At 41.3% G+C, this 288,358-nt stretch overlaps 4 protein-coding genes and 1 long non-coding RNA gene across 7 annotated transcripts; 2 read left to right on the top strand and 3 right to left on the bottom strand.

Annotated features, from left to right (window-relative positions):
- Nucleotides 1-72,167: 72,167 nt before the first annotated feature.
- LOC118940499 lies at nt 72,168-95,914 on the bottom strand. The gene is made up of 3 exons (XR_005037089.1): nt 95,690-95,914; nt 94,521-94,577; nt 72,168-74,260 (listed from the first exon to the last, which is right to left on the bottom strand). It is a non-coding gene; the product is annotated as an uncharacterized LOC118940499 (long non-coding RNA).
- si:ch211-284k5.2 (uncharacterized protein CFAP97D1) lies at nt 95,319-117,436 on the top strand. The gene is made up of 5 exons (XM_021565648.2): nt 95,319-95,427; nt 95,702-95,782; nt 97,154-97,272; nt 99,804-99,987; nt 117,177-117,436. Exons 1-5 carry the CDS (start codon nt 95,335-95,337, stop codon nt 117,333-117,335), a joined length of 636 nt encoding a protein of 211 aa, XP_021421323.2. The 5' UTR covers nt 95,319-95,334; the 3' UTR covers nt 117,336-117,436.
- Nucleotides 117,437-120,203: 2,767 nt separating this feature from the next.
- LOC110491832 (neuronal acetylcholine receptor subunit alpha-7) lies at nt 120,204-144,452 on the bottom strand. Its single transcript, XM_021565626.2, has 10 exons — nt 144,306-144,452; nt 140,003-140,142; nt 137,897-137,941; nt 134,912-135,021; nt 133,308-133,387; nt 131,750-131,917; nt 129,843-130,037; nt 125,491-125,577; nt 124,083-124,192; nt 120,204-122,332 (listed from the first exon to the last, which is right to left on the bottom strand). The coding sequence occupies exons 1-10, from the start codon at nt 144,358-144,360 to the stop codon at nt 121,766-121,768; spliced, it is 1,557 nt and encodes a 518-aa protein (XP_021421301.1). The 5' UTR covers nt 144,361-144,452; the 3' UTR covers nt 120,204-121,765.
- Nucleotides 144,453-151,572: 7,120 nt separating this feature from the next.
- Nucleotides 151,573-243,541, bottom strand: spg11 (SPG11 vesicle trafficking associated, spatacsin). 3 transcript variants are annotated; one of them, XM_021565598.2, is made up of 40 exons: nt 243,093-243,541; nt 242,696-242,883; nt 242,235-242,462; nt 241,853-242,051; nt 241,387-241,524; nt 240,826-241,208; nt 236,765-236,910; nt 236,536-236,668; nt 231,536-231,691; nt 230,634-230,812; nt 230,124-230,300; nt 227,561-227,632; nt 227,192-227,319; nt 226,676-226,851; nt 213,357-213,570; nt 204,957-205,160; nt 201,615-201,721; nt 200,469-200,614; nt 185,741-185,911; nt 184,863-184,929; nt 184,512-184,677; nt 183,176-183,384; nt 177,142-177,250; nt 176,705-176,864; nt 174,995-175,276; nt 174,648-174,848; nt 173,032-173,139; nt 171,314-171,479; nt 170,538-170,752; nt 166,744-167,476; nt 163,931-164,076; nt 163,304-163,508; nt 162,839-162,976; nt 159,376-159,509; nt 159,041-159,148; nt 156,807-156,975; nt 156,259-156,335; nt 152,386-152,541; nt 152,007-152,158; nt 151,573-151,927 (listed from the first exon to the last, which is right to left on the bottom strand). In XM_021565598.2, the coding sequence occupies exons 1-40, from the start codon at nt 243,320-243,322 to the stop codon at nt 151,744-151,746; spliced, it is 7,260 nt and encodes a 2,419-aa protein (XP_021421273.2). In that variant the 5' UTR covers nt 243,323-243,541; the 3' UTR covers nt 151,573-151,743. The 3 variants fall into 3 exon arrangements, with proteins under 3 accessions (XP_021421273.2, XP_021421290.2, XP_021421282.2); XM_021565615.2 differs by having other exon boundaries at nt 162,839-162,973; XM_021565607.2 differs by having other exon boundaries at nt 213,357-213,567.
- A 667-nt stretch (nt 243,542-244,208) lies between these two features.
- On the top strand, nt 244,209-248,761 carry ciao2a (cytosolic iron-sulfur assembly component 2A). Its single transcript, XM_021565587.2, has 5 exons — nt 244,209-244,552; nt 245,625-245,789; nt 247,212-247,261; nt 247,742-247,787; nt 248,096-248,761. Exons 1-5 carry the CDS (start codon nt 244,525-244,527, stop codon nt 248,194-248,196), a joined length of 390 nt encoding a protein of 129 aa, XP_021421262.1. The 5' UTR covers nt 244,209-244,524; the 3' UTR covers nt 248,197-248,761.
- Nucleotides 248,762-288,358: the final 39,597 nt, after the last annotated feature.

Genomic DNA, 288,358 nt, shown 5'->3' with positions numbered 1-288,358 from the left:
GTTGTCTCTGGTGAGGCGGGTTGCAGGAGAGTATTTAGATGTTGAGGTTTAGCAAAATAATTTAGAGGATATGCGAAGAAAAAGATGTAAAACGATATATACAAGGGACACGACAGGACAAAGACGTCTGACTGCTACGCCATCTTGGATCAAACTAAAATATTAGAAAATATAGAGAGTGGTACTCAGTAATACATATGTTGTATTTGCCCCAAACATTACACTTTGTATTCAGGACAAAATGTAAATAGCTTTGCCACATTTTTTGCAGTGTTTCTTTAGTGCCATGTTGCAAACAGAATGAATGTTTTGGAATATTTTTTATTCTAGAAAGGCTTCCTTCTTTTCACTCTGTCAAGTTGGTTAGCATTGTGGAGTATCTACAATATTGTTGATCCATTCTGTTTTCTCTTATCAGACATTAAACTTGAACTGTTTTAAAGTCACCATTGACCTCATGGTGAAATCCCTGAGCAGTTTAATTCCTCTCCGGCAACTGAGTTATGAAGGACGCCTGTATCTTTGTAGTGACTGGGTGTATTGATACACCATCCAAAGTGTAATTAATAACTTCACCATGCTCAAATGGATATCCAATGTCTGCTTTTTTATTTTTACCCATCTACCAATAGGTCCACTTTGGAAAAGTCTTTGGAAAACCTTTGTGGTTTAATCTGAGTTAAACACTACAATTGAGTCCATGCAATTTATGTGACTTGTTAAGCACATTTTTACTCCTGAACTTATTTAGGCTTCCCATAACAAAGGGTTGAATACTTAGACTGAAAACATTTAAGCTTTAAAAAATATATTACATTTGTAAAAATGTCCAAAAACACAATTCCACTGACATTGTCGGGTATTGTGGGTGTAGGCACAAAATCTCATTTTTAAATTCAGGCTGTAACACAAAATGTGGAGAAAGTCAAGGGGTATGAATACTTTCTGAAGGCACTGTATGTGTGTGTGGCTTTAGCTGAGATTATTCTTTACAGAGTCAAGTATATCTGTCCAGGCCTCAATTGTTCCTTGACTAGCACCATTCATTCTTACTGTCTAATTCTAGTTCTAATTGTATAACTTCTAATAGTAACTGATAATTTGGGAAAGAGTGGGGTGTTTGCCATCTGAGAGCCAACTTCTTTTTTTGAGGCAGGGCTGCCTGCCAGCAGTAATCGTCTCTGATTGAGAGATTCACGGAGCTGTCATCTTTAAGTAACATAGTAGATTAATTTTGTAACTTTGTCCCAGAAGCATTTAACTGCAGGAGACTCACACATCATACTGTATGAAGGAATGTGCCTGTCTGATTTAGGGGACACAGTGAACAGTTGGAAGTTGTGGCCAATTCCATTGTAAAATGTTTCATTGGTGTTTAATGCAGTCTGTGAACACACTTAAAATGTATAAATTGATGGTTCGGATTACGGGATGCCAAGGTCATATTCTCCCACATTCTGTTCCAGTTAAAGAGTTGTTCAGATTCACTTAGATCGGTGGACCATACTTTTTTAATGGCTAGCTCAGAATATGAGTTATACTTTATTGAGATCAGTCCTTTTGGGAGCCCAGATCATTTATTTATGAATCCCATCATTGGATGGTTCAGTAGTTGGGTATCATCCCAAGGGACTCCACAGGCCAGCGTAGAATGGGCTTGGAATGTTCTAAAACCATTGATGACCATGATATCGGCAAGGGAACAGATTCCACATTCGGACCATTGGGATGATGCAAAAGGCCGCCTTCCAGATCGCAAGGCATAATTGGGAAATAGTGGAGTATGGGCATGCCATTTTGATTCCCTGTTACATCGTTTTTCAATTTTGCGCTAAATAGAAATGGTTTGATCAATAATAAGACAAAAACATAGTTTACATTTGTTTAAGGGATATTGAAGACCACCTCTTTCAGGGCAAAAGGAGATATCATATGTCTCTCTATACTCAGCCAGGGGTGGGAGAATCATGTCTCAACAAATTTAGGATTGGGTGAATGGCTTGTGCCTGGAAATGCAATTTAAAGTTTTCTACAGATAGTCATCCTGGGTCATTCTCACAAAACTGCCCCCCCCCCAAAAAAAAACAATTCTCAAGTGTCATTTTTCACAACATTTTCTCTTGAATCACTGAGAATAGGATCTGTATCTATTTTATAATTATTATTCTGCATTTTGATAATATATTCTGCATTTTATCAACATTATCACAACATGTTCAATGCCGTAAGAGTTTTCAGTCCAAAAAAGTTACAAATCAATATTTCATTTTTTTTTTACATTGCTCCCTAATGAAAAGGCCTGAGTTATAAATAACCCTGAAAATACAAATTATAATATTATATAAAAACTTTTTCACATTTTTAGCTCTTTAGCGTTTCGGTAATGAGAAGGCTAAGTGGGGTAAAGGGGGTGTTTGAGAATAAGAACCTCATTCTGAAGACTTCTCGAGATGATGCATCATGGGTGAATAAAACTTTACTTAAAAATTTGTTTCTACAGGAACTTTAAAAAAAGTGTTAAGGTAATGAGACATGTCCATAGACACTGTTTGTACGTAATAAATATAGTTCACAATAAACTTCAACTAGTGTAACATTTTTATGATTTATGGACACACTACAGCAACATGCGTTTTTATTAAAATTCAAATAAGTTAAGTTAAAAAATATATATACAGTGCCTTCGGAAAATGTATTCCCTTTCTCCACATTTTGTTACGTTACAGCATTATTCTAAAATGTATTAAAACAATTTTTTTCTCATCAATCTTAGCAAAAACAAGCAAAAACAAGCAAAAACAAATTTAGGTTTTTTTGCTAAGTGTATTACAAATAAAAAACACATACCTTATTTACAAAAGTATTCAGACCCTTTGCCATTGAGCTCAGGTGCATCCTGTTTCCATTGATCATCCTTAAGATGTTTCTACAACTTGATTTTGGTAAATTCAAGTGATAGGACATGATTTAGAAAGGCACACACCTGTCTATATAGGGTCCCACAGTTAACAATGTATGTCAGAGCAAAAACCAAGCCATGAGGTTGAAGGAATTGTCCGTTGAGCTCTGAGACAGGACTGTGGAGGCACAGATCTGACGAAGGGTACCAAAACATTTCTGCAGCATTGAAGATCCCCATGAACACAGTGGCCTCCATCATTCTTAAATGGAAGAAGTTTGGAACCACCAAGACTCTTCCTAGAGCTGGCCGCCCCAGCCAAACTGAGCAATCAGGGGAAGAAGGCCCTTGGTCAGGGAGGTGACCAAGAACCTGATGGTCACTCTGACAAAGCTCTAGAGTTCCTCTGTGGAGATGGGAGAACCTTCCAGAAAGACAACAATCTCTGCAGCACTCCTCCAATCAGGCCTTTATGGTAGAGTGGCCAGACTTAAGCCACTCCTCAGTAAAAGGCACATGACAGGCTGCTTGGAGTTTGCCAAAGGCACCAAAAGACTCTCAGACCATGAGAAACAATGTTTGCTGGTCTAATGAAACCAAGATTGAACTCCTTTGCCTGGAAGAAACCTGGCACCATACCTATGGTGAAGCATGATGGTGGCAGCATTATGCTGTGGGGATGGTTTTCAATGGCAGGGACTGGTAGACTAGTCAGTTTTGAGGCAAACATAAACGGAGCAATGTGCATAGAGATCCTTGATGAAAACCTGCTCCAGAGTGCTCAGGACCTCAGACTTGGGCGAAGGCTCAACTTCCAACAGTACAATGACCCTAAGCATACAGCCAATACAACGCAGGAGTGGCTTTGGGACAAGTCCGAATGTCCTTGAGGGGCCATGAGGGGCCTAGAGGGGCCCAGCCACAGCCCACACTTGAAACCCAATCAAACATCTCTGGAGAGACCTGAACATAGCTGTGCAGCGTCGCTACCCATCCAACCTGGCAGAGCTTGAGAGGATCTGCAGAGAAGAAGACTCAATACTGTAACCGCTGCCAAAGGTGTTTCAACAAAGTACTGAGTATAGGGTCTGAATCCGTATGTCAACGTGATTTCAGTTTGTTATTTTTAATACATTTGCAAACATTTCTAAACTACTTTTTTCTTTGTCAATATGGGGTATTGTGTGTAAATTGAGGGTAGGAAAACAATTTAATCAATTTTAAAAGAAGGCTGTAACATAACAAAATGTGGAAAACGTCAAGGGGTTTGAATACTTTCTAAAGGCACTGTATATAAAATGACACTGTATATAAAATACATACCTTAGTCCTCAGAATGATAGTTTTTTTTTCCAGATGCATCATGGTTTTGTAACTCAATTTGCTACAGACGTTTGAAAACTGGTTTCATGAGAATCATGTGCTCACACAAGAGACAAATGACAGCTCTTTTTTATTTCTTGCTGTGCAAAGCTCAGCTCTGACATTTTTGAGAAACATAAGTAAAATCACTTAAGTTTGTACAACTCTCACCCACTTGGAATGAGTCTCCTTCTAAATAGTTGAGTAATGTTTTTGAAATGAGGGAAATTTCTTTGAAAAGTACCCCACAGAGTGTTCAACATTGTTATAGTCTTTCTGTAGGAGCACAGCCCCTGCTCCTACATTGCTGGCATCGGTGTACAAAGCAATTGGACGACGTACATCCGGAGAAGCTAGCACTGGTTCAGAGACCAAAGGGGTCTTTGTCTTCTCAAATGCTTCCTGACAGTCGGGGCTCCAACGGAAAATTACTTTCGGACTGTTTTTTTTACTGCCGCTCCAGTGTGGCGATGTTTTAATCCAGATATCCCATAGTAAAAAAAAACATTGGTTAAGGGCCTAAAAAGTGAGCTTGCAACAGTGACCCTAGATCAGGCAACAAAACCAGAACTTGGTCACCCACCTCAAATGCGGTTTCGGTCCTTTCGATCCTACCAATCATTTGCGCATTCTCCAGATTCTCACTGGCAAACTCACAGGCACGGCGCAATCGGTATCAAAAAGTGCTAACGTGCTCCAACAGATTTGTTTTTATGTTTAAGGTGTTGCCCTGCCAAAACCTCTTTCAGCAAGCGCAAATGACCTCTGACATGATGTCCAAACACGTGGTCATTTGGACTTAAACCCAGAGATTCCCGAACAACCTCCCCAAACACGCACAAGAGGGACCCCTTCATCCGAGTCTTTCTCAAACTCAAAGCAGTAAGCTCTCAACATAAACTTCAAAGTCTGATGGAATCTCTCAAGAGTACCTTGAGACTCTAGGTGGTAGGCACTAAAGGGGCAGTGGGTTACTTCCAACTGTTGTAGCACTTAAAGGAAGACATTTGATATGAGAACCTTTGTCTGATTGCATTGCCCACGGAAGTCAAAGTGTTGAGAAGAATTTGACCAGGTCCTTAACAATACTGTCAGCCATGATTTTCCTCAGTAGAATGGCTTCAGGGAAATGAGTGGCAGCGCAGATGATGGTTGAGAGAAACTGGTTACCACTGTTTGCTTTGGGCAAAGGAGCAACATAATCCACAAGAGCCCTGCTGAAAGGTTTGTCAATAGCAGGAATAGGCTGCAAAGGTGCAACCGGCACAGCTTGGATCGGTTTACCCATCCACTGGCAAACGCGACAGGATTTACAGTAAACCAAAACATCCCGTTTCAGACCAGGCCAGAAGAAGTTACGCAAGATACGGTCATACGGTCATTGTCGCCAGGTTGGCCTGCCATACTAATATTGTGAGCCAACCTCACTATCTCTTGTCAAAGTGTAACTCGAACCACAATTTGAGATACACTGGGCCAATCGTCTTGCCCAGGAGTGGTGCGAGAAAGCTAATTCCTCATTAGATCACCATCTCTGCTAAAGTAACCCACACAAACCTTTTCAAACTTCTTATCTGGACAAAAAGGGGAGGGGGAAACATCCTTACTCGGTTCAGCAATCAGCTGCTTCCTAAACATTGAAGTGTCAACTGTAGGAAACCTGTCTTCCTTCAGCAGTCCTACAAACTCCCTCAGCTTTGGGGTTTTCAAAGGGGAGGTCAAGTCAGGAGGCTAACCAAAATCAGGATCACCCAGACCAACTGACTATGGTGGGATCGCTAACATCCTCAACGCTAGACTTGCTGCTGGCAACGTTCTTAGACATAGCACATGTAACGGCACATGTTGGGAACACTCTAGGGTACTTTTCTGATAACCCATCAGGTTCCTCTACTCTGGGTTCCTTACAAATGACAGGATTAGTCACGACCTTCCCACCAGCCAAATTGTTTCCCAAAATGAATGAGACCCCCTTCACCGGTAGGCTAGGCCTCACTCCAATGACAACGGAACCAGAAATAAGATTAGATTTGAGTTCCACATTACACAAAGGAACTTCCATGCAACTCATCTCCACGTCTTGTACTAACGCACTGTAACCACTTGCTGAAGTGTCAGACAAAGGCAAAACACCCTCCATTCTTCTCTGCAGATCGTCTCAAGCTCTGTCAGGTTGGATGGAGAGTGTCACTGCAAAGCTATTTTCAGGTCTCTCCAGAGATGTTACATCGGGTTCAAGTCTGGGCTCTCGCTGGGCAACACAAGGACATTCAGAGACTTGTCCCGAAGCCACTCCTGCATTGTCTTGGCTGTGTGCTTAGGGTCATTGTCCTGTTGAAAGGTCACCCTATTCTGAGGTCCTGAGCGCTCTGGAGCAGGTTTTCATCAAGGATCTCTCTGTACTTTACTCCTTTATCTTTGCCTCGATCCTGACTAGTCTCCCAGCCCCTGACGCTGAATAACATTCCCACAGTGTGATGCTGCCATCACCATTCTTCACCGTAGGGATGGTGCTAGGTTTCCTCCAGACGTAGGCTTGGTATTCAGGCCAAAGAGTTCAATATTGGTTTCATCAGACCAGAAGATCTTGTTTTTTCAACTCTTTGACTACTGCTTTTAGATGCCACTTTGATGTCATAATGCTTTGCAATGATGAGTAGATTCACCTTCATACATTTATCTAGTGTCTCCCATGTACTGTAGGGTTTTCCACAAATGCTTCCAAATTAAAATCCAAGGCTTTTATTTTTTTTATAAACCTGTGTGTTTACGCAACTTTCAAAATGAGTAGACCAATCTTATAACCTCCCAAGGTGGATGACAGTGACAGAAACTCTACCACAAAAGTGTATTTTGAAAAGTCACATTTCTGGGCAAGGCAGAGCTTCAGAGTAGGTGAATAGAGAGACTACCATACTCATGGGAAAAAAGGACGAGTCCCCATTTTGTTATGTTCCCCAGCAAGATCACAAAACATTGTTGCTCAAACAGAAGGGGGAACTAACAGTCACTGACAACAACCTAAACAAAACAGGTGGGGTTTTAGGAGGGGTTCTGAAAGACACTCATGACACCCACACTGAAAGTTGACTAGCAACCACTGGGACCTAAAAGACACTCACCATGAGCTCCCACAAAAAAATTGCCAAGAAGAGGCAAACAAAAGAAAACCCCACACCAAACTTAAAGACAGGAAGCATACCAAAACAAAAACAGGGAGGATCAGATGAAGGATTGTTTGTCTAGAATTCAAATAGGGGGAGCCAACATCTGGAGCACTGGACCAGCCACTCTTAAATATCACCTGGGCCAGCACAGGGGAAACGCCTTCCAACTAACGAGATGGAGAAGCCAGCACAGGTGTAAAACATACTGCCTAACGAGGTGACATAAATCCGTGCACCCCAAGCAATTATCAATAGTGGTTATGATTTGCCTGGTGGAACCCGCCTGATCGCTTTGAAGTGAAATAGATTGGTGAACACGGCGATCGGGCGGGTTCCACGAGGCTAGGTTATGCCCTGGACATAAAATGCACCGAAGAAGTATAAAATAAGCAACAAATAATGTCAGGGTTATCAAATGTGTCGAAGTAATGAAGTTGGTTACTTTCTGTATTTGTACAAATGATGAGCCTGTGAACGCTGTTGCTGCTGACAGGTGAAGGTTGCTGGCTGGATACTTGCCAACATGTGGCTGACTGCTCCATTCATATGAATGCTCACAGCGAGGGCATGTCTGCATGATGCTGATGAGGGGCTCCGTTTCTCTATGCTGCATGTTTGGCTGGACATCTCTCAAACAACTGTAGCAGGAAATCTTATGAGGGTAAATTGCATTTGGTTCTAAATAAAGGACAACGTTTTTTGCTAATGCTCTTCACAACCGAAAGACTATACTCGTTTTATCTGCTTGGCTGGGGCCTATGTAATCAAGCCGGGTATTTTTTAATACAACTTTTCACATAGCTTCATCAACAAAGACAGGTAATGTATGTTATCTGTGTCATCAGGGATGACCATACTGTTAATTTATTTTTACCTTTATTTTACTAGGCAAGTCAGTTAAGAACAAATTCTTATTTTCAATGACGGCCTAGTGGGTTAACTGCCTGTTCAGGGGCAGAACGACAGATTTGTACCTTGTCAGCTCGGGGATTTGAACTTGCAACCTTCCGATTACTAGCCCAACACTGTAACCACTAGGCTACCCTGCCGCCCCATACCGGCGGTCACGAGTCATGAAAGGCAGTCAAATTCCATGTGACCGTTTAGTCACGGTAATTAGGCTTCTCATAGCTCTGAGGCTGCTGATGGTCATTAGTAGCCTACCAAACTTGCTAACGGCCTGGTGCTCAGCACTCTATTGTCCCTATAATCACTCTGACATCAATGCAAAAGTAATAGCAAATCTAATCAAACACTTCATGAGAGCCCATGAGCTCATGTTGTGCAACATTTCTACAGGCTATGCAATTGCTCGAGAAAACAGAGTGATGCCCTTTATTACAAAGAGGAGTATCCCATCAGATTTCTATAGGCTAAGCCTACTATATTTATTTTTCAACTTTCCTAATATTAAGCAAATATTAAGCACATAGCTTATCTTTACAACAGGAGTATATCCCGCCCGGCTGGCATGAAAATGAACCACCGGAAAAGCGTCCTCCATTCGCTATTTAAGTGCAGAGATGACATGTATTTTTCCGCCTGCCCCTGTTTCGAGACAGGTGCATGATAATGGTCCATTTAACATCAAAACAAACTTCACACATATATTATTTAGTATATGTAAAGACAAGATTAAATCAAGAATAGTCTGATGGGTGACAATATTAGCCTATTACTTGTGAGTTATGTATTATCAATTGTGAATGATGCCCAGCTTAAGGCAGGAAACAATGCCTTTTTTGTGACTTTTTCGAATCATAGTCGCACACCTCATGTAGCTTAGCCCTATATGTTTTGATAAGGTTTGTATCACAACTAAAGTGGTCAAATAACTTCTTAAAATTAAGCACATTAATCCGCTTTACAATGGGCGTGGAGTCTAACTTGCATACATACTATACGCAGCGCGTTAGTTTCAAGTTTGAGGAAGATGCACCTTTATAATAAAAGCATTACATGCATAATTGCATTGTGGTCACTTTTGATAATGGTGTTTTCCCGCTGATGGAACATTTGCACTATAGCCGTGTGTGCATTGCTGTTGTTGCATCCCCGATGTGTCGGTCTTCACTTGTAGCCTGTGAGAAAGTGTGAGTGAGATGAGGTGCTTTGAGCAGGCAGCACTCAGGGAGAAGGGCTACGAAAGGCTAGATGCTCTTTAAGCAGCATATGTTTTAGGTCTTTAATTTAAAGGATCAAGAGCTATTGCTCCTGCAGCCACCCTATTGGACTGTTTAGGCTTGCATCTCTGTTTGTGTATTTAACCTACTTTTTTCCCTGTTCTTTATTTTTTCTTCATAATCCACCCTAACTCACGAAGTCTGCTAACTAAACTGTAAAGGTCTGAAAATGGTTACTTATTTTATGTTGTACTTTATTTATTTTTTAATACCTTAAAACCTGTTATGGCAAGGCGATCCCCTAGGGGATCACACATTAACAAGTCCAATACAGCAAATGAAAGATAAGCATCTTGTTCATCTACCCATCATGTCCGATTTTTAAAATGCTTTACAGCGAAAACATATATTTATGTTAGACCACCACCAAAACAAAACAAAAAACACAGCTATTTTCCCCAGCCAAAGATAAAGTCACAAAAGCAGGATTAGAGATAAAATGAATCACTAACCTTTTGAAAATCTTCATTAGATGACACTCAATGACATGTCACACAATACATTTATGTTTTGTTCGATAATATGCATATTTATATCCACAAATCTCGGTTTACATTGATGCCATGTTCAGAAATATATCAAAATATCCGGCGGAATTATAGAAAACTACGCCAGATAACAGAAATACTCATCATAAACTTGGATTAAAGATACATGTTCTACATATAATTAAAGATACACTGGTTCTTAATGCAACCGCTGTGTCAGATTCTTTTAAAACGTTACGAAAAAAGCCTACCATGCAATAATCAACAGAAATACGAAATGACATCATAAATATTCCCTTACCTTTGATGATCTTTCATCAGAAAGCAGTGCAAGGAGTCCTAGTTCCACAATAAATAATTGTTTTGTTCCATAATGTCCAATACTAGGGTCCAAGTAGCTGCATTTGCTATCACTTTCAGCTCACATGCCCAAAAGCTGACGCTGGTCCAGGAGAACTCGAACAAAAACTTCAAAAAGTTATATTCCAGGTCGAATAAACTGGTCAAACTAAGTAGAGAATCAATTTTCAGGATGTTATTTTCATATATATCCAATAACGTTCCAACCGGAGCATACGTTTTCATCTGCAGCCAAATGGAACGATGGTGACACCCACAGACTAATGCGCCACAGGGAAATGGCATTCGGTCGGGACAGTGACTATTTCCCCTCCCATTCAGTCAAAGTTCACACCAGAAGCTCCATTCCACGTTCTACTGAATGAGGACATCTAGTGGAAGGCAGTTCTAGTGGAAGGCAGTGTAGGAAGTGCTACCAGATCCATATCTTATTTGGAAGTGGATAGGCGATGACTTGAAATTAGACATGTATTCAGAATTTCACTTCCTGTTTGGAAGATTGCCTGCCCTATGAGTTCTGTTATACTCACAGACATAATTTAAACAGTTTTAGAAACTTCAGAGTGTTTCCTATCCAATAGTAATAATAATATGCATATATTAGCAATCTAGGACAGAGTAGGATGCAGTTCACTATGGGCACGCAATTCATCCAAAGTGAAAATACTGCCCCCTATCCCCAACAAGTTTTAAGAGGTAGGGATCTAAGTTGTCTGGGCCTGCAGACTTTGTAGGGTCTATTGCTTTTAGAGCTTTATAGACCTCAGCATAAGAAACAGGCTCAAAGTTAAAATAGGGATAGTCCCTTTTTTTCCTCTCTATTTTCACCTAAAATGACACACCCAAATCTAACTGCCTGTAGCTCAGGCCCTGAAGCAAGGATATGCATATTATTGGTACCATTTGAAAGGAACCACTTTGAAGTTTGTGGAAATGTGAATTGAATGTAGGAGAATATAACACAATAGCTCTGGTAGAAGAAAATACAAAATTAAATAAAACAGTTTTTTCTACCACCATCTTTGAAATGCAACAGAATGGTCCCAGTTCTAGTCATCACTCTGGTTGTAATTCTGATGGTGTCCACAGATGGCAGCAGTGTATGTGCAAAGTTTCATATGGATAACTTGAAGTATGAGCGAACTACATGACATTTAGTGTGAAGTCACCAAGGTACATTTTGGCAAATCATTAAGGAGACATTTGTATTCATATTACAGTTTTTCTACAAGAATATCGTCAAATCTGTATACTTTGACTTTGATTTAGCTTTTCCAGTAGTACTAGCCATATTATAAGTTCAACACTTACAAAAAAAATGGTTTCATAACTTCATAACTCTGAATATTCTTATATTTTTTGTCCAAAAGGAAAAGGTATGCGGTCGCACAAGGTTAGTAGCTACATTTTACGACAGAAACAGGGTTTCCGGACACTCCCGTGAAGCCCAGATCATTGGCTATCATTGACCCCGATTGGTGCTCATTTGATAGAGATACAGTCGATCAAATGAAGACCGTGTCATCGGCGTGAAGGTGTCGCTCTCTGACCAAATTTGCTGTCCTATAGGATATACTACACCCCTAATGATATAGTTAAGCCTGGTTACATTCTAGGATCTCTGAGGAATAAATACGTGATACGTGATTTGACAGGTTGAAACAATGTTTAGGGTTAGATTTTCACAGATTATTTTCTTTGCAAATTTAACTAGTGGAAATACAACATCGATCTTGCTATATGAACCTTTTTAGGATATGAAAAAGGATTTTATCTAACAAAACAACACTTCATGTTATCTCTGGGACCCTTTGGATGATAATTCAGAGCAAGATTTCAGAATGTAAGTACACATTTCACCTTCAGAGGTGAATTTATCAAACCTATCGCAGTGAAAAAAGTGTTTTGTTTTTAGGAGCTCTCCTCAAACAATAGCATGGCATATTTTCACAGTAATAGCTACTGTAAATTGGACAGTGCAGTTATATTAACAAGAATTTAAGCATTCAGCCGATATAAGACACTTTCATGTATCTACATTGGTTTTTTCTCTAAAATCTGCAAGGCGCTACATGTTTTACAACTGTCCCGTTAGGAAGTTTTAATTAAAAGGGTTCTTGATGGCCTATATCAGAGCTCACTATAACAGAGCTTACATTAGAGGCATGTGCCCCACCATTATCAAAAACTGAACCTGCAGAAATGAATTGCTTGTTAAAGACCCTTACAATAACCACGTGTCACTAAATCTCGCTGGATTGATTGCTTTCATTTTAGTCCAATGACTCTTTCATACTCTTGCTTTTGCCTGTCATTTTCCCATTACGACCGCGGAAATGTTTGTAATGACCTGTCAAACACAACCCAGATAATGGCTGAAATGGGCTTAGCTTAAAACCTGTTAAGTCTACCCTCTCCTTTTTCGAACATTCTGTTAAAAATCGCGCAACATTTCAGCGTCCTGCTACTCATTCCAGGAATATAGTATATGCATATGATTAGTATGTGTGGATAGAAAACACTGAAGTTTCTAAAACTGGTTAAATCACGGCTGTGACTATAACAGAGCGTGTGTTTCATCGAAAAGCGCAAGAAAAACTGGTCACTGAAAGCTGAAAATAATATCCATGCGCCACTTACATGTATTGTTTAAAGGACACCAAATTAAATGGGCCAAGGATGCAATTCCTACAGATTCCACACGATGTCGCCATTGTCGTCATTTTCCTGAGAGTTATTTCTTGGTCAAACAAAGGAAAGAGATTCCATTTCTTCCGGTCTCCGACAGGATGTTTTGGAGGAGAGATTTTCGACCATGATTTGAAGACGTGGAGCTATTGAATACACATCGCCCCGTGATCATTTTGATAGATTATAAACGTTTACTAATACCTAAAGTTGGATTACAAAAGTATTTCGAAGTGTTTTGTGAAAGTTTATCGTCAACTTTTTTAATTTAAAAAAATGACGCAGCGTTTTGAAACAATGTTTTTTTCTGAATTACACAGTTTCCATAGATGGCTATTTTGGGTATATATGGACCGATTTAATCGAAAAAAAAGACCAATAGTGATGTTTATGGGGCATATAGGAGTGCCAAGAAAGAAGCTCGTCAAAGGTAATGAATGTTTTATATTTTATTTCTGCTATTTGTGTAGCGCCGGCTACGCTAATTATTTTGTTTACGTCGCCTTCAGGCATTTTGGGGTGTTGCATGCTATCAGATAATAGCTTCTCATGCTTTCGCCGAAAAGCATTTTAAAAATCTGACTTGTTAGCTAGATTCACAACGAGTGTAGCTTTAATTCAATACCCTGTATGTGTGTTTTAATGAACATTTGAGTTTTAACGAGTACATTTAGCATTTAGCGTAGCGCATTTGCATTTCCAGGTGCCTACTTGAGACGTCTGCGTCTCAAGTAGGATCAACAGGTTAATGGAATACATTGTTTTTCGGTTGTATCTATAAAAACGCTAAGCTTCGTCTGGGATTTAAAGGATCGTCTCGACACTTGCATGAAAAGAAAGATATCTTTATTTTGAAGGGTGTACAATTTTAGGGACATTTTTTAATACAGTTAACATTTTTACAAATTAGACATTCAGGCATAGACAGAGCAAATTTTTGATGGTTGTGGCCCTGCCCAACCCCCTTTATGTTCATTTATTTGTATATGCAAATACACCCAGTGTACTTATGCAAATTGGATATTCTTTATGTTAACAAATACTTGATACCATTACAAAATGTAATAATAAGTGCATTCTAAGATTTAAAAAACGTATATTTTTACAATACATTTAATACCTGAATTCCCACAAATCCCTGAACTCCATTAATTATTTGCCAGTAAAATGTTTAATGTGCAATAATTTAGTCAATATCTGATGGATTTTTAAAGAATTCAAAACTTTTGGAGCATCTTCATTCATTTTCCAAGTGTTGCATGTATCAGAATTGTTTTTAAAACCTTTTGATGACAATTTTGATGACCTTTGCTAATGGAAAAGATGACGCAAGAAAGCTTGCTCATCAGTGTCTAAAATGTATTAAAAAAAATGTAACAGTGTTAACTTTGGGTCGACAGTGATGTGACAGATGATGGCTTAGCCTCTTTGAACTCGACTGGTGCCACACAGTAATGAACGGAGTTGGGCAGCGCACAGCAGGGCAGCCCATGAGTGACATTCCAAGTGAGGAAAAGTTAAGCAGGACGGAAAACTGGTAGTGCTCATCAGGATGGAAAAAGCAGCAAACTGACTTCTGCACTGTCATGTGGGGGTCCTCCACAAAATAAATCTGAAGTCCTGGGAATAAAGACTGCTGGTAGCTTAATGAGTAGGGTGATAAATGACTGGCGTGAGCTTGACCAATAAGATAACTTCTAGAAGTTACCCACTGGGCACACTATGTCATTTCAACGTGGATAATTGGGTTATATTTGGCTGAGACGTTGATCAAGTAGTTTACAACATAAATTCAAGTTTGTAAATTCAACTATGTGTTATCCCTACGCTTTCAACCATCTAAAAGCACAATGAAATTCCAATGAAAAAACGATGTCTGATTTTTGGTTTAGTTGTAAACCAAATATCTATGACTGCTGTTGTATCTCTCTTACCTCCCGAGGGGAAACACAGTTATGTTTTACAAATGTCCTTTTGTGCCGAGTGAGGAGAATAGATATGGCTATGTAAGAAATTCCAATTAAGAGTTATGATTGTTATTGACAGTTGCTTCCCCCGAGCTATGGACAACAGAACAAATGGTCTGTCACTTTGAATGGGCAGGAAAGGAGTAAAAACAGACCCCATCCTGCCCTTGATTATCTTACAAACTAGTTTAATCACAAGGACCATAGCCCTACCCCTCCTCCTCGTACGGCCCCCATAAGTGCCCCAAGGGGGTCAAATGTAGACACTTTTACGATTAGCATGTGTTACACAGGATTAGTCAACCAGACATCCTGTCACCAAATGTGATGATTCTAAGGTGGAGAAGACAGAAATATTTAATGTCTTCTTTGTTCTAAGGAGAGAAATGCGCTAGTGAACATTTGACCACTTTCTATGGAAAGATGAGACTCTCACAAATACGATGACATTCTCTGTTTTACTCTACGGCCCCCGTCCGAATAGTTTGGCATACAAACTAATATGACCCCTTTGTGGAAAGGAGAGACTATCATGAACACGTCATGTCGGTTGTTTTGTTCTAGGACTCGTCTGAAGGATCCGCTAGTACCGCCTCCACGATCCACACACAATACTCCATAATGACGAAGCAAAAATAGGTTTTTAGATTTTTTTTTGCAAAGGTATATATATATATTTTTTAAATGACATCACATTTGACAGAAGTATTCAGACCTTTTACTCAGTACTTTGTTGAAGCACATTTGGCAGCCTCGAGTCTTCTTGGGTATGATGCTACAAACTTGGCACACCTGTATTTGGGGAGTTTCTCCCATTCTGCAGATCCTCTCAAGATCTGTCAGGTTGGATGGGGATTGTCGCTGCACAGCTATTTTCAGGTCTTTACAGAGATGTTAGATCGGGTTCAAGTACGGGCTCTAGCTGGGCCACTAAAGGACATTCAGAGACTTGTCCCGAAGCTACTCCTGCATTGTCTTAGATGTGTGCTTAGGGTCATTGTCCTGTTGGAAGATAAACCATCGCCACCAGTCTGAGGTCCTGAGCACTCAGGAACAGGTTTTCATCTAGGCTCTATGTACTTTCCTCTGTTCACTTTCCCCTCAATCATGTCCCTGACGCTGAAAAACATCCCCACAGCATAATGCAGCCACCACCATGCGTCACCGTAGGGATAGTGCCAGGTTTCCTACAGGCGTGACACTTGAAAGCGGGCTGTCGTGTGCCTTTTACCTAGGAGTGACTTCCGTCTGGCCACTCTACCATAAAGGCCTGATTGATGGAGTGCTGCAGAGATGGTTGTCATTCTGGAAGGTTCTCCCATCTCCACAGAGGAACTCTGGAGCTCTGTCAGAGTGACCATCAGGTTCTTGGTCACCTCCCTGACCAAGGCCCTTCTCCCTGATTGCTCAGTTTGACCGGGCAGCCAGCACTTGGAAGAGACTTGGTGGTTACAAACTTCTTCCATTTAAAAATGGAGGCCACTGTGTTCATGGGGACCTTCCCCAGATCTATGCCTCGACAAAATCCTGTCTCTGAGCTCTATGGACAATTCCTTAGACATCATGGCTTGGTTTTTGCTCTGACATGCGCTATCAACTGTGGGACCTTATATAGACAGGGGCGTTACTTTCCAAATAATGTCCAGTCAATTGAATTTACCACAGGTGGACTCCAATCACGTTGTAGAAACATCTCAATGATGATCAATGGAAACAGGAAGCACCTGAGCTCAATTTTGAGTATCATAGCAAAGGGTCTGAATAGTTATGTAAATAAGGTATTTCATTTTTAAAAGTTTTTTACATTTGCAAAAACTTTTAAAACCTGTTTTCACTTTGTCATTATGGCGTATTGTGTGTAGATTGATGAGTATTTCTTTTTTCATTTAATCAATTTTAGAATAAGGCTGTAACGTAACAAAATGTGAAAAAAGTCAAGGGATATGAATTAGTGATGCACCGATATTACTTTTGGCCGTTACCGATATCCAATATTTTCCTTGACAAAAAATGTATACCCATACCGATAACCGGTATTTAAAATTTTAGCGGCCTTTTAAGCATTCTAGTGCTTAAATAGATGACACACACACATGGACGCAGCGGTCTAAGACATTGTATCTCAGTGCAAGAGGAGTCTCTACAGTCCCTGGTTCGAATCCAGGCTCTATCATATCCGGCCGTGATTGGGAGTACCATAGGTTGTCCAGGTTTGTAATCACACACACACACACACACACCAAAAAGTTTTTTGTTGGCATTTACGTACTGTAGGTATGAACGTCAGCTTCGACATAGGTTTTGCACATCGGCGTTAAACTAGACATCGGGCCTATACCGATGTTGGCATTTTTAGCTAATATCGGCCGATTCCGATATGTTCACCAATATATCGTGCATCCGAATGCACTATATTTCACTATAACATAAAATGTATATATCTTATTCAAGTCGTTTAGATTCTATGGATTGCTTATTTCCTCTTAGGAACTGTGAACTGTTGTCTATACAGTAAGGACTTACTGTATACACTCACAAGCAAATCTAAGGTATTAATCCAATATTTGCATGCCATATGCGAAACTCTGAGGCATGACTGGACAGTCTTCGTGACATTTCCTGACCGAGCCCTCCCACACTATAAGTAGTGAGACTTGTACTCAGACAAGCCAGATCACAAGCCATGCCTTAGAGGTTTAATGATCATTCTCCTTGACTTGCACCATCCTACTCAGAGATAGCCATCTCCCGAGAGGAACTTTGCTGAACACACTCTGCTCACGTCAAATCGCTGAGTTTTTAATCTCTCATCAACATATGTGAAAATGGCATGTTTTGTAATAAAAAAAAGATAGACACATATAATTGTTTTCAATGACATAGCCGGTCTACCCCTGATTAGGGAGCCAATAGTTTCACAGCTGTGAAACTTTATTGATGTAGCCTCTTTCACTTCTCCTTTTTTCACAAATAAGAATTTCCAGTTCCCCAAAGTCCTGTTAAAGTGATGCCATATCTGCCTTTGAGTATATAAGCCTACACAATTGATCTGTGGAGTTTCCCATGTCAATGATTGTACTGCATTCCATTTGTATATTGTGTCTATTAAGACAACTGTACCTACCTCATTTTCAATCCATTTTAGCCTCGTAATAAAACTTTGAAGTGGATCCGTTGCTGCATTGAAGTGCTTAGTGAACTATTGAATGAAAGTATAGTAAAATGACTACTGATTAAGACTATTGATGATATAGGACTAACGGTACAACAGTTAATGATAACTACTAGTTAATTAAAGGGGTTTCTGTATATCAAACCCTTAAAACTTCTTCAGGATTGGTGGGTCCCCTGCGGGACGATTGAGCTAACGTAGGCTAATGCGATTAGCGTGAGGTTGTAAGTAACAAGAACATTTCCAGGACATCGACATATCTGATATTGGCAGAAAGCTTAAACTCTTGTTAATCTAACTGCACTGTCCAATTTACAGTAGCTGTTACAGTGAAATAATACCATGCTATTGTTTGAGGAGAGTGCATTTGGGCAGTCTTAATACACCATTTTGAACAGAAATGCAATGGTTAATTTCATCAGTCTAAAACTTTGCACACACACTGCTGCCATCTAGTGGCCAACATCTCATTTGCATCTGGCTGGAGTAATACATTGTGGCCTATCTCTTGCATTTCAAAGATGATGGTACAAAAAAAATGTTTTATTTCTTTGTATTATCTTTTACCAGATCTAATGTGTTATATTCTCCTGATTTCATTTCACATTTCCACAAACTACAGAGTGTTTCCTTTCAAATGGTACCAAGATTATGCATATCCTTGCTTCAGGGCCTGAGCTACAGGCAGTTAGATTTGGGTATGTCATTTTAGGCGAAAATTGAAAAAAAGGGGCCAATCCTTAATTAATGGTCACCGTTTTAGATTAATTTAGATAGGATAACATATTAATTAAATAAATTAGATAAATTAATTATTCCAGTAATGAATCATTAATGTATCTTGAATATGCATAACCAAAAGTCACAACACTGCATTTTCAACCATTTAAAAGCACAGCAGTTCAAATGGGAATACAGTGTGTTATCACTGTTCTTCATCTAATAGCAGAACCAAATGAGCTGGATTAGAGTTGAGATTACATTAAAAGTATATGGTGCAAGTTACCAATGCCGTTTGAGATTCTGCGCAGATTATTACAGCAATTGTGAAGATCTCCACAGACCTGCGACGACCAACGCAAGCTATCTTGAACATGCACCCTTTATATGACTACATAAGAAAAAATGTATAAGGAGTGGCTTCCCATTGTTTAAATGAGCAATATGCAGAAATCGCTCCGCCATTTTATGGTTGCTAAAATTATAATAGTTTGCCTAATTTGCGTTTGACAAAACAAGCAATCAGTTTAGTTCACTAGCTACAAACAGCTGAAAATACAAGTGTGCATGTTCAAGATAGCATGCATAGGTCATTGCAGGTCTGTGGAGATCTTCACAATTGCTGTAATCTTGAACGGCATTGATCACTTGCACCATATACTGTACTTTTAATGTAATCTCAACTACAATTCATGTAGAGAGTCATTGTACCACCTAAACCACTGTAAAATATATTTACAATAACCAAATATATTGTATTTTCAGCTATTTGAAGCTGAAGTACAAAACCAAAAGTAAAAGACGCAAAAACAAAACGGGAAGCATAGAACAGATCTACCGCGTCGAAGACTTTTTGTCAATGAGAATGACAGATCTATAACTCACATTTCTATGTGAATTTGGTTGGGTCTCACAAAAAGTCCGAAATAGCATCATTGATGATATATGAGTGATAAAGTATGGGTCACATTTAATTTGTTCTGATAAACATACCCTTTGGAATGACTTCGATAGCAACAGTGAATCTAATTAGTTTTAAGTGGAGATCTCTCAATAATCATTCTCACGACAGCACATTGGCAATAGTCGATGACAAATATCATACATTACATGAACAAAAGTATGTGGACACCTGCTTGTCGAACATCTAATTCCAAATCATGAGCATTAATATGGAGTTGGACTCCCCTTTGCTGCTATAACAGCCTCCACTCTTCTGGGAAGGCTTTCTACTAGATGTTGGAACATTGCTTTGGTGACTTCCTTCCATTTAGCCACAAGAGCATTAGTGAGATTGGGCACCGATGTTGGGTGATTAGGCCTGGCTCGCAGTCGGTGTTCCAATTCATCCCAAAGGTGTTCGATGGGGTTGAGGTCAGGGTACTCTCAGGCCAGTCAAGTTCTTCCTCACCGATCTTGACAAACCAGTTCTGTATGGACCTCACTTTGTTCATGGGGGCATTATAATGCTGAAACCGGAAAGGGCCGTCCCCAAACTGTTGCCGCAAAGTTGGAAGCGCAGAATCGTATCTAGAATGTCATTGTCTGCTATAGCGTTAAGCTTTCCATTCACTTGAACATTGAAATACAGCCACAGACCATTATTTCTCCTCCACCAACTTTCCAGTTGGCACTATGCATTCGGGCAGGTAGCATTCACCTGGCATCCGCCAAACACAGATTTGTTAGTCGGACTGCCAGATGGTGAAGCGTGATTCATCACCAGAGAACATGTTTCCCCTGCTCCAGAGTCCAATGGCGGCGACCTTTTAAACTACTCCAGCTGACTCTTAGCATTGCACATGGTGATGTTAGGCTTGTGTGCAGCCATGGAAACCCATTTCATGTATCTCCCGACAAACTGTTCTTGTGCTGACGTTGCTTCCAGAGGCAGTTTGGTACTCGGTAGTGAGTGTTGCAACCAAAGACAGACGATTTTTACACGATACGCGCTTCAGCATTGGAGGTCCCGTTCTATAAACTTGTGTGGCCTTACCACTTTGCGACTGAGCCGTTGTTGCTCCTAGATGTTTCCACTTCACAACAGCACTTACAGTTGACCGGGGCAGCTCTAGCAGGGCATAAGCATGACAAACTGACTTATTGGAATGGTGGCATCCTATGACAGTGCCACGTTGAGTGGCCATTCTACTGCCAATGTCTGTCTATGGAGATTGCATGGCTCTGTGCTGGATTTTATACACCTGTCGCAACGGGTGTGGCTAAAATAGCCGAATCCACTAATTTAAAGGGGTATCCACATACCTTGGTATATGTAGTGTATCTTAACAGGGCTTGGTTAACCTTAGATGGGAAACCAAAGGGTAGCTGTAGATAGGCCAATTCTCCAATAGGAGGTGCTGTCCAGCCTATAGTTTTTCTTTCTTCTGATACTGGATATAACGTTGAAAATTGGAAGTTGTTTTAAAGGTACAAATTCAAGATATTTTATAAAAGGTGTGTCCATTGAGAGTTTGTTACCATCATGACATAATCCTGCATTTTTTTTCAAATCCAAAGTATTTTCCACGTAGATTCCACGTCTCAATACATTGACAAATTACATTGAAACTATTTTGATTCAACCAGGTTTGTGCCCAGTACCTCTGCCCAAGTTTTAAAAAACATTATCCTTCGTCATGATTCGTACAGTTGTAGCATGCGATCTCACACTATATCCCAACGGGGGTTATAGCATATTTTTTACACTGAACTAAAATATGAACACAACATGTAGAGTGTTGGTCCCATGTTTCATGAGCTGAAATAAAAGAGCCCAGAAATGTTCAATACGTACAAAAAGCTTATTTTGTCTCAAATTTTGTGGACAAATGTGTTTATATCCCTGTTAGTGAACGTTACTCCTTTGCCAAGATAATCCATCCACCTGACAGGTGTGACATATCAAGAAGCTGATTAAACAGCATGATCATTACACAGGTGCACCGTGTGCTGGTCAACAATAAAAGCCCACTCTAAAATGTTCACAGCACAACGTAACAGATTGGCATGCTGAATGCTGGAATGTCCACCAGAGCTGTTTCCAAATAATTTAATGGTAATTTCTCTACCATAAGTCTCCTCCAACGTTGTTTTAGAGAATTTGGCCTCAGAACCGCAGACCACGTGTATGGCGTTGTGTAGGCGATGCGTTTGCAGATGTCAATGTTGTGAACAGAAAGCCCCATGCTGTAGGTGGGGTTATGGTATGGGCAGGCATAAACTACAGACAATGAACACAATTGCATTTTATTTATGGAAATTTTAATGCGCAAAGATACCATGACTAGATCCTGAGGGCCATTATCGTGCCATTCATCCACCACCATTACCTCATGTTTCAGCATGATAATGCACTGCCCCATGTCACAAGGATCTGTACACAATTCCTGGAAGTTGAAAATGTCCCAGTTCTTCCATGGCTTTCTTCCTCACCAGACATGTCACCCATTGAGCATGTTTGGGATGCTCTGGATAGATGTGTATGACAGCATGTTTCCAGTTCCAGCCAATATCCTGCAACTTCGCACAGGCATTGAAGAGGAGTGGGACAACATTCCACAGGCCACAATCAACAGCCTGATCAACTCTATGCAAATTCATGAGAGAAATGGTGGTCACACCAGATACTGAATGGTGTTCTGATGCACGCCCCTACCTTGTTTTTTAAGGTGTCTGTGTCACGGAATTCTTCCTGGGATGGAGAGGCGGACCAAAACGCAGCGTTGTTATTTTTATATATCTTTAATGAAGATGATAAATGAACAATATACAAAAACAATAAACGTGAAAAACCGAAACAGCCCTATCTGGTGCCACAGAGACAGGAACAATCATCCACAAAACCCAACACAAAACAGGCTACCTAAATATGGCTCCCAATCAGAGACAATGACTAACACCTGCCTCTGATTGAGAACCATATCAGGCCAAACATAGAAATAGACAAACAAGACATCCAACATAGAATGCCCACTCAGATCATCTGTGACCAACAGATGCATATCTTTATTCCCAGTCATGTGAAAACCATAGATCAGGGCCTACTGAATTAATTTCATTTGACTAATTTTGTTATATGAACTGTAACTCAGTAAAATCTTTGAAATGTTACATGTTGCATTTATATTTTTGTTCATTATATTATTGGGGAGGTTAGCTAACAGGGGGCAATACTATCATTATACCACAATGTTTTATGAGTATATAATCTGACATTGCCAAACCCTAGTTCTATTGTGTGAGGCCTGCGAGGAGATGAGTGTGTGTGTGTGTTTTGTTCTATAGACCTGAAAGTGAAGCCACTCAGCAGAGACGAGAGCCACCAGTTCTACACACCCGTCCTCCCTGCCATTGTCATTTTTCAATTCTACAGTGTCATGACTGTCCTGATCAGGTCAGGTTACCGGAGACCACAACCCTACAGATTATCTCTCAACCCCAACAGAGGAGAGATCTAGGGGTCTGAAAATTAGTTTTTTTATGGCCCCTCACACCCCTGGTAAATCTCAGGCCACAGACAAATTCCTTTATCCTGTTACTATGGAGAACCAGCCTCAGAACCTTTAAACATGAAATAAATGGACTTTGGAACAATGGAACAATTCCGTCAGCCACAATGGTGGTCATGACGATAGATGGACTATGAAAATGTATGTCATTTTTATTCTGTTATTAAAGGTTAATAGATGACGTTATTAGGAAAACACTGTAATGTGAAGGGTTTTCCTAGTATATGTTTGATGTTTATACATTGTATGTTGTACGGAAAATATCCAAATCAAAGATAATGTTTTGGGGAAGATTAAATGTTAAGTTAGTTGTCTAAAATTGGATTTGAGAAAAATCTGGACCTTGCCTCATTAACTTGGTACGCCCAGAGAATTGCCCTAAAGGCGGCTACGTCCACTTCTGACCCAAGGTTATAAAACCTGTGAGTATAGAATTTACAGGAGGACTACGTGACCCCAGCTGCAGCAAGGTCTAAAAAAGTAAACGAACCCAGAACGCAACGCAAGTTTGAGGACAAAGAAATCCTTTTCTACCCAAGCCACAGATGAGTAGATGTGTCTAAGCGGGTGAATTCAAGTCGAACCACCTAGCCACCATCTCCCATCGAATCGTGGTATCTAAAGGGTTTCATTCCTATGCTGTGAGCTCTGAGCTACAGAGCTGTCTGACTTCAGAAGACCCCTTCCAGAGAAAAGGGTGAGGGAACAGACTCATAAGCCAAAAAGGACGCTGACATCGGGAGGACAAACGGTGAGGGGCGCAGGAGAAGTGCTTCATCGAACAGTGGAACGGTCCACGCAAAGAATCCTCGGAGATCATCCCCACGTAACTACATCATTATATTCTGACCCATAAGAGCGGAGGTTTGGGGCAAGGCTAGGGTTAGAATAGCATAGCTGACAAATTCACCCAAATGTATATTTCTCTGTGAACTTTATTTTTTCTCTCTCTTTTGAAATGCTCATTGTGGGTAACACACGGCATAGTGTGTTGGCCCGTTATACTGAGTTCTAATCAATAGCCTATAATGTGTTTTGTCTATGTGTATCTTTTATCATCATTTTAGCTTTTTAGTAAATACATTTTCAACTAAGATTGGTGTGGTACGAATTCATTAGTGAGACTCGGGTCCGTGCAGATTCACGGGCTATACGACGTTCAGAATGAGATTGGTAGAGGCAACTGGTTAATTAGCGGCTGTTGTAAAATCTATATTCTGATATTCTTTGAGTTAATTTGGGAAATAGAAACTCAATAAAAATTAGTTTTCGCATGGTGCCCCAGGTCAATGAGTTAATAATTGCTTGATTCAGTTAATCACGCAATTAGAAACTTGTAATCATTCGATGAGCAACAGTTGTCACATTAACTAATACAACGTCACGACAACAGTTTAGTCTTCAGGTGACTAAGTGTGTTACTGAAATGCTTTCAAGCTTGTTCACCCTCACTTTCTCAACAATCACACACTTGCTGATACGTCTTTCCTAACCCACACACATACACAGCCCCACAATCCCCCCCACAAACAAACACACACACACACTCAAACATATTTCAATCCCATCTTGCTTCCTCCCTCCCTCTCTCAGAGAGACCCATTATCAGGAGACAGAGCCTGTAGTGCTGTCAGTGTGCTCTGGGGAGAGCAGGGCTCTGAGTAGAACGCGTAATCCCATCGCTCCCTGGTGTGGAGCTGTCTGTGTTCCAATACCCTCCCATCGCTCAGATTATTCACCGCTTCTTGTGTCCCCGGGTCAATTTCAGCAGCTCAGTCGGCGTCGGGGTCATATTCAGGATGTACCTGTGTCTCCAATCTCCTTTGTTAGAAAATACTTTTTGGGGATGAAATGTCCTTAAAAATCTGTCCTGGAATTGATTGGTATAATGTAATATTTGTTTGTGTTTTTACATTGAAGGGAAATGTGAAAATCCACAAATAAACTTTGATTGCTGCTCCCGCGATTGATTTTTAATTGATCTTTAATTGGCACAAACAGTGAGCAGACATAGCTTATTATTGTATGCCCTATGGTAAAAAAAATAGTGCACTAGTCAAAAGTAGGGAATAGGCTGCCATTTGGGGTGCATCCTCTCTTCATAGTGTGAGACGATGTGGCATCACTCTGGGGAGGTGATGGAGCCTAGTGAGAGGCAATACGTTCTAATTTACCAACGCTAGATCTGGTTATTAATCATCTAAAATATCCTCGGAGCAACACGGCACAATCAATAGGCACCAAGCTGTAATGATGAAATGGAGAGAAAATCATTAGGAGGCTTCTATTCTTGTTCTTTAGAGACACACACACACAAGTACACACACACAGAGAACAGACCCTTACAGTAAGCAAAAATTCCTTCAAATAAGGGGTTCCTTTGAAGGGGTTCCTTTGAGGATTGCTCTATTATTCTACTACTTGTGCAAGTTCATAAGAGAGACATCATTTGACCAATGACAACATATAATTCTCCATTGTAAACAGTTTGCTGGCTCATTATGGTTACAATATATTGTATACTGGACAATCCTATTCTGTCTGACACCCTGTTGAGTTTGCTCCGCATATGTGGGAACTCCTTCAAGACTGTTGGAAAAGCATTCCAGGTGAAGCTGGTTGAGAGAATGCCAAGAGTATGCAAAGCTGTGAGAACTATATCTCCCTCCTCTCTCTGTCCTGTGTGTGATAGGCTGGCACGGTGTGTGCGTGTGCATCTAACAGCAGCATGGTGAGAGAGGCTGCCATTGACAGGACACAGTGCTGGCTGCCACTCAACAGACGCAGTTCCATCAGAGGAGCCAGCGTGTGTGTGTGTGTGTTTCAGGGCACACATCAGGTGTTTGGGTTGGTCCAAACAAAACAGACATACTGTACTTCTGAGAACCATATTTAACATATACAGTGCGTTCGGAAAGTATTCAGACCCCTTGACATTTTCCACATTTTGTTAAGTCACAGCCTTATTCTAAAATTGATTAAATAATACTCATTCCAGGGATTTTCTTTATTTTTAATATCTTCTACATTGTAGAATAATAGTGAAGACATCAAAACTATGAAACAACACATATGGAATCATGTAGTTACCAAAAAAGGGTTAAACAAATATAAATATATTTGAGATTCTTGAAATTTCAAAAAAACTGTTTTTGCTTTGTCATTGTGAGGTATTGTGTGTAGATTGATGAGGGGGGGGAAACTATTTAATCAATTTTAGAATAAGGCTGTAACGTAACAAAATGTGGAAAAAGTCAAAAGGTCAAAACACTTTCGGAATGCGCAGTAGCTAAAGCACCAATAGCCTTTGATATCAAGACAGACAGAAGTGAATTGGCACACATCTTTTAAATTAAGTATAACAAAGCATGGAGCATTAAAAATGATTGTGTGAATTTTTTTTGTGTTGATTGTTTTGTGACATTGTTTTTGTGTTATGGGAAAATGGCAATTCCATGGCATTCCTTTGATGGTGGGTGAGTGACAGTGTTAGTATTTTCCTCTCCTTGTCCCTGTGTTCAGGGGTATGTTCGGGCTTTGGGGTTGGCTAGGGTCGAGGTTTAGGAGCCCTGACCCTTCTACTGGAGCCAAAGACAACAGAGAGGCAGGGGTGCACGGGTGCAGGGAGGGGAGAACAAAAGTGACCAAAAGGCAAAGTTCAAATGTGAGGGCCAGCAGGCCACTGTTTTCTGTGTGCAGCTCAGCAGGACTGTTCTCCTGTGTGCTACATTAAACACATAGCATCTCTCTCTATCGCTTTCTCCCTAATTCAATGGGCTTTATTGGCATGGGAAACATACAGTGCCTTGCGAAAGTATTCGGCCCCCTTGAACTTTGCGACCTTTTGCCACATTTCAGGCTTCAAACATAAAGATATAAAACGGTATTTTTGTGTGAAGAATCAACAACAAGTGGGACACAATCATGAAGTGGAACGACATTTATTGGATATTTCAAACTTTTTTAACAAATCAAAAACTGAAAAATTGGGCGTGCAAAATTATTCAGCCCCCTTAAGTTAATACTTTGTAGCGCCACCTTTTGCTGTGATTACAGCTGTAAGTCGCTTGGGGTATGTCTCTATCAGTTTTGCACATCGAGAGACTGACATTTTTCCCCATTCCTCCTTGCAAAACAGCTCGAGCTCAGTGAGGTTGGATGGAGAGCATTTGTGAACAGCAGTTTTCAGTTCTTTCCACAGATTCTCGATTGGATTCAGGTCTGGACTTTGACTTGGCCATTCTAACACCTGGATATGTTTATTTTTGAACCATTCCATTGTAGATTTTGCTTTATGTTTTGGATTATTGTCTTGTTGGAAGACAAATCTCCGTCCCAGTCTCAGGTCTTTTGCAGACTCCATCTTCCAGAATGGTCCTGTATTTGGCTCCATCCATCTTCCCATCAATTTTAACCATCTTCCCTGTCCCTGCTGAAGAAAAGCAGGCCCAAACCATGATGCTGCCACCACCATGTTTGACAGTGGGGATGGTGTGTTCAGCTGTGTTGCTTTTACGCCAAACATAACGTTTTGCATTGTTGCCAAAAAGTTCCATTTTGGTTTCATCTGACCAGAGCACCTTCTTCCACATGTTTGGTGTGTCTCCCAGGTGGCTTGTGGCAAACTTTAAACGACACTTTTTATGGATATCTTTAAGAAATGGCTTTCTTCTTGCCACTCTTCCATAAAGGCCAGATTTGTGCAATATACGACTGATTGTTGTCCTATGGACAGAGTCTCCCACCTCAGCTGTAGATCTCTGCAGTTCATCCAGAGTGATCATGGGCCTCTTGGCTGCATCTCTGATCAGTCTTCTCCTTGTATGAGCTGAAGGTTTAGAGGGACGGCCAGGTCTTGGTAGATTTGCAGTGGTCTGATACTCCTTCCATTTCAATATTATCGCTTGCACAGTGCTCCTTGGGATGTTTAAAGCTTGGGAAATCTTTTTGTATCCAAATCCGGCTTTAAACTTCTTCACAACAGTATCTCGGACCTGCCTGGTGTGTTCCTTGTTCTTCATGATGCCCTCTGCGCTTTTAACGGACCTCTGAGACTATCACAGCGCAGGTGCATTTATACGGAGACTTGATTACACACAGGTGGATTGTATTTATCATCATTAGTCATTTAGGTCAACATTGGATCATTCAGAGATCCTCACTGAACTTCTGGAGAGAGTTTGCTGCACTGAAAGTAAAGGGGCTGAATAATTTTGCACGCCCAATTTTTCAGTTTTTGATTTGTTAAAAAAGTCTGAAACATCCAATAAATGTTGTTCCACTTCATGATTGTGTCCCACTTGTTGTTGATTCTTCACAAAAAAATACAGTTTTATATCTTTATGTTTGAAGCCTGAAATGTGGCAAAAGGTCGCAAAGTTCAAGGGGGCCGAATACTTTCGCAAGGCACTGTATGTTTACATTGCCAAAGCAAGTGAAATAGACAATGAACAAAAGTGAAAAACAAATAAATGAGACCCATGTCGTCTAAAAAGTTATACTTTTGACTCATCTGTCCATAGAACATCCTTCCACGAGTCTTGATGATCATCCAGGTGCTTCCAGGTGCTTTTTGGAAAACTTGAGTCAACTTGTTGGATGAGATGGGTCCCATCATGTCTGGTGAAAACAGAAACATTGCATTCCACAGTAAGAACCTCATACCAACGGTCAAGCATGGTGCTGGTAGTGGGATGGTTTGGGGATGCTTTGCTGCATCAGGACCTGGACGACTTACCTTAATTGTCGGAACCATGAATTCTGCTCTGTATCAGAGAATTCTACAGGATAATGACAGGCCAAACATCCATCTGTGAGTTAGAGCTGGAGCTGAAGCTGAAGCGTAGCTGGGTCATGCAGCAAGACAATAATCCTAAGCACACAATCAACTCTACATGAAAATGGTTAACCTCTCCGGTACCAGTGGGACGGTAGCGTCCCACCTCGACAACAGCAAGTGAAATTGCAGGGTGCCAAATTTGAAACAACAGAAATCCCATAATTAAAATTCCTCAAACATACAAGTATTATACACCATTTTAAAGATAAACTTCTTGTAAATCCAACCACAGTGTCCGATTTCAAAAAGGCTTTACGGCAGAAGCACACCAAATGATTATGTTAGGTCAGCGCCTAGTCACAGAAAACCATACAGCCATTTTCCAGCCAAGGAGAGGGCTCACAAAAGTCAGAAATAGCGATTCAATTAATCACTTATCTTTGATTATCTTCATCTAGTGGCACTCCCAGGTCTCCATGTTAGACAATAAATGTTCTTTAGTTCGATAATGTCCCTCTTTATGTCCAAAATTTATTTATGTCCTGTTTTGTTGGTGGGTTTAGATCAGTAATCCAAAGGCACAATTCACGCTCACAAAATCCAGACGAAAAGCTTTAAAAAAGTACAGTAAAAGTTTGTAGAAACATGTCAAACGATGTTTAAAATCAATCCTCAGATTGTTTTTGTCATAAATAATCAATAATATTTCAACCGGACAAAAGCTTTGTCAATAGAAAAGGAGAATTAAGAAAGACGCGCTCCCGATCACGCGCTTGGCTCATGTCTGGAAATATACACTGGCCTCTCATTGAAAGTGGTGTATCTCCCTCATTTTTCAGAGTAAAAGCCTGAAACAATGCCTAAAGACTGGCCATATGTAGAGGAAGCCATAGAGATCATGAACTGGGTCCTAAGTCTTTGTATGGTGGATAGGCTTTCAATGGAAAAACAGCCTTTGAAAATAATAGTACTTCCTGGTTGGATTTTCCTTGGGTTTTCACCTGCCATATCAGTTCTGTTATACTCACATACATTATTTTAAAAATTTTGGAAACTTTAGAATGTTTTCTATCCAAATCAACTAATTATCTGCATATCCTAGCTTACGGGCCTGAGTAGCAGGCAGTTTAATTTGGGCACAATTTTCATCAAGCAACAAATTTGATTTTTGTCATGGCCAAGTTAAAGTCCAGACCTAATCATAATTGAGATGTTGTGGCACGACTTGAAACGAGTTAAAGCAGTTATGATTGCAAGAGTGGGCCAACATTCCTCCACAGCGATGTGCGAGACTGATCAACAACTACAGGAAGTATTTGGTTGCAGTCATTGCTGCTAAAGGTGACAGAAACAGTTATTGAGTGTAAGGGGGCAATTACTTTTACACACAGGGGAATTGGGTGTTGCATAACTTTGTTAATTAAATAAATACAATTAGCATTGTTATTATTATTTGTTTTTCATGAACTCAGGTTACCTTTATCTAACATTAGGTTTTGGTTAAAGATCTGATAATTCAGTATCAAAAATATGCAAAAATCAGAAAGGGGAGTTTTCATCTCACCATAACAGGTTTTAACCTCTCTGGGATATGTGGGACGCCCACCTGGCCAAAAGCCAGGGAAAATGCAGAGTGCCAAATTCAAACAGATTACTACACAATTCTAACTTTCAGTAAATCACACATGCAAGATAGCAAATTAAAGCTACACTTGCTGTGAATCCAGCCAACATGTCAGATTTCAAAAAGGCTTTTCGGCTAAAGCAAACAATGCTATTATCTGAGGATAGCACTTCCGTAAATAAAGAGAGAAAGCATATCTCAACCCTGCAGGCGTGACACAAAACGCAGAAATAAAAATATAATTCATGCCTTTGACGAGCTTCTTTTGTTGGCACTCCAATAGGTCCCATAAACATCACAAATGGTCCTTTTGTTCGATTAATTCCGTCAATATATATCCAAAATGTCCATTTATTTGGCGCGTTTGATCCAGAAAAACAACGGTCCCAACTTGCTCAACGTGACTACAAAATATCTCAAAAGTTACCTGTAAACTTTGCCAAAACATTTCAAACTACTTTTGTTATACAACTTTAGGTATTTTTTTACGTAAATAATCGATAAAATTGAAGACGGGATGATCTGTGTTCAATACAGGAAGAAAACAAACTGAAGCATACTTTCTGGTCACGCGTCTCTATCTAACAGTACACTTCAAGTGACTCTCGTTCAAGATGGCCGTACTTCTTCATTACACAAAGGAATAACCTCAACCAATTTCTAAACACGGAAATACATTGAAAAGAGAGTGACCTCAAAAAAAAAATCGGAATGGTTTGTCTTCGGGGTTCCGCCTGCTAAATAAGTTCTGTTATACTCACAGACATGATTCAGAGTGTTTTCTATCCAAATCTACTAATAATATGCATATCCTATCTTCTGGGGATGAGTAGCAGGCAGTTGAATTTGTGCATGCATTTCACCCGGACATGAAAGTACTGCCCTCTGTCACCAAGAAGTTAACACGTTTTTGGTTACTACATGATTCCATATGTGTTATTTTGTAGTTTTGATGTCTTCGCTATTATTCTATAATGTGGAAAATAGTAAAAGAAAAAAAAAAGAAAAAAAGAAAAACCCTTGAATGAGTAGGTGTGTTCAAACTTTGACTGGTACTGTACCTTAAAAAAAGGTAGGGACGTGGATCAGAAAACCAGTCAATATCTGGTGGCACCACCATTTACCTCATGCAGCACGACACATCTCCTTTGCATAGAGTTGATCAGGCTGTTGATTGTGGCCTGTGGATTGTTGTCCCACTCCTCTTTAATGGCTGTGTGAAGATGCAGGATATTGGCTGGAACTGGAATATACATCGTTGTATACATCGATCCAAAGCATCCCAAACTTGTTCAATGGGTATTATCTCTGGTGAGTATGAAGGCCATGGAAGAACTGGGACATTTTCAGCTTCCAGGAATTGTGTACAGATCCTTGCGACATGTTGCTGTTTATCGATAAAATCGATAAAATGTAATTGTGTTCATTGTCTGTAGCTTATGGCTGCCCATACTATATCCCCACCGCTACCATGGGGCACTCTGTTCACAATGTTAACATCAGCAAACCGCTCGCTCATACAATGCCACAATGTCTGCCATCAGCCCGGTACAGTTGAAACCAGTATTCATTCATGAAGAGCACACTTCTCCAGCTTTCCAGTGGCCATTGAAGTTGAGCATTTGCCAACTGAACTCAGTTACAACGCCAAACTGCAGTCAAGTTAAGACCCTGGTGAGGAAGACGAGCACACAGATGAGCTTCCCTGAGATGGTTTCTGACAGTTTGTGCAGAAATTATTCGGTTGTGCAAACCCACAGTTTCTTCAGCTGTCCGGGTGCTGGTCTCAGATGATCCCACAGGTGAAGAATGTGTAAGTCCTGGGCTGACGTTGTTGCACGTGGTCTGTGGTTGTGAGGCCGGTTGGACGTACTGCTAAATTCTCTAAAATGACGTTAGAGGTAGAGAAATGACGTTATGGTAGAGAAATGAACAGTAAATTCTCTGGCAACAGCTCTGGTGGACATTCAGGCAGTCAGCATGCCAATTGCACGCTCCCTCAAAACTTCAGACATGTGTGGCATTGTGTTGTGTGACAAAACTGCCCATTTTAGAGTGACCTTATATTTTCCCCAGCACAAGGTGCACCTGTGTAATGAGCATGCTGTTTAATCAGCTTCTTGATGTGCCACACCTGTCAGGTGGATGGATTATCTTGGCAAATGAGATATGATCACTAACAGGGATGTAAACAAATGTGAGAGAAATAAGATTTTTGTGTGTATAAAACATTTCTGGTATCTTTTTTTCAGCTCATGAAACATGATCCCAACATGAGACCAACAATTTACATGTTGCGTTTATATTTATGTTCAGTATAACATTTGACATGGAAAAAAAACTAAATAATGGCAATAGGAAAAAGAAAAGGAACACTCGTGATCTACAGCAATCCTTTAAGTGGACCACAAAAAAGATCAAGTACTTAGGGTCCTTAATAAGTGACAACAAACAACAAATATATAAAGATAAATGTATCCCATTACATAACAATATGAAAGCAGATCTAATTAAATGGAACAATCTTCCCATAAATCTTACAGGTAGAATAAACCTCTTCAGAATGGCATGGCTACGAAAGTTTTCATATTTATTCTTGGTAATACCAATTAGCCAACCATCCAAGACATTCATTAAAAAAGTATACTCGTTCAGAACAGACCTTATACGGGCAAATAAACTTGCCACCTTAGGGTTTTACATGCGACATATACACTGCTCAAAAAAATAAAGGGAACACTTAAACAACACAATGTAACTCCAAGTCAATCACACTTCTGTGAAATCAAACTGTCCACTTAGGAAGCAACACTGATTGACAATACATTTCACATGCTGTTGTGCAAATGGAATAGACAACAGGTGGAAATTATAGGCAATTAGCAAGACACCCCCAATAAAGGAGTGGTTCTGCAGGTGGTAAACACAGACCACTTCTCAGTTCTTATGTTTCCTGGCTGATGTTTTGGTCACTTTTGAATGCTGGCGGTGCTTTCACTCTAGTGGTAGCATGAGACGGAGTCTACAACCCACACAAGTGGCTCAGGTAGTGCAGCTCATCCAGGATGGCACATCAATGAGAGCCGTGGCAAGAAGGTTTGCTGTGTCTGTCAGCGTAGTGTCCAGAGCATGGAGGCGCTACCAGGAGACAGGCCAGTACATCAGGAGATGTGGAGGAGGCCGTAGGAGGGCAACAACCCAGCAGCAGGACCGTTACCTCCGCCTTTGTGCAAGGAGGAGCAGGAGGAGCACTGCCAGAGCCCTGCAAAATGACCTCCAGCAGGCCACAAATGTACATGGGGCTGCTCAAACGGTCAGAAACAGACTCCATGAGGGTGGTATGAGGGCCCGACGTCCACAGGTGGGGGTTGTGCTTACAGCCCAACACCGTGCAGGACGTTTGGCAGGTGCGAGAGAACACCAAGATTGGCAAATTCCCCACTGGCGCCCTGTGCTCTTCAGAGATGAAAGCAGGTTCACACTGAGCACATGTGACAGATGTGACAGAGTCTGGAGACGCCGTGGAGAACGTTCTGCTGCCTGCAACATCCTCCAGCATGACCGGTTTGGCGGTGGGTCAGTCATGGTGTGGGGTGGTATTTCTTTGGGGGGCCGCACAGCCCTCCATGTGCTCGCCAGAGGTAGCCTGACTGCCATTAGGTACCGAGATGAGATCCTCAGACCCTTTGTGAGACCATATGCTGGTGCGGTTGGCCCTCGGTTCCTCCTAATGCAAGACAATGCTAGACCGCATGTGGATGGAGTGTGTCAGCAGTTCCTGCAAGAGGAAGGCATTGATGCTATGGACTGGCCCGCCCGTTCCCCAGACCTGAATCCAATTGAGCACATCTGAGACATCATGTCTCGCTCCATCCACCAACGCACCACAGTGCACCACAGACTGTCCAGGAGTTGGCGGATGCTTTAGTCCAGGACTGGGAGGAGATCCCTCAGAAGACCACCCGCCACCTCATCAGGAGCATGCCCAGGCGTTGTAGGGAGGTCATACAGGCACGTGGAGGCCACACACACTACTGAGCCTCATTTTGACTTGTTTTAAGGACATTACATCAAAGTTGGATCAGCCTGTAGTGTGGTTTTCCACTTTAATTTTGAGTGTGACTCCAAATCCAGACCTCTGATAACTTTGATTACCATTGATCATTTTTGTGTGATTTTGTTGTCAGCACATTCAACTATGTAAAGAAAAAAGTATTTAATAAGAATATTTCATTCATTCAGATCTAGGATGTGTTATTTTAGCGTTCCCTTCATTTTTTTGAGCAGTGTAGTTAAATGCACTAAAGACGAACAACGGGCACATACTGAAGATGCGCATGCTCATCCCCAGAATATTTTCACGTGTCTATTTTCAAAGGATAAAGCTAAGAACATGAACAACTTCATAGTTAAGAACACTATAGCAAAAATGGAAGAAAATGAGACGTATTCTGCAAAAACCAATATCACTCCCTAAAAACACATCCCTATGGAACAATCCTTGGATAACTTCTCAGAATTCACCGATAAATGACTTGGTAATTGGAAATACATTTCCATGACAGAATTAAAAATACATTTTGGACTGACCAATGTAGATATTTTCAAATACATGCAACTTAAAAGTTTATCACAAAATGTTGATTTGAAGTATTTTGGACATAGAGCAATCTTGAGGGAATCCTATTTGAGTCAGAAAATGATATTGATATGGTGACCTTGCAGAGAGCCTATCCAACTGACAATCTCTTAGAAAAATATGAACTATTGGAATTAAGACATAAAAAGAACTGATATTGGCACAAGATGGAGGGAATGTTGGAACATAACTAATGAAATTAAAGTTAACAAAAATGTACAGTATAATCCAGTATAAACTAATCTGTAGAATGTATTACACAAGAGACAAAATTCTAATTCTACAGCACCATGACAGAGTCATGTGACAGACATGAGTCATGTCTTAAATGTAAAACCAACAATGACTTAAAAAAGCATGCCTTCTGAGAATGTTATAAAGTTCAAAAGGTTTGGGCGGAGCTAGAAAATTGTCTGTCAGAGGTATTCGAATGTAAATGTCAATTTAATCCATCTGTCTGGATATTTCAAGACACAAAATTTGAGGGTGCAGTGAGATACACCTTGAGTTGGATGGTGTAAAGTACTTAAGTACTTTTAAGTACTACTTAAGCAGTTTTTGGGGGTATCTGTACTTTACTAGTTATATTCCTAAGGAAAATATGTACTTTTTACTCGCATAAAGGTTCCTTGTTACATTTTAAAAGTACTTGTTACATTTTGAATGCTCGGGCAGGACAGCAATTTGGTCCAATTCACACACCTATCAATAAAAGGCATTGTCATCCCTACTGCCTCTAATCAGGTGGACTCAGTAAACACATACTGTGTTTTGTAAATTATGTCGGAGGGTTGAAGTGTGCCCCTGTCTGTCGGTATTTTTTTTAATAAGAAAATCATGCTGTCTGGTTTGCATAATATAAGGATTTTGATATGTAGCATTTACTTTTATTTAAGTGTGATAATTGAGTACTTTTTCCACCACTGTACTTAAGTAAACCTGATAAAACCAGATACTTTTAGTAGTATTTTACTCGTTGACCTTCACTTTTACTTGAGTTATTTTCTATTAAGGTATTTTTACTTTTACTCAAGTATGACAATTTAGTACTTTTTCCACCACTGGTTGGACAACATTTTTCTCGTCAATCATCCTGAAAAAACGTATACATAACCAGAAATCGACCATTCCTCCATCGTTAACACAATGTAAAGGTAAAATGCAGGTGTGATGTCGTTGATGTTTGTGTGCTGTCATTTGTACGTTTATGTTGTCTTTTGTTTAAAAAAAAAGAAAAGAAAGCCGAACGCACCATTGGTTGCACTCTGCCTGCTCTCCAGGACACCTGTCACGGGCGTCTGAAGCAGAGGACCAAGGTGCAGCGTGGTCAGCGTACATATTCCTTTTTATTAGAAATGACGCCGACAAAAACAATAAAGCAACCGTGAAGCTTAAGGGCTATGTGCCACAAACAAAGTTAACTTCCCACAAAGACAGGTGGGAAAAAGGGCTACCTAAGTATGGTTCCCAATCAGAAACAACGATAAACAGCTGTCCCTGATTGAGAACCCTACCCGGCCAAAACATAGAAATACAAATAATAGAACGAAAGAACATAGAATACCCACCCCAAATCACACCCTCACCAAACCAAAATAGAGACATAAAAAGGATCTCTAAGGTCAGGGCGTGAAGACACCTACAACACCCGGTGTCACAGGAAGGCCACCATAAGGCAGCTAACTACCTGTCCCCCTCCTGCCCCCTGGACTTCCTAACACCCCTAGTGCATGTGACTAATAAACTCAACTAATCTAAAGACAGAGCCATTTACTCCCGATCAGTAACTGAGTTAATAGCTATGATAGAGCAGGCAAGGATACACAGCCTCCTCTCCAAGCTCACTCATCAGTAAATTGATTAGGATCCAATGCATGCATACAGTAGACACGACAGATCGAAGGAGAAAATTGTGTGTTATGACAGGGCTCAGCTTCAGTACTATTGATTTCAGTCTTTATCCTCCAAAGCTGAGTCATTTCCATTTCTCAGACTCCATTATGGCTCTTCCCTGAGCCAGATGGAGATCAATTTCATGTTTATTCACCACCGTTTGCTGGGTGCTGGGGAAACTGGCTCGGAGATTATTGTGATGGGGATTTTCAGCTCTGGTGGCTTGTTTTACAATGGCGGTGACAGAGAGAAACCGTTTTTTATTAGCGGCAGAGGGGAGTCTAAGTGACAGTTTCATTTAATGGCTTAATGCTCTGTGGGAGCGTTGTGTGATGGACGCGTTAGAATAAGGACATCAGCAAGATGGGATTGCTATTGTGTGTGAGAGCTTTTCATTATTGGTTGAATTATGTCCATGAAAGAGTAAGTCACTTTGTGTATGTGCAGTACAAGTGTGTGGGTTGCTTTGATTTTGTGTGTGCATTTTTGGTACATTTACTGATGCCTGCTTACTTGTATTTGTATTTGTATGTGTGTGTGTGTGTGTGTGTGTGTGTGTGTGTGTGTGTGTGTGTGTGTGTGTGTGTGTCTGTGTGTGTGTACTTGAAAATGGTTGTCCAGCAATGATCAACAACCAATTTGACAGTGCTTGAAGAGTTTAGAAAATAATAACGGGCAACTATTGTACAATCCAGATGTGAAAAGCTCTTAGAGACTTCCTCAGAAAGACTCACAGCTGTAATCACTTTCAAAAGTGATTCTAAAATGTCTCATGGGTGACTCATGGGTGTGAATACTAAAAACATGCTTTCACTTTGTCATTATGGGGTATTTTGTGAAGATGGGTGAGAAAAAAATGTAATCCATTTTGAATTCGGTGTGTAACAACAACATGTTGAATAAATCAAAGGGCATGAATACTTTCTGAAGGCACTGTATATAAGGTCCCACAGAAATTATACCATGAAGTCCAAGCAACTGTCTGTAGATCTCAGAGATATAATTGTGTCATATCTGTCCTGTGAGGATCCAAATAGGTCAGATCAGCTTTGCAATAAATAACTTCAACCAGACCCCCTCTCACCCGCAGAGGAGGGGAGGAAGAAACTGGTGGGGGTTACACCTCACACCCTGTTGTAAATCAAGGACAGAACACAGACATCCCTCTCCAAATTCACCCAAAGAATGTGCTTTGTCATAAGAATACTTTTCCCGCCGAAACTCTAACACGTTCAACTACTGGAACAATATTTCTAACATAGAACGTGGGGAATGGTCAGAGGCGACCCAAAAGAACACTAATGTCGTTTTGGGTATTATTTTGTGATGTCATTAAATTTTTTATAAAGGAAATACTGTAACTTGAAAAGTATACACACTACATGCACGAAGTTTCCATCCTCTGCGTTGTGCATGCTACAGTATATGAAAAATTATGAAAGTATTTTTGTCACTCATCTAACGCCATCCTTGCCTTAAAGCGTGGTGGTGGCAGCATCATGATATGGGGATGATATTCAGCAGCAGGTACTGGGAGACTGGTAAGGTTAGAGGGAACAATGAATGGAGCCAAATACAGGCAAATCCTTGATGAGAACCTGCTTCAGAGTGCAAACAACCTTAGACTGGGGTGAAGATTTACATTCCAACAGCATACAGCCAAAGCAAAGCTGGAATGGCTTCAGAACAAGTGAAAGTCCTTAAGTGGCCCATCCAAAACTCAGACTTGAATCCCATTGGAAAGATTTGAAGATTGCTGTTCACCAGCACTCCCCATTTAACTTAACAGAGTTTGAAAAAATATGCAAGGAAGAATGGGAGAAAATCCACAAATCCAAATGTACAAAGCTGATATAGAAATACTCAAGAAGACTGAAAGCTGTAATCGTCACCAAAGGTGCTTGTACAAAGTATTGACTCAGGGGTGTGAATACTTATGTAAATGAGATATTTCTGTATTTAATTTTCAATAAATTTGCTAACATTTGTTATTATGGGGTATTGTGTAAGGACTGAGACGAGAAGCAAGTACAGGGAGTGAACATTTAATGGATAACAGACAAGGACTGCTTCTGGACAGGGGAAAACATAGCGACATCAATGCTGACACAGGGAACAAACTGAGGAGCAGACAGATATAGTGGGGCAATCAACAATGTAATGGAGTCCAGGTGAGTACAATATTGCGCAGATGCGTGTAATGATGGTGACAAGTGTGAGTAATTATGGGCTGACTGGTGCTCGAGAGCGCCAGAGAGGGGGAATGGGAGCAGGCGGTGACAGCCCCCCCGGCTGACGAGTGTGAGTCTGACGAGCCGGCTGAAGCGTGGGAGCCTGATGAGCCGGCTGAGGCATAGGAGCCCGACGAGCCGTCTGAGGCATGACGTGGGATGGGAGCCTGCCAAGCCAACTGAGGCAAGGAGACCTCTCGAGCCATCTAAGGCGTGGAAGCCCGACAAGCCTGCTAAGGCACCCCCGGTTCCTCCGGCAGCGACATCTGGACCCGACGTCACTAACAAAAACAAAAAACTCCCTGATGCTTCAAATTGTGGTGTCAGCATTCTGTAAGGACCAACGCTGGGATATGAGAAGCAAGTACAGGGAGTGGAGTGGCTAAAAGACAAGAAACAAACAAGGACAGCGTCTAGACAGGGGGAAACGTAACAACATCATTACTGACACGGAGAGCAAACTGAGGAGCAGACAGATATAGAGGGGCAATCAACAAAGTAATGGAGTCCAGGTGAGACCAATATTGAGCAGATGATGGTGACAAGTGTGCGTAATGATGGGCCACCTGGCGCCCTCGAACGCTAGAGAGGGGGAGCGGGAGCAGGCGGGACAGTATTGTGTTTAGATGGGTGAGAAAAACATATATTTAATCAATTTTGAATTCAGGCTGTAACACAATAAAATGTGGAATAAGTCAAGGGTATATGATTGCTTTCTGAAGGCCCTGTAACGTAAGGCACTGTGTTAATGATTATGGCTATTGAAATGCCTGGCAACAGCGGATTTTTCATCATGGTTGCGAATGGAGCTCTTGTGCTCACATATCCTTGTCTTAAGTTCAGGTTAGGTCTTACCTACATAATAAAAACTACAGAAACACTTAAGGAGATATACAACATATGTCTTGTTACAAGTTATTCTACCTCAAACCTTTATCCTCTCACCCGAATGGATAAGAGAGTTCCCTCTGATCAGGGCATAACAGTGAACGCAATTGTAACAAGGGAAATTGTCATCAGGAATGATAGACATCAAATGTGAGGCTTTTTTCTTAGGCAAATCAGACCTGACTAAGCAATCCTGTAAATTTGAGGGTCTCTAATATCAAAACGTTGGGGGCGATTCAAACGCTCTACCAAAGCTGGGGTTGCTGTAAAATATGTCAATGTCTATTAAACACTTCCTGGATCGACCTTGAAATGGGACTGTAGGTGGACCCCAATGTTGAAGAGGTGGGAGAGGAATTCCTTTATAGTGGTTGCAATAATGCATTTCGCTCAATCTTAAGGCAATTGTCCAATCACTCTTCTTTATACCCTCTTGTTTTGAATTGTTCCCATAAATCTTTGGCATGAACATCAAATCCTAAATCAGAGTAACAAACGTGCCTAATGGGAAGGAGTTGGCTATGTGGTAAACCATGTTTTTATGAAGGTGTATGAAATGAAGAAAGGCAGTTTGTTCTGTTTATTTTCTATACACCTCAGTGTGCAGAACATTGCCATCTTTCTTAACCCTTAGCGCACGGATCCTGCTAGCGGGATCAAAATCGTCAACACCCGGTGAAGCTGGAGCGCTCCAAATTCAAATGACAAAATTGTAATATTAAACATTCATGAACATACAAGTGTCTTACGTCATTTACAAGCTTAACTTCTTGTTAATCCAACCACGTTGTCAGATTTCAAAAAGGCTTTATGATGGAAGCATACCATGCAATTATCCGAGGACAGCGCCCCACACCGAAATAATTTTCCAAACCAGCACAGGTGTCACAAAAGTAACAAATAGCGATAAAATAAATCACTTACATTTGAAGATCTTCCTCTGTTTTCAATCCCAAGGGTCCCAGCTACACAACAACTGGTTGTTTTGTTCGATAAAGTCCTTCTTTATTTCCCAAAAATGTATATTTAGTTGGCGCGCTTGATTCAGTAATCCACTCGTTCAACATGCATACAAACGATTCCAAAAATGTACCAGTAAAGTTCGTCCAAACAAGTCAAACGATGTTTCTAATTAATCCTCATGTACTCTAATATCTAAATAAACAATCAAATTTAAGACGGAGAATAGTATGTTCAATAGGGAAGATGAATAACGAAGAGCGTGCACCACATTCACGCGTGCAACAAGACTACATTTATAATGAGAGACACCTTTTAAAAACTACAACTACTCAATCATTTTTCGAAAAACAAGCCTGAAACCCTTTCTAAAGACTGTTTACATCTAGTGGAAGCCATATGAACTGCAATCTGGGAGCTATTTATTTGTATATCCCATAGACAAGCATTTAAATGGACTGTGACCTCAAAAAAACATTTTCCGGATGGATTTTCCTCGGATTATCGCCTGCCATAGCAGTTTTGTTATATCTACAGACATTATTTTAACAGTTTCAGGAACTTCAGAGTGTTTTCTATCCAATGATACCAATAGATAGATGCATACAGATGCATATCCTAGCTTCTGGACCTGAGTAACATGCAGTTTACTTTGGGCATGCCATTCATCCGAACTTCCGAACATTTCCCCCTAGCCCTAACCAACACATCCAAAAAGAAAATCTGTTCTTTATCTGATACCAACATAAATTTAATGGACTATATACTGAAATTCGTATATGCATAAATGTCTTGCAATTCAAAATGATCACCTAACCAAATGGACCAAATGAAGAGGATGTCATCAATTTATCTCAAACACTTTGATGAACTTAGAACAGGGATTTTGATTGTATACAAAGTACAACTAAAATGTCCCCATCTAGGCCTGGGGGCCTTGCGAGGGGTGGCAATCTCAATCACACTGCCCTTTCTCACCTGGACAAAATGAACACCTATGTGAGAATGCTGTTCATTGACATGAGCTCAGTGTTCAACACCATAGTGCCCACAAAGCTCATCACTATGCTAAGGACTATGGGACTAAACACCTCCCTCTGCAACTGGATCCTGGACTTACTGACGGGCCGCCCCCAGGTGGTAAGAGTAGGCAACTACACGTCTGCCATGCTAATCCTTAACACTGGGGCCCCCCAGGGGTGTGTGCTTAGTCCCCTCCTGTATTCCCTGTTCACCCACGACTGTGTGGCCAAACACGACTCCAACACCATCATTAAGTATGCTGACGACACTACAGTGGTAGGCCTGATCACCGACAACGATGAGACAGCCTATAGGGAGGAGGTCAGAGAACTGGCAGTGTGGTGCCAGGACAACATCCGCTCCCTCAATGTGAGCAAGACAAAGGAGCTGATCATGGACTACAAGAAAAGGCGGGCCGAACAGGCCACCATTAACATAGACGGGGCTGTAGTGCAGCGGGTTCTAGAGTTTTAAGTTCCTTGGTGTCCACATCACCAACAAACTATTATGGTCCAAACATACCAAGACAGTCGTGAAGAGGGCAGGACATACCTTTTCCCTCTCAGGAGACTGAAAAGATTTGGCATGGCCCCCCAGATCCTCAAAAGGTTCTACAGCTGCACCATCGAGAGTATCCTGACCGGTTGCATCACCGCCTGGTATGGCAACTGCCCAGTATCTGACCGTAAGGCTCTACAGAGGGTTGTGCGAATGGCCCTGTACATCACTGGGGCCAAGCTTCCTGCCATCCAGGACCTATATAATAGGCGGTGTCAGAGGAAAGTCCATAAAATTGTCAGAGACTCAAGTCACAGGTGTCCTCCCTGGTCTTTGTGGTTAAATCTGTGTTTGAAATTCACTGCTCAACTGAGGGACCTCACAGATAATTGTATGTGTGGGGTACAGATTTGAGGTAGTAATTCAAAAATGATGTTAAACACTCTTATTGCACACAGAATGAGTCCATGTAACTTATTATGTGGCACATTCTTGCTCCTGAACTTATTTAGGCATGCCACATCAAAGGGGTTGAATACTTATTGAGTCAAGACATTTCAGCTTTTCATTTTTTATTTATTTGTAAGAATTCTCTGGAACATAATTCCACTTTGACATTATGGGTTGTGTGTAGGCAAGGAACAAACCATCTCAATTTAATCCATTTTAAATTCAGACTGTAACACAACAACATGTGAGAAAAGACAAGGGGTGTGAATACTTTCTGAAGGCACTGTATCTCTTTACTTAGGTTGATGGCATGATGTTGAAACAATGAACATGATTCAAACACCATTTCACTAGCAACATTGAAACAAGGTCAAATAAAATGTGCAGTATAATTCAACATAATTTCACCACCCAATATACAGTATATTGAATATAGGATAGAAAACAGACATGGATTAAACAGTAAGAATATGCCAAAAATGTTACATTTAAAATGTGACGTGGATCTGATGTTGCACGTTTGAATTTGTATTTATTAGGGTGACAAGTGTGACAAGGCAATCGCCGCGTTCCAGTGTATTTTTATCTGTTTTTTAAAACGTTGATTCAACCAGTTTGTGCCCAGTGGGAAATGACTGGGGGAGAGAGAGAAAGAGGGAGAGGGGTCTTTATACATATAAGGGGGAAATCCGATGCGGCTGATATTTATCTGTGGAATGGGTGGGCGGACTACTGGGCCTCATCTTTCTAATATCAGTGGACCAAACACTCTGGTGAGGGACTAGCTTTTACAGGCTACCAAAACACAGGCTTTAAAAATGAGTAAATGGCCTCTCAGAGGAAACCCCTCTACTCGTTTTAAAAAGCATCCCCCAAAGACAAAAGCTTTAGCTTAGAGTAGCTAGACCATCTCTTTCTAACCTGTCTCCAGTGCCCTCCACCCTCCATTTGGCAATTTCAGCTGCTGAATCTCCCTCTCTCCCTCCTCCCTCCCCCCTCCCCCCACGGTTAATCAACCGACTATGCGACAGCATTGACACAGGGCCATGGATCAAGCCCTGAATGTGGCGAGAAAGCACATTCACTCGCTGCTCTCAGCGGTAACCAGTCACCACAGAAACTGTATCCTCTTTTATTCGGTTGCATTGCCTGTTGAGGGCAGAGGTAGAGAGGAGTAGAAATCCCTGTGAATCAAAATAAACATTGTGGTTGAATTGAGTTTGTTATCCCTCCTCAGAGGGCAGTGTAAAGCCAGGATGGTTGGTTGCAGTGCAGGGTTTTCTTTTAGACGTCCTAAATGGCGCCCTATTCCATTTATAGTGCACTACTTTTGACCAGGACCCATACTAGTGCACTACAAAGGGAATTGGGTGTCATTTATTACACATGCTTAGTGTGTCTACAGAAAACACTGCAACCGCCCATCCTGGCTCCTTGTTCAGAGGGCATTAAGCCTGGTAAAGCAGTGCTTGAGGAAGTGAAGTTTTCCAGATAGACCCACTCAAGGCTTATTAAATTCTCCACCAGCTCTCTCTCTCTCTCTCTCTCTCTCTGCAATATGAGCACTCTGAAAGAGGGGCACATGCTCTCAGGTTTCTAACAGAGCTGTAGGACTAGAGAGAGTACACTAAACACATTTTCATGCACATGAAATTGCACACGCAGACACACAGACAAACAAACACACACAGAGAGAGACACAATGCTCTATGTACACACTCATTCCCATATACCAACCAAGTCATCCCATGAAATAAAGGAATATATATATGTACACACACACAGTACCAGTCAAAGGTTTGGACACACCCACCCAAAGTACTGTGTGTATATATATATGGTAGACACACTGGGCTCCAGACAAGCAGGAAGACCATAAGTGGCTCATTCTTCTCAATTTGCAGGGATATTGCCAGTGTGACAAGGCAATCACTCCTGTAATATGAAATCCACATTGAACATCCACCCTGAAACAAGAGCCGCAACAGTGGAGAAGCAAAATAGACCAAACGAGAGGGAAAGAGGAAGGGGGGCGAGAGGGAGTGAGTGAGTGAAAGAAGGAAAAGGAGAGTAAAAACAGAGAAATTAGGGATCAGACAAATAGATCCACTCTGCTTCACTGATTCTTCTAGTAGCCAATCCCTATCCCCTGTCCAGTCTAATCTAGCCTAGTCGTTCCAGTCCAGTTGAGCAGGGCTTGCCTAGTCCAGTCCATTCCAATCTAGACCAGTCTAGTCCATTCCATCCAGTCCAGTCTGTCCCTTTTATTTCTGGCCACAGCCTCCCCACAAGCCCTCGGCCACTGTGGACAATTAGAGGGCCCAGACAGGCAATCTCCCGTGCTGCGGTGGAGTCGTAATGGGGCCGCATGGCCCGCCCGCCTGGCTGCACTCAATCTCAGCCAAATAAAAGGACCTCATTGGCAACTGGCCTCCCGGTTCACAGGATAGCCCTTGTAAAAAAATGAAAGGGAATAAAAAAAGAGCGAGGAAATAAAGGGCCTCTGTCAGCTCGGAGAGGGGGAGTGAATGGTGAGTGAATGGCAAACATGCACAAGTGCAAATGCCCTCCCGCTGGTGGAAGAAAAGAGAGAGGGAGGAAGGGAGAGAGATGGAGGGGGGATTCTTTGGTAGGGTGGTTTTCTTTGCCAGGAAGTGGGACTCTGGGGTCAAATCGAGGGAGGGAGCTTAATAACATCGATTTCACTCCTTTTCTATGTGAGATGAATGTACATGATGGAGAGGAGAGAATTACCATGGGATGAATAACGACCTTGCCTGCCTCTCTCTCTCTCTCTCTCTCTCTATTTCTTTCTCACAGGAAAGCATACATACACACATGCATGGACATTGCACATACACATGCTCATGCACACGCTGTGCCAGATTCCTAATGCACTACACCACTCTGTCTCTATAAGATGGCTCTCATACTGTAAATCGACAATCTCTCTCTCCCACTATCCCTTTCAAACACGGGAAGCCCACATTCCACTCTCCATCACATCCGGAGGTCATTAATATTTCAACTGCTCTCCGTCACGCATAATATCAACCGGTGTCAAAAGTGAGTGCAGCGTATCCACGGCACGGTGCAGTTTTTAAGAGGCTCACGTACATGCCTGTACATAATTAATGGTCACAGAGCAGGGAAATACAAGACAAGTTGATTAGTGAGGCGAGGCGCTTGCCAGCGGCTTTGTAAAGCTGAGATCCCTTTATTCAACCGCATCTATGATTAATCTTCATGATGTTTTCACAGAAAGCAAACACACTGCAGAGACATGCTAAACTCAAGTCAACATCTGAAGCTGCCCAGCAATCTGACCAAACTGGTTTAAAATGATATATAATATAGATAACTGTTATCTGGTTGTAAACTGGTTGTGATGACGTCATTTCGACGAGTTTCGCCCGGTGGAAAAAAACACTCATCTGAAAGCACCCAGCAAGCCAGCAGACAAAACGGGTTGGGAGGGGTCGTTGCAACCAGATATCAACCAGTTTTGGTTGTAAACTGGTTGAGACAACATCATTTCAACCAGTTTTTCCCACTGGAAAACACTTATCTGGAACTGCCTCAAGAAAAGACACAATGACTTATTCCCCTCCATCTGGGTCAAGGACACAAAATGGAGGGGCTATTATTCATCTGAATCTGCGTCTAATGGAAGAAGGGAGATGTTACTGTATGTGGAAGAGGAGGTGAATTGTAGTGTATTATTGAGGCTGTAGACCCACTATCTCTGTCAGGAGATAGATATAGATGCTGTTGTATAGTGATGGGGAAGGATGGGGAAGGAGGATATAAAAAAGTTAGTCTGCCTTTCTGAATGTCCAGCGAATGGAGACATTTCAGCTTCTGGCTCTATTTCCTCAGAGGAATGCACCACCAGCACACACAGAGACACCAGGGGAGAGCAAAATAAATGCAGTAAAATTGAATCACACATTGGCACAAAGACACATTCTCCCAAAACTGACATTTGAACAAACAATTCTCAAGCGTAATTCATCCTGCAATTTCCTCTTGGATCACTGGGATTAGGATCTGTACATACCTATTTCATAATAATAATAATAATGTTTTTTATTAAAACGTTTTTTTTTACCTTTATTTAACTAGGCAAGTCAGTTAATTAAGAACAAATTCTTATTTACAATGACGACCTACACCGGCCAAACCCTGACGACGCTGGGCCAAATGTGTGCGCCGCGATACGGGACTCCCAATCGCGGCCGGTTGTGATACAGCCTGGAATCAAACCAGGGTGTCTGTAGTGATGCCTCAAGCACTGAGATGCAGTGCCTTAGACCACTGCGCCACTCGGGAGCCCAATATGATATTATGCATTTTACCCCCATTTCTACAACTACCTTTGCAAAAATTATTACCGCGACAGTTCTCTAAGTTCAAAAAAGTGATAAAAAAATAGATGTATAATGTTTTTGTACATTGCTCCCCTAATGAAAAGGCCTGAGTTAAACATGACACTGAACATTCAAATATTTAAATTCAAATTATTAAAATGTATTTCGTAATTTATCTCATTGCTGTAATACATAACTTTTTTTTCTTTGTCATAATCACTTGTGTATGTAAACGTTGTTTTTTTATTTGATTTATGTGGATATATTTGGACAAAGATCAAAAGTGACACATTCAGATTAACCAAAACTGCTAAAGCATATGTTTTATTTTTCCCAATGTTTCCTAAATATTGGGGCATTATGGTAATGATGAGCAGGTTTCAGAGATGACATAGCATTTTTTGGTAATGAGTGTGCATAGTTTGCCATTAAAAAACTGTATTGATCTCTATCAGCGTTTCAGTAATGCAACATATCATCAAAGTGTGTCATTTGTTAATCCCAAATGATTTAATGGCATAATACTAAAATCACAGATTTTAATGCAATTTACTAAAATAACCCTTATTTCAGTTTATACAACAGATGGGTCTAATCCTGAATGCTGATTGGTTAAAACCACAATCCAGTCGGTGTCTATTCCATAAATGACCACCGGGTAAATCTATGATGTTAAAATGCCTATTTACTCAGTTCCATCTGACTGCGCAATCCACTGTCTCATCAGCCCAGCCAGGCAATTTATAAACTTGATCTCCACTATAAAAAGCATCTATACATTATCTCACATTTTCTTGAGACTAACATTTAGTTTTCAACAGCGGAGTGAGTCGGGACAAGAAAGACAGGCAGGCAGCATTTCTCAGCCAGTCGAAATCATGAATCAGATGGCATCATTTTTATGGATATAAACAAAAACATGTTTTTTTTAAAGGTAAATCGAAATGAAGTGCAGCTAGTTTGCAGTCTTTGCAGCTTCCGTTTGAAGTTATTGTGTTAGCTGTGTTGTTGGCTAGCTCCTCTGAACAACAGTGTCCTGACGAGTGAGCACATTTTCTATGCCAGGAGAAATCGAGCCCCATTGTTGTTATGGATGCATTCAAATAAATGTCACTAGAAAAAAACTTAAACAAATGCAGCTACTTTGCTGTTATTCTGGCTAAACTTTTTGACATTACCAAGTTAGCTGTAGTTGGCTAGCTAGCAAGCAAGGGATAAGAACGTTGCCAGCCAGTATGGCAATGAAACATTTAGAGTGAACGTCTGGGTCGTGTCCATAGATACAGAACAAAAAGACTGAACGACTGGGTCGCGTCTCTTGTAACCGAACCGATAGAACGACCGACCAGTCGGCTTGGGTAGCAACCCTAGATTTTTGTTGGGACTATATCTTGCATGAAGCATGAAATAGTATGAATAAATTCATCAAAATATATTTTTTCATGAAAATATGTCAAACATCATCTGAAAATGTTGGTAACCCCCAAGTGATAATGCCCTCAGAGCCGGTGTTTGGAGGATATATTGGCATGGCCTCAGGCCTAACAACACCCACGACAATATATCCTCCAAACACTGGCTTCTTGGGCATTTACCCTTTAAATAAATACTGTAGTTATATACATCATATCAAATTTATTTATATAGCCCTTCGGACATCAGCTGATATCTCAAAGCGCTGTACAGAAACCCAGCCTAAAACCCCAAACAGCAAGCAATGCAGGTGTAGAAGCATGGTGGCTAGAAAATTCTCCCTAAAAAGGCCAAAACCTAGGAAGAAACCTAGAGAGGAACCAGGTTATGTGGGGTGGCCAGTCCTCTTCTGGCTGTACCGGGTGGAGATTATAACAGAACATGGCCAAAATGTTCAAATGTTCATAAATGACCAGCATGGTCGAATAATAATAAGGCAGAACAGTTGAAACTGGAGCAGCAGCACGGCCAGGTGGACTGGGGACAGCAAGGAGTCATCATGTCAGGTAGTCCTGGGGCATGGTCCTAGGGCTCAGGTCCTCCGAGAGAGAGAAAGAGAGAAAGAGAGAATTAGAGAGAGCACACTTAAATTCACACAGGACACCGAATAGGACAGGAGAAGTACTCCAGATATAACAAACTGACCCTAGCCCCCCGACACATAAACTACTGCAGCATAAATACTGGAGGCTGAGACAGGAGGGGTCAGGAGACACTGTGGCCCCATCCGAGGACACCCCCGGACAGGGCCAAACAGGAAGGATATACAGTGCCTTGCGAAAGTATTCGGCCCCCTTGAACTTTGCGACCTTTTGCCACATTTCAGGCTTCAAACATAAAGATATAAAACTGTATTTTTTGTGACGAATCAACAACAAGTGGGACACAATCATGAAGTGGAACGACATTTATTGGATATTTCAAACTTTTTTAACAAATCAAAAACTGAAAACTTGGCTGTGCAAAATTATTCAGCCCCTTTACTTTCAGTGCAGCAAACTCTCTCCAGAAGTTCAGTGAGGATCTCTGAATGATCCAATGTTGACCTAAATGACTAATGATGATAAATACAATCCACCTGTGTGTAATCAAGTCTCCGTATCAATGCACCTGCACTGTGATAGTCTCAGAGGTCTGTTAAAAGCGCAGAGAGCATCATGAAGAACAAGGAACACACCAGGCAGGTCCGAGATACTGTTGTGAAGAAGTTTAAAGCCGGATTTGGATACAAAAAGATTTCCCAAGCTTTAAACATCCCAAGGAGCACTGTGCAAGCGATATTATTGAAATGGAAGGAGTATCAGACCACTGCAAATCTACCAAGACCTGGCCGTCCCTCTAAACTTTCAGCTCATACAAGGAGAAGACTGATCAGAGATGCAGCCAAGAGGCCCATGATCACTCTGGATGAACTGCAGAGATCTACAGCTGAGGTGGGAGACTCTGTCCATAGGACAACAATCAGTCGTATATTGCACAAATCTGGCCTTTATGGAAGAGTGGCAAGAAGAAAGACATTTCTTAAAGATATCCATAAAAAGTGTCGGTTAAAGTTTGCCACAAGCCACCTGGGAGACACACCAAACATGTGGAAGAAGGTGCTCTGGTCAGATGAAACCAAAATTGAACTTTTTGGCAACAATGCAAAACGTTATGTTTGGCGTAAAAGCAACACAGCTCATCACCCTGAACACACCATCCCCACTGTCAAACATGGTGGTGGCAGCATCATGGTTTGGGCCTGCTTTTCTTCAGCAGGGACAGGGAAGATGGTTCAAATTGATGGGAAGATGGATGGAGCCAAATACAGGACCATTCTGGAAGAAAACCTGATGGAGTCTGCAAAAGACCTGAGACTGGGACGGAGATTTGTCTTCCAACAAGACAATGATCCAAAACATAAAGCAAAATCTACAATGGAATGGTTCAAAAATAAACATATCCAGGTGTTAGAATGGCCAAGTCAAAGTCCAGACCTGAATCCAATCGAGAATCTGTGGAAAGAACTGAAAACTGCTGTTCACAAATGCTCTCCATCCAACCTCACTGAGCTCGAGCTGTTTTGCAAGGAGGAATGGGAAAAAATGTCAGTCTCTCGATGTGCAAAACTGATAGAGACATACCCCAAGCGACTTACAGCTGTAATTGCAGCAAAAGGTGGCGCTACAAAGTATTAACTTAAGGGGGCTGAATAATTTTGCACGCCCAATTTTTCAGTTTTTGATTTGTTAAAAAAGTTTGAAATATCCAATAAATGTCGTTCCACTTCATGATTGTGTCCCACTTGTTGTTGATTCTTCACAAAAAATACAGTTTTATATCTTTATGTTTGAAGCCTTAAATGTGGCAAAAGGTCGCAAAGTTCAAGGGGGACGAATACTTTCGCAAGGCACTGTAAGTGTGAAAACAAGTAAATATGTAAAAATTGAGGATATCCTCTTTTAACTGGTGGGGTTGATCTTCGCTGAAACACAAACAGTCAATTGAGGCTTCAAGAAAGTTAAATGGGGTTTATACACCCCATATTTCTTGACAAACCGTACACGAAATCAACTTTTATTGGTCAAAGTAGTAACAAACAATTCACAACAACACACACATCTAAAAGTAAAATAATGGAATTAAGAAATATATAAATATTAGGATGAGCAATGTCAGAGTGGCATTGACTAAAATACAGTAGAATAGAATACAGTATATACAGTGGGGCAAAAAAGTATTTAGTCAGCCACCAGTTGTGCAAGTTCTCCCACTTAAAAAGATGAGAGAGGCCTCTAATTTTCATCATAGGTACACTTCAACTATGACAGACAAAAGTTTATCTCAATACTTTGTTATATACCCTTTGTTGGCAATGACAGAGGTCAAACGTTTTCTGTAAGTCTTCACAAGGTTTTCACACACTGTTGCTGGTATTTTGGCCCATTCCTCCATGCAGATCTCCTCTAGAGCAATGATGTTTTGGGGCTGTTGCTGGGCAACACGGACTTTCGACTCCCTCCAAAGATTTTCTATGGGGTTGAGATCTGGAGACTGGCTAGGCCCCTCCAGGACCTTGAAATGCTTCTTACGAAGCCACTCCTTCGTTGCCCGGGTGGTGTGTTTGGGATCATTGTCATGCTGAAAGACCCAGCCCTGTTTCATCTTCAATGCCCTTGCTGATGGAAGGAGGTTTTCACTCAAAATCTCACAATACATGGGCCCATTCATTCTTTCCTTTACATGGATCAGTCGTCCTGGTCCCTTTGCAGAAAAACAGCCCCAAAGCATGATGTTTCCACCCCCATTCTTCACAGTAGGTATGGTGTTCTTTGGATGCAACTCAGCATTCTTTGTCCTCCAAACACGACGAGTTGAGTTTTTACCAAAAAGTTATATTTTGTTTTCATCTGACCATATGACATTCTCCCAATCTTCTTCTGGATCATCCAAATGCTCTCTAGCAAACTTCAGACGGACCTGGGCATGTACTGGCTTAAGCAGGGGGACACGTCTGGCACTGCAGGATTTGAGTCCCTGGCGGCGTAGTGTGTTACTGATGGTAGGCTTTGTTACTTTGGTCCCAGCTCTCTGCAGGTCATTCACTAGGTCCCCCCATTTGGTTCTGAGATTTTTGCTCACTGTTCTTGTGATCATTTTGACCCCACGGGGTGAGATCTTGCGTGGAGCCCCAGATCGAGGGAGATTATCAGTGGTCTTGTATGTCTTCCATTTCCTAATAATTGCTCCCACAGTTGATTTCTTCAAACCAAGCTGCTTACCTATTGCAGATTCAGTCTTCCCAGCCTGGTGCAGGTCTACAATTTTGTTTCTGGTGTCCTTTGACAGCTCTTTGGTCTTGGCCATAGTGGAGTTTGGAGTGTGACTGTTTGAGGTTGTGGACAGGTGTCTTTTATACTGATAACAAGTTCAAACAGGTGCCATTAATACAGATAATGAATGGAGGACAGAGGAGCCTCTTAAAGAAGAAGTTACAGGTCTGTGAGAGCCAGAAATCTTGCTTAATTAAAAATCCTACAATGTGATTTTCTGTATTTTCTTTTCTCATTTTGTCTGTCATAGTTGAAGTGTACTTATGATGAAAATTACAAGCCTCGCTCATCTTTTTAAGTCGAAGAACTTGCACAATTGGTGGATGACTAAATACTTTTTTTGCCCCACTGTACATATGAAATGAGTAAAGCAGTATGTAAACATTATTAAAGTGACCAGTGATTTCATGTCTATGAATATAGCGCAGCATTCTCTGAGGTGCAGGATTGACTAACCGGGTGGTAGCCCGGGGATGGCTATTTGAATAGTCTGATGGCCTTGAGATAGAAGCTGTTTTTCAGTCTCTCGTCCCAGCTTTGATGCACCTGTACTGACCTAGCCTTCTGGATGATAGCGGGTAGTTGATGTCCTTGATGATCGTTTTGGCCTTCCTGTGACATCGGGTGCTGTAGGTATCCTGGAGGGCAAGCAGTGTGCCCCCGGTGATGCGTTGGGCAGCCTGCACCACCCTCTGGAGAGCCCTGCGGTTGCGGGCGGTGCCGTACCAGGAATCTGTAAAAGTTTGTGAGGGTCTTAAGGGCCAAGCCAAATTTCTTCAGCCTCCTGAGGTTCTTCACCACACTGTCTGTGTGGTTGGACCATTTCAGATTGTCAGTGATGTGTATGCCGATGAACTTGAAGCTTTTCACCTTCTCCACTGTGGTCCCGTCGATGTGGATAGGGGCGTGCTCCCTCTGCTGTTTCCTGAAGTCCACGAACAGCTCCTTCGTTTTGTTGATGTTGAGTGTGAGGTTATTTCCCTGTCACCACTCGCCAGGGCCCTCACCTCCTCCCTGTAGGCTGTCTCATCATTGTTGGTAATCAGGCCTACTACTGTTGTGTCGTCTGCAACTTGATGATTGAGTTGGAGGCGTGCTTGGCCATGCAGTCATGAGTGAAGAGGGAGGAAAGGAGGGGGCTGAGCACACACCCTTGTGGGTCCCCTGTTTTGAAGATCAGCGAAGTGGAGGTGTTGTTTCCTACCTTCACCACCTGGGGGGCGGCCCGTCAGGAAGTCCAGGACTCAGTTCCACAGGGCGGGGTTCAGACCTAGGGCCCAAGCTTTATGATGAACTTGGAGGGTACTATGGTGTTGAACGCTGAGCTATAGTCAATGAACAGCATTCTTACATAGGTATTCCTCTTGTCCAGATGGGATAGGGCAGTGTGCAGTGCGATGGCGATTGCTTCATCTGTGAATCTATTGGGGCAGTAAGCAAATTGAAGTGAGCCTATGGTGTCCGGGGAGGTAGAGGTGATACGATCCTTAACTCTCCTTTCAAAGCACTTCATGATGACAGAAGTGAGTGCTATGGGGCGATAGTCATTTAGTTAATTTTCCTTTGCTTTCTTGGGTACAGGAACAATAGTGGCCATCTTGAAGCATGTGGGGACAGCAAACTGGGTTAATGCGCTTAAAATGTCTTACTCACGTCGGCCACAGAGAACAAGAGCCCACAGTACTTGGGAGCGGACCGCGTCAGTGGCACTGTGTTATCCTCAAAGCAGGCAAAGAAGGTGTTTTGCTTGTCCGGGAGCAAGTTGTCGGTGTCCGCGACGTGACTGGGTTTCTGTTTTGTAACATGTGATTGTCTGTAGACCCTGCCACATACGTCTCGTGTCTGAGCCGTTGAATTGCGACTCCACTTTGTCTCTGTATTGGCATTTTGGCTGTTTGATTGCCTTACGGAGGGAATAACTACACTGTTTGTATTCAACCATATTCCCAGTCACCTTGCCATGGTTAAATGTGGTTGTTTGCGCTTCTAGTTTTGTTTGAATGCTGCCATCTATACACGGTTTCTGGTTTGGGTAGGTTTTAATTGTCACGGTCGGAAACAACATCCCCTATACACTTCCTTATTGACTCAGTCACCGTGTCCGTGTATACGTCAATGTTATTCTTAGAGGCTACCCGGAACATATCCCAGTCCCCGTGGTCAAAAAATCTTGAAGCATGGATTCCGATTGGTCAGACCAGCATTGAATAGACCTTAGCACGGGTACCTCCTGTTTGAGTTCCTGCCTATACGAAGGGAGATGAAAAATAGATTTGTGATCTGATTTTCCAAAGTGAGGGTGGGGGAGGGCCTTGTAGTCATCCCGGAAGGGGGAGTAGCAGCGGTCAAGTGTTTTTCCAGCATGAGTACTACAGTCAATGTGTTCACAGGACTTTGGCAGGGTTTTCCCAGCTACAATAAATGTTGCCTTAGGATATGTGGTTTCCAGTTTGCATAAATGTCACGCCCTGACATTAGAGCTTTTTTGTCTCTATTTTGGTTTGGTCAGGGTTTGATTTGGGTGGGCATTCTATGTTCCTTTTTCTATGTTTTTGTATTTCTTTGTTTTGGCCGGGTATGGTTTTCAATCAGGGACAGCTGTCTATCGTTGTCTCCGATTGTGAACCATACTTAGGTAACTTTTTCCCACAGGGTTTTTGTGGGTAGTTGTTTTCTGTATAATTTAGTTTCCTTACAGAACTGTTCGTTTTCCTCTTTGTTAGTTTTGTTCAAGTGTTCTGATTTAAATAAATATCATGAACAAGTACCGCGCTGCGCTTTGGACCAGTCATTTACAGGAAGAGGATCGTGACAATAAAGTCCAGTGTAATTCTTTGAGGGATGCCATGGTACTGGCTTGCGGGGGAATATACACGGCTGTGACTATAACCAAAGATAATTAACTTGGGAGGTAATACGGTCGGCATTTGATTGAGGTATTCTAGGCCAGGTGAACAAAAGGACTTGAGTTTCTGTACGTTATCACAATCACACCATGAGTAGCTAATCATGAAACATACACCACCACCTTTCTTCTTCCCGGAGAGTTCTTTACACCTGTCTGCGCGATGTACTGAGAACTCAGCTGGCTGTGTGGACGGGGACAGTATATCTGGAGAGAGACATGTTTCTGTGAAACAGAGTACGTTACAGTCCCTGATGTATCTCTGGAAAGAGATCCTTGCCCTCAGATCGTCTGTTTTATTGTCCAGAGACTGAACATTAACAAGTAATATACTTGGAAGTGAGGCATTGTGTGCATGCCTCCTGAGTTGGACTAGAAGTCCACTGTCCGCCGGATGCGTCTTGGAGCAACTTATGGAATAAGTTAAATTGCCCTGGAGGGTACGAACAAAGGATCCAAATCAGGAAAGTCGTATTCCTGGTCGTAATGCGAGTTACTGCCTCTCTGATATCCAAAAGTTATTACCGGTTGTATGTAATAACACCAACAACAAAAAACATTCTGGGCTAATAACGTAAGAAATAACACACAAAAAAACAAAAATCTGCTAAGTTGCTTAGGCGCTAGAAGCAGAGTTGCCATGTCTGTCTGTCACGTTCTGATCTTAGTTCCTTTTTTATGTCTTTGTGTTAGGTTGGTCAGGGCGTGAGTTGGGGTGGGTAGTCTGTTCTTTTTTCTATGTTGTTATATTTGGCCTAGTATGGTTCTCAATCAGAGGCAGGTGTCGTTCGTTGTCTCTGATTGAGAATCATACTTAGGTAGCCTGTTTTCCCCATTTTGGTTGTGGGTGTTTAATTTCTGTTTAGTGTTTGTTCACCTGGCAGAACTGTTTTGTTTTCTCTTTGTTGTTATTTTGTGTAGTGTTCAGTTTTTCAATTAAAATATGACAACACTTACCACCCTGCATTTTGGTCCTCCTCTCCTTCCACCAACGAGAATCGTTACACTGTCAGCGCCATCTTCTTAATCAAAGAACTGTTGTTTTTAAAGATTCATACAATAGGTTTAAAAAGTGATCCTAGTAAACAAATAAAGTTATCAGCACAGCACACCCATTTACTATACATTAGAATTAGCTTATTATCATTACCAAAGTTAAGGTTCTTATTACCGAAATGGACCTAAATGCTCAATCTGCAAATAATAGGAAACAGATGATTATGAGTCAGCAAACAATTTACCACATCACTAAAACTATATTCATTCACGCCTCCATTTTGGTAAAGTAATGGTTTTCAGACTTCATCCCACTTTTAGATTTCTTGCCTTTCCGGTATTGAGAAGGCCAAGTGGTGTAAAGGGTTTATTTGAGAATAAGAACCTCATTCGGAAGGCATTTAAGCAAATAAGCTAACATAACTTGTGCTCATCTAAGGACTACTCCTCTAGATGATGCATCATGGATGAATAAAACTTATTTGATAACTGATTGGAGTTTTTACAGAAACTTGAAAAAGTGTTACGTAAAGAGACATGTCCACAGACATAAATATTCCGTAACAAATATTATAGTTTAATATAAACGTCAACTAGTATACCATTTTTATGATTTATGTAAAAACTAAAGCAACATATTTTGTGTTTTCCTCAAAATGATAATGACCCAAGAATTTAATCCGGATGCATTTCGGTAATGAGAATTTGGGGTGAAATTGTAGCAAATTCTGGTGAAAAGGTAACATTAATTAAAAGTAGACACACAAAAACTAGACATCTTAGTCTTCAGAAAGATAGTTGATTTTTGCACATGCATCATGGTTTTGTAACTCAATTTGCTGCAGACATGTTTAAAACAGGTTTTTGTCAGAAACACCCACATACTTTCACTCAAATTTACCACCAAATGGCCGCAGAAAGCCTGAGGGGAAAGATAAAAGCAACTAACGGGTCATGCTCGGAGAGTATCATTCTGATTGCTTGTGAAAGCTTTTGCCCATGGCAAACCTCCCAAAACCTTATGGCAACCTTCCCAAAACCTTTCAGTGCTGGCTTGAGCTCCACCATCTGGAGTCTGCAGACAATTAGAAAGCATATCTGGACCTAGATGAGCCCTTTCAGCAGTAAGTTATATCAAGCTAAAGAGGAGCTCGCTGAGAATTCACATTCTTCTTTTTAAGCCATCAGGTCGAATGAATTTCAAAGCAGACTTGAGGAGGAAATTGCTCCCTCTATCTTTCTCTTTTCCTGTCTCTTTCTATCTCTCTCTGCTGCAGCGAATGGCAAACCGCCACATGCCTTCCACCACAGAGAATCAGGACACGCTGTGTTTCTTGGCAAGAGAAGATTGTGTGGAAGTCAAACCTTCAGTACTCTATTTCACAGTTCATTGTTGCCTTATAAAGTGATCCACAAGTCCAATTGCTGTTCTGCACCATCAGTACCTTGTTCAACGACTTCAATAGTCTGTAGGTAGTAAGTATAATAAAATAACTCTTCGATAGAGGCCACAGGGCCAGAACACAGAGTGGATGTTGATTTATCACCCTTGGATATTATACTTGCTGGAGTTACATGGTATGCATCCCAAATGGCACCCTATTTCCTATTTAGACTTTTGAACAGGCGCTTTGGGACGCAGACAGACAAGTGAGTTCCTTGTGGTATATCTCTATGCCCTTTAAAATGTCCAAAAACCTCAGCACTGTTGCATAAAATAATCATTGTCTCCAACAACATCAATTAGGATTTCAAACAGCACCTGTAACACGTAAAGAGTATTGTGTGAGGCAAACTCCTGCCTAGGATGTGTGTTTTGGAAGGTTTACAGTTAAGTTTCACGTTTTAATGTCACATGCACAAGTACAGTGACATGCCTTTCTTGTAAGCTCTTAAATTATATTGAATCAAGTTAACAGTTTTACTGGACCAGTGGTCCATTACATTTGCCCATGGGTGAAGTTTCCCTGTGGTAAAGATCTAAAATCAGCTTCCCCTCCCCCAATCCGAACCTTAACCATTAGTGGGGGAAATGCAAAACTGACCCAAGATCAGTGTCTAGGGGCAACTTCACCCTACACTGTTACATCTGGCATTGTCAGCAGGACAAAATCTTGTCGCCTTGCAGATTCCATATTCTATTCCACTTTACAAATGTAGTTACATTGCAGTTACAGACATTTACACTACTGTTACCAAACACATTAACATAACATGTTCATCCATATTTGGGTAACAAAATGTGGCTCCCATATTATTTGAATGCAGTAAATCATGCACTCTGCATGCCTGAATATGGTCTAGTGGGTAACACTGGAGCATGCAGCACACAAACACCACCTCAACGGGAGTACAAATAAAATACTTATATATACTTATATATATTTACAGTGCCTTGACTTTTTCCACATTTTGTTATGTTACAGCCTTATTCTAACATGGATTAATTTAAAAAAATAAATAAATCTACACACAATACAACATAATGACAAAGCAAAATCAGGTTGTTAGAAATGTTTGAAAGGTATTAAAAATAGAAAACAGAAATACCTTGTTAACATAGGTATTCAGACCCTTTGCTATGAGACTTGAAGTTGAGCTCAGGTGCATCCTGTTTCCATTGATCATCCTTGAGATGTTTCTACAACCTGATTGGAGTCCACCTGTGGTAAATTCAATGGAGTGGACATGATTTGGAACGGCACACACCTGTCTATATAAGGTCCCACAGTTGACAGTGCATGTCAGAGCAAAAACCAAGCCATGAGGTCAAAGGAATTGTTCGTAGAGCTCCAGTGCAGGACTGTATCAAGGCACAGATCTGGGGAAGGGTACAAAAAAAACCTGCAGCATTATTGGTCCCCAGGAACACAGTGGCCTCCATCATTCTTAAAATGGAAGAAGTTTGGAACCAGCAGGACTCTTCCTAGAGCTGACCGCCCAGCCAAACTGAGCAATCGGGGGAGAAGGGCTTTGGTCAGGGAGGTGACCAAGAACTCGATGGTCACTCTGACAGAGCTCTAGAGTTCCTCTGTGGAGATTGGAGAACCTTCCAGAAGGACACCAATCTCTGCAGCACTCCACCAATAAGACCTTTTTGGTAGAGTGGCCAGACAGAAACCACTCTTCAGTAAAAGGGACGTTGCTGGATTTTGCCAAAAGACACCTAAAGACTCTCAGATCATGAGAAACAAGATTCTCTGGTCTGGTGAAACCAAGACTGAACTCTTTGGCATGAATACCAAGCATCCCGTCTGGAGGAAACCTGGCACCTTCCCTTCGATGAAGAATGGTGGTGGCAGCATCATGCTGTGGGGATGTTTTTCAGTGTCGGGGACTGGTAGACTAGTCAGGATCGAGGGAAAGATGAACAGAGCAAAGTACAGAGAGATTCTAGATGAAAACCTGCTCCAGAGCACTCAGGACCTCAGACTGGGGCGAAGGTTCACCTTCTAACAGGACAACGACCTTAAGCACACAGCCAAGACAACGAAGGAGTGGCTTCGGGACAAGTCTCTGAATGTCCTTGAGTGGCCCAGCCAGAGCCCAGACTTGAACCCGATCAAACATCACTGGAGAGACCTGGAAATAGCTGTGTAGTGACACTCCCCATCCAACTTGACAGAGCTTGAGAGGATCTTCAGAGAATAATGGGATCAACTCCCCAAATACAGGTGTGCCAAGCTTGTAGCGTCATACCCAAGAATAATCAAGGCTGTAATCACTGCCAAAGGTGCTTCAACAAAGTGTTGGGGAAAGGGTCTGAATAGTTAAATGTGATTTAAGTTTTTTCTAAACACCTGTTTTTATTTTGTCATTAAGGGTTATTGTGTGTAGATGGATTCAATTGTACTTTTTTTCATCAATTTTAGAATAAGGCTGTAATGTAACAAAATGTGTGAAAAGTTAAGGGTTGTGAAATCTTTCCGAAGGCAAAAAATATACTTTGATCTCGGTCTCCAATGGCTGCTAGCTGTTCTTGTTTAGACCTCAGAGGCTGAGTTGTGGCCATCAATAACCATCCAGCCACACAGTCAGTCCCTCAGCGGACCCCTGCTGACACCAGTGGAGAGATGGAAAGAACAATGCAGAGGAAAACACTTCCAGTCATCTGTCACAGAGGGAGAAGGGAGGGCTGAATCTGACTGGGTGTCCCCTCTGTCTATACAATGCAGAGGAAAACACTTCCAGTCATCCGTCACAGAGTGAGAAGGGAGGGTCGAATCTGACTGGTTCTGTCTATACGAGAAACAAGATGGGGTTACAGTTTTGTCATCTCTTGACCCTCGTCGTGACTGCGTCCCAAATGGCGCCCTAATCTCTAAATAGTGCACTACTTTTGATCAGAGTCATATGGGCCTGTCATGCCAAATAGTGTCCCCCGGCCAAATAGTGTCCCCCTCTACGTCACAATGGAATTTGATGAGTTCTAGCTTCTGTTGCTATGCTTTGGATTACGAATCCAAGCGTCCGTTGCTATGCTGGTTGCTTGGTTCTATTTTACCCCATAGCGGTCGCAAAAAAGGAAGGAAGATGCGGGCAGTTCTAGTTCTATTTCACAGCATAAATCCTCGCTCAGCCCGCTCAAAATGATTACTTTAGAATTGCTCTCCAAGGACAATGTTTTTGACGGGGAAAACCTGCTGCTTAAAAGGCCTGAAAAGACTGGAAAGAGAACCCTTTCTTTACCATGTATTTGTCTTTATATAAGTACAAATTGTTAAATAGGAATAAATAATTTAAGCTGTTTTTAGATTGATATTGCTAGCTACTGTACTTATATTCCTCAGCCTGCCTAGTCAGCTAGCCAGCTAGCTAGCCAGACAGCTAAACAAAACTAACGTTAGCTAGTTAGCAAGCAAGCTACTGTAGCTGTTATTGCAGCTTTCTGTTTGTATGTAGCTTGCATTTCAATGGCATCCCTTGAGGAGAGGTTATTTTATCTTTCCAACCAGACGAAGATCTATGAAAACACCACCGATCTCGACAAGAGGCGCAACATTCAGAGAAATTCACAATTCAGGGTTAGATAACTGGACGGATTTAGCTATGTACAACCATTTTCCAAAAACCATTTTCCATCAAACGTTAGCTAGTTGCTAGCTATACATATACTTATCCCAGCTAGCAATGAGGAATCGGCAAAGAAGCAGCCCTCTTCCGGGGGGCAGGAACTGGTTGAATCGGCCAGGTACATCGGGCCGTTCCCGTCAACCGGAAATCAGCCGACTTTCCCGGCATCTTACCAGAATCCCCCCAGAAGCAGACAGATGCAAATTTAAATAAATGTATACAAAATTCCCATATTTAGTCATTTTAAATTTTACTGCCCTTTTGAGGGCATGGCAGATTTACGCCCCCTTTGGAGAAATTGGGTACCCCTAGTAAACTGAAAAAAAATATATAAAAAATTTCTAATATATGCATATAATAATTATTATTGGATAGAAAACACTCTAAAGCTTCTAAAACCGTTGGAATTATGTCTGTAAGTATAGCAGAACTCACAGGGCATGCATTCTTCCAAACTAGTTTTTGTGGCCATGAAAGTTGGAGCAACTTTGACGTCATGCCCCCACCCTTCCCGACCACTTATGGATCTGGGGACACTTTCCATCTCTTCCACTAGATGTCCTCTTTCTTTGGAGCGTTCAATCGTTCAAATCGCGCGAGAATTGGCCCTATAGGAGTGGTTGGAGTAAGTGTCGCGATAAAAAAACCTGTGCGTTAGGGCGCGAATTGGTCACAGCCATTCCTTTGTTTCCAGCACTCAAGAGAAGGGCAGACGATGGCCGATTGAATTGAAGTTTGTTTTGCACGTCTAAAACATCATAAAGCTTGCTTCTGCACTTAGTTTGACCTGTTTAGTCGACATATAATGTGTAATTTTGAAGTTTTGATGCGCAACTTATCCGGACCGGAGGACGTTTTGGGTGCATTTCAGCTGATGTTATTAGCAGTAGCTAATACAAAGACGCAAGACTTGAAACCAAACGATGTATTGGGTAAGTATGAAGCCTTCCAGAACATTCTGAACGAAGACCATCGAAGGTAAGGGAATATTTATGCTTAAATCTGTGTTTCTGTTGACTCCAACATTACGTGGAAATGTAGCTTGGAACTGAGCGCTGCCTCAGCATATGAAATAGTGTGCGATTTCTGTAACGTTAAAAATAAATCTAACACAGCGGTTGCATAAAGAAGCAGTGTATCTTTATACATTTTATACATACAAATTATACCCATCCACAAAAAAACATTTTGTGTCAGAGGAAACACCATACACCTGGTGGCCGTGTCAGCGTGCATGCGCCTGGCCCACCACAGGAGTCGCTACAGCACGATGGGACAAGGACATCCAGGCCGGCCAAGTAGGTCTCGAGCCAGCATCTGTAGCAACGCAGTTTGCGCTGCGATGCAGTGTCTTAGACCGCGCTACTCGGGAGGCTCCTTCCACAAAGTTTTTAACGGGATCGATATGACAACAGCCAGTGAAAGTGCAGGGCGCCAAATTCAAAACAACAGAAATCTCATAATTGAAATTCCTCAAAATTACATGTATCTTATACCATTTTGAAGGTAATCTTGTTGTTAATCCCACCACAGTGTCTGATTTCAAATAGGCTTTACGGCGAAAGCACCACAAATGATTATGTTAGGTTACCACCAACTCATAGAAAAATTCAGCAATTTTTCCAGCCAAAGAGAGGAGTCACAAAAAGCACAAATAGAGATAAAATGAATCACTAACCTTTGCTGATCTTCATCAGATGAAACTGATAGGATGTTTTGTTTGATAAAATCTCAGTATACGTTGGGCGCGTTACGTTCACCAGTTTCAAAAACATCAAGTGATATTGCAGAGAGCCACATCACTTTACAGAAATACTCATTATAAATGTCAATAAATACAATTGTTAGACATGGAAATATAGATATACCTCTCCTTAATGAAACCGCTGTGTCAGATTTCAAAAAAACTTTACAGAAAAAGCAAACCATGCAATAATCAGAGACGGCACTCAGAAAATAGAAAGTCAACAGAAATCAGAAATCACATTATAAATATTCCCTTACCTTTGACGATCTTCATCAGAATGCACTCCCAGGAATCCTAGTTCCACAACAAATTCTTGATTTGTTCGATAATGTCCATTATTTATGTCCAAGTAGCTACTTTTGTTAGCGCGTTTAGCACACAAATCCAAACACTCGTGCAGGTCCATCCGAACGTCGGACGAAAACTTCAAAAAGTTATATTACAGGTCTAAGAAACTTGTCAAACTAAGTATAGAATCAATCTTTAGGATGTTGTTATCATAAATCTTCAATAATGTTCCAACCGGAGGATTCCTATGTCTGTAGAGAAGCCATGGAACGCAGGTCACTATCATGTGAAATGTGCATGACCAGGACCTGGCTCTCTGCCAGACCACTGACTCAAAGAGCTCCCATCCGGCTCCACAACACAGTAGAAGCCTCATTCAAGTTTCTAAAGACGGTTGACATCTAGTGGAAGCCCTATGAAGTGCAACTTGATCCATATCCCACTGTGTATTCAATAGGGGCTGGGTTAAAAATCGACCAACCTCAGATTTTCCACTTCCTGTTTGGATTTCTTCTCAGGTTTTTGCCTGCCATATGAGTTCTGTTATACTCACAGACAGCATTCAAACAGTTTTAGAAACTTCAGAGTGTTTTCTATCCAATACTAATAATACTATGCATATATTAGCAACTGGGACTGAGGATCAGGCCGTTTACTCTGGGCACCTCTGGGCACCTTTCATCCAAGCTACTCAATACTGCCCCTGCAGCCATAAGAAGTTAAGTGCGTTTAGAATTACTATAATTGCTTACACCTATCCATTTGATTGATCAGGTTTAACTTATAGCTAGACTCCTAAATATGACAGACATATCCCAGCTAGCACAGTGAATCTGGGACGATTCCAGCTGAGCGTCGGGGCACTAGACTGAGAGTCACACTCAGCCAACATCATGTGGTCCGAGTCTGGGCCGCCTTCGGCAGTATTACTTATGGCAAGGATGCGGGAATTGGACTGATGCCGATTCCGGTGTGAGTTATGCGGCCCAATTGTATTACATGGGGCTTGGGCCGATAGTTATCTGGCCCAAATGTTTTCGGCTTTGGCCGATAGGGGATACTCTCTGGCAGATGATTAGACAGGATGCTTTATATAATTAACATTTTATTATTTTTTTCTCTCCATATTTTCTCATTGTTTCTGTGATCAAAAAATACAATTAACCTTTAAATGAAATACTTTAAGAGTCTTGTGTAGTAAGCCAATTGATAAGCATTAACAGGATTGCAACCCTAAGAATTAACTAGGTGACTTGGACTTGAGTATTTCAGCAACTCTTCTCTTCCGACTTGTTAAGCAATCATATCTAACTACGGGGGAAGGATGGTCATCTTGAGTGACCGACGTCATGAACGCTGGAACAAGGTATAACGTACTTTCAGATCACTGAAACCTCACCTGATGTGCTGGAAGTTGTCGAAACAGATCAGAACGACTTTGAGTACTACCTTCAGGCACGGACTAAGATGTGGAGTTTTTTGACCAGGTAAAAATGATTGTCAGTTGTTTATTTATTTTGTGGCCCTCCAAGAGATATGTAAGAAATGTATTTGTAATATGAACTATAATTGCATGCATTCCTGTCATCAATCAAGGTGAGACTGAACATGGACAAGCCTCAGGAGAAACAGAAGGAGAGTTACCGGAGCAGAATCAAGAAGGGGAACAAGTGCTACGATATCCGGGTGAATTACCTGGTTTGGAAGAAGGACGAAAGGAAGGCGAGACCTGGGAAACCACGCTGCTCTTTCGCTCCTAGCTGGGGTCACCATCTGTTAAAGCGAATATAAAAAATGTATTTGTCTTCCTAGGGTTACCTCAGTGGAAGCCAACAATCTTCTACAGTTGGAGCAGTTGGACGGTCAACCACTGGAAGCACTGATGCACTACACTTCAGTGAAGCCCAATAGACAAAGTATGTTAACCTGTTAGATCTCTAGGGGCGCTATTTCATTTTTGGATAAAAAACGTTCCCGTTTTAAGCGCGATATTTTGTCACGAAAAGATGCTCGACTATGCATATAACACTCTGAAGTTTCAGAATCTGCAAAGATTTTGTCTGTAAGTGCCCCAGAACTCATTCTACAGGCGAAACCAAGATGATGCATCAACCAGGAATTAGCAGAATTTCTGAAGCTCTGTTTTCCATTGTCTCCTTATATGGCTGTGATTGCGCAAGGAATGAGCCTACACTTTCTGTCGTTCGCCCAAGGTCTTAGCAGCATTGTGACGTATTTGTAGGCATATCATTGGAAGATTGACCATAAGAGACTACATTTTCCAAGTGTCCGCCTGGTGTCCTGCGTGGAATTCGGTGCGCAATTGCCAGCTGCTGGTACTTTTCCATTTGATATAGGGGAGAAACCATGTGTCCAAGAACGATGTATCAATGAAGAGATATGTGAAAAACACCTTGATGATTGATTCTAAACAACGTTTGCCATGTTTTCAGTCGATATTATGGAGTTAATTTGGAAAAAAGTTCGCGTTTTGAGGACTGAATTTTCAGATTTTTTTTGGTAGCCAAATGTGATGTATAAAACGGAGCTATTTCTAATACACAAAGAATCTTTTTGGAAAAACTGAGCATCTGCTATCTAACTGAGAGTATCCTCATTGAAAACATCCGAAGTTCTTCAAAGGTAAATTATTTTATTTGAAGGCTTTTATGTTTTTGTTGAAATGTTGCGTGCTGGATGCTAACGCTAATGCTAACGCTAAATGCTAACGCTAAATGCTAAAGCTAGCTAGCTACTTTTACACAAATGATTGTTTTCCTATGGTTGAGAAGCATATTTTGAAAATCTGAGATGACAGTGTTGTTTACAAAAGGCTAAGCTTGAGAGATGGCATATTTATTTCATTTCATTTGCGATTTTCATGAATAGTTAACGTTGTGTTATGCTAATGAGCTTGCTGATAGATTTACACAATCCTGGATACAGGGGTTTTTTCATAGCTAAACGTGACGCAGAAAACGGAGCGATTTGTCCTAAACAAATAATCTTTCAGGAAAAACTGAACATTTGCTATCTGAGAGTCTCCTCATTGAAAACATCTGAAGTTCTTCAAAGGTAAATTATTTTATTTGAATGCTTTTCTGTTTTTTTGTGTAAATGTTGCCAGCTGAATGCTAATGCTAAATGCTACGTTAGCCATCAATACTGTTACACAAATGCTTGTTTTGCAATGGTTGGGAAGCATATTTTGAAAATCTGAGATGACAGTGTTGTTAACAAAAGGCTAAGCTTGAGAGCTAGCATATTTATTTCATTTCATTTGCGATTTTCATGAATAGTTAACGTTGCGTTATGGTAATGAGCTTGAGTCTGTATTCACGATCCCGGATCCGGGATGGGGAGATCAGAAAGGTTAAGCTTTGGTTGACATTTGAGAAAGCAAGAAAATGGTAGTTATGCTAAGCTTATAAAAATGTACCACTTCAATTTCTATCTCCAAATGACTTTAGGACCATTATCTGTCCGAGCCCCCCAGGAGGTATCCCGTCCACCAGAACCAGTGAGTTCAGATCAGTCTGATTCTCTGTACTCTGAGTCGGAAGGGGACCAGCTTGAGGTAGGCCATACCTTCCAAAAGTGTTGAAAATTACATATCTCCCATCTATAACACTGCAATGGATTTGCATATGAATGGAATGAACATTAGCTGACTTCGTGATCTGTAAGGTAAGTAACTTTGATGTGTCAAGCAGATTACTCGTTTTTCTTCGCCATTTCTGAAACATAGCAATCTTTAAGACATGGATTTCATGTTGTAATATTAACAAGGTTTTGAAATAATGTTTTCATTTTATTAGCTAAACAAAACTTGTTTAAACAGCGAAATTGTCGTGGAAATCAGCCTTGTTTGCATAACGATGATGAATAGAATATGATTTAGGCTGTAATGATCTCCAAAATTTTAATCATTAGGTCATCACACCGTTGATATAGCAACGGACGCTAAATCCCATTGTAATGTAGAGTGGGACACTATTTGGCCGGAGGACATTATTTGGCATGACAGGCCCTGGTTGATAGTAGTGCACTATAGGAAATAAGGTGCAATTTTCGGACACAGTATACGACTTTGTACTCTGAGAGGAGAAAAAAAGGAGAAAGAAATGGTGGACAGCGTATTAGAGAAATGAGCTACTTAAAGTTGATGCATTTATGTTGCTATATGCAGTCTAGGTTAACTATTATTCAGTGTTGCACTGTTTCAGATATTGTATCCCAAATGGCACTACATCGGGATGCACTACTACTACATAATGCACTACATCGGGACCTGGTCAAAAGTAGTGCACTACATATAAGGAATAGGGTGCCATTTGGGACGAAACCTAAGCTGGCAGTAAAGACCCCTCCTCACTAACTAATCGCTTGGCAGCACCACCTGCTCAATTAATTATCTGCACACATGTTAATCACAAATGGCACACATCACTCTACATAGTGCACAAATTTTGACCAATGCCCTATAGGCCCTGGTCAAAAGTGCTGCACTATATAGGGAATAGGATGGCATTTGGGACAATAGGGCACACACACACACACACACACACACACACACACTTTTCCCTTACACTAAAACCAGTGTATCCCCGGAACCACAGCTACTAAAGACAATTGAAGCCTGTGAAACAAGGACATGAGAATTTACAACAGGGGCCATGGCCGTTTCATAAAACGGCAGTTACTGTAGATTCTAGGGGGCTGCATGAAAGAAGGGATTGAGTCATTGGTAGTGGCAGATAGAGAGCCTATCTCCTTATTTCACGCTCTATGAGTCTGCAGTTGGGCTCAGCCTGTCCCTCCCCCTCTCCAGCCTGCAGCCCTGGAGCCTTGGAGCTCTGCAGCCATGGCTCACTGTACCTCCCCTGTGCTGCAGTCACAAGCTGGGTGACCTCTCCTTGATGGCAGGATGCCTGGCATGGAAAAAAAGGACGGAGGGAAGGAGAAGGAGGGGGTTTGCTGCTGCACACCGCAGATAATGAAGCCAACCGAAGGGGAAATCAATTCCTCTGAAAATGGCATCTGGGCCGCACAGCACTGGAACGGCAGGAGGAGAAACACTAGGCAGGTTTCCATTGCCCCAGGTTTATTCGACTAAAGTAATGTTGAAATAAAAATCTTTGTGACATGTGTAATGGAAACAGCAGATACAGGAGACAGACAACATTTTTATCCCTTGGACTGGGATGGATTTTCCTTTTGTCTAACTTTCTTTATTGCAAATGATGATGGAAACTTAATTTTTTCTAATAAATGATGGCTATTGCTTCACCTTGCTTTTCTGGTTGACTGGATGAAAGTTTCACCATCCAATTATTTCATATCTACATGAGTGCAAGTCGTCTTGATTACTTTCTTATGTCATTCTCTCTGGCACCAAAAGTTTAAAAAGTGTTGATAGGGGACAGAATGCCATCGGACCATCACATAATTGGCATATATATTACTCTTACAGAATTTCCACGTGAGCGAAGATATTGGAAATTGAATTAAAGCCTACTGGATGATAACTTGTTTTTAACTAGGACAGGAGAATTTATAACTGACTTTGTCCGACATAACATAGGTACAGCAGATCCCCTTATTGTATGGGACACTTTTAAATGTGCCTTTAGAGGCCATGCAATTCAGTACTCATCTATAAAACAAAAGCAATTTAGGTCAAAAGAGTCCATATTAACAAAGGAAATTGAAGGACTAACAGTACAGTTAGACAGCAATAAAAACTGTACCGTAGAGGCTCAGAGTAAGTTAGAGGAAAAACAAAAAGAAATGGAGAAAGGTATTCAAGAAAGATCCAGTGTAATATATTGTAAAAACTAATGCGAACTGGATGGAATATGGGGAAAAATGCACCAAATTCTTTTTCAATCTTCAACATAGAAATGCTACCAAAATTGTTTTATTGGAACTTGTTACAAATGATGGAGTCACTCATGATTCACCAAACTATCATTTGTAAGAGGAGGTAAAGTACTTCAAGAATATGTTTTCGTTTCAGTCTCCTCCATCTGCACTAATCCAAGCTAATTGTATGGATTTCTTTCACAATAATAATGTAAAATTAACATCTGTACAGAAAGACTAATTTGAAGGCCAAATAACAGAGGAGGGACTTCTTGATGCAATTAAAGCCTTTAAGTCCGGGAAAACTCCAGGGCTGGATGGCATACCAGTGTAAGTATACCAAACCTTTTTTAATATACTCAGAGGATCATTATTAGCTTGTTTTCACCACTCCGTTATAAATGGTAGATTATCGGACAAGCAACAAGAAGGTCTGATTTCATTATTACTGAAACAGAATCAAAGTGGCATATATAGTTGAAGTCGGAAGTTTACACACACTTAGGTTGGAGTCATTAAAACTCGTTTTCCAACCACTCCACAAATTTCTTGCAAACAAACTATATTTTTGGCAAGTCAGTTAGGATATCTACTTTGTGCATGACACAAGTAATTTTTCCAACAATTGTTTACAGACAGATTATTTCACCTGTAATTCACTGTATCACAATTCCAGTGTGTCAGAAGTTTACATACACTAAGTTGACTGTGCCTTTAAACAGCTTGGAAAATTCCAGAAAATTACGTCATGGCTTTAGAAGCTTCTGATAGGCTAATTGGCATCATTTGAGTCTGTATACTTGTGGATGTATTTCAAGGCCTAGCTTCAAACTCAATGCCTCTTTGCTTGACATCATGGGAAAATCAAAGGAAATCGGCCAAGACCTCAGAAAAAAATTGTAGACCTCCACAAGTCTGGTTCATCCTTGGAAGCAATTTCCAAATACCTGAAGGTACCACGTTCATCTCTACAAACAATGGTACGCAAGTATAAACACCATGGGACCACGCAGCCGTCATACCGCTCAGGAAGGAGACACGTTCTGTCTCCTAGAGATGAACATACTTTGGTGCGAAAAGTGCAAATCAATCCCAGAACAACAGCAAAGGACCTTGTGAAGATGCTGGAGGAAACAGGTACAAAAGTATCTATATCCACAGTAAAACGAGTCCTATATCGACATATCCTGAAAGGCCTCTCCGCAAGGAAGAAGCCACTGCTCCAAAACTGCCAGAAAAAAGCGACTACAGTTTGCAACTGCACAAGAGGACAAAGGTCGTACTTTTTGGAGAAATGTCCTCTGGTCTGATGAAACAAAAACAGAACGGTTTGGCCATAATGACCATCGTTATGTTTGGAGGAAAAAGGGGGATGCTTGCAAGCCAAAGAACACCATCCCAACTATGAAGCATGGGGGTGGCAGCATCATATTGTGGGGGTGCTTTGCTACATGAGGGACTGGTGCACTTCACAAAATAGATGGCATCATGAGGCAGGAATATTATGTGGATATATTGAAGCAACATCTCAAGACATCAGTTAAGTTAAAGCTTAGTCGCAAATGGGTCTTCCAAAGTTGTGGCAAAATGGCTTAAGGACAACAAAGTCAAAGCATTGGAGTGGCCACCACAAAGCCCTGACCTCAATCCTATAGAACATTTGTGGGCAGAACTGAAAAAGCATGTGCGGAGGCCTACAAACCTGACTCTGTCAGCTCTGTCTGGAGGAATAGGCCAAAATTCACCCAACTGATTGTGGAAGGCTGCCCGAAACGTTTGACCCAAGTTAAACAATTTAAAGGCAATGCTACCAAATACCAATTAAGTATATGCAAACTTCTGACCCACTGGGAATGTGATGAAAGAAATAAAAGCTGAAAAATAAATAATTCTCTACTATTATTCTGACATTTCACATTCTTAAAATAAAGTTTTTTACTAGGATTAAATGTCAGCAATTGTGAAAAACTTCCAACTTCAACTGTATATGTGGAAATGTGTGAAAGTTTATGTATGTATATGTGGATATAGATATATATGTAGATATGTATGTATGTATGTATGTATGTATGTATGTATGTATATATACTTAACCCAAAAATGTATGGGAGATTGGAAATGATGCAGACAATTACATTGATGGAAGCAACAATTTATTCTCGATATTAAAGCTGATCCACCCCCTAAAAAAATAAAAAATAAATCACCATGACACAGACTGTGGCGATACATTGGCACATGAGAATGATTAGAATATGGCAAATATTAGTAAATTCTTGCATTGTCTCTATGCGGGCTACCTGAGACATGAAACAGAAAGGTGGGATGGCATATAGGCTGTCGCCAATTTATTAATGAGCATTTTGCCTAAATGGGTAATGGAAACACTTCAAGTTCATTTTTAGCCGACACTGTTCTTTCTTGCGAAAGAAAGTTCTTTTTTTTTTTTTTTAGGTGTGACTTCATTACATCCAGCTGTTTTATCGACACAAGATAGTTCAATGGAAACACATTGTAGCAGGCAATTGTCACATCTGTTTTCTATGTGAACTTTCTAAATGTCCCCCCCAAAAAAAAAATTGCTGGAAAAGTTCATGGAAACCTAGCTAATGTCTACGAGAGAGAGGAGGATGAGAGAAGGATGAAGCAAGGCCGGGGGATAGAGGAAAGGAGAGAGGGCGGGGGGAGGAAACAGAGTTGTCTGTGGCCTCAAACCTGTAGAGGCAGTAGCCTCTCTCTCTCTCACTGTTCCTCTCTCTCTCGGTGGTGGATATCTTCTCTACATATAAATACCCACATTGCCACATAAGGAAATAACAGACTTTATCGGCGAGAGACGATGACTGCCAGACCTTTCACAAAAATAGATGGTGTGTGTGTGTACTGTATGTGTGTGTGTGTATACTGTATGTGTGTGTGTGTGTGTGTGTGTTTAGCACAATGACATCACACCTGTATTAGACTCCTCCGCCCCAGGATCTCTCAGGTAACAGACCACAGGGATGACTCTACTTTTCAGTGTGTGAATGTGTGTGTCTTGTGCTACAGAGATACGTACATACCATTGTCATCTAATTTGAACTGTTTATCACAATCTCTACCGATGCCTCAAAACTGTGTCAGTATCAATGGCATAGTGTACCACACAACAGGCAGCTAATATTATGCAAAAGGTGACTAGTTAGTAGTGTCAAAAACATCATCACAGGTCGTTCTGTAGATCAGTGTTTCCCAAACCTCCCCTGGTGTACCCCCACATTCCACGTATTTGATGTGTTCCAGTGCTGGCATACCTGATTTCAACCAATGAAGGGCTCTGTGTTTAGTTGATCAATTTAACGAGGTGTGCTAGAACTGGAATACATTGAAATAAGTGGAATGGCTGGGTGTACTCAAGGAGAGGTTTGGGAATCACTGCCTTAGATTGAGAAGGCTGTGATGCCTGGTTCATGTTAGGGAACGCAATGGCAAATGTCTTAAAACAGAAAACTTTTTTTTATTTTTTTATTTTTTTAATTTGACAAATCTAGGAAGTCCCTCCCTGTTTCAGCTTTTTTTTTAACGTTTCGTGTAAAAAAAAAAAAAAAGCCCTGCCGTAGCATGATCCAGCACTGACACCAAACTGCTGAGTGAGGTAGACTACACATCACCTTCTCAAATCTCTATCACATAATAACAGTGACCTGCCGTCCGCAGGGTCAAACTGTTTACCCGGGGAAAGGGGTCTTTTCATGTTTATAAATGAACAACATCAAGCAGTAAATGGCCGGATAGAGCCTCTATAACTTCTCACCATCGACAAGGGCTTTTCAAAAATAACAGATTGCCTCCCTAAGGTCCTTGTCGGACAGATGGAGAATCATCAGTATCCCACTCCCCACTGCCACCCACCACCCAAACCCCCCCTACACACAAACACCTTCCCTCTCAGCCTGTTTCCTATTCCTATCCCACTTATACTCCCCCTTCCACCCCTTCTGACCACCACGACAAATTGCCTGAAGGAAGGCCCTGATTGGTTTTCAATATCGGCAGAGGTATGGCAGAGTTCGGTGGCTTGGGGGGTGGGGGGGTGGGGGAGGATATGACCTTTGAATCCTGGGTCTTCACACGTGGGGGGATAACCTGCCCATCATTAGTCTCTCTCTGCTGATCAACACAGGGACAGCACACTGAGAGGGAGGGGGAGAGGAGGTCCCCCGCTTTGTCTGCAGCATATGCCTCCAGCTCTGTGAAAACAATGACCAGAGAGAGAGGGTTGGTGTGTAGGTCACAAATACAGGGAGGGGTGAAACCTTATCCAAGTGAATTACCTGAAAACACATTGATTGATAAATCAAAATCTTTAAAAAATACAGATTTACCAATAGTCTATAAGTTTTACTTGCTACCAACAATTACATATTAGTTTCCTCTTGTTGTTTTTTCAACATTACATTTTCAATTAATTGAATTATAGACAAATCTTTAATGATCTTTGGTGTAAAGAGAGAGAGAGAGAGACACAGAGAGAGAGAGACAGACACACACACAGAGAGAGAGAGAGAGAGACGAAAAGAGAACGAGAGACAGAGCCATAGAGGCACATGAGCATTCTCCCAGCTATAGAGTGTGACATGGCCTTGTGTGCAGCCTTGTGAGACTGTGAGTGAATATCAGTTCTCTTATAACTCTCAGGGGCATTGGCCTGCCTTCAGCCTTGCTCGATCAATGTAAGCCTCCCACTGCAACAGACTACATGTGTGCGTGCAATGCGCGTGTGTGTGTTGGAGTACCTCAGATGTATAGAGAATATACAGTATACACAAATGTGCACACACTTATGTATGTATATTCTCTATACATCTGAGGTAGCCTATTCCAACAAACACTGAAACAAACATACATTACAGGAGCTGGAGAAGCCATCCTCTCTCCCAGAGCTCAAATATATTTATTTCCCCCCATAATTATTTGTGTTAATTATCATTTGCCGCACAGTGTGCCGGAGCTATGGGCTATAATTTAATTCATAATGAGTGAATCTCCAATACTGCAATAACAGTCCAAATGGAAATGGCTGTGACTTTGTCATGTTCTTCACTATGGGTGAGCTGTGTACAATGTGCAGGGAAACATGGAGATGGTGATTGTGACTGAGTGGTTAGTGAAGGTCGAGAGGGGTGATCTGGATTCCTACTGTTAAAACTGATCCAAGATCAGTGATTCTCCCTGTTCAAGGGCGACTGCGCTTCCTGATTTGGACTCATTTTAGATTTGGTTCATTAAGAAACGCAAGCGGCCATGACTGAATTCAAACATAAGTAGTGTGATTTGGATCCAAACTTTTAACCAGCAATTCCTAAAACTGATTTGAGATCAGTGATTTTCCCAATGTAAGATCTCAGCACTTATTCTATGCTGGTCCCACAGTGAGGTCTGGGAATGGTATATACGTTTTCTTCTCTGATCTCGGTCGTTTCCCTAATTTATCTCTTTTCTCATGCCTCTTTAAATTTGTCCTCCTCTACCTACTATCCCTTCTCTCTTTCCAGTTGCTTTTTAAAAATGTAACACCCTCTTTGCTCTCTAACCCTATCTTGGTTAAGTATCTTATCTTCATCTGTGATGTGGTGTGTGTGTGTGTGTGTGTGTGTGTGTGTGTGTGTGTGTGTGTGTGTGTGTGTGTAATGGGCCCTTTCTCATTAATCTGCTGGTGCAGGGTATTTGGATCGATAACTCGGCAGGCCATAGGAGTGGCGGGATTGTTCAATTCACCAAAAACATATGGGGGATCTCTCTCTCTCTCTTTCTCAATTCAACGGGGCTTTATTGGCATGGGAGACGTGTTTACATTGCCATAGCAAGTGAGAAAAAAAACAAGAAAACAAAATGATAAAACAAAACAAATTAAACAAAACAAAAACAATTAAATGTTTTTAAGGGAGATTTCATCCTGACTCTGCCACTGCCATATTAACATTACGTTTTGGTCATAAACATCAGAATTTTCCAAATCACAAGCTAGAACGAGCACATTTTCATTTCACTGGTAGAAATCTGGAAGTTTCTGCCACGGTCTTCCTCCTCTTCATCTGAAGAGGAGAGGCGAGAAGGATCGGAGGACCAAAATGAGGCGTAGTAGGTGTTCATGATGAATATTTAATTAAAGAAAATACTGAACACTGAATACAAAAACAATAAACCAATAATGACCGTGAAGCTATAAATGAGACCTGTGCTGACACAAGCAACTAACATAGACAATCACCCACAAACAAACAGTGCAACCCAGGCAACCTAAGTATGATTCTCAATCAGAGACAACTAATGACACCTGCCTCTGATTGAGAACCATACAAATCCCCAAATCATAGAAAAACAAACATAGACTGCCCACCCCAACTCACGCCCTGACCATACTAAGTACATACAAAACAAAGGAAATAAAGGTCAGAACGTGACAGTTTCGACTATCTGCATATCTGGAAGTTTTGGAATCTGCATTCACTGTGAATTCTGGAGTTTGTGGTTGACTGTGAGCAGTCTGCAGAATTCATAGTTCAGAATTCACAGTGAATGCAGATTCCAAAACTTCCAACACACTCAGGTCAATTTTTAGTCTCATAGCAAAGGGTCTGAATACTTACGTAAATAGGGTATCTTTTTTATTTTCAATACATTTGCAAAAATTTCTAAACTTGTTTTCGCTTTGTCATTATGGGGTATTGTGTGTAGATTGAGGGAAAAAAAGGATTTCATGAATTTTAGAATAAGGCTGTAACGTGACAAAATGTGGAAAAATTCAAGGGGTCTGATGATTTTCCAAATGCACTGTAACAAAGGGTGTCACACAGGGATCGATTCTTGGTCCGGTTCTTTTGACTATTTACATGAGCAATATTGGTTGATCTGTCAAAAAATTATACAATTCACCTGTATGCAGATGACACTTGTATGTTACTGCCCCCATGTCTGATCAGGCCATTTGGAGCTTTGCAGAAATCCTTTGTTGAACTTGAATTAGAACTTAATGCAGGTAAAACCAAGTATATGGTATTATCTAAATCTTGTAAAAATATATCTGAAGATTTTATTCATACGTACACTGGATTTATTTTAGGCTTGTCGCCTAAAACACTCACAAACTTTTACAGATGCACAAACGAGAGCATCCTGTCAGGCTGTATCACCGCCTGGTACGGCAACTGCACCGCTCTCAACCGCAAGGCTCTCCAGAGGGTGGTGTGGTCTGCACAAAGCATCACCGAGGGCAAACGACCTGCCCTCCAGGACACCTACAGCCCCCGATGTCACAGGAAGATTAAAAAGATCAAGGACAACAACCACCCGAGCCACTGCCTGTTCACCCCGCTATCATCCAGAAGGCGAGGTCAGTACAGGTGCATCAAAGCTGGGACCGAGAGACTGTAAAACAGCTTCTATCTCAAGGCCATCAGACTGTTAAACTGCCATCACTAACATGGAGAGGCTGCTGCCAACATACAGACTCAAATCTATGGCAACTTAAATAAATGGACTTAAGGTATCACTAGTCACTTTAAATAACGGCACTTTAATAATGTTTACATATCCTACATCACTCATCTCATATGTATATACTGTATTCTATACCATCTACTGCATCTTGCCTATGCCTCACGGCCATCGCTCATCCATATATTTATGTGTACATATTCATTCCTTTACATTTGTGTGTATAAGGTAGTTGTTGTGAATTTTTTGGATTACCTACCGGTTTTAGACTATGGCAATATTATGTACATACATGAATGAATCTGCCACTGGTATTGAAGCCTCTGGGCGCAGTTTATCGTAGTGCATTACACTTCATTTCGGTTGATAGTTTCGGCACACATCACTGCACTCTTTATCAGAAAGTAGGCTGGTCCTCTTTGACATCTTGTAGATCAATGCATTCCATGCTTTTTGTTTATAAAGCCCTCTTACATAAACTACCACTCACTCACTTCTCTGTTAACCTACAGAAATACAAGCTATCAGACACCATCTCAGGAATGGCTCATTATAAAGTTCCCTTTGATATCGACAGATTTAGGTGAATCTGTCTTTAGCTATTGTGCACCTTTCTGGTGGAATGGTCTACAGAATGTTAAATATATGTTTTTATTTAACTAGGCAAGTCAGAATGAGCTGAAGCTGAATGGATTGGTGCCTCTAAAGCAGTTCAGACAGCCATGTTTGGTCATTTTTAGGGAATATTGTTTTTGTTTTTAGGATTCTATGATTGATCTATTTTTAATTTGTTGTGTAAGATTTTTGATTGCTAATATTGATTGCTAATTATATTTTGTAATTTTCCCCAGGTCGTTGCTGTAAATGAGAATATATTCTCAGTCAGTTCGCCTGGTTCAATAAATAGAAAATATATGTAAATACAAATTTGCGGTTGTACTTTGGAGCAGGCATGTGCATATTGAATACACACTTATACATATTGAAAGCATGGCCAGTACTCTTACGTCCGACCACAATCAACACATACTGTAGGCTACCAAAATGATTGTAAATATGCATGATACGATGAAAAACTAAGAACATGAAAGCGATCACGTATGACACACACACACACACACTAAAAGAACAGCTGGAGTTACATCTGAACAATTGATTTTATGCCTGTGAATTAAAAAAACACAACCATTCTTGTTGCTAAAAAGACATTAACAAAACAGCGTTACATAATCAGTATCAATGTGACCATGGTGTCATAAGGATGTTGCATGCAGTTTTGCCCGATGGGCAGTAACTGTGTATGAGCGGCATTATGCTAGCTTGAGAGAGCGAGATATCTTTCCACCCTCTGAATCATTGTGGTCGCTATGTAAAGAAGAGTAATTACACTGAAACAGGACCTATTTACCCCAGGCAGAATATCACTGTGCAGTATTTAAATACCTTAGTCTGGGTCAATATGTAGAGAGTGAGAGCTAGAGAGAGAGAAACTCAACCATGCAACCACGAGTAACAAAGTTCAAACAAATAAAGATCTTGAACCAATATACAGTTGAAGTCGGAAGTTTACATACACTTAGGTTGGAGTCATTAAAACTCGTTTTCCAACCACTCCACAAATGTCTTGTTAACAAACTATAGTTTTGGCAAGTCAGTTAGGACATCTACTTTGTGCATGACACAAGTAATTTTTCCAACAATTGTTTACAGACAGATTATTTAACTTATAATTCACTGTATCACAATTCCAGTGTGTCAGAAGTTTACATACACTAAGTTGACTGTGCCTTTAAACAGCTTGGAAAATTCCAGAAAATGATGTCATGGCTTTAGAAGCTTCGGATAGGCTAATTGACATAATTTGAGTCATTTGGAGGTGTACCTGTGGATGTATTTCAAGGCCTACCTTCAAACTCAAAGCTGCTTTGCTTGACATCATGGGGAAATCAAAAGAAATCAGGCAAGACCTCAGAAAAAAATTGTGGACCTCCACAAGTCTGGTTCATCCTTGGGAGCAATTTCCAAATGCCTGAAGGTACCACGTTCATCTGTACAAACAACAGTACGCAAGTATAAACACCATGGGACCACGCAGCCGTCATACCGCTCAGGAAGGAGACACGTTCTGTCTCCGAGAGATGACCGTACTTTGGTGCGAAAAGTGCAAATCAATCCCAGAACAACAGCAAAGGACCTTGTGAAGATGCTGGAGGAAACAAGTACAAAAGTATCTATATCCACAATAAAACGAGTCCTATATCGAAATAACCTGATAGGCCGCTCAGCAAGGAAGAAGCCACTGCTCCAAATCTACCATAAAAACGCCAGACTACGGTTTGCAACTGCACATTTTGACAAAATATTGTATGTTTTAGAGAAATGTCCTCTTGTCTGATGAAAAATAGAACTGTTTGACCATCATCACCATCATTATGTTTAGAGGAAAAAGGGGGAGGCTTGCAAGCTGGAGAACATCATCCCAACCGTGAAGCACGGGGGTGGCAGCACGATGCTGTGGGGGTGCTTTGCTGCAGGAGGGACTGGTGCACTTCACAAAATAGATGGCATCATGAGGATGGAAAATGATGTGGATATATTGAAGCAACATCTCAAGACATCAGTCAGGAAGTTACAGCTTGGTCGCAAATTGGTCTTCCAAGTGGACATTGACCCCAAGCATACTTCCAAAGTTGTGGCAAAAGGGCTTAAGGACAACAAAGTCAAGGTATTGGAGTGGCCATCACAAAGCCCTGTCCTAAATCCCGTAGAAAATTTGTGGGCAGAACTGAAAAAGCGTGTGCGAGCAAGGAGGCCTACAAACCTGAGTCAGTTACACCAGCTCTGTCAGGAGGAATGGGCCAAAATTCACCCAACTTATTGTGGGAAGCTTGTGGAAGGCTCCCCGAAACGTTTGACCCAAGTTAAATAATTTAAAGACAATGCTACCAAATACTAATTGAGTGTATGTAAACTTCTGACCCATTGGGAATGTGATGAAAGAAATAAAAGCTGAAAAATAAATCACTCTCTCTACTATTATTCTGACATTTCACATTCTTCAAATAAAGTGGTGATCCTACCTGACCTAAGTCAGGGAATTGTTACTAGGATTAAATGTCTGGAATTGTGTTAAATGTATTTGGCTAAGGTGTATGTAAACTTCCAACTTCAACTGTACAAACCCTAATTATTGCTGAAATGAAATTATTTTTAATTAAACTTCAATGTTACCAAATTCTAAATAGAGATTAGCAGAACACCTTGTCCAAATCACAGAGTTCAAACAAAGGAAGACATTAACAATGTACAGACTCAGTCACCATAGCCTGGCAATAGAGACAGAACACCATAGAAAAACATGAAATACCAGAGAACAAAGACTATCTAAGCACTGTGGGTTGGTTGAAGTAGAGAATGAGCGTTCCTACTCCCCTGCTCCAAATACGACTCAATAACCACGCCTTCATGCGCCAGTATTGACATAATAACCATCATATTGAAGTAAACTTGGAGTCAGTGATGATATGTTGTGTGGTCCTCCCACTACGACTTGAGAAACCATGCAGTTCATTAGGCGACAGATGAAATGCACGATGAACTTCACAGGATGGTGAATGTGCTAGTTAAGCACCTTTCCATTAAATATCGAGGGTCTTATTCTGGTGACATGATGATCAATGCTTGGCTGCCTTCAACAAATACAAATAAAATCTCTCTTATCCATAATAATCTCATAATGTAGATAGCCTACCTGCACTGTATCTGTGAGCTGTTGGCTAGAGAGCATGTGCCTAACCCAGAGTGGGCACATTTGCAATAAAAAGCAAACATTTTTTGACAAAACAATCAGTAGAGTTGAAAACGCAATGGAAACCCATTTAACCTGTATTTTTCATCGGTTACATGGTATTTTAACAGCAAAAGTTATTTGTATGTGTACTACGTGATCACGCACAGCCTGTTATTCGCATAAAGTCAGTTGGATGGAGACATCTCTGCTGGGAAAATGCGCGTATTGTTTTCCGACAGATATGCGAATATTCGCATGAAAATATGCTGTAAATTGGATGGCAACCAAGCTAATCAGAGGTATTTAAGATTTGCTGGATTTCGTGTTGAGGAAAACGTTTGCATTTTGTTAGGAAAAAACAGAGACTGTAGATCTTGCTGCAGATTATGTCCTGGCTTGTCATAATATTAGAGAGACAATAGCTTATTATTGTTGCTCAAACGTATTGTTCGTTTAAGTAATACTTCATATACACTGAGTGTACAAAACATTTTCTTTCCATAGACTGACCAGGTGAAAGCATTGATTTGTTATTGAGGTCACCACCTAAATCAATGTCGATGAACAGGAGGAGACAATTGAGACATGGCTTTTTTTTGTGTGTGTGCTATTCATAGGGTGAATGGGTAAGACAAAATATTTAAGTGCCTTTGAACTGGGATATGGTACTAGGTGCCAAGCACACCGGTTTTATTCAAGAACTGCAGTGCTGCACAGTTCCCTGTGTGTATCAATAATGGTCCACCACACAAAAGGACATCCAGCCAACTTGACACAACTGTGGAAAGCATTGGAGTCAACATGGGCCAGCATCCCTGTGGAACGCTTTCGACACCTTGTAGAGTCCATGTCCCGATGAATTGAGGCTGTTCTGAGGGCAAAAAGGGTTGCAACTCAATATTAGGAAGGTGTTCCTAATGTTTTGTGCACTCAGTGTACATTGCTTTGGAAACAGTGGCAACCACTCATTCATGCTCTTAAAGCATTTATTTTATTTTATTTATTGAGAGAGTGAAGTGGTGGAGAGGTAGCGAGAGGGTAGAGAGAGACACAGAGAGGGTAGGCGAAAAGAGAGCTGTAGGGAAAGAGCAAAATATGTAGGGAGAGGATGTGGGTGGCTTGGGGATGGGCAGGGTTTTATGTGATGTCTGAACTGTCATGATGGCCACATTTTCTCCTCTCTCTTTTTCAAGGCAAACCGAGAAGGAAATGAGACAGGAAATGAGCCAATAAAACATTCATCCTTATTAAAGATTTAAGACGTATTGGAGATGTACAGTAGCTGTATGAGATATGTTGGGAAAAGTGTTTGTGTATGCGCAGGTGTTCTATAGCAGAAAGAACCAAACACAGATTGAAGCCACAGTGAGCTTAACCTCATTGATTAATAAGGAATCAAGGACTGACATCAGTACTCTCGCTCTGTCTCTTTCTCAGATGCTATGGTTTTGCCTTGCTATTTTATCTGCTAAGTCCATAATAACATAAGTAGATACCTAGAGAAAAGACAAGTCTAGAGAGATAAACCTTAAAGAACAGAAGCAGCACCAGATCATTGAGTGATAGCTTGTTAGTGTTGTTTAGTGGTTGGTTTGCGCTGGGAGAATCTGCCAAAGGCTTTCCTAGTCACTCAGCTGCAAAACATGGCTGCCTTGTGCTTCAATTGAAAGTGATGGTGGAGTACACCCTCTATGGGCCATGAAAGGAATTGCAAGAGGTGTACTGTAATGTGCCCACAATTAGGAATATGGATGTTGATTGACTAAAGGTTCCTTTGTGAAATGTCCAAACTATAATTACTTTAAAAGGTATGTTGATTATGCCAAAATTACACATAAGATAGGCTCTCGATCTCTGTGGTCAACATGAGTAAGATTTACAAGCGTGTTAAAGGGGAATAATGGCAAATTTGGAAAATGTGTCAGTCCAACAACAAGTCAGAGGGGTACAGTCTGTCAAAGTGCGCACCTCTATCACTCAGAGAGAGTGAGCAAGAGCGGGAGCTACGTCACAGAGTTATACAGCCCCCAACTCACTGCAGCGCTAGATAGATCTTTGTGGAATAACACAAACCTACGAAAAATGTAGACTTCTGTAACAGTGAAATTACTACATTCGGGAAGTGCAATCTTGATCTGATTAGATTTATTGGGATCCCCATTAGCCGACACCAATGGTAACAGCTAGTCTTACTGGGGTCCGACACATAGCGAAAAATACATTACAGACAAAATACTTACATACAGTACCAGTCAAAAGTTTGGACACACCTACTCATTCAAGGGTTTTTCTTTATTTTACCATTTTCTACATTGTAGAATAACAGTGAAGACATCAAGGCATTGGAAGATGGCGTCGACAGAGATAGTTGCCTAGTGAGTCCTTAGGAAACTATGCTGTATATTGCTTTTTAAAGTATTATTTCTTACATTGTTACCCCAGGAAATTTTAAACCTGTTGAGGCTAGGGGGCAGTATTTTCACTTTTGGCTGAAAGGCGTGCCCAGAGTAAACGGCCTCCTACTCTTTCCCAGCTGGGAATATATGCATAGGATTATTACTGGTGGATAGAAAACACTCTGAAGTTTATAAAACTGTTTGAATTATGTCTGTGAGTATTACAGAACTCATATGGCAGACAAAAACCCGAGAAGAAATCCAAACAGGAAGTGAGAACTCAATATAGAAAACAGTGCCATTTGATGTCCACCTTAGATATGGATGAGAATGCACTTCCTAGGGCTTCCACAAGATGTCACCGTCTTTAGATTCTGGTTGTATGATTCTACTATGAAGGAGGGGCTCATAATAGCTCTTTGTGTGGGTGGTCTGGTAGAAAGCCTCGGTCTCATTACGCGCGGTCACGAGAGTGTCCTACCGTTCCTATGCTTTTCTTCAGACAATTAAATTCTCTGGTTGGAACCTTATTGCTGATTAATGTTTAAAACATCCTAAATATGGATTGCATACATCATTTGACTTGTTTCTACGACCTGTAGCGGAACTTTGAGTTTTTGTCTGGAGGAATTGCTCGTGGTTTTTGAGGATTGAATGCTGGGCTGAACAAGCTAACAACAAGTGGATAAATTATGGGCTTTTTGGAACAAATTAGTCATTTATTGTCGAACTGGGATTCCTGGAACTGCCTTCTGATGAAGATATTCAAAGGTGAGTGAATATTTATAGTGTTTTTTGTAGCTTCTGTTGACGCCAAAATGGCAGCTATTTCTTTGGGTTCTGAGCGGCGTTCTCAGATTATTCTTTTTCCGTAATTAAAAAAAACAAATCTGACACAGCGGTTGCATAAAGGATACATTTATCTTTAATTCTGTGAATAAGACTTGCATCTTTTATTGATGTTTATTGTGAGTATTTCTGCAAAATCACCGGATGTTTTGGAATCAAAACATTTCTGCACGTAACGCGCCAATGTAAACTGAGATTTTTTTAATATATATATATATATATATATATATATATATGCACATTATCGAACAAAACACACAATACATGTATAACATGATTTCCTATGAGTGTCATCTGATGGAGATAATCAAAGGTTAGTGATTCATTTTATCTATATTTATGCTTTTGTGACTGTGAAATATCGCTCTGTGTGATTTTGAATTTGGTGGTCATCTAACATAAATATATGTTGTGTTTTCGCTGTAAAACATTTTAAAAATCGGACACGATGAGTAGATTAACCTCATGAAACTCTGGGGGCAGTATTTCATTTTTGGATGAAAAACGTTCCCGTTTTAAACAAGATATTTAGCTTTGGAAAGCTTTGGAAAGAAAACACTCTGACGTTTCCAAAACTGCAAAGATATTGTCTGTGAGTGCCACAGAACTAATGCTACAGGCGAAACCAAGATGAAATTTCATACAGGAACTGAGCCAGATTTTTGAGGCGCTGTGTACCAATGTCTCCTTATATGGCTGTGAATGCGCAAGGAGAGAGCCTACACTTTCTGTCGTTTCCCCAAGGTGTTTGCAGCATTGTGACGTATTTGTAGGCATATAATTGGAAAATTGACCATAAGAGACTACATTTACCAGGTGTCCGCTGGGTGTCCTCTGTCGAAACTATTGCGCAATCTCCAGGTGCGCGCATTTTTCCATTTTGAAGAGAGGAGAAACCAAACTGCCAGGAGTGACTTATCATCGAATAGATATGTGAAAAACACCTTGGATTGATTCTAAACAACATTTGCCATGTTTGTCGATATTATGGAGTTAATTTGGAAAAAAGTTTGCGTTGTTATGACTGAATTTTCGGGTTTTTTTCTCAGCCAAACGTAAAGAACAAAACGGACCGATTTCTCCTACACAAATAATATTTTTGGAAAAACTGAACATTTGCTATCTAACTGAGAGTCTCCTCATTGAAAACATCTGAAGTTCTTCAAAGGTAAATGATTTTATTTGAATGCTTTTCTTGTTTTTGTGAAAATGTTGCACGCTGAATGCTACGCTAAATGCTACGCCAGGTATCAAAACTCTTACACAAATGCTTGTTTTGCTATGGTTGAAAAGCATATTTTGAAAACCTGAGATGACAGTGTTGTTAAAACCTTTTGAGGGCATGGCAGATTTACGCCCCCTTTGGAGAAATTGGGTACCCCTAGTAAACTGAAAAAAAAAATATCAAAAATTGCTAATATATGCATATAATAATTATTATTGGATAGAAAACACTCTAAAGCTTCTAAAACCGTTGGAATTATGTCTGTAAGTATAGCAGAACTCACAGGGCATGCATTCTTCCAAACTAGTTTTTGTGGCCATGAAAGTTGGAGCAACTTTGACGTCATGGCCCCCACCCTTCCCGACCACTTATGGATCTGGGGACACTTTCCATCTCTTCCACTAGATGTCCTCTTTCTTTAGAGCGTTCAATCGTTCAAATCGCGCAAGAATTGGCCCTATAGGAGTGATTGGAGTAAGTGTCGCGAGAAAAAAACCTGTGCGTTAGGGCGCGAATTGGTCACAGCCATTCCTTTGTTCCAGCACTCCTGGGAAGAGCAAACGATGCCCGGTTGAATTGAAGTTTGTTTTGCACGTCTAAAACATCATAAAGCTTGCTTCTGCACTTAGTTTGACCTGTTTAGTCGACATATAATGTGTAATTTTGAAGTTTTGATGCGCAACTTATCCGGACCGGAGGACGTTTTGGGTGCATTTCAGCTGATGTTATTAGCAGTAGCTAATACAAAGACGCAAGACTTGAAACCAAACGATGTATTGGGTAAGTATGAACCCTTCCAGAACATTCTGAACGAAGACCATCGAAGGTAAGGGAATATTTATGCTTAAATCTGTGTTTCTGTTGACTCCAACATTACGTGGAAATGTAGCTTGGAACTGAGCGCTGTCTCAGCATATGGAATAGTGTGCGATTTCTGTAACGTTAAAAATAAATCTAACACAGCGGTTGCATAAAGAAGCAGTGTATCTTTCTAACTATATGTAGAACATGTATATTTAGCCAAAGTTTATGATGTCTATTTACGTTATCTTGCCGAGCTACCTAGATTTCCTGCGGGCATTTTTGAGTAATTTCTGAACATGAGTACATTGTAAATGGACATTTATGGATATATATGGCATATTATTGAAAAAAAAAAAATGTACTGTGTAACATGTCCTATCACTGTCATCTGATGAAGATTTTCAAAAGGTTAGTGAGCGATTTATTTTTTAATCCTGCTTTTATAATTTTATATTTTCTGGGACAAAATGGCTGCCGCTTGTCTTTGTTTCGGTGGTGGTCTAATATAAATGTGTGGTGTGTTTTCGCCGTAAAACATTTTAAAAATCTGACATGCTGGGTAGATGAACAAGGTGTTTATCTTTCATTTGAGCTATTGGACTTGTTAATGTGTGGAGGTTAAATATTTCTAAGAATATTTTTGCGTTCCATGCGCCACCGTTTGAGCTGAACGGGGGGGAGGGTGTTCCTCCAGAGGAACTCCTGGCATCAACAGGTTTTAACAAAAGGCTAAGCTTGAGAGCTAGCATATTTATTTCATTTCATTTGCGATTTTCATGAATAGTTAACGTTGCGTTATGGTAATGAGCTTGAGGCTATAAATAGGATCCCGGATCCGGGTTTGCTCGTCGCAACTGGTTATAACCAAGATGTTTATCTTTCATTTGCTGTATTGGACTTGTTAATGTGTGAAAGTTAAATATTTCTAAAGGATATTTTTATCAGCTGAATGGGAGGGCGTGTTCCCTTCAGGGAACTCCTTGTGCCCCAACATGAAGTCTTATTACATACAGCCGGGAATAACTATTGGATATAAGAGCGACCTCAACTTACCAACATTACGACCAGGAATACGACTTTCCCGAAGTGGATCCTCTGTTTGGACCACCACCCAACCCAGGACAATGGATCTAATCCCAGAAGCAGACCCAAGACCAAGGTGCCACAACAGGGGCAGATGGAGCGGCCTCCTGAGCAGGCTCTGTAGACTTGCACATCGCCCACCACTCCCGAGTATACTACTCGCCAATGTCTAGTCTCTTGAAAACATGGTAGACGAAATTCGAGCAAGGTTTGCAAGGTTTGCCTTCCAGAGTATGTAACATCATGGCTCTCTCGGGATATGTTGTCGGAATCAGTTCAACCCCTGGGCTTCTCCATGCATCACGCTGACAGAGATAAACACCTCTCTGGGAAGAGGAAGGGCGGGGGTGTATGCTTCATGATTAACGACTCATGGTGTATGTTGTTATGATTACAGGAACTCAAGTCCTTCTGCTCACCCGACCTAGAAGTCCTCACAATCAAATGGCGGCCATATTACCTTCCAAGACAATTGTCATCATTTATCATCACAGCTGTGTACATTCCCCCTCAAGCAGACACCAAGATAGCCCTAAAGGAACTTCACTGGATTCTATGTAAACTGGAAACCATATATCCTGAGGCTGCATTTATTGTAGCTGGGGATTTTAACAAAGCAAATTTGATAACAAGGCTACCTAAATTCTATCAGCATATTGATTGCACTACGCACGGGGGTATTACAATCGACCACTACTACTCGAACTTCTGGGATGCACACAAAGCCCAAGAAGGCAAAGATAACTGAACTAAATTACTCCCGTCCTATAGCACTCACTTCTGTCGTCATGAAGTGCTTTGAGAGGCTAGTCAAGGATCATATCACCACCACCTTACCGGCCAACCTAGACGCACTTCAGTTGGCATACCGCCCAAACAGGTCTACAGATGACGCAATCGCCATCACACTGCCTTATCCCATCTGGACAAGAGGAATACCTATTGTAAGAATGCTGTTCATTGACTACAGCTCAGCATTCAACACCATACTACCCTCCAAGCTCATCATCAAGCTGGAGGCCCTTGGTCTCAACCCCGCGCTATGCAATTGGGTCCTGGACTTCCTGACGAGCCACCCCCAGGTGGTGAAGGTAGGAAACAAGATCTCCACCTCGCTGACCCTCAACACTGGGGCCCCACAAGGGTGCGTGCTCAGCCCCCTCCTGTACTCCCTGTTCACCCTCGACTGCGTGGCATGCACGCCTCCAACTCAATCATCAAGTTTTCTGACGGCACAACAGTAGTAGGCCTGATCATCAACATTGCTGAGACAGCCTACGGGGAGTAGTTGAGAGCACTCGGAGTGTGGTGTTAGGAAAACTACTGATCACTCTACATCAACAAAACAAAGGAGATGATTGTGGACTTCAGGAAACAGCAGAGGGAGCACCTGCCTATCCACATCAAAGGGACAGCAGCGGAGAAAATGGAACGTTTTAAGTTCCTCGGCGTACACATCAACGACAAACAGAAATGGTCCACCCACACAGACAGTGTGGTGAAGAAGGCGCAACAGGCTGAAGAAATTTGGCTTGTCACCCAAAACCCTGACTAACTTTTACAGATCCATAATTGAGAGCATCCTGTCAGGCTGTATCACAGCCTGGTGTGGCAACTGCTCCGCCCTAAACCACAAGGCAAAATCTGTCAAAATCTGTTTTCATCTAAGCGTGAGCCAAAACTAATTTACCGCTTCACTGCTGCTGTTTTGTGAGAACACACACACACACACACACACTTAACTGTGAGGTGTCTGAAGTAGAATAATTATTTGTCCTGAGACTTCCTCAGACAGCTGCCTCCTGAGAGATTTTCCATTTCCTGTCAGCTGGGATCTACTGTAAACACACTCACATTGCTGTGAGGGTGTTGCTAGCTGATGATAGAGTGTTTTCTATAATCGCTTCTGACAAACTATCAGCATCACCTTCAGCTGAAATATTTATTACCGTTATACATAGTTGAGTTAATCTCAAATGTGACTGAGGGAACACACTTTCAATGGTACCTTCATGCACATTGTCAAGTCATTGTCAGATGACCACAACATTAGAATTGGAGGAATGTGTGCATTTACATTGCGTTCACACGATACAGCCACATCGCGTGGTGAAACATCGGGTGGGAAGACTGTTGAGGAGTGGTGTAAAATACTTGAAAGTACTACTTAAGTAGTTATTTAGGGTATCTGGTAGCAGGTAGCCTAGTGGTTTGCGCATTGGGCCAGTAACCGAAAGGTTGCTAGATTGAATCCCCGAGCTGACAAGGTAAAAATATCTCGTTCTGCCCCTGAACAAGGCAGTTAACCCCCTGTTCCTAGGCTGTCTTTGTAAACAAGAATTTGTTCTTAAATGTCTTGCCTAGTTAAATAAAAAATCTGTACATTAATATTTATATTTTTGACAACTTTAAGTTTTACTTCACTACATTCCTAAAGAAAAGAATGTATGTTTTACTCCATACATTTCCCCTGACACCCAAAAGTACTTGTTACCTTTTGAATGCTTAGCAGGACAGGACAACTGTCTAATTCAGACACTTATCAAGAGGACATTCCTGGTCATCCCTACTGCCTCTGATCTGGCGGACTCACTAAACACATGCTTCATTTGTAAATTATGTCTGAGAGTTGGTGCGTCCCTGGCTATCCGTAAATAAAAAATAAAATGGTGCCGTCTGGTTTGCTTAATACAAGGTATTTGAAATGATTTATACTTTTACTTTTAATACTTAAGTATATTTGAGCAATTACATTTACTTTTGATACTTAAGTATATTTAAAACCAGACCAGACTTTTACACAAGTAGTATTTTACTGGGTGACTTAACTTTTACTTGAGTCATTTTTTATGAAGGTATCTTTGCTTTTGCTTTTTTTTAAGTATGACAATTGGGTACTTTTTCCACCACTGCCATTGAGAGATGCGAGCATGTGTGAGGGAGCCCACATGAGGGCGAGGCTAGCATGACTGGGCAAGTGCAGCTTGTATAATGTAATCACTCTGTAACACACCTTGTAATTCAGGATCTTCTAATCAGCTGGCTTGCATGGGCGGGAGTTCGGCTTTCCATGCTGATATCACCATGCAGCAAATTGGTTAATAGACCAATGACAAAGAGAGTTTCAAACCTCTGCCAAAAACAGCTAGTTTTCCCCTCCCCACTTAGAACTGCAAAATTCTTGCTTAACAAAGAGCTATTTTTGCCAATTTTAATAAATCTATTACAGAAAGGCACTTCTTTATTACCCAAAAATTATATTGATATAAAAACAGCTGCTTTGGGCCTTTAATACACACAGCTTTTACCATCTGTACTACACATTCCTTTGTCTCATGCCCTCCTGCACACTCACATCTAGGAATCTTCCTCCTTCAAAATGCTGCAATATGACCATAAGCTTGGCACCTAAAACACCGTAATGGGTTCGAGACAAGCTCTCACAGGATAACTGACACATCCTAACATGACTTTGTAGGGCAAAAACTCAGATTCAAAACTCAGCAGGACAGACGGTGTGTTCTCTGTTTCACCATGCTCTCCACCGGGTCTATGTTGCATCAAACGGCGGGCGTCACAGATACCGGGAATATTCCATTTCAGTTGATCCTCCTCAACACTTAATGACACCCCATTTCTCACTTCTTTCAACGGCACCCCGCTCTGGAGAGTAAAGCAAGACACAGGTCTTGTCCAGACGAGCGTGGTGCAGAACGCCCACTCCCTCTGGGCGGAGGAAACAACAAAAATCACCACAAGTCTACTTTTAGTTACTTTCACTGATTCAACAGTCCCCAGACACTTCTCCACCCAACCTGACACCACATATGGATCAGCCAGAAGGCAAGGATCCATTCGCTCCAAAAATCTCACTCCCACAGGGTCAGAATCGTCTTTGTCATCAACGGGGTGAGGCTCGAACTTGGCGGTGTTCACTGTATCTGCCACTGCATGTAATCAGAGAATGATACGACGAAGCCACCTGCCCCGCTGTGCGTTTTGGTTCGAATGCACCCATAACAAAAACGCAGATGACCCCACCGGGAAGAGAAACTACTTGGTTCACCTCTCACTCTTCAATAACCTGCCAATCACTCACACCTTCTTCTTCTATAGTTATTGGTGATCACACCGTTTAATGTAAATTACGTCACCTACTATGTGGGATGGAAACACAATTCCCCTAAAAAAACTGAACTACCAAAACATTTATAAAATAAAATAAATCAAACAATTTTACTGTTAAAAAATGAATTAATAAAACAGAGCTGATCCCTACACAGGCGCCATCTTCCACTCCAATTTTAGACATTTCCTTTTTTGTTCCAGTTTTCGATACTAGTGTTGTCCGTTCAGAACATTCGTCTTCACCAAAGTAGCTTGACAAGCTGCTTTAGCTAATTTGCTGCTTAATCCAAACTCAGCATCCACTTCCACCATCTTCCCTTCATCCCACACCTAAAGTCATTGGATTTACTAAAACACTGTCTCGTGACGCTACATCACTCACACCTGTGAGCAATTACTCACTTCTTCTTCTTTGAGGTTTATACAGTCGTATGAAAAATTTTGGGCACCCCTCTGAGGCTGCATAATAATTTACTCTGTCATCACAGAAAATGATCACAGTGGCATGCCATTCATTTTCTAATAAAAACTGAGTACTGGGGTATTGTCCAGACAAAGATTTTTAGTGTAGCAATATTAAGTTGTATGAAATTAAATCAGATGTGAAAAATAGGCTATGCAAAAATGTGGACACCCTTGTCATTCTGTTGATTTGAATACCTGTAACTACTTAGCACTGATTAATTGGAACACACAATTGGTTTGGTGAGCACATTAAGCCTTGAACTTCATAGACAAGTGCATCCAATCATGAGAAAAGGTATTTAAGGTGGCCAATGGCAAGTCGTTGTTCTCTTTGACTCTCCTCTGAAGAGTGGCAACATGGTGGCCTCAAAACAACTCTCAAATGACCTGAAAACAACGATGGTTCAACATTATGGTTTAGAGGAAGGCTACAAAAAGCTATCGCAGAGATTTAAGCTGTCAGTGTCCACTGTGAGGAACATAGTGAGGAAATGGAAGACCACAGACACAGTTCTTGTTAAGGCCAGAAGTGGCAGGCCAAGTAAAATATCGGAGAGGCAAAGGCGAAGGATGGTGAGAACGGTCGAACCACCTCCAAAGACCTACAACATCATCTTGCTGCAGATGGTGTCACTGTGCACCGTTAAACAATTCAGCGCACTTTGCACAATGAGAAGCTGTATGGGAGATTGATGCGGAAGAAACCTTTTCTGCACACAAGCCACAAACAGTCGCTTGAGGTATGCAAACGCATTTGGCAAGCCAGCTTCATTCTGGAATAAGGTGCTGTGGACTGATGAAACAAAGATTGAGTTATTTGGTCATAACAAGGGGCGTTATGCATGGTGGCAAAAGAACACAGCGTTCCAAGAAAAACACTTGCTACCCACAGTAAAATTTGGTTGGGGTTCCATCATGCTGTGTGGCCAGTGCCGGTACTGGGAATCTTGTTCAAGTTGAGGGTCGCATGGATTCCACTCAATGTCAGCAGATTCTTGGGAATAATGTTGAAGAATCAGTCACAAAGTTGAAGTTACGCTGGGGCTGGCCATTTCAACAAGACAACGACCCAAAACACTGCTCAAAATCTACCCGGTCATTTATGTAGAGGAACAAGTACAATGTTCTGGAATGGCCATCCCAGTCCCCAGACCTGAATATCATTGAGAATCTGTGGGATGATTTGAAGCGGGCTGTCCATGCTCGGCAACCATCAAACCTAACTGAACTGGAGATGTTTTGTAAGGAGGAATGGTCCAAAATACCTTCATCCAGAATCCAGACACTCATTAGAGGCTATGGGAAGCGTCTAGAGGCTGTTATTTTAGCAAAAGGAGGCTCTACTAAATATTGATGTGATTTTTCTATTGGGGTGCCAAAATTATGCACCTGTCTAATTTTTTTTGATGCATATTGCACATTTTCTGTTAATCCAATAAACCTCATTTCACTACTGAAATATTACTGTGTCCATCAGTTATTTGATAGATCAAAATGAAATTGCTGATCCAAATACCCAATTATTTATAAATGGAAATCATGGAAATTGTCAGGGGTGCCCAAACCTTTTCATACGACTGTAGATAGACTGCACTCATTAGGTGTATTGCCGCCACCTACTGTACGGGGTAGTAAAAAATACCCCAGAAACATAATGTGTTTTGGTTGAACAAATTCATGCTACTACCCCGAACAAAACAATAATACATACTCCTTCCGTCAGGTTTTAAATATCTATTCAGATCCCTACACAGGCTCAGAAACCAGGGAGGAGGGGGGGACCTCTTCATTCAGTACTCCCTGTAACATTTTGGCTGTAAAGTCCTGGAGATTCAGCTATCTATTTGCCGCCATCACAATGATGTCTAACTTCTTAGATTTTTTATTAGTTTGACTAGTGCAATTTATCAATTTAGCACTATAAACGCAACAAAGTCCACCTTCTTCACTGTTAGTGTGTCAGGATCCTTCTCCTGCATGGCATTCACTGTAGACAGTGGGACATTCACTTCCATCTCATCTACACTCACTCCTTCAGCTATTTTCACTCCCTCCACATAGGAGATCTGCTGGATAGCCGGATAGCCCTGCGACCTCCTTCATCCTTACAGGGTACTCCAGGAACTTGGGAACATGATTCCCATCATCACAACATGCTTCATCTGACTCTTCAGCTGCTAAATATTTATTCATTCAACAAACACTTGCCACTTGTCCAAACTTTTTACAATTGAAACACTGCAGCGGCTTCTGTACTTATGGTAATTACTCACTTCTTCTCAAGCCTTGCTGATGGTCTCCAAGCACCTGTTGGCGCCAGATGCCGCCACCTAGGGATGGATTGTAAATAGGGGAAGTTTAATGTCTGACTTTGGCCAACAACACTTACCTTTTCCTAAAACTGTACATGAACAACCTAATAACACTGAAAATAACATCTCTGCATATGATGAGGCTGAGTTGGTTGATGGGACTTCTATACTAGTCTCATCATACAGTATAACTGTACAGCTTTCATATTAATGCAATAGGGTGTACAAGTGGTTGAACAGCGATTTGTAGCTATTCAAATGTATTAATGGTTTAAGATCTGGTTCTTTCAACAACCGAAAAACTGCAACATAATCTATTTTCTTACAGAAATTATTTTGAAAAAGAGAATAATGATTCGGGAAAATGTGCTCAAACAATCTAGATGTCACCATTTGGCATTTTGTGGTACATCTATTTTTTTAAACAAAATTGATTTTTTTAAACAGACATTGATGTTAGTGGCAGCCTTTGCCTTCAGGGCCTGTGTTTGGAGTAGAGCAGCTTTTTATTGAAGCCACTGGGGAGTAAGTCAGTCCACTAATAATTCATTGACATACAATCTGCCCACATTAGAAACAGTAGCATTAGTGAGGGAGATACAGGTGAGTCATGGCGCCATGGTAACTGCCTTAGGCCGAGCGAGCCTTAGTCGGACCTCCTGCTTGGAAAGTGGGGCGTGTGTGTGTGTGTGTGTGGGGTGGAGGAGGGGCGGTGGGGGGGTTTATTGGCAGGTGCCCTGAAGTGCCAGAAAGCCCAGAGCTACACAATTGAAACATGCACAAGTCGTACCAACCACTGAAACCTGCAACGAACAAGTACCTGCAGAAGAAATGGGACCAGACCAGATACGAGGAGCATAGGAATAAGGTATGAGATGAATGTGTCTGTGTGTGCCTGTATTTATACGTGCACACATATATATGTCTGTAGACAAGTACACAAGTGAATACATGTGCATATTTATTAAAGTGTTAATTCATTAAAGCATATTGTCACATGCCTGATCCCCAGGCATTTTATTTTCCTCCTGTATGATCTTCAGAAGCATTACTTACACACACCAAATTAATGAAGTAAATCAACAATGGATTACATAATTAACTTCCATAACAACCTAACATTAACTTACCATCACCTCCAGCTGAGTACGGCCAGGCCCATTGTGGACACTAAAGGCATTAGAACACCTGCACATGTTCAGCTGAAACTCAAGAAACTCCAGGTCAGTGGACGCACACACTGGTTACAATGGTGTAATGATGGGGCGGTGAGTCGGATGCAGGTGAAACGTTTTAGTAAAACATCAACACCAAGAACACGACACTAACATAAGGCAGTACATCAAGACACAAGGACAACACCAACTGGTTAGTGAACCTGGGAGAGTGACATATAAATGGGGAGGAAATTATGAAGGTAATGGCGTCCAGTTGTGAATCATAATGATTCACAGGTGCGCGTAATGATGAGTGCCAGGTGTGCGTAATGATGAATCCCAGGTCCGGTGGTTATTACTCTGGCAACGTCGTACGCCAGAGAGGGAGCAGACGTGACAAATGGCCTGATGATGTTACCTTACAGTGGTGCTTGAAAATATATATATTTGTTTATAATTGACCTTGGTATCTGGAAAAACAAAATAAACATACACTGAGTATGCCAAACATTAGGAAAACCTTCATAATATTGAGTTGCAAACTCCGCCTGTTGCCCTCAGGACAGACTCAATTCATCGGAGCATGCAGCATGTCGAAAGCATTCCACAGGGATGCTGGCACATGTTGACTCCAATGCTTCCCACTGTTGTGTCAAGTTGGCTGGATGTCCTTTAGGTGGTGGACCATTCTTGATACACAAGGGAAACTGTGCAGCGTTGCAGTTCTTGAAACAAACCAGTGCGCCTGTAACCTACTACTATACCCCGTTCAAAGGCAGTTACATCTTTTGTCTTGCCCATTCACCCTCTGAATGGCACACACACAATCCATATCTGAATTGTCTCGAGGCTTAGAAATCCTTCTCTAACCAGTCTCCTCCCCTTCATCCACACTGATTGAAGTGGATATAACAAGTGACATCAATAAGAGATCATAGCTTTCTCCTGGATTCACCTGCAGTCTATGTCATGGAAAGAGCAATGTTTTGTATACTCAGTGTGCTATCACACAATTATTGTTACTATAGGTTAAAAAGTATTGCAGTAGGACATTTAGTTTCATTGCAGACTGTATATGAACGAAATACAGTAGATAAAGTGAAATCATGTATACAGACACAGATATTTTCATCTAGCATAGCCATACAAATGGTCATAGACAAGGGTATAAAATAATTGTAAAACTGCTACTGTATCCTTACAACTACAATGTGTATGTGTCTCACATAGGCATTCAATGTCTGAAACATTAGAATGTATGCCTATATCAGTCATAAATGTCTACTGATAGCACAGTCATTACCAACAAAGGTTCGAATATCAAGATATAGTGAAATATAACCTGTCACCTGAAGTGGCATATAACTGGTTAAATGTCAATATCTGACATTTTTTAAATGAGATATGTCTGCCATTACGTCTATTTTTATCGATCAGTTACAAGATGAGAGGCTGGTCACCATCGAGAGAGACAACCGTCTCCTGTCCTCCAAGCTGTCTGACATCGTGCGGTCCAAAGGTCTGGTCGACCACAGGAACCATTATCCCGAGAGAAGGTAAGGGCTACTCACGTTTCACGTTTAAGTCACCGTTAAAAACCTCTCAGCACTGTGTCACGGCAATACTCTCCATAGGAAATGTAATACTCTTGTGTTTTGCAGTGATATTATATAACGTTCAGTCCATTATTCATAAGATCAATAAATATTTGATGACTAACTGTGGACATTCTTTGTCAAAAGAAAACATGGTGGAATATTAAATGATTTTTAAGGCTTGTCCATCCATCAAATCCTCTTTGTAGATAATGCCTCACAGAATGGTGTACTGATACTCAGTTCTGCATTTATTATTCGATTGTTTATTGGATTGGGAAAGTTGTAATTACAATACGCATATAATAAACTGTCAAATCAAATCAAATGTTATTTGTCACATGCTCCGAATACAACAGATCAAATCAAATTCAAGTTTATTAGTCACTTGCGCCGAATACAACAGGTACACCTTACAGTGAAATGCTTACTTATAGGCTCTAACCAATAATGATTTAAGAAGGTAAGAAAAAATATATAAATAAGTGTTAGGTAAAAAATAGAAAATAAAAAGTAACAAATAATTAAACAGCAGCAATAAAATAACAAGCGATGCTATATACAGGGGGTAACAGGTACAGAGTCAATGTGCAGGGGCACCGGTTAGTTGAGGTAATTGTCATGGTTTTCGTCGTCTGAAGAAGAAGAATCGACCAAAGCGCAGCGTGGTAATTGTTCATGCTATTTATTGAAACTGTACGCTACAACAAAATTAACAAAGAGAATAACCAAAACAGTCCTGTAAGGTGCAAAACACTAAACAGAAAATAACTACCCACAAAAACCATGTGGGAAAAGCTGCCTAAGTATGGTTCCCAATCGGAGAGAACGATAGACAGCTGTCCCTGATTGAGAACCATACCCAGCCAAAACAAAGAAATGCAAAAACATAGAAAAAGAACATAGAATGCCCACCCAAATCACACCCTGACCAAACCAAAATAGAGACATAAAAATCTCTAAGGTCAGGGCGTGACAGTAATTGTACATGTAGGTCGAGTTAAAGTGACTATGCATAGATTATAAACAGAGACAAGTAGCAACGTAAAAGAGGGGCTGTGTAGCCCTTTGATTAGCTGTTCAGGAGTCTCATGGCTTGGGGGTAGAAGCTGTTAAGAAGCCTTTTGGAGCTCGACTTGGCGCTCCGGTACCACTTGTCGTTTGGTAGCAGAGAGAACAGTCTATGACTAGGGTGGCTGGAGTCTTTGAACATTTTTAGGGCCTGGATGGCAGGAAGCTTGGCCCCAGTGATGTACAGGGCCATACACACTACCCTCTGTAGCGCCTTATGGTTGGAGGCCGAGCAGTTGTCATACCAGGCAGTGATGCAACCAGTGCTCTCGATGGTGCAGCTGTAGAACCTTTTGAGGAACTGAGGACCCATACCAAATCTTTTCAGTCTCCTGAGTGGGAATAAGCTTTGTCGTGCCTTCACATCTTAGTGTGTTTGGAACATGATAGTTTGTTGGTGATGTGGACACCAAGGAACTTGATAAATGTAAACTGCACCTTTAGGCCTACTTTACACTGATTTACTGCACCAGTCCCGAGATGGGATTTACAGATATTTTAAGGGCTTTTAAGATTCAAGAGAGAAGTTAAAAGAGCAAAGAGAGACTTGTTTAAGTACATTGGTCACTGTAGCTTCATTCACCTCAGTCGCTCTAAAAACACATAGCCTATTAGCTATACAATTAGTCGCTACACATTAAGTCCCATTAACTCATTAGCACAAGGACACAGGGACAAAAAACTATAATTTAATGCACAGAGGGTTCTGTTAGTAGAAAAAGTTTTTTATTAACAAAAGGCGGAGGTAGAACCACAGGTTCAAAAGTGATGAGGCAAGATTTGTCTTTTCTGGATCCTGGAGTCAAATTTTCCGCATTGACTGACCATGTCTTAAAGTAATGATTTACTGTTGTTTCTCGTTTCTCTTTGCTTCCTCAATTTCACGGCGGACAGTCTAACCACTGAGTTGGTTAAATGTAGACTCAACTATATGACATAGATGCACAAAGTAAACAGTATAGTGGTTTAATTTCCACAACAACCTAAGAGCGTTGATGCTCGAGGCTAAACTTCTCCTCTGTTTTGGTCCTGCTGCTACCACTCTGTCACAGCGTGAAATGAACCCATGCACATGCGCAGATACACTGTGTGACTGTGTGAGTGCGAAGTCTTGCATCTCACTTATCACAATATCTGCGATGCTGCTCATGGTCACGCTATTCGAGACTACCTTTAAAAGTGCTATAATACCATATACAAAACGCTATATGGGAAATAGTGTCAAGGACTAGTGCACTACTACCTGTGCCATGAAGGCCCAGACCCTTTGGCTAAAGTCATAGTACCTTGGATGATGGTACAGTAGGTTACACTGAGCATACATAGTGATGTGTGTAAGACAGAACTAAACATTCTGGGTCTCTCTCTCTCTCTCTCTCTCTCTCTCTCTCTCTCTTTCTCTTTCTCTCTCGGTGCTGTAGTCTGAACGCTGAGAAGAGGAGGGATGAGCTGCTGCAGGTGACTAATCAGAACCAGGCCATCTACCAGCGAATCACGGCCCGTGAATCTGACTACCGTCGCCAGCTCTGGTTGGACGACTGGGAGAGGGTGGTGCGCAGACGTGATGACATCGCTCGTTACCCTCGTGCTGTCGCCAACAAACAGGTGCGATCAATGTGATACAAGTCCATTATAGGAACATTGTTTTCCTCTCTGAGATAGGCGAGAAACCGGAAGCAGAATTTTCATGCATTAATTGATTCAGGCAAAACTGATTTGACCTGAATTTCTGTTTGTAAAACTGAGGTGTGTTCAGTTCGCACTGAGGTGCATTCAGTTTCCCCCAAACTTACTTGAACAGACTTTGAGCTATGTTTGATCCTGTTTGGTGGGTGTGGCAATGAAAGGCTTAAAGCAATGAATAATGTTTTAAAGGGTAGTGGCCATGCTGACAGCGTTCCCGAACCCACAACCCAATCACTCCCTGTTTTGTTTTTCAACTGGAGGTTCAGTACAGATAAAATCAAATGTAGACAAACAGAGAACACAGGTATAAATACACAGGGGATAGTGTGGAAGGCGGGCGACACCTGGAGGGGGGCGGAGACAGGTGAAACAGAACTGGGTGTGACAGATGTAGAAGTCCTCTTCAGGCTGTGCAGGGTGAACATTATAAGAGTACATTAAGGCCAGATTGTTCTTCAATATGTTCAAATGTTCATAGATGACCAGCAGGGTAAAATGATAATCACAGTGGTAGTAGAGGGTGCAACAGGTAAGTACCTCCGGAATAAATGTCAGTTGGCTTTTCATAGCCAAGTATTCAGAGGTTGAGACAGCAGGTGCGGTTGAGAGAGAGAGGGAGAGACAGTCGAAAACAAGGTAGCACATCCGGTGAACAGGTTAGGGTTCCGTAGCCGCAGGCAAAACAATTGAAACTGGAGCAGCAGCACAACCATGTGGACTGGGGACAGCCAGGAGTCATTAAGCCAGGTAGTCCTGAGGCATGGGGCTCAGGTCCTCTGGGAGTGGATGGAGAGGGAGAGAGGGAGAACTCTTCAGAATGCCCATGGCCAAGAAGAATGTGTTCCAACATGAATTAGTTCCTTGTGCTGTTGGACTACTAAATGTAAGTGAATTGTATTGGTATAATGTACTTATCTATCTAGTGCAGTTGGGACAATGGTCATTTGTGAGTGAATGTATTAATGTCTATGTTGTTAGTGTATGCAACATGATGGACTGACTGGTTTAAATGTGTATGATGTGAGAATGTATGTGTATGTGATTATTTTAATGGAAGGTGATGCCAAAGAAAATGTCCATCCTGGATGGACAATAAAGTTTTATTCTATTCTATTATATTCTAAATTAGAGGGAGCATACATAACCTTTTCACATGCGAGTTCCAAATATCTCTAACGGTCGCCCCCAGTGTGAGTTGTTTTATGCACATGATGTCAGAATGCACTCACTGTTCCAAAATGTGATTGTTACGCAACAGGACAGTTAACACACGTTGCCTGATAATTATCTATAGGCTATCTATGTTTCAACTTGTCAATTTCAAAAGATTTTCTAATAAGTTGTTACTGTAATTTAATTATGCCAATGTGCTTTCATCAATTGAAAGCCCTTAATCTATTTTATGAGAATTTGTAAGATTTCTTGTTTGCATAAAATAGACGCAGACCAGTCTTTCAATAATAGGTAATAGAATTTATTCTCGGAGCGCGCTACCACTTAAACACGTGCAGCAGTTTATATAAAGATCATGACGTCATTTCACTGCTTTAACAGAATCCCCTCCTCTCGACCGGGATAAAGTAAGGTGAAAAGTTCATTCTAACTTACTAACACACTCCTAGATAACTTTTGACCCATCAACATTATCGATCACCAATGAACTGACAGTTTTAATTAACAGACAACCTAGGAATGCACTCACTGCCTTATCTAAAAACCAGAGCTAAGTTTCAGTAGGGTCAACCATAGGCTAACGACCTTCTGTGTTTACACAGTCCACAACCCATTTGTTTCTGCCTAGTTGGAATGGTGTTCATTAACTTTTTATTACTCCTTGTCCGTGTCACACAATCCCTTCTTATGAACTCATATTGTTAATCACTTATAAAACAGCGTATAAGTTTACTTAGTTACAATTCTATGGGGATATTGTTTATTCATTTATCCATAATAATTTCAACAGTTGTATTTTCTAACAACAGTTTGATTTGAGGTGTGTTCCGCCTCCTCATCTTTTGTGACTAGGGGGCATTATTTTCATTTTTGGAAAAATAACGTTCCCGTAGTAAACGGGATATTTTGTCAGGACAAGATGCTAGAATATGCATATAATTGACAGCTTGGGATAGAAAACACTCTAAAGTTTCCAAAACAGTAAAAATATTGTCTGTGAGTATAACAGAACTGATGTTGCAGGCAAAAGCCTGAGAAAAATCCAATCCGGAAGTGCCTCATGTTTTGAAAGCAATGCGTCCCTATTGAGCAGTGAATGGGCTATCAACCAGATTACTCTTTCTCCGTATTCCCGAAGGTGTCTACAGCATTGTGACGTAGTTTTACGCATTTATGTTGAAGAATACCCGTAAGCGGCTACATTGTGCAAGTGGTCACCTGATGGCTCCCAGAGAGATTCTTGCGTAAAATACAGAGGTAGCCATTATACCAATCGGTCCTACTGAAAAAGTAATTGTCCCGGCGGATATATTATCGTAGATATTTGAAAAACACCTTGAGGATTGATTATAAACAACGTTTGCCATGTTTCTGTCGACATTATGGAGCTAATTTGGAATATTTTTGGGCGTTTTCGTGACTGCAATTTCCGGGCGATTTCTCAGCCAAACAACGGAGCTATTTCGCCTACAAAAATTATATTTTTGGAAAAAAGGAACATTTGCTATCTAACTGGGAGTCACGTGAGTGAAAACATCCGAAGCTCATCAAAGGTAAACGATTTCATTTGATTGCTTTTCTGATTTCCGTGACCAAGTTACCTGCTGCTAGCTGGACAAAATGCTATGCTAGGCTATCGATAAACTTACGCAAATGATTGTTTAGCTTTGGCTGTAAAGCATATTTTGAAAATCTGAGATGACAGGGTGATTAACAAAAGGCTAAACTGTGTCTCAATATATTTAATTTGTGATTTTCATGAATAAGAATATTTTCTAGGAATATTTATGTCCGTTGCGTTATGCTAATTAGTGTCAGTCGATGATTACGCTCCCGCATGCGGGATGGGGAGTCACTAGAGGTTCACATAGAACTAGCCGATTTCAGCTTTGCTGGTCATTTATGTTTGAGGCTTTACTGAGCTGGATAAACTTCTCTCTTCCAGAGCCCACCACACTTCACTGATGTTTGCGCAGATCAAGTATGCATATTTTTGCGCAGTCTTGCAAGAATTTGAACATTTTCTTGCTGGCGCTCGCTTTGCCTTCTTTGTTGTTTTCCTTACAAATAATAACTTTGGACATGTGTGCGTTACTTTGATAGCAAGTTCCTTATTTTCTGTATATCGTGTTGTCGTTTCTACAGTACTGCAGGCGCATACGGTATGTAGTATGTATGTTTGGAGCATAATGTATTTACAGTTTTATTCACATGTTATCATGTACTTGTGACAAATAATGCATTCCGATTATTGCATCTATTGTAATGGACACCTAGGATGTGTGTAAAATACTTTTTTGAAGTTTAGACTGATGACAATGAGCTAAGCTATTTGCCGGCTATGTGTGGCACCATGTTTGTTGACATTATACAATGCATTCTGGGTGTCAAGTCTGTCAACCGAAGATGTTGTAATGAGGTGAAGGAATGGTTCACTCATCTTTTGCGTGAACATCTGGAAGTGAATGAAGGGAAGTGGATGATCGTAGAAGACACACCCCCTTCAACATGCATACTGTAAATATACAAAACTCATCTTGTCTCCTCTTATTATGTTTGGTTGATGCGAAAAAAAATAAACATTCCGACGTGCACAAACTACCCATCGTCAGATTACTTTCGATTTCTAGAAGTGTTTTACGTAATTATTTCGATCAACGCTAGAAGTGTTTTACGTAATTATTTCGATCAACGGTGAGCTCACCTGTGATGTGATGAATTATAAATAGTAATTGCTGTTAGCTAATTCATATTGTGGTTTCTGTCAGCTGAGAGTCATAGAAATATGACCACTTGTGTTATGTCAATCTTGCCTACATTTTCCGGTTTGGATGATTGTGTTATGGCTGTAGCTACTTCTGTGAATCTCTGAACATTGCATCCAAAAATAAGCTGCTCACCTTCTGGACATAACTTTGTAAGGACTGTGTTTGTGCAAAATGTTTCTGTGAAAAAATAAGTGTGGCCAGCTCAAAGGCTGATTGTTGGGTCAATCGAAAATGGATGTTCTAAATAAGCGTTCTAATCACACCTTTTGATTGTACGCAACAGCGACCACTATTGAGCGATCACACCCGTTTGTTGGTATGTGTAAAATGGTTAAATTCACACGGGACACTAGATAAGACAGGATAATTACACTAAGTATAACGGACTGACCCTATTCCCCTGGCACATAGACTATCGCAGCATAGATACTGTAGGCTGAGACAGGGGTGGGTCAGGAGGCACTGTGGCCCCGTCCAACGATACCCCCGGACAGGGACAACCAGGCAGGATATTACCCCACCCACTTTACCAAAGCACAGCCCCCAAACCACTAGTGGGATTGCAACAGACCACCAACTTACTACCTTGAGACAAGACTGATCTTCTCCATTGCACAAACCCGAAGTGGTGCAAAACAGGACATGAAGATCACGTCAGTGATTCAACCCACTCAAGTGACACAACCCTCCTAGGGTCGATATGGAAGAGCACTCGTAAGCCAGGGACTCAGCACCCGTAATAGGGTCAAAGGGAGAGAATCCCAGTGGAGAGAGGGGAGCCGGCCAGGCAGAGACAGCAATGGCGGTTCATCGCGCCAGTGCCTTGCCATTCACCTTCGCACCCCTGGGCCAGACTACACTCAATCATAGGACCTACTGAAGAGATGAGTCTTCAGTAAAGACTCAACCCTTTCACACGTACCCTCACATGGGTGTGATTGTTCTACAGTGGTCCCTGAAGCGTACGATCACACCAATGTGATTAGAATTAGAAAGCTTATTTAGGCCAGTTTCGAATGACGTAACAATCAGCATTTGAGCTGGCCAAACTTTTTTCAGAAACTATTTACACTATTTCAGCTGTCGCCCAGGGTCAGCCCACAGACACCCGGCCTGCCACAACGAGTCGCTAGAGCCCGATGAGCCAAGTTAACGACGCTGGGCCAATTGTGCCCCGTCCTATGGGACTCCCGGCCATGGCTGGTTGTGACACAGCCCGGGAATGAACACAGGTCTGTAGCAGTGGAGGCTCCTCAGAGGAGGAAGGGGAGGACCATCCTCCTTAGGGAACTTCATAAAAATAACTATTTTAAAACATTTAAAAAGTTATCCTTTTTAGATAAAACTATACTAAATATATTCACATTTCACCAAATAATTAATTAAACACACTGTTTTGCAATGAAGGTCTACAGAAGCCTCAACAGCACTCTATATATAAGGTAGCACCGTGGTGTTGCCGGAGAACAGCTAGCTTCCGTCCTCCTCTTGGTATATTGACTTCAATACAAAACCTAGGAGACTCTTGTTTGTCAACCCCTTCCATAGACTTACACAGTAATTATGACATCTTCCAGAGGATGTCCTCCAACCTATCAGAGCTTTTGCAGCATGAACAGATATGTTGTCCACCCAATTAAAGGATCAGATAATTAATTTAGTATTGAACACATAATCTACAGCTAGCTAGCACTGCAGTGCATAAAATGTGGTGAGTAATTGACTCAAAGAGAGAGAAAGACAATAGTTGAACAGTTTTCAACAAATTAATTTCTTCAGAAATGAAGGAGAAGCAAGAGAGAGAGAGTTACACTTACTTAGCTAGCAAATGCAGCTGGCTAGTTTAGCCTACTCAAACACCCGGCTCAAACAAAGGGATGCTATGTTAGATAGATGGCTATGACCATCCAACACAACACGGGAACTCTTCCAAGTCAAGGTAAGCTTTTGGTTTAATTCATTTATTGCCATTGCGCCGGTGTAACTGCTTACTGACTTAACACTGTAACGTTACTGCATGATTTATGCAGGCTTGCTAACGCATTAGTTCTATTAGCTATGTTGACTAGGACATTATTTTAGCTAGTATGGGGACAACGATGTAGGCTGTGTGTAGTGGTTATGACATGGTTTGACTTGGAAAGTTTATTTTGCCCATGAAGGCCTGATTCATACAGTCTCCTCTTGTCACGCCCTGATCTGTTTCACCGCTCTTTGTGATTGTCTCCACCCACCTCCAGGTGTCACCTGTTTTCCTCATTAGTCCCTGGGTCATCTTGTTTGTCAAGTCAACCAGTGTGTTTTTCCCCGTTCGCCTGCTTTTCCTTCACTCTGTTTTGCTAGTGCTCCCAGTTGTGACCCTTGCCTGTCTGGACTCTGAACCCACCTGCCTAACCTTGAGCCTGCCTGCCACTCTGTACCTCCTGGACTCTGACCTAGTTTTGATCTTTTGCCTGTCCACGGCCATTCTCTTGCCTACCCCTTGGATTATAATAAACATCAGAGACTCAAACCATCTGCCTCCTGTGTCTGCATCTGGATCTTTCCTTGTGCCCTTATACCTCTGAACAGTTTATGTTGAGATGTGCATTTATTTGGGCTGAATTCAGAGATGCAGTTAACTCTAACTTTTCCTCTGTAGCACAGGTAACTGGTCTTCCTTTCCTGTGGCAGTCCTTATATGAGAGCCAGTTTCATCATAGCGCTTGATGGATTTTGCGACTGCAATTGAAGAAACTTTCAAAGTTCTTGACATTTTCAGAATTTCTGACCTTCATGTCTTATAGTAATTGGGGACTGTTTCTCTTTGCTTATTTGAGCTGTTCTTGCCATAATATAGACTTGGTCTTTTACCAAATAGGGCTATTTTCTGTATAGGACTCCTACCTTGTCACAACACAACTGATTGGCTCAAATGCATTAAGAAGGAAAGAAATGCCAAAATGTTATTTTAACAAGGCACCCCTGTTAATTGAAATGCATTCCAGGTGTCTACCTCATAAATCTAGTTGAGAGAATGCCAAGAGTGTGCAAAGCTGTCATCAAGGCAACGGGTGGCTACTTTGAAGAATCTCAAATATAAAATATATTTTGATTTGTTTAACACTTTTTTGGTTCCTACATGATTCCACATGTGTTATTTCATAGTTGTAAAAAGAAAGAAAAAACCCTTGAATGAGTAAGTGTGTCCAAATGTTGGACTGATACTGTATCAATCGCAATGATTAATTTGCTATTTAGTTTCCTCATTGCACCTTTGCATTTGGACCTGTCAATCAAACACGGTGGGCAGGGCTTTGGGAACGTTGCCTGGGCTTTCTAGCTATGCTCAGACAGAAATAGCGGTTTATTTCTTGAAGTACAGTATTTCTGGATAGGAGAGGAAGAGGCGAAGCTGTACTATATACTGAATAACTCTGTATATACTGAATAATCTTTTCTAGGAGGAGACACAGGGAGACAGATCAGGCATTGTGCTTGCTGCAAGCTACTAGCAATGATGGCTAGTATATGTAGCTAGCTAGGTTAGATACATTAGCAAGCTGGCTATGGTGAGAGGCAAGTCAACTCATTTTAAGAGATGGGTAGATGGACAAAACCTACAAAAAATATTCTGGTATAACAAATAATATAAATACACTGAACAAAAATATATGCTCCACATGCAACAATAAAAAAATAAAATCTGACTTACAGTTCATATAAGGAAATCAGTCCATTGAAATAAATTCATTAGGCCCTAATCTATGGATTTTACATGACTAGGAATACAGGTATGCATCTGTTGACCACAGATATCTTTGAAAAAAGGTAGGGGCGTGGATACAGTTGAAACCGGGATTCATCCATGAAGAGCACACTTCTCCAGCGTGACAGTGACCATCGAAGGTGAGCGTTTGCCTACTGAAGTTGGTTACGACTCTGAACTGCAGTCAGGTCTAGACCCCGATGAGGACAACAAGCACGCAGATTAGCTTCCCTGTGACTGTTTCTGACAGTTTGTGCAGAATTTATTCTGTTGTACAAACCAACAGTTTCATTAGCTGTCTGGGTGGCTGGTCTCAGACGATCCTGCACGTGAATAAGCTGGATGTGGAGGTCCTGGGCTGGCGTGGTTACATGTGGTCTGTGGTTGTGAGCCTGTTGGACTTACTGCCAAATTCTTTAGATTATCAGCAACAAAAAAGGTTTCAACAACTGCTTGAAGTCCTGAGCCAACCTGGATACCAACAAGATCCTGAAGGAAATCGACGAGTACCAGCAGCTTTCTGCTTTGGAGGAACAACATACTCCATTGATAGAGCCAGCTACCTCACAAAAGAACTCCAACCGACCAAAAAAAGAAGAGATAAATCAACAAACAGGGACAATTAACTTACCATTGAAGTAGAGGCTAGTGCTGTTGCTGGAATCCATGCAACACTTAAAAAGTTGTGTGAGGAGGTAGCAGGGCTGAGGGGGAACTTGGAGTTTAGTCACAGTGAAATTCTCGCACTCCTAGGAGATAAGTCACTCACAGCCAAGGTAAAAACCCTCGAATCCAATATGGATTGTCTACTCAGGGAAAACAGGGGGATGACAGATTCGCTACCAGACATACAAACCCAAAGTATGCGTGATTTATTTGTATTTTTCTTGGATTTTGACAAATGCAAAGGGCGCAGTGAGAGAGTTCATGCAGTCCACCCTGAAAGTTCCTCTAGAGACTGTAAACGAGGTGGTTTCCCAACGAGTGCACAGGCTTGGAGCTCAGAGAGACAAGACCAAGGGTCCCCAACCTATCATCCCAAAATAGGGGAAGGGAACATCAAGGGCCAAAATTCAGTCTCAATTACCAATTTCCCCGGGAGATAAACGAACGCTGCAAGAGACTGTATCCTGTACAGAAGCAACCGAGGGAGAGGGGTAAAGCATTGTGGACAAACTCTTTATAGAAGGACAGTTTTTTTTCCCAGACAGCTCCATAACAACATGGTTATACTAAAATCTACAGGGACACCAGGTTACGGAAAAAAACATGGGGATTGTAAAATATCTGAACAGTCTGAAGTTGATACACGCACACACACACTCAAATACACACTCGCTTACACACACGGACACACACACGGACGCACACACACATACATATTTGATCGCTCTCCTCTCTCTCTCCCCCTCTATTGTCTAGACCTTGTTATAATGCAATATGTTTCTTGTTTGTCCATCTTTTGTATGTCTTTGTCTACACAGTATATGTTTACAACAAGCAATGGGAAGATATCAGAAACCCATTGCATATATGTGTATATATATAATATATAGCCATTGATTCTAGAATAACTTATAAATGCTTCATGAGCTTAGTTCAACTATCACACTCTATGAGAACCCAAAATATAAGCTTGTTTTACTCCAATGTTTGTAAACATTGTAAATGTAAACAAACACTGTATAGCCTCATTACATGGTTAAAACAATAATTGCATCCACAGTTCTGTCTATTATTCTGAGAGTGGTCACATTTCTCCAGGCCCATTCCTCAGCATTTTTACCAAAACAGAGGCTGGCCGACCGTTTTGTTATTGTTTAATCGGTGGATTTGCCCTTTACACAGCTACATATTATCAAGATATCAAAGTGTCACCAACATAAGGTAAGCAATAGGCCTATAGAAAATGCACCATATGGCTTTCCTTTTTCACACGTAAATAGCACTTTTCAGCAGTGCTCAAATCATGCCATTCCATGAACACAGCATTTGTTTTTCAACTCGAATCAATAAGCTCAATCAGTCCTCCATGACAACAAAATCATAAACAACCGAGTCGGGCTGGCTAATAAGTACTTCGTTTTGGGGTCATGCTCAGGTAAAACAATTTGGCTAATCTGTACTTCCATATTTCCAAATCCTATTCTTGAAGACCAAGGTGTATAACATTTATTGGAATGACTGGATTTCTGATAGACCTTGGGTTTAAATGTTAAGATATAATTTAATCGTATTATTATATGTAGTAGAAAGCGATGGGTTAGAAGAAGCCTACATAACCAAGCCATAAAGTAAAATGTAACATCCATACTGTATATGGCCAGCTATGTAAACTTTAACATTGATTTATCCTGCAATAGATGTTGTTCAATTGGTAAAATGCATTTGTCTTCTTCTTAAGGGGAAAGTAATCTAAAAGTAACAGAATGTAATCAGATTACGTTACTGAGTTTTGGTAATACAAAAGTTACGTTACTGATTACAATTTTGGACAGATAACTAGTAACTAACGGATTACATTTAGAAAGTAACCTACCCAACCCTGACTGTTGACAGGAAACACTCTACATCTTTAGATTAAGTTGCGTGGAAAAAGGAATGGGGCAGTGAAATAATTATCTGTCATGGAAAAAGGAGCTCAAAAGGTGTAATGATACTAATTAACAAAAATGTCGATCCGAATGTGCAAACAGTCAGGAATGATCCGCAAGGAAGTTGGACCCTTTTAAATATGAAAGTGGTTGAAAAACAGATTTGACTCATTAATCTATATGGTCCAAATCAAGATGATGCACACTTTTTTGAAAATATTTATTACAATCTATTAAACTTACAGGCAACAACTGATCAAATCATTATGATGGGAGACTACAACACAGTACTAAGTACCTCAATAGACCGTAAAGGAAATCATTCTACAAACTATCATCCTCGTGCCCTTAAGATCACAAATATTATGGACACGTTAGAAATAGTGGATATTTGGAGACTAAAAAATCCTGACCTAGTGAGACATAGATGGAGGAGACTTAATCAATCCAGTTGTCTTTACTACTTTCTTGGCTCTTTCTCTCTAGCATCAAAGGTTAAACAAATATTGATAGGAGACAGAACGAGATCGGACCATCATCTAATTAACCTTCACAAAACTCTTACAGAATGTCCACTTGGACAGAGACATTGGAAATGTAATCAAAGTCGACTGGAGGACAATTTATTCTTAACTAAGACAAAATAATTCATAATTTACATTTTCCCAGTATATTATAGGTTCAGCAAACCCCTTATTGTTTGGGATACCTTTAAATTTACCTTCACAGGTCATTCAATGCAATATTCATCAGTAAAGAAAAAGCGTTTTTCGTCTAAAGAGACAAGACTACCAAGGGAAATACAGGAACTAACAGTACAGGTAGATACCAGTAAAACAGTACTACAGAGGTACAAAACAAGTTAGAGGGAAAAAAAGACCTGGAGGAACTCTAAGACAAAAATAAAGCAAACTGGATGGAACAAATTCTTCCTGAATCTTCAACAAAGGAACGCTACCAAAATAATTTGCAGAAACTCGTTACTATAGACGGAGTCATTGATGATTCCATTGATGATTCTCCATATTATATTTTAAAAGAAGAAGCTAAATATTTTAAGCAGATGTTTTATTTTCTGTCTCCTCCTCACCCCCTGAACGAAGATTACTATAAGGAATTATTTCCAAATATGATTATAATTTTTTTACAATTCATCAGGAAGGGCAAATTACAGAGGAATAACTTTTTGAGGCTATTAAATCCTTTCAGTCTGGAAAAACCCCACGGCTTGATGGCATATTGGTAGACGTATATCAAGCCTTTTTTGATATACAGCTTGTTTTAACTACTCCTATATACATGGTAGTCTGTCAGGTACTCAGCAGGAAGGTCTGAATTCACTACTTTTAAAGCAATACCCAGATGGCAAATACAAAGATCCATCTAAAAATCTGGAGGCTTCTTACACTTAGTGCATAGCACTCAGAATTCAAAAGGTTTTACCAGGTATTGTTCATTCTGATCAGACAGGTTTTTTACTTGGGCGATACATTGGAGATAATATACGACAACTACTAGAAATAATAGAACATGAAACATCTATGAAGCCAGGCCTGGTAAATGCCTGGATTTGTTTCCATTTTGGTGAGTCTCTTATTCAATGGGTAGAAGTAAATGTATAGCATCCCCAGGTGTAAAATAGTAAATGGCGGCTACTTCTCAGAGAGTTTTGAACTGTCAAGAAGAATTAAACAAGGGTGTCTGCTGTCACCATATATATTTCTTTACGGCCATCAAAATGCTAGCTATTGAAATCAGATCAAATAACAATATTAGAGGATTAGAAACGCAAGGCTTGAAAACAATGTTGTCCGTTTATGCCGATGACTCAAGTTTTATGTTAAGTCCGCAAGCTAGAGCCCTGCAATGTGTCATTGAAGATCTAGATAACTTTTCTGGCCCCTCTGGGCTAAAACCTAATCACTATGAAGTGTACCATATTACGTATTGGATCTTTAAAAGACAACTTTTACATTACCCTGCAGTTTACCTAAAATATGGCCTGACAGTGAAGTAGACATACTTGGTATTCATATCACAAACATAAAAACAGTAAATGAATGCTCCACAATGAATTTCAATAGAAAACAAGTAAAAATAGACAAGATCCGGCAACCATGGAGAGGTAAATACCTGTCTATTTATGGAAATATTACACTGATTAACTCCTTAGTCATATCTCAGTTTACTCACAAAATTATAGCGCTGCCTACTCCTGAGGATTCATTTTTCAAATCAAATGAGCAAAAAATATTTCACTGTATCTGGAATGGTAAACCAGACAAGATAAAGCATGCCTATGTATATAATGAATATGAACTGGGGGGGCTGACATTATTAAATATAAAAGCACTAAACGTCTCTCTAAAAGCTTCACTTATTCAAAAGTTTTATTTGAACCCAAAATGGTTCTCAAGTAGATTACTAAGAAAAGCTTATCCCTTGTTTAAAAATTGCTTTTTTGCCTGTGTGCAGATTGCCATTTTTTATTTTTGATTAATGAAACCTTGTTCAAAGTATCTCTCTTTTTCAAACAAGCAATGCAGAGCTGGTTACAATTTCAATTTCACAAAAGATAGAACAAATATTACAACAAATTTGATGGTTTCTCTAAAATACCTGTATTTATGGAAAAGGTGTTTGAGAAGGGTATTCTGTTTTTAAGTGATATTGTACATTGGAATGGAAGTTATGTATTTCCTGGAGCTTTCAGAATTGTATGGGAAGGTCTGCTCAATCCATTCAGACCCCTTGACTTTTTCCACATTTGGTTACATTAGAACCTTATTCTACATTGTAGAATATTAGTGAAGACATCAAAACTATGAAATAACACATATGGAATCATGTAGTAACCAAAAGTGTTAAACAAATCAAAATCAACTTTTATATTCTTCAAAGTAGCCACCCTTTGCCTTGATGAGAGCTTTGCACACGCTTGGCAATGTAGAAAATAGTAAAAATAAAGAAAAACCCTTAAATGATTAGGTGTGTCCAAACTTTTCACTGGTACTGTATATATATTGACATAGTGACTGTGTGTGAGAGAGAGAGCAAGAGGGACCCATTTGGTCATTAGTCTTTACAAAAACTTCTGGTTGTCATTTGTCATGGCACCATCACGGTATCCCCACAAGAGATGGGAAGCCCACCTGCCTGCTCTGTCCCTTCAGTACTCTGACACAATATTTTCTTGAGCAGTAAAGCTGTTCATTGACTGAATATTGTTCAAACTGCAAGCCAAAGTAAGTAAGAGGGTGGCTTTGCACAAGCCTTTGCTTGTGCAAGCCACAACGGCTCATAGGAGCAAGAGCCTATCTCCTGTTTCTGTAGTGTGAGGCAGCACGTACACCCCCTGGATAAGACAGGGATCAAACTGTCCAACCTTCAAATCTCAGGAAGGACACTAACAACAAGGGCACGTAGATGGTTATGCAAGCCATAGGTATAACTATATTGCATATTAAGTTGTTCCATGTCGACTGGAAAATGAGAGGCATGTACAATTAACCAAGACAAAGTATTTTATTAGATAGAGACATTGTCCTACAGGTAATAGTTATTCTTAGAATCTTAGAATCACTGGTGTTCAACAAACATATTACTATCTACACAAAGTCAACATACTGTACGATTGGCAGAGCAATAACATTTCTGTATTGTTTTTTGCAGAACATCTTATTGAACCTGTGACTAGTGGTAGTTGTAATTTTGACTGAACACTTCAGGCAGTTCAGAGAGATTGGATAAGGCTGCCCTCATATTCTTCATCAGTAAAGTTAGAAATATTAGTAGTATCAGTGGGGATGATATTCCGTGTTGGTTTCTATCAGCTATATACGGAGACAAGTCATCAGCCAGAACTGCCTGTGGAAAAAGGAGTACAAAATATGCAAAAAGGTTAGCATGGATGGAAACCTAAAACACAGATGATCAATGTTCAACTCATGAAAAGTGCACTAGTCACAATTCAATTCACATATCCTACTGTTTTTATTGTTCACAATAACTGTATGCTCTAGTTTAGTGCATGCCATAACCAATCAATCATTCACTCAATTTATCCAAGTGTGGTCTTATTGAGTTCAATGAGGTGTTATAGCACAAGTAGGGATGACAAGGTTCACACTGTTAGGCAAGAAAAATGAACACTAAACTAAACAATTGTACAAATCCATTGCTCTTCAATCCATGAAAGGGAGTAGCTGAGTGCAGACCCTTGGAAGAAGGGGAGGGTATCAAGGCATCTTTCAGCCATTTTGATGCCCTTCCAGCCAGCCCTTGCTTTCTATGGGAGAGCATCCTTACCTGTCTACTGGTGGGCAGCTTGGTAAGTGGCATCTGGAAAGACAGAAGGGGGCAGTGTCTGCTGGAGGAGCTGCTGGGGTTGCCCATACACAGCAGTGACATCATAGTTTCCTGAGAGCTGGAACATGAAATAGATACGTTGAAAGGAACACTGTCGGGTCTGGGCCAAATGAACTAACATAGAAAAGGATTTTCTTTCAAAAAACTTGGTAGCCTTCAAATCAGACAAAATGTGTTCCACGATGTCTTGTTGAGACAGTAGCTAGTTAGCTAGGCTAGCCAGTGGGCTAACTAGCGAATGTTAGACAGTAACCAAAGATGTTTTATAACTAACCCAAGATAGACCAGAGCCTGTCGTTTCCATGTGAGAAAATGAATAATAGTGGACAGAACAAGCAAGGAGGTGGGCAGAGCCAAGTATAGAGATCCTATTGGTACATTCTAGCATTTATTTGCATATTTCCATTAGGGAATGCCTACTCTGTGTGTATGCGGTTGTGAAGTAACTCAATTCGCCCTTGCACTTCTAAACCACACCATTTTTAGAAACTTTGGCAAAGGGTGAAGTCTACAAAACGTGTTGGTTAGAGAATCTTGTTTGGAAAAAGAAAACTGTAGTTGAGATCAAATGTTTAATAAAAAATGAGCAGAATGTCGGCCAAAATCCATCTTGATCCATCTCCTCCCACTGCCGGCCAGTGGGCTTCCTCTCATCACCATATTTGGTAGTGAGTGGAAACGCCACCCGGATGCTTCACATTTACACATCCGGTGAGATAGCTGGCTCATTGTTCTATCTGTGGTAGCTGGCTTCATATAATAGCTAATTAGCCATATTAGCTACTAGTAGCTCCCCTCCACTGAGCTCCTGCAAACTCCTCGCACACACTGGCTGTTGTTCTTCTTCTGTGGGGTTTGACACTGGCCGTTGTTGCCGGGACAGCCTAAAAACACACCTCATCGATACAGCTACGACCGAAAGTGACTATTGCCAGAGTCCGTGCTATCCAATATACTTGGGACCTCCCTACCCCATTGAAGTTGAAATGTAAAATGTTTAGGTAAGGTTTATGATTAAGGTAAGGGATAAGGTTAGGGTTTAGGGTAGGGACGTCCTAAGGATCCCGGATAGCACTGACCCTGTTGCCAGCAAGCACAGACAACCTCTTCCATCACATGTTACCAAAGACCCGCCCACTGTGTTTGATTGACAGGTCTAACACACATCGAAAATGAAAACGCAAAGGAGCAATGAAGAAAGGAAATAGAAAAATTATGCAACTCAATTTTAGGGAAGGTGTTCCTAACGTTTGGTACACTCATCAGTGGCGGCTGCTGAGGGGAGGACGGCTCATAATATTGTCTAGAACGGAGCAAATGGGAATGCATCAAACAGAGGAAAACCATGTGTTTGATATATTTGATAGCATTCCACTCCAGCCATTACCACATGCCGGTCCTCCCCAATTAAGGTGCCACCAACCTGCTGTGATACTCAGTGTACATGTGGTCAAATACTTATAGAGCATATGTTGGCTGTATTTCTTTGTGTGTCAGTGGAGATCTGTGCATGTACAAAGAATACAAAGGATATATATTAAAAAAAACTCAAGGTGAATAGTACTGGGGCGGCATGTAGCCTAGTGGTTAGAGCGTTGGACTAGTAACCAACCGAAAGATTACAAGGTCAAATCCCCGAGCTGACAAGGTAAAAATCTGTCGTTCTGCCCCTGAACAAGGCAGTTAACCCACTGTTCCTAAGCTGTCATTGAAAATAAGAATTTGTTCTTAACTGACTTGCCTGGTACAGCAGCACTATGCAGAGACCTTTTTACACACTCCAATTAATTTACAAGCATTTCAGTCTGGAACACTTTTTGGAATCTAAAATGTGCTCGCTAGCTACCTGGGGGATGAAAGCCCTGCAGTTTCAAATCAAATTTTATTAGTCACACCCGCCGAACAACAGGGAAATGCTTTCTTACGAGCCCCTAACCGACAGTGCAGTTTAAAAAAAAAACGGATAAGAATAAGAGATAAAAGTAACAAGTAATTAAAGAGGAGCAGTAAAAAAAAATAACAATATATACAGGGGGGTGCGCCGGTACTGAGTCAATGTCCGGGGGCACCGGTTAGTTGAGGTAGTATGTACAGAGTTAATTAAAGTGACTATGCATAGATGACAGATAGTGGCAGTGGTTTGGAGAGGGGAGGGGGGAGCAATGTGGATGGTCTGGGTAGCAATTTGACTAGATGTTCAGGAGTCTTATGGCTTTGGGGGTAGAAGCTGTTTAGAAGCCTTTGGAATGTCTAATAATGATTGGTAGTGAAGAACTAGCCAGGTCCCATTCTGTACGTGCTGTAGCAAACTATTGTCATGCCATGCAATGTTTGGCATGACAATGAAGGAACACAGAGAGGTTGACTTTAAGTGGAATCAGACTGGACCATCAGGCTAACTAAGAAGTGACGCGCATACCTTTGTTCTCGTGTCCCCCTTACTTCTTCTGTAAGTAGAAATCCAAGCGGAGGGTGGAGTTTGCGGGCAGTGACTCGGGACAAAGGGAGAAGTCTTCCGAAAGCAACAGCTACAGTGACACCAACACTGACCAGGAGGTGGAGGAGGAGGAGGAGAAAAGGGAAACAGAAGAAAACAAAGATACTCTAAATGAATGATGAAGTGGGAAAAAAACTATTGAAATAAGCATTACTTTTAGTTTTATTCAGAAGTCTGTGATGTTGTATTCTTTCATGCCATCAATTCCTGTTTTAATAAAGAGGCGCTATGGCAGAAATGTTTTGTGTCAGTGTGCTAGTGCGTGGTGTAGTGCTAAGTTGCCCCTAGATGCTCATCTTGGATAAGTTTAGCATTTTCCTCATGGGCACTAATGGTTAAGGTTAGGATTGGGGGAGCGGGAGGATCTGTACCTGAGGGAAACTTCACTCCGGAGTGCTCGTGGGTGGTATGCACCTACCTTGACATTGCACTTCTCTCCCATTAGATGGCAGCAAATGCATGAGTATTGATGAGAGGGCAATTTGTATTTCCTTAAGCAGGGCTCTGTTAATTATACAGGGGAATAGAGAGAGAGAGAAGAGAGAACATATATTACCTATCTGAAGACAAATTACTCTTCTTGCCAGGAGAGGAAACATCCAGATCCGAAGAGGGGGTAGGTAACAAACGAGGGGGCATCTCACCCCATTTGGCTACTACTAGTTACTTATTAATCCTAGAATTTCAACAAGGTCCCTGAGGTTTGTACCATATTTAACAGAATGACCCAGGGCCAAAACTCATTGATTATAATCAGGCTTCTTTCTATCAATGTTTTCCTTTTTAAGAGCTTTCTCAAGTCTAGGTCCAAGATTTAAATCAAGTGTTATTTGGAAGATAACATTTTTGGACATCTGCCTTTTTTTGTTCCTTGTTCAATTTTTTGTTGTTAAAAATAAGTATTTTTGGAACAGTAACATTCTCATACTAAATATAAAAGTATTTGTTTGTGAGGGAAGCATTGGCATATGCCTTGACCGTAAATGTTTTAGGGCCAATGGGTTTCCTCTAGTTGTTTAATACTTTTTTCCACAGTGAGTTCAATTCAGTCAAAGTGCGCCTTGCTCACAAGGGCAAGTGCTGCGTTCCTCATCTGGGCGAATGGCCAATGTTTGAGCCAGCTTCTCCAGTCTGTGACCCCGGGATGACACGATTACCTCGCCCAGCAGCTGCCAGGGCTTCACCGCTCTCCTGTCCAACACACCGGGCGGACCAGTCTCCCGGTTTGTGGATTCTTATATTTCTCTATACACACACAGGGCTGGCTGCACGCGGACGGACGGACGGACGGACAGACTGCATCATCTTCACAACAATAATAATGGGCTTCATAAAGAGGCCAGTGCGCCGACAATACTTCTTGGGCCAAAATGTCCGCTTCCGTTCTCGTATTGTTTAGTGTGCTTCCCCTTTCTACTCTTAAGGGTTCCTCCCAGGGCTCTGCCATCTGGCCCATTCATGCTCCCTTTCACTAACAATAAGATATTAATAACCAACACATCTGTGTGATGTCAGCCTCCGAGAGGAGATGGGTCCGACGGCCAAGACTTATCACTTTCGCTTTCCTTTCTAAATTTACAGTCACTCCTCAGGGGGCCTCGTATAGTGTGTGTTTGTGTGCTCCCTATGTTCACAAGTGATAAGCCACTGCGTTGAATAATTCCTATGATGCCTCTATTCAAAAGAACAGTTTCAATTGGAATTTGTCAAGTTCAAGGGACTGTTATTTTTACTTTACAAACCAAAGGATAGAATTACAGGGGATATTTCTTCTTGTTTTTAGGGCTGATTCTGTACACTAGGGAGCCCAACTAACCTGTACTGGGCTGAGTCGGTTACACATCCACCATAGTTGCAGGAACTCTAAAGGACAATGTGGAAAGAAAAGTTCAGAGCCAGTAGTTTGGTTTGGTTTATAGTGTGAAAAGGGAAGGCTACAACTGCAACCCATTCTGTGAGTTGGCTGGTGGGGCTAAAACCAATGTTTCCTGTTCGCCTGTCTGTGTACTGTGCTTGACTGAGTTATTCTCTCAGTCCACGGTTGTCTCTTTTTTTTTGTTGGTCATGTTAGTTTCCAGTTCCCTGCTCTCCTGGTTCACACCAGTTTGCTTAATGATAATTCTTGCTTCCAGATGCACATGAACATCATGACAGTAACGCTAATGCTTTAGTAACAAGCACGGCGAATTAACGTGTACATCCCAAATGCCACCACATTCCCTACATAGTGCACTACTTTTGACCAGGACCCATAGGGTAGTGCATTATATAGTGTGCCATTTGGCCCACAAACTTGTACTTCACTGTACCTGGCTGTCGAAGCAGCAGAGAACCGCTCTCTGTAAGAATGTGTGCTACACAGGAAAGTGTCTCTTCCAACAAGTCATTAGTGTGGCTTTGTGGCTGTAATAATAAAAAAAGGAAGAGGTTTACCAGAGCGGATTAGGAGAGCGCAGTGATTCGCAGTGACCCTGTTTCAAGAGGTGACATTACAGAAGACTGTAGTACCCCTCACTGTCGGATACACGCACGCACGCACGCACGCACGCACACGCACACGCACACACACAGAGATAGATCTAAATTGCATTCTGTAGAATTAGAAAGGTATACTGTGGACTAGCGGTTAATGCAGGGTTTTTCTAACTAGGTCCTCGGGACCCCAAGGGTTTTTTGCCCTAGCACTACACAGCTGATTCAAATAATCAAATATAGTGTAGTGTTAGGGCAAAAAACAAAACGTGCACCTCTTGGGGTCCCGAGGACAGAGTTTGGAAAACGGTGGGTTCGTGCCACCACCTACAGCCACTATCGTCGTGGTTTAGAATCCGGCCCGCTGCCTTCGTGACACACTCTCTGTCTATTTATCCTCTGTCCAATACAAAAATAAATCCTAAAAATTCTATGTAAAAAATTCAATCTTCCATCCTGTGACACTTCATCCATAGAAACATTAATAATTGAACACAGGCTTCATACACATCACGTGACATCTAGAAAAATACATTTATTTTTGTGCATGGATCAAAATGTATTCTGGGCATGGATGCAAGTTCACATAAATGACAAACGTTTAAGGGTTAAAGGTTAATTGATAAAGGTGGACGGGAAGAGCGGTAGGCTCCCATACAGCTTTTACAGTACAGAGGAACAGTTGAGGAGAACCGAGGGCGATGGAAAACCCAAGCCAAGGTCATATTCAGAAGGTATGAAACCATTTTCAAACAGATTGAGCTATCACCTGGGGGTGTATTCATTACTGCACAACGTAGCAAACTGCTGCAAAACGTTTGGAAATGGAAAAACGTTTACCAAAAAAAAAAAGAGTTTCTATTGGACACATTTAGTTAGATCCTTCCCGTTTGGATCCTGGTGAATACACACCTGAAGTATTCGAGCAGAACTTGTCCTTCATTCCAGGGTGACACTAGGGATCACTGCACTCCACTGCACCTGAACTCCCTCATTGTACGCTTTTCGTCCAAACACTTATGTCAAATGTCATAGGTTCCATGCATGTCAAATGGGTCAGTGGCACAAAGCAGTGAAACAAAGAATAAATAGCACAAAAACCACAAGTCCAAAAACACTGTTACAATTATTATTGGCATGGCTGTTCTCTTGGGAATTGAACTTCTAATGCAGAAGGAAAGAAAACAGAAATGATCTACATTTTGCAATTGGGGCAGTCTCTTCAATTCACTCGAGCAAATCTATGAAACGAGCTTTAGATTGAGAGAAACTCAGCATGAAACTTTACAGAGACTTCCTTTGAAAGGCATAAACAAGGGAAACTACTTTTTCCATTTTTACATGTACTGTACACGAATGAACATTACAAAACACCAATCTTTTTTGGAACAAACATTTTCACCCATGTATACTTCCAATAGCCTGTGATAAAATCAAATAAATCCTTAAGTTATCTAGCTAACATATTAACAATCATATATATCTCTTGAATTTTTTTGGTTAATTTAGCTCAGCTTGAATATGCGTTTCTGATTGTTGATTAATATATACTATGCCAATGTCAAGTGTATATTTCTCAAAAATATGGATTTCAGTAAGCTAGCTGGTTAACTCAATGATCCTGCTTTCTGGAACATCCCCAAAGTGCTACTTAATATACACAGTCATTGTTGATGAAGACCTCAATTGATCACAGATTCACACCACATATGATGAACACATTTGTATTGCTATAAGTTGTGCCATTATAACAGCCACTCTAAATACAGTAACGTATGTGAAAATACTGAAGAGTGGGGTAGTCAGCTGATATAAGTCATAGGTAAAGATGTGTTTGGGATATAAACAGTATACATTAAATGCATGTGAGTGCAAGTGGGAATGTGTGTGTGTATATGTGAGATTGTGTGTGAGACTGTACGTGTGTGTGCTTTTGTGAGTGTATATATGTACACCCCCCCCCCCACACAAACAAACAAACAAACAAACAAACAAACAAACACACACACACACACACACACACACACACACACACACACGACCCCATCCCTCTCATCCTCCAACACAAACAGCCCGCTCAGGTGAAGAAGTCTTTGGAGATGGCCTCCACGAAGTTTGGCGCTGACATGAGGATGCCGATGGTGCAGAGGATGGTGAACACAGAGAACGCCATCAGGCACAGCCGGTCAATCACAGACGCCGCAAACTTCCACTCATTGCACAGCGACTCGTCCTCGTCCTGGCCCCGGAAGCGCTTGGCGATGTAGCGCACCTCTTCCAGGATCTTGGACATGTCGGAGTCCACGGGGCTCGCCACCCCCACCCCGGTGCCGCCTGCCATGCTGCCCAAGTTGGGCAGCCCGGCCCCGGGTAGCAGCACCTCCTCATCCCCTGCCCCCACCAGCCTGGAGCAGATGACGCCAGAGTCGGGGGTGGTGGTGTAGTGCATGCCCTCCATGCCCCGGAAGCCAATGTAGAGCATGTTGCCATTGGTGGGCTGGAGGGTCCCCTGGCTCATACTGAGCTCCACACTGGAGAGGCTATTGCGCGGATGCTTGTTGTGGCAGGCCAGACGCACACGCTCCTCGCCGGGCCGCTTCATACGCAGGAACCAGGCGCACCAGTTCAGGAGCACCACGCGTGTCTTTGTGGGGAAGAGAGAGAGAGAGTGAGAGAAAGTGTGTGTGTGTGTATGCGTGTCAGTGTCCGTGTTTGTGTGTTTATGTACACCAGGGGGAGGAGAGACAAGAATAGAATATCAACACCAGAGGAGAGAAACATGCACAGGAGATAATCACTATGCAAGCATTGTGCATTCGCTCCCAATTCTAACATGGACGTGGACAATTTTAACACGGCTTTTCAGTCCGATTATGTTCTCTTGGTATACTGCAGCTATACATGTTTTCGAGAAAAAAATATCACTTTACAATATTTTTCATATTCTATAGATTTAATTTCCTATCTGCTCCATAAAATACAGATGAAGTCAGAAGTTTACATACATCTTAGCCAAATACATTTAAACTCAGTTTTTCACAATTCCTGACATTTAATCCAAGTAGAATTTCCCTGTCTTAGGTCAGTTAGGATCACCACATTATTTTAAGAACGTGAAATGTCAGAATTATTTATTTCAGCTTTTATTTATTTCATAACATTCCCAGTGGGTCAGAAGCCCACAAATATTCTATAGGTTTGAGGTCAAGGCTTTGTGATGGCCACTCCAATACCTTGACTTTGTTGTCCTTAAGCCATTTTGCCACAACTTTGGAAGTATGCTTGGGGTCATTATCCATTTCGAAGACACATTTGCGACCAAGCTTTAACTTCCTGACTGATGTCTTGAGATGTTGCTTCAATATATCCACAATATATCCACATTTCCGTCCTCATGAAGCCATCTATTTTGTGAAGTGCCCCAGATCCTCCTGCAGCAAAGCACCCCCACAACATGATGCTACCACCCCCGTGCTTCACGGTTTGGATGGTGTTCTTCAGCTTGCAAGCCTCCCCCTTTTTCCTCCAAACATAACGATGGTCATTATGGCCAAACAGTTCTAATTTCTTTTCATCAGACCAGAGGACATTTCTCCAAAAAGTACGATATTTGTCCCCATGTGCAGTTGCAAACCGTAGTCTGGCTTTTTATGGCAGTTTTGGAGCAGTGGCTTCTTCCTTGCTGAGCGGCCTTTCAGGTTGTTTCGATATACGACTCGTTTTACTGTGAATATAGATACTTTTGTACAAGTTTACTCCAGCATCTTCACAAGGTCCTTTGCTGTTGTTCTGGGATTGATTTGCACATCTCGCACCAAAGTATGTTCATCTCTAGGCGACAGAACGAGTCTCCTTCCTGAGCGGTATGACGGCTGCGTGGTCCCATGGTGTTTATAGTTCAGATCACAGAAAACATATGACAACACACTCGGTACATAATAAATTAGTATTCCTGCTCTAGAAAAAGTGTTGGATTAACCTCTGGTAACCTGCCGATATAATGGCTTACATCTTGTTATTAGCATGCATGGACCTTTATCATGTCTAATAAGGCTTATAATTGCATCATCCAAATTTTCCAAAGTTCTGTGCTCTCTCCACTCCCTTCCATCTGCCCTTCAAGCCTGGCCAGCAGTCTCTCCTCCCCTCCCCTCTTTTTCAAATCACATTGGCATTCCTCTCACGCCAATACTAAAACTGCCCACTAACCCTGACTAACACACACACACACACACACACACCTCAGAGCAAGGAGCAGCCGCTGATCCGCTGATGTAGAACCCTTAACCTTCAGGTCCAATTCTACCTTAATGGAATGTCAGCATTTGGAATTCCGAGTGTATCTGGCGTTCCGAGTGAATGCAGATTGCGCGAATGGGCGGACATGGACTCACCCACTTTGGCATTTTGGCTCCATCCGGGTCATGATGGTGGTACTGGAGGACCAGGACGGTGGCGATGACGGACAGGCCCACGATGACCATGGTGGTGGCAAAGTACTGGGCTGGAATACAAATAAATAAATAAATAAATAAATAGAGAGAGAGAGAGCGAAAGAGCGAGAGAGAATAACTCGGAGGAATCATAGGGGATTATATACTATGGCAGGAGACCAAGGGCACATTCAGTTAATATATGCCACAGATCACATGCTTTTATCCAAAGCGACTTCCAGTACAGTGAATGCATACATAGTATGTGTATGTGATCCCTTTGGGAATTGGACCCGCAACCCTGGCATTACTTGTGCCATGCTGTTACCAACTGAGCCACACAGCAGGAGGTTTACTGTCTTGCATACTGATGTATGCCCTGAAAAAGAGCCTCTCAGAAATGAGCATCTGAACCGTGCCTGGTGTTCAGTCAGTCGCAATGTTCAGAATGTTGAAGATGGTAATGTAGCTAATAAAGGATGTCTGCAGAAAATACAACATTTCTATCTCTAATCTCTCTGAACGCTACGGCAAGCTGCAGGGCCGACCTGCCCTACACGCAGACTATGCAACACGGGGTGCAATTTCGAAATTTGGTAGTGCAAATGTTCCTCAAATATGTCAGTCAATGACAGACATAGTATGATAAGGTTAGAGCCAGAGCCAGCCAGGCACATCCATTGCTTTGAGCATTGCTCAATATCAATACATTAATCAAATTATAAAAATAGACAGCAATCTATGCTAACTGCAAACTATACTCCCATGCGGCACTGCAATCAACGCCAAGTCTCTATTCTTTCATTTGCTTGTCAAATGAATCCATTGACCCATTTGCTTGCCAGACTGACTGCCTGCCACTTGAGCACGGAGGTCTCAGATACTAAGTAGTCAGGGTTGGTCTATTCATTAGGGCCCAGCGTAGTAAAATGTTTTGCAACGGATAACAAAAACTATCATTTATTCATGACCAAGTTCAGGTAGTCCCTCGCTGTCTCAGTATGTTTCCCCTCCATTTGGTGCTTGTAAATACACCCCAGGTTTCATGGGTGAGTGATCGCACTTATATCTCGTCAGTCCAACCGATTAATGACCTAGTGTATTCTGTAGCGTCACTGTCTGTGACAAATGAGGTGCCACCGAGTTTTGCTTTAAAGGAGCGTGTGTCACTTGTTCTGTTTCATCAGCTCTTTCTACCTCAGTCATTGAGGGCCGGTTCATCTTACCAATGTGGTGACACAGAGGGGACAGATGGATAGACGAAAGGAATGAATGGATGACTGGGATGAACAGATGGCTGGAGAAACGGACAGACGAGAAAATGGATAGATGGAGTAGGGTGAGGATGAAGGTCTCCCTGAGCACTTACCTATGAGAGGAACAGAGTCGGAGGTGGCCGGCATGATCTCGGCTACCAAGAGCATGAAGACAGTTAGAGAGAGCAGCACAGTGATACCTGGAGAAAGGAAGAAAAAGAGGGAGAGACAGACAGACAGACCATTAGAAGACAGAACCTACTGTACATCACAAGGCATGCTGTTATCATGTTAAGGTATCCTAGTGATTAGCATGTTATCATAGTGATTATCAAATTATCACAGTGGTTATTGTGTTATCAAAGTGATTATCGTGCTATCACAGTGATTATCATGGTATCATAGTGATTATCATGGTATCACCATGCTTATCTGTATTATAGTTATTATCATGTTATATTTTAGAACAATTGATGTTATTTATATTTCAATAGCCTAAAATGAATGAATCAATCAATGCACATGCAAAAACATAGATATTGAAACAAACAATTCAAAAAATCTGCAAAAGAACATGCTGGGAAATAAGATAATGAAGGGCATGGTTTTGGTTCAACTCTGGTTATTAACACCAACACTGGGGTTCTTTTACATCACTGAGAGTTCATTTAACTCCTGAATCAACACTAGAAATGTTACACTGAAATTCAACACCAGTTAACACTGGCCAATTTGCTGTGTTCTATGAAAGGGACACATCTGCAGGCCTCCATACATTTCAATAACCTTTTTGAATTCTTTAGACTGTAGATGCACCATTAACAACCCCCCCCCCCCCCCCCCCCCACACACACACACACTTAGCTCAAAGGTTCTTTATTGGAATAGAGATCTCCAAGGAACCTTAAGAAGAAGAACCATTTAAAACCCTTTTTTTTTTCAGTGTACAGTGGGCTAGGACTCACCAGCAGCACACTTCCCAAAGTTTTCTAATGAACTCTGAGGATCAATAAAGCCAGGCGATCGAAGGATCAAGATGGATAGAGCGCTTTCCTCTCATTAACCACTACTGTATTCTTCGATGCATCCAGTCGATACAATTTTATACAGACACAAATGGAAACACACATGCATGCAGACACACAGGAACACACACACAGCACGCACACACACACTATCTTGTGGAATCACTTGGGAAAATGTTACTTGCAGTTTGACTCCGAGTTTCAAGTCAGTTCAGTGCCAGCAGATATTGATTTCAGACCATAAGTCATCCAGTGAATCAGGAGGTGGGAGGGGGAGACGTGGCTCAAGTAGTTAATTGAAGCATCTTGAAAATGTAGTTTTCTATAATACTGTCTCAATATGCTCAACATTAACTATGAGCATAATAAATTGTTTAGGGATGAGCCATGTGCCAGATCCTATCAAACCATAAGCAATTTTTATGCCACATCTTAGTTTTACATACAGAAAGTATTCACACCCCTCAATTATTTTTTTACAGCCTGAATTTAAAATGGATTAAATTGAGATGTGTTTGTGACCAGCCTACACACCATACCACATTATGTCAAAGTAGAATTAGGTTTGTGTAATTTCTTTCAAATAATTACAAATGAAAAGTTGAAATGTCTCGAGTCAATAAGTATTATTTGTATCTATTTTGTTTAACTAGGCAAGTAAGTTAAGAACAAGTTCTTATTGACAATGACGGCCTACCCCAGCCAAACCCGGGCGATGCTGGGCCAATTGTACGCCGCCCGATGGGACTCCCAATCACGGCCAGATGTGATACAGCCTGGATCCGAACCAGGGACTGTAATGGCGGCTCTTGCACTGAGGTGCAGTGCCTTAGACCCCTACGCCACTTGGGAGCCTAAGGTAAGTTCAGGAGTAAAAATGTGCCTAACAAGTCACGTAATAACTTGCATGCACTCACTGTGTGCAATAATAGTGTTTAACATGATTTTGGAATTACTACCTTATCTCTGTACCCCACACATACAATTATCTGTAAGGTCCCTCAGTCGAGCAGTGAATTTCACACACAGATTCAACCACAAAGACCAGGGAGATTTTCCAATGCCTCGCAAAGAAAGGAACCTACTAGTAGATGGGTAAAAAAAAGCAGACATTGAATATCACTTTGAGCATGGTGAAGATATTAAATACACTTTGGATGGTGTATCAATACACCCAGTCACTACAAAGATCCAGGTGTCTTTCCTAACTCAGTTGCCGGAGAGGAAAGAAACCGCTCAGGGATTTCACCATGCGTCCAATGATGACTTTAAAGTTACATCATTGAATGGCTGTGATAGGAGAAAACTGAGGATGGATCAACATTGTACTTACTCCACAATAATTGACAGAGCGAAAAGAAGGAAGCCTGTTAATAATAAAACAATTTCTCCAAAACATGCATCCTGTTTTCAACAAGGCACTAAAGTAATACTGCAAAACACTTTTTTGTCCTGAATACAAAGTGTTATGTTTGGGGAAAATCCAATTCAACACATTACGGAGTACCACTCTCCATATTTTCAAGCATAGTGGTGGCTGTATCATGTTATGGGTATGGTTGTAAAATCGTTAATGACTGGGGTGTTTTCAGGATAAAAAAAAAATAGAATAGAGCCAAGTAGAGGCAAAATCCTAGAGGAAAACCTGTTTCAGTATGATTTCCTAGTTACAGTTTTGACTTAAATCTTCTTAAAAATGTATGAAAATGATTGTCTAACGATGATCAACAACCAATTTGACAGAGCTTGAAGAATTGTGAAAAGAATAAATGGGCAAATGTTGCGCAATCCAGGTGTGGAAAGCTCTTAGAGACTTACCTCAGAAAGTCTCACAAATGTAATCGCTGCCAAAGGTGCTTCTACAATGTATCGATTCAGGGGTGTGAATACTTTAAGTAAATTAGATTTCATTTTCAAAAATTAGCAAACATTTCTAATTTCTAACATTTCTATTGTTTGCTCAGCCACGTTTCTTACTCTGAAAACTAGAAGCATCTAAAAGTACCTGTAAATAGAATTTGTCATAAATTGTACAATAACATACTGTAGATGTGGTTTGTTGCATACAACAAGAAAAAAACACACCCAAGTTAAACACCTATATCCTATGCATAGAATTGGAATATTAATCATATTATTATGGTCCTACGTAGTTGAACTCATTCTGGCAGTAGCTGCTTCACACACACACACACACACACACACACACACACACACACGCGGACTCACAAAAACACACAATCATCTCCAGGTCTCTCTGGGCAGGCAAGAGAGGGCATTTCCAGTTCACCTGGTCTGAGGATCCAGCCAAAGCTTAAGCCCAGTCATGCACGCAGACAGGCAGACAGGCAGCCCACAGCCACAGCCCAGCTACAGCCAGAAGCATAGAGGTCTTGGGGGACTGGCCCTTGCAGTGCTGCTCTAACAGATATCACAAATATCTGTCCCCCCTCTGCCATCACTGGGAAGACTGGGCGCTAGTCTGGGCAGTGCCCATAGGCAGTGGCTAAATGTGTTGTGTCTTATGCACTGTAGTTTTTTGGGGGGGTTACAGGCTAGGTACTGTACTGTAACTACCTATAGCATATAGATGAAGCTTAAGCATGTCACAAGCTATCTGTGTGAGGATAACATATGCTCTTTTAACTCAGTTTGGCAGTGTGTGTATGCCTGTGTGTGTGTATTACTGTAGGTAGGGATCTGTGTACTGCCAGTCCACCTAAATTAATCAAAGTGGATGAATGAATTCAGATGCAGCCAAGTCAACTGGCATGAATAATGTATTTAGGCCTACCTTTTCAAAATTGCTTTTTGCTTTTGTTTTGGGTAAACTGCAGACATGCCCATCAGTCAAAATGGCATAGGATGAATTATACAGAGACATCTATATGTAAAAACCTTCACATACATAAACATCTCTACTGTATATAAAGTTTGGTTCTGTAATAAACAGTATATTCATGCAGAGTGAAATCAAATAAATTATGGGTGAAATAAATATTTTTCTTCCGACATGTAGACAGAGTGGGTTGTCCGGTCAGTGAAGGGACGCCGTTTAGTTGCCCTAAAATTCAACAGACGGCCTTTGGGCTGAGTTTCGGTCCTGCTAGCATAGATTGAACGCCAGTCAAGAGTGTGCACTTTACAAACCTACTTCCCTCATACGCACGGACACAAACACACAACGAATATTCAGCGACACCACACATTGGGCACACAAACATTCCGTATGTTACTCACGCATTTGTGATAGAAAGCAACAGAGCAGACCATAACAGTAGGGTACAACTGCTGTCTAAAAACGCCTGTTTCATCACAAGAAGAAAAGCATACCCTTGTGCTCTGCCTCATGGTATTTAGTCATGTACCTTACCAACACCGCTCACACACACACAACCCTTTCACGCACACGCACCCACCCGTACCCTCCCCAGTCTCACCCAGTGAGATCTTCTCTCCAGAGTCCGCGGGCAGCAGGAAAACGAGCAGGGCCAGGGTGGAGATGAGGACACAGGGGATGAGCAGGTTGAGGCCGTAGTAGAGGGTGCGTCTACGCATCACCACCGTGAAGGTCACGTCAGGGTAAGGCTCTTTACAGCAGTCATAGAAACGCTCGTTCCGCCGTCCGGGGACCTCTGCATCACACACACGGACAGAGAATTACAGTATAGGCACACATATGCATCCTTATTGTATACACAGATGTTTACTGTTATACTATCTTATACCATGGCATTGTTGAATACTTGTTTCTGATTGGCTGGAAGGGCATTCTAGAGTGCGCATTATGTCCCTATTACCCACGGTACAATTGAACGGTATAATTTAATAGCTATGAAGTTCATTCTTACATGTTCTATGTTTGAGCTGCTTTGAAAGCAAAAGTCGAGCTGAAAACATTACTGGCTTTGTTGAATTAGATTTTTATAATAGCAAGCTAGGATGAAGGTTTGGTTAGCTAAGGTAGCAAGTCTGTTTGGTTCCCCAAAGGAACTACGTTAGCTGTCTAGCTAGCTAGTAAACTTGCTAGCTACTTCAGTGGATGTTGTCACATTTCTACTGGCAATATATTTATAGCGGCAAATATGTTAAATTATAGCCATGGTATGAACGGTTATAATCAACTCAGGGCTCTATGCTTTCTCTGGAAAATAATGCAACTCCGTGGAAGGTTTATTCCACTCCGCTAGCACATCGTGGAACACACCTTCCACCTCATGCATTATTTTCCAGAGAACGAATAGCCAGCCCCTCGTTGATTATTTCTTACAAATTCACTGCCAGAACACACCAATAACAGGCTTCAACGACTAGCCTCTTGTTATCAAGAAAGTACATCAGGGAGTGAATATTGTGAACAGTCCTCTTACATGCTTCACTACTCTTAGGATATGTAGAACACTGGTTTTGATTGTGTATATGCCCATATAGGAGGGAATCATAGAGCATGTTGATGGTGAAATGGCCAGATTACTTCCTGCGATTTCTATTACGCGGGGCCTCAATGCTCCATTGGTTGTTCTCCTAAGGACACATTCCTCACTCTCTTGCTCCATCATCTTGTTGTTTCTCCATCTCTCCGCTCCATTTCTTCAGGGAGCAATGAACAGGCCTTTGTTAATCATTAGCTCCCAACACGACTCCTCCGTCTATGTAAAATAGAGACAGCCAAGGTCTCCATTTATGGAGGGTGAGGGCGGGCGCAAACATCACCTAATAGAACCATTCCATCAGGGGTGGTAAAGCCTCATGTGTTTTTTGTGTCATTCCGATTCTGAATAGAGCTCTGCATGCGAAAGAAACATCAGGGTAAGGCAGCAGTCAGGGAAACCGAAATGCCAATTGCCCGTCACACTTTGTTGCGCTTGATTTGGCAAATAGTGCCTAGATTCGAAGAGACCCCCCCCCCTCAGGTGCAAGGAGCTCCATGGAAGCGTCTGCCAACCCACCCCTGCAGGGGGTTCACTAAATAACAGCAGGACAGTTTTAATTGCTGTTGAATAAATGTAGGAACATAATAATTGTTATGTAAATCCAGTTCCATTCCTCAACAACCAGATGTCTTTAGAGGCATCTAAGCCATTGGTCTTTTGAATATTAGTTCAGAAGTGGCTGCTAGCTGCTTTCTAGTTTTTATTACAATGAATGTGGATCCTCAGAGCTGCCCCAGTTCGCACACTACGTCCAGCATAGATCTTACATACAGGGAACTATGTGATATTTTAAATAGTAATCATAGAACTAAACCTCATACTTCTTCAAGCATAATCCACACTTACAGTCATTTCTTTATCATCTCTTGACTCTGTGCTTTCTATGGCTCTCTGCCATTCGGGACTGAACTTACCCACAAGGTCCCACTCTCCATTAGCAATGTATCCAGTCACATCCGCCTCTATCATCTGCAGGTCTAAAGACCAGCCCCCGTATGTCCACGAGCCAAACTTGAGGTCACAGCGCTGGACATCGAAGGGAAACCAGCGCACGTCGATGTAGCATGTGCTCTTGAAGATTCCTAAGCAGCAAATTTGCTTAATGGCATAAACTGTTCCCGAAGCAATACATCAATAAATGGTAAACAGAATGGAAGGATGGGATGAAAGAGGGATATTAATAATAATTCCCCCTCATTATAAGGGGGCCAACAACAGAGCCCTGGGGAACTCCAAAACTGTTGATATGAGAGGGGGAGAAGAAGCAAGAGTCAAACCAGCCTGAGCATGATGGATTGGGACAGGGCTCTTTGATTTACATGCCCTGGATCCCCCACAAAACAAAATGGCAGAAAATTGGAATTTGTTCCCAATCTCTAAGCGTCTGCACAGCGTTTCCGCAGCAGCCATTCTGCCTTTGTTGGATTAGTTTTCCCTGCAATAAGGGTCTCTCTGGACATTTGTGAATGGCCTATTTGACTGAATTAGTTAGTCGTTGATAGCAGGTCGGCTGTCATGTTTTGCATAGCCCCCTCTTTCCGTCCATCCAGACCCCAAAGTAATTCATGTCCGCTGTCTATCGTGATGCAGCTGTTTGTGGCTCTATTGATTTCTGTCAGTTACAACTCTGTTTTTTTTTTTTTTTTTTACAACTGTGTTTTTCTCTAATTCCTGCAGTCAGCTGGAGGGAGATACTCAGACAGGGTGCCATTTGCGATCACCTTCCTTACACGTAGGTCCTGCTGGTCCCCTGTTGGTGACATACTGTCGAGGACTTGTATGTCTACATCCCGGAGGTTACATTACTGGGTCAGAGAAGATGGGGTCAAACTAGGTGGTAGGGTAGACATGGGAGACATTGTGACAGCTTATAGACATTACCCCCTGCATCCAATTTCCACATCTCAGTCACTGCCTCGTTCATAACTCTGAGATGAATCAATGCCTGTCGTAATGACATTCATAAAGGTCATAAAGCTGATTTACAGACTGATTTGCAGATAGGGAGCTATTTGACTACACTGCACTCCATATCCCGACGGAGACCATGTGTCAGCCAGCCCCACTCGACACACACCCACAGTGGTTCACATGTCTTCTAATTCGGCATGGCGTTGTGTAGAATCTAGTTAATCAGCTCTGCATGACTTAATCCATTAGGTTTGGGAGGTTCATCATCACAGGCACCACTACCTTTGTTTGTGGGAGCAGAAAAAAACTAAATGAATAGCGGAAGCTTGGAACGAACACAGAGTGATTGCATCATCATTCAGATCCATAACTTTTCATGGCTTCTTTTTATTGGCCCAGAGGGACCTCTCTGACCAAATTGACCTGGCTTATTTCCTGACCTCAATACCATTTTGACACAATTTCCAGGCCCACTGATATACACCAGTGGAGGCTTTTGCAGGGAGAATAAGGAGAATGGACCTCTCCCTGTGATCTACGATAAGTGTTAAGGAGGCTTACCTGGGGGGAGATACTGGCAGTAGCCAGTGGAGTTGACTAGGACGTTGGTGTGGAAGGTGGCGTCAAACCTCTCGTCAGCGCTGAGCATTTGGACACAGATTAGCAGTTAGCGTCCATCAGCGCTTTATTTGCACATAAAATCTAACCTTGTAGCTTTAGTGGGAAAACAAGACCGTAAAGAGCTCAGCAGAGCTGGGGTGTCACTGCCGGCGCAAGGGCTGTGTAAATCATAGTTACTCAGCATAGCGCAAAACAAATAGTATAGACCAGGGATCATCAACTAGACTCAGCCGCGGGCCAATTTTTTCTTGAGAGGATGGTCAGGGGTCCGAAACATAAATACAAATAATTTGTAGACGGCAAATTTGCCGCAAGAAGCCCAAACAGATATAAAATTTGACTAAAACATAATAATTTCAAACCTTGCTTACATGTGTATACGATCCCATACATCTAGAGAGCTATTATGTGTGAGAATACATGGAGCTGATTTGCTGGTGTTTTTTACAGTCTTTTATGTCCAACAATAGAAAACATTGGGGGACAAATAAAATCCCGCCAGTTCTGGAACCCTGGCATAGACTAACACACTGTACACACACACACTGTACACACACACACTAGTGAAGAAGTTGCATTAGAATGTGAATGAGCAGAGTCGAGCATGTGCAGATTAAGCAGGCTCAGCTGCTTCACAGACAAAGAAATGACAACGACAGACACAAACACACACACACACAAACAAATCAAGAGCTGCACAGTGCCCCCCCCACTTTGATAATGTATCAGTCTGTGCTTCTCTCCAACATAAATCCATGTTACTCCAGCTAGCTGTAGCACTGCAAGATACAGTCACAGCAGTGCAGATGAAAGTATCTCTTCATAAAAAAGATAAGCATCTGACTCAGACAGCAACCATTCATCTTTCCTATTTACTTATACGTTTCTCTCAAATAAACGTGTCACCTGTATCTGATCAGCAAAATATACGTTTGATGGTCTACGCAGGAAAAACAATTCAGTAGAACACTGTGTGCTAATTAAAAAGTTCCTCTACAACGTCTCCACATTCTTCAGGGCCTCAATGTTCTCTGCCTCTGATATCGCCCCCGCTCGTTACACTACTGACATCAACACATTGGACAAGTTATTGGAGCTTATCTTTGATCGGGCCTCCTCTAAATGCAAATGGAGCTCTGTTCCGTTCCTGATGCTCTTCATAACAATTGCTCAGTATAAGGAAGCATATCCAGACTAGCCTCGGCTGCTAGCGTAGGCACTCTCGTCACATTGATGTTTTTAACAAAGAAATATAAATCATGACAGGCAAATAAGCAAGTTGTACTCTTTTTTTGATGTACTTAACATATTATGGCTCTGATATAAGATGCAACACATTCAGTTCGCTGAATAGCAATTGTGTTGAATGAATGGCATTGAATGAAGACAAACAACACCACACACACACACAAGTGCATCAAATGGACGATGGTTCACCTTCTCTTAAATCCAAATTCTAACAGTAAATGTTACTGGCTAGCTAGCCGACACACTGAATTAATCCCACAATACAGGACCATGATGTATGAGTAGTGTTTACGTACCTGTTGTAGAGGAGAATGTCAGGCCTCCATATCTGGGTGTCAGGGAACCTGACATTGGTAACTCCAGGGTAGTCTGTGGTGTTCCACTGCAGGTAGTAGTCAGTCCAGTACTAGGAGACCACACAGATACAGACTAATGTGTTATAATCAAGTGTGTTATTTACCCATTGTAGAGATTAGACACTTACAAGTGTTGTGAGACATGGTTCAGGTTAACTACATAATAATTTGCACCAGGTGCAATAGGGTTCAATTAAACAATAAGGCCAGAAGCGGAGTGCCTGGATACAGCCCTTAGCCGTGGTATATTGGCCATTTCCCCCCAAAAAACAATGTGCCTTATTATTATTATTATTATTAACTGGTTACCAACATAAATAGAACAATAAACAAGTATTTTTGCATCATACCCGTGGTTGTCTGATATACACACGGATGAAATGATGTCTTCACCCTGTGTTATTCCTTCTTATGACTTTAATTTGGCATTTTTGTTTTACATTCTTTGGTCAATTTCTTCTGGGAAAAAAACTGTTTAACTGTGAACTTGGTACAAATGCTCAGTATATCTGGACCTAATTATCTGCCCACGGGGTAACTGTATAAGGTTACCTAGCTAATGAACAGAGAGAGGCATACAGAAAAGTACAAATTCCCAATGACTGTGAAACATCCGTGTTAAATATCTATGCACTCTGAACGGCTGGTCAGGCACGGAGAGGTATATTATTAGAATTGAGCGGTCTGCCCAGACCTCGTATTTCTACCGAATGACCTCACACAGAAGACGAGCCTATAACTCTGGCCTCTTCCTCCCCAAATGGAGTACATTTTTTGAGCAGCACACCACAACCCCACTCTGGCGAGCCTCTCTCAGTTTCGTTGGAGGCTCACTGACTCGCTCTCCCTTTCTCTAGTCATTATCTCTAATTAAATAATTACCTTCTGACAATGGACTCATCCTCATAAATATTCCCTGGCAAAGGACAGGTACGCTTAAATTTACTTTCGATGAGAGGAGTCCAAATTGGACGACATAAGTGGATCATTTAAATGGACTTATCTTGTGGCAGAAGGTATTGTTTCATCACAGTGGCTAACCAGCTTTAGGAGAGTTATGTATGGGGAGAGGAATCCCCAAAAAATCAAAGTGAATACCTCTGAGTAATCTCTGTTCACTGCTGGGGATGGGAATTCACGCTGTAGATCATATTTTTCTCTTGTGGGCTATTTATGCAAGTTCAATCATTCCCTCTGCCGGCATGAAACCTTTAAAGAGCCGCGGGTAACGGATGTTGACATTTGAAAAATACCCACAGCTCGGGGCATAGAGACATCTCTCCCCTCAAAATACAGACTTCCAGCACCAGAGCCTGGGCGGGATCGCTTTCCAAAACATTGAGAGAGGGAGCAAGGAAATTCATTGAGCCCTTAAAATCAAATTAAGCTAAAAGACTACTTTGCACTGGAGGCAATTTAACAAACAAAATGTGCTGGAGAAAAGGTATGGCTGAGCCTGAGGGGATGAAACAACCTTTCTCACTGGATGAAGAGTGTGAGACGTTAGGAAGGGATTAGTTGCTTCTCTAAATTTTAAACACAACTTTCGTTAAGAGACCGTGAGAATTCTGGGAATTCACAATACTGATAAGAAAGCTCATTAAATTTGAGCAGCTGTATGAAATGGGTTTAAGAAAATAAAACTTGTTTACATACAGTATTTGTATTCATGTCTGTTTTGTCATTATGCATATACTTAAAAACCAATACTATTATTATAAAAGTAGCTTCTAACTGATAATAATCTGCTACAATGTCCTTTATGTGAACTGGAAAAAGCACAAGTCTTCCACCCCATCACTGCCAAAGGTGCAAAAGGAACCAGGCTTTTGAGAGTGTTCTGCCATGTCAATGCCTGTCTGTTAACAACATACAATTGTATTGTTATTCTTTGTTTAGAATGAAAAGCGCACGTTAGTATAAAAAAAGAAGCACCCATCATTCGGTCTGAGCTTTAGCAATGACACAGGCTTTTTCCAAAGGGGACTTGAGTTCACAAAATGGCCGAGTGGAGTAGTGTACCACATAATAATGTGTGCGTGACACCATTCAGTAAAAAAAAAAAAAACTCAAGGAAGGTTATAGATGACTTCCTTCAAAAAAGTATTCAAACTGGCACCATATTGACAAGACAAGCCTGACAGAGCCTTTCAACTCCACATGGAGTGCCTAAAAGGGAAATGCAGTATTAGTAGAAGCAGAGCGAGCATCGCGCGTCCTTTTTCGCTGTTGAGGGAGTTAAAAAAATATATATTTTTTGTTCTACAGCTATTTATCTAGGTCAAATACTAGGGTTTGGAAGAAGCCAATTCATTTATATACTTTGGGAGCCAAGTTGAAAAAAAAACCAGACTAAATAATTTGGCTAAAGGCTTACACTTATCATGAACATTTGATTCACGATTTTCTTCTGAGTCCATCTAGGCACTGTCCCTTTGGCACTCGCCAGCCCATCTGCAATGGTCTGTGAGAGCACGGTTTAATTTTCTTAATGTAGTGGCACTCCCCAGTGAGGGTTGGAAATGGAGCTGAGGGCCAGTTTGTCACGGGTGAGGGGGATAGGATGGGGAGGGGTGTCGGGGGAAGTTTTTGGGATAAAGGGCAGAGCTGACAGACACATCCATCAAGCTTGTTAGGTGTAGTAGATCCTCAAAGGACGTTCTTGAGCATGACCCTTAAAATTCTGCACATTTACTGTTGCTTGGTAATTGAGGAGCATTAGTAGAGTTCATTGATATACAGGGGGGCCTAACTGTCAAGACTCGATAAAGGAGGACTGATGATCACAAAAGACACTCTGCCCGGGAGAAAGAAAGGGGGTGATGGGAGGACAAGTGTCTTGATATGAACCTCTGTCTGTTTTGACGCATATCTTCACATGCCACATACTCTTAGACTCGAGGTTCGAATGATGAAAGAACTCACCAGCTGTAACCAGATGTTGGTCGTCAGGACCTGGTTCTTCTCATCCTGTAAACATGCAAACACAATCAACGTCTGTCACCAACCAATGCTAGAAAATATTCTAATTTGTCGCTCCACCTGCCACACTTAATAAAAGTCTTGCTGGAACAGGACTTTTCGCTAGCTTGTAATTCGTCTTAGATATGGCCACTTGCCGATAAAGGGCAAATGACTATGAATAACGTCACTTTGATAAATGCCCTGCATTTTAAATCCTCTCACCAGCAGGTAGCAAAACATGGAGTTATCGCATCTGCGTAACAACACCACCAAGCGTTTCTATTAAAAGACACACGCTGCTCCAAAGCAATGGTTGAGGTGAAAAGACCTGAGGTAAATGTTGTTTAAAAGTGGGAAGGTTATTGGTCTGTGGGTGCTGGGCGATGGGTAATGTGGCATACTTAAACGTTTACCAGTGGATGCATATCATTTTTTCCCCCTGTTTATGGGCAAACGCTGCAGCCGCCGCAGACCCCAGCTGTTGGCATTGGAGTTCCAGGAAGGCTCAACTGTGTGGCTCCATAAATGGTCACTGGCCAATTACAGTAGCTGCAAACGTGAACCTCATGCTCACGGACTCACAGACTAATTTGATGACTTGTTTTTTTTGAACTTTTTCAAAGTATAGTTGTTTTTTACTTACGTTTTTTTTTCTCCCCCTCACAATATATTATATGTAATGATCTTAAATCATCCTTGTAATATTGTATAATCATGGACGCAATGTGCTCTGTACCCTAAAATGTGATTAGCTAGCAGTAGAATGGGAGCAGGCACGTGTAGTGAATTGTGACTAATGTTTCCCAATCCAGCAGGGCTCCCACTGCACGAAATAGGGTCTCATTTAATCCCAATGCAGCACACAGCTGGGGTCCCCCCCAAAAAACACAATCTCCACCAACAACAGAGTAGAAATGGTGAAACAAAGAATGAAACAAAGAATGACAATGAAATATTCAGTGTAGCTATTTACTAGGGATAGGCAACTATTCTCGAGGGCCCCTGTTACAAAGATTAATGTAATAGCCGGTGTTAATAAATTAACCGTTGTTACAGCCCCTGTGTGCAGACTTTTGTTCCAGCCCAGCACAAACACACCTTTCAACTAATTGTGGTATTTGAAGAAGTTTATCATTTAAAACTGTGTATTAGAGATGGGTGGGAACAAAAGCCTGCACACACTGTGGCCTTTACAAGACTTACAGTGCTATTAGGAAAGAAGCAGCAAGAGTAGTATCGTAGAGAACAGTACGCATGAAAAGTTGAAATAAGATTGTTAAAAATCACTCACTAATGTCACATTTGTCAAAATGCTCTGCCTGGGAAACACGCTCCCTTCCAATTCCGTCTCTGATATTATGGTAAGTGATAATTTCAGCACATTCACCATTCTCTGCCTGTGCTTTCCTCCCATCTCGATTATAGATCTACAGTACGCACAGACAGTTCCATAGAACCAGTATGATATACACTCCACCCAGGGAGGCTGTTTCTGACACAACAGTAGGATTTTGGCCAAAACAGTATGCTCATGATCGGGTGGATTCAAATCCCTCAACTACTGCTACTTTGCCACAAATCCTCACTTTCCTCTTTTTAAAAAAAAAATCTCCTCAATAACAAATACGTATATACTTTGAAAAACAGTGGTATTCTGTGGAGCCAGGGAACGTCGGGGTTGTCAGATGCTGGGTGTAATGGTGGAGAGATGAGGGCCACCGTATGTTGTTTCAGCTCCCCTGCTGGCAGTGCCCTGGCAGGGGGGAGTGCATCAGACACACAGGGGGGAAAAAGGTCTGCTGCCTCTCTCAGCAGCACTGTGGGTGAGCTGAGCACCGACCGGGAAACACAGCCGCACAGGGAGCCTTGTTAATGTGGCTCACACATCCTATCACAGGGAGAGTGTGTATGTGTGTGTGTGTGTGTGTTTGATATCATCTCTAGTCCTTCAGAGGGGAGATCTGATATATCCATCACTATGTGTTACGGTGATGCTGTCAGTGTTTCTTTCATTGCGTGCTTACAGCGTGTGTGTGTGTGGGTTGATAGATGGCTCATCAGACTCACCACATCCATGATCTGCATGAGGCTGAAGCTGAAGTGTACGGTGAGCGAGTGGGAGTCATTGAACACGGGACGCTCCAGAGGGTTGTAGTTTCGCATCAGGTCCTTGTACAGTCTGCGCTGGTGCTCTCCCTGTAGAGACACTAGGGGCCATTCATGCCCGCACACACACACACGTCAAAGACACTGACATCCCACATCACCCACAGGTTGCAACCCTTACATTTTTTTGCGTTTTGTATGTTACGGTCTGGAAAAATAAATGAAAGCTCAACCAAATGTAAATCAAAACTAGACATTGAACTGTATGTAGTCTGTGCCCAGTGGGACAGAGATCTGATACATTTCCAACTCCGAAGAACTTTAATAAACAGTATAACAGAAAGCATTTATTTTTGTAGTGCCAATTTTTGACACATTCAGTAAAGTCAAGGCTTTAAGATACAGCATACATTTTTGAATTTGATACTGGTGTGCAATTTCATACAAAGTTATACAACTATAAAAAAGGCAAACAAAATAATCTCTATTGTCTGTTTTTGAACCCCATCCGGTCTCATCTGCTTCACGTATCTGGAGACACATCAGTCTGTCTCTATCAGCTCAAACGGCAACTATCACCTCAAACGGCAAGGTAGGGCAGTCCGGAAAAACAACCTGGTGTCAGAGCACTTCGTATTATTCTGTACGTAAATTTTGACATTCCATTTAGTATGATATGTTATGGTTCGTATGGTATGTAATCATTTGTGGATGTCCATCGTACATTGTGTATATGTTTCGAATTTGCAAAATGTACAATGTGTTAGGAATTTGCAAAACTTACAATATGTTATGAATTTATAAAACATATGATATGTTAAAAATTCCAATTTGTTGTGGCTAACATTAGCTAGGTGGCTAACGTTGATGTTAGCTAGGCTAAGGTGAGGAATTAGGTTAAAGGGTTAAGGTTAGGGGAAGGGTTATCTAAAAGGGTTTGGGGAAGGGTTAGCTAACATGCTAAGTAGTTGCAAAGTAGCACGTTATGAAAAGCAGCTAATTATCTAAAGTTGTCTGTGATGAGATTCCAACACACGTTATACGCCCACCTATCCACCACTCCTTGCCTTAAGTAAAATTCTGTCTTGTGTAACCATATCAAATATAACATATCACAAATCTTGGCTTTACTGTACTGTTACATCTAGTCTATGAGATCAGGTTGGGGAAAAAAATACCAAAATAGTCAGAATACATCCTCATCATTTACCTTTGAAACTGTGTTTTCCACTTCATTGCTGATCAGAAGATCTGCACCCTTCAGTTTCCACTTGTTTGCTCTAAGAGGCGTAAATTGTACCTGCTGATGCACTACATTACCAAAAGTATGTGGACACCTGCTCGTCAAACATCTCTTTCCAAAATCATGGGCATGAATATGGAATTGGTCCCCCCTTTGCTGCCATAACAGACTCCACTCTTCTGGGAATGCTTTACACTAGATGTTGGAACATTGTTGCGGGGAGTTGCTTCCATTCAGCCACAAGAACATTAGTGAGGTCAGGCACTGATTTTGCGTGATTAGGCCTGGCTCGCAGTTGGCGTTCCAATTCATCCCAAAGGTGTTCAATGGGGTTGAGGACAGGGCTCTTTGCAGACCAGTCAAATTCTTCCACACCGATCTCAACAAACCATTTCTATATGGGATCTTACTTTGTGCACAGGGGCATTGTCATGCTGAAACAGGATAGGGCCTTTCCCAAACTGTTGCCACAAAGTTGGAAGCACAGAATAGTCTAGAATGTCATTGTATGCTGTAGTGTTAAGATTCGGGCTAGATCCAGATTTCCCTGGATCTAGCCCGAACCATTAAAAATACCAGACCATTATTCTTCATGGTGATCTAAGGTTTGTGTGCGGCTGCTCGACCATAGAAATCCATTTCATGAAGCTCTCTGTTCTGTGAGCTTGTGTGGCCTACCACTTTGCGGCAGAGCCGCTGTTGCTCGTAGACGTTTGCACCTCACAATAACAGCGCTTACAGTTACGCAGGGCAGCTCTAGCAGGGCAGAAATTAGAAAAAATTACTTGTTGGAAAGCTGGCATCCTATGACCACGCCACATTGAAAGTCACTGAGCTCTTCAGTAAGGCCATTCTACTGCCAATGTTTGTCTATAGAGATTGCATGACTGTATGCTCGATTGTATACACCTGTCAACAACAGATGTGGCTGAAATAGAAGAATTTTAAGAGTTGTCCACGTACTTTTGTGTATATAGTGTATAGTATGAAGTTGGAATAATACTGTGACTTTGTGAAAATTATGTCAATGCCGTGTTAGTGTAAGAGCTGTTTGAAAATACTGTTTTGGTAGGATGGAGTCTTGGCTTGCCTAGTGACATCATCAGGCGGTAAATTGGTTAACAGACCAATAAGAAAGAGAGTTCCAAACCTTCTCTGCCAATAATGGATAGTTTTCAGTTTTCCCCCTCCCCACTCAGACCACCCCCAGACTCCAGTCCTAGCCCAATTCTTGCTTAGAAGCAATTTTTTACCATTTTGATTGAAAACAATCATAGAACGGTACTTCTTTGTTACGTAGAAATGGGATCAAAACAGCTACATTGGACCTTTAAAAGCATTTTTGTGGTAGAAGTTTACATTTAATTAAAAAAAAAAAACTTTTTTACTCAAGTGTCATTTTCCCTGTTTACAAATACATTAATTCATTCAAGCTTTCCTAAGATCCTGTTTCTGGTTGTTGTGGTCCTTCAAAAACTGCAGTCCGTGTTGAAACAAGAAAAAAAAAATGGTTCTGCAATAATTTTTTTTTGCTTTCTGAATTGGAAGACTTGCTGTTGTGGTGAAAGGGAGGAACTCATAAGGAATTAGAACATTTTAGGGTATTATGTGGGGAGAGAAATATGATGGTGCACCGAGTGATGACAGCTCTTTAAAATATGATTTTGTGGTAGTTGAAGAACTATGTAGAACAATAGGTTTGTATGTAAACCTACTTAGTAGTTCTATCCAAGAAATAAAATATTTAGGCTAACCGTGATCACCATTTCAGCTTGAATAGAGGTGAAGTAGAGGAAGAAGTCATACCCTCTAAGTTTCTGTCTAACCTGTTGGGAAACTGGTCAGAAGTTTGAAAGAAAAGAAAAGTAGAAAGGCATAATACTTTAGCGCAAGCCCTACCCATGTCAGCATCATTCAGGCCCTACTCTACCCGGGCCGGATTGCTCAACATGAAATTTTAAATACAGCAATACAGCAACTTTCTCCATTAGTAGCGGATTCTCTCTCGTCTGTCCGTCTCTCCCTACACTGCCCCATGCACTCCTCTGCGTGTGTGAGTATCCTTGGCAACATTCCGTTTGGGCTGTTCAATGAAGAGACATGACAGAGCGGTTAGCTGACGCTAGCTAGCTACTTTTTCGGCACTCTGAGAAACAGCTGTAACTTTTGATTGGTAGAAGATTATTCTATTCTGATTCCAAATGTATAAAGCTGAGAAGTAGACGAAGGTGTCTAAAACGACGTTTGTGTCTAAAGTGATGGGAAAGTGGTCGAAATGTCAGTTATTTGTAAAAAAAAAAAAAAAATGAAAATAATTTGTTAATGCGGTTACTAATATTGTTAAGATTGGTAGAATATATTTTAATATCGATTTCAGATCGATAGTAAACTTTTTGTGTAAATTGTTGGAAAAGTGGCCAAAGTAGATGATTTGTGTCAAAGGTTACATTGTTTACAGTGAATAGAACAGAATGTTGGGAATCATGACGTCACAGTGGACCCTTAAGAATGTTGCTGGAAATCCCATGAAAGTCGTAGGACAAAAAAGCTTAATAAAAAAAGAGATCCAAAAAAGTTGTATGCAAGCAACTCAAATCAGACCAGTTTGCACTTTTTAAAGTTTGAACGGAGTTTTTAGCTTAAACAGTATAAGAGGAGTAGTGTGTTAAATAATAATAGTAGTAATAATAAGTATGTAACTTATGTCTAAGATTTAAGTGGGGACTCTTGCTACAAGGCGCACTGTTTCATGTACAACGTGTACACAGGTGAGGGACCGTGTCCTTGATGCTGTTAATGGCCGAATTATGGCTGGCCCGCCACGAAGATAAATCTATGTCGATGTAGGCTAAAACAATGTCAGAAGAAGCTACACTTCTAAGTTTCTCATATAACCGAATCAAGGCTAGCCCTCTCTGTAATTGACAAAGCCCTCTCTGTAATTGACAATGAACATCTAACCCACGGTTTCAAAATCTCACTATAATAACATTATGATGACACATGCACAACGTTACCTACCGTGAAACAAGCAGACGATGGTAAGTAAATAAAGGGTAAAAATCCGAGCCTCCATTGCATGACAGACCAAATGTGCGTCCTATGATAGCCTAGACTATGTGACAGTTCCGAGATCACTGTTATACAGTCACCGGTAATTAAAAAACGCCAAAAAGTCACCGGGCATCCCAGACAACGCCTGTCAAACGGTTGAAAATAGTTGATAACGAGGCTTCACATGCGAAGATACGGATTTGTACTTGTGCTCCGGGGGGGTTGGTCGGGTGCTCTTCCTTGAAGCCCTCCAAAATGAAAATGCGAATCGCGACACTAAACTCACATGGCTGTGACAGAACTAGTCATGCTGTCCTTGCAGAGGCAAATCATCGAATAACCGCACTGGCAGCTAATATTTCGAGGAGGCATACAGTAGGAGAGTGTGACAATCATTCACTGGGAATTATTAACATAATGTCTATTGAATATGATTATGACTAGATTACATATGTTTATGCAAAAACGCACAAACACTGCATCACCTGTAGATTTAGCTAATAATATGGCAAAAAATTATGGCGAGAGAAAAATAAATATTAGGACGGATGAATTAACCCACAAGCCTCAAATGTATCCTTTATGAAGTGAAAGAAGCCACTGTACTGGGCTGTTAATTAAAATGACTACCTGTAAAAAGACGATGCGTTTCCATAAAGGAAACAATTACATTTAAAGTGTGAGGCACCATCTGACTAATAATACTTTATTATCTCTATTCCATACTTTAAAACTGAGGTAGAAGTACAGAATGCTCATTTTGTATCTAATCAGAACCATGGACAGCTCTTAAAGTCTCCCCCAGAGATCAGCTTGTAGAACCTTTCTCTCACAGAGAAGATTCTAGAACCTTTGAAGATAGGCCTGGTTCAATCTTCTCTGTACCAGAGGGACCATTTTCCAGATAATCAAACCAAGTGTGTTTGATAATTGGAAGTAGGGGGTATCCAGTTTGTTAGTCTACCCAGCAGCCTCCCGCTGGTTGCAAACACAGTTTCATCCTAAAAACTGAAAATTAAAACATGCTTTGAAACACTAGATCACTCTAAACTATAATACATTGTTTGCATTACTTTACATCTATTAACTGTGTTACAGCAGCATTATGAAAGTATGTTTTCATACAGGTACATGTCTCAAATGATCTTATGACTGTGGTAGCTACTCTAAAATCAAACAATTAGATGGGGAACAGGTGAAATACTCTCTATTTCTGAGATAGTGGTAGCTCCAGAAGTGTTATACACTAATCCAGTATCCAGTAACAAAAAAAAAACATCTGGATAGTTACAATCCAAATATAAATACCTTATTTATGTGCAGTTATATACTTAATATACTAAAGGTGCAAATAGATTGGTCAATGTGACTGATTTATAATTCATTAATTTACTGTCATTATTTGTATTCTAGTGAGAATGAGAAATGTGTAGTATGAAAATTTGTGAGACAGAGTCAAGCTGATGTTGTATCTACAGCCTTGCTATTGGTTTTGTTGAGTTAATGCACTCAAACACATTGATAGGAACTGCAGAAAAAAATACAACATAGCTTTGGGGTATTCAAGCAATGTGTGTGATGAAAAAAGACATATGCATGGGGTTAGTGGACATGTGGGTTAATTGATCTTGAGCAGCCAAGATGATCTATAGCGTACTTAATGCATGTTTGCGGTGGTCTCACTTCTATTGCAGGGAAAGAGCCAAGAGCCTTCTGAAACACAAAGAGAAAACACAATATCTTGCCACAATGCAAGGCTCTTCAACAAATCTGCATAGGAAAGTTTAACTTCAGGCTTCAGCAATGGCATGCACTGCCACTGACATGTCAAAATGTTACTAAGTAACAGATTAAAAGGTTGGAATAAATGGGTGCTGTTGTTGACAACCATATTAATACAAGTGGGATGAATAACGTGGGATCCTTGGGAATGTAAAATGGCTAGGTAAGGGCTATGGTAAGGTTAGGGTTTAGGGTAGGGACGTCTCAATGATCCCATATAGCATGAACCATAACGTAATCATTGTCAAATAATGGGATCATCTTCTCAATGACTAATCATCACCTCAACGTCGTTAACTCACAACGCCAAAAAATAAGCTCTTCATAGAGCGACAGATCAACACAGAACAAAATGCTCCTTTTATCTCTTCTCCATCTCGGGCAGGCTCAAGTTCACGTTTGATTCCCACCAGTCTTCCGTTCAACACATCATCAGGGGAATTTCTATAAATGTAGAGGTTCTGCAAACGTACACACATCTATACATACATACTTTGACGACTCAGCACACTGAATTACGCAGTAAGCATTGATGTAATGAGAAAATGAATTCATGAGAAAAACTTAAGTCTGAAATCGGAGCCTATTATCAATAAACCCACAGAATGCAAAGTCATTCATTATTAAAGGAGTAACAAAAATGTATTTTCAAATGTGAATACTGATAGCAGCTAACCTATCAGTGCATGTGGCCTAGGGTGGTCTAGCAGTCTAGGCCGCTGCCTCCAGCTCACAGACAACGCTGCAGTATGGGTTCAAATCCTCCCCACTGCTAGTTCAGCACACTCTCTCCTCCATCTTTAATCCTATCCAATAAACAAAAAATATGCTAAGGTAAAAAATCTAGGAGCAACAATGGCTCAGCCGCGAAGTGCTAGGCAACAGAAGCTCGGGACCGCCAAGTGCTGGAGCGCATAAAAATTGTCTGTCCTCGGTTACAACACTCACTACCTGCCTCCGGTAGCATCGTCAGCACAAGAACACACACAAGCCTAAAATCAACATGCACAATGCCAAGCATCGGCTGGAGCGGTGCAAAGCTCGCGCACAATTGGACTGATGAATCTGGAGTGATGAATCGCGCTTCACCATCTGGCAGTCCGACAGAGGAACTATAAAGTTTGTTGGAGGAGGAATAATGGTCTGGGGATGTTTTTCATAGTTCGGGCTAGGCCCCTTAGTTCCATTGAAATCTTAACGCTATAGCATACAATTACATTGTAGACGATTCTGCGCTTCCAACTTTGTGGCAACAGTTTGGGGAAGGCCCTTTCCTGTTTCATTATGACAATGCCCTCGTGCACAAAGTGAGGTCCATACAGAAATGGTTTGTCGAGATTGGTGTGGAAGAACATGACTGGCCTGAACAGAGCCCTGACCTCAATCCCATTGAACACCTTTGGGATGAACTGGAACGACGACTGCGACTGCCAGGCCTAAATCACTCAACATCAGTGTATGACCTCACTAATGCGCTTGTGGCTGAATGGAAGCAGGTCCTCGCAGCAATGTTCCAGCATCTAGTGGAAAGCATTCCCAGAAGAGTGCAGGCTGTTAGAGCAGCAAAGGCGGGACCAACTCCATATTAATGCCCATGATTATGGAAAGAGATGTCTGACAAGCAAGTGTCCACATACTTTTGATCATGTAGTGTATGACTTATAAGCACCATAGAGTGGCATCTAGTGAGTATGGCCAGTACTGCAACATCCATCCCCTCTCCTGGTGAATCCTGTAATTATTAATCAAACCAGACAAGGTCATTATCCAACCTTGCAGGAGTTGTTGCTGGCGGCCCATTGATTCTAGTAGTTCATCAAAGCCATGCTATCGCAGTGTCTGGAGAGGACACAGCATGTTTATTCATGAGGGGTCTTCCCCTCAGGGACCCAGACCTCAAACACTCCAAACAAGGAGGGGAATTAACCCTGTATCACTGGCGGAGATTAGGGCTTCATCCCAAGTAGTACCCTGTGGGCCCTGGTCAAGAGTCATGCACTGTATAGGGAATAGGGTGTCATTTGGGACGCACTCTGGAAAATCCTCTGTGGACGTTGCCGAACACAGTTTGATGACTAACATTCACTGAGCGTACAAAATATTAGGAACACCTGCTCTTTCCATGACATAGAGTGACCAGGTGAATGCTATGCCCCCTTATTGATGTCAATTGTTAAATCAACTTCAATAAGTGTAGATAAAAGGGAGGAGACAGGTTAAAGAAGGATTTTTAAGCATTTAGACATGTATTGTGTATGTGTGCCATTCAGAGGGTGAAAGGGAAAAATAAAACACTTAAATGCCTTTGAACAACGTATGGTAGTAGGTGCCAGGCGCACCGGTTTGTGTCAAGAACTGCAACACTGCTGGGTTTTACAGGCTCAACAGTTTTCCATGTGTATTAGGAATAGTCCACCAGCCAAAGGACATCCAGCCAACTTGACAACTGTGGGAAGCATTGGAGCCAACCATGGCCCAGCATCCCTGCGGAAGGCTTTCAAGTCCAGGCCCCGACGAATTGAGGCTGAGGCTGCAACTGAATATTAGGACGGTGTTCTTAATGTTTTATAGACTCAGTGTACATCCCAGATATATCGTGATATGCTTTATTGCTTTGTAAGGGCACCAAAGAGAGTCAGAGGGAATCATGGTCATTGAAACTGACAATCTGCATTTCAGTGCGTTCTTCCCAAGTCTACGATTTGTGTACGAAAGGCTGTGAAGAAATAGTAGTTCATCATATTAGAGCTGTAGCTCTGGCTACTAGTGAAGTGGAGCAGAGCATTCTGGGTGATCTCCAGCTCAGAGTCAGCGAAAAAACGAAGCTACGGGTGTGTTCGTAAATTGCCTCCAGTGTCTCAGTGTGCACTCTGGGCCATTCGTGAATTCAGAGCTGTTCACTCTCGGAGCGTTCAGAGATCACGCTGGATGCTCTGGCCAAGGAGTAGGGCTGATCCGAGCATTCTGACCTCTCAACCGCATTCAAGCAACTAAGCTAACTGGCTAAAGTTGGCTAGTTTGCTAGCTATTTCCAGAAATAAATGAGAGAACACCTCACTCGTACCATTTCAAGTTCATGCAGTTGAGGCATTGCACTGAAGATGGCAGTGCTTTGCTTTATAGTACATGTGCAGTGGCACGCTTTTGGTCTCTAATTATTGCAGGCACGGTCATGTTGTATACCGCTGCATAGTCTTGAATAGCATCAAGATGTTATGGCCATGTTGTTACATTCTTATTGTTTAGTATAGTGAATTGGAGATTGTCTTCAGTTTATATCTATGATTCACTATTGTGTCTTTATTTATCCCTTGTATTTTCAGGCCACACACAACCAAGTTGGTTAACGCTCAAGCTGTCAATCAAGCCATCAAGCCTACACTGTGCTGTGCTTTGCCCTATACTATGTGAATCGTCATCTTTATTAAACCCACCACAACTGTAATCCACTTTACTGTCATCTGTGCCCCGATCAGCACCTGGGAGTGAACACATTAAGCAATACCAAACCAAAGAATATACAGTGCCTTGCGAAAGTATTCGGCCCCCTTGAACTTTGTGACCTTTTGCCACATTTCAGGCTTCAAACATAAAGATATAAAACTGTATTTTTTTGTGAAGAATCAACAACAAGTGGGACACAATCATGAAGTGGAACGACATTTATTGGATATTTCAAACTTTTTTAACAAATCAAAAACTGAAAAATTGGGCGTGCAAAATTATTCAGCCTCCTTAAGTTAATACTTTGTAGCGCCACCTTTTGCTGCGATTACAGCTGTAAGTCGCTGGGGGTATGTCTCTATCAGTTTTGCACATCGAGAGACTGACATTTTTTCCCATTCCTCCTTGCAAAACAGCTCGAGCTCAGTGAGGTTGGATGGAGAGCATTTGTGAACAGCAGTTTTCAGTTCTTTCCACAGATTCTCGATTGGATTCAGGTCTGGACTTTGACTTGGCCATTCTAACACCTGGATATGTTTATTTTTGAACCATTCCATTGTAGATTTTGCTTTATCTTTTGGATCATTGTCTTTTTGGAAGACAAATCTCCGTCCCAGTCTCAGGTCTTTTGCAGACTCCATCAGGTTTTCTTCCAGAATGGTCCTGTATTTGGCTCCATCCATCTTCCCATCAATTTTAACCATCTTCCCTGTCCCTGCTGAAGAAAAGCAGGCCCAAACCATGATGCTGCCACCACCATGTTTGACAGTGGGGATGGTGTGTTCAGCTGTGTTGCTTTTACGCCAAACATAACGTTTTGCATTGTTGCCAAAAAGTTCAATTTTGGTTTCATCTGACCAGAGCACCTTCTTCCACATGTTTGGTGTGTCTCCCAGGTGGCTTGTGGCAAACTTTAAACAACACTTTTTATGGATATCTTTAAGAAATGGCTTTCTTCTTGCCACTCTTCCATAAAGGCCAGATTTGTGCAATATACGACTGATTGTTGTCCTATGGACAGAGTCTCCCACCTCAGCTGTAGATCTCTGCAGTTCATCCAGAGTGATCATGGGCTTCTTGGCTGCATCTCTGATCAGTCTTCTCCTTGTATGAGCTGAAAGTTTAGAGGGACGGCCAGGTCTTGGTAGATTTGCAGTGGTCTGATACTCCTTCCATTTCAATATTATTGCTTGCACAGTGCTCCTTGGGATGTTTAAAGCTTGGGAAATCTTTTTGTATCCAAATCCGGCTTTAAACTTCTTCACAACAGTATCTCGGACCTGCCTGGTGTGTTCCTTGTTCTTCATGATGCTCTCTGCGCTTTTAACGGACCTCTGAGATTATCACAGTGCAGGTGCATTTATACAGAGACTTGATTACACACAGGTGGATTGTATTTATCATCATTAGTCATTTAGGTCAACATTGGATCATTCAGAGATCCTCACTGAACTTCTGGAGAGAGTTTGCTGCACTGAAAGTAAAGGGGCTGAATAATTTTGCACGCCCAATTTTTCAGTTTTTGATTTGTTAAAAAAGTTTGAAATATCCAATAAATGTCGTTCCACTTCATGATTGTGTCCCACTTGTTGTTGATTCTTCACAAAAAAATACAGTTTTATATCTTTATGTTTGAAGCCTGAAATGTGGCAAAAGGTCGCAAAGTTCAAGGGGGCCGAATACTTTCGCAAGGCACTGTACAGTCCACCAAGTCCTCCACTTAGGGTTGCACCTTTCCGGTATCTTTCGTAAAATTCCCAGGTTTTCCAGAAATCCTGGTTAAAAGATTATTGGAATTAAGTGGGGAAAAAAATGAAAATCCTGAATACTCCAACATTCCCAGGAATTTTGGGAATGTTACTATCATTTTGCAACCCTAACTCTATTAAAATGTAGGATAATTTACTTTGTATACCTCGTTTAGGTAGACATCACAACAACAGCTATAATAACAGCCTCCTGTGGATGACCACACAATCGTGTTTAAGTAAAGACAGAAGTCTGTAGCTTCAACCAATGCGAGATTTATTCAGTTAGTCAGTGATTTTGCATGGAGAAAATAAAACATTATTTCGTGAAACTATTCATCTCCATGAAAGATGTTATAGAAAAGAGTTTGTAAAAAATTCCACGTGCATATTTGGAGGTATTTGACAGGGGCAGTGCCGTTTCGAATCAGCTACCTAGTACCTAGCCTGTCGTTTAGGTAACTGCTTGTTTTGGAGTCCTGAAGTAACATGTTGGCCACGTCGAAGAACTTGTGTTCATACGCAAGCTTGTAGTAGGTGTAAACGTCATCACAGTGTTGCAATAGTCTCTTCAGGTTCTGGCCCGCACTGCTCGGAGGCGTGTTGTGAGTCAATCTGAAAGGTAGGACCAGACCAATGATTAATACCAGCAAGAAGATATTCCCTCCTAATTCTGGAAATCATCTGAAATTACTTTTGGGATATGTCTTCAAACAGGCAGGCGGGGAGTGGCCTGTGAAGTCGGAACTCCTCTAGGTAAGAAAAGTCTCCACTGAGGATGACCTTCTGGTAGAGCACCTCCGCCCAGTCTGGACTGTAGTCGTAGGCCTCCGACAACACAAAAGCCTAGAGACACGAGAAACAACACAGTTTAAAATAATGGCTTAAAAGAAGCTTAGCTACATCTCATTATGACATACTACTGGAAATCTATCTACATTTCAGTACATCCTTCCCAAGACTAGGATTGGGATAATTTATTTTTCCTCCCACTATTACAATAGCGCCGGTACCACAAGTCTAGCATTTGGATAACTGATTTAGTATACCACGGTTACATTTAGTGCCATTACCTGGTAACAGCGGGGCAGTGCCACTATGGCACCAAGGAGATCTGATTGGCGCAGGTTGATGACACGTTGGTCTTGACCGTGGTTCAGGAAGTGGAGCTGGAGTGTGGTCAGCTTTGCCATTTTGACACAACGTGCTGCCTGGCGTACACACGAGTCCTGAGGGAGAACACACACGCGCATGCATATATACGTGCACGCGTACACACACGTTTTTTTAATCTCCACTGCAAAGCTATTACTCACGTTCAATTAACACTAGAAAGACCCAGATAATAATGACGCAAAACTAATTTAAATGTTTTATTACTCTGCTATTTCTTAAGTGATCCTTGACTTTTCCTAAATAATTCTATATATATATATATATATATGTGTTATATCACAAATAGAACTGGAGTCACTTTACCCATACCTATATGTACATCGCTAACTCAATTACCTTGTATACCTGCACATCAACTCGGTACTAGTACTCCCTGTATATAGCCATGTTATTTTTTATTGTTATTCATTATTCACTGTGTATTTATTCCTCCTGTCACTATTTCTATTTTTTTTTTTTGATCTTAAACTCTGCATTGTTGGAAAATGACCCGTGAGTAAGCAATTCACTGTTAGTCTACACCTGTTTTTATGTGACAAAAAACATTTCATTTGAGTTGTAACCAGTTTTAGGCGGGCATATCATTTTTTTTAAATGGCTTTCCCGACTGTTGAAGGTGCCATGACCAGTTGATAATCACCCCGATAATTGCCTCAAAACTTAACCTAAACTATACCGAAACAATTATCATTATTATAATTTTTTACATATAACATGAAATAAATGAAGTAAAGTATGATAAAAGGGGGAGAATGGGAGAGTTTATGAGCGAGGGGAAGCGAACGATGCACAAAAAAACAAGCCTGGTAGGCACCATGAACAAAGCGAGACGGGAGCTCCCTCCCTCTGCCCAAAATATGGAACCCACACAGGTCCAAACCTCATGTTCAAAAGTTATTGGAATGTTTACCCTTGTAGGGTGGCCAAAATTAAGGTGACTAAATCAATGGAGCCCAGAGAAAAAAAAGTTGTCAAAATAATAAAAATTGCACAGCATCACAGCATTGCACAGTCAGCTAGGCTGGATGACGTGAGAGAACGATTGCTACCTCACAGGTTCACATTTCCCGGTGAAATCGTCATCTTTCTACTCGAATCCGCAGGACATAAAACAATATGTTTTGGGATAGTATTTTCACATTTTAGTATAAGCTTTTCTAATTAATGAGAAATTCCTGTTTAGAAGATTTTCTCACAAAAACAAGCTTCTCTCTGTGAAATGTCAACGGAGCACTGAACGTACCGCAATCTTTTCTATTTTCAAAGCCTTTCACAATTAATCCAGCTTGTGCCATGCTAATTTAGCTTTTGTGACTCGTCGAAACAACTTTGAAGATGACCACCACAGCATGTGCAATCCTCAAAAGTTGCTGCGAGTAAGCTGCACCGCTCGTCAACAGAATGTGTAGGTAGGTAGGAAATCAGTGTAGGTGTAGGTAGGAAATCCGACTATTTGGACTTACTGTTAGTTTGGCCCTGACCGGGGGTGTCCTCGGATGGGGCCACAGTGTCTCCTGACCCCTCCTGTCTCAGCCTCCAGTATTTATGCTGCAGTAGTTTATGTGTCGGTGGGCTAGGGTCAGTTTGTTATATCTGGAGTACTTCTCCTGTCCTATCCGGTGTCCTGTGTGAATTTAAGTATGCCTTCTCTAATTCTCTCTTTCGGAGGACCTGAGCCCTAGGACCATGCCTCAAGACTACCTGACATCATGACTCCTTGCTGTCCCCAGTCCACCTGGCCGTGCTGCTGCTCCAGTTTCAACTGTTCTGCCTGTGCCTATTATTATTTGACCATGCTGGTCATTTATGAACATTTGAACATCTTGGCCATGTTCTGTTATAATCTCCACCCGGCACAGCCAGAAGAGGACTGGCCACCCCACATAGCCTGGTTCCTCTCTAGGTTACTTCCTAGGTTTTGGCCTTTCTAGGGAGTTTTTCCTAGCCACCGTGCTTCTACACATGCATTGCTTGCTGTTTGGGGTTTTAGGCTGGGTTTCTGTACAGCACTTTGAGATATCAGCTGATGTACGAAGGGCTATATAAATAAATTTGATTTGTTAATGAAATGTTAGTGAAAGATCCCACTGAACGACGTAGAACATGAATCATCATATTTGTCTTGGTCAAATGTATTCTATAACATAAAGAAGTGAAATTTCATCACCAAAGCCTGTTTTCACCCACTCTGTAGATTGGGTGGTAGTACTGAGCCACTAGTGCTTTTTCAGTTCAGTTTTGACACAAATATTTTTAAAAATACCACAGTTTTCAATTAATATTAAATGCATTATGAATAATTACATCAAAATGATTAGAGCTTTTTAATAGAAATTCCAAAGCCAAATATAGTGGACATTCAACTGTCAAAACATGGAAAATATTCCATTGGCTCTGTCAGGTCCAAATAGAAAAATAGGAAATAATAAAATATTGCAATTCTGTAGACTATCATTTTTAATTCCTTAAGAGTCATCATCTCATCTCTGCTCAGGCAGTCGCAGCCAGCCAGTCAGACAACCATCTAACGTTATCTCTGTTCTCCTCACACTGTACTGTCTTCGCTCAGTACTAGTGGGTGGACACCCGACACACAGTGGATTCAGAAAGTATTCTGACCCCTTACCCCTTTTCCACATTTTGTTACGTTACAGCCGTATTCTAAAGTTGATTCAATTATTATTTTTCCTCATCAATCAACACGCAATGACTGATTAATCAGGGCCGATTTCAAGTTTTCATAACAATTGGTAATCGGTATTTTTTTTGCATACCTTTATTTAACTAGGCAAGTCAGTTAAGAACACATTCTTATTTTCAATGACGGCCTAGGAACAGTGGGTTAACTGCCTTGTTCAGGGGCAGAATTACAGATTTTTACCTTGTCAGCTCGGGGATTCGTTTTTGCAACCTTCCGGTTACTAGTGCAACGCTCTAACCACCTGCCTTACATTGCACTCCATGAGGAGCCTGGGTGGCAGGCTGACTACCTGTTACGCGAGGGCAGCAAGAAGCCAAGGTAAGTTGCTAGCTAGCATTAAACTTATCTTAACATAATCACTAGTTAACTACACACTAAGACTCTCTGGTCTGATGAAACCAAGATTGAACTCTTTGGCCTGAATGCCAAGCTTCACGTCTGGAGGAATCCTGGCACAATCCCTATGGTGAAGCATGGTAGTGTCAGCATTATGCTATGGGGATCTTTTTCTGAAAATAGCTGTGCAGTGATGCTCCCCATCCAACCTGACAGGGCTTGAGAGGATCTGCAGAGAAGAATGGGAGAAACTCCCAAAATACAGGTGTGCCAAGCTTCTAGCGTCATACCCAAGACTCGTGGCTGTAATCGCTGCCTAAGGTGCTTCCATTTTTAAAAAAATCATACATTTGCAAATAACATTTTTAAATACTGTTTTTGCTTTGTCATTATGGGGTATTGTGTGTGTAGATTCATGACAAAACAAAAATGTAATCCATTTTAGAACAAGGCTGTTCTAAATAGTTGAAAAGTACAGTAACATAAAGTAATGAAATGTTATGTTCTTTAAAAATATATATTTTGGTATTCTAATGTTAGGTAAGACCTTCATAATCACAACCAAATGATAACTTTTCGGATAGTATATATTAAATCGACTTATTAGACTGTTCGAATGTTGATGTCCATAACATGTGTCATTGGCACAAAGGGGGGTCCAAGGAGACCTTTTCTAGTATTAACAAACACTAAACAGAGGACCTGTGTTTGATAGTTGGAGGGATAACAATACCTTAGAATAGCTCTCTGCAGCATCCTTCAGGAGAGTAAGAACCTTTATCAAGGCACTTCTGAGTTCAGGGGTCACTGCTGTTATGGGATGAGCAGGGAGTGAGTGAAAAACACTGTCTGCATGTCCTGTAGCTCTTCATTGAGTTTGTGTCAATGACTCATACACAGGCTACATTCAGGTGCAAATGAAGTTAAAACAACAGAAAAACTTCACAACAGTCTATTTTAAGAAGTTGCCCTCTATACAACAGGAAAGATACTACAATATTGAAAAACACATCCCTTGACACCAGGGGTTGGGGTCAGTTCAGTTTTTTGACTCAAGTGATTTGACATTCAATTCATAAAAGGAAAATGGTCTACTATTTTCTATGAGGACGTTTCAATTCATTAATTGAATTTCAATTCACTTGCAGAATTGAAAACTTAATTGACCTCAGCCACTATACCATGTTCTTTATATGCGTCACAAATATGTAATATGTCTGACTTCATACTGTAACTGTAGTGATCCTCATACTATAAATTGTAGGCCTTGTCATAGCTCACCCCAAGGCTGGGACTCGATCAGTTTGAGTTGGGTGCGGGCGGCTCCCTCGTGGTTCTCTCCTATCTCTCTGCACATGCTGAAGCACAGGGCCACCATGTTGTACTTCTCACTGTCCCCCGGCAAACACCGCTTGATGTAGTCCAGCAGGGCCGTCTTCAGCCGGAAGTTCTGCAACACACACACACCGTTTAGATACTAGCGTACTATACAGTGGGGCAAAAAAGTATTTAGTCGGCCACCAATTGTGCAAGTTCTCCCACTTAAAAAGATGAGAGGCCTGTAATTTTCATCATAGGTACACTTCAACTATGACAGACAAAATGAGAAAAAAACAATCCAGAAAATCACATTGTAGGATTTTTAATTGAATTTATTTGCAAATTATGGTGGAAAAATAAGTATTTGGTCACCTACAAACAAGCAAGATTTCTGGCTCTCACAGACCTGTAAATTCTTCTTTAAGAGGCTCCTCTGTCCTCCACTCGTTACCTGTATTAATGGCACCTGTTTGAACTTGTTATCAGTATAAAAGACACCTGTCCACAATCTCAAACAGTCACACTCCAAACTCCACTATGGCCAAGACTAAAGAGCTGTCAAAGGACACCAGAAACAAAATTGTAGACCTGCACCAGGCTGGGAAGACTGAATCTGCAATAGGTAAGCAGCTTGGTTTGAAGAAATCAACTGTGGGAGCAATTACTAGGAGATGGAAAGACATACAAGACCACTGAATCTCCCTCGATCTGGGGCTCCACGCAAGATCTCACCCCGTGGGGTCAAAATGATCACAAGAACGGTGAGCAAAAATCACAGAACCACACGGGGGGACCTAGTGAATGACCCGCAGAGAGCTGGGACCAAAGTAACAAAGCAAATCAGTAACACACTATGCCGCCAGGGACTCAAATCCTGCAGTGCCAGACGTGTCCCCCTGCTTAAGCCAGTACATCTCCAGGCCCGTCTGAAGTTTGCTAGAGAGCATTTGGATGATCCAGAAGAAGATTGGGAGAATGTCATATGGTCAGATGAAACCAAAATAGAACTCGTCGTGTTTGGAGGACAAAGAATGCTGAGTTGCATCCAAAGAACACCATACCTACTGTGAAGCATAGGGGTGGAAACATCATGCTTTGAGGCTGTTTTTCTGCAAAGGGACCAGGACGACTGATCCGTGTAAAGGAAAGAATGAATGGGGCCATGTATCGTGAGATTTTGAGTGAAAACCTCCTTCCATCAGCAAGGGCATTGAAGATGAAACGTGGCTGGGTCTTTCAGCATGACAATGATCCCAAACCCACCGCCTGGGCAATGAAGGAGTGGCTTCATAAGAAGCATTTCAAGGTCCTGGAGTGGCCTAGCCAGTCTCCAGATCTCAACCCCATAGAAAATCTTTGGAGGGAGTTGAAAGTCCATGTTGTCCAGCAACAGCCCCAAAACATCACTGCTCTAGAGGAGATCTGCATGGAGGAATGGGCCAAAATACCAGCAACAGTGTGTGAAAACCTTATGAAGACTTACAGAAAACGTTTGACCTCTGTCATTGCCAACAATGGTATATAACAAAGTATTGAGATAAACTTTTGATATTGACCAAATCCTTATTTTCCACCATAATTTGCAAATAAATTCATTAAAAATCCTACAATGTGATTTTCAGGATTTGTTTTTCTCATTTTGTCTGTCATAGTTGAATTGTACCTATGATGAAAAATACAGGCCTCTCTCATCTTTAAGTGGGGGAACTTGCACAATTGGTGGCTGACTAAATACTTTTTTGCCCCACTGTACGTATAAACAAGTGCACTACAAAACACAAACTTTAATACCTCTTTCACAATACTGAACTGACCCAAGCAGAGCTGTACTGGGCTGGCTTGGTTATGCATCCAACAGTTGCTGGAGCTGTGCTGGAAAGGACAATGTGAAAGTAAAATATCCTTTCCTATTGTTCTAATTCTGGTACTCCGAGACACTCCTACACATCTAAAGCATGGTGTTCTCAGAAAACAGCATGTACACAACCCCTGTGATATATATATTTCCTGTCTCAACTAAACTGTCTCTCTGTCTGGCAGGTCTGTTGTGTCTCTGTGGGTGTTCTGTTAGACCTCAACGGAAACTGTTTTGGGAAGAGCGATCTCTATCTGTGTTTACACAAACACAGTGTGCAGTTTCTGTGTTTGTGTGTGTGTGTGAGAGAGAGACAGATCTGTGTGCGTGCGCCTCTTACAGACTCTACTTTTTTCCTGAGCAGCATCTCGAAGCGGTGGTTCTGGTTGAGCAGGTCGAAGATGTAGGTCATGTCATTGTATCTTCCGATGCCAGTTAGGAGACGCACCTGAAGGGGTCAACATAAGGTGAGCGCATACGCAGGCACAGAGAAAAGAGAAAAACAGTACTCATGAACTGACACCACCATGCTTACAGTACATTCATTCGGAGCAATTCGTTTACAGTAAAAACTCACCAGGTACTCCATTGCAAAGCCTGCAACATATATTACGACGTGATTACGATACAATGACTGGGAAGGAGGCCTATGTGTGACCAGGCAGAGGGATTTACCAGCAGGCCGTAGTGTTCGCTGTGGGCCAGGTGTGCGTGGCTGAGGTGGCGGGCAGCCTGCAGCACCCTCACTATGCCCTCCATGTTACAGGTCAGACTGAAGCAGTCGTGGGCCAGGATCAACAGCTCCACCGCTATACAACAAGAGGGAGAGTTAGATATTATGCATCATTATACATGATATTATCCACCAATACACTGCAACGCATTAAAACTGCAAATTAATTAGTAACTGGTTGGCATGACTCATTTCCATTGGTAGCTCTTTACATACGTACCCGTATGTATACAGGTTCGTAATAGCAGATTTTGGATACTGATAAGCGCCTAAATGGTAACGCAGTGGCTGTACAGTAACATGCTACACATGACATCAGAGCTCAAGGTCTCAATATTGGTTTTTACTGACAGCGATTCTGAACTTGAACACCTCACGCGACAAGATGTTGCCCCCATCCCTCCCACTACTTGGGAAACTTTTGCAAGCGCTTTGTTGTCTGAGTGCGGGAAATGCTGTAAATAAAGAGGACTCCATGTATTTTGAAAGGTGAGAAGTTGAGGATTATAACAAATACCGCTTTGATGTCTTACAAGCAAGCCAAACACCCGATAGTTCAAATGTGCACTGAACGTTTCCATATCAAAAAAACTTGTCATATACAGTGTCAACGTTTATGATTACTACTGTATGCTTGATGTACAAGATGACATGGCGTCATCCCCTGGGTTGATCTGAACTGAATAAGCCTATGTTTGCCGTATTGTGAAGAAATTTGGCGGGGAACGCTCACCTGAATGCACTCGTGACTATTATATGCGCTTCAAAATTATGATCGGCTTCTCCGAATTTCCTTGCGAAAGCCTAACACTGTAAGATCATATTTTGTAACGTAGCTAACCATGCTGGCAATAGAGCACGCTTTCAAATGACGCCCACCCGACCAGGTTGCGATTGATTATGGAATGCGGACATTTTGGAATGTGTAAACAACAGTAATTGTGAGAAGGTGGGGACGCAGGGCTGTGTTCCAAAGAAAACAACTACAAGTGTGCTCGCTCTAGTTCCTCAACGTCAAAGCTAGGAGAGCTCAAAACATTACCTTATAGTTGAAGACTCTTCTTTGAGTCATAAAAGTGCATTGAAATTACAGTTGAAGTTTACATACACTGAGGTTGGATTCATTAAAACTAGTTTTTCAACCACTCCACAAATTCCTTGCTAACAAACTGTAGTTTTGGCAAGTCGGTTAAGGACATCTACTTTGTGAATGACATGAGTCATTTTTCCAACAATTGCTTACAGACAGATTATTTCACTTATAATTCACTGCATCACAATTCCAGTGGGTCAGAAGTTTAAATACACTAAATTGACTGTGCTTTAAACAGCTTGGAAAATTCCAGAAAATGATGTCATGGCTTTAGAAGCTTCTGATAGGCTAATTGACATAATTTGAGTCAATTGAAGGTGTACCTGTGGATGTATTTCAAGGCCTACCTTCAAACTCAGTGCCTCTTTGCTTGACATCATGGGAAAAATCAAAAGAAATCAGCCAAAATTGTAGACCTCCATAAATCTGGTTCATCCTTGGGAGCAATTTCCAAACGGCTGAAGTTACCACGTTCATCTGTACAAACAATAGTACGCAAGTATAAACACCATGGGACCACGCAGCCGTCATACTGCTCAGGAAGGAGACACATTCCGTTTCCTAGAGATTAACGTACTTTGGTGTGAAAAGTGCAAATCAATCCCAGAACAACAGCAAAGGACCTTGTGAAAATGCTGGAGGAAACAGGTACAACATTTTCTATATCCATAGTAAAACGAGTCCTATATCGACATAACCTGAAAGGCTGCTCAACAAGGAAGAAGCCACTGCTCCAAAACCGCCTTAAAAAAGCCAGACTACGATTTGCAACTGCACATGGGGACAAAGATCGTACTTTTTGGAGAAATGTCCTCTGGTCTGATGAAACAAAAATATAACTGTTTGGCCATAATGACCATCGTTATGTTTGAAGGAAAAAGGGAGGCTTGCAAGCCGAAGATCACCATTCCAACCGTGAATCACAGGGTGGCAGCATCATGTTGTGGGGCTGCTTTGCTGCAGGAGGGACTGGTTCACTTCACAAAATAGATGGCATCACGAGGCAGGAAAGTTATGTGGACATATTGAAGCAACATCTCAAGACATCAGTCAGGAAGTTAAAGCTTCGTCGCAAATGGGTCTTCCAAATGGACAATGACCCCAAGCATACTTCCAAAGTTGTGGCAAAATGGTTTAAGGACAACAAAGTCAAGGTATTGGAGTGGCCATCACAAAGCCCTGACCTCAATCCCATAGAAAATTTGTGGGCAGAATTGAAAAAGCGTGTGCGAGCAAGGAGGCCTACAAACCTGACTCAGTTACACCCGTTCTGTCTGGAGGAATGGGCCAAAATTCATCCAACTTATTGTGGGAAGCTTGTGGAAGGCTACCCAAAATGTTTGACCCATGTTCAACAATTTAAAGGCAAAGCTACCAAATACTAATTTAGTGTATGTAAACTTCTGACCCACTGGGAATGTGATGAAAGAAATAAAAGCTGAAATAAATCACTCTCTACTATTATTCTGACATTTCACATTCTTAAAATAAAGTGGTGATTAAATGTCAGGAATTGTGAAAAACTGAGTTTAAATGTATTTGGCTAAGGTGTATGTAAACTTCTAACTTCAACTGTACGTAGGAACTGTGCACACTTTTCGTTTTTCTGTCTTATGTTGCACCTACCACAAAATGTCCCGTGAATATTCTTATGTTACTGAATGTATCCAGAGTATTTTCAGATTTTGTTCCCAACAAATGTGGTGAAAAGTACAGTAAATGTAAAATGCACATAAAATCGTCAGTGTCAGTAATTGTTTTGTCCTAACTTTTAGTCTAATAATTTTCCCATAATCTCCAAACTGTTCCCTTTTGATTGCTACCATGGTTATGCAGATGCTTTTCATATTTCTTCTGTAAGAAACATTTAAATGTAGCCCTAACCATATAGGCCAATTCCCACTAGTGCAAGGGGTTTTAAAGAACTATGACTTGACTAGCTAAATAGAGTGGAATAAATCCATGATAATACTATATTACCATTGTTTACCACTACAGTACTATGACAGAGTGTTTATCTAGTATTTAGTGTCTGAAGTAAGACTCAGCTAATAGACTGGAATGATTTCATTCCCATAAGAGAACAGCCTATGTTACTGTAGTATTGAGTAGGGCCGGGATGATATCAGCATCGCAATGTTGTCATCCAGAGTCACACTTATTTATTTTCCAGGCTCTAGCACAATCTATTTTACATACAGCAGGTTTTGCAGGAGCAAAGAGTTTGATCTGCTTCGTGTTTTTATTTTTGCCATGGAAAAAAATATTGCGATAGTGGTATCGTCACAGCCCTAGTATTGAGTATATCTTACTGCAGCCGAGCTCTCCCAGTGGCACAGTGGGGATGTGGTCCAGCAGTTTGATGCCCACCAGGTTGGGGTCCCCACACAGCTTGGCCAGCTGCAAGAAGGACTCTCTCCCTTCCTCTGGACTGAACATCTGCTTCTCTGCTGTGAACACACACCAATCACTACAGTCGTTGTGTCTGACTCAGAGTTTAATAAGATGGTACTAAAGTCCAATAGCAAAGATTGCGCAGGAGGTGCATATTAAAGCTTTGTAACCAATTATCTGAGCTCTTAGCTACGATTATACATTTCCTGTAACCTTAGGACTAAAAATTAATACGTCTGACTAAAATATGGGTTTTAGTAGGTAATAGAACCACAACATATTTAATATACGAGTAGGGATTTAAAAAGTATGCAAAAAATCTTCTAGAGGGACAATTAGTTGCATTTAAGTAGCCATATCAATCAATCCATCATTCCTCTCACCAGTCTCTCCGTCCTGTGCAGAGGCCAACAGGCCCTGGACCACGGCGTTGGATACAAGCTGGGCCACGGTGTCAGGCTGCAGGCCCTGCACACTGATGAAGGCCTGGGCCTTCTTATAGCGCTCCGGCTGCTGGGACAGTAGCACCTTACACAGCACCGCCTGAGGCTCCTCAGCTGAGATCTCACTGTATGAACACTGCAGCTCCTAGGTAGCGGTATCAAAGGGTCAAAGGTTACCATGATCAAGGTTATGTCCATTGGGCACCAAATGGAAGAACTGATTGATATAGTGAGCAAATACCTGCACTTGTACAATAAGAAAAGCACATTTTCATTTTACGTTTTAAAACATCTTCCTTTGTGTGCCCTAATGAACACGACCAAGTTCAACTCATAACGAAATGTTGAAATGGAATGCACTAGATAGGGAAATCCCTGATCCTGTATATTAAAATCTAGGGTATTAATACAGTACATTATAAAAAATACTACACAACAACAATGCTCTCATGAACACACAGCAATGTACATAACTTCAATTCACATCACAAAAATAGGCTCAGTCTGTTGTTTAGGTCTGAAAAGGCAGCAACTTCGATGTTAAGGTCGGAAAAGATAGGGGAGTACCTTGGAGAGCTCGTAGAGACTCAGGACCTGCTTGCAGTAGCTCTTTCCGTGGCGACATTCGTCCACCAGCATCTGGAGCTGAGTCACTGTTTGATCCTCTGGGGAGGGCACCATCACAAAGGAGGACAGGCTGCTAAAACTGGTTGCTGGAGTGGGGTCATTCACAGAGAAACAGATGGACAGCGTTCAAAGAGGGGATATGTCAATAATGCAAAAGGCCAGACAGAGTGAGGTCCAAAAGTGTTTTGGAGGTAACACGTGTTGTCGTTTTGGCTCTGTACTCCAGCACTTTGGATTTTAAATAATACAATGACTATGAGGTTAAAGTGCTGACTGTCAGCGTTAATTTCAAGGTATGTAAAAAAAAAAAAAAGTTTACCCCCTTTGTCTCCCCAATTTCGTGATTACGATCTTGTCTCATCGCTGCAACTCCCCAACGGGCTCGGGAGAGGCAAAGGTCGAGTCACGCGTCCTCTGAAACATGACCCGCCAAACCATGCTTCTTAACACCCGCTCGCTTAACCTGGAAGCTGCACCAATGTGTTGGAGGAAACACCGTTCAACTGACAACCGGAGTCAGCCCGCAGGCACCCGGCCCGCCATAAGGAGTCGCTAGAGCGCAATGAGCCAATTAAAGCCCCCCCGGCCAAGCCATCCCCAAACCTGGATGAGGCTGGGCCAATTGTGCACCGCCCTATGGGACTCCCGGTCACGGCCGGTTGTGACACAGCCTGGGATCGAACCCGCTGCAACACAGCGATGCAGACTTCTGCCCCACTCGAGAGGCCAATTTGAGGGTATTTTAATCCATATCGGTTAAACAGTTTAGAAATTACAGATGCATTTGCAGTTTGATGTATTCATAAACGTATTCATAAACGTTGATGTATTCATTGCATGCTAGGAATATGGTACCAAATGCTAAACTTTTGACTAGTTTAATAGACAGTGAATTGTTCTCTAAAATGGTGGGACTATGTACAAAAAGTGCTGTAATTTCTTAACGGTTCACCTGAGATATCAGTCTGCACTTTAACCTCACTGTCATTGTATCAATGTGCTGGAGTACAGAGCCAAAATAACCAACAAACTATCATTGTCCAAATACTTTTGTACCTCACTATAAACTATGTAGGTGTTGTGACTGTTACTGACAATCTTTGAATTGTTGTTTGGGTGTATGTGAGTGTCGTTTTGATTCTTCAGAGGGTTGTTTGGATGTGTCTTGAGTGTTTTTTAACTTGTGACCTCTGCACATGAAGACTGGGATATATTTTGGGTAGCCTCTGAGAGTAACATCAACGAATACACGACACGGTGACTGAGTTCATCAGGAAGTGTATAGGAGATTAAACCTGTTAAGAACTACCAAAACCAGAAACTGTGAATAGGCGGCAGCTTTAGCGCAAAACTGAAAGCGCGAACCACCACATTTAACCATGGCAAAGTGACTGGGAATATGGCCGAATACAAACAGTGTCGTTATTCCCTCCGTAAGGCAATCACAAGCAAAACGTCAGTACAGAGCCAAAGTGGAGTCGCAATTGAACGGCTCCGACATGAGGCGTATGTGTGGCAGGGTCAACAGACAATCACGGACTACAAAGGGAAAACCAGCCACGTCGCAGACACCAACGTTTTGCTCCCGGACAAGCTAAACAACTTCGCCCGCTTTGAGGATAACACAGTGCCACTGACGCGGCCCGCTCCCAAGGACTGTGGGCTCTCCTCCTCTGTGGCCGAAGTGAGTAAGACATTTAAGCGTGTTAACCCTCGCAAGGCTGCCGGCCCAGAGAGTATCCCTAGCCACATCCTCAGAGCATGCGCAAACCAGCTGGCTGGAGTGTTAACGGATTTATTCAATCTCTCCCTATCCCAGTCTGCTGTCCCCACTTGCTTCAAAATGTCCACCATTGTTCCTGTACCCAAGAAAGCAAAGGTAACTGAACTAAATGACTATCGCTGCATAGCACTCACTTCTGTCATCATGAAGTGCTTTGTGAGGCGAGTTAAGGATCATATCACCTGTACCTCACCTGAAACCCTAGATGCAATTCAATTTGCTTACCGCCCCAATAGATACACAGACGATGCAATCGCCATCGCACTGTACACTGCCCTATCCCATCTAGACAAGAGGAATACCTATGTAAGAATGCTGTTCATTGACTATAGCTCAGCATTTAACACCATAGTACCCTCCAAGCTCATCATTAAGCTCAGAGCCCTGGGTCTGAACTCAGCCCTGTGCAACTGCTGAACTCAGCCCTGTGCAACTGGGTCCTGGAATTCCTGACGGGCTGCCCCTGGGTGGTGAAGGTGGGGCCGAGAGACTGAAAAACAGCTTCTATCTCAAGGCCATCAGACTGTTAAATAGCCAGCTTCCACCCGGTTTAGCAACCCTGCACCTACATACATAGACTTGGAATCACTGGCCACTTTAATAATGGAACACTAGTCACTTCAATAATGTTTAAATAATGTCTACATACTGCTTCACTCATCTCATATGCATATGCTGTATTCTATTCTACAGTATTTTAGTCTATGCCACTCCGACATTGCTCAATCTAATATTTATATATTTCTTAATTCCATTCTTTTACTTTTAGATTGGTGTGTATTGTTGTGAATTGTTAGATACTACTGCACTGATGGGGATAGGAACACAAGAATTAAGCTACACCCACAATAACTTCTGCTAAATATGTGTAGGTGACCGATTTTATTTGATTTTGAACAAGTCTGACATGCGCCAAACAGTAGTTTATTGTTGTATCTAGTAGGTTAACTGAGGGTCGTGTGGAGCTTACAGCTGGGTATGCTCTTCTTGGGCAGGCCCTCGAAGGTGAGCATGTCCTGCAGGCCAGCCTGGAGCTCGCCTGAGGCCAGGCCTCGGCAGTGCAGCACTACCCACATGTCCCGGGAGCAGAAGGAGAAGTAGCGGCACACACGGCTCGCTTCGTGGATACACCCTTCGTCCAACAGCTGCCCCACCAGGATAGCCAGAGCACCCTGCTCCTCCGACCCAGTCTTCTCCCCACCCTCTTCCTTAGGGGAGAAGCTGGGCAGGCCGTCCAAGCTTAGGTACCTGGGCTCGTTGAGCACTGCCATCTTGGAGAAGGAGAACTCCCTGATCAGGGCCTCGTAGGAGTTTTCCTCGGGGGCTATGGTGGGCGCCGGGAGGGCGAACATGCTCTCCTTCTCCATGGCGGTGAGCAGGACTTGCTGGCGCACTCGGTTTTTCCACAGCTGCTTTTCCAGGTCCTCGAGACGTGCCAGGGGAGCTTGGGCGAGCCAGGACAGCCAGTGGCCGGCCAGGCTGAGGAGAAGGCACCTCTCCTGGACACACAGCAGCTCTGTCCCGGCCACGGAGCCCCGGGGAGGCTCAGAGGCACCTGCTTGGGCCAGGAAGAACTCCGAGGCAGCCCCAGGACCAGTGCTGTTAGTCCTGAACTGCTCGTGGCATTTTCTCCAGAAGGACACCCGGGTCTCCCTCCTCTCCCAGTGCCGCTTGGCCTTCAGGGCACCGAGGTCTTGGAGTAACTTTACCAGAAGAGGGATATCAGAAGGAGCGTCAAGCCACAATGCTCCCCGTCTCAAAACATGAATCATGCACTGTGCCTTCAGAAAGTATTCATACCCCTTGACTTATACCCCATTTTGATGTGTAACAGCCTGAATTCAAAAAGGATTACATATATGTTTTCTCTCACCCATCTACACACAATACCCCACATTGATAGTGTTTTTAGAAATGTTTGCAAATTTATAGATAATAAAATACAGAAATATCTCATTTACAGTGCCTTTGGAAAGTATTCAGACCCCTTGACTTTTTCCACATTTTGTTACGTTACAGCCTTATTCTACAATGGATTAAATTAATTTGTTTCCTCATCAAATCTACACACAATATCCCATCATGACATAGCGAAAACAGGTTTTTCAAAATTATATTAATAATAAAAAACTGGAATAAGTATTCAGACACTTTGCTATGAGACTCGAAATTGAGATCAGGTGCATCCTGTTTCCATTGATCATCCTTGTGATGTTTCTACAACTTGATTGGAGTCCACCTATGGTAAATTCAATTGATTGGACATGATTGGGAAAAGCACTCACTTGTCTATATAAGATCCCACAGTTGACAGTGCATGTCAGAGCAAAAAGCAAGCCATGAGGTCGAAGGAATTGTCTGTAGAGATCCGACACAGGATTGTGTCGAGGCACAGATCTGGGTGAGGGTACTAACATATTTCTGCAGCATTGAAGGTCGCCAAGAACACAGTGGCCTCCATCATTCTTAAATGGAAGAAGTTAGGAACAACCAAGATTCTTCCTAGAGCTGGCCTCCCGGCTAAACTGAGCAATTCGGGGAGAAGAGCCTGGGTCAGGGAGGTGACCAAGAACCTGATGGTCACTCTGATAGAGCTTCAGAGTTCCTAAGTGTGGGGATGGGAGAACCTTCCAGAAGGACAACCATCTCTTCAGCACTCCACCAATCAGGCCTTTATGGTAGAGTGGCCAGACGGAAGCTACTCCTCAGTAAAATACACATGACAGCCCGCTGGGAGTTTGCCAAAAGGCACCTAAAGACACTCAGACCATGAGAAACAAGATTCTCTGGTCTGATGAAACCAAGATTGAACTCTTTGGCCTGAATGCCAAGCGTCACGCCTGGAGGAAACCTGGCACCATTCCTAATGTGAAGAATGGTGATGGCAGCATCATGCTGTGGGGTCGTTTTTCAGTGGCAAGGCCTGGGAGACCAGTCAGGATCGAGGGAAAGATGAATGGAGCAAAGTACAGAGAGATCCTTGGTGAAAACCTGCTCCAGAGCACTCAGAACCTCAGACTGGGGCAAAGGTTCACCTTCCAAACAGACAATCACCCTAAGCATACAGCCAAGACAAGGCAGGAGTGTCTTCAGGACAAGTCTCTGAATGTCCTTGAGTGGCCCAGCCAGAGCCCGGACATGAACCCGATTGAACATCTCTGAAGAGACCTGAATATAACTATGCAGGGACACTCCCTATCCAACCTGACAGAGCTTGAGAGGATCTGCAGATAAGAATGGGAGAAACTCCCCAAATTCAGGTGTGCCAAGCTTGTTGCATCATACCCAAAAAGACTCAAGGTTGTAATCGCTGCCAAACGTGCTTCAACAAAGTAGTGAGTAAAGGGCCTGGATACTTATGTAAATGTGATATTTTCGTTTTGATTTTTAATACATTTTCAACAAAAAAAAACACAAAAATTGTGTGTAGATTGATGATGGAAAAAACTATTTAATACATTTTAGAATAAGGCTTTAACATAACAAAATGTAGAAAAGGTCAAGGGGTCTGAATACTTTCTGAATGCACCGTACATAAGTATTCACACCCCTGAGTCAACACTTTGCTGAAGCACCTATAGCAGTGATTACAGCTGTGAGTCTTTCTGGGTAAATCTCTAAGAGCTTTCCACACCTGGATTATGCAACATTTGCCAACTATTATTTTCAAAATTCTTCAAGCTCCGTCAAATTGGCCACTCAGGAACATTCACTGTCTTCTTGGTAAGCAACTCTAGTGTAGATTTTGCCTTGTGTTTTAGGTTATTGTCCTGCTGAAAAGTCAATTAATCTCCCAGTGTCTGGTGGAAAGCAGACTGAACTAGGTTTTCCTCTAGGATTTTGCCTGTGCTTAGCTCCATTCCACTTCTTTTTTATCCTGAAAAACTCACCAGTCCTTAATGATTACAAGCATACCCATACCATGATGCAGCCACCATATATATTTATTTAATATGGAGAGTGGTAATCTGTAATGTGTTGTACTTGCCTCAAACATAACACTCTGTATTCATTAAAAAAAATACATGTATTTGCCACATTCTTTGCAGTAGCACTTTAGTGCCTTGTTGCAAACATGATGCATGTTTTGGAATATTTTTATTCTGTACTGGCTTTCTTCTTTTCATTCTGTCAATTAGGTTAGCACTGTGGATAAACTATAATGTTGTTGATCCTATCACAGCCATTAATCTATGTAACTGTTTTCAAGTCACCATTGGCCTCATGGTAAAATCCCTGAGTGATTTCCTTCCTCCCCGGCAACTGAGTAAGGAAGGACACCTGTATCTTTGTAGTGACTGGGTGTATTGATACACCATCCAACGTGTAATTAATAACTTCACCATGCTCAAAGGGATATTCACATTTTTTTTTACCCAACTACCAGTAAGTGTCCTTCATTGCGAGGAATTGGAAAACATCCCTGGTCTTTGTGGTTGAATCTGTGGTTGAAATTCACTGCTTGACTGAGGGACCTTACAAATAATTGTATGTGTGGGGTACAGAGATGAGGTAGCCATTAAAAAATAAATGTTAAACACTTATTTCACACAGAGTGCAACTTATCTGACTTCAATTTTTACTCAGACAGGGCCTGTGGAACAAGTCAAGGGATGTGAATACTTTCTGAAGGCAGTTTAGAGTCTAGACCAAATCTACTTACATTGAATATACCAAAGGTATAGGGCAGTGAGAGTTGAGTTTACACTGAACAGGCTGCACATCATGATCTAGTTGATGAGCATTGAGGACCCACGAGCTTACCTCGTTGATGACCAGGCTGTCAATGGGCAGCCCTGCCAGCTCGGCCACCTGGCGGGCCTTGTGGAACAGCCCGCTGTCTTGCAGCTTCTCCAACATGTTCTGGCACTCTCCCTGCAGGATGTCAGGGGAATAGCTCTCAAGCAGCCTGGGAGAGAGAGACACCGAGGTGTCCTGGAGAACCTGGCTGAGGAAGCTGAGCTTCTTGAAGTCCGGGCCTGCTCACAGAGAAAGAGACCGATGCATACATAGTAGCAAAGACTGGTCAAGTCCATGAGTCAACCAGAACATCCTGTTTACAGTATTGCATTCTCAATACCTCACGCAAGCAGAAGACAGTGATTAACAAGCACAGATACAGACTCAAACATGAAGTGCCTGAGTCAGACAATAAGCTACAAAAAAATAATACAGTTTTCTCAACACCTCACACAAGTGGAAGACAGTGATTTAAATCCATGATGAAAAGGTGTTCTGCCTGCTCTCGTCAACCATACCTGGAGGGTTCCGTGGTAATCATGCGGGAAAAATGTCTGTCTTCATAGTTTTAGTCATGTTAAGCGACACTTTGTTTGCACAGTGTTATGAAGAGAAGTCAGGCTTAACAATAAACACAGAGATCGTTGCTCTGGATATAATGCAACACTATTGACCAAACTCTTATGGACGTCATTTAGGTTTTAAGTCTCACTTAATTGACAGGTAACTAGCTAAATATGATGATCCAACACAACAGCTGAAGACTCGGTGTTACTACAGTGTTAATACTGGGGTCTCACCGTTAGACTTGAGCAGGCGCTCCATGTCTGCGAGCAGCTGCAGTAGTCTGCGCAGCTCGTATTGTGTGGAGCACTGTTGCATCATGGTCAACAGGAGGACTGAGGCCTGGCACTCCACCCACTGGAGAGGGATGCCCGCTGGCGCATGAGCACCACTGCTCCTCAGCTGTCAGAGAGAAAGAGCGAGAGGATAAGGGAAAGATGAAAGAATAAAGAGAATTGAGATTGGACTACATGCAACACACACATACCTCATAGGAAGTATGGCTGTATAACCTCTCGCGTACAGAGAACACATCAAACACTCATGCTAGAAAGTCTTCCTCTCCTCATTTCTTCCATTAACTACAATAGAGGATAATGAAAAGTAACAGAAATGAGGGCATGTACCTTTCACAAGGACAGGAGATCACAGTGAATACAGGAATTAAATAAATAAGTAACATCAAAGTTAACTATGGTCATCGAGAGGGAGGACTTGGTTGAGACTACGACCGCAAAAGTTTGTGCGCAACAATGTGAATTGGGATGGTGACCATCTCAAAACACGCAGCAAAAGACGGCAAGAGGCCAGGCCCCGAACACAAGATTACAGCCAAGGTCACCGCTTTGAGGTATGAGTGCTGTTGTGCTTGACACACTCGATAAATTGGCCCTGGCCTTGTGGCTTGGCTGGCATGTGTGGCACCAAATTCATCCCTCTTAAGACATCTCCAAACAGTACCGGCAAGGTCAGACACAGGCACCCCTTTAACTCCCCCTGACAACGGAGGGCATCAATTTCCCTCACAACCAACCTGTCAGACTTAAAGGGACATGACACGGACACGCTCTGCTTCTCTAATGGAACGTCATCCGCGCGGACATAGATAATAAAAACATAACCTTCCGCCCCGGCACCACACGTTACAGTACATGTACACAGTCCATTTCCTTTTCCATTAAAAAAACTGAATTGGTTTGCAGTCAAATACACTACCACTCAAAAGTTTGGGGTCACTTAGAAATGCCCTTGTTATTGAAAGAAAAGCTAATTAGGCTATATAATTTTGGCAATTTAATTCAATATACTTTAGGGAAAGCTTCCCCTAGCCTTATGGACCTACTGCCTATGCCTTTTAATGTGGCATAAACACAACCAGTCATCTAGACAGAGTTCCTCTGTCCAGTGTCTGTGTTCTTTTGCCCATCTTCATCTTTTATTTTTATTGGCCAGTTTGAGATATGGCTTTTTCTTTGCAACTCTGCCTAGAAGGCCAGCGTCCCGGAGTCGCCTTTACTTTAAGACAATGTTTAATTCATTAAAGCGTTCTTGTTTATTAGTGTGCTTGTGGTGCTTCAGCACAAACACTTATGCATTCTTATTCACAGTCATAGATGGTACAACTTAAAGATTTGTCTAAGATAAACTGAACAAGTGTTTTGTATTTACTTTCGTATTTATAGAGGATATCGTTGTTGTTGGTGGTTATCATGTAAACCACAAATAAAATGTTCTTAAATAATGTTAATGTTCATATTCAGTTGAGTTTTTCATTCCGCCCCTTATAAAACCATATATCGGCATATTTTGTCTCCCTACAATCGCTATCGGAACCGAAAAACCCATTTAGGTCGGGCTCTACTTCAGAGTCAGTCTGTGTCCTTTTCGGGAGAGTTAGACAGTGAGTGTGGGAAATGGGAGTGGAGAGAAGAGGCAGAGGGGTGAAGGAGCTTACCGTGATCAGGCATTTCTGGAACTCAATGAGTTTCTTCTTGGCTTCAGGGTAGTTTTTGTAGTCGTAGCACAGCTCGTACATGAGCAGCACATGGATCAGGGGAGAGTCCTGTCACACACACATAGAGAGAGAAATGTGATAAAAGACCATCCAAACTCATGCAGAAACAGACATGACAGCCATAATACATGAGGCAGACCTCCCATGATGTCTGCTGGGTTAATGAGAGGAGCTGGTCTAAGCCTCGAAGCTGTTTGAAGATTATGCATACAGCGTAAAATTGCCGACGAGGACATATCATTCGGGTCACTTCTGAGGAGGGAAGCTGCCGTGCAGGTAGATTAGTATTCTAAATGAACGCAACACTAATGACTAGGCCTGAAGGAAACCGATAAATGAAATGCAAATAACAACGAGGGATTGGATAGGCAAGCAACCATCTATGTGCTTTCAATTGCTTGAATGAAATTAAAGTTTAAAGCCATTTCTATTGGTTTCATCGGTTAGTGATTGACAGGAAATAGTGGAAAGTACCGCCCATCTTAAGCCTGCTGCAACCTCATTTGCATGTAGTCTATTCAATATGCACTAAGAACATACATTAAGAACACCTGCTCTTTCCATGACATAGAATGACTAGGTGAATTCAGACGAAAGCTATGACACCTTATTGGTGTCACTCGTTAAATCCACTTAAATCATTGTGGATGAAGGGGATTTTTAATCCTTGATATAATTGAGACATGGATTGTGTACGTGTGCCATTCAGAGGGTGAATGGGCAAGACAAAATACTTAAGTGACTTTGAACGTGGTATGGTAGTATGTGCCAGGCGTACCGGTTCGTGTCAAGAACTGCAACGCTGCAGGGTTTTCACACTCAACACTTTCCCATGTGTATGAAAAACGGTCCACTACCCAAAGGACACCCAGCCAACTTGACACAACTGTAGGAAGAATTAGAGTCAACATGGGCCAGCATCCCTGTGGAACGCTTTCGACACCTTGTAGAGTCCATGCCCTGACGAATTGAGCCTGTTTTGGGGGCAAAGGGGAGGGACGGTGCTTAAGGAAGTTGGTCTTAATGTTTTGTATAATAGAACAGTTTTTAAAATGTTCACCGGACTGATATTTTTGTTCTTCCTTTAGATTCAACACATTTGTGATGTAGTGCCTCGTTTCATTCTCTAGTCTCAGATACATGTCACTCTCAAATGTGCTCGAAAACTAATTATAATTGTTTTGGTGACTACAGCGCCAATGATAAAATGCAATAATAAAGACGTGTTCTAATTGAGCGGAGCGTCAAAGGGGACAGAGTATTCACTGCATTACAATGCATTCTAAAATCACTTGTTGATTTAGGCCTATAGCATGGTAGTGCTCAGACCGCAAAATGGAATAAGGCCTGTCAGTTAAATTGCTGCAAATGAACTGCCCTTGGGGGGAAAACATTTAGATTTGGGGCAGAATCCTAACTTTATATTTGTGTGCATAGTTGTGTCTAAATCATGCATGTGTGACAATGGGAGATTTGAGATTTGTATTTTTTCCCAAAAGGGCAGTTAATTTGCAAGACCTACAATGATATGTATCACACATGTTCTATTGAATTACCCTCTGGAAGAGCTGGAAGCCTCGTATGAGAGGCCTGATCCTGCATTTCCTCAGCAGTGTCTTCCAGATGATTGACAGGTCGTGGAGGTTCCACTCATGACGTTGCGGGCTCTCTTCCAGGTGGGCGGTAGCCTCTGTGGCAATGACCTCATCCACAGAGGTCAGGACCCAGACGCAGAGGCACTGGAGCAGGTCGGCTTCCTGTCAATCAAATCCATGGCACACACACCGTACAGAGAAAGACACACGCAATCAAACATACACACAGTCAGTTAAATAACGTTTTTATACTAAGCCTTATAATACAAATTCTCATAGACAGAGAATCCTTACAGACAGAGCCCCACCTGATGACAGGCAGCTAGTATGGTGAGCGTGGGGCAGTGCTGTGCCAGGGCCTCCCCCAGGAGGTGTCTCCAGGGACTGGCCTGCTCCTGGCTCTGCAGCAGCACCTGGAACAGCTCCTTGGGGGGGTCGGAGGCTTCCTCGCTGGGCAGGGTGACTTGACCCTGGGCCTCCCTGTCTTCCACCTCCCCCACCCTCCACTGAGAGCTGAGCTGCAGGTTCTGGAAGGCCAAGGTCAGGTGGGCCTGCAGGGCTGGGCTGAACTGGGTCGCCAGGGACCTCACCTGTCAATCACAAGTAGGGAAAGAGGGAAGAACTGAAAACATACAATCGCTACAGTACCACAGACAAGGGGGCGATTGGAAACCACCAGTCTTTATTTTCCATCTAGAGAACAATCCTTACAGTTTAGGCCCCTGTAAACGATACAATTTAATTCAAATAACATATTTCCCTGATAGGGATCTTCAGAGGAAGAGAACCTGAGAGCAGTTTTCATCCCATTTTAGAGTGAACAGAGAAAGTAGGTGTGGTAGAATCCTTCAGTTGTATGGGTTATTAAAGGCCCAATGCAGTCAAAAATTATTTTCCCGTGGTTTATATATACATTTCCACTCAACGAGGTTGGAATAATACTGTGAAATTGTGAAAATTATGATAATTGCCTTTTAGTGTAAGAGCTGTTTGAAAAGAGTGCCTGAATTTTTGGCCTGTTTCGGTGGGATGGAGTTTCAGCCTGCCTAGCAACACCACCAGACAGTGCAAGTTAATAGACCAATAACATAGACTTTCATACCGCTCTGCCAATAACAGTTAGTTTTCAGGTTGCATATCCCTCCCATTAGGCTTGTCCAATTAGGACCCTCACCATTCTAAGAAAGTCCTAGTCAAAATTCTTGCTTGAGAAAGTGCTCTTGCTAAGGAGTTATTTTTGTTTTTTGTTTCTTTGTTTTCGATTAAATTTGTCAAAACCACACTAAGGTACTTCATTGTCACCCAGAAATGATTTGAAATTGAGTTAAAAGCGGCTGCATTGGATCTTTAAAGGGTTTTCTAGTGGGGTGTTAATGATAGTTAAAGGGCAAGTCCACATATTCATTATCTCCAGCACCATACCAGTGTTTACATATGTGAAAGCGTTTCTGCATCGTTATTGTAGGCTACTACCACTTTTAGTCTTAGCCTTTACCACACTACTCACTGTTTAGCACATGACCTCACATGTGAATCCTTAAAGAGATGGGTGGGGCTGGCTTAAGAGGGTGTCAACAATGCTGAATGGGTGTAGACAAAGGAGAGCTCTCCAGTAGGTACCAAAACAAAGGCCCTTTTCTCAAAAGTGAGTTTACAAGTTTATCAACGTTCAAAGCAGAATTACTTTCCCATTGTTCCTCAAAAATGCTGTGTATGATATACCATTTTGTAGCTCTTTACATTACCCAATGTAAAAAGTCCAATTTCAAATTTTGCTTCATAAGACACGAATCCAGGTGGTGAGTCACATTTGATGGAAATTCTTCACAGTGATGGAGAACTTAAACCCCTGCATGATAGACTCAGTAAACCGGAGTGTTAACTTCAAAATGTAGAAATGTGCTGTTTTCACACACTGATTGGTGTGGTGCTGGAGATAATGAATAGGAGTTGCAAAAGTGTTCGAATGGGCCTTTAAAGATTTAGCATGTGTGTGTTTGGCAGTGGTGGATATGTACCTGCTGAGGGGGGTAGGTGTGCAGCTGGACAAAGAGCAGGAAGTGTAGCCACTGGCTGTCGGCTGCACAGTCCTGCGGGTACACACTGCTCAGGGGCAGGGCATGTAGCTGGCAAAACTGTATGGGCAGAGCCCACTCCTGACCTGCCTCATAGGATGACCTGGAGAGGGCATTTGGAGTTGAACAGACTCACACAACAAATTGTCCATAAAACTATGGGATACATTTCCTTGTACCAAACTGTGTATAAGAGTGTTTCTTCTCGCCCCTAGACCATATGCAATTGCTGAGATCCGACAGTATTTGACAGGTGTAAGCAATATGGTAACATCTCCACCTTGCCCTGTGACATGCGAGATGTACGTTTCACCATATTGCTTTTACCCATCAAATCTTCACAATGCATAGGTCGATTTGGGATTGGGCCTGTGCCTAACCTGCTGGTGCCCTTCCTCTCCAAACTGTCCTTCACAGCTTCCTCCAAGTCAAAGAGCAGCTCTTCCGCTGTCTCCCTCTCCACCTCCACCAGCTTACTGCCTTTAGCAGCTGAAACACAGAAAAGGTCAAACAAACGTCACAGTGTGATGTGTGTGTGTCTTTGCAAATAAAATACAATCGTATTGGTCACATACATACAGTTGAAGTCGGAAGTTTACATAAACAAGTTTTAATGACTCCAACCGAAGTGTTTCAACCACTCCACAAATTTATTGTTAATAAACTATAGTTTTGGCAAATCGGTTAGGACATCTACTTTGTGCATGACAAGACATTTTTACAGCAATTGTTTACAGACAGATTATTTCACTGTATCACAATTCCAGTGGGTCAGAAGTTTACATACTGACTGTGCCTTTAAACAGCTTAGAAAATTCCAGAAAATAATGTCATGGCTTTAGAAGCTTCTGATAGGCTAACTGACAACATTTGAGTCAATTGGATGTGTACCTGTGGATGTATTTCAAGGCCTACCTTTGCTTGACATCACGGGAAAATCAAAAGAAATCAGCCAAGACCTCAGAAAATAATTATAGACCTCCTCAAGTCTGGTTCATCCTTGCGAGCAATTTCCAAATGCTTGAAGGTACCACCTTCATCTGTACAAATAATAGTACGCAAGAATAAACACCATGGGACCAGGAAGCAGTCATACCGCTCAGAAAGGAGATGTGATCTGAACGTACTTTGGTGTGAAAGGTGCAAATCAATCCCAGAACAACAGCAAAGGACCTTGTGAAGATGCTGGAGGAAACAGGTACTAAAGTATCTATATTCACAGTAAAACGAGGCCTATATCGACATTACCTGATAGGCCGCTCAGCAAGGAAGAAGCCACTGCTCCAAAACCGCCTTAAAAAAGGCAGACAACAGTTTGCAACTGCATATGGGGACAAAGATTGTACTTTTTGGAGAGATGTCCTCTGGTCTGATGACACAAAAATGGAACTGTTTGGCCATAATGACCATCGTTATGTGGGTGTTAGTATCATGTTGTGGGGGAGCTTTTCTGCAGGAGGGACCGGTGCACTTTACAAAAAAGATCGATTCATCATGAGGATGGAAAATTATGTGGATATATTGAAGCAACATCAAGACATCAGTCAGGATGCTAAAGCTTGGTCACAAATGGGTCTTCCAAATGGACAATGACCCCAAGCATACTTCCAAAGATATGGCAAAATGGCTTAAGGACAACAAAGTCAAGGTATTGTAGTGGCCATCACAAAGCCCTGACCTCAAACCGTTTTCCCCTCAAAATTCAAGATGGCAGCGCAGTAGGACGTGTATATCTGTCTCTGTCTTATCCCGTGTCTTATCCCTTGTAAATAGCAGTTTATCGTATATATCTTAATCTCACTTTCTATCAATGAATTAAAAATACTTTCCTGCAACCCGCCTCACCCAATGTGATACGGATCTGCTATTTTTCTTCCTTATAACTCAAACTTCCATTAGGAGCTAGCCAGCTAACTAGCTACTACTCTTTGTTAGCCACGGCTAGCGGTCCTCACCCTTTTTTCCCCCACGGAATCAGCTAGCCGTAGCTTGGACAATCACCTGCCAGTCTGTACAGCGTGATATCAACCCAGAGCATATCAGACTGCTTCTCTCTACCATATCACCGGTTTTCTGCCGCTCTGGATCCTTACACCGGATCATTACGCCGGATCATCGCAGCCAACTAGCTGCAAACAGTGGCTACTGTTAGCTAACGCCTCTGCCCCGAAGCTAGCACCAGCTAGCCTTGAGCTAGCCTCGAGCTAGGCCCATAATATTTTTAGGGCTACAAAACCTCCTTTGCCAATTGGCCTGGACCCTTTATTGTCGACACGGAGCCCCGCCGATCCATCACGACTGGACTGCCGACGTGATCGCCTGATGTGGTCTCAACAGGCTATTCTGTTAAGATATCGCCGCAGAGCCATACTTGCCGCAGGGCCATACTTGCCCCGGCCCGCTAGCTTTTCTGAACGCTGTGTCCCCTGCTTGTTCAGCGTAGTTTTGACTACCGAATTGCATCCTGACTCACCTATTGCTGCTCTTTTGACCATATGATCACTCGACTACACAGCTGATGCCCCCTGGACTGTCTCTTTTTACCCCATTTTTTCCCCAATTTCATGGTATCCAATTGTTAGTAGTTACTATCTTGTCTCATCGCTACAACTCCCGTACGGGCTCGGGAGAGACGAAGGTCAAAAGCCATGCGTCCTCCGAAACACAACCCAACCAAGCCACACTGCTTCTTAACACAGCGCGCATGCAACCCGGAAGCCAGCCCCCCCACAGACTGTTTCAATAACACGGTACCTCATTTTGTTTACCTGTCGGCCCCAGCTTCAAACTCAGGTCCTGTATGTACATAACTGACTCGCTCTGCCCATTCATTGCCATTTACCCGTTGTTGTCTTAGCTCTCCTGATCAACACATGTTGCTTTACGCCTCTCTCTAATGCCAATATGCCTTGTTTACTGCTGTCTTGGCTAGTTTTTATTGTTTTATTTCACTGTAGAGCCCTCAGCCCCATTCAAAATGCCTTAGATAGCTCTTTCGTCCCACCACACACACATGCGGAGACCTCACCTAGGTTAATTGATGCCTCCAGAGATTGAACCCCTCTCATCGTCACGCAACGCATATGTTTACTTCCACTGTAACTCACATCCTACATTACCCTTGTCTGTACATTATGCCTTGAATCTATTCTACCACACCCATAAATCTGCTCCTTTTATTCTCTGTCCCCAACACATGAGACAACCAGTTCTTATAGTCTTTAGCCGTACCCTTATCCTACTCCTCTATTCCTCTGGTGATGTAGAGGTTAACCCAGGCCCTGTAGCCCCCAGTTCCACTCCTATTCCTCAGGCGCTATAATTTGTTGACTTCTGTAACCATAATAGCCTTAGTTTCATGCATGTTAACATCAGAAGCCTCCTCCCTAAGTTTGTTTTATTCACTGCTTTAGCACACTCCGCCAACCCTGATGTCCTAGACGTGTCTGAAGCCTGTCTTAGGATAGCCACCAAAAATTCTTACATTTCCATCCAACTACAACATTTTCCGCCAAGATAGAACTGCCAAAGGGGTTGGAGTTGCAATCTACTGCAGAAACAGCCTGCAGAGTTCGGTCATGCTATCCAGGTCTGTGCCCAAACAGTTCGAGCTTCTACTTTTAAAAATCCACCTTCCCATAAATAAGTCTCTCACTGTTGCCACATGTTACAGACCCCGCTCAGCCCCCAGCTGTGCCCTGGACACCATATGTGAATTGATTTCCCCCATCTATCTCCAGAGTTAGTACTGTTAGGTGACCTAAACTGGGATATGCTTAACACTCCGGCCGTCCTACAATCTAAGCTAGATGCCCTCAATCTCACCAAAATTATCATGGAACCTACCAGGTACAACCCCAAATCCATAAACACGGGCACCCTCATAGATATCATCCTGACCAACCTGCCCTCTAAATACACCTATGCTGTCTTCAACCAGGATCTCAGCGATCACTGCCTCATTGCCTGCGTCCATAATGGGTCCGCGGTCAAACGACCACCCCTCATCACTGTCAAACGCTCCCTAAAACACTTCAGCAAGCAGGCCTTTCTAATCGACCTGGCCCGGGTACACTGGAAGGATATTGACCTCATTCTGTCAGTAGAGGAAGCCTGTTAATTCGTTAAAAGTGGTTTCCTCATCATCTTAAATAAGCTTGCTCCATTCAAAAAATGTAGAGCCAAGAACAGATATAGCCCTTGGTTCACTCAAGACCTGACTGCCCTTGACCAGCACAAAAACATCCTGTGATGTTCTGAATTAGCATCGAATAGCCCCCGCGATATGCAACTTTTCGGGGATGTTAAGAACCAATTTACACAGGCAGTGTCAAAAAGCTAGCCTTGCTTTCCTAACAGAAATTTGCATCCTGTAAGCGCAAACTCCCAACATTTCTGGGACACTGTCAAGTCCATGGAGAATAAGAGCACCTCCTCCCAGCTGCCCACTGCACTGAGGCTAGGAAAGACTGTCACCACCAATAAATCCACGATAATTGAGAATTTCAAGAAGCATTTTTCTATGGCTGGCCATGTTTTCCACCAGGCTACCCCTACCCCGGTCAACAGCTCTGCACCCCCCATAGCAACTTGCCCAAGCCTCCCCATTTCTCCTTCACCCAAATCCAGATAGCTGATGTTCTGAAAGAGCTGCAAAATCTGGACCCGTACTAATCAGCTGGGCTAGACAATCTGGACCCTCTCTTTCTAAAATTACCCACTGCAATTGTTGCAACCCTTATCAACCTCTCTTTTGTATCGTCTGAGATCCCCAAAGATTGGAAAGCTTGGAAAGATTGCCTCGCCTGGTTCACCAACTACTTCTCAGATAGAGTTCACTGAGTAAAATCGGGGGGCCTGTTGGCCGGACCTCTGGCAGTCTCTATGGGGGTGCCACAGGGTTCAATTCTCGGGCCAACTATTTTCTCTGTAACCATCAATGAATTCGCTCCTGCTGCTGTTGATTCTCTGATCCACCTCTACGCAGACGACACCATTTTATATACTTCTGGCCCTTCTTTGAACACTGTGTTAACTAATCTCCAGACGAGCTTCAATTCCATACAACACTCCTTCAGTGGCCTCCAACTGCTCTTAAATGCAAGTAAAATAAACAGATCCTTGACTTAAACAGATCCTAGACTTCGGCGATGTAATTTACAAAATAGCCTCCAACACTCTACTCAGCAAATTGGATGCTGTCTATCACAGTGCCATCTGTTTTGTTACCAAAGCCCCATATACTACCCACCACTGTGTCCTGTATGCTCTCGTTGGCTGGCCCTCGCTTCATATTCGTTGCCAAACCCACTGGCTCCAGGTCTTTGCTAGGTGAAGCCCCACCTTATCTCAGCTCACTGGTCAACATAGCAGCACCAACCCATAGCACACGCTCCAGCAGGTATATTTCACTGGTCACCGCCAAAGCCAATTCCTCCTTTGGCCGCCTTTGCTTCCTGTTCTCTGCTGCCAATGACTGGAACAAACTGCAAAAGTCACTGAAGCTGGAGACTTATATCTCACTAACTTTAAGCATCAGCTGTCAGCGCAGATTATAGATCATTGCATCTGTAAATAGCCCACCCAACTACCTCTCCCCATACTGTTATTATACTTTTTTGCTCCTTTGAACCCCAGTATCTCTATTTGCAAATTCATCTTCTGCACATCTATCACTCCAGTGTTTAATTGCTAAATTGTAAATATTTCACCATTATGGCCTATTTATTGCCTTACCTCCCTAATCTTACTTCATTTGCACACACTGTATATAGTCTTTTCTATTGTGTTATTGACTGTACGTTTGTTTATTCCATGTGTAACTCTGTGTTGTTGTTTGTGTCGCACTGCTTTTCTTTATCTGGGCCAGGTCCCAGTTGTAAATGAGAACTTGTTCTCAACTGGCCTACCTGGATAAATAACGGTGAAATAAAAAAACACATTTAAAAAATCTTATAGAAAATTTGTGGGCAGAACTGAAAAAGCGTGCGCAAGCAAGGTGGCCTACAAACCTGTCTCAGTTACACCAGCTCTGTCAGGAGGAATGGGCAAAAATTCACCCAACTTATTGTGTGGAAGGCTAACCAAAACGTTTGACCCAAGTTAAACAATTTAAAGGCAATGCTATCAAATACACTCAATTTGTATGTAAACCTCTGACCCACTGGGAATGTTATGAAATAAATAATCTACTATTATTTTGAAATTTCACATTCTTAAAATAAAGTGGTGATCCTAACTGACCTAAAACAGGGCATTTTTACTAGGATTAAATGTCAGGAATTGTGAAAAACTGAGTTTAAATGTATTTGGCTAAGGTGTATGTAAACTTCTGACTTTAACTGTAAATGTATTTAGCAGATGTTATTGCGGGTGTAGCGAAAAAACTACACACGTGTGTATGTGTAGGTTTACCCAGTAAGTCTTTAAGGGAGAATGTGCTGGTCCCACCAGGCCTCTGGGTCCGGAGTCGGAGGATCAGACTGAGGGCTTTGAGGTCCACCCGCAGCTTTAGGCTACACACACCCAGGAGCTCGCAGAAACACACACATGCAGCTGCCACAGAGGGAACGCTGAAATGCAGCATGGCCAGGCTGTAGGCCTGCTGCGCCGCATGACTGAGCCTGACACAGGGAAAAGACATACAACATATTACAACACAATGTGCACTGAGTGCGCAAAACATTAGGAACACCTTTCCATGACATCGACTGACCAGGTGAATGCTATGATCCCTTATTGATGTCACCTGCTAAATCCACTTCAATCAGTGTAGATAAAAACGAGAAAGGTTAAAGAAAGATTTTTAAGCCTTGAAACAATTGCGATATGGATTGTGTGGGTGCCATTCAGAGGGTGAATGGGAAAGACAAAATGTTTAATTGCCTTTGAACTGGGTATGGTAGTAGGTGCCAGGCGCACCGGTTTGTGTCGAACTGCAATGCTGCTGGGTTTTTCACACTCAACAGTTTCCCGTGAGTATCAAGAATGGTCCACCACCCAAAGGACATCCAACCAACTTGACACAACTATGAGAAGCATTGGAGTCAACATGGGCCAGCATCCCGGTGGAACGCTTCCGACACATTGTGGAGTCCATGCTACGACAAATTTAGGCAGTTCCGAGGGGAAAAGTGGGTGCTCAATATTAGGAAGGTATTCCAAATGTTTTTTTTACACTCAGTGTACATGACTTGTATACCGGGTCGTCCTATATGAACTCAATCGCTTTTCGAACAAAGTCTTCTATACATGTTTGCCCATGGTAGAAGAATTCAAGAGAATACTTTCTTAACCGACGACAGGCATTAAACACACAAACACCTCAGATGATGTAAAATAGTCTGAGCTACAACATATGCGCAAATGAATTTAAAATGACGTGTGCCACCGAAGAGTAACAACGACAACAGAGGGAAAAATAAAACAAGGATAAGTGCTTGCCCAAGCCTCTTGTTTTTATGTTAAACAAGTTTCAAATAGTTTGGTTAGTGACGTTAAAAGGCACTGAGGAGAAAGGCGTCTGACACTTCGAAATGTAGTCCGGTCTGCTTGTCCCTGATAAACCTCAAAGATCATTGTAGACATCTGAGTGCTTCGTTTTTTGTTTCCAGGCATAGTCATCATGTCCTCAGGTAAGATGTTTTTGGGGATGTACTCCGCTTACTGCAAAACATATCGTCTTTGTAGTGTGCCGTCTATGTTACTCTGGTGTCAGTTGAAATTTCCTAACAGAGTCCGATATACTCACTGTGACTTCACTTCGTTGGAGTTGGCTAGCTGTTGGACGAGAAACGTTCCGTAGGCGAACGATGGTCGTCCGTGACGCAGATAGTAGAGGAAGTCGAGGTTCTCAATTAGGGCGTATTTACTGACGAGGTGAGGACTAGAGAAATGGGGCAGCTCCACTGAGGTCTCTATTGGGGGAATTCAACACTACATATCACACAATGTTTTGAAGACACAAATTATCACCAAACAATCTACAGCCTTAGTTAAACCCTAGGGTACGTCATCCTATGCTAGGTGAGTTACAAGAGCATACATTGATATTCAGAAGTGAGCTTAAAAAAAGAATATGTTCTTTCCGTGAAATACCTACCGGTGGAGCCTAGTGTATTGGCAGACTGCCACCCGAACAGTCGAGATGGATCCAATGGATGTAAAGACTAAAAGGAAAGACAAGTAAAATATATTGTCAGCAAAAATACTTCTGCTGCATACAAAGTCTTTATTTTACATTGCACTTAACACCACCATGTACACAGTCCATAACAAGTGCCCGTACAAATATTCAGTTTCGGACAAACAACATTTCCTTTAAAAGCACATTGCTCAGCCTACTCCACAGGTTTCTCCATTTGAATTATGCCCTATTGAAACTGTGGGAGGATGGGCTGACATATCTCAATGTATTTTCCAGCAACATATTTGTGCACTGGTTTCATACCTCATCAGGATAAAAGTGGAGCCATGCATATCCACCACTCATTAAAGTGATTGCTCCCTGCTGTCTGTAGCCTGAGGGGAAGCTAGCTGTCCGAGCGCTGGCTGTTTAGCCTTTAAGCGGTGAAAAGGCAATTACCGTACCACAGCAAAAAAAAAAAAGCGCAGGCCAGACCAGACATAAGCTATCTGATGCAGACACATTGATGAGTTTCAAGGATGACGAGTTGCTAATACACACTCAAAGTCAAAGTTTAGCTTCGAAGCTGAGATAGTGTGTTGTGCGCCGTGCTGTGAATGCAGAGTGTGTGTGTGTAATGTGCTGTGAAGGTGCTGTGTGGTTCTCTATAATGCTATGATTAGAGCCTAGGGCCTTTGTTTGCTCAGTGATGAGCTGAATGCTAATGGTGTACTCAGGACCAAACCCTATTATTCAGTTCCTTTATGCATGTGGTAAGTTACTGTATGATTTGTAAGACAGCAAACACACACAAGACATTTAGCAAACAGATGATCTGGACGGTATGGATGTACCTGCATGAGGTGGTAGACGGAGATATCGGATGTGGTGGCGGTGGTCCCTCGTGTTCCGCTCACAGGGAAGAGCGCTGCCTTGAGCTTGGGGTAGGGGCTCAGGGCCATCTTCAGTAGCTGGGGGTCCACCCTAGACACAGAGCTCCCAGCCCTCTCCCCCTGACTCACCACCTAAACAACACACAGACAGGAAAACTCTAATTCATTATTACCAATCCTGGTGTTTGTGAGTGTGCTCGTTTCGCCCTTGGAAAATCCCTTTGGGCTGGGGTCGGGAGCTGAATTTGTATTTATTAAGGATCCCCATTACTCTTCCTGGGGTACAGATACATTAAGGCAGTTATATACAGTCGTGGCCAAAAGTTTTGAGAATGACACAAATGTTAATTTTCACAAAGTCTGCTGCCTCAGGTTGTATGATGGCAATTTGATAATACTCCAGACCGTTATAAAGAGTGATCAGATGAATTGCAATTATTGCAAAGTCCCTCTTCGCCATGCAAATGAACTGAATCCCCAAAAACATTTCCACTGTATTTCAGCCCTGCCACAAAAGGACCAGCTGACATCATGTCAGTGATTCTCTCGTTAACACAGGTGTGAGTGTTGACGAGGACAAGGCTGGAGATCACTCTGTCATGCTGATTGAGTTTGAATAACTGACTGGAAACTTCAAAAGGAGGGTGGTGCTTGGAATCATTGTTCTTCCTCTGTCAACCATGGTTACCTGCAAGGAAACACGTGCCGTCATCATTGCTTTGCACAAAAAGGGCTTCACAGGCAAGGATATTGCTGCCAGTAGGATTGCACCTAAAACCACCATCGGATCATCAAGAACTTCAAGGAGAGCGGTTCAATTGTTGTGAATAAGGCTTCAGGGCACCCAAGAAAGTCCAGCAAGCGCCAGGACCGTCTCTCAAAGTTGACTCAGCTGCGGGATCGGGGCACCACCAGTACAGTGAGGCGAAGACTTTTGGAGGATGGCCTGGTGTCAAGAAGGGCAGCAAAGAAGCCACTTCTCTCCAGGAAAAACATCAGGGACAGACTGATATTCTGCAAAAGGTACAGGGATTGGACTGCTGAGGACTGGGGTAAAGTCATTTTCTCTGATGAATCCCGTTTCCAATTGTTTGGGGCATTCAGAAAAAAGCTTGTCCGGAGAAGACAAGGTGAGCGCTACCATCAGTCCTGTGTCATGCCAACAGTAAAGCATCCTGAGACCATTCATGTGTGGGGTTGCTTCTTAGCCAAGGGATTGGGCTCACTCACAATTTTGCCTAAGAACACAGCCATGAATAAAGAATGGTACCAACACATCCTCTGAGAGCAACTCCGCCCAACCATCACAGAACAGTTTGGTGACGAACAATGCCTTTTCCAGCATGATGGAGCACCTTGTCATAAGGCAAAAGTGATAACTAAGTGGCTCGGGGAACAAAATATCGATATTTTGGGTCCATGGCCAGGAAACTCCCCAGACCTTAATCCCATTGAGAACTTGTGGTCAATCCTCAAGAGGCGGGTGACAGAATGCCAGGGCGGATTGCAGAGGTCTTGAAAAAGAAGGGTCAACACTGCAAATATTGACTCTTTGCAACAACTTCAGGTAATTGTCAATAAAAGCCTTTGACACTTATGAAATGCTTGTAATTATACTTCAGTATTCCACAGTAACATCTGACAAAACATATCTGAAGACACCGAAGCAGCAAACTTTGTGAAAATTAATAGTTGTGTCATTCTCAAAAAACTTTTGGCCACGACTGTACACACACAAAAAACACTTTTCTCAACACATTAAGTGTACTCTACTACCGCATACAGGTATCTACAATACAAAATCAATGTGTATTTGTATGCGTGTGTCTCGGGGTGGGTGGGGTCAAGGAACCAACGGACAACAGTAGGCGAATGATACACTGTTTTGTTTGCACATGAATGTGCTATCTATGTGCCTGTCCGTTCTCGGGACAAAAAAAACACCATGAGGTTTACTTCCGTGTCGGTTTATCTTCCTCACAACACTGGATGTTTGTTTTGTTGTTTTATAAAGGAAGAGATAAATATCAGTAAAGTGGCCAACACATAAATAGGCATTACTCTCTCCCTTTTTCCACACAGTTTTTGCTTCTTTAATTTTTTTTATTATTAAATTAATTTAGTATACATTTTCTTTGTAAATTGAACCCATTTTGATTTTCTTTAGGAGGGGAGCGGGAACCAGGCAAACCCCAACTACAGAGCATATGGGGTGGGAAATGCTGTTTTCATATTGTACATGGGGAGCTGTGGGTCAGGAAGTGCACAGATAGGGCTCTACCTGTGCAGAGCACAAGCCCCTTTGCTTTTCCAGTATCTAAAGTGCCCTTTTGGGTGGTGGCAGTGCTTAATTTGAGCCAGATCCTGTTCGGCACCTCAGTTTTGGATTGTTTTGTTCTGGAATCCATTAGCCAGGATCCGGTACCTCTCGTAACATAAAGCATTATTTTTACTGTTTGCAAAGTAAAAATGATAATAAAAGCAATCAAGAGTCAATTCAAGTTAATCCTGTGTTATTCTCCTGGCTGCCCCCTAAAAAAAAGTAATGTGAAAACAGTGCCTGATATTCTAAGAATTGATCAGTGTTGGCCTGGCCCGGGTTTATGTTTTGCACAACATCGTAGCTTATTTCGACCAACGCATGGCCATTGCTGTGGTGAGAGAGAGAAGTACGCCTGTATTTCTCACCGAACCAGAATGAGATTCACTTTCTGTGATGTCTCTCCCTGCTCTGATAGAAATGAGCATGTAACTCTCACCTCTCCAGCGTTGCACTTCATCATTTATTTCCTTACAGAATCACAGCCGTGGTGAGGGTGCTGGAGCTATCACAGCACCACTGATACATTTAAATACATTTGCCAAAGTTATGGAATTACTGCGGTCAACCAATACAGGATCTTTCGCAAGATTTCATATACAACAGCAGGAAAACACAGATCCTGCTGAAAAGAGAAGACTAATCTGTCTGTAGGCTACCAAGTTATCAACTTTCAAATAGACCTATTGTGCCGAACAGCATTGTTTTACAAAGTAAAACAAGAGAGAGATGAGCTTTTGGCATGAGCGCATTGGCCATCGCCGGTGAGTGAGCTGCGCAACATTGGGTGAGTCAGTGAAACTGGATAGCTTTTTTAGGACTATAAAATCCTCCTCATATTGTACAATATGTGTGTCTCCATAGGCTATTGACGGATTTAAGACAAGGTTGTTTTCATTGATCTCAGATTCTCAATTTGTCCGTGTCAAAGTATAACCTGTCATTTTGTTCTAAAGTCTCTAGTCATCTAAAATTATGTAGAATTATGTAGAACCACTAAAAATGTTCCTTTTCCGCAGTCTGAAAACTTGCTCCAGGACCTCAGACTGGGGAGAAGGTTCACCTTCCAACAGGACAACGACCCTAAGCACACAGCCAAAACAGCACAGGAGTGGCTTCGGGACAAGTCTCTGAATGTCATTGAGTGGCCCAGCCAGAGCCCGGACCTGAACCGGATCGAACATCTCTGGAAAGATATGAAAATAGCTGTGCAGTGACGCTCCCCATCCAAACTGACAGAGCTTGAGAGGATCTGCAGAGAAGAATGGGAGAAACTCCCCAAATACAGGTGTGCCAAGCTTGAAGCATCATACCCAAGAAGACTCAAGGCTGTAATCACTGCCAAAGGTGCTTCAACAAAGTTCTGAGTACAGGGTCTGAATACTTATGTAAATGTGATATTTCAGTTTTTAATGGCATATTATGGGGTATTGTGTGTAGACTGATGAGGAATGAAAACATTTGAATAAGGCATTTCAAATAAGGCTGAGGAATGAACACATTTGAATAAGACATTTCAAATAAGGCTGTAACATAACAAAATGTGGAAAAAGCGAAGAGGTCTGAATGCTTTCCGAATGCACTGTATATTTAGTTGGCTATTGGCTACTGATGGATTCTGGGTTCTAACTCCTAAACTGGGGATAGGGTTAATTATCAGGTATCTATTGAAATATTGGGTGCTTAGGGTTAGAGGGTCTACACCAGAAGTTAATGGTTATCTGTAGGAGGAAGGTATATAGTGTGTGCAATTAAGCTTGGAATGTACTGAGTGTAGGGAAAGCGATCACATGGCAGGCAATGAGAATGGGAGAGAGCTATGGATTAGTGATGAAGGGGGTTGAGGTCAGGTCAGGTCAGGTCACGTTAAGGGAAAAATAACAGTTTATTTCCCGTATCACTTATTTTCCTGCCTAGCAATGAAGATACAATGTTTAGCGAGGAGCAGACTCCACACAAAGTGGGGTACAAATACCACCACTAATGTAAACATGTTTTTGTCTGTTCCGCTGTTCGATCCTTTGGGAAGAATACACTTGGTTTAAGCTTTCATAGTGCCAGTCTAGTTCTTACTCTGATAATCAGAACCTAACACTACTCAACCTTTAACCAGCCACACAGGTTTAAACTTTATACGGCCTGCATATGGTCTAAATAGACAAAAGCCTGAATTCATGTAATAATTAACTATATTATTGTAAACAAATACCTGCTTGCACTTTTGCAGGCTGTCCAACTACCAGGTTGTTGTCTTCCTTGTCCACAATGACAACAAAAGGAATGAATGAATCCAACGAATTCTTCCAAATTGGGGATTTCACTTGCGCATTATCTGTTTCCACGATAGTGTAATCCCCATCATAACCTTTCTTTTTTTAACCTTTCTTTTTATTTCTCTTGTTATGTTGGCTACTTTCACATGAGCTAGGTGGCTGGTAGTCTCGGCTATTTCTGCATTATCGCTCACATAATAGAATCCGCAACACTTTTCAACACAACAAGCTCCTGGGTTTGTAAAAAATATATTATTTTAATTTAAAGGGAAATTTCACTTTTTTTCAACTTCATAATCATCATCTCCAGCACCAATGTGAAAATGGCGCGTTTCTATGTTTTGTAGTAAAAAAGATGTGTTTCCAAAAGATAAGTATTAACCAATTAGTAGACAATTAGTAGGCAATGCCTATTCATAATTGGTTAAAATCACATGATGAACACCAATGACGTCATTCGTCTGCCTCACTCTTCACATAATAGAATGCGCAACACTATTCAACCCAACAAGCTTCTGGGTTTGTAAAGAAAAAAAGTATAATATTTAGATTTAAAATGTTTCCAAATGGCAATATAGTTTGTTAGAACTGCAAGCCGACACACTGGTTGAAATTCTTTTTTATTCCACCTGCCAGCTGATTTGTTTGCGGGTCAACCTCAAGGAAACGTAAGTATCAGAACCGATGCAAGACTAATGTGTACTGCCTTTTTTCTACTTTGATATATTTTTGCCTTATACCTACGCTGAACTAGCATAGGGCCATAGGGCCACAAGGCGACCACAAACAGTATTATGGGTAACAAAGAATGAGAAATGATGTGTGTCATGGAATGTGAAGGGAACAGTGAACTTATTGAAGCATTACAAGGTATTAACTCATGGGAATAACTTGAAAGCAAAGATAGCATTCCTTCAAGAGAGTCATCTCTGACCATCAGGCTACACCCATTTAAACAGTTCATGGAAAGGGCAGGGTTTCTGCCCAGGTTACCAAAGTAGGGCTCGTGGGACAGCAATTTTGATTAAGAGTAATGTCTCCTCACGTGTTATTTCCGATCCAGATGGCAGGCGTGTTATTGTTACAGGATAACTTAATAATAGGCCTGTAGTGCTGAATAAGGATACGGATGAATAAGGATGACAGCAACTTAATCAAATCATTATTTTCCTTATTACCAGATTTGAACTCCCGTTATGTGATTCTGTGTGGGACTTTAATTGTTTTTTGAATCTGGTACTCCACCGTTTAACAAATAAGAATATGCCTTTATCCCACAGAGCTCAGGATATTATGTCTTCTTAAGTTTGGTGTCTTTGATTTGTGGAAGCAGTTAAATCCCACAGAAAAACAATACTATTTTTTTTCCTCCCGTCCACCACTATTTTTCACATATTGACTACTTCGTTGTTGATGATAAAACTGCATCTAGTCATATCCGATCACGCCCCCCTAGTACTACCGTCAGTACTACCATGAAAAATAAGCCTCATAAAACATGGTGTTCTGTGCTGCTCTCTGAGCAGAATTTCATTAACTTTGTCTCAGAGCAGATACAGCTTTTCTTAGAAGTAAAAAAAAAAATCAGAAGACACTTCACCCAGCCATTTATGGGAAACATTGAAAGTGTATATTAGAGGGCAATCATTTACGTAGCCAACAGTAATAAAAAGCGATCCAAGGACTTCAAAATGGATATCAAAAGGGAGACCTTTCTGACAGACCAACAGTATGTGGAGCACCCCTCACCAGAGCTACAGAACAAGAAGCTTAAATTAAAAAATGGACTTGATCTCTTATCAACAAATCAGTTCGAGATTATGCTTCTGAAGATCTGTCATTTGGTTAACAAGCAAACAAACTTTAAGCCTGTCAACTGTGTCAAACTACTGCATCTCAATTAATTTCACAAATCTGCACGCAATCTGATGGTATATAGAGTGATCATACAGAGATTGACAATGCATTTAAGAATTTTTACTTTTTACCAATCTGAATCCAGTGGGAATGGTTCTGAAACTGAATTTTTTTCAAGATCTGCCAATGTTGACTTCGGACCAAACTGTAAAATCAGGATTAGATGCTCAACAGGCCATCCATCGCCTGTCTTAAAATGGTCTACTAAGATAACATATGGTGTTTGTTAAAGATGGTCATATTTTTTAAAATAAAATATTGAATTTGGCCATCACTACTATAGCCCATAGAAACGCATTGAATAACACATTAAATAATAAGGAAGAAGGTTTTGAAGTGTCTCTCATATATCTAGGCAATATAAGACAGCTCAGGAACATATCTATATATTTTTAGACACATTTAACCCCTTTTTTTGTTGGCACAAAAATTCCATACATGAAAACAAAAAACGGTACCCTCAGACGAGTCCCGTTACACTGATCGGGGTCGTAGGACAAAACGGAGAACACCATCGTGTTCGTGAGACTCGATCTTTCATTTCAGTTTGTATATTAGTTTGTGCTCATATTTTGGAGGCCAAACCATTCAGACGTTTTCAGGATGTCTCCTGGTCTGACAAACGACCGCTGTAGCTCTGCCACTTTCCACCACATGTGGAAGGACGACATAGGCGGATGAGGTGGATTGAGAGACAGCCCATATATATATATATATAAATAAAAAGATTTCCCTAGTTTAAACAGACAGATTTTGATGGGGATTTTTGTATTATGTTAACTTGATTGATGCATGCGAGTGTCAATCGACTCTTAAGGATGAATCATATTGTAATAGAATAACCGCTCTATTACGCAATACCTTTTTACATTGCAGTGCTGAATTATCAATATTAATATTGGGCTGCAAACATCATGTCATAGTGGCTACTCTATCACTGCCAGTAGCAGTTTATAACTAGGTTAAACAATGAGATTGTCACATACATACTGTCACATACACACAGAGTAGACTACTGTATGATTACTGAGATATTACATTTACCTACAGAAATAAATAAAAAAATCCACTTTAGAGACATTCGAGGCACGCAATCTTTGGAGAGTGCTGCAAACCAGATTAGGAGAGCATACACAGATATGCTGTAGATCCAGACGTAGCAGAGCTGCTGAGGGAGGATGACGATGCTGTCATAGATGAATGTCTATTGTTTGATGGCACTTGACACAAGAGAGGATTCACTTCCAACTACGGGAATATGTGTGTGCATAGACATTGCAACAGGTCCAGTGATAAGACTATGAAGTGTTGTCTTCATACTGCCATGCATGTGTGATGAAAAGGAAAATAGGGTTTACTGAGGAGTTCAGGGAATGGAAGGAGTCACATGCAGATGACTGTGCCCAAAACTTCTCAGGGTCTAGAAAAGTAATAGAGCAGGAGGCAGCAAAACGCACGTGGGCCAGACCAGTCAGTCGCCATCGCATTTGTTACACAGAAATGCTCTCAGATGGTGACAGTACTTCTTAAGTTTGTCACATTAGATCCCTACCCAGGAATTGAGATACAGTGCCCTGCAAAAGTATTCATCCCCCTTGGTGTTTTTCCTATTTTGTTGCATTACAACCTGTAATATAAATGTATTTTTATTTGGATTTCAAGTAATGGACATACACAAAATAGTTCAAATTGGTGAAGTGAAAAAAAATTTACTTGTTTAAAAAATAAAAAATTTAATTAAAAACTGAAAAGTTGTGAGGGCATTTGTATTCACCCCCTTTGCTATGAAATTCCTACCTTCAGAAGTCACATAATTAGTTAAATAAAGTCCACCTGTGTGCAATCTAAATGTCACACGATCTGTCACATGAACTCAGTATATATACACCTGTTCTGAATGGCCCCAGAGTCTGCAACACCACTAAGCAAGGGGCACCACCAAGCAAGCGGCACCATAAAGACCAAGGAGCTCTCCAAACAGGTCTGGGACAAAGTTGTGGAGAAGTACAGATCAGGGTAGGGTTATAAAAAAATATCCGAATCTTTGAACATCCCACGGAGCACCATTAAATCAATTATTAAAACAATTGAAAGAATATGGCAACACAACAAACCTACCAAAACTCACGGACCAGGCACGGAGGGCATTAATCAGAGAGGCAACAAAGAGACCAAATATAACCCTGAAGGAGTTGTCCACAGCAGAGTTTGGAGTATCTGTCCATAGGACCACTTTAAGCCGTACACTCCACAGAGCTGGGCTTTATGGAAGAGCGGCCAGACAAAAGACATTGCTTAAAATAAGCAAACACATGTGGTGTTCGTCAAAAGGCATGTGGGAAACTACCCAACCATATGCAAGAAGGTACTCTGGTCAAATGAGACTAAAATGTAGCTTTTTGGCCATCAAGGAAAATGCTATGTCTGGCACAAACCCAACACCTCTCATCACCCCGGGGGACACCATCCCCACAGTGAAGCATGGTGGTGGCAGCATCATGCTGTGGGGATGTTTTCCCATCGGCAGGGACTGGGAAACTGGTCAGAATTGAAGGAATGGTGGATGGCGCTAAATACAGGGAAATTCTTGAGGGAAATCGGTTTCAGTCTTCCGGAGATTTGAGTCTGGGACGAAGGTTCACCTTCCAGCAGGACAATGACCCTACGCATACTGCTAAAGCAACACTCGAGTGGTTTAAGGGGAAACATTTAAATGTTTTGGAATGGCCTAGTCAAAGCACAGACCTCAATCCAATTGAGAGTCTGTGGTATGACTTAAAGATTGCTGTACACCAGCGGAACCCATCAAACTTGAAGGAGCTGGAGCAGCTTTGCCTTGAAGAATGGGCAAAAAAATCCCAGTGGCTAGATGTACCAAGCTTATAGAGACATACCCCAAAAGACTTGCAGCTGTAATTGCTGCAAAAGGTGCCTCTACAAAGTATTGACTTTGGGGGGTGAATAGTTATGCATGCTAAAGTTTTCAGTTTTTTTGTCTCATTGTGTGTTTGTTTCGCAATAAAACATATTTTGCATCTTCAAAGTGGTATGTTGTGTAAATCAAATGATACAACCCCCCCAAAATGTATTTTAATTCCAGTTTGTAAGGCAACAAAATAGGAAAAATGCCAAAGGGGTGAATACTTTCGCAAGCCACTGTAGGGAAACTGGAATGCATCCATCATGCCCACAAGAGGATGGGAACATCTCTATGTAAACTTAGTGCAGAAATATGCCTTGGGGGCAGAGTTGTAGGAAAACTTACTTCACTAAAATGTAAAAGTCTACAAAACTATTACAGGAGAGCAATTCCTGACATCAAGGGTGATGTAGAGAGCATGGAGACTGCCATCTGGGCTGGTCTTCTCCATTCCATGTCAACAGACGAAACCCCTAATCACGGCAGATGCTCGTCATCTTGGTGCTGGTACCAGCGAGCCCTAGAAAATGGTTAGAATCCACCCAGTCACAAAAACCATCCAGGCCATACATTTTTTTAATCGAGAAGTTGCACAGAAAATGGTGCCTGTATACCATAGGATGTTAAATGACAACCTCCTCATTTTTTCTCAGCCTTCAAAGGAGCAACTTCAAATCCAAGATGGCAGCATGTCAAGTCGTTAGTCTGTGACTAGTACATTTTAACCTTCTAATAACCTATTTATTTATGGTTGCGTAACTTCGTTGTTGTGTAGTGCAAACTATTTTAATTCTGCTGGTGTAAAGATCACAGGTCCTCCTCAACTCGGCACTTCATTACTTGACGTTTACCAAAGTAACGCCATCTCTGGCTGGCCTGAGTTCCTTCTTCGTCTGCGGAGTGTCTTGTCCAAGCTGCTCCTTTTTGCTCTTCGCCTGGCTGTCAGTGGCAGCTCAACAATCTCAACGTTCTCTCTATCGAACTCAACACCCAATCTACTCACACGTGCAAACACTCACATTCAGACTCATACATACACGCTGTCTCTCTCTCCCCTTACCTTCGTTGGCCTCTAATTTAAAAAAAATTTTGTCAGAGAAAATGACAGTTATCGTGGTATTGCTTTGTGCACTGACTTTACTGAACTCTGGAGAAAACGAACATTGTCGCTGGGTGAGTACATCTGACAGTGTGCTCTCCCGTCCATTGGACATTTTGTCTGCAGGAACTCGCTCTTTTTCACTTGGTCCACTTGTCCAAGAGCCGATGTATTTGTGGCATGATGTAAACAGTACGAATGTGTCTCTTCCAAAGTCAAATGGTTTTAAATGACTGTTTTTTATTGTCTGGAAACTCACTTGTAGAATTTGCTTGCAGTAGGTCTCTTAAAAAAGAGAAGCCGTGCAAGGTTATTAAACAGAGGTGCCTAGTTATTCTTCTTTTGTTGATATCAGGTAACGTGTAACCTAACCCTGGCCCTGATATGAAATGTCTCCAAACCCCCTCTGATTTTAAATCAAGTTGTTTTTAGTATTTTTAATTTAAATGTACGCAGCCTGTTGTCAAAAATTGATGTGGTTAAGATTTGGGCTAAATCAACTGATGCTGATGTAATTGTGTTTTCTGAAACCTGGCTCAGCAAGTCTGTTTTTGATAAGGATATTTGTATAAGTGGTTACAATGTATATCGCACTGATCGGGTTAAGAAAAGTGGGAGTGTGGCAATATATGTAACTAAATTCCCTGTAATTGTGGCAATTTGGAAACAGTTGGAATTTCTTGCTTTGAATATTGAGGTTTCTGTGATTGGCTGTTATAGACCCCCCTCTGCTCTCGGTGATGCATTTTCTTCTTTGACGCACCTTGTGTCTAAACTTCTTTACAGTGAAATGATCTTGATTGGTGATCTCAACTGGTGTTGGTTAAAGCCGGTGTCTGATGATTTAAAAATGTTTTGTAATTCTATGAATCCCAGTTGATTAACTCACCCAAATCTTAAATGTCCAGATAAGTCTACCCTAATCAATTTGATATTGACAAATGTTCCACATAAATATTGTGCGGTTGGTGTTTTTTGTAATGATTTAAGTGACCATTGTGCTGTTGTTGCTGTTAGAAATACTAAGGTTCCAAAGACAAACCCACGTTTTATTCGTATGGGAAATATGAAGTGTTTTAATGAGCAGGCTTTCTTTCATGATTTGTTTTATTTTGACTGGAGCAAGATTGAGTTTATTCCTGATGTGGAAACTGCCTGGAAATTCTTTCATGATGGTTTTTCCCAAAGAGTAAACAAACATGCCCCATTCAGCAGGTTCAGAGTTAAAGGGTGGGATAATCCATGGTTTTCTTCTGAGCTGTCTTGTATTATTCACGACCGTAATCTAGCCTGGGCTAAAGCTTGGAAATCATGTTCTGATGCTGATTGGCTTATTTTTAGGCAGTTCTGAAACAAGTGTTCTTTTCTTCTCAGGAAGGTCAAGTCTGGCTTATTCTTAGGCAGTTCCGAAACAAGTGTTATTTTCTTCTCAGGAAGGTCAAGTCTGGCTTATTTTTAGGCAGTTCCGAAACAAGTGTTCTTTTCTTCTCAGGAAGGTCAAGTCTGGCTTATTTTTAGGCAGTTCCGAAACAAGTGTTCTTTTCTTCTCAGGAAGGTCAAGACTGGCTTATTTTTAGGCAGTTCCGAAACAAGTGTTCTTTTCTTCTCAGGAAGGCCAAGTCTGAATATTTTATGTCTGTTACCACTGATAACCTGATTGACCCTAGAACGTTTTGGAAGGCTATTAAGTCTATGTCTGGTAACAGTAATTTTAATGAATTACCGTCATGTGTTTTGAAGGACTCTGTTTTATCAGGGCAAGGAGATTGAGGTTGTAACCTCATATAAATATCTTGGGATTTTAATTGATGACGGCCTCTCTTTTAATTAAATTGCGTATTCAACAACTTACAAAAAAATTGAAGCTGAAATTGGGATTTTATTTACAGAATAAGGCCTGTTTTTCTTTTGAAGCCAGAAGGAGGCTAGTATCAGCTAAATTTATGCTGATATATGAATGCTTCAGCTCAGTGTTTGAGATCAATTGACACTCTTTACCATGGCACTTTGAGATTTATTTTAAACTGCAAAACCCTTACACACCACTGCACTTTGTATACCAGGGTTGGCTGGCCTTCTCTAGTCACTCGTAGGCTCAGTCAGTGGTATACTTTTATATACAAAGCCATTTTGGGTTTACTACCTTTTTATTTGTGCATTTTTATTGAAATGTGGTGGGTACTCTCTTCATTCGTTGGACTTTATCCTGCTAACTGTTCCAAATGTCCAAACTGAATTTGGTAAAAGGGCTTTTATGTACTCTGCGCCATCGTCTTGGAACACCTTACAAAATACTTTTAAACTGGAAGAACTTGTCCCGATTGGTGTTTTTAAATCACTGATGAAGGATTTTGAGGCTGATTCCCTGACCTGTCAATGTTTTTAATTTGCTGTTTTATACTCTTGTGAATTCAATGGTTTTTACTAGATTACTTGTAGTTTTTCATGTTGTCTGTCTGTATTTTTTTTGTAATGACTTGCTGCTGCCTATCTTGGCCAGGGCGCTCTTGAAAAAGAGATTTTAATCTCAATAAGCCCTTCCTGGTTAAATATAGGTTAAATAAAAAATATTCCACACACTGGTTCTTAGGACTTTTTAGATCTTGTGTAATTTTGATTTTAAGTAACATTTTATTTGTAAATCTATGCAAAATTTGCATCTGTCGTACGTGTGAATAGTGTTTTTTGTAAATAAATCCATGAAATAACAATATTTATTTTGATAAACTATTCTTGGTAAGTCTGACCACTGGGTGTGTTATCACAATAAAACAAAACAAAAATCACTCTGACTTGAATCAATGTGTTGAAAAATTGATTTTCGTGTGGGGATGAACATGTCATTTTTGAAACAAATAGGGAATTATTTAACAAAAGTGCAATGGTGCCAATATATTTGGCTGCAACTGTATAAGGATAATTTAGTTACTACATAATAACAGCCTGCAGTAGGCCTTCTACTTGAGTTATTCAATGAAAGGGGGCAGCACTAAGCTAGCCTGAAACATCACTACCTGGAGTACCTCAAATTGAGCATGTTATGTCTCCATGAGACGCCATCTTAAAAGCTGCAATAAGTAACTTTAAGGATGACCTTACCAAATTCACATAGAAATGGGAATTATAGACCTGTCATTCGCATTGAAAGCAAGTCTTAATAAGCAATAGATGTGCACCATTTCTATGCTTCCCATGCTTATGTTTTTGTCTTTTACTTTTGGTTTTGTACACTAGCTTCAAACAGCTAAAACTACAATATATTTGGTTATTGAAAAGATATAGCACAGCGTTTTAGAAGATGCAATGATTTTCTACTTTTGCCACAAACTGAAATTAGGCAATCTATTAGAATTTTTGCAACCAGTAAATGGCGGAATGATTTCAGCATATTGCACCTTTAACCGGCTTAATTTGATTTCAATGCACTGTTGAGTCTTCACATAGGAATGAATGGTGTCACGTTATATACGTCATATCTAGTCATTGGACATACTGTTATGGGATTTTTATTAATCATGACTAAATGATGTATACATTTAGCTTAGAATTACAACTAAACAGAATACTACTCTGTTACTGTATGAATGTATGAATCTTATTATAATCATAATACTGAATATAAGGTGTGTAGTTTTAGTCAAGAATTAGAACAAGGACTTTCTGTTCCTTGGTAGAAACAAATGGAGCTATCGTCAGACCGGCTGGAATACTGTGTTCCTTACAGGACATTCTGTCTCCACCCAGGGAGGGGAGAGACCTTGGGCTTGTAGTAGATTGTTAAACAGGTGGCAGACAATGTGAGGAGGCTTGTGAACTATATTGCCATTGTATCTGAGAGTAGGAGGGACATTTATGACAAAATTTGAGGTATATAAACCAATGTACATGGTATTATAACCGGAGCCAATAGATTAGGTTTTGTCTTGCACTGATGGAGCTGTTCACCTTTTGGCCAATAGCCTGGTGGAACCAGCCTGATCACCGCATTCCAAAAAATGGCCACTATGAGAAATAAAACAAACTATATGCATGAAATTCCTGTTTCCTGCCTAGGAAATCGCTGAAGGCAGAATTATAAGGTGAGATACCCTCGTGCAGTTATCACATAGCATCACGCGGTTACCAAATATAAGGCTTTTGAGGAGAGAAAAGGTCCAGACCTGGTCGATGCCACCCGGGGCAAACATGATGGTAGCGAGGGCCAGAAGACTGTGTCCTTCCAGGAGCATGCTGCTAATCATGGCCTGGCTGCCTGGGATGAGGACCTGGGCACTGGTCAGACTGGCCTGGAACACACGTTCTGGATCTACAGGACAGAGACACATAATTATTTAATGGTTATTAATGACTCGTCAAACTACATGTCAAAAACAAATAGGGCTGCATGACATCAGCAGCCTGGTGTTCCAAATAGCATACCTGCTCTATACCAATAAACCCATCAGTTTAATTTTTTTTTTAGGATATGCTAATCTAGCAAGTCAGGCAACTGAAAGCAACTTTCCAACAGTGTTTTAGTTCGCTGTTTGCTTGCTAGACAGTTCAAATGACGACCGAACATATCTGTTTAGACTGTAGACAACTTTTATTTTAACAGAAATGTAGAACTTCTTGATGCTGTCAAAATCAGGCTATCCTAACAATGGTCCCAACGACAGGTTCAAAGTTGAAAATATTTCATGCCTATGCAACAAGGAAAATGACAGTCACATTGACAGTCTACAGACAGTCGGCATGAGTATAAATTCAATGTAGCTTTGGCCAATGACACTTGTCGCATTCTAATGGTCTAGAGACATTTCATAAGACGGACTATAAATCAACCTTAAGCACCAACAATAAAACATGACATACCACTATTAGGTTAAAAATAAACAGACTAAAAAAAACTCACGGATGCTTAATCGAGCTCAAACCAAGTTTATTCAACTACTGGGTCATACATCTGCAAAGAACATATTCACACAAACACTGACATTTAACCCTTTCTCCTAAGCTGGGCCCCTTCTTACACATCTGGACAGCCAATACACCTCTGTTGCTATCCAGAAGTTATTCCTCACTTCATCTAACCTGACCACTGCCCAAATTCCTCACTCCTCTCCAACTCATGGCTGTCATGATGACTGGTACCCGACTGTCTCTTCTCCTCCCATAGGATCCCTGATGGCTAACAATAACATATCCTGACATAATGTAAACGTTATACATTACCCTCTCTCCCTCAGTGAAATGAATAAGTATATTTCATGATTCCAAAGGTTAAGAAATCAGAACCCATCACCACATAACTAAAACTGCCATACCTGAGAGGTCTCTGGTAATCTCTTGCATTTTCACCAGCATTTCAAACCACGGGTGACTTTCATATAGACCATTATCAGCTAGAGCAGGGCAATTCCTGGGTGTCAACCTGATACAAAGAAAGAAAACAAAGATGGAGCACGAGCTACAAAAACATACAGTATATTTCACAAATGCAGTTTCATCTGAGCCACAAATAGCTTCAATTGGAGATTGTTTGTTTGACAATTGAAAGTACTTTCAAAACCAAGATCAGTAAGCTCCTAATACAATAAATACAATACATTAGCTGAATCTCAAACCGAACACAAGTCAATCTCAACGGTTAGTTGTCGAGTGATCGAGGGCTCTACTGTGTCTTTCAGCAACCTCTCTACCAAGTGGGCATCCTGTGCCAACTCGGCTCCCGAGGCAGCAAGTTCTACCCACAAATCTTAGCGTGTTACCTAGCAACAACAAAGCCACTACTAAAGAAAAATATATTTGTTTTATTGTCACAAATTGTTTTTCCAGGGTGAGCCAAAGTAGTATGGCACCCCTGGAGCAAATTAGGGTGAAGTGCCTTGCTCAAGGGCACAAAGACAGATGTTTTACCTTGTTAGCTTGGGAATTTGAACCAGAGACCTTTTGGTTATTGGCCCAATGCTCAAACCGCTGGGCTACCTGCCGCCCTCAAAATAGTCTGAATGAATCATCAAGAAATCTGTAATTAATTTGAACGTTTTTGCATCATGAGGATGCTCAATACCACGATGTCTCGCGAAAACAACGATGTGACCACATGAACAGATTGTTAATGTAGCTAGAACATGCTGTGGCTCAAAGCTGCCTCTGCCATACAGAGATGAAATATCTAGCCAATACAATTTGAATTTGATAACAGTGCTTGTGAACTTCAGAGCTGTAACAGTTTTACAATTTGGCTTCTAAAAGTATAAACGCATACTAGTAGTAGTCATCGCTCCTGCTCGAAAGTCTACACATTCTGGGTGATGCAAAGTCATCATCTTACTGGCGAGCTCACTGGCCATTTCTGATCACCGTTCTCAAAACTTGTCATTCGTTGCACATCTCACACTACAAGAGCATTGTGCCGACAAAGACGGGATCGCGAGCCCTAAGATTGTGTCTCTGATCTGCTCTTATTAAACGAGCGTTGATGATGGCAGAGCGTTGAGTAGGCAACGACATGGGGATTCTGTCTCCGATCTCAAAAACATGTCTGGGACAGCTAAATTGGGGCCAAAAATCGTGCAGTGCACGCCCGGCTTTAGTCGCACAAGTTTACATCTAGCTAAGGAGTTGTGCTTGAAGGTGCAGTATTTCTTAAAAAAAGGTATTGTAGCACCAATTTCTCATTGCCACATGTTGAATGAAAAACTTCATAAACAGCGGGATACATTTGTGAGAATGAGGCGGGCGAATTGAGCATCTACCCACATTTCATCTTATCGTCCAAAAGCAGTGTATGCAGCGGGCTATACACTCGTATCCCCCATGTACCGGTTCGTACTGAAAACATCCCCTCCTTAACTCGATTTAATAGCATGGTAGCGAGAGAAAGAAAAAAAAAACGGGGAAAATATGCATACTTTCTCTATGAAACCTCATTTTACACCACCATGCTAGAATGGCTAATGCTAATTCCTGATGTTGTACCCTGCGTTCAGCCAGACTGCAACCTGATTGGCTGAACAAACTGCTGCAACCTGATTGGCTGAACGCGATACACAACATCCAGGACTAGCATTCCTAGACATTTAATAAAGAAAGTGTGCATATTTTTTTCAAATTCCCCGCCTTCTCTCCTTTAAATTGAGGTAAGGAGGAAATCGACGCCTTTACAGGCTGAATGGAGAATGTTTTATGTACGAACTGGCTCACGCGGGACACGAGTGTAATCACAGCTGCTTACATTGCCTTTGTACAGTAAGATGAAACGACTCAATATCACCATCTGCCTGTCTTTGGGCTAGTAGGCTAGAGGGATTAGGGATGCAGGCAGAAGTAAACTTTTTTTTTTGCTCAAATAAGTAATCATTACTGATTTGCATTGTCTCAATTATCTTCCAGTCACTGCATGACAATGCACATAAACTCAGCAAAAAAAAGAAACGTCCCTTTTTCAGGACCCTGTCTTTCAAAGATAATTCTTAAAAATCCAAATAACTTCACAGATCTTCATTTGTAAAGGGTTGAAACACTGTTTCCCATGCTTGTTCAATGAACCATAAACAATTAATAAACATGCACCTGTGGAACGGTCGTTAAGACACTAACAGCTTACAGACGGTAGGCAATTAAGGTCACAGTTATGAAAACTCAGGACACTAAAGAGGCCTTTCTATTGATGGTCGGATTCTCGTTTATATTTGAAGGAATGAGCGTTACACCGAGGCCTGTACTCTGTACATTCCACAAGCATTGCCTTTTTCACCTCGTAGCTGTGTAATCCAAAACCTAAGTTGCATTGTGATTGGACAAAAGCAATGACTGTACAGCCCCTCCCTAGAACTTATTGTTTTCAGACTGAGCTTGATGTCATTGCAGGCAATCTCAGCTCTGTGTGTTACAGGGAAGACATCCTCCTCCCTCATGTGGCTCATCCTGACATGACCCTCCAGCATGACAATGCCACCAGCCATACTGCTCGTTCTGTGCATGATTTCCCTTCCTTTTTTGCTGAGTTTATGTTATAGCCTACAATTGTCGTCTTTGAAGCCAAAAACAGGACATGTATATTTTTGCCTAAACAGCTGACTGGCAAAGCACACTGGCACACTCTGCATTCTAAAAGTGAGAGAAAAGGAGCCCAGGCCGAGCGATGTTCCCCATGGTCCTAAAGCCAGCCAAGCAATACTCTAAACAGCTATTGCATGTTAAATCTGGATTGGAATGATTTTAGTTCCCGCAAAAAAATGGCCTACTTTAAATTGTTGGTCTTGAGCTAGGGTATGGCGACTGCCATACTCAACTGACGCCCGCACCTGTGCCGCAGCAAGGCAAATTGGTGCTGTGACTTTGTTGCGGCAATGGCAAAATGTCATCTAGCGACAAATTAAGGAGCCAATAGTGATTCTCAATGAAAAATTGCAGAATACTGCATTTATAATGGCCTCCTATCCAGACCAGCGTGTCACAGCTCTCCTTCGCTGTGAGTCGAGTGACTCGGATTAGCCAGGCTATCGTAGAAATTATCACTGAAACATTTTTGGAAACACTGAACACATCAGCAAGTGGCCACTCAAGAAAAAGTGCTCTGGGGCCAAGTGTTCGGTTTGAGATTCAGTCATAGCCTCCTCCTAGCAAATAGTCATGAAATATTGATTGTCCCTTTCCCTCACCTGTTGTGCTCCAGGTAGGTGTAGAGCAGGTAGCGAAGGCCATTGTCCAGGCAGTGGTGGATGAAGCGTGTGTGTAAGTCGTGTCCTTGAGGGGAGCGGTACTGGGGAATGGGTGGGCTGGCCTGCATCACCCCACCTGCCTGGCCCAGCCTCCACAACAGCTGCTCAAAATCAGCCATCTCGGCCTGGATGAACACTCCTCTCCTGCAAAGAGAGTGGTGGGTGATGGAGGTTAGCAGCTAACATAGCTTTCTTACATATCTAGTGTAATATACCGTATATGACTATTCATTACGTGTATTCAGCAGTGTAGGGTGCAATACCAGTTTGGCCACAAGAGGCCGACACTTGCCTACATTTTTTACTGTGAGTTTGCTTCTCTGCTTCTACTATGGTGGGCTCGCAAGTAAGCCTACTAATCCAGAAAGAAGCACCTTAATATAATACATTTATTTTCTTTATTTTTTAGATTTTGGCTCCAGTATTTCTTCTACTAAACATACAGTGCCTTCAGAAAGTATTCACACCCCTTGACTTATTGCACATTTTGTTGTGTTACAGCCTGAATTCAAAATTGATTACATTTAGTTTTTATCTAACCCATCTACACACAATACCTCATAATGACAAAGTGAAAACACGTTTATAGATTTTTTTGCAATTTTATTTAAAAATTAGATAAAGAAATCGAATATACATAAAGTAGTCACACCCCTGCGATAATACATGTTAGAATGACATTTGGAAGCGATTACAGCTGTGAGTCATTCTGGGTTAAGTCTCTAAAGCCTTGTTCACATTGGCAGTTTGAAGTGACTCAGATCTAAGTTTTTTGCGTAACCGATTCAAATCTGTTCTTTTTCCTACAGTCTGAACAACCAAAAAGCACATGGAATCTGATATTTCAATCCACATTTCAGATCACTTTCGTAGGTGGTTTGAAGTCAAATCTGATTCCTGGCCATGCGACTTTGATCTGAACAGTAAAATCTGATTTATTTGCCCTGAAGTGTTTTTTTTTTAGACGGTTTCTTGGCATACGTTGTTGGTTGCTAGGTACTCAGTTGACAGTTTGACAATAACATGTGGTAGCTAATTAGCTTGTAAATTGTTTGGAAACAAATTAGTGAATGTGCTAGAAAGCTAAACAGCTACCTAGCTAGCTAGTTGACTGTTGTGGCTAGCCAAAAAGGACTCAATTTGAAAGTTGGATCATCTTATCCTTTGAGGCTTTAAAAGTGCTCTTACCTTATGATTTTGAACATTCAAAACAACTGGCAAACATACATGGCAGGCATTGATGTCACCTAAGCTTGCTACATAACTTCTAAGTGATAGGAAACAGGAGAACCACCACCAATCAATCTACATCCCTGCACACACACACACCTGTTGTCACTATGACAACTAGGGTAGCCATGTCAGCAAATGACTGCTGTCTGAACATACACAAATCCGATTTGGTCACTTGTAACTTGCTGTTTGGACAAGCATTACTCCAAAACTGATTTTAAAAACTAAACTGATTTGAGCATTAAGGGCTGCAATGTGAACAAGGTTTAAGAGCTTGGCACATCTGTATTGTACAATATTTGCACATTATAACTCTGTCAATTTGGTTGTTGATCAGTGCTAGACAGCCATTCAAGGTTTTCCAAAGATTTCCAAGCTGATTTAAGTGAAAACTGTAACTAGGCCACTCAGGAACATTCAATGTCATCTTGGTAAACAACTCCAGTGTACAGTCATGGCCAAAAGTTTTGAGAATGACACAAATATTAATTTCCAAAGTTTGCTGCTTCAGTGTCTTTAGATATTTTTGTCAGATGTTACTATGGAATAATAATTACAAGCATTTCAAAAGTGTCAAGGGCTTTTATTGACAATTACACGAAGTTGATGCAGAGTCAATATTTGCAGTGTTGACCCTTCTTTTTCAAGACCTCTGCAATCTGCCCTGGCATGCTGTAAATTAACTTCTGGGCCACATCCTGACTGATGGCAGCTCATTATTGCATAATCAATGCTTGGAGTTTGACAGAATTTGCAGGTTTTTGTTTGGCCACCCGCTTCTTGAGGATTGACCACAAGTTCTCAATGGGATTAAGGTCTGGGGAGTTTCCTGGCCATGGACCCAAAAATAGATGTTTTGTTTTGTTCCCCGAGCCACTTAGTTGCTTCATGGCAAGGTGCTCCATCATGCTGGAAAAGGCATTGTTCGTCACCAAACTGTTCCTGAATGGTTGGGGGAAGTAGCTCTAGGAGGATGTGTTGGTACCATTCTTTATTCATGGCTGTGTTCTTAGGCAAAATTGTGAGTGAGCCCACTCCCTTGGCTGAGAAGCAACCCCACACATGAATGGTCTAAGGATGCTTTACTGTTGGAATGACACAGGACTGATGGTAGCGTTCACCTTGTCTTCTCCGGACAAGCTTTTTTACGGATGTCCCAAACAATCGGAAAGGGGATTAATCAGAGAAAATGACTTTACCCCAGTCCTCAGCAGTCCAATCCCTGTACCTTTTGCAGAATATCAGTCTGTCCCTGATGTTTTTCCTGGAGGGAAGTGGCTTCTTTGCTGCCCTTCTTGACACCAGGCCATCCTCCAAATGTCTTCGCCTCACTGTGCATGCACTGGTGGTGCCCCGATCCCGCAGCTGAATCAACTTTAGGAGAGCCCTTTTTGTGCAAAGCAATGATGACGGCACGTGTATCCTTGCAGGTAACCATGGTTGACAGAGGAAGAACAATGATTCCAAGCACCACCCTCCTTTTGAAGCTTCCAGTCTGTTATTCAAACTCAATCAGCATGACAGAGTGATCTCCAGCCTTGTCCTCGTCAACACTCACACCTGAATAATTTTGCACGCCCAATTTTTCAGTTTTTGATTTGTTAAAAAAGTTTGAAATATCCAATAAATGTCGTTCCACTTCATGATTGTGTCCCACTTGTTGTTGATTCTCCACAAAAAAATACAGTTTTATATCTTTATGTTTGAAGCCTGAAATGTGGCAAAAGGTTGCAAAGTTCAAGGGGGCCGGATACTTTCGCAAGGCACTGTATAATATTAATTCCAGACAGCTACCCAGCTAACGTCCTGAGGGAAAATGCTAAGGGACCAACAGGGAACGTTGTAAGGTGCTGGGTAAGCATTTGCTGGAGTGGCAGCACACTTGACCAAAACCAGGCACAGTCATCAAGTTACTTTATGTTCATTGTCAAAATTCCTGAAAGATGTTTGGCTGTTCGAATCCATGGAAAGCAGGTATTCAACATTCCAGTTCTGGAACATTGTTCTTGAATTTGAAAGACGAGTGATGATTTTTGTCTGTACACACATAACTAGAGATCTTGGTCTTTATGTTGGAACATTAGAGGCCTTGGTTCTTTGCACTGGACAGAACAAACTATGCAAGGTGGATTTCTATCCACATGAGACATGAAAGCTCTACCAGCTAACTTTAGCAAGATTCTCAGACTTCCTGGTCTTGCCAAAAACACAAAACAGGTTCTAATGCATGCCACTTGACCAAGCCCATGTGCAAAACAATTAGCTGGTAAAAGGAACAGGGGAAACCCACTAAAAGGAACGGAGAACCCTACTGCCTTCTGGAGATGGATGGTAGTAGCAGGACATACTACTGGTTGATTTTGAATCCCAGCTTTTGAATGTAGTGTCCCCTTTTAACACAAAACCTTCAACACGAGCAAAGTTCATCACACCAGACATCAAATGGTCAGCTTGTGCAACAATTTCATGTAAGGGGAATCCATTCCTAGATAAATGTCCAGGGCTTCTGGTTTTGGATACATGCAATTGTGCAAGCAAAGATTTCATTACCACTGAGAAACTCGGCCCTTCTCAATCTCTTAAGGAAGTCATTGTGGATAGGAACACATCCATCCACCAGAGCAATAAGAGGGAAAATGTACCACTCTTTAAAAATGTTAAGGCAAGGCCAGTCACAAAGGAGAAAAAGCTAATATCAGCATTAAAATGTGATTGTACACGTTCAACTTTACATAGCGAGCAAGTTTCGCGATGGAAACCTGAACAAGTTTTTCTCTCATGAGAATAACCCATGTCCTCCAATCCTTACAACTACCGGAATGCTTAACCTGCTAATCAAAAACTCTGATCTGCTAGGCCTGATTGCTGTAGACTCCTTCCCACCACGCCCTCTTCTTCTGATGTCAAAATCATTGACATATTTGTCGAATATGGCAGTAGTATCTTCCTGCCTTGGGTAGAGCACCTGTTGTAAAACTGCAGTAGAATCAATAGTGTGGGACACTCAACGAGAGAAAAGTGAGGGAAAGGCATCCGATAGAAAGCTTCCATGTAATTTCTGACTTTCCCATAAATCCTACTAACAAACAGGAGCTTTTCAAAATGTTGACACATTTGGTGTGTGGGAATGAATTTGAAGAAGGAAAAGATCTGTTACAACTGATAAGTCTGTGGTGCTAAAGAGGTCTCTGACATCAATGTCAGAATGTGACCATGAAGAGTGAGACACTAGAGCAGGGGTGTCCAACCCTATTCCTGGAGAGCTATCATCCTGTAGGTTCACTACAACCCACCTGATTCTATTAATTAGCTGGTTGATAAGATGAACCAGTTTAGTTACAACTGGTGTTGGAGTGAAAACATACAGGAAGATAGCTCTCCAGGAACAGGGTTGGACACCCCTGCACTAGAGTATGCCTTCATATTAAAGATGCCCTTCAAAAGGGTGCACAGACCATTATCATTTCAACAGTGGATACAGACCTCATTGCTGGGCTGTTCTTTGATCTTACCAAGGATTATCCAACCAAAAAGCTGTGGGTTGCTTTTGGTATGCCTAAAAACTAACAGGAGATTTGCATCAATACCATCTGCGAAAAGATTGGAATGCACAAGAGTTTGGCTTTGCCAGGCTTCCATGCGGTTTCATGAAAAGGGCAAAAGGGCAGCATGGAGAGTATTGAAGTCATTTCCATAGGTGACTGATGGCTTTTGTTTTCATGGAAGCTGAACCATTTAAACCATTTGATCTGGATTCGTTCACTTTCACATTGGTTGACAGATACACCTATGTTCTCTTTGACAAGGTCCCATGTGGCTCAGTTGGCAGAGCATGGCGCTAGTTACGCCAGGCTTAAGGGTTCGATTCCCATGTGGGACCAGTATGAAAATGTATGCAGTTGCTCTGGAAAGGGGCATCTGGTAAATTACTAAAATGTTTTGATTTATTAGCCAACGGCGACAGCTAGTCATACTGGGGTCTGACATTACAGACAAAATACTTTACAATTTAAAACAACATGTAGTGCGTGTGTGTACATCTATCAGTTACACATACAACAAGTAGGTCACATGGGGGAGATGCATTGTGCCGTGAGGTGTTTATTTATTTTATTTTTTTAAACCAGGATGCTGTTCACTTGCGCTATATAAGATAAAAGGGAGTTCCACATACTCATGTCTCTATATAATACTGTCCGTTTCCTTGAATTTGTTCTGGACCTGGGGACTGTGGAAAAGTTTATTTCGTTACTTGTTTTTTTTATGCATGGGTACGATGGCTTACTGTTCGTTGTGGCATTTCATGCCTAAGTTTGCCAATTACCTAATCATTCAAATACTTGGCAACATCTAATAGTTTTGTGATGAATAAGCCATTTTGTTAGGATACAGCCTTTGCTAAAATGTATCAAGTTGTTTTCCCCCTAATCAATCTACACACAATAGCCCATAATGACAAAGCAAAAAGTTTTCAAAAAATGTTGCTAATGTATATATAAAAAAATATCACATTTCCATAAGTATTCAGTCCCTTTATGCAGTACTTTGTTGAAGCACCTTTGGAATCAATTACAGCCTCAAGTCTTCTTAGGTATGACGCTACTAGCTTGGCACACCTGTATTTGGGGAGTTTCTCCCATTCTTCTCTGCATATGCTCTCAGCTCTGGCTGGGACACTTAAGGACATTCAGAGACTTGTCTCGAAGCCACTCCTGCATTGTCTTGGCTGTGTGCTTAGGATCGTTGTCCTGTTGGAAGGTGAACCTTCACCCCAGTCTGAGGTCCTGAGTGCTCTGGAGCAGGTTTTCATCAAGGATGCTGCCACCATCATGCTTCACCGTAGGGATGGTGAACTCAGGCCAAAGAGTTCAATCTTGGTTTCATCAGACCATAGAATCTTGTTTCTCATGGTCTGAGAGTCTTTAGGTGCCTTTTGGAAAACTCCAAACAGGCTGTCATGTGCCTTTTACTGAGAAGTGGCTTGATTGGTGGAGTGCTGCAGAGATGGTTGTCCTTCTATAAGGTTATTCCATCTCCACAAAGGAACTCTGCAGCTCTGTCAGAGTGACCATCTGGTTGTTGGTCACTTCCCTGACCAAGGCCCTTCTCCCCCAATTGCTCAGCTTGGCCGAAAGCCAGCTCTAGTAAGAGTCTTGGTTGTTCCAAATTTCTTCCATTTAAGAATAATGGTGGCCACTGTGTTCTTGGGGACCTCCAATGCTGCAGAAATGTTTTGGTACTGTTCCCCAGATCTTTGACTCTACACAATCCTGTCTCGGAGCTCAAATGACAATTCCTTCGACCTCATGGCTTGGTTTTTGCTCTGACATGCACTGTCAACTGTGGGACCTTATATAGCCTTTCCAAATCATGTCCAATCGATTGAATTTACCACAGGTGGACTGTAATCAAGTTGTGGAAACATCAAGGATGATCAATGGAAAAAGTACACCGAGCTCAATCTCGAGTCTCATAGGAAAGGGTCTTAATAGTTATGTAAATAAGGTCTGTTTAAAAAAAAATATTTAATACATTTTCTAAAAACCTGTTTTCGTTTTGTCATTATGGGGATTGCTGAATATTTTTTTGTGTCCATTTCAGAATAAGGCTGTAAATGTAACAAAATGTAGAAAAAGTCAAGGGGTCTCAATACTTTCTGATAGCACTGTATATCATTGATCTTGGCTTTATAATACTGTTTCTTTTTCTTTTTATTGAGTTTAGTCACATCATTTCTCAATTTGCAGTAAGTCAGATGTCCAGCCAGATTCATTAGAAACTCATCAATCCATGAAGCCTTCACAGTTCTACCAGTCAGTTTTTTAACAAATGCATGTTTATCAAAAATTGGAAGAAGAAATGTCATATATTCATGAAGTGCAGTGTCTGGAAGCACTTTATAATCACATCAGACTTAAAAGTATTTTTAACATCATCCACATAAGAGTCACAGCAAAATCTTTTGGATGATCTAATACACTATTTAAGGACCAGCTTTTAGAACTTTGTCTTTCCTAGATATAGCCACTATATCGTGATCCCTGCATCCAATGGGTACGGATACAACTTTAGAACAACGTTTTACAGTATTAGTACAAACGTGATCAATACATATGAATGATATTTTTCCTGTAGTGTTTGTAAACACCCTGGTAGGTTGATTAATAACCTGAAAGAGATTACAGGCACTGGTTCTCACACAGTGAGAAGCTTCCTCTTGAGCGGACAGCATGCTGAAAACCAGTTAATATTCAGGTCCCCAAGAAAGTAGACCTCTCTGTTTACATCACATACACTATCAATTTCACACATATTATTTAGATACTGACTGTTAGCACTTGGTGACCTATATCAAGTGTGTGCAAAGCTGTCATTGAGGCAAAGGGTGGCTATTTGAAGAATCTCAAATGTAAAACATTCTGATTTGTTTATTAACACTTTTTGGGTTACTACATGATTCCTTATGTGTTATTTCATAGTTTTGATGTCTTCACTATTATTCCACAATGTAGAAAACAGTAAAAATAAAGAAAAACCCTTGAATCAGTAGGTGTTGTAAAACTTTTGACCGGTAGTGTACATGCTGTACATGTCTTATGATAAACTTGGGCAAATACTTTTTCTAATAACTTCAATACTTTTAGATGATTTAAAAAAAAAAAAAAAATTATAGGGCAAATACATTTTCTAATAACTTCAATACTTTTAGTTGATTTCACAAAAAATTATAGTAATGAACCAAGCTTCGGTGTACAGTACAACACTAGTTGCCTACAAATATCTTCACTCACCATCACTTCGTGTCGACGGAGTTTGTGTCTGGTAAAACGTTTTTACATGAATGCGCATTGGGCACAAAGTTCGCCTAAGAATTCGTTCTTAACTGACTTGCCTTGTTAAATAAAGGCTAAAATAAAAATAAATACAAAAAAGTGCACTGTACCCAGTATAAGCCACGCCCACTAAGATGTAACCCGGGCGAAGTGCCGTGTTTTTAAGGAGTCTTACGATACCATCCTATTTTACATGCATCCACGAGAGATGAACAGATAGTTAATACTTTACTGTCCTCAAACAGGACTAAGATGATCCCAGAATAGGGTCTACCTGGCCAACATGTAGAGGATGTGGTTCCTCATGTGGGTGCTGCACCGGGTGTTGTTGTTGACCACCTCTGCCGTGAGGGCGGGCCACTGGGGGGCGCTGGAAGGGTCACCATTCTGGGCGGCTAGGCTCTCAATCCACTCGGTGACCCTCCGCTGGTCGTGGTGGGAGGTGAGGTATGACCACAGGACCCCCGGGTCACAGGAACTGACAGCTGCTGGTCAAACATAAACACAGGTTGAAAAGTGTCAATTGCTCATTTAACTGCTCAATACAGTATTGAATTTGAATAAAAACATAATATTTCTTAAATATCACCCTTCCACACTAAAGTTGTAGTTAATGAGCGGAAGATATGAAAGTAATTAGAGACATAAGTGTACAAGCATGTAAAGTATGATTTGCACGTAAAATTTGTGACCCTTTTCAAGAATTGAGTCATATGTCACACGTCACTACTTCACAGGAGGCAATTTTACATTTTATTATTTATTTATTTTTTAAATCAAAATGCGTTCTTTGGCAGAAATGCCATCTGGAACATGTGAACTTTCATGTGCCTTAATAACAAATGTGTATGCCATCTGTAAATATGAATATAATTGTTTAATTATGAGCCTGGTTGGTTTAGCCATGAAAAAAATGAGGAACCATCCTGCTAGCCATATTTGGCTGAGATAATGGATGGGCTGGATATGCTGAGAGGAGTTCGGACTGCTCTGCCATGTAGAGTGCGTCTGTCTATAACGTGAGCTGCTCAGTATGTGGAGGTAATTCTGGCTACCGCAGGTTTTTTTAAAGACCTAACGTTGGACTGCTCTCTACAACATGGACTGCTCTCAACAACATTGCTGACCTGAATTTTTGTTGTAATGGACTACAACTACGGTGAGTGTGAACCGGAGTCACTTGACACAACGCAGGCCAAACCAGGTGTAACTACAAACAAAATGGAGTTAAAGGGGTAGCAGTCTGCCTGTGATGCGTTCATCCGTGTATACGGGTAAGTGTCTAGCTACATTTTCAGATATTATACGTTTCTAATTTTGTCAGAAAGTCATTTTCATTGCAAGTAAAAGCGTACTGTTAGGTAGCTAGCGAACGTTAGCTTGCTGGTTCTCTAGCTGACATTACGTGTATGATCTGCGTAATAATATTATTTGTGTATCAGAAAACAATTTGCATTGCTAATTATGGGGGTGATTACGGCCATCTATTGTATTTCATTAACATGTGTACATGTTTACATGTCTAGACAATAGTGACCCATCCACTTAGCTGGGTGGTTGTTATAGTATTTCTTTCACATGACCCATCAATTTAGACAAGTGTGCCTGGGTAAGAATAATATACAATTATTGTATGCATATTTTATCATTGTTATCTGGACACTTTCTATTTCAGCAACCATTTAACTGTAGCGTTTACACCTTCGGTATCCTGTGCATGTGACAAATAAACATAGATTTTATTTGATAGTGTGTTTACCAGAGACTGTAATAAGAAGAACAGCATGACCTGCACCAAAGTCAGATTAGGATATAGGCCAAGAACTAGATAAAGTGTATTTGTGCTACTACTTTTTGCTACTACTTTCACCACTTTTAGTCGTGAAATATTTGGTTGTTTCCTACATTATTCACTCTGTTTAGCACATGGCCTCACATGTGAATCCTAAAAGAGATGGGTGGGGCTAAGGCTTAAGAGGGTGCGAACAACGCATAATGGGTGCAGACAAAGAAGAGCTCTCCAGTAGGTGTACCAAAACATTCAAGGGACATTTTCTTCAAAGTGGGGTACAAGTTTATCAACTTTCAAAGCAGAATTAATTTCCCATTGTTCCTCAACTGCAGTAGATGATATACCATATACCAGTCTCTACTTTTGTCCAATATAAAAATACAATAAAAAAAAATTCTATATAAGACCCAATCGAGGATGGGGAGTCACATGTGAGTTGCACCTGTATAATCAGTTTTGTAGTTGCAAAAAATATTAGCAAACATGTAACTTCTTTTGAGAATAAATGCAAAAACACTCGCAAGCACGTAACTTTGTGTGAATAAATACAACACTTGCAAACGTGTAACTTGAAATGTGTTGAGGATGAATGAAACTAATTTACTAAAATTGCGACTGATTAATCTTTTTCTGTGAATCAAAATTACATTTGCTGATGTTGAATCTGCGCGCTCAGAGTTTTGTAACTAATTTAGAGATTAACCTGTGCCAAAATTATTTGTAGTTGTAAATCGTGGGGTTTGCACAGTTGGAACAAAAGTCTGTGCTTGTAAATGTGTGCAGCTCTGGTGGGCAAAGTTCTTTATTCCTACTAATTAGGTGGCCATTCTGGAAAGTGCAGCGCCGTGTTTCAACTCAGAGACAAGAATGCCAAATCGAGGCAAAGGTAAAAATCTCAAGATTAACTATCTAATTTTAGCAACATTTTGTAATAAATACACTGGCTCCATTTTTAATGAACAATTATGTGAACTGTCTTGGGCAAGTTTTCAAGTTTACACAATACCCGTTATCTAGCGAGCTAGCTGATGATTGCTAGCTTGTAAGCAACATTAGGCTGGCTAGATGGCTACATTAGCTTACTTTGGCTTTTATAAACTAACTGTCTAGCTTGCTAGTTAACTAGCTAGCTAACCTAGATGGTGAGGCTAAGCGTTCTTGATAATGTTTGTTTGTGTCTGTAGGGGAGTACTTCAAGTACTACCTGCCTTGTAGCAACCCTAGCAGCTAGCTGTATTATTTTGGTCTAGCTTTTTGAGAGGTTTCAGAGATGGACTGATTAGCATCCTTTCTCAAATCAAATCTAATTTGCTTGTGCTTCTAGCTCAGACAGAGCAGTATTATCTAACACATTACACAACATATACCCAATACACACAACTCTAAGTACTGTAGGAATGAATTAAGACTAAATACATATGGACAAGCGATGTCAGAGAGTCTGTATAGAATACAGTATATACATATGCAATGAGTAACTCAAGATATGTAAACATTAATTGACTAAGATACCGTAGAATAGTATAGAATACAGTATTTACATATGCGATGAGTAATGCAAGATATGTAAACATTATCAAGTGAATGAGATACCGCAGAATAGTATAGAAAACACTATATACATATGAGATGAGTAATGACAGATATGTAAACATTAAGTGACTAAGATACCATAGAATAGTATTGAATACAGTAAATACACATGAGATGAGTAATGCAAGAAAAGTCAACAGTGTGCCAACTTTACTAGGGGGAAAACATTGATCTGTTTGCTGTTACCCTCTGGACAGCAGATGCTTATTAGTAGTAGGCATGTTTATGTAACCTTATTTAGTCCAACCTGCTATGGTGCGGTTTACATTAATTGATATTCACACATTTGTTTTTTTAGTTAGAATTACTGTCACGTTATTGACGCCAAATTGCAAACCTTAATTGAACCTTTTCTATTCCAGAACCAATGGGTCTGAGTCTTATCACCTCTTAACTAGGTAAGCTGTTTCAACCTGGAACAACTGTTCTCCTGCTTTGGTCTGTTTCAGTCATTGCAGAAAGTCTTGAAGAGCAAGAGTGTGTGAAGGGTTTTGTCCCAGCCCAGCTTTAACACCGGACTTAAATAATCAACTTAACAAATCATGGCAATTGGGTAAGATTTGTAATCAGTTATGTGCTGGGCTGGAAGAAAAGCTTACAGACACTCTTGCCATTCAGATCTGGAGCGGTCCAGCTTTTTAAGTAATTATTCTGCACTATGGGCACAAATGGGGGGGGGGATTGTTAATGTCCTCCATTTTGGACTTGACCTTTAAAAATGCAGACCCGAAGACATTCAAGCGGAATGACATTGAGGGACACACACTGAGACAACGAGAATGACTGGATATATGATCTTGTCGCTAGTAAGTAGCAACTAACGTCAGCTAGCATAACTTGCTAGCAATGTTCAGTCCAAAGCCAGTCAGCTAATAACTTTAGCTTGCTTGCTATCAACTCAAAAATTGTCTAACTAATCCAATGTATTTTAAGTTATACATTTCCCAGTCGATTCATTTCTACAATACGGTGCCTTTTGGGCCACATAACTTTTGAAATCCATTTAGCTATTCTATCAGAAAAAGGACTGTTTTACTGTCAGAAAAATGTATTGGTCAAGCTCAGGCACTTACATTTTTTTAGGTGCATTTTCCAACCAGCACATAATCCTAACAAGGTGGAACCTAGCTGGGGGAAACGTTGTTCCGATATTAGCCATAGCTCTGAGTGAGCAAGATTGAGCTAGCATAATGGTGAACACCTGAACATGATTTTTACTTCTCTATCAAACATATTTCAACATTTTGAAATTTGGCTAATTTCTCTATAATTTAGCCTAACAGGGTAGAAATGTATGAGTGGTACATACAGACTAACAAGATGAAATTCAATGTGAGGGAGATGTGTCACGCTGTATGAGGCAAATGGTGGTCACACCAGATACTGACTGGTTTTCTGATCCACGCCCCTAAATTTTGTGACCAACAGATGCATATCTGTATTCCCAGTCAAGTGAAATCCATAGATTAGGGCCTAATGAATTCATTTCAATTGACTGATTTCCTTATATGAACTGTAACTCAGCAAAATCTTTGAAAATGTTCCATGTTGCATTTATATTTTGGTTTAAACCGCCCAGCTCTTGGTATAATCTCTTCCATTTTTCGGCATTGGCATTTTCGGCAAAATCAACTTGATACCCTTGTCAGATCCAAATGCACTATGGCTTTCTATTCATCTAACCCCGCTCAATCAACGTTAAAACCTGTTATGGCTGTGATCCCCGTACAGGGATCAACATCAGGGGAAATTTCAGAGTGACAACTAAAAATACAACTTCGTAACATTAAACATTCTTGAAAATGCAAGTGTCTTACACCCTTCAAAATATTAGAATCTTGGTAATCAAACTATGTTTAAAATAGCTATTACAAATCCCATGCTTTTGTTTGAGAAGAGCAATCAACAACAGAACATTTTTTCGCCATTACAGTTTTTACACATTCACATCTGAAGGTAAAATTATGACTTACATTCTGATATCTTGCTCTTATTTCTCTTCCTGAGGGTGCCAGTGATCAAATGAAGTGCCGTTTTCTTTGATAAAATCAATTTTTATAGCCTAAATCGAAACATTTTGTAAACCGTTTGTGCCGTGAATTCCATCTCTATCAATTTACGGAGCATTCGACGTGATTACACCCCGTAAACAATCGTTTATCTAGTCATGGTTGGTTTCAGTGCATTCCTCTGGATGTTTGCAACACAGCCAAACGTCATTGTTTTTTTTGTGGGGAGTATTGACCGAAGTGAGCTGATTTGAAGACAATGAGCAATGACTACCTTACGCACCAATAATTTTAGCGAAGCTTCAATGATTGACTATATTTCTGCCCAATGACCACTGATCTTCTTGAAATCTAGCTGGATAGATAGCCAATGAGCTGAGGTAAACGCCAGTATGTAATGGTTTTGGGTTGGACCACAATTCCTTGTTTGTAATCGCACGCGCAGGGAACTCCATTCTCGCCTTGACGATCAGAGGAGTTGCTGTAAGGCTTTTTACGCGCAGCTGTATTTCAGAAAGTTGTAGTTTCAACGATTTCATTGAAGATATGGCGAATAAATCAGGTAAAGCAAAGTCAAAGTCTAAAGTGAAAGTGAAAAAGTGAAAGTGAGACAGATTTTTTGTTTGAGGAATCTTGGAGTGTTATGATTCAAACTAACTGAAGAGCTGTTTTTGCAAGGACAGGACGTACTTCTGGACGGGTAAGTGTTAATGCCGTTTTATGAAATATAAATATATATATATACACATATTATATATAAAATTAAAAAGTTTTTTTTTTTTGCAATGAAATGTGTTTGTTTGTTTGAGTGTGTGTGTGTGTGTGTTGGTTGGTTTGTATATATATATATATATATATATATATATATATATATATATATATATATATATATATATATATATATATATATATATATATATATATATATATATATATATATATATATATATATATACATACACACACACACACACACACAAACAACAATGGCCGGAGTTGAATGGAACAGCACTTCACCTTAGTGACTGTTCCCTCTGCTCTATACAATACATATCTGTTTATTTTATGTGATGATAAAAGGCTCATACAATACAAATATTTGTTTTATGTTTTCTTTCACAGTGATAGCGACTCCGACTGGGAGCCCCCGGTGCCAAGCTGCCCGCTCTACCTGTGCCCCCAGTGTTCATATGCCACAGTTCATTACTGCAGGCATGACTGTGCCTCAGGGCCAAAAGGGCACAGCATGGAGGCGTCGTTGTGTTCTGTGTCACATGAAATGCACCACTTGTTCAGTTTGCCTCTGCTTTACATCAGAAAGAGACTGCTATGGGACATGGCACAGACAGCAAAACATTGTGACGAGGACTTCCAAGGGGTGTACTGTTTTTTTTAAATATTTATTTTCTAATATTTTTAACATTTTTTGTGTGTGTGTGTGTTAGAATTGCTTTTTGATATGTTGTATATAGTTATTTGCACTGCTGTATATAGTTATAGGTCATTTCACCACTTCGGCCACTTGGGTACATTTGGGCAACTTGTGTGGGACACCTGGGTGACTTCATGCTAAATGTCATGTAGCTCACCCATTCCTGAAGTTATCAGTCTGAAACTTTGCACACCTACAGTTGCCCTCTTGTGTTATCCATCAAAATTATCTCCAGCATCCTATCTGACTGTGTGGCTATTCTAGTACATGTGAAAGATGATACTACAACAATAACAAACAGAAAACGTATGCTCTTTCTTTCTCTTTTCTTCCACCAGATCTACTGTGTTATATTCTCCTACATTCAATTAACATTTCCACAAACTTCAGAATGTTTCCATTCAAATGATACCAAGAATATGCATATCCTTGCCTCTGGGGCTGAGCTACAGGCAGTTAGATTTGGGTATGTCTTCAGGCGGAAATTGAGAACAAAGGGATGCAGCCATAACAGGTTTTAAGAGAGTCCGTTTCTATGCTGATTTAAAATGGTAAGACTCAGAAATACCCCATGAAAATTGGAACATATTGTCTTCGGGGAGGGTAAATATTGAAATTCGGTCTTTTAGCTTTGTACATTTCTAAATATAAAGACCGAATTTAGCTTTGTATTCCACAGATGTCATTTAGAAAAACCCCATGTTATCACACAGGAACCTGCAGCCACTAGCTAGACTGTCAGTTGAGATTTGAAGTTAGCACCGGCGGAGCAGTAAAAGTGTTCTATTGAGCAGTGGCCACTTTTTGAGCATGGCTACAATGACATTCTATTTACTCTAATCATGTTAAATTCTAAGTAGATAGTCTGTAACTTGTGAAGAGACATAGGGTATGCGCCATTGTTTTTTTTTGTTGCAATTCTCTATGATGTTCTGAAAGAGCTGCAAAATCTGGACTCCTACAAATCAGCCGGCCTAGACAATCTGGACCTTCTCTTTCTAAAATTATCTGCCGAAATTGTTGCAACCCCTAAAACAACCTCTCTTTCGTATCGTCTGAGATTCCCAGATAAAGGACTGACCATCCTACAGATCCTTGACTTCGGCGATATCATTTACAAAATAGCCTCCAACACTCTACTCAACAAATTGGATGCAGTCTATCACAGTGCCATCCGTTTTGTCACCAAAGCCCCATATACTACCCACCACTGTGACCTGTACGCTCTTGTTGGCTGGCCCTCGTTTCATACTCGTCACCAAACCCACTGGCTCCAGGTCATCTACAAGTCTCTGCTAGGTAAGGCCCCGCCTTATCTCAGCTCACTGGTCACCATAGCAGCACCCACCTGTAGCACGCGCTCCAGCAGGTATATGTCACTGGTCACCCCCAAAGCCCATTCTTCCTTTGGCCGCCTATCCTTCCAGTTCTCTGCTGCCAATGACTGGAACGAACTGCAAAAATCACTGAAGCTGGATACTCATATTTCCCTCACTAGCTTTAAGCACCAGCTGTCAGAGCAGCTCACAGATCACTGCACCTGTACATAGCCCATCTGTAAATAGCCCATCCAACTACCTCATCCCCATACTGTATTTATCTTGCTCCTTTGCACCCCAGTATCTCACCTTGCACATTCATCTTCTGCACATCTACCATTCCAGTGTTTAATTGCTATATTGTAATTACTTTGCCACCATGGCCTATTTATTCCCTTATCGTACCTCATTTGCACACACTGTATATAGACTTTTTCTACAGTATTATTGACTGCATGTTTGTTTATTCCATGTGTAATCTGTGTTGTTGTTTGTGTCGCACTGCTTTTCTTTATCTTGGCCAGGTCGCAGTTGTAAATTAGAACTTGTTCTCAACTAGCCTACCTGGTTAAATAAAGGTGAAATAAAAAATATTAAAATATAGATTGAATATTTCTTTATAAACACTGAATTAAATAATACTCTTATGGGTAAACACCCTACAGAGTAACTAGCAAGCAACAAGATATGTCAAATAACCGTCTAAAAACCACCTGAGGGCAAATAAATCCGATTTGACTGTTCAGACAAATCGCAAGGCCAGGAATCAGATTTGTATCTGATTTCTAACCACCTAAGAAGATTTCAAACCACCTACTTATCTAATCAAGGTATAACATTAATCTTTAAAAAATATATAGAATTTTTCTTCCACTTTGACAATACAGAGTAATTCTATCAATTTTAATCACACTTTGTAACACAATAAAATGTGAAGAAAACCAAGGTGAATACTTATGATTAGGTCTGATATAGTTGCTTTCAGTTGTTTCCCGCTGTTTCAATTGACAGGTGCTCCACTGTCATGTTGCACACTCTGCTATTATGTTGCTCAATTTGCGGTAGCATGGTAATTTATGAGGGAGACAACACCGAATGTTAGACTCAAACTGTTGATGGCTTTCCATACAAAGCAAAAAAATGCTGGTTAAATGACAGTATACTCCAATGAGAAGTGATAGATTTGTATTAAACATCTGGTAGCAGACAGTGCATGTCAATATGGATTTTTGGACAATATTGCACATCAATTTTTTTTTAACATCAATGTTTGGGGGGAAAAAAGTGACAGCCCTAGCACAAACAGAACTTATGCCGCATTCACAACCTATCAGAGGAACGACTTGTCAACTCGGAACAACAACTTGGGACCATTCACTTGCTAACTAGCTACGTAAACCATAAATTAAAAGTACAGCTATTACATTATGGGATAAATAACGTTTTGCTGTTGTCCTTCAAGGAATAATACACCCAAAACCACAAATTCCTATGATTTACAGGGTTAAATAATACTAATATGGGAGAACAATACTTTTTATAATAGAGCTCATCCTAAAAAAAAAAAAAAATGTTAACATTTTCTACCTCTGGTTTGTTGGCCATTCCAATTGGGGATATTAATGGGGAAAGAATGTTTTGGCATATATGGCGAAAATAATGCATGAGGTTAACACGGGCTTAGAAGATCTTATAACGTTTTGTTAACAGTTAACATTACCTTTATGAATTATGAAGCCTTTATCTGCTTGTGTTGATTACTGTACATAAATGCTTAAAAAAAAGTGATGTTATCTGATGAAGATTAGCTCGTAGAACAAAGCATATAAGATCTCTACTGAAAAAAATTGCCACTCTTCTGGTCTTTGTAAGTGCGCATTGCCTCTCTCATGTGAGCATGCTCTCTCGCATATATAGCAACCAGCAGGCAGAGACAACAGCTTCAGGCACTTTGAAAACGAGCACAGGCCTCAAACAAAGTTGTTTTTATCCTAATCTACTTCTTGGAAAGATGTCAGTTTGGGCTCAAAATGCTCTGAACACATTCGGGTTGTCATCAGATTTGCCCAAAATGTACAACCATTACTGTGTGTGTGGGGAAATCTGTAATATTCTGTCAAATCTTATCGCTCTCACACAGCCTCAAGACCCCCCAAGCCTATAAGGTGTCTCTGATAATACCAAAGTCAACATCAGCATGTGAAGTAGGTAGCTAACTGTAAAATCTCCAAAACAACCTGCACTATCAATTTAGGAGGTTACAATCTTCAATCTACAATGTTCAATCTACAATGTTCAAACTGCTGGTCGTGTGGCTCTGTAGAGTCTGATGTTGATGTGGCAATGCAACAGCCCCGCAGGCACAGTTCGACCACACACACACACACACACAAACACACACACACACAAACACACACACAGGATACATTTGTGTTGCGTGATGGTAGTTGAAGGAAAAAAATGGAGTTGAATAATTTGGTCCACTGTTTAGATTGAGCACATCTCAGCGAAATACAGTGCCTTGCGAAAGTATTCGGCCCCCTTGAACTTTGCGACCTTTTGCCACATTTCAGGCTTCAAACATAAAGATATAAAACTGTATTTTTTTGTGAAGAATCAACAACAAGTGGGACACAATCATGAAGTGGAACGACATTTATTGGATTTTCAAACTTTTTTAACAATTCAAAAACTGAAAAATTGGGCGTGCAAAATTATTCAGCCCCTTTACTTTCAGTGCAGCAAACTCTCTCCAGAAGTTCAGTGAGGATCTCTGAATGATCCAATGTTGACCTAAATGACTAATGATGATAAATACAATCCACCTGTGTGTAATCAAGTCTCCGTATAAATGCACCTGCACTGTGATAGTCTCAGAGGTCCGTTAAAAGCGCAGAGAGCATCATGAAGAACAAGGAACACACCAGGCAGGTCCGAGATACTGTTGTGAAGAAGTTTAAAGCCGGATTTGGATACAAAAAGATTTCCCAAGCTTTAAACATCCCAAGGAGCACTGTGCAAGCGATAATATTGAAATGGAAGGAGTATCAGACCACTGCAAATCTACCAAGACCTGGCCGTCCCTCTAAACTTTCAGCTCATACAAGGAGAAGACTGATCAGAGATGCAGCCAAGAGGCCCATGATCACTCTGGATGAACTGCAGAGATCTACAGCTGAGGTGGGAGACTCTGTCCATAGGACAACAATCAGTCGTATATTGCACAAATCTGGCCTTTATGGAAGAGTGGCAAGAAGAAAGCCATTTCTTATATCCATAAAAAGTGTCGTTTAAAGTTTGCCACAAGCCACCTGGGAGACACACCAAACATGTGGAAGAAGGTGCTCTGGTCAGATGAAACCAAAATTGAACTTTTTGGCAACAATGCAAAATGTTATGTTTGGCGTAAAAGCAACACAGCTCATTACCCTGAACACACCATCCCCACTGTCAAACATGGTGGTGGCAGCATCATGGTTTGGGCCTGCTTTTCTTAAGCAGGGACAGGGAAGATGGTTAAAATTGATGGGAAGATGGATGGAGCCAAATACAGGACCATTCTGGAAGAAAACCTGATGGAGTCTGCAAAAGACCTGAGACTGGGACGGAGATTTGTCTTCCAACAAGACAATGATCCAAAACATAAAGCAAAATCTACAATGGAATGGTTCAAAAATAAACATATCCAGGTGTTAGAATGGCCAAGTCAAAGTCCAGACCTGAATCCAATCCAGAATCTGTGGAAAGAACTGAAAACTGCTGTTCACAAATGCTCTCCATCCAACCTCACTGAGCTCGAGCTGTTTTGCAAGGAGGAATGGGAAAAAATGTCAGTCTCTCGATGTGCAAAACTGATAGAGACATACCCCAAGCGACTTACAGCTGTAATCGCAGCAAAAGGTGGCGCTACAAAGTATTAACTTAAGGGGGCTGAATAATTTTGCACGCCCAATTTTTCAGTTTTTGATTTGTTAAAGTTTGAAATATCCAATAAATGTCGTTCCACTTCATGATTGTGTCCCACTTGTTGTTGATTCTTCACAAAAAAATACAGTTTTATATCTTTATGTTTGAAGCCTGAAATGTGGCAAAAGGTCGCAAAGTTCAAGGGGGCCGAATACTTTCGCAAGGCACTGTATATACTTTGTCATGGCGAAATATAGACGGATGTCCACTACCGTTCAAAAGTTTGGGGTCACTTAGAAATGTTCTTGTTTTCCATGAAAACATACATGAAATGAATGAATAGGAAATATAGTCGAGACGCTGACAAATTTATAAAGAATGATTTGTAATTGAAATAATAATTGTGTCCTTCAAACTTTCGTCAAAGAATCATCCATTTGCAGCAATCCTCCAGCAATTACAGCCTTGCAGACCTTTGGCATTCTAGTTGTCAATTTGGTGAGGTAATCTGAAGAGATTTCACCCCTCCCACAAATTGGATTGGCTTGATGGGCACTTCTTACGTACCATACGGTAAAGCTGCTCCCACAACAACTCAGTAGGGTTAAGATCCGGTGACTGTCCTGGCCACTCCATTATAGACAGAATACCAGCTGACTGCTTCTTCCCTAAATAGTTCTTGCATAGTTTGGAGCTGTGCTTTGGGTCATTTTCCTGTTGTAGGAGGAAATTGGCTCCAATTAAGAGCCGTCCACAGGTTCTGGCATGGCGTTGCAAAATGGAGTGATAGTCTTCCTTTAAGATCCCTTTACCCTGTACAAATCTCCCACTTGACCACCAAAGCACCCAGAGACATTGCCTCCACCATTAACAATGTCAACACTGTATTTCTGATCAATTTGATGTTATTTTAAATGGAGAAAAAACAACAACTTTTCTTTCAAAAACAAGGACATTTCTAAGTGACCCAAAACTTTTGAATGGTAGTGTATGTGTTCTAGACAAGTATGCCCACACCATGTAATCAAATCAAATCAAATTGTATTGGTCACATACACATATTTAGCAGATGTTATTGCGGGTGAAGTGAAATGCTTGTGCAAAGTTGCTTAGGAGCTAGAAGCAGAGCTGACATGGCGATCGGGAGTGCAGGTATTTTTTTTTTTTTTTTTTTTTAAGTTTTATGAAAATGTGATCATTTGGAATTCTGACGTGGCACAACACAATTTAATGATTGCACAGGCAGACCACTTAGAAGTTAAATCATGGTGAAAATAAATGTTTTACCCTCTCATAGAACATAGACTATAACCAAATTGACAGGAGTTTAATTATAGGAGTGGATTTAGTGCAGAAAATGCTGTCATCAAATTAATTTCTGTTGTGGGTGAAGTCAGAGTTCAGCATGACGGGAAAGTCGGGGTCCTGATACGAGTTTCCAACTTGTATTTACCACTTGAAAGCTGAATGTTTTTCCAAATCGGGATCTCGTACTTACAATGACTCATATAGGGTGTGAACGCAGGGTTAAGAGAGTCCTACCCGAGTCTTGTAGGCGTGACAGCAGGATGGCTCGCTGGGTGTTGTGGTCCCAATGTCTGACCCAGTCCAGACGCAGCGAGCTCCACAGTGTCTGTTCTGACTGGGAGCCTCTCTGGTCTACCAGCTCCTCCAGCAGACTCTTAGACCCTGGGTCTGTCTGGGACATCTGAGGAACCCTGAGAAAAAGCAGTATACAGTACCGTATTGCTAAAACAGGAAGTGATTGCCATAGAGCAAGACTAAAGATAAATGATTGAGGAAAAAAATAAATAATAATGTTTACTGCTAACATTTTGTCATGTCATGTAAGCAGAGAAAAACAACTACTGGCATTCAGGGCCATGTTCATTAAGGACACAAAAAGGGAGGGACCACCTTCACATGTGTTTTCTTCTGTTTGGTGACTAAAGAACACGACCCAGATGGATACAGTGTCAGAAATCCTGACAGGAGAAAAGCACACGAAGATAAAACTGAAAAACCAAATGCAGTGAATAGTCCCGTTTTATCTCGTACCGTTGTCTGCCCACAGGGTCTGTGCAGCGCGTCTCAGGCACCGCACACAAAGCCTCAATCTGTTTGATGAATTCCACCCTCTGTGTCTCTTCATCAGACAAATAGCTCTGCTTTGACAACTCCTCCACCTGCACACAGTAATTGAAACCCCCCCCCCAAAATCTTAAATCGCCTCTGAGGCTGGCAAAAGGTAATGAGTTCAAAAGGTAATGTTCATAAAGAGATGTTGATAAGGACTATGTTTTTCAACTCAATGCAGTGTACCCGCTTGTCTGGCTGGAATGAGTTTTTAAAAACAGTCAAATCATCCAAATAATGAAAGTCAATGTTCGATGCGATCGTCGCATTTGCTCAAAATGCTGGTCTTACCACAAAGTCCCTTAGGTCCCGGTCATCTGTGTAGAGGCATATGTTATGCAGTTGCTTCTTTACGTTGAAACCCTGAAAACAGAGAATGCCGGTGTTTTTTTATCCACAGTACAAACAACAACAAAAACAAGGAGACTCCTGTTTCAGTTGCATGAGAAATTACCATTTAGTCATGGAGGACACACCAACATTCCTGCTGGGTCATGGGGTGTGAGTGAGATGCTAACATCATCCCTGTTTTCACAGACTCTGGGCACATTGAATAGCAAAGCTCTGTCTACGTCTTGTGGGTTATGTAAAATAATCATGCAGTGTAACCACTGTCAAGTAATGTTATATGATTGATGAATTGGTTGATTATATTATAGTGTCATGCATCTTCATGATGCCCAGCCCACATGGGCTTATAAGACACCGTATTTGCTGTATCCAAAGAAAACTGATCATACTTATACATGCACACAAGTACATACATACATACAGTTGCGGCAAAATGTATTGGCACCCTTGTATTAACAAAGAAATCCCACATTTATTCTAAAACAAGGTGAAATTTAAAAAAAAATGGATTTTCAACACTGCAGAACCAATTTTATTTTAAGTTCAACAGTTTTATAAAAAATAATAAAGACAAATGGCATGGATAGAATTATTGGCACCCTAGAGCTAGTACAGTACTCGTTTTATCTAGTGATGATATAATGTCTTGGTTTGAGGTGTTAGACTGATGTCACCTCTATGCTAATATAGTAAAATAATTGCTAGCTAGCTTTCCAACAACTGCAACGATGTATTTGAGAGACAACAAGTGCTCATTGTGCAAATGTATTTATTTTTTCAATAAACATTGGAAACGAAAAATATAGTTTACATGTTGCCAACAATATAAGCCAACCCCGTAGCTGTGCACACGTCGGTTTTGCTGCTAAACAAACAACCAGTTTATAGCCGCTCTTCTTTATTTATGGCATTGAACCTACCTAATTCAATTGCCAGAAGCAGTATCCCAGTTCTCAACAAGGTTCTTTGATTTCTTGTCAGGTGACATAAGGTTCTGGATCATAGGTGTTTTGGTCTGGTTATAATTTCTGAGCTTAGGTTTTAGCCATATATAAGTTGACCATTTTTCTTTGTAGCTAAGGGTTCAACTTTTTTTTGATCATGTAGACATTGCATTGTAACTTGTGTCTAAATATGTTATAGATCAGCTCCCTTAAATATGTCTGAGTTATTTTGTCCAAGGGTAATTGTGAGATTTTTTTTAGGGGTTCACAGCAAAGCTGTTGTTATTCTTAGATGAAAAATAAATAGTTTTGACATAGTCAAATAACTGAAGCATAGATTGGTACCTTTTTTTCTAATTTGGCACACAGAACTACAGGCTATGAATAACTTGGTGAAAAAGAATGGCACGATTGGCCTATAGGTGGCTCTGTTATAAGCAATCTCACTTAAACCCTCCTATTCACCACCCTGTTTGACCTAGAGACTTGAAACTTTGTATGTAAGTGTCTTTTCTAATGCTGACCACATTTCATGAGGTCTATCAGGAAAGATTCTCCTCCATCTTGGGAAAACATATTCTCATGAAGGATAAGTAACAGGTCCATGGTATATCTCTTAACTTAGTTTGAGAAAAGCCAAGGGATTGGCTAAGAGATGGCTGAGTTGACAAATCCAAATTGGATTTTACGTGTCAATTTAAACCACTGGAAATCCACTCCACGGTGGCCTATCAACTTGAAACTTGTCATCGCTATCATGGACATCCCTAAGATGAAGCCCACTGAATTTTGTATTGATATCTAAAAAAACAAGGAAACTACTAATAACTAATTACTGCATATGTAACGCTAATGCTAAAAATGATCTGCAATCATCTTCTCCTCATGAACCGTTCATCAGATTCACTTCACATGTTGTATTTAAACTTATGATTGCACATAAAGGAAGATCCTTCATGTTTCTACATGATAGAGTGCTTGCTTCGCTATTCAACTGATCTTGTGTCCTTTCTATCATCCTCTGAACACCGTTCATTGCTGCTCGCTGCTATATTGTTTATTTAGTTTTATATTATATTGTTAATCATTGTCTAACTACGAATATAAAGATTACCCCAGAGGTAATACTTGGTGGAAGCCCTTTTGGCATAATAAGAATAAGATTCTACCAACTTTGAACAACTAAGGGCAACCAACAGTGGGGTCTGAAAAAAAAAATGACTGTATAAAATAAATTCTAATACTGGTCTATTATATTGTATGCTACATTTTGGGGGGAAATTCAATTATTTTATACTAATACAATTGCTCAGAGAAAGAGATTTTGTTAAACAAGTAATATTTTTTTTTTCTCAAAAAGGTAGAAGACAACATTATTGACACCCCAGTTTTCAATACCCTTCGATACCTCACCTTGTGAGGATAACGACAATGAGCCTTTTTCTAAAAGGTTTTATGGAGTTGGAGAACGCATCCGGAGGGATCTTAGACCATTCCTCCATACAGAATCCTTCCAGAATGGATTAGTGAAAACAAACCGAACATAGCCATAGTCTCACCATGTTCCTGAGCAGTGCAGTGGCCTGCTCCAGGTCTTTGTGTGTCAGGCAGTTGAAGGCCAGACGCAGCCCCGTACTCCTCAACTCCTCCAGCCGCTGATCTGGCCTGTTCTGGCTCCTCAGGTAGGCCTGGGCCCGGGGAATCTGCTTGGTCAGCACTGCCCGCTCGACCACCTCCTTGACGCACACACAGTATCAGAAATCGGATATCTGGTCATTACTGTAGATAATTATGTAATGAAAGCCAATTGGGGAGAACCATTCTGGTGCAAAATGGCTGTTGTGGATGTCAAGAGTTACCCTAGCACAATGTGAAGCGCTTTGAGGCCTTTAGTTAAAAAGTGTGACATAAATTCAAGCCATTATCATGATTACCCATCTAGGATGTCGCTGAGGATTCATGCCCACTCTGCTCCTTGTGTGGGTATGTGCGTGTGTATAAGTGTGATTAATTTGAGTGGAAGAATCGACAATAAAGTAGCTATTCTGAAAGCTTCACTGTGTTTTTACCTCAGAAGAGAGGGAACTCCAGTCATCATTCTCCACCTCCTCAGGTACAGGTATGGGGGATGGGACAAGGGTGGAAGTGTCGCCACCTGTTGGCCAGGGAAACCTCTTCATGAAGGTACGCAGATCCGAGACGTAACTATCCAAGATCTCCACACACTCCTGCAGGTTCTCATCCAGCTCTGTGAAGAAAGAAATTAGAGAATAGGGAGAAACCTCTGTGTTATTGAAAGTTTGAAACACCCACCATCATCAGACCTTATCATGATTCAACATAGACCATACAAACTCAAGTTTGGTCCTGATCTCCTAACAACATCAGTACAAATCCCTGATGAAGGCCTATTGAGACTGAAATATAAGATTGGTACATTTATGGAGCATTAAGGTCACCAGTGTGTTGGAGTTTCTATTTCTATAGACTTTTCTACACTGAACAAAAATATAAACGCAACATGTAAAGTATTAGTCCCATGTCTCATGAGCTGCAATAAAAGATCCAAAAAATGTGAAGTTTTGTCACACAACACAATGCCACAGATGTCTCAAGTTCTGAGGGATGTTGCAATTGGCTTGCTGACTGCAGGAACGTCCATCAGAGCTATAGCCAGAGAATTGAATGTTCATGCATTAGGAGGCAGCACTCCTAATGCATCATGCTTACAGCAACTGGATGCTGTAGCTAAGCAGGTTGATGCAGTGTCCCCTCAAAAATCTTAAAGGGATTGTTCACGGTTTTTAAACCTTTTTTATTTTATTTACATGTGGTCATTTTATCCAAAATGTTTTTTGAAAGTTTGTTAGCAACCTCCAGAATCTACTGGCGTATGTAGCAATGAACATGGGTTTAACCTGCAAGCAGTGCATGCAAAAGCATGGGGAACGCGGCGAGAGAAGTGTCTTACCCTCTGTGGCGGAGAGGACGGCCCTGACTTGTGTGTTGAGGAAGGCCAGGGTGATGCTGAGCAGCTGTTCTGAAAATTGTCGGCTCTGGGCCTCAGTATGATTGTCTCTGATGGCACAACGCAGAAGGTCCAGAGCCGGACACAGATCCTGGACATCTACAGGAACAGAGAAACACTCATACTGTCATATCTGCAGTAGGATGAAGTTGCTTCCAGAAGCTGATCTTTATTCAGTTTTGCATGTTCCCCACTAATGGTTAAGGTTAGGATTGGGGAAGTGGAAGCTGATCCTAGATCTGTACCTAGGTCATATATGTAGGGGGAAATGTTGCCATTGTAATGGCTGTGTTTGCTACAGTTCTATTCATTACATTCTGGTAATTACACTGTCCTACCCATTGAAGGCACCCATTCATTTTTTTATATATATATTTTTTACATATACACTCCATAAATATTAATTTGAAGCTCATAATACACTACAGAGGTTGAACACATTTATTCTAGTCAGTAGGAGAAAACATCAACCACACACACATACACAAACAAATTAAAGGCATGGGGGTGCATGCACACAATTTCAATTACTAGGCTGTGATGAGACTACAGTGAGACATCATGTGAGAAGGCAATTACTATTAGGAGCGGTAATTCTAGCTGACATCGCATGAGGTATCTTACGGTATAGTCCCCTTCCTTTTTCTCTCACACAAACGCACACAAACTGTATGCTCACAGTTAGGGCTGGGCGATAGGGCCAAAATATCATATCATGGTATTTTTCACATTTTTGATGGTATTTTATGTTTTTGATTAGAGGATAGGGAGAAACCTCTGTCTTATTGAAAGTTTGAAACACCCACCATCATCAGACCTTATCATGATTCAACATAGACCATACAAACAAGTTTGGTCCTGATCTCCTAATAACATCAGTAGAAATCCCTGATGAAGGCCTATTGAGACTGAAATATAAGATCTGTTACATTTTTGGAGCATTATGCTCACCAGTGTGCTGGAGTTTCTATTTCTACAGACTTTAAAATAAAAGTTCTACATTTGTTTTATGAGTAGTTTGTGACCCTGGGGTGGCAACACATATATTCTACATTATTTTAAAATGGGTCTTTCCCAATTGTGATTGTTTTATACTGTTCAATTCAACTTTAATCTAAAATAGTTTCCTGCATTTCCTGCACTCATTTGAGAGCATTTCCACACTGCCACGATATGGGCAAAAATACTAGGCCTTATTTTTAACCAAATGCTTCAATTGCGATTTAGATCGGTGAACTTTTAGAATCATGGAAATAGAATGTTTATTATAATTCTATAGTTAGAATATAAATAATAGTGGGCACTTTGAATACAGTGCTTAACATGACAACGAATGAAAATGCCATGGGCGAGTTATTGTGACAGGGTAGGAACCAAAGTGATGTTCAGTGTTTCCTAGGGGACCCTATAATCTTTGGCTAAATTACATTTTTATTCATATAGCCAACATATTCATGCTTCGCCTATTCCTCTGATTAAGAAGATACTGTTGCACAAAAAACATGCCGATTCAAGCCTCCACCAGTACTGGGATCAGGCTGTATTAGCTAGCTACGTTTGCTCTGACTCAGTACTTGTAATAGCTTGTTGACTAGCCAGCTAACTAGCAATTAGCATTAGTGGCTAACACAATTTAGCTGAACTTGCTAAGAAATAACAAACTAGCTGTTTGCAGATGTAAGAAACACAAACTAATATTGCAATTATAGAATGCGTGTGGATTTATATTAAGATCAAAGTTGAAACAACATTGTTGTCATCAACATTGTTGCATGTGCTGCGTTGACCATGTAGACTGAACGAAAGTGTCTCGTGGTCAAGCAACAACAAATGCGCTCCTTGAGTGACCAGGTCTGTGTGGAAAGCAGCATGGAGAGAGAGAGTGGAGAGGGATGACTCAAGTAGCAAAGTAAATTATAAAAATAGATGTTACACACGGCGTATCACATTTAACAAACCAAACATTAAAATACCGTTATAGAAGGTAAAGTAAAAACCCAAACCGGTCCGTGCATAAATACCGGTGTATAGTAAAATACGGTATACCGCCCGGAACAACATACTAGTACACACACATACAGGAACGCAGACACAATAAAATACACATTTGTGTGTGTGTGTTTGTGATATTTATTTAATGTATGTAGTTCTGTCTTTGAGCTGGTGTTGTTTATACATTTTTTGTATTATGTCATGTTTTATGTTGTGTGGACCCCAGGAAGAGTAGCTGCTGCTTTCTCAACAGCTACTGGGGATCCTAATAAAATACCAAATACCAATACTTGTTCCTTTCTGTTCGTCAGCCACTCCCAGTGGGCTAGATTAAGGGGCTCCAAAGCTTTACCTACTATACAACGATCCAAGCAGGACTCAGGAGGCAAGGCTGATACGACAGACTGTCGGCCCAATAGCTCCCATGTGTCAATGCACAATATGAATCATTACCGTCGTAACTCTCCGTGTGTGTGCTGTTCATGTTTCTGTTCATGTGTCTGTGTTCCCCCAAGCATTTAATTATCATGCATGGTATAGGATTTGCAGATTACTTGCATTTACAACCTAGAGGGTCCTCACAGTGATAACCATTACATTGTAGCTTTCAATTTAATTATCAATGTATGCCTTATTTTCAGCCTGATTTATAACTCAGTAAAGTGTATTGACCTTGCAACACAATACTACATTACATAAACACGACAAATTGATGAAAGGTGTCACTTGAACTGTACACTATTTGCAAAATGCAATATTTGAAAAGGTACAGTTGAAGTCGGAAGTTTACAAATACATTTAAACTCAGTTTTCACAATTTCTGACATTTAATTCTAGTAACAATTCCCTGTCTTAGGTCAGTTTTGATCACCACTTTAATTAATAATGTGAAATGTCAGAATAATAGTAGAGAGAATGACTTATTTCAGCTTTCATTTCTTTCATCACATTCCCAGTGGGTCAGAAGAGTACATATACTCAATTAGTATTTGGTAGCATTGCCTTTAACTTGGGTCAAACTTTTCGGGTTGCCTTCCAAAAGCTTCCCACAATACATTTGGTGAATTTTGGCCCATTCCTCCTAACAGAGCTGGTGCAACTGAGTCAGGTTCATAGGCCTCCTTGCTCGCACACACTTCTTCAGTTCTGCCCACACATTTACTATAGGATTGAGGTCAGGGCTTTGTGATGATCATTCCAATACCTTGACTTTGTTGTCCTTAAACCATTTTGCCACATTTTTGGAAATATGCTTGGGGTCATTGTTCATTTGGAAGACCCATTTGCAACCAAGCTTTAACTTCCTGACTGATGCCTTGAGATGTTGCTTCAATATATTCCTTTCTCATGATGCCATCTATTTTGTGAAGTGTACCAGTCCCTCCTGCAGCAAAGCACCCCCACAACATGATACTGCCAACCTGTGCTTCACAGTTGGGATGGTGTTCTTCAACTTGCAAGCCTCCCCCTTATTCCTCCAAACAATGGTCATTAGGGCCAAACAATTATATTTTTGTTTCATCAGACCAGAGGACATTTCTTCAAAAAGTACAATCTTTGTCCGCTTTTTTATGGCGGACTTGGAGCAGTGGCTTCTTCCTTGCTGAGCGTCCTTTAAGGTTATGTTGATATAGGACTCGTTTTACTGTGGATATAGATACTTTTGTACCTGTTTCCTCCAGCATCTTCACAAGGTCCTTTGCTGTTGTTCTGGGATTGATTTGCACTTTTTGCACCAAAGTACGTTCATTTCTAGGAGACAGAACGCGTCTCCTTCCTGAGCGGTATGACAGCTGCGTGGTACCATTGTGTTTATACTGTCATCACGGACTAGCGACTCTTGTGGTGGGCAGGGTGCAGTGCACGCTGACCAGGTCGCCAGGTGTACGGTGTTTCCTCCGACACACTGGCTGGCTTCCGGGTTGGATGTGCATTGTGTCAAAAAGCAGTGTGGCTTGGTTGGGTTGTGTTTCGGAGGACGCATGGCTCTCGACCTTCGCCTCTCCCGAGTCCGTACGGGAGTTGCAGCGATGAGAAAAGACTAACTACTACCAATTGGATACCTCAAAATTGGGGAGAAAAAAAGTTGTAAAATGTTTTTTTTTTTAAGTGTATGTAAACTTCTGACCCACTGGAATTGTACAGTGAATTATAAGTGAAATAATCTTGTCTGTAAATAATTGCTTGTGTCATGCACAAAGTAGATGTCCTAACCGACTTACCAAAACTATAGTTTGTTAACAAGAAATTTGTGGAGTGGTTGAAAAATGAGTTTTAGTGACTCCAACCTAAGTGAGTGAATAATTATTGAAAAATAAACAAACATCAATTGCACATTGAAATTCATAAAGCATGTAATGAAATCTTAAAGACGCCTGGGCCACTGATAATCCCTTAAAATAACAGGGAGGTGTCGCCCCTGCACAAAGACCTAAAATAGTGTAGCATCAACATCATGGTCCAAACACACCAAGACAGACGTGAAGAGGGTACGACAACACCTTTTCCCCCTCAGGAGACTGAAACGATTTGGCATGGGTCCCCAGATCTTCCAAAAGCTCTACAGACTATTTACATTGACCCCCCCTTGTTCTTACACTGCTGTTACTCTCTGAGATTCATCTTATCATCTATGCATAGTCACTTCACCCCTACCTACATATAGCCTTGTTATTGTTATGCAATTCTACTGTGTTACTTTTAATTTTTTACTTAATTTAAATGTAATAAATATTTTCTTAACTATTTCTTGAACTGCACTATTGGTTAAGGGCTGTAAGTAAGGTCTACGTTGTATTCAGCGCATGTGACAAATAATATTAGATTTGATGCATGTCAAATTTGTACTTAGTATTAATTACTATGGCATACAATTACAATAATACTAAGTATTTATTTTAGGATTCTAGGGCTTTATGTGATTAATATGAAATTGATTGTAAAGGCCTTACTCTTCAGCTGGCTCTGGGTTGAGATGGTAGCTGATTGGTCAGCTAGAATATACCCAGAGGGTGGAGTCAGGACGTTCTTTTTGCTCTTCAGGAAGAAGTCCACTGTGTCCAACTGGTGGTTCTTTAGACCAGCCTACAAATACAAGACAAAGGCATGTGTCGTTCAGTACGTACTGTTGTGAAATTAAGCAAACCATTTAGCCAACTGAACGGGCCCCAGGCCTCCTACCTGCAAGGCGTGAATGGGGATGGCGCAGCGGCCCCATTCATTAAGGTGGCACAGAGAGTCCACTGTGCCAGCACTGCCAAATACCATTAGTCTGTTGAGCAGCTCCTCCTGTGACACAGCAAACAGCACCAGGGACAGGCCTGACGCTGCAACACACAAGAGCTACACTCAACATCCATACACACATGAATAATGAAAACATACAGTGCCAAACATACAGTACAGTGAAAGTCTACTCACAATTTTTACAGAAGAAAAGTGTGCAAGTGGTATCTAAAAAAGTATTGCATTTGATTTTTTTCTTACCGATCTACACAACCTAATCCACATTTTGAAAGTGAAAGAATATTATAGAATATTTCCCAAATTAATAAAAAAGACAAAAAAAATGGTATAATAATAATGATTGCATATGTCTTCACAACCCAGAGGTAATACTTGGTAGAAGCACTTTTGGCAGCCATTACAGCTGTGAATCAGATTACAGCTTAGAATAAGATTCAACCAACTTTGCACAACTCTAAGGGCAACCTACAGTGGGGTCTAAAATTACTGACACCCTTGATAAAGATGAGCAAAAATTACTGTATAAAATAAATAAATATACTGAGCTATATTTTACGCACACAAAACATTTGGAAATTATATTATTTTATTTTAGCAGTAAAACAATTGCTCAGAGAAAGAGATTTTAGTTTAACAATACCTCACCTAGCGAGGAGAAAGGCACTGAGCCTTACTCTCCCTTGTTTTATGAGTTGGAGAACTCATGTGGAACGATCTTAGACGATTCCTCTATACAGAATCCTTCCAGATCATTGATATCCTTAGTCAGCGCTTATGGACTGATCTTTTTCATTCAAACTGCAGGTTTTCAAATCCGGAGACTGAGATGGCCATTGCAAAATGTTGATTTTCTAATCATTTATAACTAATCATTTATTTGTGGATTTTGATGTATGCTTGGGGTTATTGTCTTGCTAGAAGATCCATTTACGGCCAAGTTTCAGCCTCCTGGCAGAGGAGGTAACCAGGTTTTTGGCTAAAATCTCCTGGTACTGACTGGGAAAAAGTTTATGATGCCGTTGACCTTAACAATAGCCCCAGGACCTGTGGAAGCAAAATAGCCCCATAACATCAAAGATCCACCATCAAAATGGTTACTGCAGGATTCCGACAAAAAACCTGCAGCAACCTGTAAACTGTGTACTCGCGCGCTGCCATAGCCCAAGGTTCAATCCCACAGAAAACTGGGAGCAGTTACATCCAATCAATCCAATTTCACAAAAGGTATGTGGGGGAACCCCAACTCGCTGCAGCACAGATATCACCAATCTTCATGCCCATGAACAATGCCCAAGAAGCCGCCACACTCCAACAAGACAGACGCTGCTTAGAAAGAACCCTATCCCGAGCTGGATTAGCGAAACAGACAAAAAAGCTGGTCACAATATCCTTGTTCCTATCCATATAGGCCATGCTGCCTTCGTGGTTCACCGGAAACAAATGGTGGGGGTGAGAAACAGACTGCTCAAAAGCCAGCGACCCCCCCTCATAGGCATAACCTTGAGAACAACTGGATTAGGATGTAGTTTCACTTTGGAGTTGCCAGGTGCAAACTTAAAACAGGAAGTGCGTGGAGATGCCCAACGTATTTTGCCGACACCATGAGCAGTGCAAATTTCTAGGAAAGGAACTTCAGGTCCACAGACTCAATGTGGAAAAAGAAAGGCTCCGCCCAAAAAGCTATTGCAAGAACATCAAAATGTCAACCAAAGAGCTCTGAAAAGGAGAGACTGCCTCAACCTACGGGTCCCGGCCAACAGGTGGATGATCTCCAGGAACCAGGGTTGTCATTTTTGTTTTCATATCCACCACTCTTGAAAACCGTGTCTGGACTTGAGGAAGGAACTGCGCGTTCTGATTCCCTGCCCAAGGAACCTCTGAGCTAGGACTAGCCCCCTTGTTATACTCTGTAATAAAGAAACTCGCCACTAAATCAGCAAGATCTTTAAACTGGGTTAAGTAACGGTTCACCGCTGCAGGGACAGGAAATACCTTTCCCAAATCTGGAGGAACTCTGCTGCAGGGGAGAAAAACGCCATCAAAGGCGCATTCACCACCAATGGTTCACTCTCCCCCGCCGAATCCAAAGCAAGGGCTTCAGGCTGCCCCGGACTGATGTCAGCCAATTCACACACTGAAAACCCTCCAGAGCCAATCATGGATAGTAAACTCAGCAAAAAAAGAAACATCCCTTTTTCAGGACCCTGTCTTTCAAAGATAATTCGTAAAAATCCAAATAACTTCACAGATCTTCATTGTAAATGTTTAAACACTGTTTACCATGCTTCACTGAACCATAAACAATTAATGAACATGCACCTGTTGAACAGTCATTAAGACACAAACAGCTTACAGACGGTAGGCAATTAAGGTCACAGTAATGACAACTTAGGACACTAAAGAGGCCTTTCTACTGACACTGAAAAACACCAAAAGAAAGATGCCCAGGGTCCCTGCTCAACTGCGTGAACGTGCCTTAGGAATGCTGTAAGGAGACATGAGGACTGCAGATGTGGCCAGGGCAATAAATCTCAATGTCCGTACTGTGAGCAACCGAAGACAGCACTACAGGGAGAAAGGACGGACAGCTGATCGTCCTCGCAGTGGCAGACCACGTATAACAACACTTGCAGAAGATCGGTACATCCGAACATCCCACCTGCGTGACAGGTACAGGATGGCAACAACAACTGCCCGAGTTACACCAGGAACACACAATCCCTCCATCAGTGCTCAGACTGTCCGCAATAGGCTGAGATAGGATGGACTGAGGGCTTGTAAGCCTGTTGTAAGGCAGGTCCTCAACAGACATCACCGGCAACAACGTCGCCTATGGGCACAAACCCACCGTCACTGGACCAGACAGAACTGGCAAAAAGTGCTCTTCACTGACGAGTTGTGGTTTTGTCTCACCAGGGGTGATGGTCAGATTCGTGTTTATCGTCGAAGGAATGAGCGTTACACCGAGGCCTGTACTCTGGAGCGGGATCGATTTGGAGGTGGAGGGTCCGTCATGGTCTGGGGAGGTGTGTCACAGCATCATCGGACTGAGCTTGTTGTCGTTGCAGGTAAACTCAACGCTGTGCGTTACAGGGAAGACATCCTCCTCCCTCATGTGGTACCCTTCCTGCAGGCGCATCCTGAAATGACCATGGTTTCATCAACTGTGCACCCGTATCATCTGCATGTCTGTCATTTGCCATTATACACCAGTGCCTGTGGAGCTATTTTAAGACATCAGACATGACAATAATACATGCAAATAGCTAAATAGTTAACTAGCGAGACAGCCAATTCAAAACATAGTGTAGTTTGGCTGGTAATCTTGCTAGTTTGTTGTATGTCATTATTTTATCTTCTGCGCAAATGTCTCTTTTGCTCCTTTGGCAGCAACCCAATGCCACATGCAGGTGATGCACACAACATTCATTTTCCAGGATTTTAATTCTGACAAAAAATGTGCTATAAATGGGCTCACTGACTAGCAATGAATATCAACAAATGTGTACAGTCCACTACGCACGCTTTGATCACGAAAACATATTCTTCTGACTGCATGATTGAATCACCGCTCGTCACGGTCAATGCAGGCCTACAATATTATAGTCCAATGCGCTCTGCAGAAATTTGGAGGACAGTGTGCAACACATTGCGTGGTTGTAAGATGTATTTTTTTACTTGTCCAATCTAACTTTAATCTATTTTCTTCTTGTCTGACCCATGGTTTTCTTGTCTGACCCATCTGTCTTCTTGTCTGACCCATGGTTTTATACTTGTCCTGGCAAGCGGATAGTACCTTATACTGATCGACAAACTGAAAAGTGACCTTTTTTTTCGTCAACATTGATCTAGCTCAGTAAATTTGGTTGGGAATCATTGATGGACAGCAATATTCAAACCTTGTCTCTGATTTTCAAGCAGATTTGAGTCATGGCTGAGACTGGACCACTCAGGAACACTAAACACCTCTCATATGTGTGCAGTAGCAGACTCACTCTTCAGAAGCAGGCTGAGCTGCTCCTCTGCGGTACGCTGGATAGGCACGGTGGGCGAGGTGGGCCGGTGGTAGGTAACACTCTGGGACTGCAGATCCCAGAAGGCCACAGTTGTCTCGCTGTTACCAGGGGAGCCAAAGGTCAACACAGTGGAGAATTCAGAGACAGAGAGCAGCACTGGGGCAGTTGTGTCGGGCACAGAGAACTGCATGGTGGCTCCCCCTGATGGGACTCTGCTCTGGGAGAGCTTGGCAGCGATAGCTGCCCGCCCACACTCGATGTGGGGGAAATCCTTAAACCAAGGAGCCCCCAGAGTCTGAGGAGAAGAGGGAGGGGTAGCCTTGGCCTTGTTGTACAGAGAAGTCAGCCTAGCTTCCCAGGACCTGGAGATAACGGGAAGGGGGAGAGAGGAAAACAAATAATTATTTACCTCATTTAACTTTCAGGGGATTAAAGATAAAAACAAAAAATGGTATACAATACACTCCCCTTTAACTAAAATGCAATGTACAACACTGACAAAGAATTCTATTCTGTTCTATTCTATGCTCTTCCTCTTACCGGTCAGTGCTGAAGGAGGTGCCCAGCACAGTGTGGCTGTAGATGGAGCTGGAGAGGCTGTCCTCGTCACAGGGACCCTGGGGCCTGAGGGGAGGGCGACTGGGGACCACTCGACACATCAGATGCTCTGGGTACATCCTACCAGGACAACAGGAAAAAGCCACAACAACTTCTGTCAATTAAAGGAAGAAGGGGCTCATCGGAAACCCTTCTCAATTTGCCTTCCCTTAATGGCTCGTGTCCTCTCTCCTCGCCTCCTAAAAACACATTGAAGGAAAAGGTACCAAGGGCGGAACCAAGCATGTTCTCCTTGAATGCCTTTTGGGAAAGAGGCAAAGAAAAAGGAAGCAAGGAATCAAGAAAAAAACAATTGTGAGACATCCAGGTGGACTGAACAGATTGAATCACAAGTAAACCTTCTTGGCGAGTCCCAGTGATAGTTCTTCCCTGTTTACTGCTGAAATACCTGAAGTAGTGGTTGAGGTCGACAGCAAAGGCAGTGTTAGACTGAGTGGCAGCAACAGCAGTACCCAGGTCAGGAGACACCTGGAGGAGACAGAAGGAGTCCAGGTAGGGGGCCAGCTCATCTTCCCCCAGCCCAGCAGTGTGGTACGAGGGCAGGTCTACACTGGCCAGCTTCCTCCCCTCAGCACTGTCAAACACATCTGGAGCACTGTGTTAAAGATAGAGCAGTATACTGAATGACAATCAGGATCAGAGTAGGATCCTACTACTTAGTTGTGAGAGATGCCTGTAGACTCCTATGGCAGTTATGGCTAGACACCATAGAAGTCTACACAGCCCTGTGTCTCAGGGCTAACTACTACACATTAAAATGCTAAGGATACATATGACTCCAGCTGTGGTCAACACAAAGAGTATGCCTCTGCAGAGCTGGTAGTCAGTGCATGTGTCCAGGGGGGCCTTTGGGGGCAGAACGATGCTGCAGCAGGACAGGGTCTCCGGTTCAGCCCCCTGCTGCCACTGCAGCTGTACCACAACACTGGAGTTGAGCAGGAGAAAGCTTCTGGCATCCACAAAGGACAGCAGCCTCAAGGACACCACCTCAGCCACACCTGCAGAATCAAAATGCAAGCAGTGCAGTTTAGTATAGGTTACGAATTCATATGGATAGATTAAAGTTGGAATTTATGTAAAATAACACTCAAAGCTATGAAAATAACAATGAGTATAACTTCAGGCACAACTGCTAATTCAGTGTACCCTAATGTGGTCTCGAAGACAAATATAATCCACTACCTTCAATCTGAATTAAATTGATAATGATAAAGACATTGGTGTCACGTACTCTGGGCTTTCTCCTTGACCAGCTGCAGTAGCTTCTCTGCTGTGAACTCAGAGGCAGAGACAAGAGGGCCAGAGGTAGGGCCCTCTGCTTCCAGTTCATACAGTGTCAACTCACACTCAGAGCTCACAGCCAGAAGTCTAGGGTTGCCACGGGCTCCATTGTAAACTGTCACCTCCTCCCAGGCAAAGCTACAGACAACGAGGAATTCATTCAATTAGAGAACTTTTTGAAGATATAGCACGCACCCACGCACAGACAGACAGACAGAGACAGACAGACAGACAGACAGAGACAGACAGACAGACAGACAGACAAGAGATGTGTGAACCAATCCCATCATCAATGTGGAAACAAATGCATATGGCAGTTTACATTTCTTTTAGCTCACTTTACTCACTCTGTATATGTGCCATCCACCGTTCTCCCCGGTGCCTTGCTCTCTGAAATGTCGCCGACTGTCAGCCCCCCAGCACCACTCAAGCAACAGAGCAAGGAGCAGCCTTGGGCCATTTTAGCTTTTGCTGTGTCCACAACATTTTCACAGAGGTTGCTCTCCGGGATGAGAGCGACTTCTAATGCACAGTTATCTCGAGTTTCAGATCTGTGCAACATATTTATCATAATCATGTCGAATTTGATGCAGATGCCTTACAACTGATACGATCTCATATGTAATTTATCTATTTGCAGTTGCATATAGTCAGCTGTCGACTTGTCGTCAAATGAGAGAACAATTAAAACAGAATTTGGACATTATCGTTTTCTTTTCGTGGACGTGTGTTCCTCTTTCACGTAAACATTCTTACCTACATCCTGACACAAATCACATGACATGGGTTCTCTGTATCAGCTGATTAACTATTGCCCAATAGGAAAACGAAAAAAATATATACATAAAAGACAGTAATAATCAAGCAAGGATAGCGCTCATATATTTTTTCCCGAGGCATTACAAGGAATCCTGTCGATGAATGCTCCTTGCTCACAGCCACCTGAGCCTGTGTGGCGGTGTGCTTTGAACTGTGACTGAAGTAGTGTGATGGTTGTTTAATTTGTTTTTTATATGTCTGCAATGGAATATATGTAGTCTTCCATAAAACTTAAAAGAAAAGCAGAAGCAAGGATAGCATCACTGTTGAAACCTTGATATTTTACACCACAAATTGCCGTTTAAAGGCAATATATTGAAAATATTGATAAATTAATGAATAAACCAAATAATAATTCCTAAATGATTATGCATGCTGAGCAGAAGACCGAACTTGTATACATCTTGCAGCGTTTGCTTTCGCCTGAATCTGAAGGAGGAAGTAAACAGCCAGCACAGGCTTTCGTTTTGCTTCCCACTAGATAACACAGCCACAAAGAACATGTTTGCTAACGTAAAAATGTATGAAAACAAACATGTACTTTTTGCGATTCATTTAAGGTTAGGGTTATGTATGGTTAAGCATTGTGGTTAAGGTTAGCGTTATGTTTAAAATTAAGATAGCGTTGTTTTTTAAATGGGCGGGGTTTATAACTTTGTTACTGTGTTAACTAGTGACGACTTTTTGTTTGTCACAACCTACGCAGATGTCAAAGCTTAAGTCTTCTTATAAAAACCGCGTTGATGAGCCAATCCATATGCTAGTATGTTTTATTAAACGGTGAACATACTGTCTAGTTTAGCGGAGCGTGAAAACACTGATGTCAAAGTCTCTCTGAAAGCTCGAGTATATGAAAATTTCAAATAGTGTCTGGCTTTGTCTCACTTAGTTACATTGAGTCACAAAGTATTGCAGTTCATCGGATTGCCAGACAACACGAATGCACCAAGGACACAAAATATGGAAGAGAAAGCATTAGAAGTATACGGTAAATTGGTTTATTTGCATCTTGATACAGCTAGTTCGAGAGCTAGTTCGCTAACGTTATAGACAGGTTTTCTAGGCTGCGTGCTAGTATTTTTTTATTCATTCGATTTAACCTTTTATTTAACTAGGCCAGTTATGGTTATCTAGCCTGGTCCCAGAACAGTTTGTGTGTTGACAAGTCTGGTCGTTGTTTTTTATTTTATTTTTTTATTTAAACTTTATTTAACCAGGTAGGCAAGTTGAGAACAAGTTCTCATTTACAATTGAGACCTGGCCAAGATAAAGCAAAGCAGTTCGACACATACAACAACACAGAGTTACACATGGCGTAAAACAAACATAGTCAATAATACAGTAGAAAAATAAATCTATATACAATGTGAGCAAATGGGGTGAGATTATGGAGGCAAAGGCAAAAAAGGCCATGGTGGCGAAGTAAATACAATATAGCAAGTAAAACACTGGAATGGTAGATTTGCAGTGGAAGAATGTGCAAGGTAGTAATATAAATAATGGGGTGCAAAGGAGCTAAATAAATAAATACAGTAGGGGGAGAGGTAGTTGTTTGGGCTAAATTATAGATGGGCTATGTACAGGTGCAGTGAGCTGATCTGACAGTTGGTGCTTAAAGCTAGAGAGCAGCAGAGAACTGGAAGGCGAGGCGGCCAAAGAAATAATTGGTTTTGGGGGTGACCAGAGAGATATACCTGATGGAGTGCGTGCTATAGGTGGGTGATGCGATGGTGACCAGTGAGCTGAGATAAGGGGGGACTTTACCTAGCAGGGTCTTGTAGATGACATGGAGTCAGTGGGTTTGGCGACGAGTATGAAGCGAGGGCCAGCCAACAGAGTACAGGTCACAATGGTTGTAACGCCTAAGTGACCAACGGAGAGACCGCACTAAAAGATCTGAGATTGTTTTACAATTTCTTATTTTCTCTATGATAATGAAACATTTGGAAACTGCTAATTTCAACTGATAGCTAGCTAGTTGTCAGTATAACCAGCTGAAATAGTTAACATTTCTAAGTGATGTGCTTGTTCACCACCTCAACCCCAATTTCTTTCCCCAGATGTCATACGCACTATTCGAGACCCAGAGAAACCTAACACGTTGGAGGAATTGGATGTCGTGTCAGAAGAATGTGTTGAAGTCCAAGAGCTTGGAGAGGACGAGTATCTCATAATTATCAAGTTCTCCCCAACTGTCCCACACTGCTCTCTGGCAACACTAATCGGTGTGTCTCTGTTTCAACTGATAAGAAACAACTGTTCATAACTGACATGAACAGAAATAGATATTTAGCCTCTTGCATCCATACTGATACAATGTTTTATGTGACAACACTACAGTGGCAGTCTCATAGTCTTGTCGCAGATCTGTTTGTGCTGTTGACATCTCCATTGCTTCCATTGCTGTTGCTGTCAAGCCTAACATAACGAGTGACAAGGAGTTGGCATGATAGCATAAACAGACTGACACTCAGGCTACCGTTCTTATAGAGCTACAACTATTTCTACTACATTCTTGTCTACCTTAAAGTTGGCAGCACAGGCAGAGAATGTAAGAGTCTGTGAGGCCCCTTTTCCTATCCTTTTAATAAATAGGGATACGATAAAGTGCCATGCAATGTCTTTGAAGCTATAGTGGCATCGGTGGCCATTGACCGATAACTGGAGCACAAGCAGGCACCTCTCCAACCTCTCCAACCATACTCTGGCGTATTAGTGCACTCAGACTGGCATGACTGAAATGCAACAGACTTTGCATTTTATACTTCCACTAGTTTCAGTTTCTACTTCCACAAGGTTGTCAAGTAACTCGACATAGGTGGTCTGACTTAATGTAGCATTGATCTACTTTGATCTACTTTGTCTAGACCTACTGAGTGTAAGAAACATTAGGAACACCTGCTCATTCCATGACAGACCGACCAGGTCATTCTAGGTGAAAGCTATGATCCATTATTGATGCCACTTGTTAAATCCACTTCAATCAGTGTAGATGAAGGGGAGGAGACAGGTAAAGTAAGGAATTGCAAGCCTGGAGATAATTGAGACGTGGCTTGTATATGTATGAATTGGCAACACAAAATATTTAAGTACCTTTTGAGCGGGGTATGGTAGTATGTACCATGCGCACTGATTTGTGTGTCAAGAACTGCAACGCCGCTGGGTTTCTCACAACAGTTTCCCATGTGTCAAGAATGGTACTCCACCCAAAGAACATCCAGCCAACCGCTTTCAACACCTTGTAGAGTCCATGCCCTGGCGAATTGAGGCTGTTCTGTGGGGAAAAGGGTGTGAAATTCAATATTAGGAAGGTGTTCCTAATGTTTTTAACACTCAGTGAATGTTCCCAATCATTCTCTGAAGGGGACAAATGTTAAATGGCAGTCTCATGAGAAACCCCCGCTTTTCACTCTCTTTGTAACATGACCTTCCCACAGGGTCAATTAACTCTTCTATGGATATATATATATATATATATTTTTTTAATCTGTTTCCCCTATATGTGTTCAGCAGCGGGTATAATAAATATAATATAGATGTATACCCCCCCTAACTCTGCCACCGCTGCTTAAAAGAAACCCTTGGGGAAACACAGAAATTGCCTACTTCAGACATCAATGTAAGTTATTCTGTAACGTGTGTTTCAGGCCTGTGCTTACAAGTTAAACTGCAAAGATGCTTGCCGTTTAAACACAAGGTAAGCAGCGAGGGGATTACACCCATCAGAGGAAAAGTGTTATCATACAACTAATCCCTAAATCAATGTTGATGCACAAAATGTTAGTCTGTTTAGTAAGGACACGTTCTCTCATCCAGTGATTTATCATTACGAAAAGTCCTATTTTTCCAAACCTTTGATGCATAGCGCTTTGTCTTATTTCCAAGGGTAGTCTCTGAAGCCAATGATTTAAATGGAAAACAGTGTTGTAAAATCTTCTCCCCTTTTGTGCTGCCTTGGTTTATAATGCGGTGCCTCTGGAACAAAGGGGCTCCTATGAAAATGCAGTGTGGTTGTTTTCTGGCTCTGGTTGTATCTCTGGTGCGCGAACCTCCAACCCTTCTCCCTGATTAGACCTGTCTGTGGGAACACACACTTAGTTTTTCCAACTTCATGCAGATGAATTGCTTATTTATTGTTATTAAAAAAAGTGGAAATGTATCTGTTCTTGTTCAACAGTTGGACATTTTCATTTCTGAGGGAACCCATTCTACTGAGGAAGATAGTAAGTGTTATTACTTACAACACCACCTTAACCATATCTCCAGAAAATGTATTTTGAATAAAAGAGAAATGTCAGACATTGGATATATTTTGTATTTACACACGAAAAGCCCGACTAGAATTTGTCTTATGAAACCAGTAATTCTGTGAACTCCTATTGGTAATATTTTACAGACCATCAGGCTTTAGCTCAGCGGGAATAACATTACTTGTGGTGCTCAGACAATCCAGGTTCAAACCCATTTGGTCCCATTTATGCAGTTGGACAATAGAAGGAAACCTATTGTGATTTTATCCATTTCCCTCCAGTTAACAAACAGATCAACGACAAGGAGAGAGTAGCAGCTGCTATGGAGAACCCCAACCTGCGGGACATTGTGGAGCAGTGTGTTACTGAACCTGATGACTGAGCCAAGGGACTGACATCTCAGGGACTTTAGACCAAGGTATTCAATAGGCACCAAATGGAAGAAAATGGACTGAATGAAACAGGGGGGTACTAGCTGAAGTTGTCCATTTAGAAATGCTAGTTTTCGCTTTCCATTGTAAAACATTTTGTTACTGTGTACCCTAATGAATGCGACCCAGCCATCAACTTAAAATCGTAGCCATCGTGGAATGTGTTTTTTTTTTATATATATATAAGTGCCTGGAGGATATGTCGGAGATCGGTTCCAGATCGGGACTGTTCAAATTTCTTAAATCCTTTTGTGAATAACCACCATGGTAAAAAAGTCCAAATCAGTAACAGAATTCCAACTTCAAGTTTATTGTCATCATGAAAGAATCACTAAGGGATAAGATGAAGAGTTGCAGGAAAATGTGAGAACTTCCCAGTTAGTTTTTAGACTTCTGAGCAACGTCCCTCGAACAATCGCCACAGAATGGACAGCAGTGTATATGGCTTTGTCTTGTTTGATCTTTTTCTAACATCATGATTGAAATAGGAAATAAAACATGTTCCTAAAAAGCTGATTTTTGTTTTGAGGTGAATTTGTATTTTCTATATCTTTTCTGCTGGGGTTATTTTTCACCTGAAATGGCTAAATGCATCATTATTCTGCTGAAGGGGGCGGAGTTAGCTTTAGAGTTCTGTCTTACTATCTAGGTCTGTACCCAAACAGTTCAAGCTTCTACTTTTAAAAATCCACCTATCCAGAAATTAGTTTCTCACTGTTGCTGCTTGTTATAGCCCCCAGCTGTCCCTGGACACCATATGTAAATTGATTGCCCCCCGTCTATCTTCAGATTTCGTACTGTTAGGTGACCTAAACTGGGATATGCTTAACACCCCGGCTGTCCTACAATCTAAGCTAGATGCCCTCAATCTCACGCAAATTATCACGGAACCTAGCAGGTAAAAACCCTACATCCGTAAACACAGGCACCATCATAGATATCATCCTGACCAACGTGCCCTTCAAAAACACCTTTGCTGTCTTCAACCAGGATCTCAGCAATCATTGCTTGCGTCCGTAATGGGTCTGCGGTCAAACGACCACCCCTCACCACTGTCAAACGCTCCCTAAAATACTTCAGCGAGCAGGCCTTTCTAATTGACATGCCCCGGGTATCCTGGAAGGGTATTGACCTAGTCCCGTCAGTAGAGGATGCCTGGTTGTTCTTTAAAAGTGCCTTCCTCACCATCTTAATAAGCATGCCCCTTTCAAAAAATGTAGAACTAAGAACAGATAGCCCCTTGTTCTCTCGTGACTTGACTGCCCTTGACCCCCCCCCACTTCTCCTTCACCCGAATCCAGGCAGCTGATGTTCTGAAAGCGTTGCAAAATCTGAATCCCTACAAATCAGCTGGGCTAGACAATCTGGACCCTCTCTTTCTAAAATGATCTGCCGCAATTGTTGCCACTCTTATTACTAGCCTGTTCAACCTCTTTCGTATAGTCTGAGATCCCTAAAGATTGGAAAGCTGCCACGGTCATAACCAGTGGCCATAACCAGTGGTCTAGAGTGTTTCAATCCAGGTCCTGGGGACCCAAAGGGTGCACAATTGTTTTTGCCCTAGCACTACACAGCTGATTAAAATGATAAACTCATCAAAAGGCTTTGATTTGAATCAGGTGTGCACCCCTTTGGGTCCCCCGGACCAGGATTGAGAACCACTGCTCTAGCCCCAAACTGTTACAGACCTATATCCGCCCTGCCTTTCTAAAATCTTCAAAAGCGAAGTTAACAAACAGATCACCGGCCATTTTGAATCCCACCGTACCTTTTCCGCAATGTAATCTGGTTTCCGAGCTGGTCATGGGTGCATTTCAGCCACGCTCAAGGTCCTAAATGATATCATAAACTCCATCGATAAGACCGTACTGTGCAGCCGTATTCATCGCTCTGGCCAAGGCTTTCGACTCTGTCAATCACAACATTCTTATCGGCAGACTCAATAGCCTTGGTTTCTCAAACGACTGCCTCGCCTGGTTCACCAACTACTTCTCAGACAGAGTTCAATGTGTCAAATTGGAGGGCCTGTTGTCCAGACCTCTGGCAGTCTCTATGGGAGTCCCACAGCGTTCAATTCCCGGGCCGATTCTCTTCTCTGTATATATTAATGATGTCGCTCTTGCTGCTGGTGATTCTCTGATCCACCTCTATGCAGACGACACCATTCTGTATATATCTGACCCTTCTTTGGACACTGTTAACAAACCTCCAAACGTGCTTCAATTCCATACAACACTCCTTCCGTGGCCTCCAACTGCTCTTAAATACTAGTAAAACTAAATGTATGCTCTTTAACTGATCGCTGCCCGCTTGACTAACATCACTACTCTGGACGGTTCTGACTTAGAATATGTGGACAACTGCAAATACCTAGGTGTCTGGTTAGACTGTAAACTCTCCTTCCAGACTCACATTAAACATCTCCAATCCAAAATTATCTATAATCAGTTTCCTATTTCTCAAAGCATCCTTCACTCATGCTGCCAAACATACCCTCGTAAAACTGACTATCCTACCGGCGATGTAATTTACAAAATAGCCTCCAACACTCTACTCAGCAAATTGGATGCAGTCTATCACAGTGCCATTCGTTTTGTCACCAAAGCCCCATATACTACCCACCACTGCGACCTGTATGCTCTCGTTGGCTGGCCCTCTTGCCAAACCCGCTGGCTCCAGGTCATCTAAGTCTTTGCTATTTATAGCTCTGCCTTATCTCAGCTCACTGGTCACCATAGCAACACCCACCCGTAGGACTCGCTCCAGCATGTATATTGCACTGGTCATCCCCAAAGCCAACACTTTTGGCCGCCTTTCCTTCCAGTTCTCTGCTGTCAATGACTGGAACAAATTGCAAGAGTCACTGATGCTGGAGACTCATATCTCCCTCACCAACTATAAGCATCAGCTGTCAGAGCAGCTTACCAATCACTGAACCTGTACACAGCCCATCTGTAAATAGCCCACCCAATTACCTCATCCCGTATTGTTTTTGCCCTTTTGCACCCCAGTATCCCTACTTGCACATCTCACTCCAGTGTTAATGCTAAACTGTAATTATTTTGCCACTATGGCCTATTTATTGCCTAACCTCCTGACTCTTCCTATATCTGCACACACTGTATATAGATTTTTCTATTGTTATTGACTGTACGTTTGTTTATCCCATGTGTAACTGTTGTTTTTGTCACATTGCTTTGCTTTATCTTGGCCAGGTTGCAGTTGTAATTGAGAACTTGTTCTCAACTGGCCTACCTGGTGAAATAAATAAACATTCACCACGCAAAAAGTATAATGCGTCTCTTGGCCACATAGAAAGTCAGTGTAATTTTGCTGGGAAATGATTTTAACGTGTTTTTCCTGCCTATGGTATAAATGGGCTCACTGGACAACAATGCTCTATTAACAGTTACATAGAGGGATATATAAAAATGTAGTGCAGGTAACGTTTCAAAAGTTGTCCCTTCTGTATTGAAGGTACCATTCCAGTGGAGGGCACTGTTGATCTAATCACTGTACTTTATCTGGGAGTGAAGCTTAAACTGGACATAGTAGGATAGCAGGTGTGAAACTTCACATGTAAGACATTTTTAATAGGAAATGATTTTGAATCATACACATTTCCCTCGCCATGACACTACACAATGACAAACATTTGAGAGGTAGCCTGATCCACCATTCTGATCACTGCGCTCTCGTTTCATGCGAATCAGAACGTAAGCTCTCGAACAGCATGGTCGAAAAAGGTTAGTTGAGTCACTGAAGTGGGACAATAGTCAAACCTCAATTAGCAATAGTCTTGTCTGTTTTTCTGCCATGTCCACCAATATGAAAGAGAATATCCAATGCAGGTGAACCATGATATACACTGAGTGTACAAAACATTAGAAACACCTGCACTTTCACATGACCGGCTGACCAGGTGAAAGCTATGATCCCTTACTGATGTCACCTGTTAAATCCATTTCAATCTGTGTTGATGAAGGGGAGGAGACTGGTTAACTAAGTTATTTTAAGCCTAGCCATGATTGGGCACGTGGGCGGTAAGAAAAAAAGGAAGCGTGCAACATATAAAAAAAATATGGACTAGGATTGCGCAAGCCTTCTGGAGAAGGAGAATATGGTGGACTATAATAAATAAATGAGTTAAGTAGGATGTTTGAATATCGAATAGAGGATCTCACAGAACTTCTGGAAGAGCTTGAGGAGGAAATTGAACATGAGTAAGAATGAATTAACTGCAGGTTGAGTGATGACTGCTAAGAAGATATTGAGTGACGAGGAAGATTGGCAAAAAAAAGGAATACGTGCTACAGTAGTTCAGAGATGGAACCTGGTGGGAGTGAGGATGAAGTACCTGGGGTGAGGACCGCCAAGTTCTGGCCTCATCCCGAGGATGTTAAGAATGATTCTGGCCCAGTGGGAGTGAGATTTGTAGAGAGAATGGATCATTGAAATTTGGCTGATCCAAATGTGGTATCAGGTTGGGTGGAGAAGAGGCTGGGGACTGCGGAGTTGGTGAAGGTAACTCGGAGTGGACTTCTGATTTATTGTGTTTACTCTGCCCAGAGGGACCGGGCGCTCCGGATTATGCGATAAGGGACAAGAATTGTGACCTGCTTTAACGGGGGTGGCATTAAGTGTTGAGCAATTGAAATGGAAAATTCCTTGTCTGACATCTGCCGTTTGGTGAGACGTAGATCCGATGGAGTGCGTGGGGAAACAGGCCATGTTTGTCATGCTGAGTTTTGATGCAGAGTCTTTGCCAGATAAGGTTAAGGTAGGAAGTGTCAGTTATACCGTGACAGCTTTTGCTCTGAAAATACTATGGTGTTTTAGGTGTCAAGTTTATGGGCGTGTTGTGTGTATTAGGGAGATGCCTAGATGTGGGAAGTGTGCAGGAGGGCATGAGAAGAAGGAATGTGTGGTGTCGGTGAAGAAGGTTATTTGTGTTAATTGTGGGGGTGCCCATAGGGCTGGAGATCGGTGTCTGCTGAGAGAAAGGCCGATTGTGGTTACCAGGGTTAGTGGTACAGATAGTGCTGTAAGCTGAAGCAGTGAAGAATAGTTGAGGAAGATTGGTACAGGGTGAGGGATCCTGAGAGGATTCATGTGAGTAGGCAGAGACTGAGAGTAATGGGAAGATGTGCTTCATTCAGTAAGGTGGTCTTTTTAGCATTTATAGCCATGGTTGTCAATTGTACTGCAGAAATGGATCGAAAGTCAGAGAAAATAGGTTGTGGCGGCAGAGAAGTACTTGGGATTGCCAGGATTTACTGCAGAACAGCTGCAGAGGGTGTTGAGTGGTAGTGTTAATTCCACTCAGACCTTTGGTCTGGAGTAGGACTGGATAGGGTTAAATAGTGGAATGTGTTTTTTTGATTGTTTTTTTAAAAGTTGTGTAATAGTTGGCTGGGCAATTTTCCTTTTTCCTAATTTTGTATTACTGTATCAAAGAATTGAATGTAGGTAGGCCATAAATGGCCTCGCACACCAGTGTGAGTGGAGGTGTATGCACCTAAAAGTTTGATGCGATCCATGTACCAAATCCAGAAGAAGAAGAGATCTGAATTGTGTCTGCCATTCAGCGGGTGGATGGGCAAAGAGATTTGTGCCTTATGAACTGGGTATGGTAGTAGGTGCCAGGCCCCCTATGTTGAGTGTGTCAAGAACTGCAACGCTTCTGGGTTTTTCCACCCTCAACAGTTTCCAGTGTGTATCAAGAATGGTCCACCACGCAAAGGACAGCCAGCCAACTTGACACAATTGTAGGAAGAATTGGAGTCCACATGGGCCTGACGAATTGAGGCTGTTCTGAGGGCAAAGGAGAGGGATGGTGATGTAAGCAGATGTTATTGCGGGTGTAGCGAAATGCTTGTGCTTCTAGCTCCAACAGTGCAGTAATATTTAACAGTTTCACAACATATACCCAAAACAAATGCGTAAATCTAAGTAAGGAATGAATAAAGTATACATACATACATCCATACACGCACACATGTCAGAGCGGCATTAGACTAACATATTATAGAGTACAGTATATACATATGAGATGGCAATATTTACAAACGATTAAAGTGACTAAGATACCGTAGGATAGTTTAGAGTACAGTTTACACATATGAGATGACTAATGCAAGATACGGAGACATTATTAAAGTGGCTAGTGTTTCATTTCCTGAAAGTGGCCAGTGATTCCTAATCTATGTCTATAGGCAGCAGCCTCTGATGTGCTGGAGATGGCTGTTTAACACTTGGTGGTGTAGTATAGAATACAATACAGTATGAAATGGGTGATGCAATATGTAAACACAATTTAAAAGTGACTAAGATACCGTAGAATAGTGTGGAGTGCAGTTTAGACCAATGAGATGAGTAATGCTAGATACGGAACTTTATTACAGTGGCAAGTGATCCATTTCTAAAAGTGACCTGTGATTCCTAATCTATGTCTATAGGCAGCTGCTTCTGATGTGCTAGTGATAACTGTTTAGCAGTCTGATGGCCTTGAGATAGAAGCTGTTTTTCAGTCTCTCGGTCCCAGCTTTGATGCACCTGTACTGACCTCGCCTTCTGGATGATAGCGAGGTGAACAGACAGTGGCTCGGGTAGTTGATCTTTTTGGCCTTCCTATGGCATCGGGTGCTGTAGGTGTCAGGGAGGGTGGGAAGTTTGCCCCTGGTAATGTGTTGGGCAGACCTTACCATCCTCTGGAGAGCTTTGTGGTTGTGGGCGGTGCAATTGCCGTACCAGGCGGTGATACAGCCTGACAGGATGCTCTCAATTGTGAATCTGTAAAAGTTTCAGGTTTTAAGCCACATTTCATTAGCTTTCTGAGGTTGTAGAGGCACTGTTGCACCTTCACCACACTGTCTGTGTGGATGGACCATTTTAGTTTGTCAGTGATGTGTACGCCAAGGAACCTAAAGCTTTCCACCTTCTCCACTGTGGTCCCATTGATGTGGATAGTGGGGTGCTCCCTCTGCTGTTTCCTGAAGTCCACGATCATCTCCTTAGTTTTGTTGACGTTGAGTGAGAGGTTATTTTCCTGGCACCACACTCCCAGAGCCCTCAGCTCCTCCCTGTAGGCTCTCATAGTTGTTGGTAATCAAACCTACTACTGTTGTCTGCAAACTTGATGATTGAGTTGGAAGCGTGCGCACCCTTGTGGGGACCCAGTGTTGAGGATCAGCGAAGCTGTGTTTCCTACCTTCACCACCTGGGGACAACTCGTCAGGAAGTACAGAACCCAGTTGCACAAGGCGGGGTTCAGACCCAGGGCCTCGAGCTTGATGATGAGCTTGGAGGGTATTGTTGTGTTGAATGCTGAGCTGTAGTCACTGAACAGCATTCTTACGTAGGTATGCCACTTGTCCAGATGGGATAGGGCAGTGTGCAGTGTGGTGACGATTGCATCGTTTGTGGATCTATTTGGGCGGTAAGCAAATTGAAGAGCCCGGCAGCCTCGCAAAGGTTAACATGTTTAAATGTCTTACTCACGGCGGAAACGGAGAAGGAGAGCCCGCCGCGTCGGTGGCACTATGTTATCCTCATTATGGATTATGGAAAAGCTTAATGGGAAGAAGATTAAAATCTATGTCCCTGGTGCTCATGCTAGATTGAGGGAAGTCATCACTGGGGCCCCAATATCTATGTCCACAGATTAAGTTAAAGAAAATGTTAAGGGAGGCAGAGTGAGCCCAAAAGGTTGATCAGTAGGAGAGTCAAAGAAGAGAAAGCTTATCAGTGGTCCTGAGGTTTGCAAAAGTCTTGCCGGGAAAAATTTGCCCCATATGCACTGCAGGGTTTTAAATGCCAAAATTAGCTGCTCGGTGTGAAGGGAAGAAAAAATGTGTGGAGAGGCACATGATTACGGTAAATGTGGAAGCAGTGTGAAGGTTAAGTGCTGTAATTGGCGGTAGAACACAGTGCAGCATTTGGTGGATGCCAGGTACAGAGAGCGGCTTAGAGATATAGGATCAGTCATGATGTATCACATGCAGGGGCCGTAAAAACAGATTGGTAGAACTACAGTGAGGACTGATGGCGCTTACATGGATATACCTGTTGTAAGAGGACTTACTGTCTGTCGGGGCTGGCGCTTCTGATGGTGCTGGCATGGTTTTGAGGCCTGTTCAGAAATGTTGTGCTCATGAATGTGCTGTGTCAAAGGACACTTTGATAATGAATAAAGGTGACTTCATCGTTTTTGTTGGTAAGGTTATCAATACAATGCGGGTTGTGGAAAACAAATGCCAGGTTGAAGGTTATTGTGGAGATGGCTCAAGAGCTATTTGAGGTAACAAATGTTACTGTTGAAATGTTTAACATGCTGAACAATCCTGTCATGGAACCCAAACCAGCGCCATCGTGCATAAATGTATTTTGTCCCCCCACACCAAACCCTATCACGACACGCAGGTTAAAATATCAAAACAAACTGAACCAATTATATTAATTTGGGGTCAGGTTGAAACACATTAAACATTTATGGCAATTTGGCTAGCTAGGATATAAACATTGAGTTATTTTACCTGAAATGCACAAGGTCCTCTACTCCGCCAATTAATCCACACATAAAACTGTCAACCAAATCGTTTCTAGTCATCTCTTCATAAATTAGGTGCATTACCGCCACTGACCTTGTTCGTCTTTCAGTCACCCACGTGAGTATAAACAATGAGGAGATGGCACGTGGGTACCGCCTTCCATAAACCAATGAGGAGATGGGAGAGGCAGGACTTGCAGCGTGATCTGCGTCAGAAATAGAACCGATTTCTATTTTAGCCCTTGGCAACGCAGACGCTCGTTGGCGCGCACGCAGTGTGGGTGCAGTAATTGAATAACATAGATTTCTGTATTTATTTTGCAACACTCGCGCACGCGACGCGAGCGGTGTGGTCAGCCTGTAAGGGTGCAGTGTTTCTGCATGAGATAAAGTTTAATGGGGGAGGGGGAAGAAGTAGTTAGGGATTTATTTTGTTTAGTACTGTATTTTCATGGTAGGTTTGGATTTGGCAGTTCATGATTGATCATACATTCCAGCACAGTAGGTGGCGGCATGCACTTGAAAAGTTTGTTTGCGGACCGCCATGATATAAAAGATAACATATGGAAATGTGTCACTCGTTCGTCCCACTGTTTTCAGTCATCATGGAACCGCCGGTAGCTGTTGTGTGCTTTAAATGCACTACTGTCAATAAAGATTGCATTTGATATCTTGGCTAGAAGAGAACGCATCCGCAGACATTGAATGCTAGCCATCCGACGTTATCAGGTAAATCGAAAATAACAATGTGTAAGTGTAATGTCAGGGAGAGTTACATGCGCTAGCTAAAGTTTCCAAAAGCTAACCAAAAACAACATTACTTTTAAGAAACATGTTCGTGCTGTCATGTGCATTAGTAGCACCATTTCTGACTTATTTACATTCATTTTTACTTACACTTGTATGTTGACTTCTTCATATAGATGGTAGTTTCTCTGACTTCTTAGTGAATGTAAAATCATCACAAATTGAATTATGGCGTGTTCCAGAATGGTACACTCGCAAACTCAATCACAAACGAGGGCATAGCGGTTTACATTGCCAACTTCCCTTGCTTGGCTAATTGTTAAATGTGTTGCTTTACTAAAAGTTTTGCTATTATGCTGCGGGATTTAGAGGTAATTTGTGGTTTAGTACGGTATCCTGCGTCACCACCTCATTGCTCCAGACCAGCGCAAACGGGAGTTACTGTGTCTCTAACTGGCAATGAATGGGCGACATAAACCTAAATGGAAACTGATAATTGTGCATGACTTCAGTATTACTTACTAAAACTGTTACACTAAGGTTTTTATTTTATTTTGTTAGGATTATTTTTCTCTTACTGTGGTACTGTAGGCCTCTCCCGACCGGTCACGTTAAACAGCGCCTGAGTGGCGCAACCGTCTAAGACGCTGCATAGCCGTGCAAGCTGTGTTGCTACAGATGCTGGTTTAATACCCATGCCACCCTCGACTGAGAGACCTATGAGATGATTGTTACTAATTTGTGAATACCAAAAACCTGCAATGTCTCACCCCATGTTCAAGAATGGACTTTTTCTCGCTCATTTTACATTATTTGAAAACTAAATCTCCAAAATAGTATTTTAACAAAGTGATTTATTATTAATTTAGAATTATATAAAAGCCGGTTGGATATTCTCACGGATATATTATAAACCCTGTCGTTAGCAGGACTTGTATATATTGGCCGTGGCTCCCGAGTGGCGCACAATGGGATTGCCTTGCAGTTCTCTATCTGTATCCACTGAAAACGTGCAAGGCACAAGAGCAGGGGGCACGGGATGGGCCCCAGAGCCGCCTGCGCACAGAAGACTTCACAAAATAGATGGCATCATGAGGGAGGAAAATTATGTGTATATATTGAAGCAACAACTCAAGACGTCAGTCAGGAAGTTAAAGCTTGGTCGTAAATTGGTCTTCCAATTTGACAATGACCCCAAGCATACTTCCCAAGTTGTGGCTACCCAAAACGTTTGACCCAATTTAAAGGCAATGCTACCAAATACTAATTGAGTGTATGTAAACTTCTGACCCACTGGGAATGTGATGAAAGAAATAAAAGCTGAAATAAATAATTCTCTCTACTATTATTCTGACATTTCACATTGTTAAAATAAAGTGGTGATCCTAACTGACCTAAAACAGGGAATTTTTACTGGGATTAAATGTCAGGAATTGTGAAACTGAGTTTAAGTGTATTTGCCGATTTTGCAGGTTTTCCTACTTACAAAGCATGTAACTTTTATCATAGGTGCACTTCAACTGTGAAGAAAATCCAGAAAATCCCATTGTATGATTTTTAATTAATTAATTTTCATTTTATTGCATGACATAAGTATTTGATACATCAGAAAAGCAGAACTTAATATTGGGTACAGAAACCTTTGTTTGCAATTACAGAGATCATACGTTTCCTGTTGTTCTTGACCAGGTTTGCACACACTGCATAAAATGCAAATTAATTACTTAAAAATCATACAATGTGATTTTCTGGATTTTTATTTTAGATTCCGTCTCTCACAGTTGAAGTGTACCTATGATAAAAATGACAGATCTCTACATGCTTTGTAAGTAGGAAAACCTGCAACATCGGCAGTGTATCAAATACTTGTTCTCCCCACTGTATATGGGGATTGGAAATAATGCAGACAATTAGATTGTGTCTTCCATCAATGTACAGTGCCTTGCGAAAGTATTCGGCCCCCTTGAACTTTGCGACCTTTTGCCACATTTCAGGCTTCAAACATAAAGATATAAAACTGTATTTTTTGTGAAGAATCAACAAGTGGGACACAATCATGAAGTGGAACGACATTTGTTGGATATTTCAAACTTTTTTAACAAATCAAAAATGGAAAAATTGGGCGTGCAAAATTATTCAGCCCCCTTAAGTTAATACTTTGTAGCGCCACCTTTTGCTGCGATTACAGCTGTAAGTCGCTTGGGGTATGTCTCTATCAGTTTTGCACATCGAGAGACTGAAATTTTTCCCATTCCTCCTTGCAAAACAGCTCGAGCTCAGTGAGGTTGGATGGAGAGCATTTGTGAACAGCAGTTTTCAGTTCTTTCCACAGATTCTCGATTGGATTCAGGTCTGGACTTTGACTTGGCCATTCTAACACCTGGATATGTTTATTTTTGAACCATTCCATTGTAGATTTTACTTTATGTTTTGGATCATTGTCTTGTTTGAAGACAAATCTCCGTCCCAGTCTCAGGTCTTTTGCAGACTCCATCAGGTTTTCTTCCAGAATGGTCCTGTATTTGGCTCCATCCATCTTCCCATCAATTTTAACCATCTTCCCTGTCCCTGCTGAAGAAAAGCAGGCCCAAACCATGATGCTGCCACCACCATGTTTGACAGTGGGGATGGTGTGTTCAGGGTGATGAGCTGTGTTGCTTTTATGCCAAACATAACGTTTTGCATTGTTGCCAAAAAGTTCAATTTTGGTTTCATCATTTCACCTTCTTCCACATGTTTGGTGTGTCTCCCAGGTGGCTTGTGGCAAACTTTTAACGACACTTTTTATGGATATCTTTAAGAATTGGCTTTCTTCTTGCCACTCTTCCATAAAGGCCAGATTTGTGCAATATACGACTGATTGTTGTCCTATGGACAGAGTCTCCCACCTCAGCTGTAGATCTCTGCAGTTCATCCAGAGTGATCATGGGCCTCTTGGCTGCATCTCTGATCAGTCTTCTCCTTGTATGAGCTGAAAGTTTAGAGGGACGGCCAGGTCTTGGTAGATTTGCAGTGGTCTGATACTCCTTCCATTTCAATATTATCGCTTGCACAGTGCTCCTTGGGATGTTTAAAGCTTGAGAAATCTTTTTGTATCCAAATCCAGCTTTAAACTTCTTCACAACAGTATCTCGGACCTGCCTGGTGTGTTCCTTGTTCTTCATGATGCTCTCTGCGCTTTTAATGGACCTCTGAGACTATCACAGTGCAGGTGCATTTATACGGAGACTTGATTACACACAGGTGGATTGTATTTATCATCATTAGTCATTTAGGTCAACATTGGATCATTTAGAGATCCTCACTGAACTTCTGGAGAGAGTTTGCTGCACTGAAAGTAAAGGGGCTGAATAATTTTGCACGCCCAATTTTTCAGTTTTTGATTTGTTAAAAAAGTTTGAAATATCCAATAAATGTCGTTCCACTTCATGATTGTGTCCCACTTGTTGTTGATTCTTCACAAAAAAATACAGTTTTATATCTTTATGTTTGAAGCCTGAAATGTGGCAAAAGGTCGCAAAGTTCAAGGGGGCCGAATACTTTCGCAAGGCACTGTATCTGCAATATTAAAGCTGATCTAATCCCTAAAAATGATAAAATAAAATAAATCTCCCTTGTTATTATTTTTGTTACTATTTACTTTTTTATTTAGCTAATTTTTTATTTATTTATTTATTTATTCTTTTTTTTTTTTACTTTGCACTGTTGGTAATGTGCCCGTAAATTAGCATTTCACTAAAATCTACACTTGTTGTATTCAGTACACATTTTATTTGATTACATTCAAGCTTGTGACTACAAATTTGTTTGAGGTATTTGCTATTTTGGTTGTGTTTCAGATGTTTAATGTGGATGCTACCATGACTATGGATAATCCTGAATGAATCGTGAATAATAATGAGTCAAAGTTAGTTAGAGGCATAAATATCATACCCCCAAAAAAATGTGAACCCCTGCTATTGTAATGGCGAGGTTAGCATGTCTTGGATGTATAATATTTGTGCGTCTAACTTTCTCACTCGTTATTCCAGATTAATTCAGGATTATTTGTAATCATGGTACCATCCACGTTAATGTAGAAGTGTTGAGAAACATTCTATTTTTATTTACAATAAAAGTGACACTCAAATGACTAATTGTCCATAGATTTTCATTGGACACAAAACAATCTGAAAACCAACCGAAACAAACAGCAAATGCATCCAACAAATTTGAAGAATCACAAGCTTGATGTATTCCTTGTGTGCTATGAATTTGTTTCATTTTTAATGCACACACAAGGCAATTTGTCCCAACTCCTTTGGTCCCCTTAAATGGGGGAACTATGGACAAAAAGTGCTGTAATTTCTAAATGGTTCACCTGGTATGGATTTTTGTATTTTTTTTATACCCTCAAATTAAAGCTGGGAACTTGCACTTTAACCTCAGTCAGTGTATTGTTTCAAATCCAAAGTGCTGAAGTACAGAGCCAAAACAACAAATGTGTTACTTTCCCAATACTTTTGGAGCTCACTGTAGGTGTGTGAGGGCAGTGTGGAGTGCACTTGAGATTGAATCTGTTGGGGCGGTATGCAAATTGGATTGGGTCTGGGATGATGGATTTGATGTGTGCCATTGCAAGCCTTTCAAAGCACTTCATGATTACAGATGTTAGTGCTATAGGGCGGTAGTCATAAGTGTTCTTTTGAACATGAATGATATTGGTCAGCTTGTGGGGGTGACAGACTGGGACAAGGAGAGGTTGAACATGACTGTGAATGTGTCTGCCAGCTGTTCTGCAAATGCTCTAAGAATTCCATCTTCTTCCTATTTTTGGGATTTGGTATTTTATCAGGATCCCCATTAGCTGTTACAAAAGCAGCAGCTACTCTTCCCGGGGTCCAATCAAAACACGAAACATGACATAATACAGAACATTAATAGACAAGAACAGCTCAAGGACAGAACGACGTACCTTTTATTTTAAAGGCACACGTAGCCTGCGTGCATGCACAAACTATTTAGGTGCATAGGTGCATACACAAACTATTTGGGTCAAATAGGAAATGTCCTTTTGCTTGTTTGATGGCTTTGCAGAGGATATCACAATTCCTCTCTGGTTTACACCATATGTGTTAGAAACCTCCCCTTGCCCAAAGGATGAACAGCACCAACTGGACATAATAAACACTGAAGCCACCCCTTGAGAGTAGAGCATACGGTTCCAGCATGTCCGAGCAGATGGAAGTGATGAGCAGAAATGACAATTCTTCACTCAGACAAACAACCTGTGATTGCTTTTGTCTTCGAGGGACTTTGAGATGAAGCTCGTCTGTGGTGAAAAGTCATCGGTAAATACAGAGGGAAGAAAGAAAGCGCTTTAGTCTTTACAGAACCAGAAAATACATTTGACATGGCGTAAACAACGGAATTCTAGGAATTGATAGACAAGTCAGATGAAATGTGAGTTCGCTACTGCTTGAGTACTGTTCAGAGTGGCCTGCGTAGTTTAAAAAATAAATAAAAAGCATAACCCTCTGAATACACATTCACTATCACAAGTGTTGGAAAAAGGTGCTCAAATCTGTCTGTTTTTGCAGGTACCTTTTCACTAATGCTGTCCATATTTGAGGCTCTGAAGTTGGACAATCAGCCAGCTAGTTGCTTGAAAAGTGGCCAACCTTTCCATTTCATTTTGAGGATAATTAGGAGTGGTTCCTTTTGAATAAGCAACATATACAGTACTTTTAATTACTTTCTAATGTCATGTTGATATCCTGGGCAGCCTATGACATTTGTCTCAATCAAATCTCTTTTCTCAATGTGCTTTCGGTAACAGGCTGTAATTTCAGAGGTATTGCAGTTTTATGATTTACTTCCATCCAACTTTCTTTATGCAAATTAAGGCCTGATGGAAACAGCTAATTCAGCTGTAAACTTTCCAAATGATGACCAAACAAAATACGCTAGACAAGGTGGTGTCTTTTAGTTTAGGTAAAATTAAGTATGCGAGAAATGGCAGTGGAAATGCCTTTATGCGCAAATATTGATATAATATGGAAACCCATTTTTCTTGTATTTTTTTATTCTGTACTTTTAACTGTAAAAGTTATATTTGTGCACTACTGTATGTCATCAAGCACTGACTGTTATCCATAAGTCAATTTGATGGAAACACATCTCTGGTGGGAAAATTTGCATTATGTTATATAGATTGAAGAATATTTGTGTGAAAATCTGTCGCCAATTGGATAGAAACCTAGCTAATGTCTGTTTTTGAAGCCCATAGAAAATGAGCTACTTTTCGTGGCAAATTACCATTAAGAATAATGCGTAGGCTTTTCCAAAAGGCTCTCACAAAAGTTTGGAAAATCTTTTATATATGGCTCTGATGTAAAAAACAGCTTGAATTGAATTGATGGAAGTTAATGAATTATTGGAAGTATTACTGTGGAACTACATTTAGCCTACATTCTCAACAGATAATGAAACAGGACAAACAAAATCATGTTTTATTACTTGTGAAAATATACAGTATGTGCAGCTTTAAGGACAATGTTATCCCAGGCTTTTTAAAGAAAAATAAAATAAATTGTCACTCTTCTATATGACATCAACCAGGCTCTTGCATAAATAAGACTCCTGCAAACTCTTACAATAGATAATGATCAGCAGAGCCTTCTAACTCAAGATAATGCAGACAACACTCCCGTAATCTCTTCTAAGCTCAACATGCTATTTTAACTGGACCCTGTCACTTCTATGTCCCCTCTCGAGTTCCCTAAAGTTAATTTGGATTTTGAGAATTAACACAATACATTTAGAGATGGCAGCTCAGCTGAAACTCCAGTTTGGAGTTCAGTTTGTAGTACTTTCATATCCATTTTTTTTTTTTTTTAATAGATCTGTTTTATCAAAGATTTATAACGAGGCTAAATCAAGGTAATGGAAAATACAGCTCCCTTTGAGCTGAGTATCTGATGGATACAAATCAACGTTTGTTACGTGCACAGGATATATGCTGTGGATGTAAACGGTACAGTAAAATGCTTACTGGCAAGCTCTTCCTAAACAGTGCAATATCAATTTAATAAATACAGGAAAGCAGTGTACAGTAGATATATAATTAGTAACTAAAAAAAGTAGGTACAGTAGGTCAAAAGAGATCAGCAGTCTAAACAACAGCATTCACTCTCAAGTTGCAGCACTCTCCAATGTTTTGATACCAACTGTGTAGTGCAGTTCATATGTTCCATGAGTATGTCTTGAAAAAGGGACAGTGTCATGTAATGCAATGTGAGAAGCATGAGAAATGGGCTCAACTTGTGAACCTTTTGCAAACTCTAATCTTGCCACAAACCGAATGTTATTTACAGTATATGGGGCATAAAACCATCTCAGCTCTGCAGATTTTGCTACAAATAGACAATCATTTGCCGTGATGTTGCTTGTTTCTGGTCACAAGTTCAGGAATGGCTGAAAAATCACATTTATCTAAAATTAACTCTACAAATAGCACTGTTGGGAGATTTGGAATACCATAGTCAATAAATCAACATTGTAAAAATATTTAACTAACTGACAATGTGTAGATACTATGCGATTAGACAGGTTGAAAAATATATGGCACATGGAAATCCTAAGACTGTGGTTTACGGAGATAGTTGGGATGGACTGAGAGTAGCTGAGGGGTGTGTTTTTAAAAGCTCATGTTCTTTAATAGTTCTGACTGAAAAGCTACACATTATACATCGTGTTATCTACCTAGATGTAATATATATCAAATTACTTTATTCTTGTTATGTACAGTAAAAAATAAAGGCCATGTATGTCAAATGTGTGTAGAATGTACATATGACATGTTGTAACACGTCACTTCCTCTGAACGCTGAACAAGGAAGCACTCAGTGTTGTTGTTTTGAAAGTGTATAGGAAAATTCTTAGTAGCTAGCTAACTTTTTGGTTTGGGTCCCTCCTGGCACTGCTAGTCTCTGTCCAGTGATCCTGTCGACCAAGGACGGGGCTGAGGAGCCATTTGGCATTGCAGCTAGCTGCATATCAAGCTAGCAGAGTTTTCTTGAGGGCTTGAACGCAGCCCGCAATGTGGTTAGCCATTGTGGCTGGGACCGCGGATTGTCCCATGTTTGTGGCTGTCTAGATCCCTGCTCTTTGTTGTTTTCAATCTTCCTTGTGACTTGCCCTGTCTGGAACTGTGAAGAGTAACAGTGTAACCTACGTTGCTTGCTACCATGACAAAGACAAATCCGGCGGGAGTACTGTTGTGGACAGTGGTGTCTATCACACGTGAAGGCTCTTCTAAACAAAAAAAAAAAAAGTTCTACAAGCAGTTGTTTCAACAACCAGAAAATAGCTTAATGTGTTTTGTCCAAATACTGGTGGACTCAACTAATAAAAGAATGGAAGACCTAACCAGAGAGGTCCAGGACCTGAAGAACAGATTGCACCTCTCCCAGGGTCAGCTCGATGAGTTGAAAAAGGAGAACGGTAAGATGACAGTCATTGAGAGAGGACATCAGTTCTGTGTGAATCCATAATAACAATGATGGATAAATCGGGGGACAATAATGGCGGAACAACATGGTTGTGGACGGTATTTCAGAATCTCCACAAGACCTGAATAGAGTCTGAGGACAAAGTGAGGGAAATGATCTCTGAGAAATTGAAGATGGACCACAGGAAGATTGAGGTGGAGCGTGCCCACAGGACTGGAATACCCACCATCAGCCCAGGTGACAGGCCCAGGCCGATAGTGGTCAAGTTCCCCCCATTCCTCCCCTGTGTGCTGCCCTTCTGGCAGCTTTATGGGCCTCGCACAGCTGGTGAGCAATCCACCCTTGATTACTCACCAGCTCCCAATCAACCCCAATTAGTCCTGGCTGGAGAGCCCGTCGAGACCTGGCACGTCCAACAGATGGAGCCATCGCCTCGTGATGTATACTCCAGGCCTCGACGAGTCTCCCCATGGTGGCTGTACAGTGCATAACTATTCACCCACCCCAAAGTCAGTACTTTGTAGAGACACCTTTTGCAGCAATTACAGCTGCAAGTCTCTTAGGGTGTGTCTCTATAAGCTTGGCAAATGTAGCCACTGGGATTTTTACCCATTCTTCAAGGAAAAACTTCCGCTGGTGTACAGCAATCTTTAAATCATACCACAGATTCTCGATTGGATTGAGGTCTGGGCTTTGACTAGACCGTTCCAAGACATTTAAATGTTTCCCCTTATACCACTCGAGTGTTGCTTTAGCAGTATGCTTAGGGTCATTGGCCTGCTGGAAGGTGAACCTCCGTCCCAGTCTCAAATCTCTGGAAGACTGAAATTGGTTTCCCTCAAGAATTTCCCTGTATTTAGCTCCATCCATCATTCCTTCAATTCTGACCACTTTCCCAGTCCCTGCCGATGGAAAAACATGGTGATGGTTTCTCGGGGTGATGAGAGTTTGAGCCAGATGTAGCATATTCCTTGATAGCCAAAAAACTCTGACCAGAGTACCTTCTTCCAGATGTTTGGGGAGTCTCCCACATGCCTTTTGGCGAATACCAAACGTGTTATCTTGTTTTTTTTTCTTTAAGCAATGGCTTTTTTCTGTCCACTCTTCTGTAAGCCCAGCTCTGTGGAGTGTCCTATGGACAGATACTCCAATCTCCGCTCTGGAGCTTTGCAGTTCCTTCAGGGTTATCTTTTGTCTCTTTGTTGCCTCTCTGATTATTGCTCCCCTTGCGTGGTCCGTGAGCTTTGGTGGACGGCCCTCTCTTGGCAGGTTTGTTGTGGTGCCATATTCTTTCAATTTTTTAATAATGGATTTAATGGTGCTCTGTGGGATATTTAAAGTTTCAGATTTTTTTTATAACCCAACCCTGATCTGCACTTCTCCACAACTTTGTCCTTGACCTGTTTGGAGAGCCCCTTGGTCTTCATGGTGCTGCTTGCATGGTGGTGTTGCAGAATCTGGGGCCTTTCAGAACAGGTGTGTGTGTGTATGTGTGTGTGTGTGTATATATATATATATATATATATATATATATATATATACAGTGCCTTGCGAAAGTATTCGGCCCCCTTGAACTTTGCGACCTTTTGCCACATTTCAGGCTTCAAACATAAAGATATAAAACTGTATTTTTTTGTGAAGAATCAACAACAAGTGGGACACAATCATGAAGTGGAACGACATTTATTGGATATTTCAAACTTTTTTAACAAATCAAAAACTGAAAAATTGGGCGTGCAAAATTATTCAGCCCCTATACTTTCAGTGCAGCAAACTCTCTCCAGAAGTTCAGTGAGGATCTCTGAATGATCCAATGTTGACCTAAATGACTAATGATGATAAATACAATCCACCTGTGTGTAATCAAGTCTCCGTATAAATGCACCTGCACTGTGATAGTCTCAGAGGTCCGTCAAAAGCGCAGAGAGCATCATGAAGAACAAGGGACACACCAGGCAGGTCCGAGATACTGTTGTGAAGAAGTTTAAAGCCGGATTTGGATACAAAAAGATTTCCCTAGCTTTAAACATCCCAAGGAGCACTGTGCAAGCGATAATATTGAAATGGAAGGAGTATCAGACCACTGCAAATCTACCAAGACCTGGCCGTCCCTCTAAACTTTCAGCTCATACAAGGAGAAGACTGATCAGAGATGCAGCCAAGAGGCCCATGATCACTCTGGATGAACTGCAGAGAACTACAGCTGAGGTGGGAGACTCTGTCCATAGGACAACAATCAGTTGTATATTGCACAAATCTGGCCTTTATGGAAGAGTGGCAAGAAGAAAACCATTTCTTAAAGATATCCATAAAAAGTGTTGTTTAAAGTTTGCCACAAGCCACCTGGGAGACACACCAAACATGTGGAAGAAGGTGCTCTGGTCGGATGAAACCAAAATTGAACTTTTTGGCAACAATGCAAAACGTTATGTTTGGCGTAAAAGCAACACAGCTGAACACACCATCCCCACTGTCAAACATGGTGGTGGCAGCATCATGGTTTGGGCCTGCTTTTCTTCAGCAGGGACAGGGAAGATGGTTAAAATTGATGGGAAGATGGATGGAGCCAAATACAGGACCATTCTGGAAGAACCTGATGGAGTCTGCAAAAGACCTGAGACTGGGACGGAGATTTGTCTTCCAACAAGACAATGATCCAAAACATAAAGCAAAATCTACAATGGAATGGTTCAAAAATAAACATATCCAGGTGTTAGAATGGCCAAGTCAAAGTCCAGACCTGAATCCAATCGAGAATCTGTGGAAAGAACTGAAAACTGCTGTTCACAAATGCTCTCCATCCAACCTCACTGAGCTCGAGCTGTTTTGCGAGGAGGAATGGGAAAAAATTTCAGTCTCTCGATGTGCAAAACTGATAGAGACATACCCCAAGCGACTTACAGCTGTAATCGCAGCAAAAGGTGGCGCTACAAAGTATTAACTTAAGGGGGCTGAATAATTTTGCACGCCCAATTTTTCAGTTTTTGATTTGTTAAAAAAGTTTGAAATATCCAATAAATGTCGTTCCACTTCATGATTGTGTCCCACTTGTTGTTGATTCTTCACAAAAAAATACAGTTTTATATCTTTATGTTTGAAGCCTGAAATGTGGCAAAAGGTCGCAAAGTTCAAGGGGGCCGAATACTTTCGCAAGGCACTGTATATATATATATATATACCTCCTCCCAGCTGCCCACTGCACTGAGGCACCACCGATAAATCCATGATAATCTAAAGTTTCAGCTCGGCACCCCCCGCAGCTACTTGCCCGAGCCTCCCAGCTTCTCCTTCACCCAAATCCAGATCACAGATGTTCTGAAAGAGCTGTAAAACCTGGACCCGTACAAATCAGCTGGGCTAGACAATCTGGACCCTCTCTTTCTAAAATTATTTGCCGCCATTGTTGCAACCCCTATTACCAGTCTGTTCAACCTCTTTTTCGTATCATCCGAGATCCCTAAAGATTGGAAAGCGGCCTCTTCAAAGGGGGTGACACTCTAGACCCAAACTGTTATAGACCTATATCCATCCTGCCCTGACTTTCTAAAGTCTTTGAAAGCCAAGTTAATAAACAGATCACTGACCATTTTAAATCCCACCGTAGCTTCTCCACTGTGCAATCCGGTTTCCAAGCTGGTCATGGGTGCACCTGAGCCACGCTCAAGGTACTAAACGATATCATAACCACCATCGATAAGAGACATTACTGTGCAACCAAATTCATCAACCTGGCCAAGGCTTTCGACTCTGTAAATCACTGTATTCTTATCGGCAAACTCAATAGCCTTGATTTCTCAAATGACTGCCTCGCATGGTTCACCAACTACTTCGCAGACAGAGTTCAAGGTGTCAAATTGGATGTCCTGTTGTCCGGACCTCTGGCAGTCTCTATGGGGGTACCACAGCGTTCAATTCTCGGGTCGACTCTTTTCTCTGTATATATCAACGATGTCGCTCTTGCTGCTGGTGATTTCCTGATCCACCTCTACGCAGACCACACCATTCTGTATATATCTGACCCTTCTTTGGACACTGTTAACTAACCTCCAAACAAGATTCAATGCCATACAACACTCCTTCCGTGGCCTCCAACTTCTCTTAAACGCTAGTAAAACCAAATGCATGCTTTTCAACCGTTCGCTGCCCGCACCGCCTGCCCGACTAGCATCACTACTCTGGACGGTTCTGACCTAGAATACGTGGACAACTACAAATACCTAGGTGTCTCATATCAAACATCTCCAATCCAAAATCAAATCTAGAATCGGCTTTCTATTTCGCAAACAAAGCCTCCTTCACTCACGCCGCCAAACTTACCCTAAACCTACCCTAGTAAAACTGACTATCCTACCGATCCTCGACTTCGGCGATGTCATCTACAAAATAGCTTCCAATACTCTACTCAGCAAATTGGATGTAGTCTATCACAGTGGCATCCGTTTTGTTACCAAAGTCCCTTATGCCAGCCACCACTCTGACCTGTATGCTGTAGTCGGCTGGCCCTCGCTACATATTCATCGCCAGACCCACTGGCTCCAGGTCATCTATAAATCTATGCTAGATAAAGCTCCGCCTTATCTCAGCTCACTGGTCACGATAACAACACCCACCCGTAGCACTCGCTCCAGCAGGTATATCTCACTGGTCATTCCCAAAGCCAACACCTTCTTTGGCCGCCTTTCCTTCCAGTTCTCTGCTGCCAGTGACTGGAACAAATTGCAAAATCGCTGAAGCTGGAGACTTACATTTCCCTCACTAACTTTAAATATCAGCTATCTGAGCAGCTAACCGATCGCTGTAGCTGTACATAGTCCATCTGTATATAGCCCACCCAATCTACCTACCTCATCCCCATATTGTTTTTATTTACTTTGCTGCTCTTTTGCACACCAGTATCACTACTTACACACCATAATCTGCTCATCTATCACTCCAGTGTTTCATCTGCTAAATTGTAATTACTTTGCTTCTATGACCTATTTATTGCCTTACCTCCTCATGCCATTTGCAGACACTGTATATAGACTATTTTTTTCTATTGTGTTATTGACTGTACGCTTGTTTATTCCATGTGTAACTGTTGTCGTTTCTGTCCCACTGCTTTGCTTTATCTTGGCCAGGTCGCAGTTGTAAATGAGAACTTGTTCTCAACTAGCCTACCTGGTTAAATAAAGGTAAAAAAAAAAAAAATGTGGATGTGTGTAAATATATGTATATATATATACAGTGGGGCAAAAAAGTATTTAGTCAGCCACCAATTGTGCAAGTTCTCCCACTTAAAAAGATACCTGTAATTTTCATCATAGGTACACTTCAACTATGACAGACAAAATTAGAAAAAAAATCCAGAAAATCACATTGTAGGATTTTTAATGAATTTATTTCCAAATTATGGTGGAAAATATGTCAATAACAAAAATTATCTCAATACTTTGTTATATACCCTTTGTTGGCAATGACAGAGGTCAAACGTTTTCTGTAAGTCTTCACAAGGTTTTCACACACTGTTGCTGGTATTTTGGCCCATTCCTCCATGCAGATCTCCTCTAGAGCAGTGATATTTTGGGGCTGTTGCTGGGCAACACGGACTTTCAACTCCCTCCAAAGATTTTCTATGGGGTTGAGATTTGGAGACTGGCTAGGCCACTCCAGGACCTTGAAATGCTTCTTACGAAGCCACTCCTTCGTTGCCCGGGCGGTGTGTTTGGGATCATTGTCATGCTGAAAGACCCAGCCATGTTTCATCTTCAATGCCCTTGCTGATGGTAGGCTTTGTGACTTTGGTCCCAGCTCTCTGCAGGTCATTCACTAGGTCCCCCCGTGTGGTTCTGGGATTTTTGCTCACCGTTCTTGTGATCATTTTGACCCCACGGGGTGAGATCTTGCGTGGAGCCCCAGATCGAGGGAGATTATCAGTGGTCTTGTATGTCTTCCATTTCCTAAGAATTGCTCTCACAGTTGATTTCTTCAAACCAAGCTGCTTACCTATTGCAGATTCAGTCTTCCCATTCTGGTGCAGGTCTACAATTTTGTTTCTGGTGTCCTTTGACAATTCTTTGGTCTTGGCCATAGTGGAGTTTGGAGTGTGACTGTTTGAGGTTGTGGACATGTGTCTTTTATACTGATAACAAGTTCAAACAGGTGCCATTAATTCAGGTAACGAGTGGAGGACAGAGGAGCCTCTTAAAGAAAAAATTACAGGTCTGTGAGAGCCAGAAATCTTGCTTGTTTGTAGGTGACCAAATACTTATTTTCCACCATAATTTGCAAATAAATTCATAAAAAATCCTACAATGTGATTTTATGGATTTTTGTTCTAATTTTGTCTGTCGTAGTTGAAGTGTACCTATGATGAAAATTACAGGCCTCTCTCATCTTTTTAAGTGGGAGAACTTGCACAATTGGTGGCTGACTAAATACTTAAAAAATATATATATATGTATATGTATATATATATGTGTGTGTGTGTGTGTGTGTGTGTGTGTGTGTGTGTGTGTATACTGAGATGTGACACTTGTGGACTTTATTTAACTAATTATGTGACTTTTGAAGGTAATTGGTTGCACCAGATCTTATTTAGGGGTTTCATAGCAAAGGGGGTGAATACAGATGCACGTACCACATAACTTTAAACAAGTTATTTTTTTCATATCTCTTCACCAATTTTGGACTATTTTGTGTATGTCCATTACATGAAATCCAATTAAAAATCCATGTATATTACAGGTTGTAATGCAACAAAATAGGAAAAACGCCAAGGGGGATGAATACTTTTGCAAGGCACTGTATCCTGAAGTTGTGTGCCAGAAGAGAAAAGAACTGATCCCAATCATGAAAGCTGCCATAGCACGTGGGGACATTGATTTCATCCACTATGACAGGCTCATTGTCCACCCTCACTCCCATAAGCCTGGAAGGGATGAGAGAGCCAAGCCTATGGGTCCATAGCTTCAACCCTGCAGCACACACACACACCAATTGATTAATGGACTGCTAAATGTATATGTTTTTCTCTTGCTTTGTCTGCTCTTTTCAGTATTATGTCTATCTCTGATAAGCTACCCAGGAATGGGCTGAAAATATCCCATATGTTGCCTTAGAAATAAGGTTAATTAAATCAATAACTTGCTAACATCAGATAACATTCATATATTAGCCATTTCTGAAACTCACTTAGATAATTCATTTGATACAGCAGTAGCAATACAAGGATTTAACATTTATAGAAAAGGCAGAAATGCTTATTGGGATGTGTTGATGTATATATTCAGAGCCAAATCCCTGTAATACTTAGAGAAGCTCTTATGTCAAGTGTTATTGAAGTGTTGTGGTTGCAGGTTCACTTGGCACATCTAAAGCCTTTTCTTTTGGGGTGTTTCTATAGGCCACCAAGTGCTAACAGTCAGTATCTAAATAATGTGTGAAATGCTTGATAGTGTATGTGATGTAAACAGAGAGGTCTACTTTCTTGGGGACCTGAATATTGGCTGGTTTTCATCAAGCTGTCCGCTCAAGAGGAAGGTTCTTACTGTAACCAGTGCCTATAATCATGTTCAGGTTATTAATCAACCTACGAGGGTATTTACAAACACTACAGGATCAAGATCATCCACATGTATTGATCACATTTTTACTAATATTGTAGAACTTTGTTCTAAAGCTGTATCCGTACCCATTGGCTGCAGTGATCACAATATAGTGGCTATATCCAGGAAAGCCAAAGTTCTAACAGCTGGACCTAAAATAGTGTATAAGAGATCAAACAGAAGATTTTGCAGTGACTCTTCTGTGGATGATGTTTAAAATATTTGTTGGTCTTGATCAACTTATGAAATTGCTTCTTCCAATTATTGATAAACATGCACCTGTTATGAAACAGACTGTTAGAACTGTTAAGGCTCCGTGGATTGATGAGGAATTGAAAAACTGTATGGTTGAAATAGATGGAGTGGCTAGTAAGTCTGGCTACAGATCTGACTGGCTGACTTACTGCAAATTGAGAAATTACGTGACTAAACTAAAAAATAAACAAGTAGAAACTGTATTATGAAGCCAAGAAAAATTTGGGAGAACTTTAAATGAAATTATGGGCGGAAAGACAAATTCATCGAGTCAGAAGGCTTATTCATCACAAAACCATTTGATGTTGCCAATTATTTGAATGATTACTTAAAGTGGGCAAACTTATGCAGGAAATACCAACTACAAACAGTGAGCCATTATATTCATGCATAATAAAACAAATAATGAAAGAAAAGCATTGCATGTTTGAATTTTGTAAAGTTAGTGTGTTGAGTTGGGAAAATGATTGTTATCGATCAATAGTGGCAAACCTCCTGGCATTGACAACTTAGAAGGAAAGCTACTGAAAATGGTAGCTGACTCTATAGCCACTCCTATCTGTCATATCTTTAATCTGAGCCTAGAAGAAAGTCTTTGTCCTCAGTCCTGGAGGGAGACCAATGTAAATCCGCTACCCAAGTGTGGTAAAGCAGTCTTTACTGGTTCTAACAGAAGACCTATCAACTGTTGGAAAACATTGTTTGACCAAATACTATGCTATTTCTCTGTAAACAAATTAACAACAGACTTTCAGCATGTTTATGGAGAAGGGCATGTACTGCACTGACACAAATGACTGATGATTGGTTGAAAGACATTGATAATAAAAAGATTGTGGGAGCTGTACTGTTAGATTTCAGTGCAGCCCTTGATGTTATTTATCAGAAGCTGTTGTTGAAAAAAAACAGGTGTTATGGCCAGTAATAAACTGGTCCTGAACATCTCTAAAACTAAGAGTATTGTATTTGGTACAAATCATTCCTTAAGTTCTAGACTCCCGCTGATTCTGGTAATGAATGGTGTGGCTGTTGAACAAGTTGAGGAGACTAAATTACTTGGCGTTACCTTAGATTGTAAACTGTTATGGTCAAAACATATGGTTATGCAATGGTTATAGATGCATATATATATATATAAATAAATAAAAACACTGCATGCATTGCATCTATATGCATCTATAACCATTGCATCTATATGTTTTGACCATATATATATATATATATATATATATATATATATATATATATATGTACATAATTATTTTTTTATTTTTTATTTTTTTCAAACAGTGGACACCTACGGCTTTTGGCCTATGCATGCAAAGCTCTGATTCATTTTGTAACCAAATCTCAGACAATTAAACCATGAGGTTGTCACGTTCGTCATAAGGATCAGACCAAGGCGCAGCGTGAATAGAGTTCCACGTATTTTGAATGAACTGAAACCAAAACAAAACAACAAACAACCAAACGAAACGTGAAGCTACTAGTGTGCACACAGGCATCTAACTGTAGACAAGATCCCACACCAGAAAGTGGGAAAAAGGGCTGCCTAAATATGATCCCATATCAGAGACAACGATAAACAGCTGTCTCTGATTGGGAACCATATCAGGCCAACATAGACATACAAAACCCCTAGACATACAAAAACCTAGAGTACCCACCCTAGTCACACCCTGACCTAACCAAAATATATAGAAAACAGAGATATCTAAGGTCGGCATGACAGAGGTGGACAATTATTGTTTTAAGAAAGTAGCCTAAAAACCAATAAAAAAATAGGCTATGAGGTTTTGCATATGCTACACATACAGTAAAAATCCTAGGGATAATGTTTTTGTAAATTGTTAAAGGTTGTTTTTAAGGACATGTAAATGTGGCTCATTTGGCCAATATTCCTTGTTGATTGATGGCGCTGGCTGTGCCAGGTCAGATCTTAATAGATGTCTGGTAAATTTCAAATGTTCGGTAAAACAAAAACCTTCATGGTCAAAGGAAACTCTGAAATGCGTATACTGTTTTTATACAGATTTTTTTAATATACATATTTTTTAAAATCTGCAAGTGTGCTTAGTCCAGTGTCACCAGCAGCACCAAACATCTGAAGAATTAGCTACAGACCAACCAAGCAAGCTTGTAAGATTTATACTTCAAAAAAAAAATTCTGCTTTAAATTTAACCTCTACTTAACTAGGCAAGTCACTTAAGAACAAATTAGTATTTACAATGACAGCCTACCAGGGAACAGTGGGTCCATGGGCAGTGCGACAGATTTTTAGCTTGGGGATTCGATCCAGCAACCTTTTGGTTACTAGCCCAACACTCTAACCACTAGGCTACCTGCCGGTATACTCCCCCTCATACTAATCTGGAGGTTTGGGCCAGAGGTTGAGCAACTCTGTAATGTGTCTGTATCTATGTAGCCTAATTGTATGTAGGCCTAGTTATGTAAAAAATAAAAAAAAATTGCGACCACAATGTAAATGAGTTACCGACTTTATTGTGCCACCCCGTTCACTTTTAAATCTTTGTGTAGTGTATATAGAGTGGATTCAGACCCCTTTACTCTACCCACATTTGTTACGTTGTTGTCTTATATTCTAAAATTGATTGATTTTTTTATCATCAATCTACACACAATACCCCATAATGACAAAGCAAAAACAGGTTTTTAGATTGTTTTGCAAATGTTTAAAAAAAATAATTAACTAATTAATTTATCACATTTACATAAGTATTCAGACCCTTTACTCAGTACTTTGTTGAAGCACCTTTGGCAGTGATTACATCCTAAAGTCTTCTTGGGTATGACACTACAAGCATGGCAAAACCTGTATTTGGGGAGTTTCTCCCATTCTTCTCTGCAGATCCTCTCACTCCTGCATTGTCTTGGCTGTATGTTTAGGATCGTTGTCATGTTGGAAGGTGAACCTGCACCCCAGTCTGAGGTCCTGAGCGCTCTGGAGCAGGTTTTCATTAAGGAAAAATCTTGGGAAATCTAGAGTGTCTCTTCTTTCGACCAATCAAAATGTAAAACGTGTATTTTCCCATATAAAAAAACACTCAATGTGTTTTAATAAAACCAACTATATGTGCTGAGCTTATCTGATACTTTAAGCACAGTCTTTGATGAAATAATGAAGACACAAATGAGTCAAGAGAGAGCCTGACAGCTAGTGCCTGTGTGACTGGCGCACGTTGTCTCTCCCTCCCTGCTGCAGCGACCATACATTGCATAGCAACAGTTTTATTGTGCTATCCGTGGTGCTGAAGCTGCAACATAATTACAGCCATTTCTAGTTTCTTACTTGAAAAGTTCTGTTTACCGAAATCCCTCATTTGTTTAGGAAAAACATATCCTATTCCCTCATCCCTTGCTGTCTTTACCTGACATGTATGCATCACAGTAACAAAAGACTAGAAATGTAGACTGACTGAGCAGAGATTACAATCTGGCAGTGTGAAAGTGGCAGGACTGAGTATTTGTAGAGGTCTTGATTATGGAACAGATTGTAGCTGGTGGCGATCTGCTCTGACTCCAGCACACCTGTCTCTGCACACACACACACACACACACACACACACACACACACACACACACACACACACACACACACACACACACACACACACACACACACACACACAGGGAGAGGGAGAGGGAGAGGGAGAGGGAGAGGGAGAGGGAGAGTGCACTGGGGGAGTAGCGGCAGGTCAAGGAGACACAGGATGAGCACTAGAGGGCGTGGCAGGAGCAGATGTGACAATAGAAGCAGAGTTATGTTATCTTTTCTCCAGGAGATTTTATCTATTTACATTACTTAGTCTGGATCAGTGGAACAATTTTCGTTCTTATCAATGGGCTAAAATATAGGGTAATTACTGTGCGTGTCAGCAAGAACACTACTGTTATTGTTGGGAAATAATCAGAATTAGTTGGTAACATAGGTAAGATGTTTTATATTCATATGTTTATAATTTATAATGTTTTTTTTAATGTTTTTAATTTATAATTTTTTCTCATCAGAATGTTTATTTTTGTATAATACTGTGGCGGGGTTGCAGTATCTGTTCTCTGTCAAGTTGCTTGGGCCGGAGTGAGGGGAGAGGTCAAGCGTGTATCTCTTGGCTCCACAATGTCTGTGTGCTAGTCAATGTGTCTCTGTGATCTTGTCAAGGAGGGGTGGATTTGATATATGCCTGTTGATATGTGGATTTGGTTTATGGTTCTGAGTTTGAGAAAATAACATAGTTTAGGAGACAAAGCTGAACGATAAATTATGCCAATGCTGTCTGGCTATGTGTGTCTTTGCTATAAAGGATCTCAGTTGCAATGTGTAAGGGACTCTCAGATAATTCATTTATAGACACTGAATTGATCTGAGAGTCACAGGGTTGTGATGGAGCTCATATAATTAAAAATGGACTTTGTGATAACTGACTTGTGTGTGGTTTGCTCTCATGATTTGGTAAATACAGGACATTTCCACGACATTATCCCCACACTTATTATATTAATCCACTTCTTCACAATTTTGCCAGAGTAATCACATATTTGAAATCTGAATGACCAACTTGTGTCTTTGAAAATGATTTATATGAGGATATGTATTTTGCAGAACAATTTTGAATAAGTCATACAAATAAGAATTGGATATTAAATGCTCCAGGAATCAAATATAATTGACATTTTACTATTATGCACATGCTAGGCAGAGATGGTAAGGGGACTTATAATTAATAAACACATCATATTTTGTCCATGTAGAGTAAGATGATGGCAAAGACCTAATAGGCCTTAACCACCTGAGTATTGATATTCATTCGATTTTTCTTGAAGGTTGGATGATTTTTAGAAATTAATTGTTAAAACAAGAACATTTTCAAACACCCAGCACCCAGAGATTGCCAGCCCTCCTGGAGAGCAACCCTTCTGGAGAGCAAGCAGGATTTTCTTCCAGCTCTATTTACTAAACCCAAATGACAAAATACTAAATGTTTGTGACCTCACCGTGAAAGCATCTATGGACACGGAGTCCGCAATCTATGATCTGGTTGCCCAGTACCAGCAACCATTTATTTAATGTTCAAAGCATCCTGAATACACCTGGCTTGTGTTTTTTTGGGGGGGCCTAAGCCGTCAAAATAAGTAGAATTGCAGGGCATTTGCTTTTAAACAGTACAATTTTCTTGAGGGAAGAGCTGTCTAGGGGTTATTCCGGGGGGCAGTGAAATTCACATAACACATCTCACTCCAAGCTTTCTTCAAAGGTTAGCAGCCCTGTTAAGATGAGGGAGGAAAATATATATTTTTATAAGCATTGCATAATTTCTATTACAGCATATTGAATGACTGTCATTCTTCTTCTGTTCACCCAGCTCAATGTATTAGGCTTTCCCTTTGGTTACTTCCCCAGGCGTTATTGTTTCAGTTTCATTTCTGTGCGTTGTTTGTGTTTCTTGTTTTTTTTAGTATGTTTCGTTCATTCATTAAATGTTTTCACTCCCTGTATTTGCTTCCCGACTCCCAGTGCACATCGTTACACAAACCAAGCATTTGTGTTTAGTGAGTCCACCAGATCAGAGGCAGTAGGGATGACCAGGGATGTTCTCTTGATGTGTGTGAATTGGACCATTTACCTGTCCTGCTAAGCATTCAAAATGTAACGAGTATTTTTGGGTGTCAGGGAAATGTATGTATTAAAAAGGACATTATTTTCTATAGGAATGTAGTGAAGTAAAATTAAAAGTTGTCAAAAATATAAATAATAAAGTAATGTTTCACTTCACATATTTCTGAAATTCACTGAAGAGGATCGTCCTCTCTTTCCTCCTCTGAGGAGCCTCCCCTGTCCTTCACGGAGGTGTGTGAAATTGTTGAAGGAGCGAGTAGATCTGAGGAAGCTATGGTAGTGGATGCCAAGCAGCCAGTTGAGATTCAGAATGTTGTTCATCGGTTGAAGGGTACAGATACATCGATAGTGAAGAAAGTGAATTTTGTGACTAATTGTGCTGCCCAAATGAGCATGAAGTATTTCAGGGAATACCCTGAACCTGTGTAGGAGTGTAATTTGGATAGGACTATGACTGCAGGAAGGGGATGTTTTTTTAAATGTTTAAATCAATTTGTCTGTTTTCATTTTTTCTTTGTGCAATGGATATGAAAATATCTAATCCAGTTCACTACACGTACAGTTGATGGCAGAATGCATGCACACTAAAAATAGTGCGAACACCATTATATCAGAGAAGAAGAGTGTGTTGTCATGCATTTGTGCATGCATAATTGTAACTGTCGTAGCTATCTTGCTTGCTAATTTAGGGGGAGAATTGCAAATCTAAAAGTCTAATCTGTTTGAGTGTCAATTGTTTGACATTGCAATTTGTCTGTGTGATGGTTCATTTTTACCCCTTAATATTTTAATTTGAGCCAAGCAAGTTTGCTGATATACTGTAGATAAAAGTGCATCCAACCATACAATGTCACCTTTTACTATACCCGCATTCTAACAATGGCATAGCTTTGTCGATCAGTTTGAGATTGACACAACTATAGTCTTGTTTAAATCGATAAGAGCATGTACTGTAAGCTGTTGTTCACTTTCTGTGCCAAATTCTCTTATCTGATGGGCCATGATGCTGTGCTTGCTTGGTGTCAGTTTATCAGCACTGTTTCAATCTCAGCAGGAGTAGCTTCCATCTTCCACATTTTCATGAGCGAACATCCTGTGACTTTACACCCCAGGAGGTCTGGAGAAGGCTGAGCCATGGGAGCCATATTACCCAGAAGGCTCTGGAGCACCAGGTGGTACATCCCTGTTATTACCAGGTTCTGACGACTAGATGGTGCTGTTCCTGTTAAGTGGATAAAGTGTTGTTACGAATCCCTTTTGGCCCGACAGTCTAGGGGGGGATGGTAGTGAGACCCGTAACATAACTCATGTAAATTATAATTGTGACAAAGTGAGTGTGAACGAAATAACCACGACAACCGAAATAATACCGTCAAACTCAGGGTTTATTTATAAACACACGGTAATGGGGGGAGCAGGAAAAGGGGCTGAGCTGGACCCAAGGAAAGAAACAAATATGCAAAAACACCCCTAAGTTAGACTAGCCTACTTTAATAACAGCTAACTAACCAAAAATACAGTGGGTGGTCCGCCCAGTTCTAACTAGTGTGTTTAACAAAGTTTACCTACGGGTAGTGTATGCCCATGGGCGACTTGTCTTGGTTTCCCCCTTTTCCCACCAGCAACAAACACCATAACCAAAACAATACTCACAGGAGATGACAAAGTGATTTGGAGGTGCTCAAACAAAAGAAAAGGTTAATTAATACACAGAGAGCGAGTCAAACACAGAGCTCTACCAACATGGCATTAACAAAGAGATTGAGCTACTGAAATCTATGAAGACCAGCGATCTACCCACATGGCATTAACAAAGAGATTGAGCTACCGAAATCTATGAAGAACAGAGATCTACCCACATGGCATTACAAAGATATTGAGCTACTGAAATCTATGAAGAACAGAGATCTACCCACATGGCATTACAAAGATTGAGCTCCTGAAATCTAGGAAGAACAGAGATCTATCAACATGGCATTACAAAGAGAGATTGAGCTCCTGAGCAAACAAATGATGGGGTTTTTAAACCATGGGGAAGGAACTGTGATAGGGTAGGAAGGAGGAGGAGGTGTGTCTTCTGATTGATGGGTTGATTGTTGACTGATTGGGGAGTGATGATGTTCACCTGTGAGGGGAGACGGAGAGAAAAGAAACACACACAGGATACACACACAGGATACACACACAGGATCCTTGTATCCGTAACAAGTGTTAAGGATTTTCCCCCTCAATGTCAAGGGATAGTTCACCCAAATTACAAAATTACATATTGGTTTACCCTATAGACAAGTTATGAACGCAATCAATGCTTTGGTTTTGTTTGCCTGGCGACTGTTTCAAACACTAACTGTTTAGCATTGGTGGCACAAACCCAATGCAAGTCAATGGTACCTATATTAGCATTTTCACACTTCATGTCAAAACATCATAAAGTACCAACAAAAATGAATTGTGTAACTCAATGAAGTTACTTGTAGATGATTTGGACATGATGTGTGAAAATACCATTATCCGTACCATTGACTTGCATCAGATTTGTGGCATAAATGCTACAAATATTTGCATTTGAAACAGTGGCCAGGTAAACAAAACAAAAGCATGGATTGCTTTCATATCTTGTCCATAGACTGCTTAAAGGGTAAGGAAACCAATATGTCATTTGGGGGAACTATCCCTTTAAACTTTGGGGTGATATATTTTTTTTTTTCACCTAATAGCAGGAACAACACCATCTTGTTGTCAGAATTTGGTAATATCACTATGTATGATGGGACATAAACCTAACAACTTCAATGACTAATTTATCATCTAAACGGGAAAATAATCATCATTACATAGAGAACTGATACTGTATACTGGTTGTTGGGGGGAGATTGGTGTGGTGGTGTCTGTGGGTGGCTTTTGACTATTTTGGGGATTTCTCATGTGTTACACATTGGTAGAAAAAAGTTTGGTCCAAATGGATAGTATATGAATCTTATGAATTAAAATGTCCAATTAGCTTAATTTCTCAGAGATTAAATTATATTTATGCAAAATAAGCTAACTGCAGAAACTATTTCAGAGCAATCAGAGATGCTGGGTGTCACTGCTTGCTGAAATGACATGTGTCACGTTCTGACCATAGTTCTGTTATTTTATTATTTGTTTTAGTATGGTCAGGGCGTGAGTTGGGGTGGGCAGTCTATTTGTTTTTCTATGTTGGTTTTTGTGTTCAGCCTAGTATGGTTCTCAATCAGAGGCAGGTGTCGTTAGTTGTCTCTGATTGAGAATCATACTTAGGTAGCCTGGGTTTCACTTTTGGTTTGTGGGTGTTTGTTTTCCGTGTGAGTGTTTGGTCCACACGGTACTGTTTCGGTTTTCATTCGTTCACTTTATTGTTTTGTATTTCAGTTTTCAGTTTGTTTCATTAAATATTACATCATGAACACTTACCACGCTGCGCTTTGGTCCTCCTCTCTATCTCCAGACAACATCCGTTACAACATGTAATGACCCCACCTACCCTGCTGGGCCAAAGCCCAAGCCAAAGTTAAGCATTTGGGGATTTTAGAAGAGGACTGTACCTTAATGGGATCGACTTCGTGGGCTTCAAATTGCTGGTTCAAATACATAATCTGTGCTTTGTTACATCACAGTATAATTGATCACTTTTGTTCTTGGAGAGTCACTCACCAAATTGTGAGTCTTTGACTCCTGAACATTGGATACATTTGTAATTTCAGTGAACTGTCCTTTAATGCATAATTTACACTTTGGTTGGCAATGTCTATGGGCCTGTCGTGACGTGACTGTCATTCATCTGATGACTTATTTTATCAACTAAATATGTTTAATTGTTACTCAATGAAATGAATCATGTAACAATTAACTCATTAGGAATTTGGGGCACCACGGGAAAAGTTGTTTAACCTCTAGCGTCGAGCAATCCCGTATCCGGGAGCGTAATCATAGCCTCAAGCTCATTACCATAACGCAACGTTTCCTATTCATGAAAATCGCAAATGAAATGAAATAAATATATTCAAACACAAGCTTAGCCTTTTTTTAACAACACTGTCATCTCAGATTTTCAAAATATGCTTTTCAACCAAAGCTACACAAGCATTTGTGTAAGAGTATTGATAGCCTAGCATAGCAGTAAGCCTAGCATTCAGCAGGCAACATTTTCACAAAAACAAGAAAAGCATTCAAATAAAATCATTTACCTTTGAAGAACTTCGGATGTTTTCAATGACGAGACTCTTAGTTAGATAGCAAATGTTCATTTTTTCCCAAAATATTATTTGTGTAGACGAAATAGCTCCGTTTTGTTCATCACGTTTGGTTAAGAAAAACACCGGAAAATGCAGTCACTTACAACGCCAAACTTTTTTCCAAATTAGCTCCATAATATCGACAGAAACATGGCAAACGTTGTTTAGAATCAATCCTCAAGGTGTTTTTCACATATCTATTCAATAATCTATCAGTGGTGGCAGTTGCCTTCTCATCAGAAGAAAAAGGAAAAATACTGCAGCTGGAGATTACGCAATAATTGCGATGGAGGACACCAAGCGACCACCTGGTAGATGTAGTCTCTTATGGTCAATCTTCCAATGATATGCCTACAAATACGTCACAATGCTGCAGACACCTTGGGTAAAATGTGGAAAACGTAAGCTGACTCCTAGCTCCTTTACAGCCATATAAGGAGTCATTGCCATGAGGCGGTTTCAAAAAATGCGGCACTTCCTGATTGGATTTTTATCTTGGTTTTTTCAGTTCTGTGGCACTCACAGACAATATCTTTGCAGTTTTGGAAACGTCAGTGTTTTCTTTCCAAAGCTGTCAATTATATGCATAGTCGAGCATATTTTCGTGACAAAATATCTTGTTTAAAATGGGAACGTTTTTCATCCAAAAATTAAAATAGCGCCCCCTATATCCAAGAAGTTAACAAGTTACTTTCTCCCTACTTAAACGCTAAAGATATATAGATATATTTTACATCAATAACAATAATTATTACTTCATCAGTCTCATTCTGAATGTCGCATAATCCTTGATATCTGCAAGAATCCTAGCCCTTCTGAATATTCAGTCATACACAAATTGATTTAATCATGTATTTACTAACTAACCAAATAATAACACAGAATACACATACACACTTACATGAGAAAAAGTCCCTAGTGGACTGACACGATCTGATGGCTTGTTACACAATGGAAAGTGGGTAAGGAAAGATAAAGAGAGGGAGAGACAAAGAGAGTCAACTTACATCAATCGTACATACATTTGGAAACTACGCTCACAGTAACCAAAATACTTAGCACCCTAACCTCCGCTAATTCGGATTTTAATGCAATATACATTTACGAGTTGCTGTCTTTCTCTGTCGTCTCTCTGTTGAGACCAATCAATCCATCTATGGGTAGTGGCTCAATGTAAGGCCTTGGTTGTCCACCAGAGGTTACAATGTTTATTTTGTAGTGGAGTGGTTGTTAGAACACATACTTCAGATGTACCCATGGTTGACTGTGGGGATTCTCCTTCCAATCTTGTGTCTTTAGATAAAGTTCTAAGACCACTTTTACATGCACAGCTGCAGACTGTGAAGATTTCTGGTCTCCTAGGTGAGGTTATCTTCTCTTCTAGTGTTGAGGTTGAGAGCTTCAAAGTTTCTCACCATTTCAACGTGTAGACTGACGTCTCACTTCTTTTGGTTTCAATGGTTGATTATTCAGGGTTCAGCTCCTGAACCACTTTACAAGCTAGCAGCAACCTGGCATGTTTTGGTCTTGTCGTTTTAACCATTTGTGATGTCCGCTTGGTCTGTAGTCTAAACAATTTGTCACACTCATCTCGCACTCTGCGTTGGCTGGTCTAATGTACATTCAGTTAGCGAGTCCTTTTAAGCACTCTGGCCAAAAGGGGACATTCCATCATGCTGACACAATGTCTGTGCTCACGTGGGTGTGGTTACTGACTAGGCACAAGTTTATATGAAAGTCAATTATGTCATTTAGAAGGCTAAAATCACATTGCTATATTCACAAAGTATTTTCATATTTAATCGTATATTTTATACAACATTTAGATGAAAACTTGATACATAGGATGAATACACTTTTGGAGTTAGTTACTTTGTCATACCATCCTTAATGACATCACAAAACAATAAACCATATGACAGGATTATTCTTTAGATCCCACGGATCATTCTTAACATTCCTATCCTATGAATAATGTCTCACAGTTTATTCTTTGACCGTTAGAATTCTGTAGACAAAGGATATTCTTTCCCAATACTGCAGGGCAAGAAAGAGAAAGTCTCTAAATTTACAACCCAGTGTTAAGGTGTCAAGATCGGCACAGCCCCCCTTCCCCTCTTGTGTGGGAGGGAGGAGGTCTGGCTATTTTCAAACATTTGCCTAGCTGATGGGTCTTTTGATCCACTGCCAGGAGAATCATGACAGGCCGATGCAGTGATTTGTGCTGTGTTTGGAGAAGCTGGTACCATTTCAACCTTTGCTCACAGCCCGCGCAGGGATTCTCACACAAACAGCATGGCTTTTCTATTCCAGCACTTCAGATCTGATATGACAAATATATAATATCAGAGTAGATATTACACACATATTACATTAATGTACATCTAACAAATATATTACAAATACATCAGAGCAGATACAGTGCATTCGGAAAGTACTCAGACCCCAAAAACTTTAATTACATATGTTTTAAGACCCTTTGCTATGAGACTCGAAATTGAGCTCAGGTGCATCCTGTTTCCATTGATCATCCTTGAGATGTTTCTACAACTTGATTGGAGTCCACCTGTGGTAAATTCAATTGATTGGCCATTATTTGGAAAGGCACACACCTTTCCACAGTTGACAGTGCATGTCAGAGCAAAAAGCCATGAGGTCGAAGGAATTGTCCGTAGAGCTCTGAGACAGGATTGTGTCGAGGCACAGATCTGGGGAAGGGTGCCAAAAACTGTTTGCAGCATTGAAGGTCCCCAACAAAACAGTGGCCTCCATCATTCTTAAATGGAAGAAGTTTGGAACCACCAAGACTCTTCCTAGAGCTGGCCGCCCAGCCAAACTGAGCAATCGGGGGAGAAGGGCCTTGGTCAGGGAGGTGACCAAGAACCCGATGGTCACTCTGACAGAGCTCCAGAGTTCCTCGGTGGACATGGGAGAACCTTCCAGAAGGACAACCATCTCTGAAGCACTCCACCAATCAGGCTTTTATGGTAGAGTGGCCAGACGGAAGCCACTCCTCAGTAAAAGGCACACGACAGTCCGTTAGGAATTTGCCAAAAGACACTTAAAGGACTCAGACCATGAGAAGCAAGATTCTCTGGTCTGATGAAACCAAGATTGAACTTTTTGTACTGAATGCCAAATGTCATGTCTGGAGGAAACCTGGCAGCCAGAGCCCGAACTTGAACCCACTCGAACATTTCTGGAGAGACCTGAAAATAGCTCTGCAGCGACGCTCCCCAACCAACCTGACAGAGAATGAGAGGATCTGCAGAGACAAATGGGACATGATGATTATTTTTTATTTTTTTTTAAAATTAGCAACAATTTCTAAATACCTGTTTTTGCTTTGTCAGTATGGGCTATTGTGTGTAGATTGATTTCATACATTTTAGAATAAAGCTGTAACGTCACAAAATGTGATAAAAGTCAAGGGGTCTGAATACCTTCCGAAGGCACTGTATGTATTCCCAGTCATGTGACTTAAATTTGCTTGAAAATCAGAGGTTTAAATTTTGCTGTCCATTAATGATTCCACACCAAATTTAGTTGGCTTGAGCAATTTTTGACAAAAAAAAAGATAAATGTTGCCTTAAGAGTTGTGCAAAGTTGGTAGAATCTTATTCAGTGATTTATAGTTGTGATGGCTGCCAAAGGTGCTTCCACCAAATATGAACTCTGGGGTGTGAAGACATATGCAAGCAATCTTCCTTTTTAAAAAGTTTATTAAATCTGGAAAGTTTTTTATAATTCTTCTTTTACTTTCAACATGTGGAGCAGGTTGTGTAAATCTGCAGAACAGTATTGAATTGAATGTGATATATATATAAAAAAAAAAAATTTAAGAGAGCAAAATACGAAGACTGTGCAAGGGTTGTGAAGACTTTCACTAGCGATTGTACATCAATAACCCATCAGTCACGCAAACACTTGGCTCACATAGCTGCTCTCCCTTGGCCAGCCCTCTTTTTGGCAAAGACACACAGGGATGAGAACAGAACAGAAACATTGCAGAGCACACTACAGACTTATATAGATCCTATACACAGGGTTGTTTGGCAGAATTGAGAGAAGAACCACAGTGACGTCTGTGGTGTACAGAACTCACACGTTTGTAGTCCTAAAAATGGAAATACTGTAAGTTACCTCTAGTTCGTTCAGTCACTCATATGGGGAAAATTATTTGGGAAAAATACGGTTTTGGAATGAACGCTGAAAATAAGGCCTGAGATGTCAACACAGGCTTAGGAGATATTATACATTTTGTTCAAGGATATTATATCAGTCAGTTAACATGATCTTTAGGAATTATAAAGCTTTTATGTGCTTTTTCTGATTACATAAATGCTTCAAAATGAACAGAAAGTGATGTTCGAGGATGAAGATTCTCATAGAACAAATGTATAAGATCTCTTACGCCTTTGTTAACCACCAACCTATTTTTGGCGTTTATCTAAAAACCATACAAAACATTTTGTTCATACGCTTTGTCCAACGAACCATGGTGGTGTTAGTGCCGACAAAAAGTCACTGTTACTATTGCTCTCTATTCAGGTAGTCTAGCCATTAAGAGCGTTGGGCCAGTAACTGAAATTC

This window comes from Oncorhynchus mykiss, chromosome 2 (genome assembly GCF_013265735.2).
Source record: "Oncorhynchus mykiss isolate Arlee chromosome 2, USDA_OmykA_1.1, whole genome shotgun sequence".
NCBI lineage: Eukaryota > Metazoa > Chordata > Actinopteri > Salmoniformes > Salmonidae > Oncorhynchus > Oncorhynchus mykiss.
This window is presented reverse-complemented; position numbering and strand designations above follow the sequence as displayed.

Excerpts from the sequence above, each read along its gene's own strand:
- spg11 (XM_021565598.2), bottom strand. The coding sequence starts at position 243,322 with ATGATTATGATAAATATGTTGCACAGATCTGAAACTCGAGATAACTGT. Across the intron at positions 213,571-226,675 it reads GTCACGCCTACAAGACTCGG|CAGCTGTCAGTTCCTGTGAC; the intron begins GTAGGACTCTCT and ends ATGTTTGACCAG. Across the intron at positions 201,722-204,956 it reads ACCTACCTGGAGCACAACAG|GTTGACACCCAGGAATTGCC; the intron begins GTGAGGGAAAGG and ends TCTTTGTATCAG.
- si:ch211-284k5.2 (XM_021565648.2), top strand. The coding sequence starts at position 95,335 with ATGCACAAGTCGTACCAACCACTGAAACCTGCAACGAACAAGTACCTG. Across the intron at positions 97,273-99,803 it reads AACCATTATCCCGAGAGAAG|TCTGAACGCTGAGAAGAGGA; the intron begins GTAAGGGCTACT and ends TCGGTGCTGTAG. Across the intron at positions 99,988-117,176 it reads GTGCTGTCGCCAACAAACAG|AAATCCAAGCGGAGGGTGGA; the intron begins GTGCGATCAATG and ends TTCTGTAAGTAG.
- ciao2a (XM_021565587.2), top strand. The coding sequence starts at position 244,525 with ATGGAAGAGAAAGCATTAGAAGTATACG. Across the intron at positions 245,790-247,211 it reads CTCTCTGGCAACACTAATCG|GCCTGTGCTTACAAGTTAAA; the intron begins GTGTGTCTCTGT and ends CGTGTGTTTCAG. Across the intron at positions 247,788-248,095 it reads CCATTCTACTGAGGAAGATA|TTAACAAACAGATCAACGAC; the intron begins GTAAGTGTTATT and ends ATTTCCCTCCAG.
- LOC110491832 (XM_021565626.2), bottom strand. The coding sequence starts at position 144,360 with ATGGAGGCTCGGATTTTTACCCTTTATTTACTTACCATCGTCTGCTTG. Across the intron at positions 137,942-140,002 it reads TCATGCAGATCATGGATGTG|GATGAGAAGAACCAGGTCCT; the intron begins GTGAGTCTGATG and ends GCATGTTTACAG. Across the intron at positions 135,022-137,896 it reads CCAACATCTGGTTACAGCTG|TACTGGACTGACTACTACCT; the intron begins GTGAGTTCTTTC and ends GTGGTCTCCTAG.